Source organism: Lithobates pipiens, unplaced genomic scaffold, assembly GCF_037356315.1.
Source record: "Lithobates pipiens isolate NorthernLeopardFrog02 unplaced genomic scaffold, aLitPip1_a1.2 Scaffold_27, whole genome shotgun sequence".
Taxonomy (NCBI): domain Eukaryota; kingdom Metazoa; phylum Chordata; class Amphibia; order Anura; family Ranidae; genus Lithobates; species Lithobates pipiens.
Window position 1 is genome coordinate 17,859,446 of NW_027507788.1, and position 220,318 is coordinate 18,079,763.

General features: G+C 43.0%; 3 protein-coding genes and 1 long non-coding RNA gene across 4 annotated transcripts; all 4 read right to left on the reverse strand.

Moving 5' to 3' along the window:
* Positions 1–13,535: 13,535 nt before the first annotated feature.
* LOC143933603 (sialoadhesin-like) lies at positions 13,536–36,358 on the reverse strand. Its single transcript, XM_077456551.1, has 9 exons — positions 36,238–36,358; positions 32,027–32,108; positions 31,591–31,947; positions 25,910–26,200; positions 22,723–22,986; positions 22,391–22,636; positions 19,733–19,814; positions 16,424–16,457; positions 13,536–13,940 (listed from the first exon to the last, which is right to left on the reverse strand). Exons 2-9 carry the CDS (start codon positions 32,067–32,069, stop codon positions 13,860–13,862), a joined length of 1,398 nt encoding a protein of 465 aa, XP_077312677.1. The 5' UTR covers positions 32,070–32,108; positions 36,238–36,358; the 3' UTR covers positions 13,536–13,859.
* Positions 36,359–48,374: 12,016 nt separating this feature from the next.
* LOC143933605 (uncharacterized) lies at positions 48,375–55,327 on the reverse strand. Its single transcript, XR_013263128.1, has 4 exons — positions 55,292–55,327; positions 54,683–54,757; positions 50,421–50,495; positions 48,375–48,485 (listed from the first exon to the last, which is right to left on the reverse strand). It is a non-coding gene; the product is annotated as an uncharacterized LOC143933605 (long non-coding RNA).
* A 35,120-nt stretch (positions 55,328–90,447) lies between these two features.
* LOC143933601 (B-cell receptor CD22-like) lies at positions 90,448–110,433 on the reverse strand. The gene is made up of 11 exons (XM_077456549.1): positions 110,008–110,433; positions 107,305–107,398; positions 104,330–104,469; positions 103,820–104,245; positions 99,853–100,146; positions 96,683–96,946; positions 96,352–96,597; positions 94,080–94,194; positions 93,148–93,196; positions 92,232–92,306; positions 90,448–90,660 (listed from the first exon to the last, which is right to left on the reverse strand). Exons 3-11 carry the CDS (start codon positions 104,370–104,372, stop codon positions 90,580–90,582), a joined length of 1,593 nt encoding a protein of 530 aa, XP_077312675.1. The 5' UTR covers positions 104,373–104,469; positions 107,305–107,398; positions 110,008–110,433; the 3' UTR covers positions 90,448–90,579.
* Positions 110,434–125,307: 14,874 nt separating this feature from the next.
* On the reverse strand, positions 125,308–216,931 carry LOC143933372 (B-cell receptor CD22-like). Its single transcript, XM_077456240.1, has 20 exons — positions 216,816–216,931; positions 214,610–214,707; positions 211,363–211,722; positions 207,654–207,944; positions 206,306–206,548; positions 194,400–194,508; positions 192,376–192,409; positions 189,438–189,512; positions 184,842–184,916; positions 180,658–180,678; positions 158,043–158,133; positions 157,611–157,964; positions 152,914–153,204; positions 142,492–142,752; positions 142,161–142,403; positions 136,717–137,007; positions 134,002–134,083; positions 130,101–130,134; positions 129,529–129,573; positions 125,308–125,407 (listed from the first exon to the last, which is right to left on the reverse strand). The coding sequence occupies exons 1-20, from the start codon at positions 216,929–216,931 to the stop codon at positions 125,324–125,326; spliced, it is 3,198 nt and encodes a 1,065-aa protein (XP_077312366.1). The 3' UTR covers positions 125,308–125,323.
* Positions 216,932–220,318: the final 3,387 nt, after the last annotated feature.

Here is a 220,318-nt window from a genome sequence, read left to right on the forward strand (position 1 = left end):
ACAATTGCGGGCACCCGGCGGACATCGAGTCCGTGGGACCTGCGGGCACGCTCTAGGAGTGCGCAGCAGGCGCGCACGCCTGCCATTGTGCCGATGTATATTGTCGTGTGCTGGTTGGCAAAAGTTAATTGATTTGCGCAAAAAGGTTGGTAAAATGTTTAGTGCAACACTTTTGGTAGTAAAATTTTACATTTTGTATAGAGATACTGACCTGGACATTTATAGATAAGCAACTCCTATCCTCATATTGATTAGTGGTTCCAAATTAATAATAATACTGCAGTAGGGAACAGACACAAAAGATACGCTCCGCATCTTTCCAAATAACTGTTCTGCTTTATTATGACGCAATTGAGTGATTTTTATACACATGATTATTTAGGTATCTCATTAATATTACAATTGTACTTTTATGGTAACAAGGGGCGTAACATAGGCAGGCTAATTATAATCAGGACTCGAAAGAATGTAATGAAAACATTATTAGTGCCGTGTGCACAGTGAGGGCAGTGTACAATTCATATAAAATAGAATACAATTATATACAGAACTTACAAATTTCCTTTATAATATACACATCAGACCAAAAAGAGGGACAACTGAGGCTGCACAAGGGCTTGAGGGATTTGGTCTCAAAAGACAGACAATCCCTCCAAATGAGGGAAAGTTTGGAGCTATGTAGTAGGTCATATGCTGTCAGTGAGCATTAACGTGAATGCAAAATCCTGTCTTTGTGCACTGTGTATCAAATAATTCCTTTTTTTATTAAACTATTGTTTTCATTCTTTTTTCATCCTTTGTTGCTTCTCCGCCTGCTGATCTTCTGTGTTCTTTCTTGCAGGCATTTTCTGTCTATTTTCTCAGTGTGGGTTGCCTGATGGTGACAGCAGTGGACTATGCCTGCATCAGTGGCAGCTGGTGCTCCATTTTTTTTTGGGGGGGGGGGGGGACGAGAAGACCAGAGGAAGAAGCGGTGGAAGAACAAGATGGAGGAAGAAGAACACTGAAGGAAGACCAGAAGAAAGAAGATGGATGAAGAATCGAGGAAAGAAAGAAAGACATTAGTAAAGGGACCGTCTATTGTCTTTTTTAACATTTTTGATACTTTTTTTGTGAAATTGTAGGGGTACATTTGTACCCCATTACCAATTCACATGGGGGGGTATCTGGTGGTCCCCTTGTGAAAGGGGGCTTCCAGATTCCAATAAGCACCCCACCCGCAGACCCCCCAACCACCGGACAAGGGTTGTGGGGGTGAGGCCCTTCTCCCCATCAACAAGGGGACAAGGTGCTTTGGGGGGGCTACCCCAAAGCACCCTCCCAATGTTGAGGGCATGTGGCCTGGTATGGTTCAGGAGGGGGGACGCTCTCTCATCCCCACCTTTTTTCCTGTGGCCTGCCAGGTTGCGTGCTCGGATAAGGATCTGGTATGGATTTTTGGGGGGACCCCACGCTCTTTTTTTCAAAAAAATTGGCACGGGTTTCCCCTTAATATCCATACCAGACCTGAAGGGCCTGGTATGGAATTTGGGGGAACCCCCACACTTTTTTTTTTTTTTTTGGTTTGGTGTTCCCCTGTGGGGAAATCCCATGCCGTTTTTATCAATGAACTTTTATGTGTATTGTCAGTAGGGATGAGCCGAACACCCCCCGGTTCGGTTCGCACCAGAACTTGCGAACGACCCCCGCGTTCGGTACGAACGTTAGAACCCCATTGAAGTCTATGGGACTCGAACGTTCGAATTGGAAAGTGCTAATTTTAACGGCTAATATGCAAGATACTGTCCTAAAAAGGGTTTGGCGACCTGCCTCCTGCCTCAGGGGACATGGGTCACTGCAAAAAAAAGTTTTAAAAACTACCGTTTTGGCGGGAGCACTGATTTTAATGACGATTAAAGTGAAAAAAAAAAAGTGAAATATTCCTTTAAATATGGTGCCTGGGGGGTGTCTGTAGTATGCCTGTGAAGTGCCACGTGTTTCCCGTGTTTAGAACAGTCCCTGCACAAAATGACATTAAACGGAAATAACACCATTTAAAACTGCTTGCAGTTTTAATGTTATATCTGGTTCCTGCAATATGGTTGAAAATCATTCAGAAAAATGGCATGGGTAGCCCTCCCTGCCCATTACCAGCCCCGTTGGGTTTCGTACGCATATTAAGGGGAACCCCGTACCCATATTAAAAAAAAGGAAATGCGTGTGGCCCCCAGGCCCTATATACTCAGAACAGCAGTATACAGGCGGTGCAAACAAGACAGGGACTGTGAAGGTTTGTTGTGTTAAGTTGAATCTGTTTGTAATTTTCAACTGGTACATTTTTAAAGTGTAGCTCCAGTCAAAAAAACTATTTTTAAGCTTTTTGGAAAACATAGGGAAGGGTTATCACCCCTGTATAATTTGTTTTGTCGTCCATCTTTTTTCATCTCACTTGCTGTTGTCTCCTTCCGTTTGCAAGTAGGAGATGTTTGTAAATTGGATGTTTGAAAGTAGGGGCCTGCCCTATATGCTCTGCAGAAATGGCGGAACAAGGTGTTGGTTTTGCAACAACATTGTAAGCCCTCAAAGTGACTCTTGGTGGGCACTGGAGCGCCCTGCTGTGAACGATTATATCAAGAATTGTAATTACATGCCATTGTTGAACAGTGGTAGAAAAATTGACCTTTGGTGGTTGTGGTGCTGGTGCCACAACACTATAAGTCCTCACCGTTACTCTGGGTGGGCACAGGAAGGGGCCCTCCTGTGAAATATTATATCAAGAATTGTAATTACATGTCCCTGTTAAACAGGGGCAGAAAAATTGGGCCTTAGGCACTGGTGCCATCACACTGCAACCTCTGCCATATACTCTAGTTTTATTGCAGGAATTAGCCCTGCTGCAAAGCATTGCATCAAAAATTTTACTTAAACGCTCCTGTTAAACAGGGGCAGAAAAATTGGGCCTTAGGCACTGGTGCCATCACACTGCAACCTCTGCCATATACTGTAGTTTTATTGCAGGAATTAGCCCTGCTGCAAAGCATTGCATCTAAAATTGTACTTAAACGCCCCTGTTAAACAGGGGCAGAAAAATTGGGCCTTAGGCACTGGTGCCATCACACTGCAACCTCTGCCATATACTCTAGTTTTATTGCAGGAATTAGCCCTGCTGCAAAGCATTGCATCAAAAATTGTACTTAAACGCCCCTGTTAAACAGGGGCAGAAAAATTGGGCCTTAGGCACTGGTGCCATCACACTGCAACCTCTGCCATACACTCTAGTTTTATTGCAGGAATTAGCCCTGCTGCAAAGCATTGCATCAAAAATTGTACTTAAACGCCCCTGTTAAACAGGGGCAGAAAAATTGGGCTGCTGGCATCACCCAGAACCAAAAATGTTCTTCCAACATATCAGCGGAGGAGGAAAAGGATAGACAATCAACATAACAGGACAGTCACTCAGCATCAGCATAGGCAGTTTTGAAGGGATGTGGTATTTCAAAAAAAATTATTCGGTTACATCAGCTTCAGGTGCTTGGTAGCTGTGGGTGATTCAAGACTGATTCATCTTGATGAAGGTCAGTCGATCAACTGATTCGGTGGACAGGCGCACCCTGTGATCGGTAACGAAGCCACCAGCAGCACTGAAGGTGCGTTCCGAAAGAACGCTGGATGCAGGACAGGCCAGTAGCTCAATTGCATACTGTGCAAGCTCTGGCCAGTGATCCATCCTCAAGACCCAGTAAGCCAGAGGATTTTCAGTGGGAAAGGTGTCCAAGTCTGACCTTGCCCCTAGGTATTCCTGCACCATGTAAATTAGACGCTGGCGATGGGTGCTGGAACCAATCATACCTTGGGGCTGCGGACTAAAAAATTGTCTGAAAGCATCAGTCAGACGGCCACCTTCTCCACCGCTCCTTCTGACTGATGCCTCAGCAACACGTTGTCCAGGACCAGGAGTTTGTGACCTCCCAGTCTCTGGGAACGCGTTGCACAGAGCTTTCTGCAAGGCCTCCCGGAGATGTCTCATCCTCTGCTCCCTCTGCGATGGCAAGATAAGGTCGGCAACCTTACCCTTGTACCGTGGATCAAGGAGAGTGGCCAGCCAGTAATGGTCCCTCTCCTTGATCCGAAGAATACGAGGATCCTTCCGCAGGCTTTGCAGGATCAGGGAGGCCATGCAGCGTAGGTTAGCTGAGGCATTCGGTCCGGAGTCCTCTGGGTCACTAAGGACAACATGATCCGCAGCTACCTCCTCCCAGCCACGTACAAGTCCACGTGTTTCTTGGGACTGTAAATCATCCCTATAAGACTGCTGCTGCTGATGCTGATGCTGAGTGCCAGCCTCCACCTCCATGCTGACACAATCATCCTCCTCCTCTTCTTCCTCCTCCTCACCCTCTTCCTGTGTGATGGGTGGCACAGCAGGAACACTGTCTGGATAAAGGGGGCCTTGAGAGGCAAGGAAGTCCTCCTCTTCCTGCCTCTGTTCTGCCTCAAGTGCCCTGTCCATTATTCCACGCAGCGTATGCTCCAAGAGGTGGACAAGAGGTACAGTGTCACTGATGCATGCACTGTCACTGCTCACCATCCTTGTGGCCTCCTCAAACGGTGACAGGACAGTGCATGCATCCCTGATCATGCCCCACTGGCGTGGTGAGAAAAAACCAAGCTCCCCTGACCCTGTCCTGGTGCCGTAGTCGCACAGGTACTCATTGATGGCCCTCTGCTGCGTGTGCAGCCGCTGCAGCATGGCCAATGTTGAGTTCCATCTGGTGGGCATGTCACATATAAGGCGGTTCTTGGGCAGGTTCAACTCCTTTTGGAGCTCAGCCAGCCGAGCACAGGCATTAAATGATCGGCGGAAATGCACACAGACTCTCCTGGCCTGTTTCAGGACATCCTGTAAGCCGGGGTACCTGCCCAAGAACCGCTGCACCACCAGGTTAAGGACGTGAGCTACACAGGGCACATGGGTCAGTTGTCCCTGTCGGAGGGCGGAGAGGAGGTTGGTGCCATTGTCGCAAACCACCATTCCTGGCTTAAGCTGGCGTGGCGTCAACCACCTCTCGGCCTGCCCCTGCAGAGCTGACAAAACATCCGCCCCAGTGTGGCTCCTGTCCCCCAAACAAACCAGCGCAAGCACGGCATGGCATCGTTTTGCCTGCGTACTTGCGTAGCCCCTGCAACGCCTACGGAGCACCGCTGGTTCTGAGGACAGAGCACTGGAAGAGGCCATGGAGGAAGAAGAAGAGGAGGGGGTGGAGGAGAGAGGTGTGTCACAACCAATAGTAGCATTTTGGAGGCGTGGTGGCGGAACAACCTCCAACACTACTGCACCTTGTCCTGCATCCTTCCCAGCAGCCAGAAGGGTGACCCAATGGGCCGTGAAAGACAGGTAACGTCCCTGTCCATGCCTGCTGGACCATGAGTCAGCGGTAATATGCACCTTACCACTGACCGCCCTGTCCAGCGAGGCAAGGACATTGCCTTCCACATGCCGGTAGAGAGCCGGAATCGCCTTCCTTGAGAAAAAGTGGCGTTTGGGGACCTGCCACTGAGGAACCGCACATTGTACAAACTCACGGAAGGGGGCCGAGTCTACCAACTGAAAAGGCAGCAGTTGAAGTGCTAGCAATTTAGCCAAGCTAGCATTCAACCGCTGGGCATGTGGATGGCTGGGAGTAAACTTCTTCCGCCGGTCCAGCAGCTGGGGCAGGGACATTTGCCTGCTATAATCGGATGTGGATGTACCACTAGCAGAGTTCCCGGAAGCACTTGGCTGTGACACACCTAATTCTACACCTTCATTCCTCTCAGAGCAGGTTTCAGAGAGGACTGAAGGTCTAGTGGGGTTAGAGATGCCAGCTGATGAGGAGCAAGGAGAGGTCCGCTTTGTTCTTTGGTGTGGGTCTTTGAGGTACGCTTGCCAACGAGCTGCATGGCAGGTCAACATATGTCTGGTCAAGCATGTGGTGCCCAAGCGGCTGATGTTTTGGCCACGTGAGATACGCTTGAGACATATGTTGCAAATAGCAGCGGTGCGATCTGATGCACTCGTCTCAAAAAAGGCCCACACCAAAGAACTTTTAGAATAACGCGCAGAGGAAGCGCTCTGCGCAGGCGGAGCTCTGCGGTGTGATTCCGTCGGTGTGCTGCCCCTAAGCTGGCCCCCGGAGGGCATCCTGCCTCGTTGGACATGTGCCTCCTCCTCCTCCTCCTCCTCCTCCCTCCTTCCAGGCACCCACGTGGAGTCAGTGCCCTCATCATCCCCTCCCTCTTCATCGCTGTAGCAAACCTGGTAGTATGCTGCAGCTTGTGGAACATGACTGCCAGATTTATGTGCTTCTTGAGCATCCTCTCTCTCTGCGCTCACGCTACTGCCTTCCTCTAGCTGAGTGTCATCATCAGAGCCCACCAAACACTGGGCATCCTCCTGGAGCATGTACCCAACACTGTGCTCAAAGAGTTCAGGAGACTCCTCAGGAGGACGTGGTGGGTCTAGGGAAGGAGTCACTGATGATGACATTGAGAGGAGGGACGACGATGTGTTGGCAGCTGCTTTTCTACTACCCTGAGACTGGGTGAGAGAGGATGAGGAGGATGAAGAGGGCTTGGTCATCCACTCTACCAAGTCGTTGGCATGTTGCGGTTCAACATGTCCAGCTGCAGAAAAGAAGAACAAGTATGTCCCATGGCCACGTGCTGATGACAATGCACCGCGTCCACGACCAGCACTGTTGTCTCTAGACACAGAGCCTGCTTGCCCTCTTTTATCGGCTCGCGCCTGTCTGCCTCTCCTTGCTGGCCTTCCAGACATGGTAATGGCCTGAAGGGAGTTGGGTAAAACAGTGGTTGGGTAGTTTATATTGTGCTGGAGGCACACAACACCCACTAACTCCTGCAGATGCCTTTTTTATAGAACAGCAGAGTTAAAGGGGTATATACAGATGTATACTGTGCTGTGCTGGAGGCACATACAACTTCCAATAACTCCCGCAGATGACAATCGGGCCCAAATAGAGAACAGCTATGTAGGTGGATAATAGCGGTATGTACTGGGTACAGAGCACGCACACAGCACGCACTATCTCCTGAGTGACACTACTGACTGCAAGCTCTATTGTTAAAGATGGACCACTAGCTATATAGGTGAGGTGAATATCACGGTGTATACTGCGGTCAGGGCACGCAGACAATAACCAGAAAACAGCAGAGTTAAAGGGGTATATACAGATGTATACTGTGCTGTGCTGGAGGCACACACAACTTCCAATAACTCCCGCAGATGACAATCGGGCCCAAATAGAGAACAGCTATGTAGGTGGATAATAGCGGTATGTACTGGGTACAGAGCACGCACACAGCACGCACTATCTCCTGAGTGACACTACTGACTGCAAGCTCTATTGTTAAAGATGGACCACTAGCTATATAGGTGAGGTGAATATCACGGTGTATACTGCGGTCAGGGCACGCAGACAATAACCAGAAAACAGCAGAGTTAAAGGGGTATATACAGATGTATACTGTGCTGTGCTGGAAGCACAGCACAACTTCCAATAACTCCAGCAGATGACAATCGGGCTCAAATAGAGAACAGCTATGTAGGTGTATATAGTGGTATGTACTGGGTACAGAGCACGCAGACAGCACGCACTAACACTACTGACTGCAAGCTCTATTATTAAAGCTAGATCACTAGCTATATAGGTGAGGTGAATATAGTGGTGTATACTGCGGTCAGGGCACAGACAGTAACCACTACACAAGAGCAAAATAGTAAATCAGCCAAAAACGATTGGTGTGTAACTGTGTTGAAGGTACACAGAACACCCACTGCTTCAGATGCTAACAAACACTACATGAGGCCGCCTGAAAGGCGGCTTTATATAGTGTGGGGCGTGCACTACACAGCCTGAGCTATGATTGGCCACAGGCAGGATGCCTGTGTCCAACCATTGCTCTCCTCGCTGCTGGCACTGCGATTGGCCAAGCATGCGGGGGTCACAGTGCATGCTTGGCCAATCGTGAGACAGCAATGCATTGCGCCATCGCAGTGCATTGTGGGCCACACGAATTTTGCCGCGAACGGCCCAAACGTTCGGAATTCGGCGAACGCACGAACGACCGATGTTCAAGTCGAACATGCGTTCGACTCGAACACGAAGCCCATCCCTAATTGTCAGACCGACAATTCATTATAGCCTGTACTATAGCTAGCACTAGTACTTTCAAATTACTTTTTTTCCTTTAGAAATGTCATTTTGCTCTGACTGTTCTAAACACGGAAAACATGCACCACTTTACAGGCATACTATAGATTTTTTAACTTTAAGCATTATTAAAATCACTGCTCCCGAAAAAAAAACACAGTTTTTAAAACTTTTTTTTGCATTGATACATGTCCCCTGGGGTAGGACCCGGGTCCCCAAACACTTTGTAAGACAATACCATGCATATAAGCCTTTAGAATTAGCACTTTTGATTTTTCATGTTCGTATCCCAGACTTTAATTGTGTTTGCGTGTTCGGACACATTTTTTGTCTGTTCGCATTTTTCTGATGCGAACTGAACGGGCGGGTGTTCAGCCCATCCCTAATAAAGACGTTATATATCACAATGGCTAAAGTAGTGCATGTTCAAACCCTAATAACATAAATAATACAATTTTATTGGATTTTTACTCCAGGAGTATATAATGAATTTAGCAATTCTAAAGAGATGCTTAAATAATGCATTACATGATAATTAAACCCATTCGATTTTAGTCGACTAAAATACGACTAAAACAATTCAGAAAACGATAATGGCATTTTAGTCAAAAGACTATAACTAAAATTAAATTAAAATTTGATGTCAAAATGAACACTGATATATACTGTATATTAAGGTGGTTTGTTATATGATGTTTCAGTACAACTGTGGAAAAAGGGTGAGATTAGGACCTAAAATGTAGCTATCATTGGAAGATTATGTTTATATTATTGCCACAGATATGCTGTAAAATCAAATTTTCATACATTTATAGAATAAAAAGAGCTAAAATGATAACCCTATGTAGAGATCTTTGTATGACGGGACTAGAAAAAGGAAGTTCATTAACCAGCAGCCGATAGCTTCCGTCTCTTACTTTGCTTCAGAACATCCGTCGTTTTTGGTCGGTCGGAACAGCATACAGATGAACGGTTTTCCCGATAGGAATTTGTTCCATAGGAAATATTTAAAACATGTTCTATTTCTAGGTCCATCAGAATTTTCCAAAAAAAAAAGTCCAATGAGGCCCACACAAGATCGGAATATCCGATGAAAAGATTCCGTCGGACTTTCTCTGCCGGAAAGTCCGACCATGTGTACGCGGCATTAGGGAAGATTTCCCTTCACTTTTTGTCCCATAGCCAAACAGCAAGTGAGAGAAAATCCTTCCACAGTGAGGGAATCCTAATTTGCAAGATTTCCACTCTATTACTGTTCTGATGTCAACCCAAAATAAAGTGCAACAAATAATAATACATTCCTAAAAAAGTTCATGTGGTTTGGTGCTCCAATCAAGATAAATCAATATGAAAGTCCTAGTGACACTCCTAATAGAACAAATAAATGCTCCAATTAAATTTCCTTCCCCAGTGCATGAAAACCAAATGCTCCTGTGAAAAAACAGTTACCAAAGCACCATGACCCCCCCCCATTACAAAGCATTCATGGCAAGGCTAAGCCCGTGTACACACGGTCGGAGAATCCATCGGAATGTGTCCTATCGGACCGTGTCGTCGGATAATCCGACTGTGTGTGGTATGCATCGGACTGATTCCGTTGGAATATCCGTCGGACCCAATTTTCCAACATGTTGGAAATATTTTCCGACCAACTGGGCCGATCGGACATACTCCGATCATGTGTAGAGAATTTTGATCGGACCAAGTGCCACGCATGCTCAGATCAAATTCCTACATCAAAGCTATTGGCTACTATCCTGAATGTAGTCCCATCGTAACGAAATTACGTCATCACGTTCTGAATGATCGGATTTTTCGACAACTTAGTCCGACCGTGTGTATGCAACAGTTTCGGACAAGATCCGACGGGCAAAATCCGACTGACAAAATCCGACGGATTTGGTTGTCGAAATCTCAGACCGAGTGTACAGGGGCTAAAATGCAAAATATCGAGCACAACTTTCTCTCCACACTGCCAATGGTGTATGTCCAGCTCTCCACATCAGCCAATCATATATATGAAGAGGAAGAAACACTCACATAGTGTAAATCAACAGATTGTGTATTTATTTAAAATGAAATAAAACGCTCACATAGTATGAATACAATCAAAAGTATTTGATGAATAAAATCTTAAGCAATTGATCCGTACTTCTGACATGCATGGTGATGTCACCACGTCCCGACCTTGCTGTCCATGTTGTAGGTATTGTTGTCCATTACAACTGTGGTACAAAAGAAAGTTCAGGTTTCGGCCATCCCCAGAGCATATTCAGAAACTCTGAGAAATATGAAAGGAGGGAAGGGGGGAGGCGCACCTAATGCCGCGTACACACAATTGGACTTTTCGACAGACTTGGTCTGGCGGACAATCCGACGGATTTTGTAGCTGAGGTCCGCCGGACTTTCAAAAGAACAGACTTGGCGACACACGATCACTCCAAAAGTCAGACGGATTCGAACATGATGACGTAAAATGCCATAAAACTATCCCCTATTTTGTAAAAGCTATAACTTTTGTGCAAACCAATAAATAAATAAATAAATCCTTATTGCGATTTTTTTTACCAAAAATATGTAGAAGAATACGTATTGGCCTAAACTGAGGGGAAAAAATGTTTTTTTTATACATTTTTGGGGGATATGTAAAATGTAAAAAATGTTTTTTTTATTTTTTTCAAAATTGTCGCTCTATTTTTGTTTATAGCGCAAAAAATAAAAACCGCAGAGGCGATCAAATACCACCAAAAGAAATCTCTATTTGTGGGAAAAAAAGGATGTCAGTTTTGTTCGGGAGCCTCGTCGCACGACCACGCAATTGTCAGTTAAAGCGACACAGTGCCGAACCGCAAAAAGTGCTCTGATCTTTGGCCAGCCAAATGGTCCGGGGCTGAAGTGGTTAACCACTTAAGGACCGCCACATGTAAAAATACGTCGGCACAATGGCACCGACAGGCACAAGCACGTACCAGTACGTGCTTGCCTTCCAGCGGGTGGGGGGTCCGATCGGACCCCCTCCCGCTGGCTGCGGCGGTCCATTTCGCTTCAGGAGCGATCCGGGATGAGGGGATGGCCGTTGGTTTCTGGCCATCCCCTCTCGATCGCTCCTGGCGAATGAGAAGCTTCCCCTGCCTGTGTAGTGTAAACACAGGCAGGGAGGAAGTGATGTTACTCTCCTCGGGCACACAAATCACTCCCCGATCATCCCCCCCCAGTCACAGTGTCACTGATTGCAGTGATCATTTATTTACTGATCACTGCATTTAGTGTCAGTTGTGACAGTAAAAAGTGTCAGGGCAGTTAGTGTTAGGTTCAGGGTAGCCCCCTACCCCCCCAATAAAGGTTTAACCCCCTGATTGCCCCAAGAGTTAACCCTTTTACCCCCTTTTGCCAGTGTCACTAAGCGATCGTTTTTCTGATCGCTGATCGCTAGGTAGCTAGTTATTTTTTTTAGGTTCACCGCCAGGTTTTTATAGCATTAGGTACCCCCATATACTACCCAATAAAGGTTTTAACCCCCTGATTGCCCCCAGATAACCCTTTCACCCCCTTTTGCCAGTGTCACTAAGCGATCATTTTTCTGATCGCTGCATTAGTGTCACTGGTGCCGCTAGGTAGCTAGTTATTTTTTATGTTCACCGCCAGGTTTTCATAGTGTTAGGTACCCCATATACTACCCAATAAAGGTTTTAACCCCCTGATTGCCCCTAGAGTTAACCCTTTCACCAGAGATCACCGCATAAGTGTCACTGGTGACGCTGGTTAGCCAGTTACTTATTTAGGTTCCCCGTCAGGTTTTTATATAGCATCAGGGACCCCCATATACTACCTAATAAAGATGTTAACCTCCTGATTGCCCCTAGTTAACCCTTTCACCAATGATCCCCGTATAAGTGTTACGGGTAACTCTGTTTAGTTAGTTTGCTTTTTATAGCATCAGGGCACCCACCATTTTTTACCCAATAAAGGTGTAACCCCCTGATCACCCGGCAGGTGATATCAATTAGGTTTTAGGGTGAGGGTCTGCGTCGTCCCAGGCAGCGCTAGGTTAGTGCCAGTACCGCTAACACCCACGCGCAAAGCATAAACCTCCCGTAGTGGTATAGAATCTGAACAGATCAATATCTGATCTGATCAGATCTATACTAGCGTCCCCAGCAGTTTAGGGTTCCAATAAAATGCATTGTTAGCGGGATCAGCCCAGATACCTGCTACCACCTGCGTTTTGCCCCTCCGCCCAGCCCACCCAAGTGCAGTATCGATCGATCACTGTCACTTACAAAACACTAAACACATAACTGCAGCGTTCACAAAGTCAGGCCTGATCCCTGCGATCGCTAACAGTTTTTTTTGGTAGCGTTTTATATTTAAATCCGGAGGGCGGTGCTTGGTTTTTGGGGTCCTGTACGCGGCTAGGCTCCCAAAAAGTCCCCCACATGTGGTTTCCCCGTACTCGGGAGAAGCAGCAGAATGTATTTTGGGGTGTAATTTCACTTATGCCCTTAGCATGTGTGAGCAATATATCATTTAGTGACAACTTTGTGCAAAAAAAAAAAAGTTTGTAATATTCTTGTCATTTAGTGACAACTTGTGGCAAAATATAAAATATTTCAAGGACTCAACATGCCTCTCAGTAAATAGCTTGGGGTGTCTACTTTCCAAAATGGGGTCATTTGGGGGGGTTTTGTGCTATTTTGGCATTTTATGGCCTTCGAAACTGTGATAGGTAGTGAGGAGTGAAATCAAAAATTTGAACCCTTAGAAATCCTGAAGGCAGTGATTGGTTTTCGGGGTGCCGTACGCAGCTAGACTCCCAAAAAGTCGTACTCAGGAGAAGCAGCAGAATATATTTTGGGGTGCAATTCCACATATAACCATGGCATGTGTGAGCAATATATCATTTAGTGACAACTTTTTGTAAACTTTTTTTTTTTGTGTCATTATTCAATCACTTGGGACAAAAAAAAAAATACATTCAATGGGCTCAACATGCCCCTCAGCAATTTCCTTGGGGTGTCTACTTTCCAAAATGGGGTCATTTGGGGGGGGGGGGGGTTTGTACTGCCCTGCCATTTTAGCACCTCAAGAAATGAGATAGGCAGTCATAAATTAAAAGCTGTGTAAATTCCAGAAAATGTACTCTAGTTTGTAGACGCTATAACTTTTGCGCAAACCAAAAAATATACGCTTATTGACATTTTTTTACTAAAGACATGTGGCTGAATACATTTTGGCCTAAATGTATGACTAAAATTTCGTTTATTCGATTTTTCTTATAACAAAAAGTAAAAAATATCTTTTTTTTTTTCAAAATTTTCGGTCTTTTTCCTTTTATATCGTAAAAAATAAAAATCACAAAGGCAATCAAATACCATCAAAAGAAAGCTCTATTTGTGGGAAGAAAAGGACGCAAATTTAGTTTGGGTACAACATTGCATGACCGCGCAATTACCAGTTAAAGCAGTGCAGTGCGAAATTGTAAAAAGACCTCTGGTCCTTAGGCTGACAATTGGTCCGGGGCTGAAGTGGTTAATGAGCTTGATTTGTTCCATGAGCTCAGGAGTCCTTCTAAGTGCAACTGAAGCATTTGAGTCTATTTGACAAATAGTACAATCTGCGTTATTTGGTGCTCCCGTGTTTTGCTTTGCGTGATTTCAAATACGCTGTTTATTTCAGAGTATCATAAATATCACTTGAAACCTCTGTTTTCACAAGATCCGCATATGTGGCATCTGGTTGTTGCGAATTCTGGGGACAGGAAGATAGAAAGAAACAAAATTAAGCAAAACATGTCAAAGTAGGTTTGACAATACAGAATCAGAGTGGCAAGAGAATGGCGATTATCTATGTACACCCTTGCTTGAAAATCTTCCCATCCAGGCACTTGGCACACCCTGTACTTCCACTTAGTAAGTATGAAATATTAATTGGTAATATTTATTATTTACCTAAATTAAAAACAGTATTTTTAACGAAGGTGGATAAAAATCAATGATTTAAAAAAATATATATAAATATATATATATATTTTTTGCTTTAAATCAGATTTTTTTTTTGATTTTTATCAAATTTATTTTAATAAAATGCTTTTTGGAGTAAAAATCTATCTAAAGATAGTTTCCTACCCAAAGCGGAGTTCCATCCGTTATTGTGTTTATTAAAAGTCAGCAGCTACAAAAAAGTGTAGCTGCTGACTTTTAAAGAGGAAGTAAACCCTGATGAGTTTACTTCCTCTTTCAATCCCTGCAAAGGTAAAGCATAATGGACTACTGTGCATCACATCACATCGCATAGTAGCCCATTATGTGTCACTTACCTGACACAGGAGCCAGCGAAGTCACTGCTGTCCCCTGTAGTTCCGAGCATCCATCTTCTTGGTGGGTCTCCGTGGGTCTCGCTGCTCTGGCGCTGTGATTCGCCGGAGCAGCGATGACGTCACTCCCGCGCATTCCGCGCTCAGTGCGCCTGCGCGCCGCTGTCTATGGCGCATGCGCCGTAGACAGCGGTGCCCGTCTTCGGGCAAATATCTCCTAAACCGTATAGGTTTGGGAGATATTTCTTGGACCTACAGGTAAGTCTTAATCTAGGCTTACCTGTAGGTCAAAGTGGTTTGTAAGGGTTTACAACCACTTTAACCGCTTCAGCCCCAGAAGTTTCTACCCCCTTCCTGACCAGAGCACTTTTTGCGATTCGGCACTGCGTCGCTTCAACTGACAATTGCGCGGTCGTGCGACATGGCACCCAAACAAAATTGACGTCCTTTTTTCCCCACAAATAGAGCTTTCTTTTGGTGGTATTTGATCGGTTTTTATGCACTATAAATAAAAAAAGAGTGACAATTTTGAAAAAAAACATTCTTTTCTTTTTTGCTATAATAAATATCCACCAAAAATATATAAAAACATTTTTTTTTTCCTCAGTTCAGGCCGATATGTGTTCTTCTACATATATTTCTACATATTTTAGTTAAAAAGTTCGCAATAAGTGTATATTGATTGGTTTACGAAAAAGTTATAGTTTTATGGCATTTTTATTATTATTTTTTTTTACTAGTAATGGCTGCGATCTGCAATTTTTATCATGACTGCGACATTATGGCGGAAACATTGGACATGTTTGACACCATTTTGGGGCCATTCTCTTTTATACAGCGATCGGTGATTACTGTGTAAATTACACTGGCAGGGAAGGGGTTAGGGAGTGGTTATAACTGTGTGGGGGATGGGCCTTCAACACACATGACAGCAATCACTGCTTCCGATGACAGGTGAGCAGTAGATCCCTGTCATGTCACAAGGCAGAACGGGGAAATGTCTTGTTTACAAAGGCATCTAGCCATCCTTCCACTCCATGACACGATCGCCGGGACACCAGCGGACATCGAGTCCGTGGGTCCCGCGGGCACAGTCAAGGAGCACGTGGCAGGCGCGTGTCCACAATGCCGCATCTTAAAGGGGATGTACAGGTACGCCCATTTGCCCAGCCGCTGTGCCATTGTGTCGCCGTATATATCGTCATGCGCTGGTCAGCATGATAATAATAATCAGATTTTTGTGCTTTAAATCAGATTTTTTTTTATTTTTATCAAATTTACTTTAATAAAATGGTTTTGGAGTAAAAATCTATCTGAAGATAGTTTTCTATGCAAACCGGAGTTCCAGACGTTTTTTTTTTTTTTGGGGAGGGGGGGATTATTTATTAAAAGTCAGCAGCTACAAAAAGTGTAGCTGCTGACTTTTAATAAACACACACTCACCTGTCCCACGATCCAGCGATGTGGCCACCTAAAGCCTTGCTCCTCCCCCGCCCATCCGCAGCGCCGGCATTACTACTGTGGACACCCAACTGCTTTAAATACTTCTTACCCCCACCTTGCGCATGAGCAGTGCGCGCCGTGAGCGGCCGTGCAATCTTCTGGGACCTGTGACATGTCAGGGGGTAAGAAGTACTTCTCCTTTTGGGTGGAACTCCGCTTTAAGATACATTAATAATTGAGTTTATTTAGCATGAAATGGAGCTCAGTTATGTAGCAGGAGGCACGAGATAAAACAAACTTCAGGACTATTCCTTTATCCTATTGTTTTGCAAATCGATGTACACTACAAACTGTATGATTGAATCAGTTCTGATATCGCTGTTTTACTAACCTGACAGCTTATTATTCTAAATTTTGTTTGCAAATATGAAAGATTCAAATATACTTTCCATTTTGTTTAAATAACTTACAGTACCTCATGTTTTGATGACCTGCGACATGCTTTAGCTCTATAAAAAAATAAAAATAAAAATAAATAGATAAATATATATATATATATATATATATATATATATATAAAATCAACAATATATATAATCATACTGTTTAGCAATAATATTGATATCTCATCATTTGTACACTAAGGCCCGGTTCACACCTGAGCATTTTGGGATCTCAAAAACACATTATAATCATAAAACCCAGGTTCAAGTGCCATTATTTTCGATATCCCCAAAATCGGATTATGGTAAATCGCACTGCCCGAAAGCTTCTTGTCGGAAAAGGAGCAGGAGCTTCTCTTGGGCAACAAGCTTTTTGCGATGTGATTCGTGGCAAATTCACACCGCATTTTAGGTGCCATCGAAAATAACGGCACCTGAACCTGGGTTTTGTGATTGTTTTGTGTTTTGAAATCCCAAAAACACCCCAGGTGTGAACAGGACCTAAGAGGGTAAAAGGAGAAATAAGTTCATACTTCAACCACAAATTCATAAAAGATACATTTAAAATATGATACAGGATTGTGAGCCGCTCTTAAAACCTCAACGTTTGGAAACCTGTTGAAAACATTTTGATATTAATGTGTTTTATTCCTACAAATGGTTTTATATACCGTATTTATCGGCGTATAGCACACGCCGACGTATAACACGCACCCCAAGTTTAGGAGGGAATTTTAAAGAAAAAAACTTTTAGGAGGGAAATTTAAGGAAAAGACTTACATTTAAATGCCCATCAATGCAGCCTTATCAGTGTCCATCTGCAGCCTTACATGTCATTTGCAGCCTTGTCAGTGTCAATCTGCAGCCTTCCATTGCAGCCTTGTCAATCATTTGCAGCCTTGTCAGTTTCTTTTGTAGGCTTTCCGTTTAAAAATGGCGCCGCCGAGATACAGAGCGGATGTCCTGTGTATCTCGGCGGCGCTCAGTAGCTCTCGGCCGTTCTCTGCTATTTTCGGCCACACTCGGCCATTCTCGGCTGTTTTCGGCTATTTTCGGCTGTTCTCGCGGCTTTCGGCCATTTCCGGAAGCCGCCGAGAATGACCGAAAATAGCAGAGAGCGGCCGAAAATAGCCGAAAGCTGCCGAGACTGGCAGAAAAGGCAGAAGAGCTCGCAATCAGCGGGGGATTTGTTGGAGCTGCGGGAATCATAATTTTTTTTGCTTAGAATAAAAAGATCACGATTCTCTCAAGATTCTTGCGGCGTAAACTCTTTCACATTATACAAAAAAATTGGGTTAACTTTACTGGTTAGTTTTTTGTTTTTTTTTATTCATTAAAGTGTAATTTTTTTCCCCAAAAAAGTTGCATTTGAACGACTGCTGCGCAAATACAGTGTGACATAAAATATTGCGACAACCATCATTTTATTTTCTAGGGTCTCTTCTAAAAAAAATTATGAGAGTCCAGCGATGCGGGGGAACGAAGCCCCGCTCGTTCCCCCCTCCACTCGGTGGTGCCGGCATTCTGATTGTGGGCACACGGCTGTGGCTTCACAGCCGGACACCCACTGCGCATGCGTGAGCGCCGTGATTGTCCGCCAGTCACCTGGGACCTGTCATGTGTCCCAGATGACTGACAGGGGGGAGGGGCCGGAGCTGAGCCCTTCCTGCACCGAGGGGAAGTGATGTCACCAGCCCAGGCACTGAAAGAGGCAGACTACGAGGGACCCCCTAGCAACAGGCAGTTAAAACATTTTTTTTTCCAAATGTTTTATTTGTTTTAGAAATTTTAATGATTTTTTTTTTTGTGCAACACCACTTTAAGTTCCACTGCTAAAGAATGTTGTGATTCTTGGCAGACTGCCCGTTTTGTTTTGTTTTTCTCTGCATTGAAAGAATCGGGAAATCCTTTGTCAAGATCGCAACGGGGGAAAAAAAAAAATGCTAAAACGATTATTAACGATTAATCGTGCAGCTCTAATATGTGTACCAAATTAGTTGTTTTCTGTCTCCAATACTTTTCTAGCATATATCCGATTTGTTATGTTATATGATATGAGAAGTTTTGAATAAAAAAAAATTGCAATACACAGATGTCAACTTCCCAAGAAAAAGTAATGTGTATTTATTAGTCTAACTTCCAGCAGACTGGGCTTTGTGTTCTTATGCCGCATACACACGACCGGACTTTCCGGCAGACTAGGTCCAACGGAATCAGTCCGTTAGATCGTGGGTTAATCCGATCGTTTTTCGTTAAAAAAAAAAATCAGACGGACCTAGAAATAGAACATGTTTCAAATCTGTCCGACGGACTCAATTCCTATCGGGAAAACCGTTCATCTGTGTTCTGGTCCGACGGACCAAATACGACGCAAGGGCTGCTATTGGCTACTGGCTATTGAACTTCCTTTTTTAGTTCCAGTCTTATGTCATCACATTCAAAACGAACTGACTTTTGAACAGACTTAGCCCCTGTACACACGGTCGGAGATTTCGACAACCAAATCCGTCTGATTTTGTCCGTCGGATTTTGCCCGTCGAAACTGTTGCATACACACGGTCGGACTAAGTTGTCGAAAAATCCGATCTTTCAGAATGTGATGACGTAATTTCGTTACGATGGGACTACATTCAGGCTGGTAGCCAATAGCTTTGATGTAGGAAATTGATCTGAGCATGCGTGGCACTTGCTCCGATCAAAATTCTCTACACATGATCGGAGTATGTCCGATCGAACCAGTTGGTCGGAAAATATTTCCAACAAGTTGGAAAATTGGGTCCGACGGATATTCCGACGGAATCAGTCTGATGCAGACCACACACAGTCGGATTATCCGACAACGCGGTCCGATAGGACACATTCCGACGGATTCTCCGACCGTGTGTACAAGGGCTTAGTCCGTTCATGGGTGGGCAAGACCGTTGAATAGTTTGAATTGTCCGTTGGAACTCCGCCGAAAGTCCGTCGGACCTAGTCTGCCGGAAAGTCCGGTCGTGTGTACGCGGCATGACTGTAACTTCCCCAGCTACTAAACAACAAAGAACAGCCTTTGAGTCACACTCTATGGACCACCAGAACTGCTGTCTGGGCTGCAGGAGATTGCGAGAGACTACTGTTTCGGTCAGAACTCCTTATATTGCTATCGTTTGCCATTATTTCTTGCAAATATGATTAAGTAAGGTAGAAAAATGTTTGAATGAATACTAGGGACCAACAAAGGCTGCTGTGCTACAAAAATTTTTTCATACATGAAGTCCATTGGTCATGAAGGTGTCTTATGACTAAAACTAGCTTGGACCAAAAAATTCCTGCCGTTACCTTGGGTGACTCGTCTGTCTTACCTTGTGAAAAAGTAGACAATTACAGTCAGAAGGATGACTCCAGCCAAAATCCCCAGTATCAGAAACAAATTAGCTTTTTTATCTATTAGGAATGAAGTTATGAGACCCTTAGTAGGTACAATGAATTCTCATGCACAAATTCTGAGCAATGCTATACAGAAAATAAGACAACAAAGGCAGCCAAGAAGTCAGGGAGCTAGAATAGACATCTGGAGGGTTATTCATGCATTGACGTATCTTTTACATAGTGAAAGGCTCATGTACAAATATAGAGCAACATTACATAAAAAAATAAAAATAAATGTATCCTGGGGCCTATCCTAGCTGTTGGAAATGTGGTAATCTAGAGGCCGGTTTCTGTCATATGATGTGGTCCTGCCCCATAGTACACTCTTTCTGGGTAGAGGTGATGCAATTTATAGCCTTCGTTATTAACAATCCCAATCCCGCTGACTGTACCGGTCTGCTTGCTGGGCCTGGTGGGCTCTTTAACGCACTGAACAGCAACCAAGACCCTCATAGGACTTCTGCTTTTTTTACGCCAGTAAAGCAATATTACTAAAATGGAAACAATCAGAAGCGCCCTCTCTTGGAAAGCCATGGGCCACTCTACAATACCATTATATAAAGCCACATATCACTCCCGTGGGTGTACTGCTAAATTTGACAAAGTGTGGAAGCTATGGCTTGACTTTGCCACCACCAATGCCACCACCAACGCCCTTAGTACCCTAGGTCTAGTACCTGAGTTCCCTCTTGGGAAACTTCACCTCTATCGAAGACAAGTTGCACATTCTCCCTCCATAATTTCTCTAAATGGAGTGGCCGAGCAGCGATGTTCTATTGTTTATTTCTTGTTGGTTCTTTTCTTTTCTGTTTATCTGTCGCTAACAGCTCTATTTTTTAGGCAGTTAACCTGTCGTTAGGTACCATTTTACGTGGTACTTGTTGACCCGGGGAATGCCCCAAGGCTCTGTTTTTGTAAATCTTCTAAAAATAAAGACAGCAAAGGCTAAATAGTCTATTGAAGGTTCAAGGAAAAGGAATCCACAGACATAAGATGATTGCCATCCAGTTACTGCAGTTTTGACTGGATTGGGTGAAGAGTTGACATGTCTACAGACAGCAGGGAACACTTTGTGAGGGAAGAGTTGAAGATGTTTGATTGTGCTACACAACTGAGTAGTGCATGTGCATACATCAAATAATAATTGTCTGACACTTGACTTGTACCCATGCACATAGGTGTGCACAGCCCATTGCATTAGGGTGTGCACCATAAATCTCAAACACACACTACTGGTTTCTCCCTGTGTTTATTCAGAAAGGGAAGGGGTCAGTAAATTACATATTTACTGGTCCCTTCCCCCATTCACACTAAAACATCCCTGCAGAAAAAGCCACCAAGAGAGGAGGGAAGCCAGCAGTGGTGCGGGAAGAAGGGTGGGGGGAGGGCTAGGGCAGTAGGGGAATCTATGCTGCACAGAGTGATTAGGGTGTGCCTGGGCACACCTGGCACACCCTGTGCGCACGCCTATGCCTTCATTTTACACCTATGGCCAGCTAAAAGACCAACCTTAGGCTTCTGTTTTCTAATGGGGCCTCAGCTTGATTTAAAATAAAAATGCAGCTCTGGCTACAATACTCACCCCCTTTCCTGTGCTATTCCCCACAGTTCTTCTCCATCACAAGATTATTTCAGTCTTCCAGATTGAATGAAGTCCATGATCATTCCACCCAGAAGACCGAGGAGACACTGAGTGGAGAACATCATGGGTCTGCCTCCTGAGGAGACATTATCATTGCACCCTACAGTCACTGTTTAATGATGAAGAGATTGGCAGTGACATCGTTATTTCAGTACTGCTGTCTGTTTCATTGAAGACCAACAACTGCTGGAACATAGGCCAAGAGGAAGACCTTTTGACTCAAGCAACCAGCCTAAATACATATATAAATGTAAGTAGATATATAAAAAAAAAAAAACAGGAAAATCTTGTCATTGGTGTCAATTCTTGCTGTGCATAGCCAACTAAATACGCATGGTTGTAGTATTTACTCTGCTATGGATAGTGACCCTGTCTTTGGCTAGTGTTCTATGGTACTAAGCCTAGGCTAAACAGGTGACTTTTATTTCAGAATAGAATTGCTAGTATGAACCCTTATGCCCTGTACACACGATAGGATTTTCCGACAACAAAATCCATGTTTTTTTTGGATGTTGGCGCAAACTTGTCTTGCATACACACGGTCACACAAATCTTGCCGGAAATTCCGAACGTCAAGAACACGGTGATGTACAACACGTACTATGAGCCGAGGAAAATAACGTTCAATAGCCAGTGCAGTTCTTCTGCTTGATTCCGAGCATGCGTGGAACTTTGTGCGTCGGAATTGTGTACACACGATCGGAATTTACGAGAACGGATTTTGTTGTTGGAAAATTTGCGATCCAGCTCTCAAATTTTGTGTGTGTCGGAAATTCCGATGGAAAAAGTCTGATGGAGCCTACACCCATGGAACATTTTCCATCTGAAAAGCTTATCGTGTGTACGGGGCATTAGGGAAAACATATATTTTTATGCAGGTAGGGACAAAAATATCTTCTTGGAAAAACTAAATAGGAATATACAAGAAAAAATTGACTTTATGTCTGACCTCTAACATCCATTTCTGCGGAGGTGGAGCTTCCAGCTGTGTTGTGAGCAATGCAGGAGTATGAGCCAGATTTATCTTCATTGCTGTCTAATACCAGGATCTGTTTGGTTTTATTTAATAGGATATTTCCATCCTTCCTCCAGGTGTAATGAGTCACATTGGGGCTGCTACTCATAAAAGTGCACTTTAGCTCAGTGGCTCCCTCTGTTGGGTGAAGCACAACTACTTGAGCTTCATTAGCAGCATCTACAAAATATAGAAAATGTGCTGTAAAATAATATATTATGATCTAACGAGTTATCTCTATACCTGCTGAGTTATGATATACATACATTGCACATGGATCTCTGTTGGTGGGGATTCTCCACTCCCAACAGTATTTATTGCAGTACAAGAATAGGGTTCCGTGTCTTTGCCGACATTCCGTACTGTGATCTTCTGATCTTGAGAGCTTAATTTAATTTTGCTATTCCCACGGTACCATTCATATGTGTGTGGAGGAGGGTTAGATCTGCTGGAGCACGTCAAAACCACATCACTACCTTCCAAAATCTCTTCAACTTTGGGTAAACTGACCGTCACATCTTTTGGTGGATCTGGTGAAGAATAACATATTTTTTGCTTAAAGGGCAATTTCACTTGAACCTAGTATTTCTCTTTTCTTTCTTGTTGACATGTTAACTTCCTGTATCTCTCAGTACCTTAACTCCTTGACCTTCAGAAGATTTACCCCCCCCCCCCATTCATGACCAGGCCATTTGCAGGATCTCGTATACACACAGTATCTCACAAAAGTGAGTACACCCCTCACATTTTTGTAAATATTTTCTTCTATCTTTTCATGTGACAACACTGATGAAATGACACTTTGCTACAATGTAAAGTAGTGAGTGTACAGCTTGTATAATGGTGTAAATTTGCCGTCCCCTCAAAATAACTCAACACAGCCATTAATGTCTAAACCGCTGGCAACAAAAGTGTGTACACCCCTAAGTGAAAATGTCCAAAGTAAAAAACATACCAAGCTCCACTCTAAAAAAAATTGTTCTGAAGATTCTTTGGGGTGATTGATGTGTGTATCCACCGAATGGGCCACCCTATGTGTGATGAGTTTTTACTAGTAATAGCGGTGATCAGCAATTTTTAGCGGGGCTGTGACATTACGGTGGACAGATCAGACACTTTTTACACTTTTTTAGGACCAGTGACATTATTACAGTGCTAAAAATATGCACTGATCACTGTACAATTTACAGGCATGGAGGGGGTTAGCATCAGGGACAATCAAAGGGTTAATTGTGTTCCCTGGGTGTGTTTACTAACTGTATGGGGGACTGTCTGACAGGGACAACACAGAGATCTGTCTTTGTGCATAGCAGGAAGACAAGATTTCAGTTTGATCCCTTGTCAGAACGGAGACCTTGTTTATTTTGGCAGATCCCCCTGCTGGTCAATCGGCAGGTGCGCCCTCACACGCTAGTACACGAATCAACATACACCTATGGCGATTCATGCAGCCGAGCCACCTTGCTGCTGTATAACTGCGGCGGGTGGTCTACAAGTGGTTAACCACTTTAAGACCGGGCCTATTTTTTAAACTTGCAGCGGTCTTACAAGCACACTTTTTTGGGAAAAAATTCACTTTTTTGCATTAAAAAATAAGACAACAGTAAAGTTAGCCCAAATTTTTTTATATTGTGAAAAATTATGTTACACCGAGTAAATTGATACCCAACATGTCACGGTTCAAAGTTGCGCTCGCTCGTGTAATGGCAACAAAATGTTACCCTTAAAAATTTCCACATGCATTGTTTAAAAAATTCTACAGGTTGCATGTTTTGAGTTACAGAGGAGGTCTGGGGCTAGAATTATCGCTCTCCCTCTACCGATGGCGGCAATACCTTTTTAGGCACTTGGGAATGCCCTACAAATATACATTGTTTTAGAAATGTCATATGTCCTTTACACATAATGTAAATTTTTGCTCATACTGCTTTATAACTCAGCCAATATTGTATTCTTAGGTTACTACAATACTTTTGTTGTATTCATGCTATTCTAAGGCCCTGGCGAAGCAGGGTTTCCCGTGAAACGCTTAGGCCATATATTGGATCTATCGCACCAGGATCAGCACATCCTGAACCAAAATCACAGTAACTGTATTTTTACAACTGTAACATGCTCTTAATTAATAGATGAAAAATAAAGTTTAATTACATATTTTAAACCTGTGGTATATATTTTTATTCAAACCCTACCCATCTCACCTTTACCCTTGATTTTGTATCTTTTTGGGATGGTACCTATGTAGTAGGGTTATAATTGTTCCACACTCACCCCTACCTTTGTGCAACACTGATTGTATTTCATTTAAAAAACGTGCAGCTGCAAATAGGTGGGTAGGAAGGAGGGTGGGTGATGCAGAGTATGTGCTAATGAGGTCAGCTGCTCAACTCCTTCCTGTGTCATGACCTAAAGTCTGCCCAGGAAGTAATGCAGAACTAATGAATACATATTTGGAAACATCCATGAAGACAGTAAGGTAAGTGTGTGTACAATAAATGGAAAGCTTTGATATATTTTTTTTTTTTTGCTAATCATACTTACCTCGATGGATGGAGCATAGGTCCTTTGCTGCATCTGTCCCCCAGCGTCTCTGCACTGAGACCAAACATCGCTGAAGGCTCGGTTCTCACTCCTCCCCGAGCAGAGCTCCTGGTCTGCTTCCCTATGCTCATCGGAGCGACGAGCTGTGGAGGGGCGGGGAGAGGCCGTCTCAGCGGCTCGCTGAGAAGCTAAGTCTGCCATCAATCAAGGCAGCTGGCGGATCCAGATTTGGGAAGTCAGGATGATGCGGTGGCTTGACTGATGGCAGTGACGTCAGCGGCGATAGGGGACTTCAGACAGATCTCCACTGAAAACGGGTCACAGGAGTGGAAAAAGCCCAGCTTAAAAAGCTCAGGCTGGACTCCTTTAATGATATATTATAGTTAGTAGTTAGTTAGTAAGGTTGAATAAAGACATCAGTCCATCCAGTTCAACCTGAGTGAGGTGTCTACAATTGTCCCTATCCCTGTACATTCACATTGGTCCCTACTCTCAAGGTAGGTATTGGTTCATAGGGGAGCTGGAATTTAGAAAAAAAAAAAAAAAAAAGAACAAAAGGTGAACTTATCTTTTCATTTTTAATCTGATCCTAACATTAACATTTGTTCTTAACCTTTACTCCTCTTATTTTATTATTATCATTATTTTTTTTTATTATACCCTATCACTGAACCCATAGCACTAAGTGCCATATTTATAAAGGAGTGAATCCGACATTCACTAAACATTCCCTGCTGGCAAACCTTCTAGGTGTGTGTGTTGTGGATGACAGTAATTACTTGACCAGTGCCCCTAAATAACCCTTTAAAATCTGCTTTTATGAGTTTTTTTTGCTGAAAGTATGGGGCTCAAAGGTGTGGGGTTCAATAACTGGGAAATTTATGCAAAATTTGAATTGCCTGTAATACATACATCTGATGTTCAGTGTTCCTGCCTCGTGTGATGTTCTCCCATTATGATAAGTTGCTGTGCACTGAATTTCTGTTTTGTCATCTTCATATGAAGGAATATATCTGATTGTTAATATTTCTCTCCAGTTTCCTCCAGATAGATCTTCAGATCGTCCCCCGGTTTGTCCAGCTTTGTTCCACCTTAGAGAAGGTGGACTGGAGCCACATGTGTGCTCTACAGAGCATGCAACTATTTCAGGACGTCCTTCAACCATTTCTCCTTTTGCAATAATTACCGATATGTCTGGAATATCTGAAAAATGTTAATGGTTAAGTTCATGAAGTGAGGTTATAACTTTCAGTTCGGATTCTTCAAAGTAAAAGAAAGTAACCTGCAAAAAAGTTGGAGCTCCTGACTTTCCCACTTACTTACCGATTCCTGGTTATACTATTCCTCCACGTCTTCTTCGGCCTTCCTTAATATCATTTTAATTGTTTTTGAATACATTGGGCTCAATTCACAAAGCTAACACACCTAGATAAATAGACTTATTTTCAAAAAAGGGAAAGTTATTTTTATTTATTTATTTAGTTTATTTTATTTATTAGTTATTTTTAGTTGAAGAAAATGATAGTCACACATCTCAAAATAGGGAAACTCAGATTAGGGTTAGAGGTTTATGAACTAAATCTATTACATATTTTTATTACGTTTTCTTGCTTGACAGCACTCCCCATAACACAAAAAAGTGTGAAATGTCTCGGGATAGAACAACTGTGCAAGCGTTCTATATGGAGGATTCATTATTATTATTATTATTATTCAGGATTTATATAGCGCCAACAGTTTGATTCATTAAAGAACAGTACAACAACTACTTGGAGATCAGGCTTTTTCTGGCACATTTTGTTTCCATGTAACAGTCAGGTTTTTGTTTTTGCTAGGAAATTACTTAGAACCCCCAAACATTATAAATTTTTAAAGCACATACCCTAGAGCAGCCTTTCACAACCTTTTCAACACAGAGGAACCCTTGAAATAGTTCTCCGGTTTCAGGGAACCCCTTCTAAAAATTAGAAATCTACAACTCATGATACATTAGTGTGATGGTCAGTGGGAAGAACGGTCCTTACATTTGTGGTCATTGGGAAGAATTACCCCCTTACAGATATCAGGAAAGATCAATGGGAACTTATCTGAGAGGCAGAAATTGCCCAATGCTGAAAGAACCCCTAGCAACCTCTGGAGTAACCCTGGTTGAGAATCACTGCCCTAGAGAATAATGATGGGTTTTGCAATTTTTTATGTCACGTGGTATTTGCATAGCGGTTTTTCAAACGCAGTTGTTTGTGATAAAATACACTTTAATTTTAATGTAAAAAAACACAATAAACAACCCAATTTTTTTGTAAAATATAAAAGATGATGTTACGGTGAGTTAATAGATACCAAACGTGTAACACTTTAAAATTGTGCACGCCCATGCAGCAAGGAAAAACAAGTAAATATTACTATCTACAGGTAATGCTTTAAAAGCCTTTACAGGTTACCACTTTAGATTTACTGAGGAAGTCTGGGACTAGAATTACTGCTCATGATCTGAAGTTTATGGTGATACCTCACATGGGTGGGATAATCATTGTTTGGATGCATGCTTAACTGACGCATGTGTTCTCTTTTGCACATGAACACAGGGGGGGGGGGGCACTTTAATTTTATTTTCTTTATTTTAATTATGATTTTCTTTTATTTTTACACCGTTGCTTTAATTTTTAATTTTTATTTTTTGATTACTTTTATTGCTGTCACAAGGAATGTAAACATCCTTGTAACAGCAATAAGCATGTGACAGGTACTCTTTATGGAGGAATCTAGGGTCAATAAGACCCCAAATCCCCCCTCTGCACTTAAGATCATTAAAAACACCAAGATCCGTGTTTTTGAATGCTTTTGATTTTTTGAAAAATGGCGCCGATGACATCTGGGTAACCTGGGCGTGATGTCAGGTCATTGCTTCCAGGTTACCATGGCCGAGACCCTATCAAAGCTGATCCTGGCTTGGCTTTGTTTGAGTGTGTCTGACTAGCCGGGCGGATGCATCGGCTGGTAGGTTGGGTCTCCCGGTGGGACAGGAGAGCCCAAGCAAACTGCGGAAGGTGATGGGGGGGGGTCGTAATCAAGTGACTAGTTAGTAGCTCCGATTGCTATTACAAGAGAGACGTCCACGGGTGTTCTGGCATCATATAGTGCGGGGCAGAAGAATTTTCGGAAAATCTCCAAAGATGAATGGCGCCTGCGCCGTGAGTGGAGGTGGTAGCCCCACCATCCAAGCGGACATAGGGTTGTGAATATTAGAGGGCCGCTCGCCACGCTTCGGGCTCAGCCTCGCTGCGCTCAGCTCTTTTATATTCCTACTCTATGTCCACTTGGATGGTGGGGCTAGAACCTGGACTCACGGCACAGGCGCCGTTCATCCTCGGCTATTTTCGGAATCTGTGTGTGCTGTGTACTGTGCATGCGCAGTACACAGCGGACACTATCCGATGGGGGACTGTATGTGATAGGACAACGGCTCTAAAAAGCCTGCAGCTGCAATATCATCCCGGTACAACAAACTGTGGGTAAAGCATTGGGTATATGGGATTGTATGATATTTTTTATTTTATTTTTTTATGGTTGAACTAGATGGACTGTATTTTTTTTTTTCCCAATAAATGTTTATTGATTTTTACACAATACTATTTATGCATTCAAACAACGGAACTTGCGCATTACATTGTATGTATAGTGATATGGTAAAAGTTACCTAACAGAGTTTCTAAATACAGGGTTCAGAATTAAGTAAACAAACGACAGGGTAGCCATTAGTGATGCATATGAATATAGTAACATAGGTAATAAAACCTGGGGGGGAGGAGAGAGGGGTAAGATACGGGGGTGGAGGACCTCACTAACTATGTAACTATGTAACCTCTTGAAGACTGATGACGTACCAGGTACAGTTTTTACCAAAGGTGCAGTTGTCTTTTAAGTTCCCGCAGTATTTTGGAAGGGTGATGTTAGGCTTCCATTGTACACTATAGAACATTGAATATCCACTCTAACTAAGCCAACCCCTAAAACATTACCTACACCTACTTTGCGTAGAGTCACTGCAAAGCTGTTAAGTTGTGTAAGAATTTTGGACCACTTATGGTGATATTCTAAGATGTTGAATACCAACGAAACCGGTTAAGCTGGCCATGCAGGGCAACATCTGATTGTACAATTTCATTTAGATTTTCCATCAATATCATAATGCCAGGAAAGGATTGCATAGTCAGGTCAGCAGGGCAACGCCAGGGACCGATGCCATCCAAGGAGGCCATTTTTCCTGCCCTGATAACCCCTCCTTGGCAAAGATGGCTACTTTGTGGGCATTCGCATACACACAGGCAGTCATTTTAGTGACACAGAGCGTTTTAAAAGTGCAAGCTCAGTGTCGCTGAGTAAAGATATCTTCTCTTGGATGAAAGAACGGCAGTACTGGGCTTATTGATGCTGAGCTGCACTGCTCCCAGGCTTCATATCGCTGAAGAACCTCAGGCTCTGCTCCTGCCTATGGGACAGATGTAGTGCCTGGGCAAGGAGCTCAGTAATTCTGAGTCTGTGATTTTATCACGTTCAGTATTACTGAGGTGCTCTGAGTACGGAGTATATAGACATTGAGGCTCGTTGTCAACCTCACCGTGACACCATGATGTGCGGGTTAGCCATCTCAATTGGCCTCATTGGTGGCACAGCTCTGCTGGTAATCGTTCTGTTACAGCTCTCTTCCCATTTGTCTGGGGAGGGGGTGGGGGTCCAAAATTCCAATACACCTGCAATAATTACTGTTTGTGCCCCCAATATAGAGATGTGATCACGTTGTGTGCTTATGACCACTTCAGTGGCCACAGAAACTGCAATAAAGTTCCATCAAAGGTTCTAACAATATAGCTGAAAGAATGTCTGTGTTCAAAGCCAAATAGCTTACATACAGTATCTCACGAAAGTGAGTACACCCCTCACATTTTTGTAAATATTTTATTCTATCTTTTCATGTGACAACACTGAAGAAATGACACTTTGCTCCAATGTAAAGTAGTGAGTGTACAGCTTGTATAACAGTGTAAATTTTCTGTCCCCTCAAAATAACTCAACACACAGCCATTAATGTCTAAACCGCTGGCAACAAAAGTGAGTACACCCCTAAGTGAAAATGTCCAAATTGGGCCCAATTAGCCATTTTCATTCCCTGTGTGTCATGTGACTCATTCATTTCACAAAGTCTCAGGTGTGTTAAATTTGGTGTTATCACTCTCACTCTCTCATATTGGTCACTGGAAGATCAACATGGCACCTCATGGCAAAGATCTCTCTGAGGATCTGAAAAAAAGAATTGTTGCTCTACATAAAGATGGCCTAGGCTATGAGAAGTTTGCCAAGACCCCGAAACTGAGCTGCAGCATGGTGGCCAAGACCATACCGCGGTTTAACAGGACAAGTTCCACTCAGAACAGGCCTCGCCATGGTCGACCAAAGAAGTGCAGAGTGCACGTGCTCAGCATTATATCCAGAGGTTGTCCAGAAGTTGAAGGGGTGGGGGGGTCGGCCTGTCAGTGCTCAGACCATAAGCCGCACACTGCATCAAATTGGTCTACATGGCTGTCTTTCCAGAAGGAAGCCTCTTATAAAGATGATGCACAAGAAATCCTGCAAACAGTTTGCTTAAGACAAGCAGACTAAGGACATGGATTACTGGAACCATGTCCTGTGGTCTGATGAGACCAAGATAAAATTATTTGGTTCAGATGGTGACAAGCCTGTATGGCGGCAACCAGGTGAGGAGCACAAAGACAAGTGTGTCTTGTCTACACTGAAGCATGGTGGTGGGAGTGTGATGGTCTGGGGCTGAATGAGTGCTGCCGGCACTGGGGAGCTACAGTTCAATATGGGGAATGCCAACATGTACTGTGACATAATAAAGCAGAGCATGTCCCACTCCCCTCGGAGACTGGGCCGCAGGGCAGTATTCCAACATGATAACGACCCCAAACACACCTCCAAAACTACTACTGCCTTGCTAAAGAAGCTGAGGGTAAAGGTGAGGGACTGGCCAAGCATGTCTCCAGACCTAAACCCTATTGGGCATCTGTGGGGCATCCTCAAACGGAAGATGGAGGAGCACAAAGTCTCCAACATCCACCAGCTCTGTGATGTCATCATGGGGGAGGGGAAGAGGACTCCAGTGGCAACATGTGAAGTTCTGGTGACCTCCATGCTCAAGAGGGTGAAGGCAGTGCTGGAAAATAATGGTGGCCACACAAAATATTGACACTTTGGGCCCAATTTGGACATTTTGACTTCAGGGGTGTACTGACTTTTGTTACCAACGATTTAGACATTAATGGCTGTGTGTTGAGTTATTTTGAGGGGACAGCAAATTTACACTGTTATACAAGCTGTACACTCACTACTTTACATTGTACCCAAGTGTCATTGCTTCAGTGTTGTCATATGAAAAGATAGAAGAAAATATTTACAAACATTTGAGGTGTGTACTTACTTTTGTGAGATACTGTGTATAACAACTAGTATAACATATGACAACCTACAGTCCCACACCCTGATCTGTGCTGCTATAGGCAGCCTGCCCACTACCTCCATAAATAAATGTTTACCTGTGACATGAAGCTGTAGAGTGCTCCCATCTTTTTGTGCCCAGGCAATAGTGTCCTGATCTTCCGCTATTCCTGGATAAAAGGATTGATCACCATCATCTCTTCTCACAGGGTCTATCCTCAGTGAACAGCTATTCCTCCCAGGTACTAGTGAGGTTCTGTCATTGTAATTCCTTAATACTGAAGAGCTTCTTCGACTGTTAAAAATCTGAGGATATCCTCTTCTTTGATATAAATACCAAACAGTACTGGATGTCGTAGATCCCACATGAGGGAGGAACGTACAGGGGATCTCCACACAGGATCCAATCAAACCAACAATTTCTCTAGGGAACTCCCACCTCTGACACACAAGTCCTGGCCGAAGACATGAAGAAATATGTTATTGATTTTTGTTATAGTTATCAGGTTTCCTCAGAATAGGAATCTACTTTACCTTGAAAAAGGTTGAGAAGCAGAATCTTCTTTGTGACACTCATCCTGTTCTGGTCAGTGACAACGTTCAATCACGGGTCCAACTGTAAAATATGTATATATAGTACACTTTAATGTGGCTTTAAAAAAGACCAAGAGGGTTTGCAAAGATTAAATTAAAATGGAAAATAAAGGCAGCAAATACTTACCTTCCCCTCAACGTTCCCGTCCCTCGCCAGTGCCGGCCTCTTCTTTAGTGTGCCTGTTTTTGGCCATCTTCATTGGCTGATGCGGGATGACGTCACTCCTGTGCATGCACAGAGGACCGGCATCCCAGCACACAAGGAACGGGTCGGCCGCTGTAAGCTGAGGTGCCCATGTGGAGGATCACCAACAACAAGCAGCTACGCATATTTAACTGCAGAAGAGGCATTGCATGTGTCTTTTGCAATAAAAAACCTGCCTGATTCCAGTGAATAACAGCAGAACTTGACTTCCACTATAATTCCTTTATTTAGGTTCCTATCCAAGAGTTTGTTTTTAATGCCAGAGCTTTAAAACAAATAAGTAAGGTACTATAAAGTCATTTATACTCCACGGCACTGTGTTCACATGAAATTGATAGGGATTTTGTATATATACTTTTAGGTTAAAGGCTTAGAAATGAAATATTTTTTGGCAGGTAAGTGTTGGGGAGTAAGGATTGGTCTCAAGGCCTGAGCATTGTCACATAAGTAGGGGTCACATGCTTACCTATTACCTGTAGCACTGGATGTTTTGTATCGGCTGAGGTAGAGGAAGGTCTGGCATGGGATTGCTGCAGTTAAGTATCAGTAGAACAGGATGGGGGGTTAGGGGAGGGTTCACCAACTAAAATGTTAAAGTGTATGTAGGGGGCAAAAAAATAAAAAAATAATTTGCATATCTCCCCACATTCCCTATGTACTACTCAAAGAGGAGGAAGTCTAAGCCCTTATACACACGGTCGCACATTCTGACAACCAAATCCGTTGGATTTTGTCCGACGGATCTTGTCCGAAACTGTTGCATACACACGGTCGGGCAAAGTTGTCGGAAAATTCGATTGTACATAACGTGATGACGTTATTTCGTTACGATGGGACTACGTTCAGGCTCGTAGCCAATAGCTTTGGTCTAGGAATTTGATCTGAGCATGCGTGGCACTTTGTCCATCGGAGTAGGCTACACATGATCGGAGTATGTCCGATCGGAGCATTTTGTCGGAAAATTTTACGGACAAGTAGGAAAACTTGGTCCGTCGGGTACTCCGACGGTAGCAGTCCGATGCAGACCACACACAGTCGGATTATCTGACAAAACGGTCCGGTAGGACACATTCCGTCGGAATCTCCGACCGTGTGTACAAGGGCTAAGAGAGCGAGGAATAAAGTAAGTATATTACCTTACAAGAAAAAGAACTGCTGCTCCAGGTGTGTAGAGATGAGGCAGATTGGAGTATCTTGCAGAGTGCTAGCCCCGGCCCGCCTCCATGGGAAACTTGGAAAGAAGAAAGAAATGGCTGCACATCCACAACTTCCAATTGCCTTTTTTTTCACAAATATGACACCAAACTGTGGTCACGTAGACGCGTTTCACACATACATCTTGTGCTTAATCATTGTAATGATTAAGCACAAGATGTATGTGTGAAACACGTCTACATAACCACAGTTTGGTGTCTTTGGTGTTATCTTTGTGAAACAAAATAAAAGACAATCAGAAGTGGCGGATGTGCAGACATTTCTTTCTTCTTTCCAAGTATATTTCCTTGATCATCCTCTAGGCAAAACAAACAATTAACCTTTGTAGTGGGGGAGGGGAACTCACTGCAAAGGTAACTCTTTCATAGAAGCAAAATGGAAACTCACTGAAGCTCTACTGCTGCGTTGAAAATGAATGTGAGTACACTCCTAAGTGAAGATGTCCAAATTGGGCACAAAGTGTCAATATTTTGTGTGACCACCTTTAACTTAACCCTCTTGGGCATGGAGGTCACCAGAGCTTCACAGGTTGCTACTGGAGTCCTCTTCCCCTCCTCCATGATGACATCACAGAGCTGGTGGATGTTGGAGACCTTGCGCTCCTCCACCTTCAATTTGAGGATGTCCTACAGATGATCAATAGGGTTTAGGTCTGGAGACATGCTTGACCAGTCCATCACCTTTACCCTCAGCTTCTTTAGCAAGGCAGTTGTTGTCCTGGAGGGGACGTCATCATGTTGGAATACTGCCCTGCGGCCCAGTCTCTGAAGGGAGGGGATCATGCTCTGCTTCAGTATGTCACAGTACATGTTGGCATTCATGGTTCCCTCAATGAACTGTAGCTCCCCAGTGCTGGCAGCACTCATACAGCCCCAGACCACGACACTCCCACCACCATGCTTGACTCCCATCAGACACACTTGTCTTTGTACTCCTCACCTTGTTGCCACCACACATGCTTGATACCATCTGAACCAGTGTGCAGCGTATGGTCTGAGCACTGACAGGCTGACCCCCCACCCCTTCCACCTCTACAGCAATGCTGGCAGCACTCATATGTCTATTTCCCAAAGACAACCTCTGGATATGACTCTGAGCACTTGCACTCAACTTCTTTGCTCGACCATGGTGAGGCCTGTTCTGAGTGGAACCTGTCCTGTTAAACTGCAGTATGGTCTTGGCCACCGTGCTGCAGCTCTGTTTCAGGGTCTTGGCAATCTTCTTATAGCTTAGGCCATCTTTATGTAGAGCAACATTTCTTTTTTTTTCAGATCCTCAGAGAGATCTTTGCCATGAGGTGCCATGTTGAACTTCCAGTGACCAGTATGAGAGAGCGAGAGCGATAACACCAATTTTAACACACCTGCTCCCCATTCACACCTGAGACCTTGTAACACTAACGTGTCACATAACACCGGGGAGGGGAAATGGCTAATTGGGCCCAATTTGGAAATTTTCACTTAGAGGTGTACTCACTTTTGTTGCCAGCAGTTTAGACATTAATGGCTGTGTGTTGAGTTATTTTGAGGGGACAGCAAATTTACACTGTTACATTTACACTGTTATACAAGCTGTGCACTCACTACTTTACATTGTAGACAAAGTGTAATTTCTTCAGTGTTGTCACATGAAAAGATAGAATAAAATATTTACAAAAAATGTGAGGGGTGTACTCACTTTTTGTGAGATACTGTATTCCTGCACATGTACCCGCAGTCAAACTGCACTGCTCCTTAGCAGACGCACAGGGCTGCCATTCACTCTCTAAGGCACCCCCACGCGTCTGAAACCGCAGCTCGTTTTTGGTTGCGGGAAATTGGGGGCGCAAAAGTACCATGTGATTTCCCTTGTTAAGTAAGAAAGAATAAAATATTTACAAAAATGTGAGGGGTGTACTCACTTTTGTAAGATACTGTAGCTGTTTGCCTGGAGTTCAGCTTCAACACATCAATACCAAGTCATTAATGAAATAACACTATTTAGGAGGGTTGTGCTTTTATGAATTCCCCGTATACAATACAGGCATGCAGTACAATACAGTACTTACTTTTAAGTACACAATGGGGTTTATTTACTAAAGCTGGAAAGTGCAAAATCAGGATCACTTCTGCATAGAAACCAATCAGCTTCCAGGTTTTATAACCAAAGTTTAATTGAACAAGCTGGGGTTATAAGCACATTGGTTTCTATGCAGAATGGAGCCTGATTTTGCACTTTACAGCTTTAGTAAATAAACCCCATCGTGTACTTAAAAGTGGGGTATGCCTGTAATAATAAATAAAGAAAACTCTGCGGGAGATTTACTAAAACTGGAGCACACAGAATCTGCTGCAGCTCTGCATGGTAACCAATCAGCTTCCAAGTTAGAAGCTGATTGATTATTATGCAGCGGTGCAACCGATTCTGTGTGCTCCAGTTTTAGTAAATCTCCCTCTCTCTTCTGGAGGATATTAGAGATCTTGCGCTCCTCCACCTTTCATTTGAGGATGTCCCACAGATGCTCAATAGGGTTTAGGTCTGGAGACTCTTCTTTATTTCTGGTCTTTGTACAGCTGTGACTGATTAGAAAATGTTAAAAAACATCAGCTTTTACTATACAACAACATAAAGTAAGAGTATTGAACATATGACAAAGACAGAATGGAAAAAAAAAAGACAATATAGTAATAACATTCTCATTGTGTTGTCATTCTATATTTTTGCAGTTTACCATTTTCTATGAGTTACTTACTTGCTCGGCTCGTCTACTCCTGTGGATGTTAGGTTTCAGAAATGAGAAGTACGGACTGGAATTACAGACGAGACATAAGTGCAGATCGTGCAACTTGCAGAAGTTACGGCTTGCTGGTATTTCCTGAAGTGAGAAACTTCCTGTTGTAAATCAAGATTGGTCAGTATTCCTTTATTTATTTTAAATGTTTACGTTTTCGATCTGTTATTACCGTATTTATCGGGGTATAACACGCACCGGCGTATAACACGCACCCAAAGTTTAGAAGGGCATTTTAAGGAAAAAAGTTTTAGGAGGGAAGTTTAAGGGAAAAAAAAACTTACATTTAAATGCCCGTCAATGCAGCCTTATCAGTGTGCATCTGCAGCCTTGTCCATCATTGCAGAATGATCAGCATCATTTGCAGCTTGCCCAGCGCTGTTTGCAGCCCTGCAGAGTGTCATTTGCAGCTTACCCAGCGCTGTTTGCAGCCCTGCAGAGTGTCATTTGCAGCTTGCCCAGCGCTGTTTGCAGCCCTGCAGAGTGTCATTTGCAGCTTGCCAGTGTCATTTGCAGCTTGCCCAGTGCCGTTTGCAGCCTTGCCAGTGCCATTTGCAGCTTGCAGAGTGTCATTTGCAGCTTGCCAGTGTCATTTGCAGCTTGCCAGTGTCATTTGCAGCTTGCCCATTGCCGTTTGCAGCCTTGCCCATGTTTCAATTTCCCGCCGCCGAGACAGACCGAGCGAGCGCCGCCGAAAAAGACCGAGCGAGCGTCGCCGAAAAAGACAGAGCCGACTGCTCGGCTCCGCTCGAAGTCCCGCCTCCCTGCTGTTTCTGGAGCGAGAGCTGCCGAAAAAGACCAAACCGACTGTACTGTGTATTCGGCTTGGCTCCGCTCGCAGCCCGGGCCGAGTACACAGTACAGTCGGCTTGGTCTTTTTCGGCAGCGCTCGCTCCATAAACAGCAGGGAGTCGGGACTACGAGCGGAGCCGAGCAGTCGGCTCGGTCTTGTTCGGCGGCACTCGGCATTTTTCGGTGGCGCTCAGTATTTTAGACCCACAGACAGTGGGGATCGGCATATAACACGCACCCACGACTTTCCCCCGATTTTAAGGGGGAAAAAGTGCATGTTATACGCCGATAAATACGGTACGTATATTTTTATTTTTTACTTGATTAGCATTGCACATTTTTCATATGCATTGTGTATAATAAACAATTGCCTTTTCACCATTTTTATATCCTTAGTTGCAAATTGGTACAGCTAAACTCCTGCAGCCACGTTTTGTCTATGTGCACTGCAGTGATGGCTCCATGGCATTTCTCAGGGTTGGTTTCCAAATGTTGACAGTGGCTTATGCATGCATAATGTGCGCTCAAATGGCCTTATAGTTTGAAGCTCATGTTAAAGAGTGATAAGAGAGGAGAACTGGAAAAAAATGGGGACAAAGTGGATCTACACTACAATAAGAAGTGCCTGAACAAGGACTTCAAATTGCAGGATGATCAGGTATTACCTTAACCTCCCCGGCGGTATGATTATTTCGGATTTTAGGTGCTAAAAGCGGTACAATTATTTTGCATGAAAATTTGGCGTTTTATATGGTAGTCCTGTAATTCTGAGGAATAACTCACTTAAATCTGTCCAAACCAGAGTCTAGCAGACATCCCGGGTATGATAAAGTTTGAAAAATGAAATCATAAATTATAATATAATAAATAACTCTAAATAATTATACCAAATAATAATATAACAATAATAAAAATGATTCAATAATGAAATCAAATCAAAAACACTGAAATTTGATCAGTTGCAGAATTGTCACTGTCATTACTTTTCAGTATTTGATGACGGATCTCCCCACAAATCGATATCACTCAATTCTGCGAGTGATTCCAATTTATTATCGCTGTTTTCTAGCTGGTCTAAAACCATTTTTGATGTAAAGGGACGGTTTTGGTTGCTATGGACAATCTCCAGTTTCCAGGCAGAAAGAACAGTTTTTATAAGATAAAACTACATGCAGGACACTGGGCAGACCACTAGGGACAAAGGGGATGTGAAATAATTACATACAGCAATGTAATCTGTAAGATTACATTATACTGTATGTAATGTGTGTGTTTCACTTTTTGAATTTGGCGCCGATCTCCGTCTCCGTGCGTCCCAACACCCGCAGGGAACGGAGATCGGCTCCATGATGAATCGAGCAGAGGACGAGTCGCTCGTACAGCGGGGGGACATCGCTGGATCCAGGGGAGAAGGTAAGTAAACGTCCTCCTGCATACAGCGATGCGGTCCGGAGTCTGGCTTGGGGTTACCGCTTTTGGTGTAAAACTTCCACCCCGAGCCAGACTCGGGAATACTGCCAGGGGGGGTTAAAAATATATAAAAAGAAAAACTATAAATTTATATTAAAAAAAGCAGCAACTCAAAGTGATATACAACACTAAAGACAAGTAGAAAAAGTGAAGCTGCGCTGCAAAAGTGATACAAACTCAATAAAAAAAGTGATATTGCGGCCACTTATATTTATGAAATGTAAAAATTGTTACCAATAAACCAACATGAATAATTACACACAAGTAAAATGTATAAATAAAACACAGAAGTGTCACAAAGTGCACAAATTCAAGCACAGCTAAAGTTAAAAAATCCACACTGGGAATGAGCACAAAAGTCCAATCCGTGAAAGACGAAACCACCACAAGGAAGACACCCAGTGTTAGGTCCTCATATGCTTCACCATGTTGTGCATCCAACACCTATATGTATTAGGCTTACCGGATTCCCAATCACAAACGGCTTGTCTCCTCCCCACACCGAAAGAGGGGTGGCATATATCTCCCCCGATCTGAGATCCTCAGGTGTCCATCCACTCCAGGGATATGATTTACACTAGACAGATCTCTCTCTATGCGACTCAAGGTGGCGCTCAACAGCAGGAATGGTTAGATGTATAAAGCAGTCGGCACTCCGTGGCCATATAGAAAAATTCAAAAGGGGGGGCCAACATCGGTAAAATCCGAGAGATTTATTCAAAAACATTCAAAATATAAAACATACCAAGACTAAAAATGTTAAAAATGTAGCCAGCCAGCTCAAAAAGTCAGTTCACCCATGCAATATGGAGCGAGAACACACGCGGTGACGTCAGCACGTCGTACGACCTACGCGTTTTGTCATACAAAGGACGTCGTCTCGGGGCTGACGTCACCGCGTGTGGTCTTGCTCTGTATTGCACGGCAAACTGACTTTTTGAGCTTTTTTTATTGGAAGCCTATGGTAGCCTCCCTGGCGGTATGATTCAGTCCGGTTTTAGGTGCTGAAAGCGGTACAATTATATTGCATGGGAATTTGGCGTTTTATTTTGTAGTCCTGTAATTCTTAGGATTAACTCTCTTAAATCTGTTCAAACCAGAGTCTAGCAGACATCCCGGGTATGATAAAGTTTATAATATAATAAAGAATACAAAAAATTATTAAATAATGTAATCAAATCCAAAAACACTGAAAAAGGGACACTTTTTGGTTGCTATGGACAATCTCCAAATTCCAGGCAGAAAAAACAGTATTTATAATATAAAAGTGCATGCAGGGCACTGCACAGACCACTAGGGACAAAGGGGGTGTGTATTTTTTAATACAGCAATGTAATCTGTAAGATTACAGTGCTGTGTGTGTTTTGTGTATTTTTACTTTTTTGAATTTGCCGCCGTTCTCCGCTCCCGTGCGCCGCAACGTCGCAGGGAACGGAGCTCGGCGGCATTCGGCACTGTGAATCGAGCGGAGGACAGCTCGATCACACAGCGCGGGGGACATTGCTGGATCCAGGGGACAAGGTAAGTAAGTCTCTCTGTGTCCTCCCTGTATCCAGCGAAGCGATCCCGAGTCTGGCTCGGGGTTACCGCTTCTATCAGCAAATTCCTAACCCGAGTCAGACTCGAGATTACCGCTAGGGGGGTTAAAGGGTGAGAACTGGTGAGAGAAACAAAGTGTTGTCACCCTATAACAAGAAGTGCCTGACCAAGGATCTTCATTGCAATATCATCAGATAAAGCTACTATCCAGGGTACCTCAAAAAAAACTGCTACCATAAGAAAAAAAATACCCATTTTACTCACCTAAATCTATGGTAAATTGGCATCCCAGTTCCGAATCTTCTCAAGGCAGGGTCATTCTTCCGGCAACCTTTAAAGAGAAATGGCCAAATAATTTTTGTTCATACTTCTCTTGTGGGTCACAGAGGTACATATACTTTTGCTCTCCTATGACCTAGAGTCCAGCTGAGAGTAGGTTATTGCCTGATCTCAGTTGGCATAGCAGAGCGGCTCCAGGGTTCCAAAGAATCCCAACATTATTGTCATGATCCACTCAGATGCCAGATCCACAAATGGCTTCACCTCAGTGCCAAAGACAGCCACTCCCCTCCCCTCTCCTGCCCAGCCCTCCAGTGAGGAAGAGCATAGCAAAGAGCAATGACCGATAGTCACTGCATTCCATTCTGAGCAGACCAGGAACTGAGCAATAGGTGGTCACATGGTCACTCAAGAGTCGATGAGGGACAGTTGCAGCATCACGCTGAGGCTGGAGCATAGAGGTGAGTATGAATGTTTATTTTTTTTGAAAACCCAAAACTTCTCCTTTAAAGTCGCTCTCTGGGCTTTCCCCAAAACATTTTGCCTACCCTAACTATCTAAATACCCCAAATTATTGGATTAGTGGACTTCAGCATCTGGTCAAGGCAAGAGCCATGGATGATGGAGGTGCTGCAGAAGGTAATATGTCACTTACCTGTGATGCCCTGCAGAATAAACACCAGTGGCGGCTGGTGCTAACATTTTTTGGGGGGGCGTAAACAAACTGAAAAATCCTGAACCCCCCATCAATTGCAGCCTGACTGTGCCCATCAAATGCATCCACTGTCCCCATCAAATACAGCCATTGTGCCCATCAAATGCAGCCGCTGTGCCCATCATATGCAGCCACTTGTGCCCATCATACGCCATCATTTGTGCCCATCATATGCAGCCACTTGTGCCCATCATAGGCAGTCACTTGTGCCCCATCATATGTGCCCATTTGTGCCCATCATATGCAGTCACTTGTGCCCATCATATGCAGTCACTTGTGCCCCGTCAAATGCAGCCACTTGTGCCTGTTAAATGCGGCCACCTGTGCCCATCAAATGCAGCCAATTGTGCCCGTCAAATGCAGTCACTTGTGCCTGTTAAATGCGGCCACCTGTGCCCATCAAATGCAGCCACTTGTGCCTGTCAAATGCAGTCAGCCTCGGCTGTCACTTCACTAAACCCCCCCCCCCCACGCACGGCCGGTCCAGCGGCACTTACCGCTCCACTCCTTGAGTGATGGGGCTCTCCTCCTCGGTGGGAAGCCGCAGCTCTCCTCCTCGGTGGCTCTCCTGCTCTGTGACTCTTCTCCTCAGCGGCTCTCTTCCTCTGTATCTCCTTCTCTGCGGGAAGCTGCAGCTGCGGGTCCTGTGTCCACTCAGCTCATCTTCATTGTTCCTCCGCCATGTCTCCTCCTCCGCCAAAACATTAGGCATCCACTAATGCTTTGGCCAATCGGGAGATAGGTCTCACTGACCTGCCTGCTGATTGGCAGAGAGTAACGTTAGTGTGAAAAAAGCAAACATTTATTTGCTATGCCACACAACAGGGTGGGATTGGGATGCATTCATCTGGCCTCCGAGCCCACCCTATATCGAGCCTATTAGACCCTCTGGATCTAATCACGTGCTTCAAAATACACACCCCCACCTATCCCCATCATAGTATTTTTCATGTGTCCGGCATCCTGAAAGGGGCCAAGCACATGAATAAGGAGGGCGATGGAGGTGTCGGGGGGGGGCAGCGCCCATGTACCCCCAATGCACGGGCCGCCACTGATAAACACACTCATAAGCCCAGCAAATCCTGTTTTGCCCTTTCTTCACCCACTGCACCTCCCGCCCCACTCTGCCTTAATAATAATCAGGAGCCAGCTATTGCTTCCTCGATTGCACAGCCAGCACCATAATGACCCTTTATGCTACAAAGGAGCACAGCTTTTCACAACTTTGTATTCGGTAGGTAATAATTTGCATTCTTTCGGTTTGATTCACTAAAGACAAATAAGCTGTTCTCTTTACAATGGATGTTGCATACATACATTTAAGCCAAAATGTATTCTGCTACATGTTTTTGGTTAAAAAAATTCCGTTAAGTGTATAATAATTGGTTTGTGTGATCACGGACATATGTACGCAAATGATCATGTACATATGTGTGCAGGTGATCACGTACATATGTGTGCAGATAATCATTGGGACATGTGATTTTAGTGGGACATATGTGGGGGACGTGTTTTTATTATTAAGGATATGTGTTTTATTATTTGGGGACATGTATGTTTTTGGGGACATGTGTGTTTTGGGGACATATGTGGGGACTGTGTTTATACTGTGTGGTGTGTTGTGTGTTTACACTAGACTGATGATCAGTGAGTAAAAAGCTGTAAAAAACATCTCATACTCACTCATCATCAGCCGGCTGCAGCGATCTGCTCTCCTCTCCTCAGCGATGACTTCTGTGTGAGGAGAGGAGGAGCCGATTGCCTAGCAACCGGCTGTTTGTTTACATCACATGACGGCCGTGATTGGACACGGCCGTCATGTGATCAGGAGGGCCAATCACAGAGCCCTCCTGTCGATCTGAGATGCGCCGTGTCCGGGTGACACGAGCACATCGGGATCGCGCCGGTGCGCGGGCACGCGCGCGGGCACGCGCGCGGGCACGCGCGCGCGCGATCCCGCTCCTTCTGAAGGACGTTCCTGAACGTCCTATCAGAAGTAGATGGCTCCCACCCGGCATTGGCCAGGTGGGAAGTGGTTAATTAGTTTTGTTGTTGGTGAACATATTCAATGATAACAATCATTTCCTTTCCTTAGACTGTTTCAGTGTTACTTCATATTCACAGTTATTTACAGTTACAGTTCTTTACTAATTTTGATTGTAACATCCTGGACATGAGAGTTCCTCTTTTGGATGGGTTTGTTTCACGCTTTTCTTTTGTTGGTCATAGGTGTGCACAGCCTATCGTGTTAGGGTGTGCACCCCAAAGTTCAGACACAATGGACAATGTCAGTAAGGCAGAGATTGGTGTCAGTAGGGTAGTGGATGGAGTCAGTAGTTTTTATTTGAATTACGTTATTTTTTATTATTTTTTACAATTTTTTTTTCTATTATTTTAGAAGCCCCTTTAGGGGGCTTTGGTAAAATATATGGGGGAATCTGCACCACATGGGGTGATTACCCTGTGCGCACACCTATGCTGTTGGTAAATAGGGGAATTATTAAGCTGAAGGAAGCCTCCCCCCCTTTTTTTTGCACACAAACACAATAAAATATTCACTTTTTTATAAAATATAAACTATATGAGTAAATGGATACCAAGTGTGTCACATTTAACCACTGTACTACTTCCATATATTTTAAAATGACTGGTTGGTGGTCATGTATTTATGGAGCACTGTTTAAACATGTTGATCTGTTTGAAGTGTGCACAATGTCTGTGACCACGCTGTCATTAGACAGCACATATCACAGGCAAAATGCACAGAGTCAATCAGAGTGGCTCTATGCCTTGTGGTTGTTATGCTGGTCACTACCTGTATTTAGAGCATTTGTAACCCTAAAAAAAAAATGGATTCTGTTACTTTAAAGCATGTTATACAGCACAGTGCTTGTGTTGTGTCATTTGGCCCTTTGTATCACCTGAAATACCTGGCTGATCCTGCCTGGTTCTGCCCTCCCCCCTGTAAACTGACCACGGTTTATCATGGCTGCTGAGCCCTGACACTGTGGTCAGTTTTCGTACCTCTGTCATCCGCAGCTCTTGTCTGTCATCTTCCCCCCTCCCTGCCTGTCAGCTGCAGTGTCCCCCCTCCTGCTACTAAAATGACAGTGTAAATTACATGCAATCCCCTACAGTGTCTGTTCTTTGTTAAAAAAAAAAAATGCCCATTTCTACCTGAATTCAGAGCGCCGCTCGGCACTCATGTGACTCCTTGCAGCTCCTGTCTTCCCCGGCTGACATCTCGGCTCTCTCCTTCTCTCCTCCCCACCTTCCAATTGAGGTGGAATTCTCAGCTCCTCCCATTCTAGCTGTCAGATCAGGAGAAGGAGCAGCGAGCAGTCATGTGAGCACCGAGCGGCGCTCTGAATTCAGGCAGAAATATATTTTTTTTTACAAAGCGCATACACTGCAGCATAGGAACCTTTCTAACAGACGGGATTGCATGTGATTTGTAACGTGGCTTAGCAACCACTTTAAATTTGATAGCCCCTTCATCCCTCCCACAATGAAGGGAGAGCACTTAATGAATGGAGGCAGGCAACAGCAGATACACAGTAGAGGGGTTCATTACATTTTTATTGTGGGATACATTTTTAAACCTTTCACCCCCTACCCTCCTCTACTGCACATCACATCTCCATCCTGTCTCTGTGTGTATTTATATCTTCATCATTAATGTGCATTAAACTCCTAGATTGTAAGCTCTAACAAGCAGGGCCCTCTGATTCCCCCCTGTATTGAATTGTATTGTAATTGTACTGTCTGCCCTAATGTTGTAAAGCACTGCGTAAACTGTTGGCGCTATATAAATCCTGTATAATGTTGATAATTAAAGTGATTCTAAAGCCTAAACATGTTTTACCTTAAAGGGGTTGTAAAGGTTTGTGTTTTTTCACCTTAATGCATCCTATGAGCCTTGGGTAAAATAAAACCTTGATCCCCAGCGATGAATGAACCAGGCACAGTATACATATGCACTCAGCTCTCCACTCTCCGTTCTCAACGTTCTCAACCATGAAATATAAATGAATAAAACCTCATGAAGCAATAATACTCTAAAAGGTTTCTTATGAGAAAAGATGTGGACATAAACTCACATGATTCCAGTTAAAACATGTGTTTGTCTGCTGCTAGTTCCCACAACATGCACCACCAACAAGATGGCCAACCCATCCCGACACACACTCGCTCCACATCTGGTCACAAGCTCCTCCCTACATGTTGCATCAAGAATTGACGTCGTCAGGGGCGTGTCTTCAATAAGGAATCATTACCTTGAGGATACCTTCTTTAAGAGCTGCACCCTTTATATATATACTGACACACATACACCTACACAGGCTGAACTGGATGAACTATTGTCTTTATTCAACCTTACGCCTTTAGTGAATCAGCCCCTCTCTCCTAACTTAGAACTATTTCGGTAGCTTTGCTTTTGCTGAGCATATAAAATGATAACAATCATTTATTTTCCTTTAAGGTTTAAGTGTTACTTCTTCTTCACAATTAATCTTGATTGTAACATCCTGAGAATGACAGTTCCTCTTTTAGATGGGATTGTTTTACATGTCTACGGTAAGACAGATACAAACTCCCCTTACCACTAATACCCCCTTTAATTGTTACCCAACAGTAAATAACTTAAATCGGAGCTCCACCCTAAAGTGGACCTTCCGCTCATTGGAATCCTCCCCCCCTCCGGCGCCACAATTGCCACCTTTCAGGGGGGAGGGGGGTGCAGGTACCTGTACAGTACAGGTATCTGCACCCACTTCCGGCGTAGATTCTGCAGAAGGTACGCCCCTTTCCGCAGAATCTACGCCCCTTTCCGAAATTCCCCCGCTGCCTGCTGGGAAACACATGGATCCCAGAGACAGCGGGGACCATCCTTATTGAGCAGCGCGACTCGCGCATGTGCAGTAGGGAACCGGGAAATGAAGCCGAAAGGCTCCACTTCCTGATTCCCATACCCAAGATGGCGGCGGCAGCACCCGAGAGACGATCGAGAGATCGGCTTCGGGTGCCGACATCGCGGGCGCGCTGGGCGGGTAAGTGTCACTATTTTAAAAGTCAGCAGCTGCAGTATTTGTAGCTGCTGGCTTTTAAAAAGAAAAACGGCGGAACTCCCGGCGGACTCCCGCTTTAAATAGCAATGTGCAAAATATGCAAAGTTTCATAGGCTAGATAAATATAAAGTGCACAGTCTGTATGTAGCAAATCTCCAAACGGATAAAGAAAAAGGTGACTTTAGTGCTCATTCAAAAAGGTCCAGTGACTTCTGTGCTCGCCCCCTCGGGTCCCCACTCACCAGATCCCTGTACCCCCAAGGGGTTGCATGCGTGTGGTGTCTCAGTCTCCAGCCACTTTACAGCCAAATCCTTCACCTTATTTCACTCCTTTGTATCTCGGATAGTTCCCCTTTAAACAGGTTAAAGGCAGGCCAGTGGATCCTCCCACATGGTGACTACACAGCACCTCCAGGACTCTTCCTGCCTCTGTGAATCCTGCCTCTACCTGCCTCTGGGGACGATGGACAGTTGTTTGTTAAGCATCATCGCAGTCATGCGATCTCTCACCCCCTGGAATGGAACGGATGGTCTCTTCCACGCTTGGACAACTGTTGTTTTAGCTAACAGAAACAAATAGAAAGCTCCATTGGTGAGCACATAGACCCGGGATAGGACAATGTAATAGAGCAAACTTGGTAAATTCCATTTCCATACAATTATGGAAAAAGAATTAGCTAAATTGATCTTTGCTGGACAAAACAGGTAACCATGATTTTTTTTTTGTTTTTTTAGTTTTTGCTAGTTTTTGTAATTAGTTTTGTTCCAAATTAGTTTTTCGTCAAAATACGGCAAATTCATTTATTTGGAAATATCTGAATTAACGAAAGACTGTTTAACATTTTTTTTTAAAAAACAAACAAAACATTTTTTTAAAAGACCGCAAAAATCTAAAGAACGAAAATCCTAAACTCAAAAATCCGAAAATTCTAAAGAACGAAAATCTGAACTTTGGAAATCCGAAAATTTGAAAATCTGAAAATAAGAACGAAAGTCTGAAAATTTGAAAATCCGAAATAATAACTAATTAACTAACTAATTACAACTAATTAAAGAATTATAGGTATTGGAATTTCAAATTTGGCTGTTAGTGAACATAACTACTTTATCTGAAGTTACGAACTATCCAAAACAACGAATAATAATAAATATAATAATTAATAATCAGAAATAATAATAATAGCAAGTTTGTATTATTTATTATTATTATTACGTTCATTACATTCCATTCATTTAGATGTGGCATTTGTTATTTCGGATAATTCGTAACTTCAGATAAATTCGTATTCGTTACGTTCACTAACAGCCAAATTTGAAAGGAAATTCCAATACCTATAATTTAATAGTTAGCTATTATTAGTTAGTTAGCTATTATTTTGGATTTTTGAACTTTCAGACTTTCGGATTTTCGTTTTTATTTTCAGATATTTGAATTTCAGATTTTTGAATTTCGGATTTTTAAATTTCGGATTTTCAAATTTTGGATTATTACAAATGATCAAAATAACGAACATCTAAAACGAATGGAACAGAACAAATTCAAATTGATCCAAACTTACGAATTTATTCAAAATAACACATTTTGATAACGAATGATCCAAAAAATAAAGAAAGAAAATGAATTCTTCAGCAGTGCATGTCTAGTTTTTTTTTAGTTGCCTGGAAATATAAAGTCAAAAATTGTTGTTAATGTTTTAGATGGACACTGGGGGAATGGTTAAAAGCCCTCAGATTTTCAGTTATGTTCATTCCACCACTGGGAAGATTCGCCCACTCTGTCGACTTCTATTTTACCTTTTTTTCACTTGTCCCATGTCATAGTGAATGGAATAGATGTTATTAAAAAGTGTATGTAAAATATAAAGTCTTTTTTGGATAGCATGTCAAGGGTTAATGACCTCTGGCGGGTTTTTAGTGTTGTCTTTATGCCTGCTTGGAGATTCACCCTTTCTATGTCCTGGTGAACATTATCACTAGTACAAAAAAAAATAAAAATAGAACATCACAATTTTTTTTTACGTCAACACAAACATTTTTCCCTGTTCCCATTCCTTCGGCAATACAGACCAAACAATGTAGGGTTGGTGGCATTAAAAACATAATGTTCACTATTTGGTGTTTATAATTACATTATTCAAAAATAAAATGTATATAATAAAAGAAATAAAACTCCTAGTTTCTCATAGGAAAATTTTATTTTTCCTTTTTGCTATTCAAGGAATACATTTATTTTTTGCTAGTAACTCATAAATTAGTTTCTTTCATTCTTGTTTCTGAAGGTTTTCATAGTTTTTATCTGAATGTAAATCTCTTCCTCCATCTGCAGGATGAGCTAAGAATGATGGCTGTAAGAAAAAAAAATTATATAGATTATTTTTTTTTTATTATTATTAAAACTGAAATATTCTCTAGAAGGGCAACCGACCAAGCACATTGTCTCCTTATTACTTAGCAATGCCATGCATATTAGTTAAGTTTAGCTATAAGACATTAAAGTGTAACTAAACTCAGGAGCCTGCATTCACTATATCTGGTCTCCCACAGTACTAGACATGTGCGGTTAGTTTTGTACAAATCGAAAATTCGTCCAAATTTCCACAAAATCGTACATTCGGGAGGATCTGAAATACAAATTTCTATGCTTCCGAATTGTATACAAAATACGAAATTTAATTGGCGAATTTCGGATCCAAATTCTTTTACAACGGAAACGTGACTGGTGTTTCGTTGACCAATCAGAGGTTTTCTTCTGCTGCTGAGTAGGGATGGGCAAACTTTGGTTGTTTGGATGTTCTGCAGAACACTGAACAATTTGCAGTGTTCGGGGCAAATTCGAAAGCAGCCGCAACACCGTTAAAGTCTATGGGACATTAACATGAAAAATTAAAAGTGCTAATTTTAAAGGCTTATATGCAAGTTATTGTCATAAAAAGTGTTGGCGACCTGGGTCCTGCCCCAGGGGACATGTATCAATGCAAAAAAAACGTTTTTTTCGGGAGCAGTGATTTTAATAATGCTTAAAGTGAAACAATAAAAGTGAAATATTCCTTTAAATTTCGTGCCTGGGGGGTGTCTATAGTATACTTGTAAAGTAGCGCATGTTTCCCGCAAAATTACATTTCTAAAGGAAAAAAAAGTAATTTAAAACTACTCGCGGCTATTAATGAATTGTCGGGTCTCGGCAATACACATAAAAGTCATTAAAAAAACGGCCTGGGATTTCCCCACAGTGCATTACCAGGTCCTTTGGGTCTGGTATGAATATTAAGGGCAACCCAGAACCAAAATTCTTTTAAAAATGCGTGGGGGTCCCCCCAAATTCCATACAAGGTCCTTCAGGTCTGGTATGGATATTAAGGGGAACCCCGCCCAAAAACTTAAAAAAAAATGGTGTGGGATCCCCCTCAAAATCCATACCAGACCCTTATCTGAGCATGCAACCTGGCAGGCCACAGGAAAAGAGGGGGGGACAAAAGAGCACCCCCCCTCCTGAACCGTACCAGGCCACATGCCCTCAGCATGGGGACAAGGGCCTCATCCCCACAACCCTTGCCCAGTGGTTGTGGGGGTATGCGGGCAGAGGGCTTATCGGAATCTGGAAGCCCCCTTTAAAAAGTGGACCCCCAAATCCTGCCCCCCCCCCCCATAAACTGCATATACAGACTGATTTTACTGTAGTAACACTTTAATCCTAATACTAAGCTGGTTCTTTGGGATGGTGATTTCTTTGTTGTAGATGTCACAATGGTAACGGATTTCTAATAAAACATACTCGCCACTAAAACTATCAGACTTTCAATAGTCACTACCCTAGTCAAAGTCAATCTAGAAGATCCTAAAGCCAAACTTTCAAGCCCATAAACATATCCAGGAATACTCAAGACAGTAACAACAAACTAAACCAATGCGCACCTGGTAGCACAGATCATATTATTAACTGACAATATTAAAATTCTTATGTTGCTCTTATGAAGACTCCACATGCACAATCCAAGCACTTGAACCCTAACCAGGGGTTGTGAAGCTGAACATATCAACAGGTGAAAAATAAACCCTGCCTGGTAAAAGAAAATCAGTATCCAGACCAGGATAGGAGGAATAAAAACCTGTGTGAAGATGTTAACTTGGTTGGTGTTGAAGTGTTCTGTTTGTGCCAGTGTGCTCAGAAGTCCTAGTCAGTGCAATTGGAGCATTTTATTAAATAAATGGTGCAATCTGCGTGATTTGGTGAACCCGTGTTTTGCTTTGCGTGAATTAAAATACACGCGTAATTTAATTACCTTTAGAGTATCATAATCTCTTGACACGTCTGTTTTCACAAGATCCACATATCTGGCATCTGGTTGTTGTGGACTCTGGGGATGAGAAGAAAGAAAGAAAAACACCCCCTGAAGATTTGATTTTCTTAAACATAAATGAACAAAAATTGACAATTTTACTATGACAAAATATGAGCTATCCCACAAAAATCCGGTGATATTGAGTAGGTTTGACTGATGCTCATCTAAACACACCATTACATAGGAGTTTATTTACTAAAGCTGGAGAGTGCAAAACCAGGCTCACTTCTGCATAGAAACCAATCAGCTTCTAACCTCAGCTTGTTCAATTAAGCTTTGGCAATAAAACCTGGAAGCTGATTGACTTCAACGGAGAAGTGAGTCTGATTTTGCACGCTTTAGCTTTAGTAAATAAACCCCATAGTTACATAGTAGGTAAGGTTGAATAAAGACAATAGTCCTTCCAGTTCAACCTGTGTAGGTTCAACATCCTTAATGTCCTAACAGTGAAAAACCCTCTGCTCAGCTTTAGGTTAAACCACTTCTCCTCCAATCTCAGTGTGTGGCCACGTGTCCTCTTACACTCCCGGAGACTGAAGTTTTTCCTATTATGGGGTCACCATTAAGGTATTTGTAAATCACTATCATATCCCCTCTCAAGCGTCTCCAGCGAGAATACATTTAGTGCCTATAGTCATAATTGAGGTCTTCCAAACCCTGTATTAACTTCATTGGCCTTCTTTGGACTCTCTTCACTTCCAGCACATGCCTTCTTAGGACTGGTGACCAGAACTTGACAGAATACTCCAGATGTGGCCTAACCAGAGTTTTATAAAGTGGTAGGATTACTGTATTTATTGGCGTATAATACTCACTTTTTCACCATGAAAATCGGGTGCAAATAGCCTGTGCGTGTTATACGCCAATACAAATATTTAAGTTTTTACCTGAAACTTCCCTCTTAAAATGAATGTGCGTGTTATACACCTGTGCGTGTTATACGCCGATAAATACGGTATTTTTATCTCTGGAGTATATCCCCTTTTTTATGCATGCTAATATTCTGCCGGCTTTGGTAGCTGCAGCTTGGCATTGCATGCTATTGCTCAGATTGTGATCTACTAGGACCCCCAGATCTTTCTCCATTCTTGATTCCCCCAAAGGTTCTCCCCCCGGTGAGTAGTTTGTGTTTTTAGCCTTACATTTTTCCACATTAAACCTCATTTGCCATCTAGTTGCCCACTCCATTATTTTGTTCTGGTCTTTTTGTAAAATATCTATATCTTGCTGTGAAGTTATTGCCCTGCTTATTTTTGTGTTGTCCACAAAAACTGAGATTGAGCTATTTATCCTATCCTCTATATCATTTACGAATAAATAAACAGAATTGGCCCCAAGACGGAGCCTTGGGGTACCCCACTTACCACTCCAGACCAGTCTGAGTACACTTTATTTTTCACTACCCTTTGGGTACGCCCCTGTAACCAGCTTTCTATCCAAGAACAAACCTTATGGTCCATGCCTACAGACCTCAGCATGTGGATTAAGCGTCTATGGGGAACTGTATCGAATGTTGTTGCAAAATCCAGATGCACCACATCCACAGGTATCTCACTATCTAGATTGCAGCTCACTTGCTCGTAGAATATTAACAGATTGGTCTGACAAGAACAACCCTTTGTAAACCCATGCTGGTTACTACTAATTATACTGTTATTTTCAACAGATTCTTGGATATAGTCCCTTATCATCCCCTCCAATTATTGACCTACTATTAATGTTAGACAGACTGGCCTGTAGTTCCCGGGAATATGTCTCTGTCCTTTTTTGACTTTTTCTCTCCAATCAGCTGGTACCAATCCTGTCAGTATGCTGTCCACAAAGATTAGGAATAATGGTCTGGCTAAAACCCGACTGAGTTCTTTGAGGACTCTGGTGTAAGAAATCTGGTCCCGGTGATTTATTTGTTTAGCTTATCTAGTCTTTTCCTTGACTGCGGCCTGTTAGCCACAAGAGTACGTCTTGTGAACCCTCCTTTTCTGGTGTAAAAATGGAGGAGAGAAACAATTCTGGTGCAGTTGCCTTCTCTTTGTCATCTGTTACTATCCTAATATCATCATCTTTTATGTGGGCAATGTGCTCTGATCTCACTTTTTTATTGTTATCTAAAAAACTCCTTGGGATTTTTTTACACTCTGCGCTGCTATGTGTCTCTCGTCTCTTTTTGCCACACTGATTGTGTTCTTATGCTTCTTATTGCATTCCATGTAGTGTTGGAATGTTAACAATGACCCCTCCACTTTATATTTTTTAAAGGGCATTTTTTTCTCTTTAATAAGACTTTTTACATTATGATTTAGCCACCCAGGTTTAAACTTCACTCTTCTATATTTATTGCACATTGGAATGCACTGTTGCGATACCTTTGTCTAATATGTTCCAAAAGCGTCCCCATTTTTCTTCCGTGTTCAATGTTTCTAGGATTTGGTCCCAATTGATGACTTGTAGTATTTAAAGGGGTTGTAAAGGTAATTTTTTTATTTTCTACATAGCTTCCTTTAAGCTAGTGCATTGTTGGTTCACTTATCTTTTCCTTCGATTTCCCTTCTAAATGTTTTTTTTTCTTTGTTTTCTTTGTCTGAATTTCTCACTTCCTGTTCCTCCTCAGTAAGCTGTTCAGTAAGCTGTTCTGGCTGACTAACCACCAGCTCGAATGATGGTGAGAAGTTTACTGAGGAGAAACAGGAAGTGAGATATTCAGACAAAGCAAAAAAACATTTAGAAGGGAAATCAAAGGAAAAGGTAAGTGAACCAACAATGCACTAGCTCAAAGGAACCTATGTAGAAAATAAAAAAATTACCTTTACAACCCCTTTAATGCAGTTCAGAAAGGTTTGCCCGTTTGAAATTTAGAGTTCTTATGTTACCCTCATGCCTAATTTTCCTATTTATGCTAAATGTTATCATCCTGTAATCGCTAGATCCCAAGTTCATTCGTAATTAATAAATCTAGCAATGCATTCTTTCTAGTCGGGGAATCCACCAATTGGGACATGACGTTTCCCAGTAAGAGATTCATAAAATGACAGGCCTTTAATGAGAGAGCTGTCCCCTCTGCCCAGTTAATTTTCGGGATAATTGAAGTTATTGTCATTATTATATGTCATTATGATGACATTACCCTGCCTCGCCGATATTTCTAACTGTTATAGGAGGTCTAGCTCCTCCTCCTCCTTCAAGTTGGGGGGGCCTGTAACATACCCCCACTATTAATTTACCACAGGAGCTCTGTGACCCCAAAAGAGATAACACATAAGATATAGATAAAATAGAATGTTTTTATTGAGAAAATGATTAAAAATATCTTCCATGGATATAAAATGTCTGAGAGTGAATATAGGCACTAAAGATAATGTAAACACACAATTGATAAAAAATACACCATATAGCACTAATTCTGATTGGATACTTCCAAAAGGTGCCAACGCATTTTGACCTTGATGGTCTTCTTCAGAGATTTGCCTTTGGACAATAGATCAGGACAACTATAGCCAATGCAGTATTACAAATGAATCAGGTTCTATAATGTTGAGGATCTCCAAGAAAAAGAAGGACTTTAGAAGGAAAAGGGAGTTCCAGATAGCCCAAAAGATGTAAATGTCCCCAGTACAAGGGATGTCAGCCAGTCATACAAGTGTATAAAAAGCTTCCTTTTAGTAAGAAAATATCAGGGATATAGGTTAGATTTCTGGTAATATATCACAGAAGCAGCATGGCCAATGGCCTCTAGTTCACCAGAAAAGGCAGCCTGCCCAGACCCCTAATAACAATCAAAAGATAAGGTTGATGTTAAAAAACTAGAGATGTCCGGTCATAGCACTACTCCTCCCTCTCTCCCCCATTCCCTCTGTGGATTCTCTTCATAGGTACAAAACCAAATAAAAACAAGTTACATAGCAATGTACAATAATAGTTCAAGATACCCTGCTAATCTCAATGCTGGAGCAACAAGACCAGCCTTCTGGAATATATGGCCTGATTAGAGAGGGTGTTTACAGGATACAACTCAATGCGTTTCGAAAATGTGATTTTCCTTCTTCAGGGAAAGAGGAAGGTATATTACTCTATAATGTAATTACATACATTGTGTAATGCAAATGAAGCATTTGAACCTTGTCATTGAATAAATAGTATAATTAGTGTTATTTGGTGTGCCTGAATCATTCTTTGCATGAACTGAAATACATTGATCATTTCATTACCTTTAGAGTATCATAATCACGTGAAACCTCTGTTTTCACAAGATCCGTATATGTGGCATCTGGTTGTTGTGAATTCTGGGGACGGAGAGAAAGAGACACACTCCCTTTAAGATTTCAGTTTTACAAACCAAATTTAAGAAAAATATAGCATTTCCAAAAACAACATAAAAGGGGTAGTTTGCACTTGCTTCAAAACATGGCTTCAGACACGCTTTATTAAAGCTCTCTGAACGCCAGTCAAAGCTCCTGTCACTAAATAAAATGGTTAGCTTACAGTCCTGTTTACACCTTTTTTGCTTGGTGCTTCGTTGGGGTTTCGATGAGTCTTCAATGAGGCTTCGGGGAGGCTTTGGTGGAGCTTCAGTGGGGCTTCCGTGGGGTTTTGGTGGGGCTTCACGGAACTTTGATGAGGCTTCGGTGGGGCTTCAGTGGTGCTTCAAGCGAGCTTTGCCATAGACTTCTATGTAGGCTTTGAAGATGCTTTGAAGCATCACTGAAGCTACATGAGGTATTATTTTTGAAGCCACAGGAGCTTTGACTAGCGTTCAGAGAGCTTTAACAAAGCCTGTTGATGCCGAAGCAAGTGTAAATGAGCCCTAAATGACGTACCTCACGACTTGATGATGTCTGACATGCTTTAATTCTATATAAAAAAAAAAAAATAAATAATAATAATAATAATATTACTGTTTAGCAGTAAAAGATAGATTTAAGGTACAATGTGAATGATACAGAATTATAACCCAGTCTTAAAACTCAGTGACCTGTTTAAATCATTTTGACACTCAGGTGTTTTTTTTTTCACAATTGTTACTTTTATGTTGACTAAAATGCAAGAATATTTTATAATTTATGTATACCAAATGTTTTTTTTTTTATCCATTTCCAATACTTTTTAGAACATAATGGCAAAAGCGATCCATTGTGCTCAACCCAATCTTTAATGCAGGTAATGAGATGCACCGGTGCACAGACAACCACTCCTGATGGGAAGGTTCTAGCGGGTCTGATTTATTTGGATTTTAACCATATGGCTCGGTAAAGCCTTCATATTTTTTTATTAGATCAGAAACGTGTGGTTTGTTTTTCATTACGAATTTAAATTTGGACAAATTTTTTGTTGTTTGGAAATTAGGATGTATCAGAATTTCCAAATTACAATAGTAACAAATTTAAATGAATCTGAAATAACTAATCAAAATTTCGTACAAAATTCAAATAGTTTTCTAATGGAATATGAATACTTTTCTAATCAAATTTGAATAATTTTCAAATCGTATTCAAATTTCTGAAGAGAATAAAATAGAATATAAAATAAAGAAGTAAAATAGAAAAGAATATAAAAGGAAATTAAAAGAATAGGATATAATAGAGTAAAACAGAACAGAATACAAAAAAAATAGAATTAAAAAAGGGATAGAATAGAAAATAAAAGAATTGAGTAAAACAGACCAAAATAGAATAGAAAATAAAAGAAGAGAATAAAATAGAATAGAAAATAAAGGGATAGAATAGAAAATAAAAGAATTGAGTAAAACAGACCAAAATAGAATAGAAAATAAAAGAAGAGAATAAAATAGAATAGAAAATAAAGGGATAGAATAGAATAGAATATTATAAAATAGAAAGACTATAACCATCTTCTGAAATTCAAAGTAAAGCCTACATATTTTTAATTAGAGTAGACATGTATGCTTTTTTTTTTCCGTTCTGATTTGAAATTTGGACACATTTTTCGTTATTCAGAAATTCAGATGTATCAGAATAGAATAGAAAATAGAATATTAATAAATAGAAAGAACATAACCATTTTCTGAAATTTAAAGTAAAGCCTTCATATTTTTTATTAGATTAGACACGTGTGTTTTTTTTTTTTATTCATTACTAATTGAAATTTGGACACATTTTTCGTTACTCGGAAATTCAGATGTATCAGAATAGAATAGAAAATAGAATATTATAAAATAGAAAGAATATAACCATTTTCTGAAATTCAAATAGCATAAATTCAAATTTGAATAGAAAAGAATAGAATAGAAAATAAAATAATATAATAGAATATGATAGAATAAACAATAGAAAAGAATAGAATAGAAATACTATATAAATATAACCATTTTCTGAAATTCAAATTTCAAATAGAATAAATTCAAATTTCAAATAGAATAAATTCACATTTCAAATAGAATAAATTCAAATTTCAAATAATATAAATTTCAATTTGAATAGAATAGAAAATAATAGATTATAATAGAAAAGAACAGAATAGAAAATAAAATAATATAATAGAATATGATAGAATAAACAATAGAAAAGAATAGAATAGAAATACTATATAAATATAACCATTTTCCGAAATTCAAATTTCAAATAGAATAAATTCAAGTTTCAAATAGAATAAATTCACATTTCAAATAGAATAAATTCAAATTTCAAATAATATAAATTTCAATTTGAATAGAATAGAAAATAATAGATTATAATAGAAAAGAACAGAATAGAAAATAAAATAATATAATAGAATATGATAGAATAAACAATAGAAAAGAATAGAATAGAAATACTATATAAATATAACCATTTTCCGAAATTCAAATTTCAAATAGAATAAATTCAAGTTTCAAATAGAATAAATTCACATTTCAAATAGAATAAATTCAAATTTCAAATAATATAAATTTCAATTTGAATAGAATAGAAAATAATAGATTATAATAGAAAAGAACAGAATAGAAAATAAAATAATATAATAGAATATGATAGAATAAACAATAGAAAAGAATAGAATAGAAATACTATATAAATATAACCATTTTCCGAAATTCAAATTTCAAATAGAATAAATTCAAATTTCAAATAGAATAAATCCAAATTTCAAATAATATAAATTTCAATTTGAATAGAATAGAAAATAATAGATTATAAAAAAAAAGAACAGAATAGAAAATAAAAAAATAGAATAGAAAATATAATAGAATGGAATAAAAAGAATATGACCATCTTCCAAAATTCAAATAGAATAAATTTGATTTTGAATGGAATTTCGAGTCAAATTTAAATGGAATTAGAAACATTTGAATCAATTCAAATTCGAAAAAACAAACAAATTCCGAAAACAAATTAAACGGATTAAACAAATGTAACTACACTAATTTATGTAAATCACCGAAAGGAAACAAAACAATTTTTTTCGTTCTGCACATGTCTATATTAGATCCTGTCGTGTACCGACTTTTGCTGGACTCTCACTTTTTAGCACATATCTGATTACTTATCTTATATGATATGGGAGGAACGAAAACAATATTTTTCTCAATAAATATTTTCACGAATGTTGACGTTCCCACCATGTCTCCTACCCAGGGAAGAAATCACGTGTAGTCTTTGGTCTAGCTCTCCACAGACCAGGCTTTGTGATCTTACTGTAGATGTGCTACCTACTAAGTAACTGAGAACAGCCTTTGAGTTACACACGATGGACCACCGGAGTTGTTGCCTTGGCTGTAGGAGATTGTGGGGGACTACTGTTTAGGACAGAACTCCTTATAATGCTATCTTTTGCCATTATTTCCTAAAAATTGGAGAAAGCAAGGTAGAAAAGCTTTTGCTTGGCTTCTAGGGGCCAATACAGGCCATTGTGCTTCGTTTCATACAGGAGGTCTTCATAAAGTTGTCTTATCACGAAAACGAAAACTGGCTGTAATTCTCTTGAGTGACTTGGCTGTCTTACCTTGTATAAAAGTAGACCATCACAATCAGAAGGAGGACTCCAGCCAAAATCCCCAGAATCACAAATAAAATAGAACCGTATTCATTGCTGCCATCTATGTAGAAGAAAGCTATTAGGTACGATGAATGATCGTGTACAAATGTTGAGCAATGTTACATAGAAAACAAGACAGCAAAAGCCAAGGAGTCCATTACAGGTTCAAGGTAAAGGAACCCACAGACATAAGATGATTGCCACATAGTTGCCACAGTTGCCACAGTTTTAGCTGGATTGGGTGAAGATCTGACATCTCTACAGACAGCAGGCAACACCTGCAACAAGTTGAAGATGCTTGATTTTCCTAGGCAATGGAGTTATACAATATATTGTCAAAAGTATTGGGGCGCCTGCCTTTACACACACACACATGAACTTTAATGGCATCCCAGTTTTTGTCCGTAGAGTTCAATATTGAGTTGGCCCACCCTTTGCAGCTATAAAAGCTTCAACACTTCTGGGAAGGCTGTGCACAAGGTTTAGGATGTTGGACAAGAAGGTCTGGCTCGCAGTCTCCACTCTAATTCATCCCAAAGGTGTCCTATCAAGTTGAGGTCAGGACTCTGTGCAGAGCAGTCAATTTCCTCTACCCCTAATGCTCATCCATGTCTTTAGAGACCTTGCTTTGTGCACTGGTTCAGTTAATTTGGTGGAAGGGGGGGGGGGGGGATTATGGTGTTGGGTTGTTTTTCAGGGGTTGGGCTTGGCCCCTTATTCCAGTGAAGGGAACTTCAGCATACCAAGACAATGTCATCCTCCCAACTTTTTGGGATAGTCCCTTCCTGTTCCAACATGACTGCGCACCAGTGCACAAAGCAAGGCCCATAAAGACATGGGTGAGTGAGTTTGGGGTGGAGGAACTCGACTGACCTGCACAGAGTGCTGACGTTCAACCTGATAGAACACCTTGGGGATGAATAAAAGTGGAGACTGCAAGCTAGTGCCTGACCTCACAATTGCTCTTCTGGAAGAATGGTCAAAAATTCCCATAGAAACACTCCTAAACCTTGTGGACGGCTTTCCCAGAAGAGTTGAAGCTGTTATAGCTGCAAAGGGTGGGCCAACTCAATATTGAACCCTACAGACTGAGAATGGGATTAAATTCTAGAGGAGGTACTAGACTGTCCTGCGTAACATGTGAATCGGACCGGCTTTCAGTGGAGCCAGTTCACACATGTCCTTGGTGTCCGCCATCGGTTTATGAAAAGGGTCTGGTTTAGGTGCAAATTCAAGTGAATCACACCCTAAACCGGTGAACAAAACCGCACCAGACTGCAAACCGCAGCCAGACATGTGTGAATCCAGCCTTAAAAGTTACCTACGTTCACCCACAGCTCCCTCTTTGGCTAGATGATCAAGCCACTGCTAGCAAGTGGCATTCAGAAGTATTCCTCTCAGTGGTGAAGAAACAAAGCATGCAAAGAAGCAAATAACACCTGGATGTGGGTGAGCATTCACTCTGCTCTGCATAGTGACCCTCTCACTGGCTAGTGTGCAAGGTCACTAACCCAAGGGCTAGTCAGGTGATTTTTAGTTCAGAATTGACAGGATTGCTATTATGCTGCATACACGCGACCGGACTTTCCGGCAGACTAGGTCCGATGGTCTTCCGACTGACTTTCCGAACTAATGGACTTGGCCACACACAAACTAAGTCCATTCGAAAGTCTGTTCCATTTGAACGTGATGATGTAAACGGGACTAAACAAGGAAGTTCAATAGCCAGTAGCCAATAGCTTCCCTTGTGTCGTATTTGGTCCGTCAGGCCAATACACAGACGAACAGTTTTCCCGATTTTAGTCCGTCGGAATTGAGTCCGTCGGATAGATTTGAAATATGTTCTATTTCTAGGTCAGTTGGATTTTTATTTGGAAAAACGATATGACTAGCCCACACATGATCGGATTGTCCGACGGACTAATCCCTTCGGACTGAGTCTGCCGGAAAGTCCGGTCGAGTGTATGCGGCATTATGCTGCGTACACACGACCGTACTTTCCGGTCCAGTGAAGAGGGAGAGTCCTGTTTACGTCACCACGTTCAAAGACTTAGTCCGTTCGTGTGTGGCCAAGTTCGTTTGTTCGTAAAGTCCTTCGAGAACTCCGCCAAAAGTACGTCGGGAAGACCGTCGGATCTAGTTTGCCGGAAAGTCTGGTCATGTGTACGGCATAAGGCAAGTCACACATTTTTTTACGCAGGTAGGGCCAAAAATATCTATTTGGACAATTGAAATGGGCAAAACAATCTAATATCTTTTCTCTATTACCAATGAGTAGGAGATACATACATTGCATAGTTATCTCTGTTGGTGGTGATTCTCCTCTCCCAATAATATTTATTGCAGTACAAGAATAGGGTTCCGTGTCTTTGGTGACATTCCGTACTGTGATCTTCTGATCTTGAGATCCTAATTTAATTTTGCTATTCCCACGGTACCATTCATATGTGTGTGGAGGAGGGTTAGATCTGCTGGAGCACGTCAAAATCACATCACTACCCTCCAAAACCACTTCATTTTTGGGTAAGCTGACCGTCACATCTTTTGGTGCATCTGGTAAAGAAGAGAATTTTTTTTGATTAAAGGCTAATTCCATTTTTCCTTTCTTTTTCAGGAGTTGCACGATATGTTGACTTCATACATCTCTCAGGGACTTAAAGTTATATTAAAATCTTTTTTTTTTTTTTTTGTGAAAAAATAACAAACATGTTATATTTATCTGATCTGTGCAAAAATACAGATGCTCCTCTTCTCGGGCTCCTCCCTCTGGCCAAATGCCCCCACCGCAAGCAGCTTGCTATGGGGGCACCCGAGCCGCTGCTCTGTGTGTCCATTCAGACACGGAGCTGCAGTTTGCCCCCCTTCCTCATTGGCTCACTCACTTTGGTTGACAGCCAATGGCGCCCCACTGCTGTCTCAGCTAATGAGGAGGGAGAGTCCCGAACTCGGACAGCAACATCGCTGGATCGAGATGGGGCTCAGGTGAGTATTAGGGGGGATGAGATGGCCTGCTGCACACAGAAGGTTTTTTTTTTATGTTATTGTATAGAATGCACTAAGATTTTAAAAAAAACCTTATGGGTTAAAACCCCTTTAACTGCTTCAGCACCGTAAGATTTCACCCCCTTTCTGGCCAGAGCACTTTTTGCGATTTGGCACGGCGTCAATTTAGCTGACAATTACGCGGTTGTGCGACGTTGCACCCAAACAAAATTGACGTCCTTTTTTTCCAACAAATAGAGCTTTCTTTTGGTGGTTTGATCACCTTTGCTGTTTTTATTTTTTACGTTATAAACAAAAAAGAGAGCGACAATTTTGAAAACAAAAAATATTAAATATTAAAATATTTTGTACTTTTTGCTATAATAAATACTCCCCAAAAATATATAGAAAAAACAAATGTTTTCCTCAATTTAGGCCAATATGTATTCTTCTACATATTTTTGGTAAAAGAAAATTGCAATAAGTGTATATTGATTGGTTTACACAAAAGTTATAGCATCTACAAAATAGGGGATAGTTTTATGGCATTTTTATTCATATTTTTTTTTATTAGAAATGGCGGCGATATGCGCGATTTTTATCATGACTGTGACATTATGGACACTTTTGACACTATTTTGGGACCATTGACGTTTATACAGTGATCAGTGCTATAAAAATGCTATAAAGGTCAGAGGTTCGTCTCAGTTGAACAACCATTTATTTTGGCTGATTACCGAACTTCCCAAAAAGAAAAATTCAGTCTGAATATGGTTTCTGACCAGTGGCGGCCAGTGCTAACCTTTTTGGGGGGGCAAGCAAACCCCCTCCAGGTCAGGACTCACCCCTCCACGGCATGATCCCCCACTCTCACCCTCCACGGCACAGTCCCCCCATACTCAGCCCCTCCGTGGCTTCCTTGGCTTCTCCTCCCGGCCAACCCGATCCACCTCCTGTTATGATTGGCCGGGAGGAGAATTCAGAAGACAATAGCGAATACTGAATTGCTATTGTCTGAAGAATGACTACAAGCACTAAACGTATTCTCCCTGGAGAAGAAACGCTTGAGAAGCGATATGATACTGATATACAAATATCTCAATGGTGATTTCAGCGTAGGTAGAAAACTATTCAGTCTTAGAGAGTGCAAGAAGACATGGGGCCACTGTCAAGGTTGGGCTCAGCCCTTCCTTCGCTGAGCTGGCCGCTCAGCTGTCAGCTAATTGCCAGCTCCTCTCCACATTTACTCAGCTGTTGATGATATCCTGCTCGTCAGTCCTGCCTACTTAAGCCGTCCAGTCCAGTGGATCTCTGCCTTCGCCTTGGTCAAACATCACAGAAACTATCTCCTGCGATCCTGTTCAATACTTGCTTTGCTGACATCCCTTCTGGCTCCAGATCCTGCTTGCTGTTCCACTACATTGATCCCTGACTTCTGGCTTGTCTGACTATCCCTTCCTGAACTTTGGCTATGTTTTGACTACGTTTGTTCTTTTTACTTTTATTATTAAACAAGTTTGATTTTTACTGTACTTCTGTCTCAGCCTGATTTCATGGTTTCTGACAGTAGGGGAAGGCCATGAATTCAGAAGATGCAGTCAATCCACTTGTTGGTAATTTTTTTTTCCAGATTGGATGAACTGGGTCACCACATGGATCAGTTTGCCATGGCGTTACAAACGCTCCTGAGTCACACGGCTTACCTGGAATCTCCCACTGTGGCCGCCCCAGTACTGTCAGGGCTAGGCTCAGCCCTTCCCTCTCTGAGCTGGCCGGTCTGCTAATTGCCAGGTCCTATCTCTCCTTAGTTACTCAGCTTTTGACTACGTTTGTTCTTTTTACTTTTATTATTAAACAAGTGTGATTTAACTGTACTTCTGTCTCGGCCTGATTTCAAGGTTTCTGCCACACAATGAGATTGGAGGAGAAATAAGATTGGAGGAGAAATGAGACTGAAGGAGTAATGAGATTGGAGGAGAAGCGGTTTAACCTTAAAGGCATTGTAAAATAAGCAGTTTTCTTTTTTTTAGCTTAACCAGTTGCCGACCGCCGCACGCCGATGTACGTCGGTACAATGGCACGGGCAGGCATAAGGACATACATGTACGTCCCTTGCCTCCCACGGGTCGGGGGCCCGATCGGGCCCCCGCCCGGTGCCTGCGGCGGTCGGTATTCGTACGGGAGCGATCCCGGACGAGGGGACGGCCATTCATTCATGGCCACCCCCTCGCGATCGCTCCCGACGAATAGAAATCCCCGGTGACATCACTTCCTCTCCTGTAATGTAAACACAGGAGAGGAAGTGATGTATTCTCTCCTCCGTGTCGGTATTTTTCGTTCCGACACGGAGGAGAGCGGATCAGTAAGTTGCACCAACACTCACACACACAGTAGAACATGCCAGGCACACTCACACCCCCCCTTTACCCCCCGATCACCCCCCCAATTACCCCTGCCCCCCAGTCACAGTGACACCAATGTCATTTTTTTTTTTTTTTTTTGCATTGGTGTCATTTGTGACTGTAATAACTGTTAGGGCAGTTAGAGTTAGCCCCCTTTAGTTCTAATGTACCCCCCTAACCCCCCCAATAAAGGTTTAACCCCGTGATCACCCCCCGTCGCCAGTGTCACTAAGGCTGGGTTCACATTGCAGCGGTTTATGAGAACGAATGTGATTCGCACCGCACTGCAGTGCAAATCACATCCGATCTCTGTGCGATTCGAGTTCAGCCATTCGCCGCACCCGCCGCACCCGCCACACCCGCCGCACCCGCCGCAAATTCGCACGGGACCCTTTTTTTGGCCCGCAGCAGAATCGGATCGCATGGGTGTTCACACCATGCGATCCGAGTTTGCAGATCGCACTGCGATATGCGAACTGATCTGGGGGTGTCAGTAACATTTCACTGACACTCCCAGCAGTTCGCATAGGGCAGTGTGAACTGCCGCCGGGAGGCATGCGATGCGGGAACCCGCCGCGGATTCGCGGCGTTTCCGCATCGCTCCAGTGTGAACCCAGCCTAATAAGCGATCATTTTTCTGATCGCCGTATTAGTGTCACAGGTGACGCTAGTTAGGCAGGTAGGTATTTAGGTTCGCCGCAGCTTTTTATAGCGCCAGGGACCCCCATATACTACCGCATAAAGCCCCCTGATTGCCCCCTAGTTAACCCTTTCACCAGTGATCACCATATAACTGTTACAGGTGACGCTGGTTGGTTAGTTATTTTTTTATAGTTTCAGGGCACCCGCCATTTATTACCTAATAAAGGTTTAACCCCCTGATCACCCGGCGGGTGTCATTTGTGACTAATAACTGTTAGGGCAGTTAGGGTTAGCCCCCTTTAGTTCTAAGGTACCCCCCTAACCCCCCCAATAAAGGTTTAACCCCGTGATCACCCCCCGTCGCCAGTGTCACTAAGGCTGGGTTCACATTGCAGCGGTTTATGAGAACGGATGTGATTCGCACCGCACTGCAGTGCAAATCACATCCGATCTCTGTGCGATTCGAGTTCAGCCATTCGCCGCACCCGCCGCAAATTCGCACGGGACCCTTTTTTTGGCCCGCAGCAGAATCGGATCGCATGGGTGTTCACACCATGCGATCCGAGTTTGCAGATCGCACTGCGATATGCGAACTGATCTGGGGGTGTCAGTAACATTTCACTGACACTCCCAGCAGTTCGCATAGGGCAGTGTGAACTGCCGCCGGGAGGCATGCGATGCGGGAACCCGCCGCGCATTCGTGGCGTTCCCGCATCGCTCCAGTGTGAACCCAGCCTAATAAGCGATCGTTTTTCTGATCGCTGTATTAGTGTCACAGGTGACGCTAGTTAGGCAGGTAGGTATTTAGGTTCGCTGCAGCTTTTTATAGCGCCAGGGACCCCCATATACTACCGCATAAAGCCCCCTAATTGCCCCCTAGTTAACCCTTTCACCAGTGATCACCATATAACTGTTACAGGTGACGCTGGTTGGTTAGTTATTTTTTTATAGTTTCAGGGCACCCGCCATTTATTACCTAGTCTCACTAGTGTACCCCTAAATTTAGGGGTGTCTACTTTCCAAAATGGGGTCATTTGGGGGGGGTTTGTGCCATCTTGGCATTTTATGGCCTTCAAAACTGTAACGCCCTTAGAAAGCCTGAAGGCGGTGCTTGGTTTTCGGGGCCCCGTACGCGGCTAGGCTCCCAAAAAGTCCCACATATGTGGTATCCCCATACTCAGGAGAAGCAGCAGAATTTATTTTGGGGTGTCATTTCACATATGCCCATGGCATGCGTGAGCAATATATCATTTAGTGACAACTTTGTGAAAAAAAAAAAAAAAAAAAAAAGTTTGTAATTTTCCCGCAACTTGTGGCAAAATATAAAATATTCCATGGACTCAACATGCCTCTCAGCAAATAGCTTGGGGTGTCTACTTTCTAAAATGGGGTCATTTGTGGGGGTTTTGTGCCATCTTGGCATTTTATGGCCTTCAAAACTGTAATAGGTAGTGAGGAGTGAAATCAAAAAATTACGCCCTTAGAAAGCCTGAAGGCGGTGCTTGGTTTTCGGGGCCCCGTACGCGGCTAGGCTCCCAAAAAGTCCCACATATGTGGTATCCCCGTACTCAGGAGAAGCAGCAGAATTTATTTTGGGGTGTCATTTCACATATGCCCATGGCATGCATGAGCAATATATCATTTAGTGACAACTTTGTTAAAAAAAAAAAAAAAAAAAAAAAAAGTTTGTAATTTTCCCGCAACTTGTGGCAAAATATAAAATATTCCATGAACTCAACATGCCTCTCAGCAAATAGCTTGGGGTGTCTACTTTCTAAAATGGGGTCATTTGTGGGGGTTTTGTGCCATCTTGGCATTTTATGGCCTTCAAAACTGTAATAGGTAGTGAGAAGTGAACTCAAAAATTTACGCCCTTAGAAAGCCTGAAGGCGGTGCTTGGTTTTCGGGGCCCCGTACGCGGCTAGGCTCCCAAAAAGTCCCACATATGTGGTATCCCCATACTCAGGAGAAGCAGCAGAATTTATTTTGGGGTGTCATTTCACATACGCCCATAGCATGTGTGAGCAATATATCATTTAGTGACAACTTTGTGTAAAAAAAAAAAAAATTTTTTTTTTTTGTCATTATTCAATCGCTTGAGGCAAAAAAATAAAATATTCAATGGGCTCAACATGCCTCTTATCAATTTCCTTAGGGGGTCTACTTTCCAAAATGGGGTCATTTGGGGGGGTTTTGTACTGCCCTGCCATTTTAGCACCTCAAGAAATGAGATAGGCAGTCGTAAACTAAAAGCTGCGTAAATTCCAGAAAACGTACCTTAGTTTGTAGATGTGACAACTTTTGCGCAAACCAATAAATATACAATTATTGACTTTTTTTTTACCAAAGACATGTGGCTGAATACATTTTGGCCTAAATGTATGACTAAAATTGAGTTTATTGGATTTTTCTAATAACAAAAAGTAGAAAATATCATTTTTTTTCAAAATTTGCGGTCTTTTTACGTTTATATCGCAAAAAATAAAAATCGCAGAGGCAATCAAATACCATCAAAAGAAAGCTCTATTTGTGGGAAGAAAAGGACGCAAATTTTGTTTGGGTACAACATTGCATGACCGCGCAATTACCAGTTAAAGCAGCGCAGTGCCAAAGTGTAAAAAGACCTGTGGTCATTTACCAGCAAAATGGTCCGGTCTGAAAGTGGTTAATGCATTCTATGCATTAAGATAAAAAAAACCTTCTGTGTGCAGCAGCCCTCCTCAGCCTCCCTAATACTTACCTGAGCCCCATCTCTATCCAGGGATGTCTACAAGTGTCTCGGCTGTGTCTCATGTGATTGGCTGAGACACAGCAGCAGCCGTTGCTGTCATTCAAAGGCAGGCAGCCAATGAGGAGGGGGGCCGGGGCCGGGGAGCTGTGACTCTGCTTGGGTGCCCCCATAGCAAGCTGCTTGTTGTGGGGGCACTCAACAAGGGGGAGAGGCTAGTGTCACAGAGGAGGGACCCAAAAACAGGAGGATCTGGGCTGCTCTGTGCAAATCCACTACACAGAGCAGGTAAGTATAACATGTTTGTTATTTTTATTGAAAAATAGAGACTTTACAATCACTTTAAGCTGCATAGGGGTTTTTTCCCTATCGATAAGCGATAAGGGTGTGGAATTCTCTTCCACATTTTGTGGCATCAGCGGAAAGTATTGATAGTTTTAAAGGACTCTTGGACGTGCAGCTTAGTGAACACAACATACAGGGATAGGCGTACGCCTAGATGGACTATTGCCTTTGTTCAACCTTTCCAACTTTGAAACTATAATGTGTGAGATGGAGTTTGGCTTCAATTTGTTATTTGTATTCAAATCTGCTAATGCATTCAACATTCCCATCTCCCCCAGGCTGACAATGCTGCAGTCCTGTATTCATTCCTCCAGAGTTGTGTCTCACTGCAGGAGATGTGTTATTGGCCAGATCACCAGGTGAAAACAGAGGGGAAAAAAAGCCCCCCCCCCCAAAAAAAAAAAAAAACGAAGAAACGAATGCAGCCACCACATCTAATGATTGGTAAGCTGCAACATAATACATTTTTGGTTTTGGGTTTCAATACTGCTTTAACTGTATCTGAGCACCACAAACTGAAAACACTCCTTAATTCATTTTTAATATTTAATGTAAACTCCCCCATTCATCCATGTCTCTGTGCTTTATTTTTTTGAGAACTCACTTTGAAAAAAAAACTTCTAGCTGTTATGAAACTACAAGTCCCATCATGCCGCTGCCTGTGGGAGTCATGCTTGTAACTGTCAGCCTTGCAATGCCTCATGGGACTTGTAGTTTTGCAACAGCTGGAGGGCCGCTAGTTCCCTGCGTCTAGCATTTCAAGCAATTGCCATCTTGAATAAGGGCAGATGACATTTTGGCCTAGGCCACAAAACAAGGAAGCAACCGAAAAAAAATAAAAAAATGTAAAATAGAAAAAAGAAATGTAAAAAGACAAAAAAAAGTTTAAAACAATATAATATACCTTGCTATCAATTTTCAATTAAAGTGGAAGTAAACTCCCCTATCGTTTTCAGCCAAGGAAGCTGCCATCTTTGCCTCTTCAACTGCTATGGTGCTGCACATGTGATTCGTTATGACACCAGCCATTGGATGGTTTGATAGTTTGGCTGAGAGCACAGCCAATGTGCAGTTAGCATTCCCGGCATGCCTTTTTTTTTAACTCTTTAAATCAATGGGTTTACTTCCACTTTAAGGCAGGCCATACATGGGTTGAATTTCAAAATAATTTTTTTTTCAAAAATCTTATCTAAGAATTTGCGCTCGTATTTTGCACCATTAGTGGGTTGCAGCAACAGCCGATTTTCGTGTGGCCATCGAATTTGAGTAATCGGACATGTTGGAAATTTTTTGAAAAACAAACGATTTTCTAATCAACCGATGGGAGAATCATGCAAGAAATGTAATCGAAAAAGAAATGCGCATGTGCAAGAAAAGAAAATTCCCGGAAAGAAAAGAAGATTCCAAGCCACGAAAATTGAAGGCTTGGTTGGCCGAATTTTGAAATCAGTGGGATCACAAAACGCACAAATCTTCTGATTTTTAAAAGAAAATTCTTTCGAAATTTGACCCATGTATGGCCAGCCTAATGCCGTGTACACACGACCGGACTTTCCGGCAGACTAGGTCCAACGGTCTTCCCGACTGACTTTTCAGCGGAGTTCCGTCTGACTTTCCGAACGAACGGACTTGTCACAATCACACCAAAGTCCGACGGATTCAAAACGTGATGGCGTACGACTATAATAAGGAAGTACATAGCTAGTAGCCAATAGCTACCCTAGACTCCTTTTTCATCTGTCCGACTAGCATACAGACAAATGGATTTTTCGACTGGACTCGAGTCCGTCGGAAAGATTTGAAACATGTTCTAAATCCAAAGTCTGATTTTTCAAAAGCAAAGGTCCGATGAAGCCCACACACAATCAAATTGTCCGGCATATTCATTCTGTTGGACCTTTGCTGTCGAAAAGTCTGGCCGTGTGTACGTGGCATAAGACTAGTAGCATGAGTATTAAACGTAGTTCATGTTGATTGACAGGGTTTGGCTCTACTTTAACTTTTATCCCTATTCATTTATCCAAATTATAACCTAACCCAATCCATAACACAAAGGAAATTATTTATAGCTCTAAGCCCTTGTACACACGGTCGGACATTCCGACAGCCAAATCCGTCGGATTTTGTCCGAAACTGTTGCATACACACGACGTGATGACGTTATTTCGTTACGATGGGACTACGTTCAGGCTAGTAGCCAATAGCTTTGGTGTAGGAATTTGATCTGAGCATGCGTGGCACTTTGTCCGATCGGAATTCTCTACACATGATCGGAGTATGTCCGATCGGAGCATTTTGTCGGAAAATTTTACCAACAAGTTGGAAAACTTGGTCCGTCGGATACTCCAACGGAAACAGTCCGATTGAGACCACACACAGTCGGAATATCCGACAAAACGGTTCTATGGGACACATTCCGTCGGAATCTCCGACCGTGTGTACAAGGGCTAAAGCAAATGCAATTTGATAAAAAGTCATATTTACCTTTTTTTATATATATAACTATGCTTCTAGGTAACCCTGTAAAATCAGCTCCTATGTTTCTCTTGCTATCTATATGGCGCCCAAAGGTGTGAAGATCAATAACTGGGCAATTTCTACTTAAAGCTAAATTTTAATTGACTGTAATACATACAACTGATGGTCAGTGTTACTGCATTCTGTGATGTCCTCCGGTTATGATAAGTTGCTGTGCACTGAAATAGTGTTTTATCATCTTCATATAAAGGAATATATATGATTGTTAATATTTCTCTCCAGTTTCCTCCAGATAGATCTTCAGATCGTCTCTCAGTTTGGCCATCTTTGTTGCACCTTAGAGAAGGTGGATTGGAGCCACATGTGTGCACTACAGAGCATGAAACTTTTTCGGGACGTCCTTCAACCATATCTCCATTTCCGATAAGTTCTGGTATACTTGCAATATCTGAAAAGTGTTATAGATAAGTTATTAGATGTTGTTATTGTTTAAGGGTATTATATTCTTACTTTCAGATTCTCCAATGTAAATAAAAAAAAAAAAGGACCTTCAAAAATGCTAGAAACCCCCTTATTGGCCTCCTTACTGAGCTCTGGTTATACTGCTACTCAGAGTCTTCATTGGCCTTCCATAATAAACGCTATATTACTAAAAGTATCAGGACGCCTGCCTTTACACACACATGAACTTCAATGGCATCCCAGTCTTATGCCCCATGCACACGATCGGACTTTCCGACAACAAAACCGCGGATTTTTGTTTCGCAGGTTGTTGGCTCCAACTTGTCTTGCATACACACGGTCACACAAATGTTGGGCAACAATTACGAACGTAGTGATGTACAAGACGTACGTGATATCTCCATTATGAATGCTAGTTATATCTCTGCCTCGTACTGGATTCCGAGCATGCGTGGACTTTTGTTCCGATGGACTTGTGTACACACGATCGGAAAGTCCGACAAGAAATATTTGTTGGCGGAAAACTTGAGAACCTGCTAGCCAACATTGGTTGGCAGAAAGTCCGACAACAAATGTTCGATGGAAGCATACACACGGTCTGACTTTCCACCAACAAGCTCACATCCAATATTTCTTGTCAGAAAATCTGATTGTGTGTACGGGGCATTAGTCCGTAGGGTTCAGTACTGAGTTGGCCCACCCTTTACAGCTATAACAGCTCTTCTGGGAACGCTGTCGACAAGGTTTAGGAGTGTTTCTATGGAAATGTTTGACCATTCTTCCAGAAGCGTATTTGTGAGGTCAGGCACTGATGTGGACAAGAAGGCCTGGATCGTGGTCCCGACTCTAATTCATCCCAAAGGTGTTCTATCGGGTACAGGTGCATGCCAATCAAGTTCCTCCACCCCAAACTTGCTCATCCATGCTTAATGGACCTTGCTTTGTGAACTGGTCCAAATAATTCAGAGGAGGGAGGATTATAGTGTGGGGTTGTTTTTCAGGGGTTGGGGTTGGCCCCTTAGTTCCAGTGAAGGGAACTCTTAAGGCTTCAGCATACCAAGACATTTTGGACAATTTCATGCTCCCAACGTTGTGGTAACAGTTTGGGGATGGCCCCTTCCTGTTCCAACATGACTGCGCATCCGTGCACAAAGCAAGGTCCATAAAGACATGGATGAGCGAGTTTGGGGTGGAGGAAGTTGACTGGCCTGCCCTTAACCTGATAGAACACCTTTGGGATGAATTAGAGTGGAGACTGCGAACCAAACCTTCTCGTCCATGTCAGTGCCTGACCTCACAAATGTACTTCTGGAAGAACGGTCAAACATTCCCATAGACACCCTCCTAAACCTTGTGGATGGCTTTCCCAGAAGAGTTGAAACTGTTTTAGCTGCAAAGGGTGGGCCAACTCAATACTAAACCCTACGGACTAAGACTGGGATGCCATTAAAGTTCATGTGCAAGTAAAGGCCGGTGTCTCAATACTTTTGAGAGTATATATATATATATATATATGTGTATATATATATATATGTATATGTATATGTATATATATATATATGTATATATGTATATATATATGTGTATGTATGTATATATATATATATATATATATATATATATATATATACACACACACACACTCTCATGGACCCCTGCAGCCCCTTCCCTTGAACTGTGCGGCCATTGACAATGGTTTAAGAGGCCTTTCCATAACCCCAAGCCTGCCCACTGTCCCCATGAAGAAATGTTTACCTGTAACAGAAAGCCGTAGAGTCTTCCGACGTTGTTGTTTAAAGGCATTAGTGTCCTGATCTTCCGCTATTCCTGGGTAATAGGACTCCCCGCCATCATCTCTTCTCACAGGGTCTATCCTCAGTGAACAGCTATTCTTCCCAGGTACTAGCGAGGTTCTGCCTCTGTAATTTCCTAATACTGAAGAATTTCTTAGACTGTTAAAAATCTGAGGATATTTTCTTTGATGATATAAATACCAAACAGTACTGGATGTCCCAGAATTCTCACGAAGGTACAATGCACAGGGAATCTCCACACAGGAGCCAACCAAAGCATCAATTTTGTCAGGGAACTCCCACCTCTGACACACGAGTCCTAGATGAGGACGTGAAAATATACGATAATTGTTTTATATTTGAATTTTTTTTAGTTATCAATCTCTCTAAAAATATGAATCTACTTTACCTTGAAAAAGGGTAAGGAGCAGAATCTTCTCTGTGATATCCATTCTGTGCTGATTGGTGACAACCTTAAATCACGGGGTGCAACTGTAAAAATTGTATACACACTTTAACCACTTAAGGCCTGGAAGGATTTGCCCCCCTTAATGACCAGGCTATATTTTTAACAATACGGCACTGTGTCACTTTAACTGAAAATTGCGTGGTTTATGCGACATTGTACCCAAACAAAATTGACATCCTTTTTTCCCCCCACAAATAAAGCTTTCTTTTGGTGGTATTTGATCATCTCTGCGGTTTTTATTTTTTGAGCTCTAAAAAAAAAAAAAGAGCGACAATTTTGAGCAAAAGGCAATATTTTTTATTTTTTACTATAATAAATATCCCCCCAAAAAAATGTCTTCATCAGTTTAGACCAATACGTATTCTTCTACATATTTTTGGTTAAAAAAAAAAACGCAATAAGCGTATATTGATTGGTTTGAGCAAAAGTTATAGCGTCTACAAAATAGGGGATAGATTTGTGGCATTTTTACTATCATTTTTTTTTCACTAGTACTGGCGGTGATCAGCGATTTTTTTAGCAGGACTGCGACATTGCGTCTGACAGATCGGACACTTTTGACACTTTTTTGGGACCAGTGACATTTATTCAGCGATCAGAGCTAAAAATAGCCACTAATTATTGTATAAATGACACTGGCAGGGAAGGGGTTAAGACTAGGGGGCGATCAAGGGGTTAAGTGTGTCCTAGGGAGTTGTTTCCAACTGTGGGGAGAGGGGACTGACTGGGAGTACAGAGAGATCGTTGTTCCCGATCACTAGGAATAGCAGATCTCTCTCCACTTCCCTGACAGAACTGGGATCTGTTTGTTTACATTGACAGATACCCATTCTGTTTCTCTGAGGAGCGATCACCGGACACCGGTCATGTCAATCAGCTCTCGCATAGCACCGTTGGTGCACGCCCCCTATATCTGTACGGTGGCAGCTTCAAGACCTATAGGGGTTCCGTAGCTGTATGACGCCCACTATAGGTCTGGAAGCGGCCACCGTACAGCTACGGCCATTTGCGCAGGGGATTCAACCTGCCGCTGTGTAACAAAGGCGGCTGATCAGCAAGGTATTCATTTAGAACAAAAAAAGGACCACATGGGTCTACAAAGATTATGTTAATTCATTTACTTATGTTATTTAATGTGTTCAAAGCTCTAGAACCTGTGAATATTCAATGTACATTAAAGTCAATTATATATAAAAAAAAAAAAGACAACAAAATGTTAAAAAAAAAAAATTGAAAAAATTAAAAACGTAAAAAAAGTGTGCCCCTGATCACAGCCACATCAGTTAAATGATGACACTGTACTGCACTAGTGACAGTATGTAAAAAATAAAAAATAAAATGTGAATTTTTACTTTTTTTATTTCTTCATTTTCCAAAAAGTGATGGCAAAAGAATCCAACTTCAAAAAACACCCCGTTCCTCTTACCAAATACCTCAGACTGTCTACTTCTACTACTCTAAAAGGGGGCCATTTGGGGGTATGTGGTGTAATGGCCTTTTCTGGCCTTAGGAAATCAGTTAGTACATAAGGATTGATACATTTTCAAATACAATGCTGTGAATAGGTGATTGCGCCTAAACCTAATAACTGGTTTTGTCACCCTTGACGGGAACAACTGCAATCATGCGTTTGCGATAACTGCCAATGAGTCTTTCACATTGCTGTGGAGCAAGCTTGGCCCACTCTTCTTTGCAGAACTGTTTTAATTCAGTCACATTGGAGAGTTTTCCGGCATGAACGGCCTGTGTAAGGTCATGATACAGCATCTCAATTGGATTTAAGTCTGGGCTTTGACTAGGCCACTCCAAAACCTAAATTTTGCTTTGTGTGAACCATTTGGAGATGGACTTGCTGTTGTGTTTCGGATCATTGTTCTGATGCATAACCCAAGTGTACTTGAGCTAAAGGTCATGAACTGATGGCCGGACATTCTCCTTTAGGATTTTCTGGTAGAGCTCAGAATTCATGGTTCCATCAATTATGGGAATTCATGGTTCCATCAATTATGGGAAGTCGTCCAGGTCCTGAAGCTGCAAAGCAGCCCCAGACCATCACGCTACCACCACCATGTCTGAACTGTTGGCATGATGTTCTAGTTATGAAATGCTGTATTAGTTTTATGCCAGATGTAATGGGACGCACACCTTCCAAAAAGTAAAATTTTTGTCTCATCAGTCCACAGAATATTTGTGTAAAAGTCTTGGGGGGTAATCAAGATGTTTTTTGGTAAATGTGAGATGAGCCTTTGTGTTCTTTTTGGTCAGCAGTGGCTTTGGCCTTGAACTCTCCCATGGATGCCATTTTTGCCCAGTCTCTTTCTTATTGTTGAATCACGAACACCGATCTTACTTGAGGCAAGTGAGGCCTGCAGTTCTTTAGATGTTGCTCTGGGTTCTTTTATGACCTCCTGGATGAGTCGTCGTCATGCTCTTGGAGTCATTTTTGTAGGCCGGCCACTCCTGGGAAGGTTCACCACTGTTCCAAGTTATCTTCATTTGAGGATAATGGCTCTCCCCGTGATTCACTGGAGTTCCCAAAGCCTTATGCCGCGTACACACGACCGGACTTTTCGAGGGACTAGGTCCAGTGGTCTTTCCGACGGAGTTTCGGTGGAGTTCCGACAGACTTTCCGAATGAACGGACTTGGCCACACACAATCACACCAAAGTCTGACGGATTCGAACGTGATGACGTACGACTGGACTAGAATAAGGAAGTTCATAGCCAGTAGCCAATAGCTGCCCTAGCCTCAGTTTTTGTCCGTCGGACTAGCATACACGCAAACAGATTTTTGGCAAGCAAAGGTCGGATGGAGCCCATACACGATCGAATTGTCCGACGGACTTGTTCCGTCAGGCCTTTGCTGTCAAAAAGTCTGGTTGTGTGTACACGGCATTAGAAATGTCTTTGAACCCCTTCATAGACCGATACATCTCCATTACTTTGTTTCTAATCTGTTCTTGATTTTTTTTTAGATTGTGGCATGATGTGTGGCTTTTTTGTGATCTGTTAGCATGCTTAACTTTATCAGACAGCTTCTATTTATGTGATTTCTTGATTTAACAAGTCTGGCAGTAATCAGGCCTGGGTGTGGCAAGTGAAATTGAACTTTGAGCTTTCGAAAAAAAAATCGTGGTTAATCACTGTTCATTCATGATTCAGCATGGGAGGGGGCAATTCGTTTTTCACATAGGGCCAGGCAAGTTTGAACAGTTTTTTTTCCCTTAATAAATGAAATAATAATGTAAAAACTGCATCTTGGATTTACTCGGGTTATCTTTGTGTAATATAAAAATTTGTTTCATGATCTGAATCATTTAAAAGTGAGAAATATGCAAATAAAATAAATAAAAAATCAGGAAGGGGGCAAATACTTTTTCACAGCACTGTATATACCATAGTTTGCAGACTCTAATGCCGCGTACACACGACAGGACTTAAGTCTGGCAGACTTTTGACGGAGTTCTGACAGAGTTCTGACGGACTTTCCGAATGAACGGACTTGGCCACACACAATCACACCAAAGTCAGACGGATTCGAACGTGATGACGTACGACTGGACTAGAATAAGGAAGTTCATAGCCAGTAGCCAATAGCTGCCCTAGCGTCGGTTTTAGTCCTTTAGACTAGCACACACACGAGCGGATTTCTGGGTCCGGCGGAGTTCTGTCAGAAAAATTTGAAACATGTTCCATTTCTAAAGTCTGTCAGACTTTTGCAAATCAAAAGTCCACTGCAGCCCACACACGATCGAATAGCCTGCCGGAATCATTCCGTCAGACTTTTGATGTTGAAAAGTCTGGTCGTGTGTACGGGGCATTACATTCCTACAGAATAAACATATGCACTGATTTGGGTTATTTTCACAAAAGAAATGTAGCATAATACATTTTCGCCTAAATGCATGATGAACAATTATTTATTTGCAAAATTTTATAACAGAAAGAAAGAAAAACATGTTTTTTTTTTTTTTACTTTTGAGCTTATTTTTAACAAAAAAAAAAAAAACCCATTGGTGACAAAATACACTGAAAGAAAGCTCTAATCGTGTGGAAAAAAAAAAAATGAAAAAAATTGAATTTGGGTACAGTGTTGCATGACCAAGCAATTGTTATTCAAGATGTGACAGCACTGAAAGCTCAAAATTGACCAAGGCAGGAAGGGGATGGAAGTGTCTGGTATTTAAGTGGTTAAGTTTGTTCACTTATCCAATCATTTCCAAAGAAAGCTAATGCCAAATCCAAATTATATTTTTATTTTCACTGGAAATTATTTAATTATACTCTTTTTATTTTGCAGTCCATAAGGTACAATATCCAAAAAATGGGAATCCAGCTGGGAAAGAGTGGCAGCCAGGGCCGAACTTAACATTGGGCTTGACTGGGCTCAAGCCTATGGGCCCCACACAATAGGGGGCCCCCTGGGCCCCGCCGAGATACATAGCCGAGTGTACTCGACTGGGCTCCGCTCACAGTCACGCCCAGTCCCGTCCTATGATGGACATAACACAGGGACTGGGCGTGACTGTGAGATGAGCTGAGTAAACTCGGCTACTCTCGGCTCTGCTCGGGACTGCGAGAGGACCCGAGAGCCGCCGAGAGGACCTGAGAGTCACAGAGAGTCACCGAGAGCCTCCAAGAGGACCCGAGAGCCGCGAGAGCCACCAAGAGGACCCCAGAGCTGCCGAAAGGACCCGAGAGCCACCGAGAGGACCCGAGAGCCACCAAGATACACAGTACTCTGTATCTCGGCGGTGCTTTTTTTAAACTTCAATACTGCAATGACAAGGCTTCAAATGACACTGGGGTAAGGCTGCAAGTGACAAGGCTACACTGACAAGGCTGCAATGACACTGGACAAAGCTGCATATGGATGGGCAAGGTTGCAGATGGACACTGATAAGGCTGCATTGATGGGCATTTAAATGTAAGTTTTTTCCTTACACCCCCTTTCACACCAGGGCGTTTTGCAGGTGCTATAGCATTAGAAATAGCGTCTGCAATCCGCCCTAAAGAAGCTGCACCATTGTTTGTAGTGTGAAAGCCCCGAGGCGGTGCGCTTGCAGGACGTCAGGGAAAAGTCCTGCCAGCAGCTTCTTTGGAGCGGTGAAGGAGCGGTGTGTTTACCGCTCCTCCACCGCTACTCCCCATTGAAATCAATGGGGCAGCACTGTAATACCACCGGCAAAACGGCGTATTGCCGGCGGTTTTAACCCTAGTGGCCCGCTAGTGGCCAAAATGCACCGCAAATCCGGCGGTTAAACGCCGCTAAAATAGCGGCGTTTTACCGCCCACGCTATGGGCGGTGTGGTGTGAAAGGGGTCTTAAACTTCCCTCCTAAACTCGTGGTGCGAGTTATACGCCGGCGCATGTTATATGCCGATAGATACGGTAATGTATAGAAGGTAGGGCCCGAAAGTGACTCAAGCCCAGGGGCCCCCCACCACCCTGAGTCCTGCTCGGGTGGCAACTACAATTAAACTTTGGAGGAGAGAAAAACAAAAACTGCCATAGCAAAATGCAGTCACATATACTATTAAAAAAGAGGAAGTGAGTTATACAGTACTTTAGCTGAACTCTTGGCAGATATAAAAGACAAGGATTAACCGCAAGAATACCAGGCTTTTTTTGGCACTTCTTGTTTACGAGTTTAAATCAGCATTTTTTCTAGAAAATTACTCATAACCCATGAACATTATATAATATATATATGTATATATATATATATATATATATATATATATATATATATGTGTATATATATATATATATATGTATATATATATATATATATATATATATATATATATATATATATATGTGTATATATATATATATATGTGTGTATATATATATATATATATATATATATATATATATGTGTATATATATATATATATATATATATTTTAGCAGTGTCTTGAGGAAATAAAATTGTGATCATTTTTGGGGAAAAAATACATTTTAATGAATTAAATAACAAAACACAATATATTCCCCAATTTTTATGTATAATATGAAAGATGATGTTACGCCAAGGAAATACATACCTAACACACTTACTCACACTTTAAAATTTGATCTCTTTATGAAAAGACCTAGGATCAAAAACACCCAAAATCTCTTCTTTAAATTTTAAAAGCAAAAGATGAATGAAAAAATAAAAAATAAATTAAAGATCCAATTTTAATATTTTTTTTTTTATCTTTTGCTTTAAAAAACAAACAAAAAAAACTTGTTTACTTCCACCCTGGACTGGATCCTCAGGAGGGATATTAGGATGGTGGATGAAAAAGTCCTGTCAATGGTTTATTTGGCAGAGGTGACCCTTGGCAGTGCAGAGCATTGGTCATGAAAGGGTCAAAGTTATCAGTACTAAAGAGCAAACATTGGGGTCACCAATAATTGTTTGCTCAGTACTTCTGTTAGCTTCGACCTTTCCATGACCAATACTCCACATTGCCAAGTGAGCCTCTGCCGCATAAACCATTGACAGACTTTTTCTTTCCACCTACAAGTTCCATCGTTGAACGCATCACGACCCATATACAGTAATAAAATATACAGTAAAAGAAACTCTATTTTTTATTTCTGGTCTTTGATTGATCTGGAAATGCTAATAATCAGCAGTTTATATTAAACAATAACATAAAGAAGCAAGTGAATTGAAAATGCAAGAGAAAGACAACATGCAAAATCAGACAAATAAAGTAACACTATTCTTTTATGCTGGTTATTCTACAATTTTATATTAGTTACCTACTTGCTCGGCTCATCAACTCTTGTGAATGTTGGATTTCTGAAATAAAAATTAGAGTCGGAAATTACATGTTGGATTTCTGAAATAAAAATTAGAGTCGGAAATTACACAAAATTCATATACACAATGTACAATTTGCAGAAGTGAATTCTTTGTGGTATTTCCTGAGATTAGCATTCAAGATAGTTTGAGGTCAGTTTCATCTTATTTATAATAAATTTATAATTTTAAAGCTTGTGATTTAAAACGTTTTCTTTTTATTGATAATATATATATATATATATATATATATATATATATATATATATATATATATATATATATATATATATATATATATATTTATATTTATTTATTTATTTATGTATTTATTTTTTTAATAGTAGCATCCAAACAGAGCAGGGAGAGTCTGAACTGGAAAGGGGAAGGAAAGGGTTTGCTAAACCTCACAAGATAAAGTTAAAGCAATCAAGATAGTTTGAGGTGAGTTTCATCTTATTTATAATAAATTTATAATTTTAAAGCTTGTGATTTAACCACTTCAGCCCCGGACCATTTTGCTGGTCAAAGACCAGACCACTTTTTGCGATTCAGCACTGCATCACTTTAACTGACAATTGCGCAGTCGTGCGACGTGGCTCCCAAACAAAATTGACGTCCTTTTTTTCCCACAATAAGAGCTTTCTTTTGGTGGTATTTGATCACCCCTAAGTTTTTTCTTTTTTTTGCGCTATAAACAAAAATAGAGCGACAATTTTGAAAAAAACGCATTTTTTTTTACTTTTTGTTATAATAAATATCCCCCAAAAATATATAAAAAAACATTTTTTTCCCTCAGTTTAGGCCGATACGTATTCTTCTACATATTTTTGGTAAAGAAAAATTGCAATAAGCGATTATTGATTGGTTTGCGCAAAAGTTATAGCGTTTATAAAATAGGGGATAGTTTTATGGCATTTTTATTAATATTTTTTTTTACTAGTAATGGCGATTTTTTTATTGTGACATTATGGCGGACACATCGGACATTTTTGACACATTTTTGGGACCATTGTCATTTATACAGCAATCACTGCTATATAAATGCAGTGATTCCTGTGTAAATGACACTGGCAGTGAAGGGGTTAACCAGTGAGTGGCAGTGTAGGAGTTAAGTGTTCCTAGGGGTGTGTTACTAACTGTTGGGGGCTGGGCTTTAATTTAGTGAACACATCACATGGAGCAGAGATCAGTGTCACTAGTTGCTAGGCAGAATGGGGAAATGCTGTTTACAACGGCATTTCCTCCTTCAGCCGCCCCGTGAGACGATCGCGGGTATGCCTGCGGCGATTGAGTCTGCGGGACCCGCGACCGGACTCACGGGGGTCCCGACCAGCACACGTACCTGTACGCCAATATGCCTGCCCGTGCCGTTCTGCCGACGTACATTGGCGTGCGCTGGTCGGGAACCGGTTAAAACGCTTTCTTTTTATTGATAATATATATATGCATATATATATATATATATATATATATATATATATATATATATATATATATATATATATATTATATATATATATATATATATATATATATATATTTATTTATTTATGTATTTATATTTTTAATAGTAGCATCCGAACAGAGCAGGGAGAGTCTGAACTGGAAAGGGGAAGGAAAGGGTTTGCTAAACCTCACAAGATAAAGTTAAAGCAATCAAGATAGTTTGAGGTGAGTTTCATCTTATTTATAATAAATTTATAATTTTAAAGCTTGTGATTTAACCACTTCAGCCCCGGACCATTTTGCTGGTCAAAGACCAGACCACTTTTTGCGATTCAGCACTGCATCACTTTAACTGACAATTGCGCAGTCGTGCGACGTGGCTCCCAAACAAAATTGACGTCCTTTTTTTCCCACAATAAGAGCTTTCTTTTGGTGGTATTTGATCACCCCTAAGTTTTTTCTTTTTTTTGCGCTATAAACAAAAATAGAGCGACAATTTTGAAAAAAACGCATTTTTTTTTACTTTTTGTTATAATAAATATCCCCCAAAAATATATAAAAAAACATTTTTTTCCCTCAGTTTAGGCCGATACGTATTCTTCTACATATTTTTGGTAAAGAAAAATTGCAATAAGTGATTATTGATTGGTTTGCGCAAAAGTTATAGCGTTTATAAAATAGGGGATAGTTTTATGGCATTTTTATTAATATTTTTTTTTACTAGTAATGGCGATTTTTTTATTGTGACATTATGGCGGACACATCGGACATTTTTGACACATTTTTGGGACCATTGTCATTTATACAGCAATCACTGCTATATAAATGCAGTGATTCCTGTGTAAATGACACTGGCAGTGAAGGGGTTAACCAGTGAGTGGCAGTGTAGGAGTTAAGTGTTCCTAGGGGTGTGTTACTAACTGTTGGGGGCTGGGCTTTAATTTAGTGAACACATCACATGGAGCAGAGATCAGTGTCACTAGTTGCTAGGCAGAATGGGGAAATGCTGTTTACAACGGCATTTCCTCCTTCAGCCGCCCCGTGAGACGATCGCGGGTATGCCTGCGGCGATTGAGTCTGCGGGACCCGCGACCGGACTCACGGGGGTCCCGACCAGCACACGTACCTGTACGCCAATATGCCTGCCCGTGCCGTTCTGCCGACGTACATTGGCGTGCGCTGGTCGGGAACCGGTTAAAACGCTTTCTTTTTATTGATAATATATATATGCATATATATATATATATATATATATATATATATATATATATATATATATATATATTTATATATATATATATATATATATATATATATATATATATATATATATTTATTTATGTATTTATATTTTTAATAGTAGCATCCAAACAGAGCAGGGAGAGTCTGAACTGGAAAGGGGAAGGAAAGGGTTTGCTAAACCACACAAGCCTTTGACCTATTTTTTCTTTATATCAGCTTTTCAAAATAACAAGTATATTAATATAGAGGTTGGTTAAAAGGTTTAGTGCAGCACAACACCTTTGGTAGTAAAATAGCTAATTTTTTGTTATAATTTTACATTATTAAGTTTTTCAGATGTAAAAAAACAAGTACAGTAAGCAAAGTGATTCCATTGTAACAAGCAAATACATCCATTCAAAATACGATGTATATCTATTGAATACCAAGAGGGTACCTTCCCATGAAAAAAATGTTTTCTCAATGTTTAATAAGGTCAGGTAGTGCAATTAAAAATGGAATAATCATATATTCCACAATTGCATTGGGGGACACAACTATGTGCACATTATTCACATTACATTTACTTACAGAAACATCAAGGAAAAAAAAGTGGAAAAAAAAACAGAAAACGGGGGAGGGAAAATATGCAAGTCAAAAAAAGGTAACATGAGGAAAGGAATAAAGGTATAGGCACTCCCCAGTGAAAAATAATAGGGAATGCGAAAAATAGCAAGGACAGAGATACTCCATCATGGCTGAGAAGGAATGATAACAGGGTCCACTTTAGCTCAGGTCAAAAATTCAGATGGATTTTGGAATTTCAACCAGGGGTGAAAAAACTGTTCTTCTTTTTCCATTTCCTGTGCCAACAGTCATTTCAAATCTCTAATGGAGGGCAAATTTGTCGAAAGTTGCATCATAATCCTTTCAGATAGAGAGATAATGAGAATTTCTGTTCTATTATAATTAACCTTGAAGACTTCACCAAATCTCTGGAATTCCAGAAGTATGGAAGGGAGAGCGGTATGTGGCTGTGTTATAAATAAGAGCAGATCATATTCAAATAGAGCCATTTTTGCACGTAGAGGGTCCACTGAAATGCCCCATGATGTTTGGGTTCTGTCACAGAGCTATCACCAGGTGTTCCATTGTAAAAAAAAAACATACAAAAGGGGTGATCAGAGGCACGTGTTCCATTATGAATAGGGAACACAGGGGATAAAGACCTATTTACCTTGATTCTAACTGATGGGGATGAATAAAGGGACATAATCCATGAAATCATATAGAGGCCTAGACAAATCTTCTGAAAAGAGAGTCGTATAAATATTCCCACCTAAAGGCCCATACACACGGTCGGACTTTTTGACAACGAATATGCAAATTAGCTGTTTTGGAGCAACATCCGACTGTGTGTACGCTCCATCGGACAAACTTTTTCTGTTTTCATCGGACTTTTTTTGGCTGTGCGAATGGACAAACTTTCTGGCAACAAAAGTCAGATGGAGCAAAGTCCGACCGTGTGTACGCAAAAGCATCGGACTTTTGTACAAGGTACAAACACGCATGCTCAGAACCAATGCAAAAGATCAGACTACAATACAGAAGTTGACCAAAGGTGGCGCTGGAGTCATTGAACGTCCTCTTTTGAAGTGGCGTCAGTACGTTGTGACGTCACAACGTTCGTGTTTGTTGTCAAAAAGTCTGACCGTGTGTATGCAATACAAACTTGTGGACCACACCCTTTGTACAAAAGTCCACGGAAAAGTTTGAACAAAGTCCAACCGTGTGTATGAGGCTTAACACAGTAGACGGACAAAAAGGAATATCTCGAGTGCGCGCATAGTTGGTCAACAGAAGGGCTTTGAATGTGTTATCTCTAGGCTCTCGTTCGCTAACAAAGCCAACTTGATCAAGATGTATTAATTGAGATAGTAACGGTTGTAGTCGACTTGCTAAGGCCTTGAGGACACATTTTTAGATTAGCTCCTATTAAGAAGATGGGTCTATATTTTGTGCAAAGGGAGAGATCTTTTTCTGGTTCCAGGATAAGTGAAATATGTGCCTCTGAAGTTTGCCTTGGAAAGGTGGAACCATTTGAGTTAAATACCCTGGTCAGGAAAGGAATAAGAAAAGGGGCAAAATGTTTATAGAATTTAAGTGTAATGCTATCAGGACCAAGACTTTTACCAGCCTTGATATTAGTGATAGCCTTGATGACCTCTTCTTCAGTGAATGAGGTTTCTAAATCATCAATTGTGTCTACGTCCAAGGTAAGTAATGCGATATAAGATGCCAGATTGTTTTATTTAATAGCAGTCGCATTTTTAGATTACTGAGGAGGTATATTATATAGGGATTAATAAAAGTTGCTAAACACTTTCATGATTGAGGAAGGCAATGATATTATCTCTCCATTGGGTCTCTGAAGATGTGGGATAAAAGTAAAAGCCAGTTGCGGGTGTAGGGAGCGAGCTAGCAACTTTACCATTAATCACTAAATTTGTATTGATGTAGTTCAAGTTTGTCTGCAAGCGTACGAGCAGAGGAGTCATATAAGTCGCTAAGATGCGTCTGGGGAGAAACGACCTCCAAAAGTGTGTCAACCGTATGTGAACCCTTATGTTCAGTTTCGAGGGTCCTAAGATTTTTGATTGTGTGTGCAATAGATACTAATCACTCCTTTTCCAAACAAGCACCAAATTGGATAAAAGTCCCTTTTAGAACTGCACTCAGAGCTTCCCACTGGGTTGGTAGTAAAGTAGGATCTAAAGCATGGTCAGCCTGAAAATTAGAAATAGTTTCTGAAATAGGTTCAGTAACAACACGTCATTCAGAATGCCAAGTCTATTCTTTTAGTGAGGCCCAGAGGATTCTAAATGTCAAGTAAATAGGTGAGTGGTCTGACCAAACCATAGTTTCGATGTCACATACAGTCAATTCAATCCAGATAATGATGGTCAACAAAAAAATAATCAATACGACTATAAGAATGGTGAGCCGAAGAGAAAAGTATAATTTCGAGATTTAGGATGTAATATCCTCCAAACATCAATCGATAATCATATAATTGCATTTCAACATCTTTAATTTAGAGAAGGACACTGAGGATCTAGACATGAAGGTATCCAGTTGCGGATCCATGGGAAGATTAAAATCACCACCTATAATGAGTCTCCCCTCCGAGAAACTGGACAATATTTTCAAATATCCTACAGCAGTTTGAATCAAAACAAATGGCAACACTTCATGGACAGAAATATATAGTAGACATGTGCAATTAGTTTCGTTCCAAATTATTTTTTTAATAAATTTTGACAAATCCGTTAATTCGGAAATATCCAAATTAACGAAAACCCGTTTAACAAGCTTTTCCGAATATTCATAATTTCGCAAATGTGAAAATCCAAATTATCGAAGACCCGTTACAAACTTTTCAGAATATTTGAAAATTCATACATTCATAAAAATTTGTAAATTCGTGAAAGTTCATAAATTTGCGAATTAAACAAAATTTGTAAATTCCCAAAGTCGTAAATTCGGAAATGCCTAAATTCGGAAATTTCGAAAATCCGAAAGCCTGGAAAATTCAAAAAATCTTAAATAATAACTAACAATAACTTAACTGTTACTAACTAATACATTATAGGTATTGGAATTTCCTTTCAAATGTGCCTGTTAGTGGATGTAACGAATACAAATTTATCCAAAGTTACGAATTTTCCCAAAAAATTAATTTAAACAAATGGAACGGAACTTTCCAGGCTTTCAATATGGTCCGGTGTTCATTCTTTTGGCTTAGGCTTTCAATATGGTCTGGTGTTCATTCTTTTGGTTCAGGCTCTCAATATGGTCTGGTGTTCATTCTTTTGGCTCAGGCTCTCAATATGGTCTGGTGTTCATTCTTTTGGCTCAGGCTCTCAATATGGTCTGGTGTCCATTCTTTTGGTTCATGCTCTCAATATGGCTCGGTGTTCATTCTTTTGGTTCAGGCTCTTAATACACAGGACAGATCATAGGCAAAATGCAAAAAAGTCAGAGAGGCTTTGTGTATTTTGATTGCTACAATTGGTTACAGAGCCACTTCCCTATATTACATTTGAGAGCCCTCTCCCTCCTCTTACACCTTAAAGCCTTCTGCGAGCATCAGCCCCCTACCCTCAGCCCCCCCCCCCCCCATACTTACCAGAGCCCCATTTCTATCCAGCGATGTCCACGAGTACCTTGTCATCCAGAACTCTCCCTCCTGATTGGTTGAGACACAGTAGTGGTGCCTTTGTCAATCAAACTCGGTTAGCCAATCAGGAGAGAGAGAGGGGGTGGGGCCAAACTGCGGCTCTGTGTCTGAATGGATACACGCAGCTGCAGCTCAGCTCGGGTGCCCCCATAGCAAGATGCTTGCTCAATAGGAGGGAGGGGCAAGGAGCTCCACTTAGGGATCCGAGAAGAGGAGGATCTGGGCTGCCCTTTGCAAAACCAACTGCACAGAGCAGCTAAGTATAACATGTTTGTTATTTTGAACAAAAAAACAAGACTTTTCAATCACTTTAAGGGTGTCTACTTTCCAAAACAGGTCATTTTGGGTGAGTTCGTAGTGTCCTAGTATTTTATTGGCTACATTTTAAAATAGAAGATAAGGGAAAACATTTTTATTCGAACATTTTTGACTTGCTTCCTTTATAAAGTGACAAATAAAATAAAAAAAACCCAGTGGCTATTAAATACCACCAAAAGAAAGCATCTTCTGTCTCAATAAACAGATATAATAATCCTTTGGGTACAGTGTGCACAACTGAGTAATTGTCAAACTATCACAGCACTGAAAAATGGCCCAGTAATTAGAGGCTGGTACTCTGGTGGGTAAAAGTAGCCAAAACGTGGATATCTGATTGGATTAGAGATATTGGACTCTCAAAATGACTGCTCTTGAAGATAAGGTGGTGATGGTCATAGGGCAGCACTAGGGTTGTTGATTGGAATCCCAACCATGGCACTAGCTGCCTGGAGTTTGTAAATTATTTTTTATGAAAAAATTATAAAAACATGCAGCTCATTAATAAAAACTTATTTACACAAAAATAAACAACTAAACAAAAACAAGCATGCTTACATCAACAAGTGAAGAAAACTGTTTCCTGACAAGATAACATAGAAAGAAACATATTCTAATGACAACAAAAAAAAGACTACAAACCCCGAACCTCAACCTAAACACAATCCAGGCTAAAAAACATTTTGAGATTTAATCGCCATCAGGATGCAGTTCCAACCCCCCCCTCCCATTAACCCCTCCCCCACATCATTCACCCCAACTTCTACATCACTCACCTTGCATTCATTCCCTTCCTACCTCCCCCTCCACCATCATCCAATCCATCCCTCACTCCACCCCTCAGTGTTTGCCGACCTCCAGGCGCACTTCTGCCACGCCGAGGAGGAGGGGTTGGCACCACCATACACGCTGGTCCAGCACCCTCCACTGCCTTCACTACACTAGGAGAAACAATAGGTGTAGACAATATTGACAACCACACTTTCTGACACTGACTGGGAAACCACAGATGTGGGGGGGGGCACTGACACCATGGAGGGCCTCACAGACACATATTCTGAGGGGATAGAGACTCTAGGATCCCCTGGTACAACCTCCACCAACCCAGACTCTTCTCTATCCGGATGGAAGAATTCCTCCACTAGCTCTGGCTTATTGTGCAAAGCCTCAGGGTACCGGCTATAAGGGTGGCCAACCTTATCACATACAGTAGGTTACATGCCTGGAGTTTGTATGTTCTCCCTGTGCCTGCAGGAGTTTCTTCCCTCACTTCAAGGACATGCTGGTAGGTTAACTAAATTTGCCCTAGTATGTGTATGTATGAATGTATGTATGAATGTTAATTTAGAGACCTTGGATTTTGATGTGAATGTACAATATACTGTATATGTAAAGCACTGTGTAAATTGACGGTGCCATATAAGTACCCGGCGGCGGGACGTGGTTTAGAGTCAGGCTTGGCCCATAGTAGATTAGATTCAATCCCTTGGTTTCCGAGAAAATGGCGGACGAACGGAAGTGAGGCTTGGTTCGGCCGTAATGTCGACCTTGACCTTTTCCGAACGGAACTGAGGCTTGGTTAGGCCATAATGTTATTTAAGTGATGGATCAGCATTTCACCTGTGCCCCAGGAGGACGTAAGGTATTACGAAACATGTCGGGCTGTTTGTGCTGACACCACCACGCTTAGAATATTCCCCAGCACGGGTGTATATTTGTTCTTAATTTAACCGGTTTTTATTTTCTTTTCTTTTTTAATTGTTATAACCTGGCCATTTTGGGTCATACCTCTGGTCTGCTGTATATCTACATTTTTAATTTAATAAATTTATCGATTGTTTAACGGTACGTTCATGATCGGAGTCCACTTTTGTTTTTCCCCTTCCCTTCGCTCGGGGCCGAGTGTTTTATGTCTCACTACAGGTTTGTTTACTGAAAAACCTTCGTACACGACAGCTTATTGGAGAGCTTTGGATAACTCCGGAAACTCAGTGATCGGACGGCCACCTTGCCTCTTTGCTTCATGCCGACCGAGAGGAAAAGCAGGACAATTGGCTTGTTCCGGAACACTCCGGCCTGTGACAGTAATCTTCGGAGGATTCGCACGTACTCACGCCCTCAGTGGTGTGTGGGAACGGAGCATACATCTGTGATCCCTGCAGAGGGTTGTCTGCCAGCACTAACGACTCCGTTGGTTTGGAGTCCATCCATTGTGGTAAGAGTCCAACTTTTTTGGAAGTTTGGAAGTGATATAAAATCAGGAAGGTCTCATCAAACTTTTGAGAAGGATTGATTCCCCTGTTCATTATTCTTTGGCTGGAACCAGGATTTCATTGTTATAAGGCCTTTTTTTTTTTTTTATTGAATTTTTTATATGGTGTTTTTTTCGATTTATTTTTTATATATAATCTATATTGAGTTTTATTACTTTTTTTCACTATAGATTTCATGTACATCTAGCGCAACTTTATGTATAATTTTTTTTCTGATTTGATCCATAATTTGATATTTGATGGTGTTTAGTTGCAGCTTTTAGGTTTTTCCCCAAGCGCGATATTTTTGTTTTCTGTTTACCATATAAGTACCCGTAATAAAAGCAGGCATAGACTAGTTTGTGGTTCGATGGCTAAGGTAGTGATATACTAACACATTTTTTTAGTGCTGTTATATTTAGGTGGTAGTGCGTTGGAACCAGTTACTGTTGGTCCTTTTTACAGTATTTTGGGTGCAAGACACCTTCCTGGAAGTTCCTTATCAGGTCCGTCTTCTGGTAAGCAGTGTGTTCCAAGTTGTTGCTTGTGTTCACATCAAGTTACACGCAACATGTCATATTTGGTTGTTTTGATGGGCATTTAGTCAGTCATGGGCGGGTTCAGTTTTTTCTGGTCTGTATCTCCCAGATGGTAGACATGTCATTTGTAGGGGCATTGATAAACCCTAATAATATGGATATTTTCACTGGGTATTCTACTAAATGTCCCAAGTCTTTTTTTTTGCAATAGCTTCTCTTTAAAAAAATAGCAATATGGTACCCAAACCCCTCCACGCTAAGGCGAAGAAAAATTACTGACAAACAGTCATGTCATCCATTGGTGAGTAGCTACCATGAACAATATAAATACCATTATGTTTTCGAGCAATAGTCTGCCACTCCCGGGCAGCGCTTCAACGGTTTAATAAATAGATCAATAAAAACCAGTCCGCCACCACACAAGTTTGTAGTAGATAAAGAGTCCTTTATACAGTGAAATATGTGACAATAGATCGCAATTCCAGCATCAACTTTCCTATCTCCACCTCGGTGCAGTTGGGGACCACCATTCCCCACAAGACACCACACTCACCCGAACTAGCTGCCTCTCATTTTACTGATCGGCATAACTCACAACTCGCGTGGTCTGCATAGCCTTTTTCCATTATAAGAAATCCTTTCAGCTCCAGATGTTTACCTTTGGCTGGACAATAATTTTCCACTAAAGCTCAAACATAATCCACATAACGTATTCCACAGAAATCCCTGCAAGTGGATGTGGTGAAACGCTGGGGGTCACCAGCCACACTATCTGAGCGAGATACTAATCATTGCATTGGGATCAAAGAGCTTTTTATCCTTTTCTTTTGTGAGCGTTTTTAATTAAGAGTGTTTTATTCAATAAAGTATGTGAATGGAATCACGTTATATAATAAAATGTATTTATTAAAATAAATAAAAAAACAGAGTTTTCTCATAGCAAATAATAATTTTTCCCTTCTGCTATTTAAAGAATATGTTTCATTTTGCTAATAACTCATATAGGAGTTTATGTTGTTATTTTCTCTGAAGGTTTTCATAATGATTATCTGAAGGTAAGTCTCTTCTTCTAGCTGCAGGTTGAACAGGGAATGATGGCTGCAATAAAAAAAAAATGAGATACATTATTTTTTTTTTTTGATTAAAGCTGATGTCTTCTCTAAAAGGGCAACCAACAAATTAGATTAAATGACTCCCTAGTACTAAAACTGTAATGCCATATACACACGATCGCATTGTTTGCCAACAAAAACGTGGAATTTTGTCTGAAGGGCGTTGGCTCAAACCTGTCTTGCATACACACGGCCACACAAATGTTGGCCAACAATTACGAACGTAGTGGCGCACTACGTGTTTTTTCAGTTCTTTGGCGCCACCTTTTGGGCTCCTTCTGCTAATTTCGTGTTAATAGAAGTTTGGTGAGTGTTGATTCGCAATTTTCTTTTCGCGTTTTTCTTTTAGTGCTTTTCAGTTTGCGCCTTTCAGTTCATGCTTTTGAGTTAGTTTCTGAACGGCCGTTCGTCAACCAGACATGTTGCGGAATCGGAGGAGATAACGTGTTATTATTGGCCTTGGAGTCATTGCTTTGACATCTTTTTTTGGGTTGAATAATGATTTAATTTGGTAAATGTTCTACATTTTTGGATGCATAGAATGCACTTTTTGGTTATGTTCTATTGGCAGATAGCATGTCTAATTTTTTTTTTTTTAATGCACAATAAAAATAATTGTGTAGAATAATACTTGGCTATCTGTTTTACTTCAAATGACAGTTTGGGAGTAGGTACTTACATGTTAAAAAATACAATGTAAACTTAACGGGGAGATACCGATGTAAACAAGCATCTCCCAGTTCTGCCTAGTGACAGGACACTGATCATCTGCTCCCTGTCATCGGGAGCAGCGATAGCCCCTGATAGTCACTGATAACCCCTCCCCCAAACAGTTAGAAACACGCCCATAGGACATTTAGCCCCTCCCTAGCCTCCTAGTGGTTAACCCCTTCACTGCCAGTGACATCCCTTCACTGCCAGTGACATTTTTACAGTAATCAATGCAATTTTATAGCATTGATCGCTGTATTAATGCCAATGGTCCCAAAAATGTGTCAAAATTGTCCAATGCATCACCATAATGTCGCAGTCACGATAAAAACCGCAGATCATCGCAATTACTAATAAAAAAAAATTCATAAAAGTCCCCTATTTTGTAGACACTATAACTTTTGCGCAAACCAATCAATATACACTTCTTTTTTTTTTTTACTAAAAATATATAGAAGAATACATATCGGCCTAAAGGAAAATAAATTTTTTTTATATATTTTTGGGGGATATTTATTATAGCAAAAGGTAAAAAAAAATGTTTTTTTTTTTCGAAATTATTGCTCAATCTTTGTATATAGCTCAAAAAATAAAAACTGCAGGTGATCAAATACCACTAAAGAAAAGCTCTATTTGTGGGGAAAAAAAGACGTCAATTTTGTTTGGGTGCGACGTGACACGACCGCACAATTGTCAGTTAAAACGACGCAGTGCCGAATCGCAAGGTCAGGAAGGGGGTAAAACCTTCCGGGGGCTGAAACGATTAAACAAGGAGTCCGATTTGAGTTATTTGGTGCACCTGCGTTTTGTTTTGCATGAATTAACATGTATCGGTCATTTCATTACCTTTAGAGCATCATAACAATTTAAAACCTCTGTTTTCATAAGATCCGTATATGTGGCATCAGGCTGTTGAGAATTCTGGGGACAGAAAGAAAGAGAGAAAGAAAAAAAACATTCACTTAAGATTTAGGTGTCATAAACCAAAATTAGGAAAACAGGAAATTTTACTATGGCAACATCTATGGTGTTTCGCAAAAATCCAGTGATATTGAGGGGGTTTGTCTGTACAGAATCAGTATGGCAAGAGAATACCGATCATATAAGCACACCCTTGTTTGCAAACCTTCCCATTCAACCACTGGGCGACTAATGCCGCGTACACACGATCGAATTGTCTGGCGTACTTAGTCCGACATACAATCCGGCGGATAGTCTGGCGGACTTTCTACCGAACGGACTTGGCCACACACGGACACACAGAAAGTCCGTTGTTCGCTTGCGTGATGACGTACAGCACGTAGGATGGGACTAGAAAAAGGAAGTTCAATAGCCAGTAGCCAATAGCTTCCTTTTTCGTACTTGCTTCTGAGCATGCGTCATTCTTATTCCGCCGTACTAGCATACTGACAAACGTATTGTCCGCTGAAACCCAAGTCCGACGGGAAGATTGGAGTGCAAAAATACTTTCTTAGTCCGCCGGACTTCACGCTGGAAAAGTCCGCTGAAGCCCACACACGATCGAATTGTCCGCTGAAATGCGCTTCGGCGGACTAAGTACACCGGACAATCTGATCGTGTGTATGCGGCATTACACATGCAAACCCTTGAATCCACAGAGTATGAAATATTCATAAGCAACATTTCATATTTACTTAATAAAAAAACTGTATTTTTAAAAAATATATTTTTTAGCTCAGAGCATAGTAACTAAATAAATAAAATGTGCAAAAATAAGTTACAGTTTCCTTAAATAACTTACCTCTTGACTTGATGATGCCTGACGTTCTTTAGTTCTAATTTTTTTTTTCCTTAATAAAAAAAATAAAAAAAATATTCATAATAATTATAATCGTACGGTTTAGCAATAACATTAAATTTTTTATTACTTGTGTAAACTACAAAGTTATTTATAAAAAAGATATAGTATGATACTGGCCTTAAAACTTTCAATAGTCGGAAAACCTGTTTAAAACATTTTTATATTAATGTGTTTTATTCCTACAAGTGGTTTTATAAATCTCTATGTTGATTGAAATGCAAGAACACCCAAATTGGATTGTTTTTAACCATCTCCAAAACTCTTTAGCACAAAACTGATTTCTTATGTTCTATATCAGTGATGGCGAACCTTGGCACCCCAGATGTTTTGGAACGACATTTCCCATGATGCTCATGCACTCTACAGTGTAGGTGAGCATCATGGGAAATGTAGTTGGGGTGCCAAGGTTCGCCATTACTGCTCTATATGATATGAGGGGTTGGAATAGATATTTTTCCAGATACGCAGATTCTGGAATGTTGACCTTCTCCTGATGTGACCTACTAAGAAAAAAAAGTGATTGGGTAGTCATTGGTCTAGCTTCCGGCAGACTAGGCTTTTACTGTAGCTGTCCCTGCTACCAAGCAACTGAGAACAACCTTTGTTTCACGCTCTATGGACCACCAGAGTTGTAGCCTGGGCTGCAGGAGATTGTGGGAGACTACTTTTGTGGTCAGAACTCCGTATAACGCTTATTTTTGACATTATTTCCTGAAAATATGAGAATATGAGACTACTAGGGGCCAACACAGGCCATTTTGCTAGAGTTTTTCACACATGAGGTCCACTGGCCACAAAAGGTGTCTTATAACTAAAACTGGCTTGGACCAAAAAATGTCTGTGGCTTCCTTGGGTGACCTTGGTTGTCTTACCTTATAAAGAAGTAGACAATCACAATCAAAAAGACGACTCCAGCCAAAATCCCCAGAATCAGAAACAAATTAGAATAGTCTTTAATATCAGTTGAGTCTTTATCCGTGTTGCGATCTATGCAGAAGAAAGTTAGTAGGTACAATAAACACTCATGTACAAATATTATTTAAAAAGCAATATTACATACAAGAAAAGACAAGAAAGGCCAAAGAGCCCATTACAGGTTCAAGGTAAAGGCATCCATGGACATAAAATGATTGTCACACAGTTAATGCAGTTTTGGATTGGGTGAAGATTTGATATGTCTACAGACAGCAGGGAATACCCCCAACTAATCTTTTAGAAGGGAAGAATCTAAGATGTTTGATTTTCCTAGACAACGGAGTAATGCACGTTCATACATCAATGGCTTCAAATAATAATTGTCTGGCATTTAATTGTACCCATACATTTAGGCTCCATCTCACACCTTAGGCCAGCCTAAAACTGGTCCCCAGTCTCCCCCCCGCCAAGAAAAAAAAATTAAAATTCAGCAGCTACAAATACTGTAGCTGCTGACTTTTAATATAAGAACACTTACCTGTCCAAGAATTCAGTGCTGTCCTCACACGAGCCGGTATCCCACTGCGCATGTGCAAGCCACACTGCGGTTTAGGAATAGTCCCTCAGTCTTCTGAGATCTGTGATGTGTTCCAAAAAGCTGCGGAGGAAGGAGGAGGGCCAAACTTCCGCGATTCAGGAGGTGGGAGCCGTTAACTGTCAAAACCAGGTACCCGTCCTCTCCCCAAAGAGTGGCAAATGTTAAAGAGGAGGAGGGGGTGGGTGCAAATAGGTGGAACTTCCACATTTGGGGAAGACCAGCTCCAGGGCTTTTTGTTTTTAATAGTGGTGCCCCAACTTGATTTAAAATAAAAATGCATCTCTGACTGAAATACTCATCCACTGTGCTGTGCTATTCCCTACAATATGTCTACTCAATCACAAGGTGATTTCAGTCTGAAGTCCAGGATCATTCAACCCAGAAGACTGAGGGGCTACTGTGAGTGGAGGACATCATCGGCCTGCCCCCTGAAAATACATTATCATGGCATCCTGCACTCACCAAGTAACAATTCAGAGGGCAATGCGGGCATTGTCACGTCAGTGCCACTGTCTGTATCATCTAAAACCCCAAACTGTCGGAAAAGAGGCCAAAAGGAAGATCCTGTATATCAAGAGAGCAGCCTGAAGACATCTATAAATGTAATTATAATGAAAACAGAAAATCCTGTCACTGGTGCCAAGTCTTGCTGTGCAATGCCAACTAAACACGCAACATTTCCAGAATACGTCCCTTTTTAACTAATGACACCACCAAGCTTCTCATTCACTCCCTGGTTATCTCTCACCTTGACTGCAATTCCTTCCTCATTGGATTACCTTTACATAGACTACCCCCCTTCAGTCCATAATGAATGCTGCTGCAAGACTCATCCACCTTACCAACCATTCAGTGTCCTCCACCCCTCTCTGCCAATCCCTCCATTGGCTTCCACTCACCCAATGAATAAAATTCAAAGTACTAACAATAATTTACAAAGCCATCCATAACTCTGCCCCTACATCACTAACCTAGTGCCAAAATACCAACCAAGCCGCTCTCTTTGGTCCTCCCAAGACCTCCTGCTCTCTAGCTCCCTTGTCACCTCCTCCCATATCCGCCTCCAGGACTTCTTCAGAGCTTCTCCCATCCTTTGGAACTCCCCATCCCAATCTGTCTGACTGTCCCCTAATCTATCCATCTTTAGACGATCCCTGAAAACCCTTCTCTTTAAAGAAGCCTATCCTGCTTCTAACACTGTTTCACTTCATCCATCAGCTCATCTCCCCACAGCTATTACCTTTTGTATCAATTGACACTTCATTTTTAGATTGTAAGCTCTAAGAAGCGGGGCCCTCTGATACCAAATTGTAATGCAACTGTAATGTCTGCCTTTATTTTGTTAAGCGCTGCGCAAACTGTTGGCGCCATATAAAACCTGTATAATAATAATAATAATGGCTGTAGGTGAGTATTTATTCTACTTTGCTTAGTAACCCTGTCCGTGGCTAGTGGGCTAGGGCAATAAGCCTAGGGTAGACGGATGCTTTTTATTTCAGGACAGAATTACTAGTATGAGCCCTGAAAGAAAACATACATTTTTATGCACTTAGGGACAAAAATATCTTCCTGGAAAAACGAAATGAGTTTTCTTAGAAGTATATACAAGAAAATAGAATTGTATATCTGACCTGCAAAATCCATCTCTGCGGAGGTGGAGCTTCCAACTAAGTTGTGAGCAATACAAGAGTATGAGCCAGATCTGTCTTCATTGCTGTCTAATACCAGGGTCTGATTAGTTTTATTAATTAGGACATTTCCATCCTTCATCCAGGTGTAATGGGTCACAGTGGGCCTGCAACTCACAAAAGTGCACTTTAGCTCAGTGGCTCCCTCTCGTGGGTGAAGCGCAACGACTTGAACTCCAGTAGCAGCATCTATAACATACATAAAATCTGTTGTAAAATAATATATTACAAACTAAAGGTTTGTCTCTATAACTTCTGAGTAAGATATACATACATTGCATAGGAATCTCTGTTGGTGGTGATTCTCCTCTCCCAACAGTATTTATTGCAGTACAAGAATAGGGTTCCATGTCTTTGGTGACATTTCGTACTACGATTCTCTTATTTTCAAGTCTTAATTTAACGTTGCTATTAGTGTGGTACCATTCATATCTGTATGGAGGAGGGTTAGATCTGCAGAAGCATATTAAAACCACATCACTACCCTCTAAAAACTCCTTGTATTTGGGTAAGCTGATCATCACGTCTTTTGGTGCATCTGGTAAAGAAAAGAACATTTTTTGCTGAAAAGAACAATTCCACTTGAAACCATTATTTCTGTTTTCTTTCTTGTTGATGACATGCTGACCTCCCATATCTCTCAGGCCCCTAAAGTGACTCTGTCATGGGGGAAGTATGCAGGTAACCATTGTAGGTCTCCTTGTGAAAATGCTAGGCTTGCTGTGTCTCACTTAAGGCTGATCATTACCCATAACAACTTAAAAAAATAATGTTCTTTAGCAAGGAACAGGCATTCCACATTAATAAACATGCTACTGTAGCGGCGGCTCCTGAAAAGCACGCGCTATGCGTTTTTCAACGTTAAACTATGCCTAAACTGCAGTTTGGTTTGGGTTTATTTGTCTAAATTGGACCTCTGCATCAGTCTGACTGGATTGTGAGATGTTCAGCCTGGCCACAGGAGGCACTGTCTCTTGTGGCAGGCGTGGAACTATGGTCTGGTTAGGTGCTTAAGTTACTCTCTTCTTTCAGAGCCAGGTCAGTGGGAGTGGCCCTCTCACTGTGCCCTCTGGGAGAGGGTATTTAAGATGCAGACATCACGTGGTTTGGGGTTCCGGTTTAGCATGATGTGCTGACTTCATGGTCCTGGTCCTCCTGACCAGCCGCCAGGAAGGCTATGGCCGTGGGTGCGGATCCACCCGACTTTAATGCCTCGGGGCTGGCTAGCCCGAGGCAAGGAAACTAAAGGAGGATTCTGAGGTGGTTAGGTGCCGTCTCTGGTTCGGGAGAGACCCAGAGTACTTCAAGCATGCCAGGGTAGGACTCTGTAGAAGAACACCACATATGAGGTTGGTTTTCTTAACAGAAGCCTGGAAGGGCTGAAGTATCCAAGAGAATCCGGTCTTGTGGATATCACCATGCAGGCTGAAAGATCCATGAATCCTACAAGCGTTTCAAGTTTAGTTTCCCTACATGTTCTACAACAACGTCTGTGGCAGAGACATTATTTTGTACGTTCTACAACAACGTCTGTGGCAGAGACTTGTTTCTGAGTAAGCACCTTGTTGGCTGCTAGGCCTTGTGAGAGAGGCACTGTCCAACCTGAGCGACCATCCAGCTGCGAATGGCTATTCTCTGGATGAAGTCAAAGTAAGCAAGTTCTTCAAAGTTTTTTTGACTTTGACACTAAGGCCTCATACACACGGATGTTTTTACAGCAGCTTTTTTTTAGCTTTTTTTGCTGCTTAAGAAGGCAACTCCATGTTATTCAATGGGCTCATACACACCATGGCGTTTTTGAGCTGTAACAGGCATGGCCGTTTTTAAGCTCCAAAAAAAACCAAGGACCAGCACCTTCAGAGGCTCCAGCATTAGAGCAGTTTTGACGCTAACGCGCAAAAACGCGCATTAACGCTATACCGACTTTTTTTGCGTTTTTGAGCTGTAAAATTTTTTATAATGTGATGGGATATTTTTGGGAAAAAAAACACGCCTTAGCGTTAACACTTACAATCGCTGTTAAACGCGCATTGACACCAGAGCAAAACGCTAATAAAATTGCATTTTTAACGCAGATTTTTTTCCCGATGTTGTAACTAGCTTAACAGGCCAATTTTTATAACGTCCGTGTGTGTGAGGCCTAAGAGTACCTGAACTTCCTTCCCAACCCTCTGATCCCAAGTTGAAAGTTCAATTGACTGAGTTTTGCAAATACAGTAAAATCCATTCAAGTGGATCTGTTGTCAGTTTCAAGTTGCTGGGCTATTTACCACGGGACATCCCCTAGACGTGCCATGAGGAGAACAGAAGCCCGACGTACAATGACGGCGATTTGTGCAGGGGAGCCATCTTGCTGCAGTACAACTGCGGAGGGTGGTCCGTAACTAGTTAAGCAGTGCCTAAAAATGGAGAGCAACTGTACAGAGCAGGGTGAGACAGTGTATTACTGGATTTTAAACAGTATAGGCAGCACTTATTTCTAATGTAGCTATACCTGCAAAAGGGGCCAGCCTGATGTGTTCGAGCAGGTCTTACTTTTCTGGCTAAAGTTCCACAAGTATGTTTAAATCACAGACCCGGAACAAGCATGCTTTTAATATGTTTCAGAAAAGTGTCAGACCTCGTTATTTTTTACTTGTACCAAATTGCAGTATCTCACAAAAGTGAGTACACCCTTCACCTTTTTGTAAATATTTTATTCTATCTTTTCATGTGACAAAACTGAAGAAATGACACTTGTCTACAATGTAAAGTAGTGAGTGTACAGCTTGTATAACAGTGTAAATTTGCTGTCCCTTCAAAATAACTCAACACACAGCCATTAATGTCTAAACCGCTAACAACAAAAGTGAGTACACCCCTAAGTGAAAATGTCCAAATTGGGCCCAAAGTGTCAATAATTTGTGTGGCCACCATTATTTTCCAGCACTGCCTTAACCCTCTTGGGCATGGAGTCCACCAGAGCTTCACAGGTTGCCACTGGAGTCCTCTTCCCCTCCTCCATGATGACATCACAGAGCTGGTGGATGTTAGAGACCTTGCACTCCTCCACCTTCCATTTGAGGATGCCCCACAGATGCTCAATATCGAGTACGCGGGACCCGCAATCCCGGTCACAGAGCTCCCAGCGGGGGCACGCATGCCCACAAGCTCTTAAAGGGCAATATATATACAGGTACGTTAATCTGCCTGTACGTGCCCTTCTGCCCCAGTATATCTGCGTGAGGCATTCGGGAAGTGGTTAAACAATAGTGATTGATTCACCCTCAGTGAAGGTTTGGAGAAAGTCATTTTCACTTTTTATTAGTGAATATGCCTCTAGCTAAGCTTTGAAAATCAGCTGTTTCTGTTTTTCTTGCTAAACGTGTGGGGCTCAAGAGTGTGGGGTTCATTAACTGGAAAATGTCTTCTTAAAGCCAAGTTTTAATTGACTATAATACATACATTTGATGTTCAAGGTTGTTGCATTGTGTGATGTTTCTCCATTATGATAAGTTGCTGTGCACTGTATTTGTGTTCTGTCATCCTTGTGTGAAGGAATGTATATCTTCATTAATATTTCTTTCCATTTTCCTCCAGATAGGTCTTCAGATGTTCGTCTGATGGTTTGGCCAGGTTTGTTCCACTTTAGAGAAGGTGGATTGGAGCCACATGTGTGTTCTACAGAGCATGAAACAATTTCACGACGTCCTTCAACCATTTCTGCACTTCTAGTAAGTTCCAGTATGCTTGGAGTATCTGTAAAACAATACAGTTAAGTTCCTAAAGTGATGGCATTGCTAAAGAGTATGACAGACTTATGCCGTGTACACATGACCGGTTTTCCCGTCGGAATAAACTCTTAAGTTTTTTCTGTCGGAGTTCCGCTGAAACTGTCTTGCCTACACACGATCACACCAAAGTCCGATCGCCAAGAACGCGGTGACGTACAGCACGTATGGCAGGACTAGAAAAAGTAAGTTCAATAGCCAGTAGCCAATAGCTTCCGTCTCGTACTTGCATCAGAACATGCTTTGTTTTTGTTCTGTCGGAACAGCATACAGACGAGCGGTTCTCCGGATAGGAATTGGCTCCGTCGGAAATATTTAAAACATGTTCTATTTCTAGGTCCGTCAGAATTTTCGGAAAAAAAAAGTCAGATGAGGCCCACACACGATCGGAATATACGATGAAAAGATTCTGTCTGAGTTTTCTGGTTGGACATCCGGCTCGTGTGTACGCGGCCTAACTTTCCGTTCAAATTATCCAAAGTATAGAAAGTAACTTACAAAAATACCGGAACCTCCTTCCTGACTTAATTACTAGTCGGGAAGATGTCACTGCAGACCACCAATAATAAGTGGCCAAGGCATTCCCTACCCCAAAGCCATATATATATAAAAGGGGCATGTATACACATAGGGGCGGGGCCGCTTATGATTGCCGATCTGCAATAACAGTTTTCTGCCCGGATTGTATCGTGACGAGTATCCAAACACACCTGAACTCATTCTATCTGGCTTTACTGCTCCGCCAAGTCTTCATTGGTCTTCCATAATATATTTTTAAAACTTTTGCTCACATTAGGTTTAATTTACAAATATTCAGTAATAGTTTTTTATCATTTGAGCTGCGGTCCATCCCTTAGGGGCACCTGGGCACAGCCCCCTCTCTCCACACCACCCCCTATATGCAATGGATAGATTCATGCCTAGCATCTCATATCTCACGAAAATACACTGTTAAATGTTTTATGCAGTATTAAGTAATAATAAAAATATTTAACAACAACGTTAACAATATTAACATAAAGCATGTTTCATTGAATGAAGGAATGAATGAAATACTTGTATAGCACACAATGCGAACTGAATCGCCTCTAGGATCTGACTGTGATAAATTAAATAAGGATAACATATGATTGGCTACTATAAGCACTATATACATCATTACTGCCTTGTTAAGTAAATATTTTATCTTAAATATAGCATTAAAAAAATTATAACCAATGAATGACACTTTCACTGATTTAGGATTCAGAGAGACTTACAGTGGAGCACAGCACTGGTCAGGGGAGCGGGAGCTGTCCAAGTTAAAGTTTCCTATTAACAAGCTGGTGATTGGTTGCGGCTCCCGCCCAACCCCTTTCCAGTCCTTGCTCCCACCCCACCCCCACCTCATCTAATTCTTTGCTGACTTCCACTGTATGCCAAGCCCTGCTAAGAAAATGACAGGGGGCAAAGGCTGGAAGGAGAGTTGGCTCCCATTAAGTCAACCCCCCATGCGGCTCCACACTTGCCCTCACCTTATTTTGAGGGCTGATATACAGTGTATATACAGTATCTCACAAAAATGAGTGCACCCCTCATATTTTTGTAAAAATTTAATTATATTTTTTTATGCGACAACTCTGAAGAAATGACACTTGTCTACAATGTAAAGTAGTGAGTGTACAGCTTGTATAACAGTGTAAATGTTCTGTCCGCTCAAAATAACTCAACACACAGCCATTAATGTCTAAACTGCTGGCAACAAAAGTGAGTACACCCCTAAGTGAAAATGTCCAAATTTTCCTCCAAGTAAAAATGTCCAAATTTTGCAGAAATTGTCAATATTTTGTGTGGCCACCATTATTTTCCAGCACTGCCTTAACCCTCTTAGGCATGGAGTTCACCAGAGCTTCACAGGTTGCCACTGGAGTCCGCTTCCACTCCTCCATGATGACATCACAGAGCTGATGGATGTTGGAGACATTGCGCTCCTCCACCTTCTTGTTTGATGATGCCCCACAGAAGCTCAATAGGCTTTAGGTCTGGAGACATGCTTGGTCAGTTCATCACCTTTACCCTCAACTTCTTTCGCAAGGGAGTGGTCATCTTGGAGGTGTGTTTGGGGTCGTTATCATGTTGGAATACTGCCCTGTGGTCCAGTCTCCGAAGGGAGTGGATCATGCTCTGCTTCAGTATGTCACAGTACATAAAAAATAATGATTGAGGGTGCAAGTACAACATATGCTAAATCCAATATTAAAGTGCATAAGTGTCAACAATTCAAACTAAAAGCAAAAAATATATGTTTGGATTTAGTTTTAGTTTGGATTGTTGACACTTATGCACTTTAATATTGGATTTGGCATATGTTCTACTTGCACCCTCAATCATTATTTTTCATGTCTTATTACTAATTTTTGGTGTGGCATTAGAACATTTTAAAGTTATTTTATTTGCACCGGTTCTCATTTTCCTTTATGTCACATGTACATGTTGGCATTCATGGTTCCCTCAATGAACTGTAGCTCCCCAGCGCCGACAGCACTCTGGTAGCCCCAGACCATGACACTCCCACCACCATGCTTGACTGTAGGCAAGACACACTTGTCTTTGTACTCCTCACCTGGTTGCCCCCACACACGCTTGACACCATCTGAACCAAATAAGTTTATCTTGGTCTCATCAGACCACAGGACATGGTTCCAGTAATCCATGTTCTTAGTCTGCTTGTCTTTAGTAACCTTTTGCCGGCTTTCTTGTGCATTATCTTTAGAAGAGGCTTCCTTCTGGGACGACAGCCATGCAGACTAATTTGATGCAGTGTGCGGCGTATGGTCTGAGCGCTGACAAGTTGACCGTCCACCCCTTCAACCTCTGCAGCAATGCTGGCAGCACTTATATGTCTATTTCCCAAAGACAACCTCTGGATATGATGCTGAGCACGTGCACTCAACTTCTTTGGTCGACCATGGCGAGGCCTGTTCTGAGTGGAATCTCTCCAGCTAAACGGCTGTATGGTCTTGGCCACCATGCTGCAGCTCAGTTTCCGGGTCTTGGCAATCTTCTTATAGCCTAGGCCATCTTTATGTAGAGCAACAATAATTTTTTTCAGATCCTCAGAGAGTTCTTTACCATGAGGTGCCATGTTGAACTTGAAGTGACCAGTATGAGAGAGTGAGAGTGATAACACCAAATTGAATACACCTGCTCCCCATTTACACCTGAGACCTTGTAACACTAATGAGTTACATGACACTGGGAAGGAAAAATGGCTAATTGGGTCCAATTTGGACATTTTCACTTAGGAGTGTACTCACTTTTGTTGCCAGTGGTTTAGACATTAATGGCTGTGTGTTGAGTTACTTTGAGCGGACAGCAAATTTACACTGTTATACAAGCTGTACACTCACTACTTTACATTGTAGCAAAGTGTAATTTCTTCAGTGTTATCACATGAAAAGATATAATAAAATATTTTCAAAAATGTGAAGGGTGTACTCACTTTTGTGAGATACTGTACAGATAGATAGCTAGCCTTTGGCCACAAGTGAGATACCTATCTACAGCCCCTTCCCCTGATCACTGCAGGACCATAGACCGTGGTTTGTGTGGCCTTTCCATAAACCCGAGCCTGCTCATTACCACCATAAAGAAGTTTTTACCTGTGACATGAAGCTGTAGAGTCATTCTTCCTTGTTTTGACCAGGCACTTGTCTCCAGATCTTCTGCTATTCCTGGGTAGAATTTTCCACCATCATCTCTTCTCACGGGGTCTATCTTCAATGAACAGCTATTCCTCCCAGGTACTAGCGAGGTTCTGTCTGTGTAATCCATTAATGTTGAAGAATTTCCTTGACTGTTAAAAATTTGAGAATGTCTTCTTCGGTTTAAAAAAGTGGGTTTCAGAGAATTCTCACGATATAAAAACCAAACAGTACTGGATGTCCCAGAATTCTCACGATATAAAAACCAAACAGTACCGGATGTCCCAGAATTCTCACGAGGGTGGAATGTACAGGGAATCTCCACACAGGATCCAATCAATCCAACAACTTCTGTAGGAAACTCCCATCTCTGACACACAAGTCCTGCCCGACGTGAAAATATATATTACATTTTATTTTTATAGTGCATATTTTTTAAAGTATTCTAAAAACATGAATCTAGTTTACCTTTAAAAATTGTAAGTAGCAGAATCTTCTTTGTGATACCCATTCTGTGCTGGTCAGTGGCAACTTTCAATCATCGGTGCAACGGTAAAAATTGTATATACGGTACACTTTAATTTGAAACTGAAATAAACCAAAAGGATCTGCAAAGAAAGGCTATGTTATTTCATTTACTTAGAGTTTGTTTTTTAATGTGTTAATCAGAGTTTTAATACAGATGAATATCCAAGGTACAATAAAGTCAATGAGGCTTTATGGTACTGTGTTTGCATGGTGTTAAAAAATAGGACTGGCGATTGACCTTTAGATATGAATGTTGTCTCATAGGAATAGGTCACACATTCTTTCTCCCCAGAGAGCCCCTCCTTACATCAGAGTTCCCAGAGAGCCCCTATTTAAACCAGGGTCCCCAGAGAGCCCCCCTTGCATCAGGGTCCCCAGAGCCCCCCCTTGCATTAGGGTCCCCAGAGAGCCCCCCTTGCATCAGGGTCCCCAGAGAGCCCCCCCTTGCATCAGGGTCCCCAGAGAGCCCCCCCTTGCATCAGGGTCCCCAGAGAGCCCCCCCCTTGCATCAGGGTCCCCAGAGAGCCCCCCCTTGCATCAGGGTCCCCAGAGAGCCCCCCCTTGCATCAGGGTCCCCAGAGAGCCCCCCTTGCACCAGGGTCCCCAGAGAGCCCCCCTTGCACCAGGGTCCCCAGAGAGCCCCCCCTTGCACCAGGGTCCCCAGAGAGCCCCCCCTTACATCAGGGTCCCCAGAGAGCCTCCCCCTTACATCAAGGTCCCCAGAGAGCCCCTCCTTACATCACAGTCCCCAGAGAGCACTTTCCTTACATCAGGGTCCCCAGAGAGCCCCTTCCTTTCATCAGGGTCCCTAGAGAGCGCCTCTTACGTCCGGGTCCCCAGAGAGCCTCCCCACTTACATCAGGGTCCCCAGAGAGCTGCTCCTTACATCAGGGTCACCAGAGAGAGGGCGGGCAGTGAGAGATGATGTAATCTCTCTGCTGTCCATGGCTGCACATTGAAAGCGGTACAGCAGTGATGCAGGGCAGGAGGTGAGAGATGTCATCTCTCTGCTCTCTCGCCCGCCCAGCTCTCCCGTGCTGCCTGTCCACTCTTCAGTGCTGCCCTCTGCACTCACGGCCTGGCTGAAGAGGGGCCACGGCCATCTCTGAAAGACTCTGGGCTATGGGCCCCAGATTTGGGGCTATAGCCCCAAATGCCACTCCCTAGCGACGCCACTGGCACTGAATATTTTGTGTCACACATTTTCTCCTACACCTGATAGCACTGAATATTTTGAAACAGATGAGTTAGTGGAAGGACTGGTGGGGGATTGCGTATCAAGGGGCTGGGAGGCATAGATACATATACTTTGCTCTGAATGGAAACTAATATTTAAAAGTTGATGTCAAGGCAAAAAAATATAAAAAAAAAATATTCAGAACATTTCTCCTCATTTTTCGTGCTTTAGCCCTGTAGGTGTTACCAAAAGCTGAACTCCAGGGAAAAAAGTTTTAACTATGCAGTGGTTCCCCTCTCCCAACTGCAAGGGTAACTGCTCATTTTCACTTGGGGAAGATGGGGAAGGTGATATATTTACTTTATTGCATGCTCCCTCTGAAGACAATGGTCTTCTCCACTGCTCAGCACTATGGAACAGGTGCTGAGCCTCGGTGATCTCCTGTACAATGCAGGACTGCTGGTCCTGCATTGTTAGGGATGACGTCAGATAGCTGTGACCAGAAGCTTCCCGAGATCAGGCACACAAAATATGAAGAACCTAAGGGTGCAAGATATAAGGTGTCAAGTCACCTTGAGGCGAGGTGACAGATGCACACCGTAGGATCAGGAGTGCACCGCAAGGTTGTGGACCCTACGGCTGACTGCTGCAGACGGGGGACAGATCCCACTGGGGTTAGAGCGTAAGATTTCCTGGGGTGTGGAGTCTAAGAGCCAGCAGGTGTTCACCAGCGCCTCTGGTGGTGAGGATGGACTTGGCTGCAACTGGCTCCAGGTCGCGACCCTCAGGGTCCCCCAGCTCACACCCACAGTAGGCAACAGGACTATAAGGATGGTGAGGGACAAAGCCAAGGTCGGGGCCAAAAGCAGACAAGAATAGTCGGGGACATGCCAAAAGGTCAGGATCACAGGCAAACAGGCATAGTCAAAACACGCCAAAGTCGGCAACGGAAAACAGTAGAAGAGCACACGGCAGGAAACAGGACACCAACACACAAAGGAATACACAATGGTTGATCAGCACTGATGGCCTGCAGTGCACAGGTTAATATAGGGCTCCCTGATAGGGCCTGGGGTGGAGCCATGCTTAGAGGAGAGGTTATAAAAACCACCAGGTGGAAGTGGCTGGCCTCTTAGCCTGAAGACATGAGGGGAGGTAAGCAAACACAGGAAGATCACTGCATAACCATGACATAAGGTCAGTATATTACCCTAATAATCATCCCTGAGGCATAATGAGCAGTTGCTCTTGCAGTGGGGAGGGGAACCACTATATATCTTTTTTCCCTACTACAATCTTTTTTTTTTTCCTTGAGTTCTGCAGAGCAGAAAAATCAACCGAAGAACCAAGCGCTAGACCCCCTAATATTACCCATGTATATGGGAGAGGGAAGACACCTGATGGTCCCAACTACTGAAAGAACCACTTGGAGTAGTGGGCACAACAAGCCTCATAACGAGCATCTTGCTGTTCACTTATTGTGGAACCTTAATGAATGCAGCTACATGTAAAGGTCCTGTGCACTGTCAATTTGTTATGTTTGTCTAGAGGAGAAAAATCACAACTCCTGCCCTGTCAGTAAGGGCTGCATGACATAGCACGACTACATGGACATAAATACAAACCTATTGGCATATGAACTATGACTATATGACTATGCATGTATGCATGTAGTTGTTTCCTTGAAGTCCAATCTTATTAAATACATTTTGGAAAACACTCAATCTCCTGCACTTACTGGTGGTCCCAGATGCAATCCTAGACTCTCATCCTGGTTTTTCCGGATATAACACACCTTGCTGCCCTCCAAAGACTGGGGAAGTCTAATTTTACTGCAAACATAGAACAAAACAGAGGGGGCATTATCCTCAGTATACTTCTTTAATAAAATAAACAGAGGTAGGTAATATACTCACAAACGAATGCTTGTATCACAGCTTTTCATAAAAAACATCAGTTATATCGGACGTAAACCCATTAAATTAATAGTTTCAAAAAACAATTACATTCCCGGCATGCCAGAAATGTAACTGTCACATTGGTTGTGCTCTCAACCAAACTGTTAAACCATCCAATACCTGGTGTCCTAACTGATCACATGTGCAACAACATGGCAGTTGAAGATTAAACAGAGGTCAAGATGGCAGCTTCCTTGGCTGAAAATGATAGGAGGGCTTACTTCCACTTTAACCCCTCTAGCGGTAATCCCGAGTCTGGCTCGGGGTAGGAATATACTGATAGGAGCGGTAACCCCGAGCCAGACTCGGGATGGCTTCGCTCGATGCAGGGGAGGACACAGGGATCGTTACTCACCTTGTCCCCTGGATCCAGCGATGTCCGCCGCGCTGTGCGATCGAGCTGTCCTCCGCTCGATTCACAGTGCCGAATGCCGCCCAGCTCCGTTCCCTGCGACGTTACGGCGCACGGGAGCGGAGAACGGCGGCAAATTCAAAAAAGTTAAAACACACAAAACACACACAGCACTGTAATCTTACAGATTACAGTGCTGTATTAAAAAATACACACCCCCTTTGTCCCTAGTGGTTTGTGCAATGCCCTGCATACACTTTTATATTATAAATACTGTTTTTTACTGCCTGGAATTTGGAGATTGTCCATAGCAACCAAAAAGTGTCAATTTTTCAGTGTTTTAGGATTTTATTACATTATTGAATAAATTTTATTATTCTTTATTATATTATAAACTTTATCATACCCGGGATGTCTGCTAGACTCTGGTTTGAACAGATTTAAGAGCGTTATTCCTAAGAATTAAATTCGTTTTTGGATTTCGTTTAGTTTTCTACCGAATTCGAAAAATCGCCCACATTCGAAATGATTTCAACATGATTCGATATTATTTCAACCGCATTCGAAATGATTTCAACGTGATTCGATATTATTTCAACCGCATTCGAAATGATTTCAACGTGATTCGAAATTATTTCAACCGCATTCGAAATGATTTCAACGTGATTCGATATTATTTCAACCACATTCGAAATGATTTCAACATGATTCGAAATTATTTCAACCGCATTCGAAAATATTTTGTGACCCGAATTTAGGGCCATGTATCTCGGGGTCACGTGGTGCTACAAACTCCAAATTTGGATATGTTGTAGTGCTAGTACTATTGTGTTTGCATTCGGGGTTTCTAGCTATAAGTGACCCCGAGATATGTGGCCCCAAATTCGGGTCGCAAAATGTCATTCTCTGCTGCAGAAAAGTGCTTGACATTTTGTGACCCGAATTTGGGGCCACGTATCTCGGGATCACTTGGTGCTAGAAACTCTAAATTTGGTATGCAAACACAATAGTACTAGCACTACAACATATCCAAATTCGGGTCACAAAATATTTTCGAATGCGGTTGAAATAATGTCGAATCATGTTGAAATCATTTCGATTGCAGTTGAAATAATGTCGAATCATGTTGAAATAATTTCGAATGCGGTTGAAATAATTTCAAATCATGTTGAAATAATTTAGTACTTCGGCTCAAATACAATACAACACCCTTCTAACTCAGTTCTCAGGAATGTACTTTGCCAGTAATCCATCCTCAGGCAAAAAATGAATTAGCTGATTGGACTATAATATTTACTTTGAGCTGACCTTTTGTTTCATTAGATCTTTAAAGAATTACCGAATCATTTTATTCGTTATATTTCTTTCGTATTCGTTGTAATTCGTTATTTTTTTTATTCGGACATTCATCCGAATGTCCGAAAGATGAAAAATTCGGCCGAATATCGATTAGTTAAGAAACGAATTGCACAAGCCTAACATCAATGCCAAGTCATTATTAGAAGTATGCATTCCTCATATACTATAATAATAATAAATTAACCATACCGCCCAACTTTTTAAGATGGGAAGGAGGGACACCTATTACCAAAATTATGTAGGCATAGGACACACCATGCCAGCCTTAAAGGAGAATTATACAACAAAAAAATCTCTTAAAGTGTTTTTTTTTTTACCACTACTATTACTTTATACTGGTTTTTGACATTTACAAATGCAGAAATGTAGAAATTGGAAGAAAAGTTTATTACTGGGAATTTTTTTTTTTTAAATAGTGTATAAATAGTGAATTTTACAGTATATGCAACTATATAGATCAGATCAAAATGAGGGGCAAATGAGGAGGAAAGAGGGACTTGGTTCTAAATCAGGGACAGTCCCTCAAAATCAGGGACAGTTGGGAGCTATGGATAAACTACGGATAAACCATTTCTGGTCTTTGTATAGCTGTGATTCATCTTGAAAATGCTAATCATCACCAGCTTCTACAAAACAACAACATAAATAACAAGGAGCATTGAAAACAAGAGAAAAGGTAAAATGGAAAACCAGGCAATAAAGTAATACCATTATTATTGTATACCATTGTTATTCTACAATTGTTATCAGCTTATCATTATATATCACTTACTTGCTCAGCTTGTCAACTCTTCTGGATATTCGATCTCAGAAAAGAGATCTACCGACTACAAATGATTACAGTTCAAATGTACTGAGCACACAATTTGCAGAAGTTATAGCTTTCTGGGATTTACTGAAGTGAGCACATTTCCTGTTTAATAGAAAGAGAGAAGAGAAATAAACTGATTTACAGCAATTTGAAAACCTCAGGGCTGTTGACAACAATGTACGCATTTCACTTTAACCACTTCAGCTCCGGAAGGTTTTACAACCTTAACCTCCCTGGCGGTATGAATATTTCAGATTTTAGGTGCTGAAAGCGGTACAATTAATTTGAATTAAAATTATGGTGTTTTATATTGTAGTCCTGTAATTCTTAGGAATTACTCATTTAAATCTGTCCAAACCAGAGTCTAGCAGACATCCTGGGTATGATAAAGTTTGAAAAATGAAATCATAAATTATAATATAATAAATAACTATAAATAATTATGCCAAATAATAATATAACAATAATAAAAATTATTCAATAATGTAATCAAACCAAAAACACAGAAAGAAAAACTTTTCAGTATTTGATGACGGATCTCCCCACAAATCGATGTCGCTCAATTCTGAGAGTGATTCTAATTTATTATCGCTGTTTTCTAGCTGGTCTAAAATAATTTTTGATGTACAGGGACAGTTTTGGTTGCTATGGACAATCTCCAGTTTCCAGGCATAAAGAACAGTTTTTATAATATAAATCTGCATGCAGGACACTGGGCAGACCACTAGGGACAAAGGGGATGTGAAATTATTACATACAGCAATGTAATCTGTAAGATTACATTATACTGTATGTAATGTGTGTGTTTCACTTTTTGAATTTGGCGCTGTTCTCCGTCCCCGTGCGTCGCAACGCTCGCAGGGAATGGAGACCGGCTCCGTGATACATCAAGCGGAGGACGAGCCGCTCACAGTGCGGGGGGGACATCGCTAGATCCAGGGGAGAAGTTAAGTAAACCTCTCCCTGCATTCACCGCTTTTGGTACAAAACCTCCACCCTGAGCCAGACTTGAGAATACCACCAGGGGGGTTAATGACCACCCAAAAAAACATTGATGTTCTTTTTTTCCTACAAATAGAGCTTTCTTTTGGTGGTATTTGATCACCTCTGCAGTTATTATTTTTTGCGCTATAAACAAAAAAAGGCCAACAATTTTGAAAAAAAAAAAAAAAACAATGTTTTTTACTTTCTGCTATAAAACAAAAAAAATGTTTTATTCATCAGTTTAGGCCAACTTTTTTTTTTTTCCATTGTTGAGGTACAATTGTCGGTCAGTGGAATATGATGTGACATTGACACCATTATATGTATAACTATGGTAGATATTCAGCCTATTTGTTTTAATGTTAATATAATAATAATAGATTTTTAGTACATATATGTTTTTGTTTTGGTGCTTTAAAAGTCCCACTATATGAGGCATATCTAAAAAGTTTGGTGAATGGTATCAAAAAACAAACAAAACAGAAGATAAAAACAAATGACCTTTATTGGCCTTAAAGCGGGAGTCCGCCGGGACTCCGTGTTTTTTTTTTTTTTTTTTTTAAAGTCAGCAGCTACAAATACTGCAGCTGCTGACTTTTAAAATAGTGACACTTACCTGTCCAGCGCGCCCGCGATGTCGGCACCCGAAGCCGATCTCTAGATCGACACTCGAGTGCTGCCGCCGCCATCTTGGGTATGGGAATCAGGAAATGGAGCCTTTCGGCTTCATTTCCCGGTTCCCAACTGCGCATGCGCGAGCCGCGCTGCGCAATGAGGACGGTCCCCGCTGCCTCTGGGATCTGTGTGTTTCCCAGCAGGCAGCGGGGCACTTGCGGAAGGGGCGGGGCACTTGCGGAAAGGGGTGTAATGTACGCCCCTTTCCGCAGAGAGCTAGCCCGGAAGTGGGTGCAGTTACCTGGATTATCCAGGTAACTGCACCCCCCTCCCCCCTGAAAGGTGCCAATTGTGGCGCCGGAGGGGGGGAGGAATCCGATGAGCGGAAGGTCCATTTTAGGGTGGACCTCCGCTTTAAAAATAATCACCATCCATCACAATACACTTTTGGCAATGTTCATAAAGCTTCTGTAAACTGTCAGCAAAGGCCTCTTTAGGAATAAATCACAGAACCGCTGTCAACCATTTGGGAGCCACCAAGAAGGCTCAACATTGTCTTGACCTTGGACTTTGGCAGGCAACTCCTTTTAAGGTCATGGGGATAACGGTGAACGCCATTCCATTGATTACCACTTGGATTCCGTATAGAACTGGTAGCAACAGGTCTTGTTCACTGTGACGATGGTTCCCAGAAAGGATGAATCATGGTCACATATGGTAATGAAATCTCACGAGGTTGTCATCCGTTTTTCTTTCTGTTCATCTGTCATTTTGTGCAGCACAAACTGGGTACAGATCTTCCGCTTACCCAAATCTTTACGGATGATGATGCTCACCGTGTCCTTGCTAATGCCCAATTCCTCCACCATCAATTGTAGAGTCAGTCACCAATCTCGTGCCAGCATTTGTCACATCTGCTCGATCATGTCTGGGGTTCTGCTTTTCTTGGCCAACCCGACTGTCGCTCATCCTGATTAGTTTCTTTCCTGTTACTAAAGCGTTTGAACCAGTCGAAAAACACATTTTCTGCTTACTGCTTCCATCCCATACACTTACACATTTCATAGTCCTCCGTCACATTTTTCCACAATTTGTAGCAGAACTTGATGTTCACTCATTGCTCCTTTACACTGTGACCCTACCTCTCACATATTCGACTGCCCGCAGCATGTTTGCCCTGACAGTCACGTGTACTCCACGCTAGGTGGCATGCCTCTGGATAGTCATGTGTATGCGCACGCCCCTGGCCCATGTTGTCCTTGAGATATCGGGCCATTCACCAAACTTTTTTGGCACAGCTCATAGAATGTTTCTTTGGATATAAATGGAATAAATGTTACTCAAGTATTTTATTATAGTTCTGGATAAAGCAGTGAGGGGTTAGAACCCTTTTTTTTGGGGGGGGGTTGCTGTCTGTGACCCTCCAGGGAGATTCACCCTCTCTATTTGTCATGGTGGCCATTGCCTTTTGTGCAGAACATTATGGAATATTATTTTAAGCTGTCATAGGAAGAGACAGGGGGAAAATCTTCCACTGGGAATGCCTATTCTGGTGACAACTGTCTAAGGCAGTGATTCTCAACCAGGGTTCCGTAGAACCCTAGGGTTCCTCTAGAGGTCGCTAGGGGTTCCTTCAGCATTGGGCAATTTTTGCCTCTCAGATAAGTTCCCACTCACACCATTGATCTTTTTAGCTACCTGTAAGGGGGTAATTCTTCCCAATGACCACAATTGTAAGGACCATTCATCCCACTGACCATTACACTAATGTATCATGAGTTGTAGATTTCAAATTTTTAGCAGGGGGTTCCCTGAGACCAGAGAACTGTGTTGAAAAGGTTGAGAAAGGCTGGTCTAAGGGACCATTTCCCCTTGCTTTGGAGAGATCTAACTTCCTGCTATGTCTCTGTAACAGGAGCAAAAAGCCACATTTCCCCAATGAGACTGATTGCCCTATCCTATTCAAGATTAAGAAATATGTTGGCTTTACAGATTTATTCATATTATATATAAGCAATTTTTATTTTAACATCCATAACAATTTTATGCAATTTCCCATTCCTTTTCATAATGTCTAGCAAAAACCAGGGTTGCTAATACTAAAAACAGGATGTCCAGCAACTTGTGTTTAATACATGTATAAACAATTGAATAATCTATTGAACGATTAAGATACAATTTTCATCTATTAAAAATGTATACTGTCCTCCCATCAGGTTTTGTACACTTTTGCTAGTAAGTTTCTTTCATTTATTTTTATGAACATATTCATAATGATTATCTGAAGTTAAAGTGATACTGATGCCACGTACACACGATCGGAATTCCGGCCAGAAAAAGACAGATGAGAGCTTTTTCTTTTCTTTTAATTACCTTCATTACATGCATCTGTCTCTGTAATTTTCCATGTAAGTAATCTGAAACAGTAGTTTCCTGGTCTTCCCCTATAGTCCCCTATAGTTGTGTCTATTCTATTAACATTTTGTTATTTATGCCCTCCACCAGATAATGTCCCCTTTGTACTCTATACACCCCTGATGAAGGAGATCAAGATTGCTCCGAAACGCGTAGGGTCTTTGAGCATCGTGGCCTACTTCATGTCTTATGGGTGACCTTCTATCTATGATTGTCATTACTATTACGGATATCATTTGCATGTATTTTTAATTGTGGTTTGATTATTATACATGTTCTCTTGTTGTGTTCAACATACATTTATATTTTGTGTGCAATAAATTTTGTTATATTTTAAAACTTGAAATTGTGTACGTGCCGTAAAAGTCCTAAAAATAGGGGGTTGTTCTCCCTGATTTGATGTAGTACAAGTAACGTGCATATTGAACAATTGGCTGTTACATTTCATTGATACTTTAATAGACATAAAAAATTAAAAGAAGATGCCTCCTGTTTTGGAACCCATGGAGGCAGTATAGGAAATTGGTAAAAAGCTGTAGGTAGAAGGAGGAAAGAAATGGTAGGAAAGACTATGCTGGAGGAGAGAAAAGGGGAAGGGATGGAGGGGAGGGAGGGAGGGGAGGGAGGGGAGGGAAAGGGGGGTGGGGGCCCCCTTGTTTCACTTTGTTTGTGGGTTTTTTTCTTCTTTTTTCTTCTTCTTCTTTTTTCCCTTTTTTTTTTTTTTTTATCTTATCGGTGTTAAAGTAGTTAAGATATGTATTTATTATGTATGTAAGTTCGGAATTTGTTTAAATATGTGTAATGTTCTACACTAACTTGAAATAAAATCAGAATTAACGAAAAAATTTAATGAATTAAAAAATTATAATAAAAAAATAAATGAATAATGTGTAAATTAGACCCTAGGAGAATAAACTAATGTAAAGTCATAATTACAAGGGCAGGAGATAGGGGGTGCTAACTGTGTGGGGGATGCTCTGACTGGATGAAGACGGATCGGTGTTCACACATTTTCTATCTTCTTTCCTGTCGGAACGGCGTACTGCCTTGTTTACATAACCATTCTGTCTCTCTGGGGAATGATCGGCAGACACCAGTTGATTGGCTCCCCCTCTGTCCAATCGACGCATGAGTGCCCCCAGTGTCTATTGCACGAAATGACATACAGGTACATCATTTTGTGCAATAGAGCCTCAGTATATAGGTGGTCTTTAAGTGGTTAATGGACACAAACACAATAAAAATCACAATATTTTCTATGAAATATCGAAGATGAGACTTAGTTGAGTAAATACAGTAGATATTAAATATGTAAAGACTTAAAATTGCTTGTGTCTGTGAAATGGCGACAAGGTATGATACTGAAATTGTCCATAGGCAAAGACGTAAAAAAGGAAAGGGAAGGGAAACATAGGTTCCCTTTGATAAGTTAAAAATGCTTTAGAAACCTTTACAGCTAATCAGTTTAGAGTTAAAGTGATTCAAAAGTCAGAAGTTTGCATTCTATGCATTAGAATAAAAAACCTTTTGTGTAGCAGGTGCCAATGTTGCCCAGTTGCTCTCTCAGCCAATGAGGAGGGAGAGTCCCAGTGCAACATCACTGGATAGAGATGGGGCTCAGGTAAGTATTAGGGGAGGGCCCCTAATACTTACAGATACTTTCTGTGGGGGCAGGGGGAAGGGGCCAGGAGCTCCGACAAGGGACCCAAGGAGAGGAAGATCTGGGCTGCTCTGTGCAAAACCATTTCACAGAGCAGATAAATATAACATGTTTGTTATTTTTAAACTAAAAAAAAAATTATATTTGACTTTAGTATCACTTCAACCATAAATGCAGGGGGGGGGGGGGAGAAAGGAAAGGGAAAAGGAAAGGAAAGGGGATAAGGAAAACAAAGAGGAAAGGAGAGGAGAGAAAAGGAAAGGCCAGGAAAAGGAAACATTAGTATCACTTTACCCATAAATATAGTGGAAGGGGGCAGGGAAAGGAAAGGGAAAGGAAAAAGGATTAGGGAGAGGAAAGGAGAGAAAAGAGGAAAGGAACATCAAGGAAAAGGAAAGGAAGCTCAAAGTGAAAACGTGTTCCCTTTGATAAGGAAAGAAATATTTTAGAAACCTTTAAAGCTCATCTAGACAAAAGAAAAGAAAAAAAAAGTAAAAGGAAAGGAAAAGAAAAGAGAGGAAAGGGGAAAGGAATTGAAAAGGTTAACAGAAAAGAAAAGGAAAGGTTAACAGAAAAGAAAAGGAAAGGTTAAAAGGAAAAGAAAAGGAAAGGTTAAAAAAAGAAGAGGAAAGGTTAAAAGGAAAAGAAAAGGAAAAGTTAAAAGAAAAAAAAAGGACAGGAAAAGAAAAGATAAAAGAAAAGGAAAAGTTAAAGGAAAAGAAAAGGAAAAGTTAAAAGAAAAGGAAAGATTAAAAGAAAAGAAAAGGAAAGGTTAAAGGAAAAGAAAAGGAAAGGAAAAGATAAAAGAAAAGGAGAAGTTAAAAGAAAAGAAAAGGAAAAGTTAAAACGAAAAGAAAAGGTAAGGTTAAAAGAAAAGGAAAGGTTAAAGGAAAAGAAAAGGAAAGGAAAAGTTAAAAGAAAAAAATGAAAGGAAAAGATAAAAGAAAAGAAGAAGTTAAAAGAAAAGAAAAGGAAAAGTTAAAGGAAAAGAAAAGGAAAGGTTAAAAGAAAAGGAAAGGAAAAGATAAAAGAAAAGAAAAGGAAAGGAAAAGAAAAGAAAAAGAGAAGTTAAAGTAAAAGAAAAGGAAAAGTTAAAAGAAAAGAAAAGGAAAGGGTAAAAGAAAAGGAAAGGAAAAGATAAAAGAAAACAAAAGGAAAGGAAAAGAAAAGAAAAAGAGAAGTTAAAGTAAAAGGAAAGGAAAAGTTAAAAGAAAAGAAAAGGAAAGGGTAAAAGAAAAGGAAAGGTTAAAAGGAAAAGAAAAGGAAAGGAAAGATAAAAGAAAAGGAGAAGTTAAAAGAAAAGAAAAGAAAAAGTTAAAGGAATAGAAAATGAAAGGTTAAAAGAAAAGGAAAGGAAAAGATAAAAGAAAAGAAAAGGAAAAATTAAGGAAAAGAAAAGGAAAGGTTAAAAAAAAGAAAAGGAAAGGTTAAAGGAAAAGAAAAGGAAAGGAAAAGTTAAAAGAAAAGGAGAAGTTAAAAGAAAAGAAAAGGAAAAGTTAAAACGAAAAGAAAAGGAAAAGTTAAAGGAAAAGAAAGGGAAAGGTTAAAAGAAAAGGAAAGAAAAGGATAAGGAAAGGAAAAGATAAAAGAAAAGTAAAAGTTTAAATAAAAGGAAAAGTTAAAAAGAAAAGAAACGGGAAGCTGAAAGTGAACTTTCAACCAGTTCCCTTTGATAAATGAAAAAAATGAACTGTCTTGGTATATTTCTTCTTATTTACTATTGAAAGAATTTTGGTTAATGTGTTAGATACGTGCAAAAAAAATTCCCATTAATCCTGCCATAAATCCAGGGTGTTGACTTCAGAACAAAATAGTCAAAGGGGTGCTGGGGATGTTTAGACTTGCTTGTGTAGTCAAATGAAGGAAAACTTCAACAAGGCTCTATAGCTCTGACGAGGAGGCTCCCACTGCGCAAGGCTTCCCTCCATGGGCACCCAAAGGCATATCAAACCATAGAAATACAGGACAAGTGTTACTGGCAGAATCACCAGGTAAAAATTAGGGGGAAAAAATGCCCACATCTGAGGACTGGTAGCCTGCATATTATATTTGTTTTCTTGGATTTAGACACTTTAATGCCGAAGCCTTTCTGACAGCTGAACATTAAATAAAAAATACAGCCAGATGGAAAAATGTTATTTTTATTTCATTGCTTTCAATAACAAAAACACAATATAAACTGTCAGCAAGCATATAAGTATGTTGAACAAAAGTGCAGCTTCAAAATGAAAAATCATAGCATGAAGACTTTTAATGCTCTTGCCTGAGAATGAGTCCGACGGGGAACAGAAACGTTGCTATCCTTGAAAGAAAATGATTTTGTCTTTACAACACTAATGCTGTAAATTCCCCTTTTCATATATTTATGGAATAAAAAAGAACTAAAAATAAAACCCTCTGTGCAGATCTTTGCTCAACAAAAGAGCGAGCCATGATTTTCTTTTTCTTTTTTTGCTAATAAGTATGTCCTTTTACTAGTGGCTTGACAATAAAGTTATTATATTATTTTTAAAATATATTTATTATATTTTTTATATTTAATCCAAGATTTCACTGCTATCTGTGTCACCAACAGGGCTTTTTTTTCCCCTAGGGAATAGGTGCAGGAACTCTCCCCTAAAGAGTTGCCCCTGGTCTGTTACCCACCTTCAGGCACCATCCCTTGGTTCCAAACCCTACCCACCTCCCAGTAACACCCCTTTTAGAGAATAAATAAACAAGTAACATTTGTGGTACTAAGTAATGTGTATGGAATTTGTCAATGATAACAAGAAAAGCAGTAGAGTAGATCCTTGGCAGCCAGCAATACCCCCCATCAGCAACAATGGACTGCTTGCAACAATATACCCCCCTAGCAACAATAGACCCCCGGCAGCAACAACAAATCTCCCCGCAGCCAACATCAATAGACCCCCCAGCAGCCAGCAACAATAGACCCCATCCCTCAACAGTAGATCCCTCCTAGCAACAACTGACCCCCCAGCAACAATAGACCCCCCTGCAAAATAAATCCCCTCCAGTGACAATAGATCCCACAACAGTTAGTATCAATAGACCCTGCAGCACACCCCAGCACCCCTCGCCATTACATACATTCAGTGCTGGAGGTGCGTTCCCACTGAAAAAAGCCCTAGTCAGCACAGAGGAGATTTGCCATGAAATAACTTTGCATCAAAGTGAATGAAACAAATGTTATAAAAGTGTGCGTAAAGGCAAAATTTTTTCTTGCTCAATCTTTATATTAAGTTGCACAATAGAGATTGTAAAATTGGGGGTTGTATAGCTCAATGTATTTTTTTTTTTTACACATTATGTTTGTTTATAGCAGTGCATTCCATTGCTATAAGAAAACATTTGATGGAATGAAACTGATTCATTCAGTATGTTTTGTTGTGATTAGCTGTGATTGGCCAGAGCTAATCACATGGTACAGATGGGTTGTGATTGGTCCTGTCTGTACCATGTGATGACATTGCTAGCAACACGATTGTACACAATAGATGGAATAAAAGGATAAGTGATTGGTCACAGCGGTCACATGGTACCGGCAGCAAGCCGGTAGACTGATCAGTCATCGGCTGTGTCTGGTGAAGCGACACCTCCGAAAGAGAATGTCATATGATGTCCAGTCTGAAGGAGAAAAACACCCGCCCGGCCATCAATCTGCTATCAATCTACTATAAGCAGGGAAGGTGTTAAGCAAAGCCTCTGGAGCCTCTCAACCTGCCGGGTTGAGGATCCTAGGTTAATATCACCTCGGTGGGGCATCACTGTGAAGTAGAATTTGAAGTATAAAGCATATATCCATAATAATGAGTCATTCAGAAACATCAACAGGTTTATAGTAAATAGAAAAAAACAAGTATGGTAGATCAGCGGGTGTAGGGGAACCCAAGAATATAGTTGGGGAATGGGGTTGAACTGAATAAGAAGCCAGTAAAGGGTAAGAACTATACATGTGCAAACCTTTTGGTAACTAATTGAAATTCGGACGAATTTTGCATCTTATAACAGATAACAGATAACAGATTTCAACTACCGTATATACTCGAGTATAGGTCGATCCGAATATAAGCCGAGGCCCCTAATTTACCACAAAAAACTGGGAAAACTTATTGACTCGTGTATAAGCCGAGGGTGAGACATGCAGCAGCTACTGTTACCTCCCTGTGTCCCGTCCATCCCTGTGTCCCGTCCATGCCTGTGTCCCGTCCATGCCTGTGTCCCGTCCATGTGTCCATGCCTGTGTCCCGTCCATGCCTGTGTCCCGTCCATGCGTCCATGCCTGTGTCCCGTCCATGCCTGTGTCCCGTCCATGCCTGTGTCCATCGCAGCCTACCTGTCTCTTTGCCTTCTGCAGCCTCTGTGTGCCATGCCGTGCCGCACCTCTCCTCCTCATCTGACAGACGGCGGCCATTCCACTGTTCAAAAGCCGCGCCTCTCTGTCTGTGATAGGCGGAACACTCAATTTCCCAGCAGTCAGTGTTCCTCCTATCACGGACATCCTCTCATCCTCGTCCGTAGTATGAGAATGAGCGGATGTCCGTGATAGGCGGAACACTGACTGCTGGGAAATTGAGTGTTCCGCCTATCACAGACAGGGAGGCGCGGCTTTTGAATAGTGGAATGGTCGCCGATCTGCGTGACTCGAGTATAAGCCGAGGGGGGCACTTTCAGCCCAAGAAAAGGGGCTGAAAATCTCGGCTTATACTCGAGTATATACGGTAATATGAAAGAAATTATAGCGAAAATAACAAATGAATTTGACATGATTTGTTCATTCGTCAAAGATCTAATGAAACAAAAGGTCAACCCAGACTTAGCCGTCTGACAAGTTGCGCTCCATGCATTGCAATGGAACCTTTCTAATAGGAGCGACTCAAGACGCTCCGACTTAGAAAAAAGTTCCTGTAATACTTTGGGGCGACTTCGGAGCAGCTTGCATTGACTTCTATACAGAAGTCGTTTTGCAAGCCGCGCTGAAGTCGCGCTGTACGGGGCGCCTTCAGAGTCGGACAACTTTGAAGCTGGCCCTGTGTGAACCGGCACTTACAGTCCAATCAGCTCATTAATTTTGTGCTGGAGGTTGGATTACTGGCAAAGGGTATTCCTGAGAACTGAGTGAGAAGGGTGTTGTATTGTATTTGAGCAGAGAAGAGATATTGTCATTGTGTGTGTTAAAGAGGAAGTAAACCCTGATGGGTTTACTTCCTCTTTGATTCCCTGCAAAGGTAAAGCATAATGGACTACTATGCATCGCATAGTAGTCCATTATGTGTCACTTACCTGACACAGGAGCCAGCGAAGTCACCGCTGTCCCCTTGTGAACGGAGCCTCCATCTTCTTGGTGGGTCTCGCTGCTCCGGCGCTGTCATTCGTCGGAGCCGCGATGACGTCACTTCCGCGCATGCACACGGGAGCCGCCACTCTCGGCATATCGCCGTTAACAGCGGCGCGCTCAGTGCGCCTGCGCGCCACGGTCTACGGCACTTGACCCGTAGACAGCGGTGCCTGTCTTTTGGCAAATATCTCCTAAACCGTGTAGGTTTAGGAGATATTTCTTGGACCTACAGGTAAGCCTTAATCTAGGCTTACCTGTAGGTCAAAGTGGTTTGTAAGGGTTTACAACCACTTTAATGGATTCAATAAACAAACGACTTTCCAAACTATAAATATCGAATCTAATCGATATACATACAAAATGAACCGATTCGGTATAACAAATATCGACACTCTACAGAAATAACAAATTATCAAAACAAATGAACGTAACATCACATAACGAATATAACAGAACAAAATTATGTATTTTATGAATCAAAATGAAACTAAACTAAACTGAACAAAATTTTCCATTGCGCACAAATCTAGTAAGTAACATTGTCTAATTTTGAGATTCCATCCCTTTTATTGGTCCTGGTGACCAATAAAGTACCGTATATACTCGAGTATAGGCCGACCCGAATATAAGCCGAGGCCCCCAATTTACCCCCAAAAAAACTGGCAAACTTATTGACTCGTGTATAAGCCGAGGGTGAGACATGCCTGTCCATCCCTGTGTGTGTGTCCGTCCATCCCTGTGTGTCCGTCCATCCCTGTGTGTCCGTCCATCCCTGTGTGTCCGTCCATCCATCCCTGTGTGTGTGTGTGTCCATCCATCCATCCATCCCTGTGTGTGTGTGTCTCCATCCATCCATCCATCCATCCCTGTGTGTGTGTGTCTCCATCCATCCATCCATCCCTGTGTGTGTGTGTATCCATCCATCCGTGTGTGTGTGTGTGTGTGTGTGTGTGTGTGTGTGTGTGTGTGTGTGTGTCCAGCCTACCTGTGTCCCGAGCCTTTGTCCCGAGCCTCCGTCCCGTGCCTTGCCTCCTTGCCTCCGTGCCTTGCCGCCGTGCCTTGCCTCCGTCCCGTCCCGTCCCGTGCCGTGCCTTGCCTTGCCTCCGTCCCGTGCCCTCTTCGTCGGCGCCTCGGCGGCCATTGTAAAATTCAAAAGCTGCGCCGCCGCCTTCGCCTGTGATAGGCGGAACACTGAATTTCCCAGCAGCCTGTGTTCCGCCTATCACGTACATCGTATCATCCTCGTCCGTAGTACGAGGATGATACGATGTCCGTGATAGGCGGAACACAGGCTGCTGGGAAATTCAGTGTTCCGCCTATCACAGGCGAAGGCGGAGCCGGAGGCGCGGCTTTTGAATTATAGAATGGCCGCTGTCTGTCTGCTCGACACGCTGATCGAGCGGGCAGACAGCGATGACTCGAGTATAAGCCGAGGGGGGCACTTTCAGCCTCAAAAAAGAGGCTGAAAATCTCGGCTTATACTCGAGTATATACGGTAGTTATGTTTGTTCTTTTGTGGTCTCCTATATGAAGGCTTGGTTCCGCTGCTCGACGCTCAAACCGAGGCGTGGTTCTCCTTGTTTCCTATATAGTGCGATGAGTCAGTGCGTCGCCCGTGCCCCAGTAGGATGTCAGTTTGTGATGAAACACACGTCGGGAGGAGTGACGCACTGACGTCATCTCGCTGTTCAGCTGAGAGGATGGTTGATCGCAGGCCGGCTGGCTTTTTTTACAAACCGTGACATTTTAATTTCTACTTCTGTAAGTGCTAACTTTTAAGATTTAATAAATCATTGTATGAAATGATTTACACTATGGTGAGCTCCTTTCTATTTTGGGTAATCCCTGGTCACTAGCCTTGACCACTGAGTGATCGAGTTCCCTGCTCGTTTTTGTACTAATCCATTCTACCAATCAAGCTGTTCCAATTTGGAGGTACATACTTACTCCTTGGATTAGACAGCTTTCACACCGAGCTGCCCCGGGCGTCGACGGTAAATCGAATACTAGCGGGGCGGTTTTAACCCCCCGCTAGCAGTCGAAAAGGGGTTAAATCGCCCCTTAAATTGCGGCGTTTTGCCGGCGGTATCGCAGCGCTGGCCCATTGATTACAATGGGGAGCAGTGGTGGAGGAGCAGTGAGTTCACCACTCCTTCACCGCTCCATAGAATCTGCTGGCAAGACTTTTTCTGATGCCCTGCAAGAGCACCGCTCCAGTGTGAAAGACCTCGGGGCTTTCACACTGGAGTGAGTGGACCCGCTTTTTTCAGGCGCTATACAGGTGCTATTTTTAGCGCTGTAGCGCCTGAAAAATGCTGGCAGTGTGAAAGGGGTCTAAAGGCCCTGGCTGGGTATTAGTCACAGGCTTTTTCGACTTTCCAAACTACGAATATATATATATGCATATATTAATATTGAATCAAATCGATATACATACAAAATGAATCAATTCGGTATAACGAATATTGGCACTATAGTAATAACGAATTATCCAAAAACAAATTGACGTAACATAACGAATATAACAGAACAAAATGATGTATTTTACGAAATGAAAATGAAACGAAACTAAACAAAATTTTCCATTGTGCACAAGTCTAGTAAGGACTATTGTCTGATTTTGTATGCTGTCATCCCCACTGGGGAGATTCCATGCTTTCTATTGGTCCTGGTGACCATTGTCACCATTGGTACACAAAGGGATGGGATATCCCAACTTTTTTTAAGTTGTCACAAGAACATGAATAGAAGGGACATTTTCCAATGTAATGCCTTGTACACACAGTCAGACATTCCGACAACAAAATCCGTCAGATTTTTTCCGACTGATTTTATGGTAAACTTGTGTTGCATACACGCGATCGGACAAAGTTGTCGGAGAATCCGATCGTTCGGGAACATGATGACGTTCGTTGTGTACGACGGGACTACGTGTAGAGGCTAGTGGCCAATAGCTTTGGTCTCGTAATTTGATCTGAGCATGCGTGGCACTTCGTCCGTCAGAATTCTCTACAAACGATCGGAAAAAGTCTGATCGGATTTTGTTGTCGGAAAATTTTAGATCCAGCTCTCAAACTTTTTCCGTCAGGATTTCCGACGGAAAAAAGTCCACACACGATCGGATTTTCCCACAACATAATCCCATCGGACCTTTTCCATCGGAAAATCCGACCGTGTGTACGGGGCATAAGAGGGTATTTTCCCATTGCTTTTTGAAATTAAAGGAAGATTTCCCAAAAGAGACTAAAGTCTCCACTCTGTTCAAAACTATAAGACCCCTTTCACACTGGGGCATTTTTCAGGCGTTTTTCAAGCGTTTTAGCGTTAAAAATAGCGCCTGTAAAGCGCTTGAAAGAAGCCTCATCTGCAGTCCCAATGTGAAATGTCAGCGCCCAAAAAACGCTCATAAAGCGCTGCTTAAACTAGCAGCGCTTTACCAGCGTTTTTCGAGCGTTAATGGGGCGCTTTTAACCCCTGCTAGTGGCCAAATAAAGGGTTAAAAGCGCCCACAAAACGCTGCTGCCAATAGCGTTTTTCAGGCGTTTTTCGGGCGTTTTACAAGCGCTTCCCATTGATTTCAATGGGAAGGGGCGTTTTAGGAGCGTTGTATTCACCGCTCCAAAAGCGCTGCAAAGAAGCTGCTTGCATGACTTTTTTTGACGCTCTGCCAGCGCAGCGCCTCAGTGTGAAAAGACTCGGGCTTTTACATTGGGATTGCAGTTGCAGCTTCTTTCAGGCGCTTTTTTTTAATGCTAAAGCGCCTGAAAAACGCCCCAGTGTGAAAGGGATCTTGGTGTGAAAGCACTCGGACTTTTACATTGGGATTGCAGTTGCAGCTTCTTTCAGGCGCTTTTTTTAACGCTAAAGCGCATGAAAAACGCCTGAAAAACGCCCCAGTATGAAAGGGGTCTAAAAAAAAAAGTACATTGGCTTTACATTCACTGTTATTCCTATCACGCAAACACTTTTTTTTTGTTGTTTTTTTTTTTTTTAACATCGATACCATTGTTATGTCTTTTCCTCTTCCTTCAGCAATACTAAATGTAATAATGTATGTTCTATGTTCAAATAGAGTTGGGTGTACTGAAAACTTAATGTTCATTATTGGCATTTATAATACATTTATAAAACAAAAAAAACAAAAAAAACATATATCTATTGCAAAAAAAAAAAAGAAAAAGGAAAACATCTCTCATAGTAAAAATGTTTCCTTTCCAATGAATAAAGAACCGTTTACTTTTACTGGTAACTTATATAGGAGTTTATTTTTTTGTCTGAAGGGTTTCATAAAGATTTCCTGAAGTTGAATCTCTTCCTCCAGGTTCAGGCTGAGCAGGGAATGATGTCTGTAAGAATGAAATTAGATGCATTATTCTGCTGATTAAAGCGGACATCTTTTCTAGAAGATCTACCAAAAAATAACATTTAATGACTCCCTAGCTCTAGCAATACCATGCATATTGAGAGTCTAGATCAGGGATATCCAATTAGCGGACCTCCAGCTTTTGCAGAACTACAAGTCCCATGAGGCATAGTAAGACTCTGACAGCCACAAGCATGACACCCAGAGGCAGAGGCATGATGGGACTTGTAGTTTTGCAACAGCTGGATGCAGCTAATTGCATATTCCTGGTCTAGATTTATGACATTTAACTCAACACTAAGCACTTTGTTTGGGATGGTGTACTCCTTTTTTGTATATGCCCTTATGGTGACAATAATTAGCTCCGACGTTATTATTATTATTATTATACAGGATTTAGATAGCGCCAACAGTTTACGCAGAGCTTTACAATATAAAAGGGAGACAATACCCTGTTTCTCCGAAATAAGCCCTTCCCTAAAAATAAGAACTACAAGGACTTTAACTAGGGCTTGTTTGGGGGGTAGGGCTTATATTACAGCCATCACCGACAATCACGCTAGGTCTTATTTTCAGGAAAACAGGGTAATACAATAGAATTCAAGAGAATTAAGAGGACCCTGCTCAAAAGAGCTTACAATCTAATAGGGTGGGGCAGGTGGTACAAAAGGTTGTAACTGTGGGGAATGAGCTTATGGAAGTGGTAAAAGATTAGTTGAAGACATGATAGGCTTTCCTGAAGAGATGAGTTTTCAGGGATCGTCTGAAGGTAGCAAGAGTAGGGGATAGCTAGACAGGTTGAGATAGCGGGTTCCAGAGGATGGCAGAGGCTCTGGAGAAATCTGGGAGATGAGCATGGCAGGAGGAGACGAGAGAGCTTGAGAGTAGGAGGTGTTGAGAAGAGCGGAGAGGACGATTTGGGTGATATTTGGAGACAAGATTGGTGATGTAGCTCGGGCCCCCACCCCTCCACCCCAAAGCACCTTGTCCCCATGTTGATGAGGACAAGGGCCTCTTCCCGACAACCCTGGCAGTTGGTTGTTGGGGTCTGCGGGAGGGGGGCTTATCGGAATCTGGGAGCCCCCTTTAATAAGGGGGCCCCCGAATACTGGCCCCCCACCCTATGTGAATGAGTATGGGGTACAAGGTACCCCTACCCATTCACCTGTGAAAAAAATTTAAATAAAACACAACACACAAGGGTTAAAATAAATTTATTGCACAGCTACGGGGGTCTTCTTCAATCGTGGGGGGTCTTCTCGCCGGACTCTTCCGCTATCTTCTGCTAGCTATTTTACTAGCGGAGGAGCTCGGCTTTCTTCTTCGCCGCCGACCGGGGGTCTTCTTCCAACTTCGGGGGTCTTGTCTCCCTCTTCGGTTCTTCTTGCCTGGCCCCTGCTCCTTCTTCCAGCTCTTTTACTGGCAGTGGCCCGGTCTTCTGTCGCTGCTGTCTTCATCGCCTTCTGCTCTTTTGTTCTTCTGTTCTTCTCTTCTTGAGATGTTGCCTCGTCGCTGTCTCTGGCCGTAATGACAGGGACGCGACGTGCGGCGACTTATATAGGGACATTGCCGGGTAATGTCCCCGCCCATTATGATGTCACAGTCCCAGAGGATGCTGGGACTGTGACATCATAATGGGCGGGGTTATCACCCGGCCCTAAATGATATATTGCTCAAACATGCTGTAGGCATATGTGAAATTACACCCCAAAATACATTCTGTTGCTTCTCCTGAGTATGGGGATACCACATGTGTAGGACTTTTTGGGAGCCTAGCCGCTCACGGGACCCCAAAACCAAGCACAGCCGTCAGGCTTTCTAAGGGTGTAAATTTTAGATTTTTTAATTTTTGAAAATGGATCTCATACCCACATCTGATTGGCCGGATTGAGGATCAGTGTTTCATATATGATGTATCATAATATTCATCATATTGTTGTAACACACCTGGGTGAGCTTGGGTCCCATGCCGCTGGCTCTAATCAGGTTGCTTAAAAAAAATAAAAAATAAAACCTGGCCGTAGATAGATCCATGCTATGCATGCATGAATTTATCCATTGCATATAGGGGGGTGGCCTGGAGAGAGGGGGTGGTGCTCGAGCACCCCTAATGGACGGGCCGCCGCTGCTTTCTGCTATAAAACACATCCAATAAAAGAATGTAGAATATAAATAGAGCTTTCCTTTGGTGGTATTTGATCACCTCTGAAGTTTTTATTTTGTGCGCTATAAACAAAAAAAGAGCATCAATTTTGAAAACAAAACACAATATTTTTAACTTTTTGCTATAATAAATATCCCCCAAATATATATAAAAAAAAATTTCCTTCGTTTAGGCCGATATGTATTCTGCTACATGTTTTTGGTGAAAATAAATCCCAATACCGTATATACTCGAGTATAGGCCGACCCGAATATAAGCCGAGGCCCCCAATTTACCCCCCAAAAAACTGGCAAACTTATTGACTCGTGTATAAGCCGAGGGTGAGACATGCCTGTCCATCCCTGTGTGTGTGTCCGTCCATCCCTGTGTGTCCGTCCATCCCTGTGTGTCCGTCCATCCATCCCTGTGTGTGTGTGTGTCCATCCATCCATCCATCCATCCCTGTGTGTGTGTGTCTCCATCCATCCATCCATCCATCCCTGTGTGTGTGTGTCTCCATCCATCCATCCCTGTGTGTGTGTGTCTCCATCCATCCATCCATCCCTGTGTGTGTGTGTATCCATCCATCCCTGTGTGTGTGTGTGTGTCTCCATCCATCCATCCGTGTGTGTGTGTGTGTGTGTGTGTGTGTGTGTGTGTGTGTGTGTGTGTGTGTGTGTGTGTGTGTGTGTCCAGCCTACCTGTGTCCCGAGCCTTTGTCCCGAGCCTCCGTCCCGTGCCTTGCCTCCTTGCCTCCGTCCCGTGCCGTGCCTTGCCTCCGTCCCGTGTCGTGCCTTGCCTCCGTCCCGTGTCGTGCCTTGCCTCCGTCCCGTCCCGTGCCGTGCCTTGCCTCCGTCCCGTGCCCTCTTCGTCGGCGCCTCGGCGGCCATTGTAAAATTCAAAAGCCGCGCCTCCGCCTTCGCCTGTGATAGGCGGAACACTGAATTTCCCAGCAGCCTGTGTTCCGCCTATCACGGACATCGTATCATCCTCGTCCGTAGTACGAGGATGAGACGATGTCCGTGATAGGCGGAACACAGGCTGCTGGGAAATTCAGTGTTCCGCCTATCACAGGCGAAGGCGGAGCCGGAGGCGCGGCTTTTGAATTATAGAATGGCCGCTGTCTGTCTGCTCGACACGCTGATCGAGCGGGCAGACAGCGATGACTCGAGTATAAGCCGAGGGGGGCACTTTCAGCCTCAAAAAAGAGGCTGAAAATCTCGGCTTATACTCGAGTATATACGGTAAGCATTTATTGATTGGTTTGCGCAAAAGTTAAAGTATCTACAAACTATGGAATTTTTTTTATTGTATTTATTTACTAGTAATGGCGGCAATCAATGACTTATAGCTGGACTGCGATATTGCAGTGGACGTTTGGACACTGACACTTTTGACTCTGTTAGGGAACCAGTGACACTAATACAGTAATTAGTGCTAAGAAATATGCACTGTCACTGTATTAATGACACGTGTATATGTTTGATTCGGCGCGGGGCTGCAACCCTGTAGCAGTAAAACTGCTATTAAGTGGCTAAACAATAAAGCCAATTACAGGTGTGCCAAACAACGCAGATGATATTTTATTATATGGCACGAATAAAATTCTTCTATTTACAAACACTACTAAAGGCATAGACGCAAACAAGCACCCGAGGCCTGGTTCCTTAGCTGGGCCATGGCTCATAAGCTGGAGCAGGTCCAGGATGATCTGGGCTCAGGGGAAGTGGGTTTGAATGATGTGGGATATCAGACTTAGGACACCTAGTGGCAGAGGAAGAGTACTGCTGGGAAATCTGTAGACTAAAGATAAATATTGCAGCAAAAGCTAGCTTTGCCTCTTTTATAGGCTATTCATTTTTATCTATCTAATTACTTTAAATACCTGGCTTGTGCCTGTGTTTTGCTTTTTGTGAATTAAAATGCATCAGTTAATTTATTACCATTGGAGTGTTACAAACCTCTGTCTTCATAAGAATCATATATGTGTTATCTAGTTGTGAATTCTGGGGATGAGAAAAAAAAAGAAAGAAAAATACTCTTAAGATAGGGGTTTAAATAAACAGAAATGAGGAAAAATACAGAATTCTACTACTGCAACATAGAAGGTATACTGGAAAAATCCAGTGATATTGAGTAGGTTTGACTGTATAGAATCAGTGTGGCAAGAGAATGACAATCATACGCACTCTATTGTTTATTAACAATGTTTCATAAATAAAAACACATTTTTGCATAATTTGTGTATATTCTTTATTGCCCATAAAATCCAATTTTTTTAGGTTATTTTTATATTATCAAGGGATGGTGGCAAATTCACATGTGTGGCCTCATGAACCATTATAACAAGCACTCTATTGTTTGCAAATCTTCCCGTTTAGCAAATTGGCAACTTAGACATGCACAGCCCAGTCTCCACTTCGCATGAAATATTCATCGGCAATATTTTGTAATTACTAAATGTTTTTGGCCTCAAGCATAGAAACAAAATAAACTATGCAAAATAACTATACATTCAATTTAAACAACGTACCTCATGCCTTATTGATGTCTGGCACACTTTATTTCTAATAAAAAATAAAATGGAATTATTCATTTTGATGGTACTGTTTGGAGAAGGAGGTGGGAAGGGAAAGGAAAGGGAAGGGAAAGGGGAAAAGAAATAGGAAAGGAAAGGGAAGAAACCATTCTCATAATTAGTGGAATTTCAGATTAACTAATATCTATATTGTATGTGATTCATATTAATTTCCATATGTTTTATTGATAATATAATTATTATTCATATTATTATTAATTATTATTATTATTATTATTATTATTATAATTATTATAATATAGTAGTGGCCTTATCAATATATATTATTATTCATATTTTTATTAATTATTATTATTATTATATTGTAGTGGCCTTATCAATATATATTATTTATATTATTATTAATTATTATTATTATATTAATTAATTATTATTAATTATTATTATTATTATTATTATTATTATATAGAAGTGGTCTAATCAATATAAATTATTATTCATATTATTATGAATTATTATTATTATTATTATTATTATATAGTAGTGGTCTTATCAATATACATTATTATTCATATTATTATGAATTATTATTATTATTATTATTATTATTATTATATAGTAGTGGTCTTATCAATATTATTAATCTATAGTATAGCAATAGTTATTAATCTTTATTAATGTATACCATGTTATTCCGTAGCTATACAAAGTCTTCATTTTTAAATGTTGAACTTCAGATGACCTCTCTGCATCTTTCTGATATTTTTTATAAGATAGTTTACTGGGTGAAAGTTTATTAGGATACTTCATAGTTTTTAAATTCACTAATTATAAGAAGAGACTTTTGACAGCAGTTGAGTTACAGCTTGATAAGATAAGAACATCTTATACAGGTGGTTTAAAATAATTATGTGGAATATGGGAAAATTATGTACAGTACATTAATTAAGTTTGACGGTGTCAAAGAAAGGTCTGCTTGAGCCCTCATTAAAACCGTTAAAATACATACATATGGGATCATATAGTGAGACTTATAACACATTTGGTGGGGTTATTGAAAGTTCATTCTCCCAAAGTCGTAAATCTGTTATCCTTGAAGTTGGTGATGCCTTATCAGGGCGAGGAGGGTTCGAATTAACACAGCTGGGTGCCATATTGTCTCTACACAGGTGTTTTTAATTTGACAAAACCAGTTATAAATCATTTTAATAAACTTGTAGGAATTCTGGGAATGATTAAGTTTGTCTGGTTATATGACAGGTGTCAGATTTATGGTTAGTTACATTGACGTAGATCGTAGCAACCAATCATGTTGTACCTATAATGCTTGCATTGTAAGAAACTGTATAAATTAGACCTGCATCTTGTAATACTTTGAACATAATCCTGTATGTTCCCCAGCTGTTAATAAACCTGCATCACTTAAGTCCTGCCTGGTTCGAAAAGTTATCATTCTACTTCAACATACAGTAATCCCCCAGATTGTGAGTAACACAGTTTACGAGCATTTCGCAATATGAGCTATTTAAAAAAAAAAAATTAAATCCTGACTCAATTTGCGATTATTGTCTCGCAAGATGAGTAAGATTCAAACCTCTGGGGTCTGCAGTACCGCATGTGGTCAGAGGTTGCAGGGGCGCCGGTGATGATTTGGAGACATTCGGAAACATTCCGTTCACGCTGAACATCTCTGAGTGTCTCAGAGCATCTCCGGCGCCCCCGCACCTCTGGCCACACGCGGTATTGCATACACCAGCAGTGGCACTGGAACGCATTATCTGAGTTTCCATTATTTCCTATAGGGAAACTCGCATTGATATACGAGCGCTTTGGATTACAAGCATGCTTCTGGAACGAATTATGCTCGTAATCCAAGGTACTACTGTACTGTATTGTACTACGATTAGTGCTTCCACCACTAAGAGGCAGTGTTGTGTTTAATGCTTGCTCCTATATTTTTTTTAAAAAAAAAACAAGAAGGGCTCAGACATGTTTCCATCACCGTCTCGACTGGTAGGAGTCATATCTACAGCAGCTCTCCACCATGATGTACGTAGAGCTAACAGCATGTGCTTTGGGTTTCAGAGTTACGGTACCTGATTGCTGTGATAGCCTGTGATTACTTATCATAGTGAGCAATCACTGTATAGCCCGCCCCTGTGTTGTTTTCTCCTTTTGAACAGAGAAAAAGATACACTGTACCTACAGTATTTTTTCCTTGCTAGAGGAGAAAATTGTAAAAAAAAAAAAAAAGCTAAAATAACTAGATCAGGGTTTGTTTCTAGGTCAGTATGAGTGTTATAGTTAGGGATAAGGTTAGTATCAATTTGCTTTTGGTAGGATAAAAAAAGCCTAATGCGTACTCTGGGAACAAAACAACAAATAAACACATACAGTGGCACCTTGGATTACGAGCATAATCCGTTCCAGAAGAATGCTTGTAATCCAAAGCACTCACATATCAAAGCGAGTTTCCCCATAGGAGTCAATGGAAATGAAGATAATTCATTCTGCATTGACTTCTATTGCATGAATTACTACATGTGGCCAGAGGTGGAGGGTGCCGGAGGGCCAAAGAAATACTCGAGGGCAGCTCGGCTTTACTCGGAAAGGCTCGGAAACACTCGGGAACTGAGTATTTCCGAGTATTTCCGAGTATTTCTGAATAGCTCTGAACCATTCTGAATGTAACCGGCGCCCCCGCACCTCTGGCCAAATGCGGTACTGCACACCCCATTAACTTAAATTCTGCTCATTTTGCAAAACAACACTCGCAAACCGAGTCAGAATATTTTTTTTAACGTTGCTTGTCTTTTAAAATGCTTGTTAACCGCGTTACTCATTAACCAAGGTTCCACTGTACACATATGTGGTACCCCTGCAATCATTAGGGGCAGAATTTCACTTGGGTTGTTCTTTGGTGGTAGGTTATCGTAATAGCAAGCAATATGCAGCTACATTTAAAAAAAAAAATTGTTTCCCTATGTTAATAAAAATAATCAGGAAATATCCATTACCACCAAATGAAAGTCCAATTTGTCTAAAAAAAACAAAAAAAAAAACAGGTAGAATACACCTGGATACACTAAGTACTTGCATTGATATGTACAGTTTTACTAGCATATTCTAAAGTTGCAAAACTGTGTTCAGGTATTACCTGTAAAGCGATATGAAAGTCTTGTTTTTCTTTAAAAAAAAAAACATACTTACCTGCTCTGTGTAATGGTTTTGCACAGAGCAATCTGGATCCTCCTCATCTTGGGTTCCCACACCGGCACTCCTGACTCCTCCCTCCTCCTGGGTGCCCCCACAGCAAGCAGCTTGCTCTAGGGGCACCCAAGCAGGACCGACAGCTCTGTGTGTCCATTCACACGGAGCCGTGGCTTGGCCCCACCCCCTCAGTCACCCGATTGGCTCACTGGCTGTGATTGACAGCAATGGGGGCCAATGGCTCCCGCTGCTGCAAAAAGACAATCAGGAATGTGAGTCCCCAGAGAGGCAAGGCTCTCGTGGACATCATTGGATCAAGAGGCGGAGGCGGAGGGGGGGGGGGGGGGGGCTGCTGCACACAGAAGTTTTTTTTACCTTCATGCATAGAATACATGAAGGTAATAAAAAAAAACTTGTGCCTTTACAACCACTTTAAGGTTTGTTTAACCTTCATGGAAGTGATTAAAAAAATCATGTCTGACAATAGATATCTGTGTTGTATTATGATTTGTCGGGCTTCCACCAGAAAACTAAAGTCGGAATTTGATTGGCTACTAGGGCTAACACAGGCCGTTGTAATTCAAGACTTTTTAAATCATGAGGTACATTGGTCATTGATCCTAAGACTAAAACCAGTTTGGACCGAAACCTGTCAGCAGTTTACTTGGAGCCTTGTCTGCCTTACCTTGTAACAATGTAGACAATCAGAATCAAAAGGATGACTCCAGCCACAATCCCCAGAATCAGAATTAAATTAGCTTTGCTATCTATAAAGAAAGAAGTTATGAGAGCTTTAGTAGGTGCAATCAATTGTCATGTACAAATTCTGAGCAGTGTTACACAGAAGAGAGACAACAGACGCCAAAGAGCCAAAGAGCTAGAGTAGCCATCTTGAGGGTTGCTTGTAAATTGGTGATGATTGTCACCCAACTGCCGCCGTCTTGGCTGGATTAGTTGAAAAGTTGAAATGCCTACAGCAACCAAAGTTGTGAATGGACCTCCAAGCCCTACACCTTGTAAAATTAACCAAAAAGTAGTAACAAATCTAGAGTCCATAGTAGAAAATGTCAGGACAAATGATCTTTGCTATCTATGAAGAAAGAAGTTGTGAGACCTTTAGTAGGTGCAATAAATTCTCATGTACAAATTTTGAGCAATGTTACACAGAAAAGAAGACAACAAAAGCCGAGTAGCCATCTTGAGGGCTGCTCATAAACTGGTGATGATTGTCACCCAGTTGCTTCCCATGTAAAGAGCGAAGATAATCTCACCACATCTGCACTGCTCTGAATAATTGAAAGCCGCCAGGCACCAGAAAAGTGGCCGAGAAGACCCTGTGAGTCACATGACCAGCCTTAAAGTGGTTGTAAACCCTTACAAACCACTTTGACCTACAGGTAAGCCTAGATTAAGGCTTACCTGTAGGTCCAAGAAATATCAGTAGGTAGGTTTAGGAGATATTTGCCCGAAAACAGGCACTGCTGTCTACGGCGCATGCACTGTAGACAGCGGCGAGCAGGCACACTGAGCGCGGCATTCTCAACGATGGAGCTGCCGCGCGTGTCGGCTTCCGTGCGCATGCGTGGGAGTGACGTAATCGCGGCTTCGCCGAATTACAGAGGCGGAGCTGCGAGACCCCACCAAGAAGATGGGTGCGGCGGACTACAGGGGACAGCGGTGACTTCGCTAGCTCCTGTGTCAGGTAAGTGACACATAATGGGCTACTATGCGATGCATAGTAGTCCATTATGCTTTGCCTTTGCAGGGAATGAAAGAGGAAGAAAACTCATCAGGGTTTACTACCTCTTTAAGACATCTACAAATGTAATTTTAAAAAAGCATAATGTCTTGTTGCTGGTGTCAATCTCTATGTAGTGCAGAAAGACTCCACTTCCATGAATAGCTCCCTTTTTTGACCATATAAGCAAGCAGCAGAGTGAGGGCAAATAAAGAAGAAAAGCATGGTGACCCTGTTCCTGGATCTTGCTCCTGACTAGTGTGCCAGGGCCTTAACCCTAGTCTAGACAGGTACTTTTAAGCACAGAACCAACAGAATTTCTAGTAGCCCTTAGATAAAATGAAAAAAAATATTATGTAGCACCCTCTATTGTGTGCTACTAGTATTGGTAGAGTCACTAAATTGGGTCAGGGTTACTCATCTTGGCAACTCTCTGGTGCCTCCCCCTGGTGTCTGGAAGGTTGTTCCTTCTTTCTTTTTCTTCTTTTTGAAACCGGGAGTCCCATTAACAATTTCAAACATCAATTTATTTTACTTCCAGCTGACAATTGTCGTTGCCGCTACTGTTTTTTACCCCCCTCCCCTTGTCCGTCCCCAGGGGGGTGTCCCTGATCTTTGATTAGGGCACCTCATTAATTGCCCCCTCTGCCTTTGTTGGATTTGTCTTTTTATATGTAATGTTTTTTTGATATGTGTGTTGTCTTTTTGTGATGTCATTGTTAATTAATATTCTAAATAAATGTTTTTTTTTTAAATACCTTTTTCAAAACTACTTTACCTTTTTGGTACCGCAATAGTCCCCTTCTCTTCCCTTGTTGCTCATTGATACCCTCTTTGAAGGCACTATTTGTTGAGCATCACATTCTTTCTATTGGTAGACTAGGTTAAATATATTCTGACCAGAAAAAACCTGAGTCACTAAATTGGGTCAGGGTTACTCATCATGGCAACTCTCTGGTGCCTCCCCCTGGTGTCTGGAAGGTTGGAGAACCTTCTAGAACTAGAGGGTGGGGGCAAGGAGGGGCTACAAGTGGAGGCAGAAGGAAAGATCGCATGCTGTTTCACTCCATATAAGCTGCTGTTAAGGGACTGAGTTCCTGCCTGTAATGGGCCGCTACTGAACTGACTAGGAGTCTGTCAAGTTCCCTCGGGAGTGAACCAGCAGAAGCTGTAAAGTAGAGCAAGTGTGTGCAGGAGGAAGAAGTTGAAGAAGTTATACATACTGTAGGAAGTTTGTCCCTGAAGTTCTCAGTACAGTCATCTGGGTATCCCATAACCCCCCTATCCCCATCCAAGTTGTTAACCCTTAATAAAACAACAAAAACAAAGCTATGGGCTGTTTTCTGACTATTATGTGCCCCCGGAGAGCGGCAGGACGTCCATGTACGCCCTCCCGTCATTTAAGCCCTCACTGCAGCGGTCTTTGGCTATAGCATGGGTGCAAAGTGGTTAAAAACAGAAAACTCACCACAAGGGACATAACTTACAGTCCTCAGGTGCGGTGGGGGTAATACACCTAGGGGCTGTCAGAAGCTCTCATAAAGAGAGCTTGACTATGCTAACCCTTTTTCTGGCAGACCCTTTTGGAGCCCAAAAATGCGTTAGTTCATTTATTGTGAAATTTCTGCTTAAAGTTATTTTTTAATTGTCTGACATACATACATTTGATGTTTAGTGTTGTTGCCTTGTACGATTTTTCTCCATTATGATAAGTTGCTGTGCATTTCATTTGTGTTTTGTCATCCTCATGTGAAGGAATATATGTAATTGTTAGTATTTCTCTCCATTTTCCTCCAGATAGATCTTCAGATCGTCTCTCGGTTTGGCCAGGTTTGTTCCACTCTAGAGAAGGTGGATTGGAGACCGATGTGTGCACTACAGAGCATGCAAATATTTCAGGACGTCCTTCCAGCATTTTTCCATTTTCAGTAAGTTTTGATATGCGTGGAGTATCTGAAAAATGTCAAGGTTCAGTTCCTAAAGTTCAGTTCCTAAAGGGAGGTTATTGTTAAAAGGTGTTAAAATCGTACTTTTAATTCCTATTCTCTAAAGCAGTGATTCTCAACCAGGGTTCCTCCAGAGGTTGTAGGGGTTCCTTCAGCATTGGGCAATTTCTGCCTCTCAGATAAGTTCCCACCAACACCATTGATCTTTTTAGCTATCTGTAAGGAGGTAATTCTTCCCAATGACCACAAGTGTAAGGACCATTCTTCCCACTGACCATCACACTAATGTATCATGAGTTGTAGATTTCTAATTTTTAGCAGGGGTTCTCCGAGACCGGAGAACTATTTCAAGGGTTCCTCTGTGTTGAAAAGGTTGAGCAAGTCTGCTCTAAAGTATAAGAATCTAACCTGAAAAAAGGTTGGAACCCACTTTTTGATTTACTAACCAGGCCCTCGTTATACTGATCCTTCAAGTATTCATTGGTCTTCTATAATATGTTTTTTTTGTTTTTTTTAGGGATGCACAGATCTTTTTTTTTGTTATCGGTGAGTATGAGTACCGACACTTTGCGATTTGTGTCCATACAAAATAAATGGGCGCAAATCACACTGCAAAGAATCACATTGGGGTGGCACAGTGTGTAGTGGTTAGCACTCTCACCTAGCAGTGCGAAGGGTCGCTGGTTCAAATCCCAACCACGACACTACCTGCCTGGAGTTTGCATGTTCTCCCTGTGCCTGTGTGGGTTTCCTCTGGGTACTCTGGTTTCCTCCCACACTCCAAAGACATGTAGGTAGGTTAATTGGCTTCTGTCCAAAATTGGCCCTAGTATATGAATGGGGAAATTGGATTGTGGGCTCCTTGAGGGTAGGGACCAATGTGAGTGTGCAATGTACAGGGATAGGGACAATTGTAGACACTCACTCAGGTTGAACTGGATGGACTGATGTCTTTATTCAACCTTACTAACTATGTAACTATGTAACATGCAGGTAGGTTAATTGACTTCTGTCCAAAATTAGCCCTAGTATATGAATGGGGACCTTGGGTTGTGGGCTTCCTGAGGGTAGGGACCAATGTGAGTGTGCAATGTATAGGGATAAGTGTAGACACCTCACTCAGGTTGGACTGGTGTCTTTCTTTATTCAACCTTTCTAACTATGAAACATGAGATTTTAACAGGAACGTGGTGCAATTTCTTTCTGAATCGCTTGCAGTTTCCCCCACCGCTCATGTGTGAACTCAGACCTATGCCCCATACAAATTCCGATGGAAAAGGTCCAATTGGATTATATTGTCAGAAAATCCGATCGTGTGTGGGCTCTATCGGACTTTTTGATTTGGAAATTCCAACGAAAAAAAATTTGACAGCAGGATATCAAATTTTCCGACCAAAAAATTCCGATCTGACTTTTTACGATCATTTGTAGAGAACGTGCCACGCATGCTCAGATCAAATTACGAGATCAAAGCTATTGGCTACTAGCCTCAACGTAGTCCCGTCGCAACTAACGAATGTCATCACGTTCCGAAACGATCGGATTTCACAACAACTTTGTCCAACCGTGTGTATGCAACACCAGTTTAGGACAAAATCCATCTGAAAAAAATCCAAAGGATTTTGTGATCGGAATGTCCGACCGTGTGTACAAGGCATAATAGTGATTTCAGCCTGGGTTGACACAGGAGCAATGCGGGAAATCACAAGCGATTCGGACGGGTGGGACATGTAACATGGAGAAGAGAGATGCCGCTCTAGGAAGGGTGTCTGGAAACGTAACTCTCCTCAGAATAGGAACAGCAGATGCTGGCTAAGCATAGGTAACTGGATGAAGGGAAGATTCTGGACAGCCGCACTCAAAAGCAAATGCCTTTAATCGAAAAAAGGAGGTAATAATCCAAAAAGTACAAGCCACAGCAAACAACGGATCACAGGGGCTGACGCGTTTCACACTTTCAAAAGTGCTTATTCAAGTCAAGTCATATTTTATTTCAATGTTATTTAAAAAGACCTTTCCTTTTCAATCTGCAGCCGCTGAATTTCTCTGAAAATGCAATATGGCTACCAGGAGGCATTCTGTATACACGATGTGTACAGAACGCCCCCCCCCCCCCAGAAACATAATTTCCTGCTTGTGCAATTGGCTCACTGATGTTCCCAGAAGTCTGCACTAAGATACAAGTCAGATGTCAGGCATCCCCTGCAACAAAAATTTCATTTTTGGTGATATACTCCCACAAGCAACACGTCTAAAGGGTGCCTTGTGGTCTTTGAGATTTCTGCCTCAGCTCCGGATAAGATTTGTTTTCACAGCGTCCCTATTCGTTAACAGGTTTTTTCTCCCCAAGTAACAGTCTCATTGTAGGTAAGAGTGTTTGGGGGAGCTGAGTCCCTCCCCTCTCTCTGCTCCTTTGCCCTTCGTGCTGTTTCTGTTTATCCTCATGCGTTCATTTATCTCTTTGTAGCTACCCCTGGAACTGCTCCTGATGAGTGGATGAACTCCACGAAACGCGTAGAGCGCTTTTATGCTACCATTTGCAAGCATGTGTCTGAAATTCCCCCCACTTTATCTACAATGTCTTATGCTTCAATCAAAGATTATTTCTGTCTTTTTTTTCTTTTTTTCTAATCATGAATTTTTTAATGAGATGTCGATTACCATTGTAAATCATGTTGTAATATGTGCTTGTATGCATACATATATGAAATATAACCTATTGTTACTATTGTTTATCATGTTATTATTTCTTACCCTCTAAATTTTGTAATTCAGCTAATGAATTTCGGACATGTCCTTGCATAACTACTTTGCAGCTATGCTTCATTTAAAGTCCCACCTCATTCTCTTTATAATACGTCTAAAGGGATGCAGGCCCAGCACCCTTCCTCATTAGAGCCCTGCAGGTGCACAGCTGACTGATAATTATGAAACCACTCCAATTAGATTAATTTCCCTACATGGATACATACAAAACACACAGGGATTTCTTGAGAATAACAAAAGGTAGGAATCTTGTACATCGATAACCCAGAGGGAAATGTTTTTTTCCTTAACAAAAGTGGAATTATGCTTTAAATACAGAAATGACAGAATTCCTATTGGGCCTTATGTACAATAGGAAAAAAAAATTGCAGGTAGTGACAAAAAAAAAGAATAAAATAACTAAACTCCCTGAATAAACTAAATGGATTTTTCTAGGGATGTATAAAAAAAATTGTGTATAGATGACGACTCTGCAGACGAAACACGTCGGGTGGACTTCCTTGCAAATATCGCTTACACATGTTTATATGCTGATTTATACTCCTGAAATGTGAGTGTTTTATATATCTTTTACATTAAACTGCCTTTTCCTGTAACGGCATCACGCTATGTTAGCTCTTTATTTACATGGTTTTATATACAATACTACCATCCTGCCTTCCATTTGATGCATCTGGAAAATTAACTACTATCTGTCAGTGATGTTATGGCGGTCTGTTATTGGAGTCGAGACGGAGGATTGTCTATACCTACTGGGTCAGTTCTAATATACAAGCCTTGTGTGACTTAGGGGGAGGGCATAAGCCCAGCTAAGTCCAGTTTTTCCCGGTAAGCCTCCTCCATTTTCGCGGTGGTGGTGGTGGTGTCTTTCTCACTTTCGAAGAGTTCACGTAAAAGTGGGGCTTCTACATTTATTCACTGGATTTTTTTCCATTCTGGACTGTATTGACATTTGCACTTTGAAAAGTGGTTATGGATTAGTTATTATAATATTTTTTACCAAAATTTTTTTCTTTATCTTTGGTTCTTTACTTTTTGGTTTATATACCATACATGATTTAACCCTTTCATGACTAAGCCTATTTTTGGCATATGGTGTTTACAAGTTAAAATCCATATTTTTTGCTAGAAAATTACTTGGAACCCCCTAACATTATATATATTTTTTTAGTAGAGACTCTGGAAAATAAAACGGCGATTGTTGCAATATTTTATGTCACACGGTATTTGCGCAGAGGTGTTTTAAACGCAACTTTTTGGGAAAAGGGACATTTTCATGAATTAAAAAAAAACGAAATAGTAAAATTAGCCCAATTGTTTTGCATAATGTGTAAGATAATGTTACGCCGAGTAAATAGATACCAAACATGTCATACTTTATAATTGCACGTACTCGTGGATTGACGACAAAGTACGGTACCTAAAAACCTCAATAGGCGACGCTTTAATTTTTTTTAACGGTTACCAGGTTAGCGCTGCAGAGGAGGTCTAGTGCTAGAATTATTACTCTCGCTCTGATGATCGCGGCGATACCTCACATGTGTGATGTGAACACCGTTTACATACGCGGGCGTGACTTCCGTATGTGTTTTCTTTGCTTCGCGAGCTTGCGGGGACAGCAGACGCTTTAAAAAATTTTTTTTTTTTATTTTATTTATTTGAAAATGAATAAATTGTTTTTAAAAAAAAATAAAAAATGTGATCACTTTTATTGCTGTCACAAGGAATGTAAACATCCCTTGTGACAGTAATAGGTGGTGACAGGTACTCTTTATGGAGGGATCGGGGGTCTAAAAGACCCCCGATCCCTCCTTTACACTTCAGTGCATTCAGATCGCTGAAAAAACGGTGATTCTGAATACCGTATATTTTTTTAAAACCGGCGCCATTGGCAGCCGAGTGAACGGGAAGTGACGTCATGACATCGCTTCCGTGTTTACTATTAGGATACTGGAACGAAGCCGATTACAGCTTCGTTTCAGTTCCTCCCCGGCAGCCGGAGGCATCGGAGTGTGAATCGGTGCTCCCGATCGAGCGGGAGCACCGGTAACAGCGGCGGGAGGCGGCGGGAGGTGGGACGTCCCCTCCCGCTCCTCCGGCATAACAGCCGAGTGGCTTTTAGCCGCTTTGGTTGTTATGGCTGGAAAGCCAATCGCCCGCTGAAAAAAACATTACCGGGATGATGCCTGCAGGTGCGGACATCATCCCGGTATACCCCCCGGAAGCAGAGTATGCACATCTGCGTACGCTCGGCAGGAAGGGGTTAAACCTGGCACTGTATATATACTGATGTATGTATGTTTCACGCATATTTATATTTTATTACTACAGAATAGCGCTAGACAAATTTTTGTTTTAGGGATGTATAAAAGCAAAATTAATAGAATTGCTGACCTTTAAAATCCAGCTCTGCGGAGGTGGAGCTTCCTGCTGTGTTGTGAGCAATGCAGGAGTATGAGCCAGAATTTTCTTCATTGCTGTCTAATACCAGGATCTGGTTGGTTTTATTTAATAAGCTCTTTCCATCCTTGATCCAGGTGTAATGAGACACATTGGGGTTACTACTCACAAAGCTGCAGTTTAGCTCGGTGGCTCCCTCTGTTGGAAACACAATGACTTGAACTCCAGTAGCAGCATCTACAAAACACATCAAATGTTAATTAAACTTATATAAAATTGTGATCAATGATTTGTCTCTATTGCCGCTGAGTTATGATATACATACATCGCACAGGTATCTGTGTCGGTGGTGATTCTCCTCTCCCAACATCATTTATTGCAGCACAAGAATAGGGTTCCGTGTCTTTGAGGACATTCTGTACCGTGATTCTCTCTTCAAGTCGTAATTTCATTTTTCTATGTCCATAGTACCATTCATATCTTTGTGCAGGAGGGTTAGAATTGCTTGAGCATGTTAAAATCACATCACTACCCTCCATAAACTCTTCATTTTCTGGGTAGTGGGCCGTCACATCTTTTGGTGCATCTGGTGAAGAGAAAAATATTTTTTGCTTAACCACTTGAAGAACGGGCCTTTTCTGGTACTGTTTGTTTATATGTAACAATCAGTATAAAGCCTCATACACACGATAGGACTTTGTATAAACTTTCCCTTGAATTTTTGTACAAAGGGCGTCCGCCCTGAACTTGTATTGCATACACACAGCAGGACTTTTTCAGCCAACTTTCACCAAATCATGTGGTTGTTCTGCTCTTTACCGCCACCTTTGGTCAACTTCTGTATTGTTGTCTGATCTTTTGCATTGGTTCTGAGCATGCCTGTTTGTACTTTGTACAAAAGTCCTATGGTTTTCTGTACACACGATCAGACTTTGCTCCGTCGGACTTTTGTTGCCAGAAAGTTTGTCCGTTCGCACAGCCAACAAAAGTCCGATAAAAACCAAAAAAGTTTGTCCGATGGAGCGTACACACAGTCGGATGTTGCTCCAAAACAGCTAATTTGCATGTCTGTTGTCAAAAAGTCTGATCGCGTGTACAGGCCTTTAGAAGCCCTTTGTCACAACGAATTAATTAAACTGTATGTGTGCCACATCCCTGGTACGTAGAGTAAAGAATAGGTTTCTCAGGTTGGTTCCACCTGGCAGACACTAAAGCCTCATACACACGATAGGACTTTGTACAAACTTTCCCTTGGATTTTTGTACAAAGGGTGTCGGCCCTGAACTTGTATTGCATACACACAGCAGGACTTTTTCAGCCAACTTTCACCAAATCATGTGGGTTTTCTGCTCTTTACCGCCACCTTTGGTCAACTTCTGTATTGTTGTCTGATCTTTTGCATTGGTTCTGAGCATGCGTGTTTGTACTTTGTACAAAAGTCCTATGGTTTTCTGTACACACGATCAGACTTTGTTCCATCGGATTTTTGTTGCCAGAAAGTTTGTCCGTTCGCACAGCCAACAAAAGTCCAATGAAAACCAAAAAAGTTTGTCCGATGGAGCGTACACACGGTCGGATGTTGCTCCAAAACAGTGAATTTTCATGTTTGTTGTCAAAAAGTCTGATTGTGTGTATGGGCCTTAAGGCTCATCCAGATATCTGGTTGACTAGTGTAATCACTTTCAACCTATGATGATCTGGATGGTTGGATTCAAGACCCAGACTCCATTCCCTTACAACCGGATTTGTGTCTAGGGGCAAGAGTTACTTTATTTCTCCTCTCCTCACAGTCAATATAGAGATATACCACAAACTGTGACGTAGGACTACCTCGTCCTATGTGGATCATTGGCTGTTGTCATCTCCTTGGTCTGACGCCTGTGCGCTGCTCTGACGGACATAGCTCTCTTTTTTATTTTTGAGTTATGATTTATTTCTGTATGGGTGGAGCATCAAAATTTGGGATATAAATTTGCTGACTAGGCAGGCGCCAACTGGATGTGATGCTCACTTCCGGGTTCCGGTGGTAAATCTATGCCCCGCGTGGCGTCATCACGTTGTGACGTCACATGTCACGTTTTGGCGCCATGGAGAGGGCTATTTAATCCCGGCTTGCCATGCGACAATCCGGGAGTGCTTTGGAGCTCGGGATATGCATGCGGACACATTATAGGTAAAAATTAGCTCTGATTTGGGGGTTTTTCCCCGTTTTCAACTCTTTTATTTATCTTTTGGTTGGTTGTCCATTTAAATATGCTTACTTGCCTTTGCATGATTACTGTTCTGATTTAGATACACATATTGGACTGTTGGTTCGGGTTTGCTTGGTGTAGGTCTCGTGTGCTCGCTTCCCTTGGGGGTGTGCGTGACCATCTAGGCGGGACAGACCCCCCCCCCCTTTTAGGAAGCTTGGGGACATTATGCATCAGCAACTCAGCGTTCTCACAGGTGAGAGGCCATTTTTCTGGTGTTCTTTGGAATTTGTCATTAAAGGAATATTCAGAATGACGTGTTTGTTTCTGATGTTTCCTTGTTTCGCTTTTTGTGGCTCTTTTCATTATTTTTACAATTTTTTTCCGCTCTCTCTCCTTTTTTTTTCCCTCTAGATTCTGGGGACAATTATCAACTGTAGGCTTTAGTCCTCTACCCGAGCTAAGTGATTTAATTTTCTTGGCAAGTTTTTTGAGTGGGAGGTAGGTGCAGTCCCTGAATGTTAACCTGGTTTGGGTTTCCTTTCTGCCTCTTTTTCTCTATTTATATATTTCAGTATGGATCTTGGATTTTTTTTGTTATTCCAGGCATGAATTTATATTTTTCAGAGACACATGTCGCAACTTCACCCCTCGCTACGGGTTATCTGGCCTTTCATTGGACCACTTTTGGCACTACGGGGGATGAGAGAGATGGGGAATTGTGCTGATGGGATTTGACCCCTTGTTTGCTCATCTCCCCCCTTTTCTTGGAGGTAAGGGGATTATGTGGCATTTAGCTTTGTAGAAAAGCAGGGGGTGGGTTTCTGTCCATAAGGCCTTTTTTTTTTTGTTTATGGGGTTTTGAGCCACACGTTTGGAGATATGCCTTGTACATTTTCCAGATTTTTTCAATATTGTTTGTAATTTATTTTACTGACTGTTAAATCATACAATTTTGTTTTCTTTATATGTACATTTAGAATGCATTATGTCCTTTTCCTTTTGGATTGAACACTCTGAGTCCTTTGTTCTTGAAGAAGCCGCTTGGGCGAAACATGACAAATAAATTGGGACGGAGAACATGATGTTTTTATGGTGGAATGCTGTTTGTTTCCTTGTAGCAGGCTCTTTGTATAGACTGTAAGGAATTGAAACAATTGCAGGTTCCATGTGTTTGTGAACTTTTAGTACTGTATGTTTAAATAAATATAATTTTCTATTTTTATGAATTACTACGTGTTATATATTTGCAATTGGTACCGTAAAGTCCCCTACCTCCAAGTCCTTTATATTTGGGATATAAGCTACAGATTTGGAATCCGCAAGCCCTCTGTCCCTGAAGAAGATCTGCATTTTGTTTTTTCGAAACGTGTTGGATGTTCTGTCTGTCTGACAAGTTCTGGGCTTTCCTCGCAGCTATTTCCATTTCTGTTACCAATATTTGTGTTTTTTGCTTTTATTCCCATTTTCATGTTGCTGTTTGGTATTAATGCGCAATAAATCTAAATACTTTTATTACATGTAACAATCAGTTGTTTTCTTTTTTTTTTACTAGAAACTTGCTATGAACCCCCAAACATTATATAAATATATTTTTTTTACTACTTAAGGACTGGAAGGTTTTCCCCCCCTTTTTTTTTTTTTTTTTTAAATATTCTTTATTCCATTTTTCACTTCAAATACAAAATCAATAAATATAAACACCACATCATTATTCCGCCAATCTATATATAGATACATTTTCTTTTACTTTTTCTCTATTTTCCTTTTCTCTAAATCCAGTACTCTCCTTATTTTTTTCCTATTCTTTAGATGTCCAATCACACTATTATTTATTCTAGGGAATTCCCTTTTTCTTCGCATCTCATATAGGGTAACCCAGTTTCTCCATCCACGGTTTCCACATTTTCTCAAATTCCCTATAATTCCCTCTCTGTGTATATACTACCTTTTCCTTCCAAACTGTTTCCGTTAGGCCGCGTACACACGCGGGGACTGTTTGCCGAAACTAAGTTCGTCGAACAGTCCGCTCAAACTTTTGAATGAAGGAACTTGCCCACACACGGCACTTTTTTTGAGCGGACTTACTTCGTCGTACTAAGTCCGCGCAACTTTTGAAAGCCCACACACGAGGCAACAGTCTGCTCATTTCGAGCGCGTGTGAAGGTAGGCGGGGCCCGCGACGGAGACGTCGCGGGCTCCGCCGCCTGGAATGGACTTAAAGGGGAACCCCAACGCCGAAAAAAATCGGCGTGGGGGTCCCCCCAAAGTCCACAACAGACCCTTGTCTGAGCACGCTACCCGGCCGGCCAGGAAAGGGGGGCGAGCGAGCACGCCCCACCTCCTGAGCCGTACCAGGCCGCGTGCCCTCAACATGGGGGGTGCCTTGGGGAAGGGGGGGCCCCCCCACCCCAAAGCACCTTGTCCCCATGTTGATGAGGACAAGGGCCTCTTCCCGACAACCCTGGCCGTTGGTTGTCGGGGTCTGCGGGCGGGGGGCTTATCGGAATCCGGGAGCCCCCTTTAATAAGGGGGCCCCCGGATACCGGCCCCCCACCCTATGTGAATGAGTATGGCGGCGACAGAAGACCGGGCCACCGCCTGCAAAAGAGCTATAAGAAGGCGCGGTGGCCCGGCAGAAGAACCGAAGAGGGGGACAAGACCCCCCGAAGACGGAAGACCCCCGGAGCTGTGCAATAAAATATTTTATCTCGTGTGTTGTGTTTTTTTTTTGGGTACTTTTATTTTACAGGTGAATGGGTAGGGGTACATTGTACCCCATACTCATTCACATAGGGTGGGGGGCCGGTATCCGGGGGCCCCCTTATTAAAGGGGGCTCCCGGATTCCGATAAGCCCCCCGCCCGCAGACCCCGACAACCAACGGCCAGGGTTGTCGGGAAGAGGCCCTTGTCCTCATCAACATGGGGACAAGGTGCTTTGGGGTGGGGGGGGGCGCGCGGCCCCCCCTTCCCCAAGGCACCCCCCATGTTGAGGGCACGCGGCCTGGTACGGCTCAGGAGGGGGGGCGCGCTCGCTCGCCCCCCTTTCCTGGCCGGCCGGGTAGCGTGCTCGGACAAGGGTCTGTTGTGGACTTTGGGGGGACCCCCGCGCCGATTTTTTTCGGCGTTGGGGTTCCCCTTTAAGTCCATACCAGGCGGCGGGGCCCGCAAAGTCTCCTTCGCGGGCCCCGCCTACCTTCACACGCGCTCGAAATGAGCAGACTTTCCTCCGAGCGGGAACAGTTTGCTCATTTCGAAAGTAGCCTACACACGGGCGGACTGTTCGCTCAAACCAAGTTTCAGCGGACAGTTTTTCAGAATTTCCGAAAAACTTTGTTCGTCAAACTGTCCGCTGAAACTGTCCGCTGAAAGCCCACACACAGGCAGACTGTCCGCTGAAACACTGTTCAGCGGACAAAGTTGAGCGAACAGTCCGCCCGTGTGTACGCGGCCTTACTGTACTAATTTGCCCCCTTAACGACCAGATCATTTTTTGCGATACGGCACTGCAACACTTTAACTGACAATTGCGCAGTCGTGCGACACTGTACCCAAACAAAATTTATGTCCTTTTTTTTCCTACAAATAGAGCTTTCTTTTGGTGATGTTTGATCACCTCTGCGGGTTTTATTTTTTGCGCACAATATTTATTACTTTTTGCTATAATAAATACCCCCCCCCCAAAAAAAAATCTGCAATTTACCATGCGGTATAGTGTGATCCAAACCTTAAAACCCAACTGAAACTGACTTTTAAAGGATACCTTCACCTTTTCAGAAACAATAATAAATGCACATTTTTTTTTTGCAGGTAAAGAAATCCCAACTACCCTTGCCCTCTACCTCCGAACATTATATAATTGCCTTATATAGTCAAGCCAAAGATGCAAAAGTAATGGAATATGATATGACTTTTTATTGTAATTGATGACAGAATTTCATCGTTTTCCATGTTTTACGCCTTGTATATGAATACCTCTGGTTTATTTTTTCAATATTTGTTACATTTTCAATGTGCATTTATGATTTTTTGTTGCAGGGGCCTGTAAAGCATTGCACCAATGATCAGCAGATCGCTGATACCATGCAGGTCTCCTGTAGATCTATCAGTGTATCTGATTCCTCATATGGGGAAGCCGATACTTGCTGACAGGAAGAATAAGTGAACTACCACAGCACTCACAGTGCCATGGTAACTCACTCAAAACTACAAGCGGTCAGCCACAAAGTCTGCTGGAACTTGTTGTTTTCCATTCCCAGAGCCCTGTGAATGAGTGACGCGGTCGGGTGGGCAGAGCCCTGCACAGCCATGTTTTTTTTTTGCCAGCTAGTGGGTGGAGAAAACCCCCCCGCTAGCTGGCACAGCAGAGAACGGGGAAGTGTGGGGGCCCAGTTCATTCATAACATGTTACATGTTACACTCCAAATATGGGTGTAACACGTAACATGTTATGAAAGGTGAAGTTCTCCTTTAGGCTCGGTTCACACAGTACGCGGCACGACTTGCAACGCCGGGACCTCAGCGGCGACTTGCAAAACGACTTCTGTATAGAAGTCAATGCAAGTCGCCCGAAGTCGCCGCAAAAGTAGTACAGAAACCTTTTTTCTAAGTCGGAGCGACTTGAGTCGCTCCTATTAGAACGGTTCCGTAGTACAGAACGGGGCGCGACTTGTCAGGCGGCGAAGTTGCCTGGACAAGTCGCCCCTGTGTGAACCGAGCCTAAAGCATTTGTTGTCATTTTGAGGATCTTTGAGAATTATTTCCTTAAAGCGGAGTTTCACTGAAAAAACTTTGAGAATATATGGAATCCCTGGGCGACTCACCTTTTGCCTTCTAATTTTGATGCTTCCCTTCTAGGACCTTGGAAATCTCGATTTATACTTCCATTCTCTGCATTCATGGTGTCATGTGTTTATTACCATTTACTACCCCGGTGACCCCTACTACCTCTCATTTCTTTCTTCCCTATCTATTTTTTCTCCTACCTAAGATTACTTTTTCTTTTATCTTCTTTCTCTCTTCTACTCCCCCCCCCCCCTCCCCCCTCCCCCCATTCTCCTCTCCTCGTTCAATTTACTCTTTATATAGTTCTGGTAGCAAAATTTTTATTTCCTTGGTTATCATTATACCAATTGTACATAGTTCAAATATGTAGTATAAGATTTTAGATTTTATAATCATTTTTTTTTTAAATATAATCTTGATAATAATTAAGGCCTTTTTTAAAATCTGAAGTAATCTTATATTACCCTGATCTAAGTTGGTTTTATAATTTCTTATACAATGTATGACGTAATCTTTTGAGTAGTTAGATCCATGCTAAAATTGTTTTAGTTAAACTACTTTTAGTTTATGTTGGAACTACAACTCAATATTATTACCATAATGTGATCTTTTCTTTTGCTGCCACCATATGTACTTATGTAAGCTAATTGTTAAAATTCAATAAACACATGTCATAGTTATGCAATAGAGTTGGTCTGATTACCTGTTTCCATGTGTTCATCTCTAGAGACCAGCCAACCCTCACCTGACTGCTTTTGTAATCCATCCTCTGGCATGACTCCACCCTAGCTCCTATCAGAGAACTCTATATTAACCTGTGCACTGTAGACCAACACCGCTGATCAACCATTGTGTATTCCTTTGTGTGTTTAGCTTCCTGTTACCTGCCGTGTGCTCTTCTGTTGTTCCGTTACCGACTTTGGCGTGTCTTTGACTATCCCTGTTTGCCTGTGATCCTGACCTTTTGCCGTGTCCCTGACTATTCCTATCTGCTTGTGGCCTCGACCTTGGCTTTGTCCCTTACCATCCCTATCCTCCTGTTGCCTACTGTGGGTGTGAGCTGGGGGACCCTGGGAGTCGCGACCTGGAGCCAGTTGCAGCCAAGTCCATCCTCACCACTAGAGGCTCTGGTGAACACCTGCTGGCTCTAAGGCCGCGTACACACGCGGGGACTGTTCGCTCAACTTTGTTCGTCAAACAGTTTCAGCGGACAGTCCGCTCAAAATTAGCATGGACGGACTTGGCCACACAGGACGAAGGAACAGTCCACTGAAACTTGCGCGATGACGTGAACGGCACGTACGACGGGACGAAAAATACGACGTCCTATACACTGCAATACAACCTTCGGCGTGTAAATCCTTTCTGAGCATGCGCGGAACTTAGTTTGACGAACAAGCCTACACACGAGGGGACTGTTCGCTGAAACAAAGTTTCAGCGGACAGTTTTTCGGAAATTCTGAAAAACTTTGTTCAGCAGACTGTTCGCTGAAACTGTCCGCTGAAGCCCACACACGAGCGGACTGTCCGCTGAAACACTGTTCAGCGGACAAAGTTGAGCGAACAGTCCCCGCGTGTGTACGCGGCCTTAGACTCCGCGCCCCAGGGAATCTTACGCTCTAACCCCGGTGGGACCTGTCTCCCGCCCACAGCAGTCAGCCGTAGGGTCCACAACCTTGCGGTGCACTCCTGATCCCTACGGTGTGCATTTTTCACCTCGCCTCAAGGTGACCTGAAAACACATTTGACAAGAGAATTATTCCCTTTATTTTACAAATAGCTTAGGGAGGTCAGGGGTGGTTTGTTTTAAAGTTCATTTACTGCTTTTTTAAGAATATTTATAATGGAGATTGTGGAACCATTGAGAAAGTGCAGCTCATCTCACGTGGCTTTGAAACACCAGAAGGTCACAGCTGGCTTCCTACAAGCAAGATGGCTTCACAGAGGACCTGAAGACCAGTGAAGAACCAGATGGGTGAGGACAGTGCTTGATCCCTGGGCTGGTAAGTGTTAGTAAATGAAAATTCAGTAGCTACAATATTTGTAGTTGTTGACTTTTAATTTTTTTTTTTACAACTGACTTATATTATAAACAGATGAAAAACAAGCTCTGGACTGCCGAACTCTTCAGAAGACCACTTTGTTTTATTGGAAAATCACATCACAGCTCAACGAACACAACGAACAAGGAAAAATTGCTGGCGTTTCGCACTAGCTGTAGTGCCTATTCATCTTATGAATAAGCACTACAGCTAGTGCGAAACGTCAGGAATTTTTCCTTGTTCGCTGTGTTTGTTGAGCTGTGATGTGATTTTCCAATAAAAGAAAGTGGTCTTCTGAAGAGTGTGGCAGTCCAGAGCTTGTTTTTCGTCTATTTATAATATAAGTCAGTTGTAAAAAAAAAATTAAAGTCAACAACTACAAATATTGTAGCTACTGAATTTTCATTTACTAACACTTACCAGCCCAGGGATCCAGCACTGTCCTCACCCATCTGGTTCTTCACTGGTTTTTAGGTCCTCTGTGAAGCCATCTTGCTTGTAGGAAGCCAGCTGTGACCTTCTGGTGTTTCAAAGCCACGTGAGATGAGCTGCACTTTCTCAATGGTTCCAGTTTTTCGTTTGTTGCTAGTGGTAATAGCCAGCACCTGTGGCTTCCCAGCCGAAGAGACGGTTTACAGCCTGCATGTGTACTCCTGGAGCGGTGAGATCCCTTCACCTTCATATTAAAATTTCTTGACTTATATTATAACCTAACCCTGAAGGTAGTGTCTTGGACACTCACCAAACATTCACTGCAGGCAAATCTTCTATTCTTCTAGTGTTTTGCATGACAGTGATTTAAGTGATTAATTCACCCTTGGTGAATGTTTGGCAAAAGTCACATTCACTTTTTCTTTATAAATATGCCCCTTGGTAACCCCTTTGAAAGCTGCTCTTACATTTTTTCTTGCTGAATGTATGGGGTCCAAAGGTGTGGGATTCATTATCTGGGTAATTTCTGCTTAAAGCAAAATTTTATTTGACTGTAATACATACATCTGATGCTCAGTGTTGTTGCATTCTGTGATGTTCTCCCATTATGATAAGTTGCTGTGCCTTCTAGAACTAGAGGGTGGGGGCAAGGAGGTGCTACAAGTGGAGGCAGAAGGAAAGATTGCATGCTGTTTCACTCCATATAAGCTGCTGTTAAGGGACTGAGTTCCTGCCTGTAATGGGCCGCTACTGAACTGACTAGGAGTCTGTCAAGTTCCCTCGGCAGTGAACCAGCAGAAGCTGTAAAGTAGAGCAAGTGTGTGCAGGAGGAAGAAGTTGAAGAAGTTATACCTACTGTAGGAAGTTTGTCCCTTAAGTTCTCATTACAGTCATCTGGGCATCCCATAACCCCCCTATCCCCATCCAAGTTGTTAACCCTTAATAAAACAACAAAAACAAAGCTATGGGCTGTTTTCTGACTATTATGTGCCCCCGGAGAGCGGCAGGAAGTCCATGTACGCCCTACCGTCATTTAAGCCCTCACTGCAGCGGTCTTTCGGCTATAGCATGGGTGCAAAGTGGTTAAAAACAGAAAACTCACCACAAGGGACATAACTTACAGTCCTCAGGTGCGGTGGGGGTAATACACCTAGGGGCTGTCAGAAGCTCTCATCAAGAGAGCTTGACTATGCTAACCTTTTTTCTGGCAGACCCTTTTGGAGCCCAAGAGTGCGGAGTTCGTTTATTGTGAAATTTCTGCTTAAAGTTATTTTTTAATTGTCTGACATACATACATTTGATGTTTAGTGTTGTTGCCTTGTACAATTTTTCTCCATTATGATAAGTTGCTGTGCATTTCATTTGTGTTTTGTCATCCTCATGTGAAGGAATATATGTAATTGTTAATATTTCTCTCCATTTTCCTCCAGATAGATCTTCAGATCGTCTCTCGGTTTGGCCATCTTTGTTCCATTTTAGAGAAGGCGGATTGGAGCCACATGTGTGCTCTACAGAGCATTGAAAGGTTTCAGAATGTCCTTCAAGCATTTCTTTATTTCCAGTAAGTTCAGGTATGGTTGGATCATCTAAAAAATGTAATGGTTAAGTTACTAAAGTGAGGTTATTGTTAAAAGGATATTATATTCCTACTTTCAGTTTGGATTCTCCAAAGTATAGGAAACCTGCAGAAATGCCGGAACCACCCTTCCTGCTGGCCATACATGTTCAATACTCCTGTGCAACATTCCTTTAGATTTACCAAAAAAACATATAATATGAGGTCAAAACTTAAAGTGGTTGTATGGTCAATTTTTTAACTTTTACCTACAGGAAAGCCTATAATAAGGCTTACCTGTAGGTAAAAAAAAATATCTCCTAAACCTGTACGGTTTAAGAGATATTCCCCTCGGTATGCGCCGCTGACTGCAGCGCTCGTCCGGCCGGACTGAAATCTCCCGCGCGCATGCACGGGAGTGACGATATCGCGGCTCCGGCCACTCACAGCGCCGGAGCCGCGATACCCGGAAGAGACGCCGAGGGAGCATGTCAGCTCCCTCGGCGTGGATCGGGCCAGATGTCGGGGCCTCGTTCTAAGGTAAGTATTTCATAATGAGCTAGTATGCGGTGCATACTAGCTCATTATGCCTTTTGCTTTGCAGGTTTAAAAAAAAAAAAAAAAAATGTGCGGGTTTACTACCGCTTTAACAACTTTCAATTGTTTTCAATTAGGCATGCCCTTGCACTACATAGTTTAACCACTGCCCCGGCCTATAGCAGAAGGACGGCCGGGCGATGGTTTTGTTATCCTGACTGGACGTCATATGACATCTTTCAGGATAACAGCCTGCATGTCCCTGTGGGGGGCACGCAGGGCGGCGATCGGTGGTGCAGTTTGTCAACTCTGATCTCGGTAAAGAGTCTCTGATGGACTCTTTATCACGCGATCAGCCATGTCCATTCATGACTGATCACAGTGTAAGCAGGAAGAACCGTTTATCGGCTTTACCTCACTCGCGTCTCACAATTAATTGATTATCAGTGCAGCCCCCCCCCCCCCCCAGCAGATGCTCACACTGGACCACCAGGGATGCCCACAATGGATGTTCACCAGGTATGCCACCCTGGACCAACAGTGATGACGGTCAGAGCTCAGACAGATGCCAATCAGTGCCGAGATAGATAGTGCCCATAAACAATGCTTGCCAGTGCCATCAGTGATGCCCATCAGTGGCATCTATCAGTGTCCATCTGTGTCCATCAGTGTCACCTATCAGTACCCATCAGTGCCGCCTATCAGTGCCCATCATTGCTGCCTTTCAGCACCACCCATAAGTGCCCATCAGTGCAGCCTTTCAGTGCCCATCACTGTCGCTTATCAGTGCTCATCAGTGCCACCTATGAGTGCCCATCAGTGCTGCATAACAGTGCCGCCTACCAGCGCCCATCAGTGCCGCCTACCAATGCCCATCAGTACCGCTTATCAGTGCTGCCTATCAGTGCCCATCAGTGTCATCTCATCAGTGCTAATCAGTGCCACCTTATCAGTGCCCATCAGTGCCGCCTCATCAGTACCCATCAGTAAAGGAGAAAACTCACTTTTTTTTAAAATGTTATAACAGAAACAAAGAAAAAAAATTGGTATTTTATTATTTGTTTAGCAAAAAATAAATAAAAAACGTAGAGGTGATCAAATGCCGCCAAAAGAAAGCTCTATTTGTGGGAACAAAATGATAAAAATTGAACTAGCTTGGGCAGGAGGGGGGGGGGGGGGGGGCGTTGAAGTAGTTAAAGTGGAGTTCCACCCAAAAGTGGAACTTCTGCTTTAAACACTCCTCGTCCTCTTACATGCCACGTTTGGCATGTCATTTTTGGGAGGGGAAGTGGGGGCTTCGTTAAGAGTGGGACTTCCTGTCCCACTTCCTCCTTCCACCCAGGAACCGCCAAGATGTCACCTCCTTTCGACACGTGACAGGTCCCAAGAGATCGCCTGTCCACTCCGGGAGTGCAGTGTGACTCGCGAATGCGCCGTGCGAGTCCGACCGTGAAGCCAAAAGCTGGCAGGAACGGGTGCCCAAAGTGGCCAGGGAGGTGCCGGCGGAGAGGAGGGGGAGAGGAGAGACGCTCCGTTCGGCCGCATCGCTGGACCGTGGAACAGGTAAGTGTCTGTTTACTAAAAGTCAGCAGCTACACTTTTTGTAGCTGCTGACTTGTAATAAACATAAAAAGCCTGGAACCCCACTTTAAGGTAAATGTAAAGGAAAATAGTACAAGGAAATTGAACATGTATGGCCAGTTAATGACAAAGTGTTGGTTATTCTGTTGCTTCAATATTCATTGGCCCATCTAGTCAAACTATTTTTTTTATAACCTAACCCTGCTTTAAAATTCTCCACAACTTTATCCCTGACCTGTCTGGTGTGTTCCTTGGCCTTCATGATGCTGTTTGCTCACTAAGGTTCTCTAACAAACCTCTGAGGGCTTCACAGAAGAGCTGTATCTATACTATTATTTACTAATTCGATGACTTCTGAAGGCAATTGGTTCCACTAGATTTTAGTTGGGGGTATCAGAGTAAAGGGGGGCTGAATACAAATTGACGCCACACTTTTCACATATTTATTTGTAAAAAATTTGGAAAAACCATTAATCATCCATTTTATGCTTTATACATTTATACCTCCCACTTCACAATTATGTGTCACTTTTTGTTGGTCTATCACATAAAATCCCAATATAATACATTTACGTTTTTTGGTTGTAACATGACAAAATTTGGAAAATTTCGAGGGGTATGAATACTTTTTCAGAAAGGGAATGGCAATGCTATTAATGAGATCAAAGGTGCTGCACACCCCAAATATATATGAAATGGAAAAAATTCCCCATGGGGTTTTATTGCCAGCAAAACATTAATTAAATAAGTTTGTTCTCTCTTTTACAAAAAAGTATACATTTTTATTTGGAAAAAAATACAAAAAGGACATTAATGTATTAAAACACAAGCTCTGGACATATGCAGGGCTGTCTTTAATATTGATTGGACCCTGGGGAAAACTTTTCTTGGGGCCCCCCCATGCAGTTTTGAGCTGCACCTACTCTGAGACATACAATAAAGACTAGACTCAAATCAGTTTGATTGCCAGAGGTTACAGTGTATCATTACCGCTCACTGACTGGTTGCTAGAGGTTGCTAGAGGTTACAGCACACATTATGGCTCACCGATTAGTTGCTAGAGGTTAAAGCACATGATTTCTGCTTGTTGATTGGTTGCTAGAGATTACTGTGGATATGACCTCTGGGTTGCATGATATACATATCAATGCCGCTGGCCGCCGCTATTTATATATGAATGCCAGTAATTTACATGTAAACACAGGGCCGCAGGTGAGTCATCTGTACACAACAATAGGGCAAAGCTGGGCAACATTAATAGCAGCACTTCACACTGAGATATTGGGACACAGCACAGGACTAAAACCTCAAGGGACGAGGGAATTTAAACCAGGATAGTTGTCAAGTATGAGGCAGCTGCTTTGTGCCCCACAACAATGGCAGGGCCCAGGGCAGCTGCCCCTTTTGCCCTGCCTTAAAAAACGCCCTGGACATATACATAAAAATACAGCCGTGAGTACATACAAAAAGACATAGCACGATATGGCCAGTTATATGTAAATCATACTAAGCTCCCCAACTCCGACCTTAGAAGTAGGGTCTTCTTCTGGGGGAATACAGAGGGAAGAACTCTAAAAGAAAAGAACTCTGAATATTTTTTCAAGGCACTGTAGCAGAGGGATCTTCTCTCTCCCGCTAGCTGTTATAATTTAAGAAAACCGCGGCCAAGCAGGGCTCCGCCCAACCGCCCACCCACCCTAGGCCGCGTCACTTTTTCACAATGTTCTGTGAATGGAAAACTACAAGCTCCGGCAGCCTTTTTGCGGTGACCACTTCAGCAGCTAAAGAACGTGCAATAAAGTCCTTTCTCAAATTTGAATAACTCAAATGCTGTATATGTCAATAAATATAACTCATGGCAACCTGCAGCCCCTGAACTGTGCGGTCATAGATAGTGGTTTGTACGTCCAGGGGCGGACTGACAACTCATGGGGCCCCCGGGCAATAGTAGATTATGAGGCCCCTGGGCAATTGGAGATTATGGGGCCCCTGGGCAATAAGAGAAGGTTATGGGGCCCCCAGGCAATAGATTATGGGGCCACACAGTATACACACACACACACATACAGTATACACACACAGACACACAATATACACACACAGAATACACATCACGCACACTGAAAAGGTACTGGAGAGGCGGGGCAGCTATAATCTTCGGATTTTTTAATAAAAACTGATTTTTACATACTGTCCCTGGTTTTATTAAGGCTGGCAACCCTGATGGTGCCCCTTAGTGGCATAGGGCCCTCGGGCAGTGCCCGAGTGCCCGAATGGTCAGTCCGCCCCTGCCCACTACCACCATAAAGAAATGCTTACCTGTGACATGGAGCTGTAGATACATACTTCTTTGTGAATAGGCATTTGTGTACTCATCTCCGGCTATCCCTGGGTAATAGTATTTATTGCCATCCTCTCTTCTCACAGGGTCTATTATCAGTGAACAGCTATTATTCCCAGGTACTAGCGAGGTTCTATCTTTGTAATCCATTAATACTGAAGAATTTTCTTGACTGTTAAAAATCTGAGGATATCCTCTCCTTTGATATAAATACCAAACGGTACTGGATGTCCCGGGATTCTCACGAGGGCGAAACGTACAGGGAATCTCCACACAGGATCCAACCAAACCATCAATTTTGGAAGGAAACTCCCATTCCTGACACACAAGTCCTGGCCAAAGACGTGAAAAGATATATTAACTGTCTTTGTTTATCGATATGAAGAATATGAAATGTGAATCTAGTTTACCTTGAAGAAGGGTAAGGAGCAGAATCTTCTTTGTGATGCGCATTTTGTGCTGGTCAGCGACAACGTTCAATCGTGGATGCAACTGTAAAAACTGTATATTTCATAGACTTTTATAAAAATAAACAGGGTTTACATGATTATGTTAATTGATTTACTTCCGTTCCAGAGTTGTTGTTTTTTTTTAAACATTTTAATCAGAGCTTTAAAACAGATCAATATTCAAGGTACTATAAAGCCATTGTATTAACCGTATCGGTGTATATACCGTATTTATCAGCGTACAACACGCACATTCATTGTAAGAGGGAAGTTTCAGGAAAAAAAACTTACATTTTAAATAAGGAACTTTGAAGCAAAATAAGGGTCAGTGCCCATCTGCAGCCTCACCATTGCCATTAATGCAGCCTGATCAATGTCCATCTGCAGCCGCACAAGTGGCATCAATACAGCCTCACCATAAGCCATCAATGCAGAAGCCTCCCCAGTGCCATCAATGCAGAAGCCTCCCCAGTGCCATCAATGCAGCAACCGAACCAGTGCCATCAATGCAGAAGCCTCACCAGTGCCATCAATGCAGAAGCCTCACAAATGGCATCAATTCAGAAGCCTCACAAGTGCCAACAATGCAGCAGCCTCACAAGTGCCAACAATGCAGCAGCCTTACAATTACCAACACTGCAGCAGCCTCACGATTACCATCAATACAGCGGCCTTGCCATTGCCATCAACGCAGCAGCCTCGCCATCGCCATCAATGCAGCAGCCTCGCCATTGCCATCAATGCAGCAGCCTCACAAGTGCCATCAATGCAGCAGTCTCACCATAAGCGATCAATGCAGAAGCCTTACAAGTGCCATTAATGCAGCAGCCTCACCAGTGCCATCAATGCAGCAGCCTCACAAGTGCATCAATGCAGCAGCCTCACCAGTGCCATCAATGCAGCAGCCTTACTATTGCCATCAATGAAGCAGCCTCAGGATTACCATCAATGCAGCAGCCTTACCTTTGCCATTAATGCAGAAGCCTCAACATTGCCATCAATGCAGCAGCCTCACCATTGCCATTAATGCTGCCTGCCCATTGCCCATCTGCAGCCTCACAAGTCCCATCAATGCAGCCTCATCAGTCCACATCAATGAAGCCTCACCATTGCCATCAATGCAGCAGCCTCACCATTGCCATCAATGCAGCAGCCTCACAAGTGCCATCAATGCAGCAGCCTCACAAGTGCCATCAATGCAACAGCCTCACAAGTGCCATCAATGCAACAGCCTCACCATTGCCATCAATGCAACAGCCTCACCATTGCCATCAATGCAGCAGCCTCCCCATTGCCATCAGTGTAGCCTGATCAATGCCCATCTGCAGCCTGGGGGGGACAGGGAGGGGGACGGGATGAGTGCCGACAGATTACACACTGTGAGTATCTTTTATGATAGACAGAACAATGGTCCATTGGAGCCAAGTAAACAGTAGATTCTCACTGTATGTAATCTGACGGCGCTCATCCCACCCCCCTCCCTGTCCCCTCCGAGGCAGTTAAAATAGAAGTATCGGTGTATAACACCCACACGCTATTTGCACCCGATTTTCATGGTGAAAAAGTGCGTGTTATACGCCAATAAATACAGTATATATAAACTCACCAGCCACTTTATTAGCTACACCTGCTAAATTGCTTGGCAACACAAATTGCTATTAAGACAATCACATGGCAGCAACTCAGTGCATTTAGGCATCTAGATGTGGAAAAGACGACTTACTGAAATTCAAACCGAGCATCAGAATGGGGAAAAAAGGGAATCTAAGTAACTTTGATTGTTGCTTGGTTGTTGGTTGCCAGGTGGGCTGCTCTGAGGATTTCAAAAACTGCTGATCTACTGGGATTTTCACACACAACCATCTCTCGGGTTTACAGACATTTTTACAGTAATCAGTGTATTTGTATAGCACTGATCGCTGTATTAATACCTATGGTCCCAAAAATGTGTCAAAAGTGTCCGATGTGCCCGCCACAATGTCGCAGTCCCAATAAAAAAATTGCATATCGCTGCCATGACTAGTAAAAAAAATTAAAAAATGCTATAAATCTATCCCCTATTTTGTAGACACTTTGACTTTTGCGCAAACCAATCAATATACGCTTATTGCGATTTTTTTACAAAAATTATGTAGAATAATATATATTGTCCTAAACTGAGGAAAAATTTGCTCTTTAAAAAAAATTATAATAAATGGGGATATTTAAAAGTACAAAATGTGTTTTTTTCAAAATTGTCTCTTGCACGACCGCGCAATTGTCAGTTAAAGTGACGCAGTGCCGAATCGCAAACAAAATGGTCATTCAGCAGCCAAATTTTCTGGGGCTGAAGCGGTTAAAGCCTACCAGCACACTGTGTGTACTGAAAGAGCTTTTGGGAGATGTCGTTTTGGGTGCATTGCTACTTATAATAGAAACTGACCTTCTGGCAGCCACCAAGGATTGTACAAACTTGGTGATGATTTCATGGGGGGCTTAAAGCCTAATTCTGCCACTTTATATAGCGTGGGTCAAACTATTTTCTTCCAGAAGAGATGCCACTGCTAGCAGCAGCTACATACAGTATCCAGCGCTGTGTTCCAGTGGCATCTTGCGAGCCTTCCCTGTTTGCTGCCAGAAAAAAAATGGAGTTGATCCATTCACAGGAAGCTTTGTATTTTTTATCAATGACTTTAGGGCTTCTTCTCATTGGCTGAGGTGTCAGGCTGATAAATTCCTGAACTTCACCTGGCAGAGCTGTATAAATCACAGAACTGGATGGGCAGAAATACAAATCTTTTGAAAAGAAAAATAACCTCCATGCAGTGGCGTCGCTAGGGGGTGGCTTTTGGGGCTATAGCCCCAAATCTGGGGCCCATAGCCCCGAGTCTATGCGAGGGGTCCCCAAGGGGAGGATTGGCTCTCTGGGGACCCTGATGTAAGTGGGGGGCTCTATGGGGACCCTGATTTTAAGGGGGAGACTTTCTGGGGACCCTGATTTAAGGGTGAGGCTCTGTGGGGACCCTAATGTAAGGGGGGCTCTCTGGGAACCCTGATGTAAGTGGGGGGCTCTCTGGGGACTCTGATGCAAGTGGGGGGGCTCTCTGGGGACTCTGATGTAAGGGGGAGGCTTTCCGGGGGCCCTGAAGTAATAAGGAGACTTTCTGGAGACCCTGATGTAACAGTGGGTTCTCTGGGGACCCTGATGCAAGTGGGGGTCTCTCTGGGGACTCTGATGTAAGGAGGAGGCTTTCTGGGGACCCTGATGTAACAGGGGTTCTCTGGGGACCCTGATGCAAGTGGGGGGCTCTCTGGGGACCCTGATGCAAGGGGGAAGCTCTCTGGGGACCCTAATGCAAGGGAGAAGCTCTCTGAGGACCCTGATGTAAGGGGGAGGCTTTCTGGGGAACCTGATGTAACGGGGGGCTCTCTGGGGACCCTGATGCAAGTGGGGGGCTCTCTGGGGATTCTGATGTAAGGAGGAGGCTTTCTGGGGACCCTGATGTAACGGGAGGTTCTCTGGGGACCAGTGGCGGCTGGTGCTCAATTTTTTTGGGGGGGCGCAAACAGAGCCCCAACCAATGACTCCCCCCCACCCCCCGTCACTCGCCCTTGATAGGGCCTACAGACAGACCGATAGGTAGATAGGTACACAGACAGATAGATAGATAGATAGATAGATAGATAGATAGATAGACAGACAGTAGAAAGAAGACAGACAGAAAGATTAATAAACAGATAGATAGATAGACAGATAATAGATAGACAGATAGATAGATTAATAAACAGACAGACAGACAGACAGATAGATAGATATACAAACAGACAGACAGACAGGCAGACAGATAGATAATAGATAGATAAATAAACAGATAGATAGATAATAGATAGATTAATAAACAGATAGACAGACAGACAGACAGACAGACAGACAGACAGATAGACAGACAGATAGATAGACAGATTAATAAACAGATAAATAGATAGATAGATAGACAGATAGACAGATAGATAGATTAATAAACAGATAGATAGATAGATAGATAGATAGATAGATAGATAGATAGATAGATAGATTAATAAACAGATAGACAGATAGATAGATAGATTAATAAACAGATAGATAGATAGATTAATAAATAGATAGATAGATAGATTAATAAATAGATAGATAGATAGATAGATAGATAGATAGATTAATAAACAGATAGATAGACAATAAATAGATTAATAGATAGATAGACAATAAATAGATTAATAGATAGACAATAAATAGATTAATAGATAGATAGACAATAAATAGATTAATAGATCGATAGACAATAAATAGATTAATAGATAGATAGACAATAAATAGATTAATAGATAGATAGACAATAAATAGATTAATAGATAGATAGACAATAAATAGATTAATAGATAGATAGACAATAAATAGATTAATAGATAGATAGACAATAAATAGATTAATAGATAGATAGACAATAAATAGATTAATAGATAGATAGACAATAAATAGATTAATAGATAGATAGACAATAAATAGATTAATAGATAGATAGACAATAAATAGATTAATAGATAGATAGACAGACAGACAGACAGACAGATAGATAGATTAATAAATAGATAGATAGATAGATAGATTAATAAACAGATAGATAGACAGATAGATAGATAGATAGAAAGATAAATAAACAGATAGATAGATAGATAGATAGAGAGAGGGAGAGAGATAGAGACCTGGTGAAGGGGAGGACACGGTATACGATGGCTGTAGCGGGGACACCTGATGGTACACATAAATGTTCCTGCAGATTGCTGGGTGAATGGCACAGAAGAAGCAGAGCACCCCCTCCCCCCTCCCTCTACTCACAGATCACGGCGGGGTAATACAGTAGAAGGTATGTGGAGGAAAGACAAACAAGCAGGGCACCCCCTCCCCCCACCGTCTGATCAGAGCAGAATACAGTCAAGGTATGTAGAGGAACAACACTTTGACTAAAGGAGCAGGGCACCCCCTCCCCCTCCCTCCACCGTCCGATCACAGGTCACAACATAAGACTACAATACAAGGTATGTGGAGGACAGACACTGGCAGAGCAGAGTGTCAGATCACATTACCTTGTTCTTGCTTCATGGAGCCTTCTTCCCACTGGCACAGAAACCGAAAGTAACACGCTTCCGGGGGACAGCACTGCCCAAGTCCTATGGCAGCGCTAATGGTCAGTTAGGCAGAGAGACAGAAGGCTGACCCAATCATAGTGGAGAGCAGGGCTCGAGTCCTGCGGGAACGCATGGGAACGGCGTTCCCGTACTATTTCCACAACGGGAACGCCGTTCCCATTAGCAGCCGGAGTAGCCTGCTGCTCGTGCGTAGCCCGCCGCTCTTCTGCCGCCCGAGTCAGTGACTGGTTGCTAGGCTAGGGCCGCTCCGCGTCTAGCAACCGGTCACATGACATCGGCCGTACACGTGGGCACGCACTGGAGTCAGTGCGCATGCGCCCTCCAGCGCAGCCAGCGGCAGACACACGCCGCTGGCATACGGACTGTCTCCTCCCTCCCCTCTACCCAGTTCTCTCCCCGAAGACTAGTAAACCAGGTTAGTCACTCAATACTCTGCAATACTCTGCATTACCCTGCAAATACTCTGCATTACCCCGCCAATACTCTGCATTACCCCTCCGCCAATACTCTAAATTACTCCGCCAATACTCTAAATTACTCTGCCAATACTCTGCATTACTCTGCATTACTCCGCCCATACTCTGCATTACTCCGCCCAAACTCTGCATTACTCCGCCCATACTCTGCATTACTCCGCCAATACTCTGCATTACTCCACCCAAACTCTGCATTACTCCGCCAATACTCTGCATTACTCCGCCAATACTCTGCATTACTCCGCCAATACTCTGCATTACTCCGCCCAAACTCTGCATTACTCCGCCCATACTCTGCATTACTCCGCCCAAACTCTGCATTACTCCGCCCATACTCTGCATTACTCCGCCAATACTCTGCATTACTCCACCCAAACTCTGCATTACTCCGCCAATACTCTGCATTACTCCGCCCAAACTCTGCATTACTCCGCCCATACTCTGCATTACTCCGCCAATACTCTGCATTACTCCACCCAAACTCTGCATTACTCCGCCAATACTCTGCATTACTCCGCCCAAACTCTGCATTACTCCGCCAATACTCTGCATTACTCCGCCCAAACTCTGCATTACTCCGCCCATACTCTGCATTACTCCGCCAATACTCTGCATTACTCCGCCCAAACTCTGCATTACTCCGCCCATACTCTGCATTACTCCGCCAATACTCTGCATTACTCCGCCCAAACTCTGCATTACTCCGCCCATACTCTGCATTACTCCACCAATACTCTGCATTACTCCGCCCAAACTCTGCATTACCCCGCCAATACTCTGCATTACCCCTCCGCCAATACTCTAAATTACTCTGCCAATACTCTGCATTACTCTGCATTACTCCGCCCATACTCTGCATTACTCCGCCCAAACTCTGCATTACTCCGCCCATACTCTGCATTACTCCGCCAATACTCTGCATTACTCCACCCAAACTCTGCATTACTCCGCCAATACTCTGCATTACTCCGCCCAAACTCTGCATTACTCCGCCAATACTCTGCATTACTCCGCCCAAACTCTGCATTACTCCGCCCATACTCTGCATTACTCCGCCAATACTCTGCATTACTCCGCCCAAACTCTGCATTACCCCGCCAATACTCTGCATTACTCCACCAATACTCTGCATTACTCTACCAATACTCTGCATTACTCTACCAATACTCTGCATTACTCCGCCCATACTCTGCATTACTCCGCCCATACTCTGCATTACTCCGCCAATACTCTGCATTACTCTACCAATACTCTGCATTACTCTACCAATACTCTGCATTACTCTACCAATACTCTGCATTACTCCACCAATACTCTGCATTACTCTACCAATACTCTGCATTACTCCACCAATACTCCGCCAATACTCTGCATTACTCCACCAATACTCTGCATTACTCCACCAATACTCCGCCAATACTCTGCATTACCCCGCCAATACTCTGCATTACTCCACCAATACTCTGCATTACTCCGCCAATACTCTGCATTACTCCGCCAATACTCTGCATTACTCCGCCAATACTCTGCATTACTCCGCCAATACTCTGCATTACTCCGCCAATACTCTGCATTACTCCACCAATACTCTGCATTACTCTACCAATACTCTGCATTACTCCACCAATACTCTGCATTACTCCACCAATACTCCGCCAATACTCTGTATTACTCCACCAATACTCTGTATTACTCCACCAATACTCTGCATTACTCTACCAATACTCTGCATTACTCTACCAATACTCTGCATTACTCCACCAATACTCCGCCAATACTCTGCATTACTCCACCAATACTCTGCATTACTCCACCAATACTCCGCCAATACTCTGCATTACCCCGCCAATACTCTGCATTACCCAATACTCTGCAATACCCCGCCAATACTTTGCATTACTCTGCCAATACTCTGCATTACTCCAACAATACTCTGCATTACTCCACCAATACTCCGCCAATACTCTGCATTACTCCGCCAATACTCTGCATTACTCCACCAATACTCTGCATTACTCCACCAATACTCTGCATTACTCCACCAATACTCTGCATTACTCCACCAATACTCTGCTATACCCTGCCAATACTCTGCAATACATACCCTGCCGATACTTACTCTGCAATACTTACCCTGCCAAGACTCTGCAATACTTACCCTGCAATGCCCTGCCAATAATCTGCAATACCCAGCAATAATCTGCCATACCCTGCCAATACTCTGCAATACCTTGCCAATACTTATCCTGCCAATATTCTGCAATACCCTGCCAATACTTACCCTGCCAATACATATTCTGCTAATACCCAGCCATACCCATCCATGCTCAGCCAAAATATTATTGGGGGAGATGACGTGGATATTACAGTAGGGGAGATGTATATTGCAGTGGGGACTATATGGTGGTGACATTTTTCACAGGTTTTTGCAAATTTATTATTTGCTGATCCGAAAAAAGATCCGATCTGTGACTCAGATCCAAGGAATGATCCGATCCGTGAGTTTTTTGATCCGTTGCCAATAATCTTGCACGGCAAGGGCAACGTTATTCCAGTTTGTGTGATATTTTCTAATTTGCTGTATTTGAATTTGGAACAGGGTGTATTTGTGTTAGAAATTCCCTGCGAGGGAAAGATCATCACCCATTGTGTTGATTATTCTGTTTGACAAGTTAACTTATTTTGTATTTGTAAACTGGCACTTTACTATATATGTACTGTATTTTCTGTGAAATATATATGCATATGAGCGTACCTTTATTTATTTATTTATTTTTTTGGTGGGGGAGTGGATCTTGGGTGAGAGTTCCCACACTTTTTTCCCCAGCACTTGACCCCTGGTGGAGAGGCGCTTAGCTGTGCGCCACAAAGCAACACAAAACCCCGCAAATGTAGCATCTTGCCTGCAATCACGAGATTGCAGTGTCATGACGCTTCCATAGTGAACCATGGCCGGCGCCCATGCACAGTAAACTTGAAGAACTTTTTTTTTTTTTAAAGGGCCCTTTTTTTTTTTTTAAAACTTTTATTTTTTTTTTTACTTTTTTTTGTCACTAGCTGGGGGGGGGGGGGGGGGGGCGGCGCCCATGCGCCCCCTATGGACGGGCCGCCACTGCCCAGATCTTTTGTAGACCTAGCACCGCCCTGACTCCATAAATGTATTTCAGTTGTGCATTTAGCTGTTTGCTTGGAGCTCAGCTTTACCATACTGTTGTCAATCCATTAATAAAATAACACTTGAGTGGGGTTGTACTTCTATGCCTTCCCCGTATACAGTAATAATATAGAAGACAAACTCTATTTTTGCTGATCTTTGTAGATTTGTGATTGATAGGAAATATGCTAATTACCAGCAACTTCTGCTAAACATCATAAAAATCAAGAGCATTGAAAATATGATAAGACAATGCGGAATATCCGACAATATAGTGATATCAGCTTCTAAAATGTTTCTCAGTTTACCATTCTATATAAGTTACTTACTTGTTTTGTTCTTCAGCTCTTCTAGGTGTCAGATTCAGAAAGGAGAACTACCGACAGAAGTTGCAAATGCCAAGTGTGAGGACAGCACTACTTGCAGAAGTTCACACGAGTAAATGCTGATTTTGTACAAGAAAGTCCCCAAACAGAGGACCCATAGGATCACACGATGGTAGTTGCACTGCACCGGAGGCGTAGCTTGAAGCTTGTGGGCTCCGGTGAAAAAGTCCCCCCCCCCTCACCACATACCATCCGCTGCCCCCTCCCACAGTGCCCCCCCAGTCTGAATAAATTCCCCAAAACCTGCACAAGTCACCCACATATTTTTGGTAAAAAAAAATAAAAAAAATCGCAATATGCATCATTGATTGGTTTGCACAAAATGTATAGCGTCTACAAAATAGGAGATAGATTTATGGCATTTTTATTCATCTTTTTTTTTTACTAGTAATGGCGGCAATCTGCGATTTTTTATCATGACTGTGACATTATGGCGGACACTTCGGACACTTTTGACATGATTTTGGCACCATTCACATTTATACAGCAATCAGTGCAATTAAAAATGCATTGATTACTGTGTAAATGTGACTGTCAGTGAAGGGGTTAACCACTAGGTGGCTCTGTAGGGGTTAAGTGTGTCCTAGGGAGTGATTCTAACTGTGGGGGGGGAGGGGCTATGTGTGACACGACACTGATCACCGCTCCCGATTACAGGGAGCTGTGATCAGTGTCAGTAGGCAGAACGGGGATATGCTTGTGTAGCGCCCTGCTCCTGATGGGCAGATGCTATAAGTAGAAATTTAGTTTGTCTGAGCTGTAGTTTAGCCTAGACTGATTATGTTAAAATTCTGGTTCTGTTCCAGTTCAGCTGGGTTTGTGTGGCTTTCCACTTGGCCGAGGGGTGGCGCTCTCGTTGTTGGCCAAGGTTGGAAATTGCAACAAGCTGGGTGTATTGAGTGCCTCTTTGCCCGGAAACAGTCAGTGGCAGTGGTCTACTCGCTGTGCATTCTGGGAGAGGGTACTTAAGGGACATGGCCCCGTGATAGGGTGTGTTCTGACCTGATGGCCCTCCTGACCTAAGGTGTGCTACTGCCATTCAAATTGTCTCGGGGCTGGCTGGCCCGAGGCTTCGTTACTGAAAGGTAGGCCCAGAAGACTACCGATCCAGGGGTGGTCCTGTGCTGTCTTGCCTGCGGGGAGAAGCCGAGCAACTGGAGGATCCAGGGGAGGACTTTTCAGAGAGAAGACCGAGCAACAAGGCTGGTGCCTCTAGAAAAGCCTGGAGACTCAATTGGAGGATGCATCCCGGGTCATCTACCGCACAGTACCGGCGGTTCGGCTGAAAGAAACTGGTACTGTTTGACTGTTCTTTGATATTGCAAAAGTGGCTGGTTACACAATCATGTGGCAAAGGACTGTGCAACGGTTCTACTAATTCTTCAAGTCTGTGGCAGAGACTATGACCGAGCATCTCATCGGCTGATAGGTCATAGTAATAATATAGAAGACAAACTCTATTTTTATTGCTGATCTTTGTAGATTTGTGATTGATAGGAAACATGCCAATTACCAGCAACTTCTGCGAAACATCATAAAAATCAAGAGCATTGAAAATATGATAAGACAATGCGGAATATCCGACAATATAGAGATATCAGCTTCTAAAATGTTTCTCAGTTTACCATTCTATATAAGTTACTTACTTGCTTTGTTCTTCAGCTCTTCTAGGTGTCAGATTCAGAAAGGAGAACTACCGACAGAAGTTGCAAATGCCAAGTGTGAGGACGGCACTATTTGCAGAAGTTCACACGAGTAAATGCTGATTTTGTACATGAAAGTCCCCAAACAGAGGACCCATAGGATCACACGATGGTAGTTGCACTGCACCGGAGGCGTAGCTTGAAGCTTGTGGGCCCCGTTGCAAAAGTTCCCCTTCCCCTCCCCCCATACCATCCGCCGCTTCCACCACATGCTAACATACTTCCACAAACCCCCAGTCTGCTTAGGTCCCCCCAATCTGCACAAGCCCCCTCCCACCGTGCCCCCCCCCCAGTCTGAATAAATTCCCCAAAACCTGCACAAGTCACCCACATATTTTTGGTAAAAAAAAATAAAAAAATCGCAATATGCATCATTGATTGGTTTGCACAAAATGTATAGCGTCTACAAAATAGGAGATAGATTTATGGCATTTTTATTCATCTTTTTTTTTACTAGTAATGGCGGCAATCTGCGATTTTTATCATGACTGTGACATTATGGCGGACACTTCGGACACTTTTGGCATGATTTTGGCACCATTCACATTTATACAGCAATCAGTGCAATTAAAAATGCATTGATTACTGTGTAAATGTGACTGGCAGTGAAGGGGTTAACCACTAGGTGGCTCTGTAGGGGTTAAGTGTGTCCTAGGGAGTGATTCTAACTGTGGGGGGGGGAGGGGCTATGTGTGACACGACACTGATCACCGCTCCCGATTACAGGGAACTTTGATCAGTGTCAGTAGGCAGAACGGGGATATGCTTGTGTAGCGCCCTGCTCCTGATGGGCAGACGCTATAAGTAGAAATGTAGTTTGTCTGAGCTGTAGTTTAGCCTAGACTGATTATGTTAAAATTCTGGTTCTGTTCCAGTTCAGCTGGGTTTGTGTGGTTTTCCACTTGGCCGAGGGGTGGCGCTCTCGTTGTTGGCCAAGGTTGGAAATTGCAACAAGCTGGGTGTATTGAGTGCCTCTTTGCCCGGAAACAGTCAGTGGCAGTGGTCTACTCGCTGTGCATTCTGGGAGAGGGTACTTAAGGGACATGGCCCCGTGATAGGGTGTGTTCTGACCTGATGGCCCTCCTGACCTAAGGTGTGCTACTGCCATTCAAATTGTCTCGGGGCTGGCTGGCCCGAGGCTTCGTTACTGAAAGGTAGGCCCAGAAGACTACCGATCCAGGGGGTGGTCCTGTGCTGTCTTGCCTGCGGGGAGAAGCCGAGCAACTGGAGGATCCAGGGGAGGACTTTTCAGAGAGAAGACCGAGCAACAAGGCTGGTGCCTCTAGAAAAGCCTGGAGACTCAATTGGAGGATGCATCCCGGGTCATCTACCGCACAGTACCGGCGGTTCGGCTGAAAGAAACTGGTACTGTTTGACTGTTCTTTGATATTGCAAAAGTGGCTGGTTACACAATCATGTGGCAAAGGACTGTGCAACGGTTCTACTAATTCTTCAAGTCTGTGGCAGAGACTATGACCGAGCATCTCATCGGCTGCTAGGTCATAGTAATAATATAGAAGACAAACTCTATTTTTTATTGCTGATCTTTGTAGAGCTGTGATTGATAGCAAACATGCCAATTACCAGCAGCTTCTACTAAACATCATAAAAATCAAGAGCATTGACAATATGATAAGACAATGCGGAATATCCGACAATATAGTGATATCAGCTTCTAAAATGTTTCTCAGTTTACCATTCTATATAAGTTACTTACTTGTTTTGTTCTTCAGCTCTTCTAGGTGTCAGATTCAGAAAGGAGAACTACCGACAGAAGTTGCAAATGCCAAGTGTGAGGACGGCACTATTTGCAGAAGTTATTCTATCACGGAATTTTTTACTTATTTTTTCTTGTGCACATGAGTAAATGCTGATTTTGTACATGAAAATCCCAAAACAGAGGACCCATAGGATCACACGATGGTAGTTGCACTGCACCGGAGGCGTAGCTTAAAGCTTGCGGGCCCGGTGCAAAAGTTCACCTGCCCCCCCCCCACCCCCCCATACCACCCGCCGCTTTCACCACATTCTAAGATACTCCCACAAGCCCCCAGTCTGATTAGGTCCCCCCAATCTGCACAAGCCCCCTCCCACAGTGCCCCCCAGTCTGAATAAATACCCCAAAACCTGCACAAGTCACCTACAGCGTACAAGATCCCCCCCCCCAGTCTGCACAATCCCCCTCCCTTAGTGTCCCTCCAGTCTGCACAATCCCCCTCCCTTAGTGTCCCCCTCTGCACAATTCCAACCCCGCAGTCTACACAAGTCTCCCACAGTGTAGAAGACCCCCCTTAGTCTGCACAAGTCCCCTCCCCCTCGTCTGTACAAGTCCCCCCAATTTGCACCAAATCCCCTCACCAGTCTGCACAACCCAGCCCCCTATTATGCACAAATGCCCCCCCCCCCATATGTACAAGTCCCCAAGCCCCCCCACCCAGTCTTACAAGTCACCCCCAGTTTGCATAAGTCTCCCTAGTCTGTACAAGTCCACCCCCTCAGTGTTCACAAGCCCCCCCAGTCTGTAAAAGCTCCCCCACCCAGTCTGCACAACCCCCTCCCAGTCTGCACAAGTCGTTACCCCCACCCCCAGTCTGTAAAAGTCCCCCCCAGTCTGGACAAGTCCCCCCCTAGTCTGTAAAAGCCCACCCCCAGTCTGTACATGCCCCCCCCAGTTTATAAAAGCCCCCCCCAGTCTGCACAAGTCTGTCCCCCCTCCCAGTCTGCAGAAGGAAAGTGGAAAAGGAAAAGAAAAATGGAAGGAGGGAGAAGGGGAAAGGAAAGGAAAGAGAAGGGAAGTGGAAAAGGAGCGGGACAGTGAACGACACGGAAGGGGAAAGGGAAAAATGAAAGAAAAGAGAAGGGAAGTGGAAAAGGAGCGGGACAGTGAATGACACGGAAGGGGAAAGGGAAAAATGAAAGGAAAGAGATGAGAAGGAGAAAGAGGAAAAGGGAAGGGAAATGGAAGTAGAGGGAAAAAGAAAGGAAGAAAGGAAAGGGAAGATAGGTGGAAAAGGAAAGAGAAAATGGCAGGAGAGGGAAAGGAAAAAGAAAAGGAAACAGAAGGGAAGGGGAAAAGGAAAGAGAAATGGAAGGAGATGGAGGAAGAAAGAGAAGGGAAGGGGAAAAGGAAAGGTAATTGAAAGGAGAGGGAAAAGTAAAAGGAAATAGAAGGAAAGTGAAAGGAATAGGTTCAAAGTGAACACATGTTCCCTTTGATACATTAAAAAATGCAAATTCAAATGTTTTGGTGCATTGTTTCTATTTACTATTGAAAGCATTATGTTTAATCCCACCATGTAGTCTATTGACTCCAGAACAAAATAGTTAAAGAAGTGCTGGGAAAGGAGAGCAAGACCAAAACCAGATAGAAAAGTCTGAAATTATTTTTAATTGTTAAAAAAAAAAAAATAATAGAAAAAAAGTAAAACAACCAACGCATTCGTTAACATTAACAACATTTGTTAAATATATTTATATATCTAAAGCCAAACCATTTTTATTTTTGGATGTTACCAGCCCTATCAGTTTTTAACTAATCTTGTAGATTTTGGCTTCATTTGGGGTTGGATTTTATCTGGCACGTCATAACCCACCTCATTACTGGCCTCCTTTCCTTTCAGTTTTACCTCCAAGGTGCCCCTACGACCCTCTGGGAGCTTTGCGGGCGCATTATCTACATACAGTGCTGTGAAAAGTAATTGCCCCCTAAACCTAATAACTGGTTGTGCCACCCTTGGCGGCAACAACTGCAGTCAAGCGTTGGTGATAACTGGCCACGAGCCTCTTACATCTATGTGGAGGCATTTTGGCCCACTCTTCTTTGCAGACTTGTTTTAATTCAGCCACATTGAAAGGTTTTCCAGTATTAAGGCCTGTTTAAGGTCATGCCACAGCATTTCAATCGGATTTAAGTCTTGACTTTCACTAGGCCACTCCAAAACATTTTTTTTTTTAATTTTTTGTTTTTTTGAGCCAGTCAGAGGTGGACTTGCTGGTGTGTTTTGGATCATTGTCCTGCTGCATAACCCAAGTGTGCTTGCGCTTGCGGTCACAAACTGGACATTGGCCAGACATTGCAGAATTTATGGTTCCATCAATTATGACACGTGGTCCTGGTCCTGAAGCTGCAAAGCAGCCCCAGACCATCACACTACCACCATGTACGACTGTTGGTGAAATGCTGTGTTAGTTTTACGCCAGAGATAATCAATATTTTTTTGGGCAAATGTGAGCCAAGCCTTATGCCGCGTACACACAGTCGGAATTTCCGACAACAAATGTTCGATGTGAGCTTGTTGTTGGAAAATCCGACCGTGTGTAGGCTCTATCGGACATTGGCTGTCGGAATTTCCAACAACAAATGTTTGAGAGCTGGTTGTCAAATTTTCCGACAACAAAACTTGTTGTTGCCCAACTGATGCAGCCACCCCCAATGAAATTGGATGAGAAGCAGTTTAACTTTAGAGTGCGTATGGGGTCCTTTATGGTTATAGGAGTAAAAATGTGGAACTCCCTACTACAACCGGCGGTTTCAGCAGGAAGTGTTGATGATTTAAAAAAAAAACATTTAGATGGCCATCTTAGCCCCTGTACACGCGGTTGGAAATTCCGACGGAAAATGTCCGATCGGACCGCGTTGTTGGATAATCCGACCATGAGTGGGCTCCATCTGACTTTTTCCATCGGATTGTCAAAGTTTGAGAGCTGGAAATAAAATTTTCCGACAACAGGATCCGATCGGACAAAGTGCCATGCATGCTCAGATCAAATTACAAGATCAAAGCTATTGGCTACTAGCCTAAATGTAGTCCCGCCGTAACGAACAAACGTCATCACGTTCTGAACGATCGGATTTTCTAACAACTTTGTCCAACCGCGTGTATGCAACACCAGTTTCGGACAAAATCATTCGGAAAAAATCCAACGGATTTTGTGGTCGGAATGTCCATCCCTGTGTACAAGGGCTAAGTGAACACAATATATAGAGATATGGGATGTGGTAGATACATATTACATACACACACCCACACAGGTTGAACTGGGTGGCTTGGTATCTTGATAGTCAACTTTACTACCTATATATCTACTGTATATGCAAGCTGTGCTTGAGCAGGGGGCATGTTCAAGAGGCAGGCTGCCATTGGTCTGGGGGCATTGTGGCTGAACAAATTTCCCAATTCAGGCATGCTGTGTGTCTGCACAGTGTCCCATGCCTCTGAATGGCCAGGGATGGTGTGTGTCTGCACAGTGTCCCATGCCTCTGAATGGCCAGGGATGGTGTGTGTCTGCACAGTGTCCCGTGCCTCTGAATGGCCAGGGATGAAAACTGACCACACTAACAGAGATCAACTTCTGGCCTTTGTGTGGTCAGTATAGAACAAAGGAGAACGATGACTAGAAAGATCATCTAGGCACTTGAGATGCAAGAACTACATGAAACTGATGGGGACTTCTGACTTTTCATTTCAATATTATTTATTAAGTTTACAAAAAAAAAGAGTACAGAAACAGAGATAAGATTGTAGGTCAGGCCCACATGGCCTAAAATGACAACAGGCAGATTTAAAACGTTGGCATAGGTAACGATCTTTACAAAGGTACATACCACTTGCGGAAACCTATAAAGCAAACCGAAACAGTAATTGTAAATCTGAACATGTAACCTTGAGATAGATGGTGGGCAAGGAGTCGTGAAGAGTCAATCCTACAACCCCAATGGGATCAAGCTGCACGGCTCAGACATTCCTGATGTTCAGGAGTATACAATCAAAAAATAAACTGTATTCCCAACCAGGGGCAGACTGACAACTCATGGGGCCCCCAGGCAATAGGAGATTATGGGGCCCCCAGGCAATCAGAGATTATGGGGCCACACAGTATACACACACACAGTATACAATCACACAGTATACACATACATGTACACACAGTATACACACACAGTATACATTCACACAGTATACACATACATGTACACACAGTATACACAGACATGTTTCTATTGGCTGAGAAGGAACAGGAGAGGTGGGGCAGCTATAATCTAAGCATTTTTAGACCAAAAGGATGTCGGTAAGGGACATTTCAGAGACAGATGTAAACAAAAAAACACAGATTTTTACATACTGTCCCTGGTTTTACTGAGGCTGGCAACCCTGATGGGGCCCTCTAGTGGCCTGGGGCCCTTGGGCAGTGCCCGAGTGGCCAAATGGTCAGTCCGCCCCTATTCCCAACAGTAACATAATATTGGAGAAAGACTACCAACTTCAGATCAGCAACCTTTCACCTGCGATAATGGAAGCTGATAGAGTGGGCGTCTACAGGAGAAAAAGTAGAGAAGAAGAGAAAGAATGGATTAGGGTATAGAAGGAGCAAATAATAAGAGACCAACTAGGAGAGGGTGTAGCAGTTATGCAGTCAAGGGGCTAGTGGAACATGCATAAAAGTCACCCAAGGTTTCCAAATCCTTTCAAATTATGTAGTGGAATCTAAAAGCAAAGCTGCTATCTTCTCTTGAGCCATGATCCATAAGATTTTCTTTTTTGCCAACAGGACAAAACCACAGGCTTCTTCCAAGACTTGGCTATAGTTAGTTTGGCTTCCAGGAGGATGTAGATAAGGCGTTGCACTAGCTCCTGACTTTTAATAAATACACACTCTCATAGTTTCATACAGTGGTGTGAAAAAGTGTTTGCCCCCTTCCTCATTTCCTGTTCCTTTGCATGTTTGTCACACTTAAGTGTTTCGGAACATCAAACCAATTTAAACAATAGTCAAGGACAACACAAGTAAACACAAAATGCAATTTGTAAATGAAGGTGCTTATTATTAAAGGTGAAAAAAATCCAAACCATCATGGCCCTGTGTGAAAAAGTGATTGCCCCCCTTGTTAAAACATACTATAACTGTGGTTGTCCACACCTGAGTTCAATTTCTCTAGCCACACCCAGGCCTGATTATTGCCACACCTGTTCACAATCAAGGCATCACTTAAATAGGAGCTGCTTGACACAGTAAGGTCCACCAGAAGATCCTTAAAAGCTACACATCATGCCGAGACCCAAAGAAATTCAGGAACAATTGAGAAAGAAAGTAATTGAGATCTATCAGTCTGGAAAGGGTTATAAAGCCATTTCCAAAGCTTTGGGAATCCAGCGAACCACAGTGAGAGCCATTATCCACAAATGGCGAAGACATGGAACAGTGGTGAACCTTCCCAGGAGTGGCCGGCCGCCCAAAATTACCCCAAGAGCGCAGCGACGACTCATCCAAGAGGTCACAAAAGACCCCACAACAACGTCCAAGGAACTGCAGGCCTCACTTGCCTCAGTTAAGGTCAGCGTTCATGCCTCCAGCATCAGGAAAAGACTGGGCAAAAATGGCCTGCTTGGCAGAGTTCCAAGGAGAAAACCACTGCTGAGCAAAAAGAACATCAAAGCTGGTCTCAATTTCTCCACAACACATCTTGATGATCCCCAAGACTTTTGGGACAACATTCTGTGGACTGATGAGACAAAAGTGGAACTCTTTGGAAGGTGTGTGTCCAAGTATATCTGGCGTAGAAGGAACACTGCATTTCATAAAAAGAACATTATACCAACAGTAAAATATGGTGGTGGTAGTGTGATGGTCTGGGGCTGTTTTGCTGCTTCAGGACCTGGAAGACTTGCCGTGATCAAAGGAACTATGAATTCTGCTGTCTACCAAGAGATCCTGAAGGAGAATGTCCGACCATCTGTTCGTGTACTCAAGCTGAAACGAACTTGGGTTCTGCAGCAGGACAATGATCCTAAACACACCAGCAAGTCCACCACCGAATGGCTGAAGAAAAACAAAATGAAGACTTTGGAGTGGCCTAGCCAAAGTCCTGACCTGAATCCTATTGAGATGTTGTGTTATGACCTTAAAAAGGCCGTTCATGCTCGAAAACCCTCTAATGTAACTGAATTAGGACAATTCTGCAAAGATGAGTGGGCCAAAATTCCTCCAGGACGCTGTAAAAGCCTCATTGCACGTTATCGCAAACGCTTGGTTGCAGTTGTTGCTGCTAAGGGTGGCCCAACCAGTTATTAGGTTTAATCACTTTTTCACACAGGGCCATGATGGTTTGGATTTTTTTTTCACCTTTAATAATAAACACCTTCATTTACAAATTGCATTTTGTGTTTACTTGTGTTGTCCTTGACTATTGTTTAAATTGGTTTGATGTTCCGAAACACTTAAGTGTGACAAACATGCAAAGGAACAGGAAATGAAGAAGGGGGCAAACACTTTTTCACACCACTGTAGTTAGTAAGGTTGAATAAAGACACCAGTCCATCCAGTTCAACCTGAGTGAGTGTCTACAATTGTCCCTATCCCTGTACACTGCACACTCACATCAGTCCCTACCCTCAAGGAGCCCACAATCCCAGGTCCCCATTCATATACTAGGGCCAATTTTGGACAGAAGCCAATTAACCTACCTGCATGTCTTTGGATTGTGGGAGGAAACCGGAGTACCCGGAGGAAACCCATGCAGGCACAGGGAGAACATGCAAACTCCAGGCAGGTAGTGTCATGGTTGGGATTTGAACCAGCGACCTCTCTTACTGCTAGGTGAGAGTGCTACCCACTACACCACTGTGCCGCCCAGATCCCACTACACCACTGTGTCCCAGGATCCAGCAACGCGACTGCGTGAACCCTGGCTTCTCTACCTCGCCTCTCCCCGGCACCGGCCTTACAAGTGCTGGCACCCAGCTGAGACAACTTTCGGCTTCAAAGTCGGGTGCCTCCTCAATGTCCGGGCAATCTTCTGGGACCTGTGACATGTCCCAGAAGATTGCAGGGAGGGAGGGGGAGAGAAGAACTTCCGCTCGAGTTGCCTAGGCAGCCCAAGTGGAAGTGGGAGCGGGTACCTGTCAAAACTAGGTACTTGCTCCCCCACCTAAAAAAAAAATGGCATGCCAAATGTGGCATAAAAGGGAGAGAAATGCTTAAAGCGGGAACGTTCCCCTTTTGGGTGGAGCTTCACTTCAAAACATATTTATTGAGCACATCAGACACTTGGCAACTCACGTTTTGTAAGTGTAAAGCAGGCATATAAGAGGAGTGACCTAAGGGAAGCCTACAGTGATGTCTCGTGTCCACAACGCCGGCAGCAGCCGTGGTGGTGTGTCCCGGAAGACGGCCACATGATGAGAGGAATCCGGAATGAGGGCTGGGGCATGTGTGGAGCGTGGCGTAGAGTGTGATGACGTCACTGGGCTCAATATGATGCATTTCCTTTTAAAACCATATATTAATTTCCATATTTTATTTCAATTATTTCTAGCCTACTCCTATTAATCTGAATGATATTAAAGTGTTACTAAACCCACAACAGTAAAATCAGTGTGTATATGCAGTAAAGCATTCTTGTTCTACTCAGTGTGAAACTTAAGGGATTAATCCTCTGCATTGTGTAAAAAGGCTGTTTGATTCTGTATGCACAGATCCTCCCCTTCTTGCATTGTCTATCTGGGGAAGGCCGGCTAACAGAGTAGCTGACCTGCACATGCTCAGTTGTGTCTTTTATGCTGGAGAGAACATTTTCTTGTTCTCAGAGCTAGCCAGGTCCCATGATGTTGACATCACACATGTGGGCGTGTATACAGGCTGCAGTGAAAATCTCCTCCTACCTGAACTCTCAGCACTGGAGAAACTCTGCAGTTTATCATGTAATCCTGTTATACAGATCATCCAAAAAGGAATATAGTGGCAGTATTTTAATGGAAAAAGAAGATTGATAAGCTGTGAGCACTGTGGGTGGGGGGATGACCTATTTTCATATTACTGGGTTTAGTAACACATCAAAGTTTGTAAACTTTGTGAAGATCCCCACACATTTACTTCTGTGAATTCTGTGACACATAATCAATATGCCCTGTGGGCAGGGCAGGACTTAGGGTGGTGGGGGCCCCTGGGCTTGAGTCACTTTTGGGCCCTACCTTCTATACATTACCATATTTATGGGCGAATAACACGCACCCCAAGTTTAAGAGGGAAGTTTAACGTAAAAAACGTACATTTAAACGCCCATCAATGCAGCCTTGTCCATTGTAATTTGCAGCCTTGTCATTGCAGTCTTGAAGTTTAAAAATGGTGCTGCCAAGATACAGAGTCTGTCCTCTTGGCAGATCTTGGCAGCTCTTGGCGCCTCTCGGGTCCTCTTGGTGGCTCTCGGGTCCTCTCACAGTCCCGAGCGGAGCCGAGTGTACTAGGCTCAGCTCACAGTTACGCTCATGCCCTTTGTTATGTCCATCACAGAGTGGGACTGGGCGTGACTGTGAGCGGAGCCGAGTACACTCGGCTATGTATCTTGGCGGGGCCCCCTATTGGGCGGGGCCCATGGGCTTGAGCCCAGTCAAGCCCAATGGTAAGTCCTGCCCTGCCTGTGGGTATGCATTGCTGTGTCACACATTTCACAGAGCCTGCTTTCTGTGCTCCAGAACCGCAGAGGGGAGGAGTTTCAGGAGGCGGAGTCATAACAGGAATCTCTGCATGCAGGCAGCAAGGTACCATGGGATATGTATGTAGCGCCGGCTCCTGACAAGCACGTGCTATGTTTTTTTTTCTATTTAATATTCCTAAAACCACAGTTGGGTTTTAGGGCTGATTATGCCAAATTATGGTTTCAGTACCAGTCTTCTTGGATTGAACTGGGTTCTGCTTGGCCACAGGTGTCGCTGTCACTGCTGGCAAGTGTGAGAACACAGTCTGGCTGGGCGTATTGAGTGCCATTCTTTCTCTGAACCAGCCCAGTGGGTGTGTCATCCTGCTGTGCATTCTGGGAAAGGGTATTTAAGGTACTGAGATCACGTGCTTCTGAGTTCCGATCCAGAAGATTTTTATGTCTGCTTGGTCCTGGTCCTCCTGACCAGCCCCCATGACCCTCATGGCCTGGGGTGCGGATCCATCCAACTCCGAGTCTCTGGGCTGGATAGCCCGAGGTAAGTAACTGAGAGGAGGATTCAAAGGTGGTCCGGTGCCGTCTCATCTGAGGAGAGGCCCAGCAACTGGGGAAGCACCCAGGGGAGGACTCTTCGGGGAGAAGGCCACGCATAAGGCTGGCTTCTCAGAAGGAGCCTGGAGGCTCAGTTGAAGGACACTAAATGGATCTACACTCATACGGTATCGCCGGACCGGCTGCGAGATACCGGTACCGTATGATAGCTCTCTAAATTTATCTATATCAAGTCTGTGGCAGAGACTTTTCACAAGTGTTCTACATCCAAGTCTGTGGCAGAGACAAAAAAATGGGCCCAATCAAACCAGCCGCTAATTCCGGGTCAGTGCTACACGTAGTCCTTAGAAATGGAACGTAAACAGCAGAGGAGAAGCTGCAAAGCATGCTGGGAATACAGGAAGTTGTGGAAAATGACAGCAGAATTCACAACATGCAAGGAGATTTTTCAAGTAAGTTTATATTGGATTGTCAAATATATAACGATTGTTTGTATCGTTATTTCAATGCTGATGTTATAAAATGAAAGTGTATGCCGCGACCGTAGATTTTTATTGAAAGCTTCCATAAAAGCCAGTTCTGCCACACAGGAGAAAGCACTTGCGGTGCGTCCTTGCCGTATATCATCTGGAACACATGCGCAGGTATAGATTTCATTCTGGTTTGTTAAAATGGACATATTATTAAGTTGTAGATTTTTTAGTTGCAGGTTTTGAGAGCAATGCAGGCTGTAAAATAAAAGGAGATATCAAAATCAGTTAAAGTGATTGTAAGCCTTCGTTTTTTTATTTATTCATTTGTTTTTATTTAAAATAACAAGCATGTTATACTTACCTCCACTGTGCAGCTCGTTTTGCACAGAGTGGCCCCGATCGTCCTCTTCTGGGGTCCCTTGGCGGCTCTCGCGGGTCCTCCTCACATCATAAAACCCCCTAGGAGAAGCGCCCTCCTGAGGCTTTACCCTGCGGGTGCACTCCAGAGTCCAGCATTCGTTGTCCGTGGATGCGAATGCCGGACTCGGCCCCACCCCTGCCGCCCGCATTATTGGATCGGATTGACAGCAGCGGAAGCCAATGGCTGCACTGCTATCAATCTATCCAATCGAGAGCCAGGACCCCGTGCAGAGAGGGACAGCGGCGTGGGAATTACAGGGCTCAGGTAAGTAAAACGGGGAGGCTGGGGGGGGGGGGGGCGGAAGTAAAATGGGGAGGCTGGGGGGGGGGGGGGCGGTCACTGCCAGAAGTTTTTTCACCTTAATGCATAGGATGCATTAAAGTGAAAAAACACGAGGATTTACAACCCCTTTAATGAAAGTATAACTATGGCCAAACTCAAAAATGACATTATCTCACAAAAGTGAGTACACCCCTCGCATTTTTGTAAATATTTTATTCTATCTTTTCATGTGACAACACTGAAGAAATGAATCACTTTGCTACAATGTAAAGTAGTGAGTGTACAGCTTGTATAACAGTGTAAATTTGCTGTCCCCTCAAAATTACTCAACACACAGCCATTAATGTCTAAACCGCTGGCAACAAAAGTGAGTACACCCCTGAGTGAAAATGTTCAAATTGGACCAATTAGCCATTTTCCCTCCCCGATGGCATGTGACTCGTTAGTGTTATGAGGTCTCAGGTGTGCATGGGGAGCAGGTGTGTTAAATTTGGTGTTATCGCTCTCACTCTCTCATACTGGTCACTGGAAGTTCAGCATGGCACCTCATAGCAAAGAACTCTCTGAGGATCTGAAAAAAATAATTGTTGCTCTACATAAAGATGGGCTAGGCTATAAGAAGATTGGCAGGACCCTGACACTGAGTTGCAGCACGGTGGCCAAGACCATACTGCAGTTTAACAGGACAAGTTCCACTCAGAATAGGCCAGAAAGAAGCCTCTTCTAAAGATGATGCACAAGAAAGCCCACAAACAGTTTACTGTAGACAAGCAGACTAAGGGCATGGATTACTGGAACCATGTCCTGTGGTCTGATGAGACCAAGATAAACTTATTTGGTTCAGATGGTGTCAAGCGTGTGTGGGGGCAACCAGAGTATAAAGACAAGCGTGTTTTGTCTACAGTCAAGCATGGTGGTGGGAGTGTCATGGTCTGGGGAAGCATGAGTGCTACCGGCACTGGAAAGCTACAGTTCATTGAGGGAACCATGAATGCCAACATGTACTGTGACATACTGAAGCAGAGCATGACCCCCCCCCCCCCCTTTGGAGACTGGGCCGCAGGGCAGTATTCCAAGATAACGACCCAAAACACACCTCCAAGACGACCACTGCCTTGCTAAAGAAGTTGAGGGAAAAGGTGATGGACTAACCAAGCATGTCTCCAGACTTAAACCCTATTGAGCATCTGTGGGCCATCCTCAAACAGAAGGTGGAGAAGCGCAAGGTCTCTAACATCCACCAGCTCCGTGATGTCATCATGGAGGAGTGGAAGAGGACTCCAGTGGCTACTTGTGAAGCTCTGGTGACCTCCATGCCCAAGAGGGTTAAGGCAGTGCTGGAAAATAATGATGGACACACAAAATGTTGACACTTTGGCCCAATTTAGACATTTTCACTTAGGGGTGTACTCACTTTTGTTGCCAGCGGTTTAGACATTAATGGCTGTGTGTTGAGTTATTTTGAGGGGACAGCAAATGTACACTGTTATACAAGCTGTACACTCACTACTTTACATTGTAGCAAAGTGTCATTTCTTCATGTTGTCACATGAAAAGATAGAATAAAATATTTACAAAAATGTGAGGGGTGTACTTACTTTTTGTGAGATACTGTATTCCTGCACCCGTAACCATCCGCAGCCAAACTCCATAGCAGACGCGCAGGGCTGCCATTCACTCTCAATGGCACCCCCACACGTCTGAAACCGTAGCTCGTTTTTGGTTGCCGGAGATCGCGAGGTGCAAAAGTACCATGTGATTTCCCTTGTTAAGTTTTCAAAAAGGTGCAGTTACCTTTTTCCTACATGAAACGCAGGTACAGCAGTCCATTCAAATGAATAGTCCACCGTGCCCATGCAAAAATGAGTTTAGCCGTGGTCCAAGTCTAAACCTTGAAAGCAGATGAATCCAGAGAAATGGAGCAAACCAAAAATGGAGATTTGCTCAGTGCAACTAAATATTTGGCTTTTACCTTGACCTGCATGAAATTAGGAGTTGTAGAAGGTAGAAGGAACAGTAAAACCTTGGATTGCGAGCATAATTCGTTCCAGAAACAATCCGAAGCACTTGTATATCAAAGCGAATTTCCCTATAAGAAATAATGGAAGCTCAAATGATTGGTTCCACAACCATTTATTCTTAAGTCCTTTAGTTTATAGTCTTTATAAAAAGATGGTTGTGTAACCATAAAATGTCAATCCACAGATAGAAGCCTCCACAAGGGGATCAGAAGCAAAATCCAGCAGGAGCTCCAGAGTATAAAAGAGAAGAGAGGCGCCTTTAAGTGTAGCAATATGTTGCTAAATGTTGTACCTTCATTAAATGTAACCATATTGCTACACTTAAGCCCCGTACACACGAGAGGACTTATGTCCGACAGACTTCCGAAGGAGTTCTGCCGGAGTTCTGCCGGAGTTCCGACAGAGTTCTGACGGACTTTTCGACTGAGCGGACTTGGCCACACACAATCACACCAAACTCCGACTGATTCGAACGTGATGACGTACGACTGGACTCGAATAAGGAAGTTCATAGCCAGTAGCCAATAGCTGCCCTAGCGTCGGTTTTAGTCCGTCGGAATAGCATACACACGAGCAAATTTTTCGAAGGGACCGGGTCCGGCGGAGTTCCGTCGGAAAAATTTGAAGCATGTTCCATTTCTAAAGTCCGTCAGACTTTTGCGAATCAAAAGTCCGTTGCAGCCCACACACGATCGAATAGTCTGACGGAATCAGTCCGTCGGACTTTGGATGTTGAAAAGTCCGCTCGTGTGTACGCGGCATTAGAGGCGCCTCTCTTCTCTTTTATACTCAGTTGTGACATGACGCTACTTGTAGATCAAGACATCGCTTGAATATCAAGTCAAAATTTATTTCAAAATTTTGCTTGTCTTGCAAAACGCTCTCAAACCAAGGTTTTACTGTAATGTCTATAATATTATTAGAAAAATGTAATAAAAAGTCTGTGTAATGTGTATATATTTTTTTTCAAGTGCACAAAAAAAAAGTAGACCATGCTGCATTCTTTCTGCACAGAACTGTACTGTAGTACGGCATCAGAATGCATTAAAAATGCATTAAAGGGGTTGTGAAGGTTCCATCCTATGCATCCTATGCATTAAGGTGAAAAAACATCTGACAATACCCCCCCCCCCCACGTTTTACTTACCTGAGCCCGTTCACCTGCTTCAGCCTGGCCGTTGATTGGCTAGAGTGGATGGATTGAAAGCAGCGCAGGAATTGGCTCATGCTGCTGTCAATCACATCCAATGACGCAGTGCGTCGGGGGGGCGTGGCCGAGTGATACAGTGAGCGGCTATAGCCGCCGGCTGTATCACAGAAGCGCTCCCACAAGAACTAACCACCATGTGAGAGAGGTCACATGAAGGTGGTTAGTTAGTTAGGAGCTGAGACAGCCACTGTGGGACCCCAGAAGACCAGGTTCGGGGTCAAAACGAGCTGCACAGCGGAGGTAATTATAACATGTTTGTTATTTTAAAAAATATATAAAATTGTCTTTACAAACTCTTTAAAGCAAAACAACCCCCCAGGAAACTTTGGGAAACAAAACATTGAAAATGCATCAAAAACACACATACGGAAATGTGGTGTGAACCGGCCCTGAAGCTGTCTCTTTGGGGCCCAGCCATGTTATCTTTGCAAGAATAGCCACAATCTTTGCTTGAAATACCATACATGCATGATTAATATGTTACCATTATGGTGTCATAGTCATTTGAAGCCTCGGTTTTCATAAGATCGGCATATGTGGAATTTTGGAGCTGGGGATTCTGGGAAAAGAAGAGAGAAAGAAATTTAGGAATCTATCCCAACACTCTGAAGAGCCAGGTCTGGGTAAAACAGGTTTATAAAGTCTTTTTTTTATTATTCTATAAAAATAACAAACATGTTGTACTTACCTGCTCTGTGCAGGGGTTTTGCAGTCCAGATCCTGCTCTTCTCAGGTCCCTCTTCTGTGATCCTGGCCCCTCCTTCCTGCCGAGTGCCCCCACATCAAGCAGCTTGCTATGGGGGCACCCGAGCCGAAGCTCTGTGTGTCCATTCAAACACGCCCCCCTCTCTCTCCCCTCATTAGCTAACTGACTTTGATTGACAGCAGCAGGAGCCAATGGAGCCGCTGCAGTGTCTCAGCTAATCAGGAGGGAGAGTCCCGGACGGCCGAGGGACTCGTGTTCATCGCTGGATCGAGATGGGGCTCAGGTAAGTATTAGGGTGCATAGAATGCATTAAGATAAAAAAACCTTCTGACTTTATAACCACTTTAAAGTATATCTAAACCAAACAACAAAAATGTAATATATTGCGGCTTACTAGTTCTATGAGACTCGCTGGATCACAGATCGGTGTAAGGGGTCGATCCCCACCTTTTACCACGTGATCAGCTGTCAGCCAATGTTAGCGTGAGAAGAAAAAGAAATCCAATCACCGGCGGCTGTCAGAGGGACATCGGTCACCGATCAAGAAGAGCAGCCGCCAGCTCTTCTGGCTGCTCGAGGGAGTCAATCAGTGGCACTGCTAGGGGGTGGCTTTTGGGCCCATAGCCCCGAATCTCTGCAGGAGTCCTCGAGGGGAGGAGAGGCTCTCTGGGGACCCTGATGTAAGTGGGGGGCTCTCTGGGGACCCTAATGTTAAGGGGGAGGCTCCCTGGGGACCCTGATTTTAAGGGAGGGCTCTCTGGGGACCCTGATGTAAAGGGGGGCTCTCTGGGGATCCTGATGTAAAGGGAGGGCTCTCTGGGGATCCTGATGTAAGTGGGGGGCTCTCTGGGGACCCTGATGTAAGTAGGGGGCTCTCTGGGGATACACACACACACATACATTACTGTATATACATGTGTATGCCCACCCAAGCATATGACTTTCTTTACTACACTGCTATGGGCTCTAGCCCCAGATCTTTTGTAGACCTAGAAAAGCCCCTGGCGTCAATAGACATTCTCCCGGAAAAGTAGGTTCACGCTGTAGCCGCCATCTGGCTATAGCGCGGATCTGCCATTCACCTGCTGCGCTCGCCCCCGATGTCCTCTTCGCCGCTCAGCCTGCCGTTGATTGGCTAGAGTGGATGGATTGAAAGCAGCGCAGCCATTGGCTCGCGTTGCTGTCAATCACATCCAATGACGTGGTGCGTCGGGGGGGGCGTGGCCGAGTGATACAGTGAGTGGCTATAGCCGCTGGCCGTATCACGGAAGTGCGCCCGCAAGAACTAATCACCATGCGAGAGAGGTCGCATGAAGGTGGTTAGTTAGTTAGGAGCTGAGACTGCCACCATGGGACCCCAGAAGACCAGGTTCGGGGCCAAAACTAGCTGCACAGCGGAGGTAAGTATAACATGTTTGTTATTTTAAAAAATATATAAAATTGTCTTTACAACCCCTTTAAAGCAAAACAACCCCCCAGGAAACTTTGAGAAATAAAGAGGGGAAAAAAAAAACACTGAAAATGCATCAAAAACACACATACGGAAATGTGGTGTGAACCAGCCCTGAAGCTGTCTCTTTGGGGCCCAGCCATGGTATCTTTACAAGAATAGCCACAATCTTTGCTTGAATTACCATACATGCATGATTAATATGTTACCATTAGGGTGTCATATTCATTTGAAGCCTCGGTTTTCATAAGAACGTCATATGTGGAATTTTGGGGCTGGGGATTCTGGGAAAAGAAGAGAGAAAGAAATTTAGGAATCTATCCCAACACTCTGAAGAGCCAGATCTGGGTAAAACAGGTTTATAAAGTCTTTTTTTTATTATTCTATAAAAATAACAAACATGTTGTACTTACCTGCTCTGTGCGGGGGTTTTGCAGTCCAGATCCTCCTCTTCTCAGGTCCCTCTTCTGTGATCCTGGCCCCTCCTTCCTGCCGAGTGTCCCCACAGCAAGCAGCTTGCTATGGGGGAACCCGAGCCGAAGCTCTGTGTGTCCATTCAGACACGCCCCCCTCTCTCTCCCCTCATTGGCTAACTGACTTTGATTGACAACAGCAGGAGCCAATGGAGCCGCTGCAGTGTCTCAGCCAATCAGGAGGGAGAGTCCCGGATGGCCGAGGCACTCGTGTTCATTGCTGGATTGAGATAGGGCACAGGTAAGTATTAGGGTGCATAGAATGCATTAAGATAAAAAGAAAAAACCTTCTGACTTTATAACCACTTTAACCTCCCTGGCGGTATGATTCAGTCTGGAATAAGGTGCTGAAAGCGGTACAATTATTTTGCATGGAAATCTGGCTTTTATATTGTAGTCCTGTAATTCTTAGGAATAACGCTCTGAAATCTCTTCAAACCAGAGTCTAGCAGACATCCAGGGTATGATAAAGTTTATAATATAATAAAGAATAATAAAAATTATTCAATAATGTAATCAAATCCAAAAACACTGAAAAAGGGACACGTTTTGGTTGCTATGGACAATCTCCAAATTCCAGGCAGAAAAAACAGTATTTATAACATAAAAGTGCATGCAGGGCACTGCACAGACCACTAGGGACAAAGGGGGTGTGTATTTTTTAATACAGCACTGTAATCTGTAAGATTACAGTGCTGTGTGTGTTTTGTGTGTTTTTATTTTTTTGAATTTGCTGCTGTTCTCCGCTCCCGTGCTTCGTAACGTCGCAGGGAACGGAGCTCGGCGGCATTCGGCACTGTGAATCGAGCGGAGGACAGCTCGATCACACAGCGCGGGGGACATCGCTGGATCCAGGGGACAAGGTAAGTAACTCTCCCTGTGTCCTCCCCTGCATCGAGCGATGCGATCCCGAGTCTGGCTCGGGGTTACCGCTCCTGTAATTAAAATCCCAACCCAAGCCAGACTCGGGATTACCGCTAGGAAGGTTAAAATATATCTAAACCAAACAACAAAAATTTAATATATTGCGGCTTACTAGTTCTATAATACTCGCTGGATCACAGATCGGAGTAAGGGGTCGATCCCCACCTTTTACCACGTGATCAGCTGTCAGCCAATGTTAGCATGAGAAGAAAAAAAAAGCCAATCACCGGCGGCTGTCAGAGGGACATCGGTCACCGATCAAGAAGAACAGCCGCCAGCTCTCCTGGCTGCTCGAGGGAGTCAATCAGTGGCACTGCTAGTGGGTGGCTTTTGGGCCCATAGCCCCGAATCTCTGCAGGAGTCCTCGAGGGGAGGAGAGGCTCTCTGGGGACCCTAATGTTAAGGGGGAGGCTCTCTGGGGATCCTGATTTTAAGGGGGAGGCTCTCTGGGGACCCTAATTTTAAGGGAGGGCTCTCTGGGGACCCTGATGTAAAGGGGGGCTCTCTGGGGACCCTGATGTAAAGGGGGGGCTCTCTGGGGACCCTGATGTAAAGGGGGGCTCTCTGGGGACCCTGATGTAAAGGGGGGGCTCTCTGGGGACCCTGATGTAAAGGGGGGGCTCTCTGGGGATCCTGATGTAAAGGGAGGGCTCTCTGGGGACCCTGATGTAAGTGGGGGGCTCTCTGGGGACCCTGATGTAAGTGGGGGGCTCTCTGGGGACCCTGATGTAAGTGGGGGGCTCTCTGGGGATACACACACACACACATACATTACTGTATATACATGTGTATGCCCACCCAAGCATATGACTTTCTTTACTACACTGCTATGGGCTCTAGCCCCAGATCTTTTGTAGATCTAGAAAAGCCCCTGGCGTCAATAGACATCCTCCCGGAAAAGTAGGTCCATGCTGCAGCCGTCATCTGGCTATAGCGCGGATCTGCCATTCACCTGCTGCGCTCGCCCCCGATGTCCTCTTCGCCGCTCAGCCTGCCGTTGATTGGCTAAAGTGGATGGATTGAAAGCAGCGCAGCCATTGGCTCGTGCTGCTGTCAATCACATCCAATGACGTGGTGAGTCGGGGGGCGTGGCCGAGTGATACAGTGAGCGGCTATAGCCGCTGGCCGTATCACGGAAGTGCGCCCACAAGAACTAACCACCATGTGAGAGAGGTCACATGAAGGTGGTTAGTTAGTTAGGAGCTGAGACAGCCGCCGTGAGACCCCAGAAGAGCAGGTTCGGGGCCAAAACGAGCGACACAGCGGAGGTAAGTATAACATGTTTGTTATTTTGAAAAAAAAAAAAAAATTGTATTTACATCCCCTTTAAAGCAAAATAACCCCACAGGAAACTTTGGGAAATAAAGAGGGGGAAAAAAAACATTGAAAATGCATCAAAAACACACATACGGAAATGTGGTGTGAACCGGCCCTGAAGCTGTCTCTTTGGGGCCCAGCCATGGTATCTTTACAAGAATGGCCACAATCTTTGCTTGAATTACCATACATGCATGATTAATATGTTACCATTAGGGTGTCATATTCATTTGAAGCCTCGGTTTTCATAAGAACGTCATATGTGGAATTTTGGGGCTGGGGATTCTGGGAAAAGAAGAGAGAAATAAATTTAGGAATCTATCCCAACACTCTGAAGAGCCAGGTCTGGGTAAAACAGGTTTATAAAGTCTTTTTTTTTTATTATTCTATAAAAATAACAAACATGTTGTACTTACCTGCTCTGTGCAGGGGTTTTGCAGTCCAGATCCTCCTCTTCTCGGGTCCCTCTTCTGTAATCCTGGCCCCTCCTTCCTGCCGAGTGTCCCCACAGCAAGCAGCTTGATATGGGGGCACCCGAGCCGAAGCGATGTGTGTCCATTCAGACACACCCCCTCTCTCTCCCCTCATTGGCTAACTGACTTTGATTGACAGCAGCAGGAGCCAATGGAGCCGCTGCAGTGTCTCAGCAAATCAGGAGAGTCCCGGATGGCCGAGGCACTCGTGTTCATCGCTGGATCGAGATGGGGCTCAGGTAAATATTAGGGGGGCTGCTGCATGCAGAAGGCTTTTTATCTTAATGCATAGAATGCATTAGGATAAAAAAAATATGACTGACTTTATAACCACTTTAACCACTTACAGACCGGACCATTTTGCTGGTCAAAGACCAGACCACTTTTTGCGATTCGGCACTGCGTCGCTTTAACTGACAATTGCGCGGTCGTGCGACGTGGCTCCCAAACAAAATTGACGTCCTTTTTTTCCCACAAATAGAGCTTTCTTTTGTGGTATTTGATCACCCCTGCGGTTTTTATTTTTTGCGCTATAAACAAAAATAGAGCGACAATTTAGAAAAAACGCATTATATTTTACTTTTTGTTATAATAAATATCCCCCAAAAATATATAAAAAATATATTTTTCCCCCAGTTTAGGCCGATACGTATTCTTCTACATATTTTTTGTAAAAAAAATCGCAATAAGCGATTATTGATTGGTTTGCGCAAAAGTTATAGCATTTACAAAATAGGGATAGTTTTATAGCATTTTTATTAATCATTTTTTATTATTTATTTTTTTACTAGTAATGGCGGCGATCAGCGATTTTTATTGTGACTGCGACATTGTGAGGGACCCATCGGACATTTTTGACACATTTTTGGGACCATTGTCATTTATACAGTAATCACTGCTATATAAATGCAGTGATTCCTGTGTAAATGACACTGGCAGTGAAGGGGTTAACCAGTGGGTGGCAGTGTAGGGGTTAAGTGTTCCTAGGGGTGTGTTACTAACTGTGGGGGGGTTGGGCTTTCATTTAGTAAACACTGATCTCTGCTCCAATCACATGGAGCAGAGATCAGCGTCACTAGTTGCTAGGCAGAATGGAGAAATGCTGTTTACATGGCATTTCCTCCATTCAGCCGTCCCGTGAGACGATCGCGGGGATGCCCGCGGCGATCGAGTCCGCGGGTCCCGCGACCGGACTCATGGGGGTCCCGACCAGCGCGGGAGCGCGCCGCCGGTGGCGCGCTCCCGATGGCAGGGCGGCATTGAAGATTGGACGTACCTGTACGCCAATATGCCTGCCCGTGCCATTCTGTCGACGTACATCATCGTGCGCTGGTCGGGAACCGGTTAAAGTATATCTAAACCAAACAACAAAAATGTAATATATTGAGGCTTACTAGTTCTATGAGACTCGCTGGATTACAGATCGGAGTAAGGGGTCGATCCCCATCTTTTATCACGTGATCAGCTGTTGGTCAATGACAGCTGGTCATGTGATGTAAACAGTGGCGGTAATCGTTTTATTTTTCCTCCTCACACTGATAGCGTGAGAAGAAAAGAAAAAGCCGACCACCGGCGGTTGTCAGAGGGACATCGGTCACCGATCAAGAAGAACAGCCACCAGCTCATCTGGCTGCTCGAGGGCGTCAATAAGTGGCGTTGCTAGGGGGTGGCTTTTGGGGCTATAGCCCTGAATCTCTGCAGGAGTCCTCAAGGGGAAGACAGGCTCTCTGGGGACCCTGATGTAAGTGGGGGGCTCTCTGGGGACCCTGATGCTAAGGGGGAGGCTCTCTGGGGACCCTGATGAAAAGGGGGGCTCTATGGGTACCCCGATTAAAGGGGGGCTCTCTGGGGACTGTGATATAAAGGGGGGCTCTCTGGGGACCCTGATGTAAAGGGGGGCTCTCTGGGGACCCTGATGTAAAGGGGGGGCTTTCTTGGGACCCTGATATAAGTGGGGGGCTCTCTGGGGATCCTGATGTAAGTGGGGGGCTTTCTGGGGATACACACACACACACACACATATATTACTGTATATACATGTGTATGCCCACCCAAGCGTATGACTTTCTTTACTACACTGCTATGGGCTCTAACCCCAGATCTTTTGTAGACCTAGAAACGCCTCTGGCATCAATAGACATCCTCCCGGAAAAGTAGGTCCGCACTGTAGCCACCATTTAAATGACCATTTGAATTTGGATCTGAATCGGTTAAATTATATGTAAACCCTCTGCCTTGTAAAACAAGTAATTCAGTCTAAAATAGAAATGAAAGGCAAAACATTTGTGTATAGATATTAAAAAAACATTCAAAATACCTGTTTTCCCCCTACATTCCCTCTGTTTTCAGCTGCATAAGAGCTGGGGGGGGGGAGGAGAAACAACAGCACACAGATTTTGCCAGTGAATGGCTGTGAAGGGGGGAGGGGTTGTGCCAGGACAAGTCTGATCATTGGAGGAGAGCAGGCTGAGTTCCTAGCACAGCTAGAGAACTGACCAGGCTGTACTCGCTTGCCTAGTGTGGTCAGTTTTTAATAGGAAAGCAGAGGGACTGGCAGGAACACCAGGGATTTCAAACAAAGGAAGAAATACAACTTGTACATGGTACAGCAGGCACATATCCAGAATAGGAAATGTTGGGGTAACGTATTCTTTGATTGTAGAAAAATCATATACCTGTTGTTTTGGTGATGTCCGACGTAGTTTTAGTCTGCAAAAATGTAAAATAAAATAGAATGAGCATTAAATGGCACAGGAACCCTAACAATGATTTTATTTTATGTGCTCCCTTTTGGTCAGTTAAAGTGGAGCAGCAAACACCCCCCCCCCCCCCGGCGGCACATCAACCCCCGTCCCTGCCCGATTGCTGTCTGTCAGTCGGTCTGGCACTTACTCCATCTAGCTAGGTGGCAGGTGGCGGGGGTAGTTGTCATCGGAACTGGCTCCTGTGTCCTCTCCTCCTCCTCACTTCCCTCGTGCATCTCCTCCCCTAGGCATCCAATAGGATTGCCTGTCCTTTTAGCCAATGGAGTGATGGACCTCAAGACCCACTTCCTGATTGGCTGGGAGGAGGATCAGTGTTACAACAGTGAATATTCATTCACTATTAAACACCCCTGGGTGGGCTCTGTCCGCATTCTCTGCGACCCGAGCCCACCTTATTTTGAAGCCTACTAGAGCCTCAGGTCCCATCATCAGCCCCCTTATATCAGAGTGTCCCACTCACACGTGTACTTACAGTTCTGAAGGCAGCTTCTCTTCTTCCTCTCTCCAGTCATGTGATAACAAGTGATAAGGGGAGAGAGGAAAGAAAGTCTGCCGGCCGTCTATCTCCCCCTGCAGGCTGGAGGGAGCAGAAAGCCTAATGCTCTCTCCAGCATATGACAGGAAGCTGCTCCCCCTGACAGGAGTGAAATCGCAATCACTCACTGTCAGAGAGGAGGGGCTCCAGGACTGCACCTGACTGGCCCACTGAGCCATCGGCCCACCGGGAATCTCCCGATAGTCCCGATAGCCAGTACATGCCTGCCGCTGTTTGAGGGTGTCAATCCAATATTTTTGGCGGCCGCTACTCCCATATCTGGAAATGACGCCAGCCCCGCCCGCTTGGTGTACCCATGTCTACAGGAAGTGTTGGGAGCCACCAGCGCCACCGAATATACCGGACTGACACCCTCAGATAGCGGCACGGATCCCGGAATCCAGCAGATGATACTTCATATACAAAGTGCTGGTTTATTTCTATCTTTTGAGTTTCTCTTTTATTGTTTCATTAAATGACATAACCATACCTCCCTACTTTTTGAGATGGGAATGAGGGACACCTACAGTATTTTACAAAAGTAAGTACACCCCATTTTTGTAAATATTTCTTCTATCTTTTCATGTGATAACACTGAAGAAATGACACTTGTCTACAATGTAAAGTAGTGAGTGTACAGCTTGTATAACAATGTAAATTTGCCGTCCCCTCAAAATAACTCAACACACAGCCATTAATGTCTAAACCGCTGGCAATAAAAGTCAGTACACCTCTAAGTGAAAATGTCCAAATTGGGCTTAAAGTGTCAATATTTTGTGCGGCCGCCATTATTTTCCAGCACTGCCTTAACCCTCTTGGGCATGGAGGTCACCAGAGCTTCACAAGTAGCCACTGGAGTCCTCTTCCCCTCCTCCATGATGACATCACAGAGCTGGTGGATGTTATAGACCTTGCGCTCCTCCACCTTCTGTTTGAGGATGTCTCACAGATGCTCAATAGGGTTTAGGTCTGGAGACATGCTTGGTCAGTCCATCACCTTTACCCTCAGCTTCTTTAGCAAGGCAGTGGTCATATTGGAGGTGTGTTTGGGGTCGTTATCATGTTGGAATACTGCCCTGCAGTCTAGTCTCTGTTATACAAGCTGTACACTCACTACTTTACATTGTAGACAAGTGTCATTTCTTCAGTGTTGTCACATGAAAAGATAGAAGAAAATATTTACAAAAATGTGAGGGGTGTACTGACTTTTGGGAGATACTGTAGATGGCGCTGCTCCTCTCTCTATTTCTATCGGACTTGTTGCAACTTCTAATTGCACGTTGCGAGAAGCTCACAGTGTGCAGCGAAATCAGAGTACGCAAATCCAATAGCGAAGAGAATCCTGTACAACTGTGCAAGACTGAATGGAAGGCTGGAGTTGAGCTTTAAATACTCCTACCTTCTATAAAAATGTATAGTCATTGCAAGGAAAGCGAGGCAGAAAAATCCAAATACTGCCATAAAAATCACATAAATCTTTTTCACAGTGCCTTCTTGTAATTCATAACCTGTAGACAAATATAAAAGAGGACAGATTACATTCTGATCTATATGTATAGAGTCACAAATTAATTTTCAAAAATAATAAATCTTAGAAAAAACTATTGCCACAATATTTATAAGCAGAACTCTATCTCAGCCCTTGTACACACGGTCGGAGATTCCGACGGAATGTTTTCTCGATCGGAGCGTTTTGTCGGATATTATAACTGTGTGTGGTCTGCATCGGACTGTTTCCGTCGGAATATCCGACGGACCAACTTTTCCAACTTGCCGGTAAAATTTTCCGACAAAATGCTCCGATCGGACATACTCCGATCATGTGTAGAGAATTCCGATCGGACAAAGTGCCACGCATGCTCAGATCGAATTCCTAGATAGTGATGGCCGAACGGTTCGCCCGGCGGTCGTTTCGTGGCGAATTTCCGACATTCGCGGTCCGCACGTTCGAACGCCTTTTTCCGTCGTTCGCCGCGGCGGACTTACGTGTTTAATGTATACAAGAACTTTAACCTTTGGTGACACGTTTATCATGTGATACAGGACAGCCAATTGAGACATGACAGCACATGGACACTTGTACATTCCCCCTAACCTATAAATACACCCGATCCGGTGGCCATTTTACATTCTTTCTTCTGTTACGATAGGGACAGGTTCCTGTGTGGAGTAGGGAGAGATAAACCACTAGCTATTTGGTACACAAAAGTTCTTTTCAGGACTGGTATAGGTGTTAGGTGTTGATAGGTTTGCTGTGCTGCTGATTCTTGCAGCAGCCTGAGTGTCTTTTGTTAGTTTAGAGAAAGGGAAAGGACGGTGTATGCTACAGGGACAGCCAGATTAGTCTTTCATCATCATCATCATCATCATCATCATTAGCTGTTACTATCAAGGTCCACAAAAGAGCTGTTCCAGTAACCACTAATCGTTCTCTTTTTTTGCCAATTTGTATAGGGACAGGAAGGAAGCAGTGTTGTCAGGCAGTGAGGGTAATTTTAAAGACTTGCTGTTATTATTAGTTCCACAAAGGTTCTTTTCAGGACTGGTATCAGTGGTACAGTAATAGGCTTGTACATGTATAATATTCTTTCTTCCAAATATAGAAAGGATATTATACTTGACTGCTGCCCTTCTGCTGCAGTCTGCTAAACATTCACAACTCACTTGTTCCACAAAAGTTCTTATAAGGACTGGTAACTTGGTATAGGGTGCTACGGTACATAGGCTTGAGTGCGGTACAGTCTGCTGTTCTGTAAGGACCGCTATCGGTCCACAATAGATAGGGTTGACGTGCACCACTGCTGACCGCTGCCCTATACTGCAGCAGTCCTTCAGCGGTATAGGGACTGACGTACAGTCTGCTAAACACTAACACACAACCTGCTTGGTCCACAAAAGTTCTTATAAGGACTGGTAACTTGGTATAGGGTGCTACGGTACATAGGCTTGAGTGCGGTACAGTCTGCTGTTCTGTAAGGACCGCTATAGGTCCACAATAGATAGGGTTGACGTGCACCACTGCTGACCGCTCACCTATACTGCAGCAGTCCTTCAGCGGTATAGGGACTGACGTACAGTCTGCTAATCACTAACACACAACCTGCTTGTTCCACAAAAGTTCTTATAAGGACTGGTAACTTGGTATAGGGTGCTACGGTACATAGGCTTGAGTGCGGTACAGTCTGCTGTTCTGTAAGGACCGCTATCGGTCCACAATAGATAGGGTTGACGTGCACCACTGCTGACCGCTGCCCTATACTGCAGCAGTCCTTCAGCGGTATAGGGACTGACGTACAGTCTGCTAATCACTAACACACAACCTGCTTGTTCCACAAAAGTTCTTATAAGGACTGGTAACTTGGTATAGGGTGCTACGGTACATAGGCTTGAGTGCGGTACAGTCTGCTGTTCTGTAAGGACCGCTATCGGTCCACAATAGATAGGGTTGACGTGCACCACTGCTGACCGCTGCCCTATACTGCAGCAGTCCTTCAGCGGTATAGGGACTGACGTACAGTCTGCTAAACACTAATACACAACCTGCTTGGTCCACAAAAGTTCTTATAAGGACTGGTAACTTGGTATAGGGTGCTACGGTACATAGGCTTGAGTGCGGTACAGTCTGCTGTTCTGTAAGGACCGCTATCGGTCCACAATAGATAGGGTTGACGTGCACCACTGCTGACCGCTCACCTATACTGCAGCAGTCCTTCAGCGGTATAGGGACTGACGTACAGTCTGCTAATCACTAACACACAACCTGCTTGTTCCACAAAAGTTCTTATAAGGACTGGTAACTTGGTATAGGGTGCTACGGTACATAGGCTTGAGTGCGGTACAGTCTGCTGTTCTGTAAGGACCGCTATCGGTCCACAATAGATAGGGTTGACGTGCACCACTGCTGACCGCTGCCCTATACTGCAGCAGTCCTTCAGCGGTATAGGGACTGACGTACAGTCTGCTAAACACTAATACACAACCTGCTTGGTCCACAAAAGTTCTTATAAGGACTGGTAACTTGGTATAGGGTGCTACGGTACATAGGCTTGAGTGCGGTACAGTCTGCTGTTCTGTAAGGACCGCTATCGGTCCACAATAGATAGGGTTGACGTGCACCACTGCTGACCGCTGCCCTATACTGCAGCAGTCCTTCAGCGGTATAGGGACTGACGTACAGTCTGCTAATCACTAACACACAACCTGCTTGTTCCACAAAAGTTCTTATAAGGACTGGTAACTTGGTATAGGGTGCTACGGTACATAGGCTTGAGTGCGGTACAGTCTGCTGTTCTGTAAGGACCGCTATCGGTCCACAATAGATAGGGTTGACGTGCACCACTGCTGACCGCTGCCCTATACTGCAGCAGTCCTTCAGCGGTATAGGGACTGACGTACAGTCTGCTAAACACTAATACACAACCTGCTTGGTCCACAAAAGTTCTTATAAGGACTGGTAACTTGGTATAGGGTGCTACGGTACATAGGCTTGAGTGCGGTACAGTCTGCTGTTCTGTAAGGACCGCTATAGGTCCACAATAGATAGGGTTGACGTGCACCACTGCTGACCGCTCACCTATACTGCAGCAGTCCTTCAGCGGTATAGGGACTGACGTACAGTCTGCTAATCACTAACACACAACCTGCTTGTTCCACAAAAGTTCTTATAAGGACTGGTAACTTGGTATAGGGTGCTACGGTACATAGGCTTGAGTGCGGTACAGTCTGCTGTTCTGTAAGGACCGCTATCGGTCCACAATAGATAGGGTTGACGTGCACCACTGCTGACCGCTGCCCTATACTGCAGCAGTCCTTCAGCGGTATAGGGACTGACGTACAGTCTGCTAAACACTAATACACAACCTGCTTGTTCCACAAAAGTTCTTATAAGGACTGGTAACTTGGTATAGGGTGCTACGGTACATAGGCTTGAGTGCGGTACAGTCTGCTGTTCTGTAAGGACCGCTATCGGTCCACAATAGATAGGGTTGACGTGCACCACTGCTGACCGCTGCCCTATACTGCAGCAGTCCTTCAGCGGTATAGGGACTGACGTACAGTCTGCTAATCACTAACACACAACCTGCTTGTTCCACAAAAGTTCTTATAAGGACTGGTAACTTGGTATAGGGTGCTACGGTACATAGGCTTGAGTGCGGTACAGTCTGCTGTTCTGTAAGGACCGCTATCGGTCCACAATAGATAGGGTTGACGTGCACCACTGCTGACCGCTGCCCTATACTGCAGCAGTCCTTCAGCGGTATAGGGACTGACGTACAGTCTGCTAAACACTAATACACAACCTGCTTGGTCCACAAAAGTTCTTATAAGGACTGGTAACTTGGTATAGGGTGCTACGGTACATAGGCTTGAGTGCGGTACAGTCTGCTGTTCTGTAAGGACCGCTATAGGTCCACAATAGATAGGGTTGACGTGCACCACTGCTGACCGCTCACCTATACTGCAGCAGTCCTTCAGCGGTATAGGGACTGACGTACAGTCTGCTAATCACTAACACACAACCTGCTTGTTCCACAAAAGTTCTTATAAGGACTGGTAACTTGGTATAGGGTGCTACGGTACATAGGCTTGAGTGCGGTACAGTCTGCTGTTCTGTAAGGACCGCTATCGGTCCACAATAGATAGGGTTGACGTGCACCACTGCTGACCGCTGCCCTATACTGCAGCAGTCCTTCATCGGTATAGGGACTAAGAGTTTTGTCACAGGGTCATTTAAAAAATGACAGGCAGAGGAAGAGGCAGGCCCTTCCGCAGGGGTGGTAGGGGTAGGGCAGGAGCAACAGGCTTGAGCCAAAGTGGGAAGTTGCAGAAGGTGCGTTCAATTACTTTAAAGGATGCACCAGACTTGGTTGAGTGGCTCGCTCAGCCTTACTCTTCTGCACCCTCCTCATCCTCTCGATCTGCACCCTCTTCTTCACTCTCTGCTATGTGCACCCCCAAAGACACTACCACCAACAACACGACCACCACCACCACCACCACATACCTTCCGCTTGAGTCACTGGAATTATTTTCCGATCCATATCAAGAGGACATTTCTGATGCGCAGCCACTCTTGGTATTGGATCAGGAAGAGGAGGTAGCAACAAGCGCTACTCAGCAGTCTGACGCCAGTACCCAGATCAGCCCAAGGAGGAGGTTGGTCCCCGGTGTTGCTGCCTACTCCGAGATCTCTACTTATAGCGGTGGGGAAGGTGACGTTGATGATGACGTGTCTAGTGATGTCACGTGGGTGCCCACAAGAGAGGAAGAGGAGGGGAGTTCAGAGGGAGATATGGACCAGCAGATAGGGAGGAGAAGCAGCAATGACTTACATTGCACAGCAGGGACAAAGCAGACTGCAAATGTATCAGGAGCGAGTCATCGACCATGTACGGTCACATCTGGCGCTCCCAGGACACCGGCACATGGCTCCGCAGTGTGGGCTTTTTTTAACGTGTCCGCTGCTGACAATAGCGTTGCCATCTGCAATCTTTGCAGTCAACGCGTTAGTCGCGGTAAGCCCAATACTCACCTAGGGACGACCGCCTTAAGAAGGCACATGAGCAGCCATCACCGAGCCCAGTGGGAGCAACGGAACACACAAAGCCACACTGCAGGCTCTCACCGTCCAGCCTCGTCTTCTACTTCTCCTTCTCCTCTCTCCTCACAATTGTCCTCCACTCCACCTTCCATCACGCCAAGCTCACATTTTTCTGCAAAAAGGCAGGCTTCCGTGGGCCTAATGTTTGAGCGTAAAAAAATGATGACGCCGGATAACCCTCTTGCCCAACGGTTGGCGGCTGGCTTGTCAGAACTCATAGCCCGCCAACTACTGCCATATAAACTGGTGGACTCGGAGGCCTTTCGCAAATTTGTGGCCATTGGAACACCACAATGGAAGGTCCCAGGAAGGAAGTATTTCTCAGAGAAGGGCATCCCAGAGCTATATGGCCATGTTCAGCGGCAAGTGAATGTATCTCTGGCACACAGTGTCGGTGCCAAGATACATCTGACCACAGACACGTGGTCTAGCAAACACGGGCAGGGAAGGTATATCAGTTTTACTGCCCACTGGGTGAACCTTCTGACGGCCGTCAAGCATGTAACCCGTGGCACCCGTGTAGATTTGGTTTTACCGCCACGGATTGCATGCAGGCCTGACTCTTCTTCTCCTCCTCCTACTCCATCCTCCTCCCTCTCCTCCTCAGCTGCCTCCTCCTTTTCCGCTGCTAGCGTCTCTTCCACTGCACCGCCCAAGCTCCCCAGAACCTATTCCACATGCCAGGTGAGACGTTGCCATGCCGTGCTGCGTCTGTTGTGCCTGGAAGCAAAGAGCCACACTGGCCCGGCACTCCTTTCAGCTTTGCGTTCACAGGCAGATGAGTGGCTAACACCGCTCAATTTGACAGTTGGTAAAGTGGTGTGTGACAACGGTGCCAATCTGCTTAGCGCATTGAAACAGGGCAAAATCACGCACGTGCCGTGCATGGCACACGTCTTAAACTTGGTCGTGCAGCGATTCCTTGTCAAATACCCTGGGGTCCAGGACATCTTGCGGCAGGCAAGGAAAATCTCGGCCCATTTCAGAAGATCTTACACGGCCATGGCTCGCCTTGCTGACATTCAGCGGCGACACCATCTGCCGGTCAGACGTCTTATTTGCGATTGCCCGACGCGATGGAACTCAACCTTCTATATGCTTGATAGGCTGCTCCAGCAGAAACGTGCAGTTAACGTCTACCTGTATGAACTCTGCGAAAGAAACGGTTCTGGGGAGCTGGGTTTTTTTTCACCGCGCCAGTGGCTGCTCATGCGCGACACATGCAGACTTCTGCGGCCATTTGAGGAGATCACCAAACTGGTCAGTCGCAGCCATGGCGCCATCAGTGACATGGTACCTTATGCCTTCTTTCTGGAGCGTGCATTGCGTCGTGTCATTGATCAGGCTGTGGAGGAGCAGGAGCGGGAAGATGAGGAAGTCGCAATGCTGGATGAATTCCCAGGGGGGGCTACTCTATCTGAGACAAGTCAACAACAGGAGTCTGATGAGGAGTCAGAGGAGGATGGTGCCGGGGCGGATGAGCAGGAGCAAGAAGAGCATGCTTTAAACCTTTCTGGGATCCCTGTTGTGCGAGGATGGGGAGAGGAGAATGAAGAGGACGACATTATCCTGGATGATGAGCAGGAGCCAGGCCACCACACCGCTTCCACTTTAGTGCAAATGGGGGCCTTCATGCTCCAGTGTTTTAATAGGGACCCCCGTATAAAAAGCATGAGGGTCAAGGACCAGTACTGGGTGGCAACGTACTTAGACCCCCGGTACAAACACAAAATGGCGGAAATGTTACCGCCGTCGCAGAGGGCTGTCAGAATGCAGCACTTCCAGGCCTTGCTTCGAGAAATGCTGCATTCTGCTTTTGCGTGCGCTGGCAGAGGAGCAATTCCCACTCCCAGAGAAGGATTTGCGGGTACCAATCCAACAGCGCCTGCAAGAAGAGGCCGGTTTGAAGATGTGTTGGTGACTTCGGATATGAGGTCATTCTTTCAGCCGACCCATCGACAGGTGTCATCCGGATCCAGCATCAGGGAACGCCTAGACCGTCAGGTGTCCGACTACATTGGGTTAACGGCCGATGTGGACGCTCTGAGGAGTGATGAACCCCTAGACTACTGGGTGGGCAGGCTTGACCTCTGGCCAGAGCTTGCCCAATTTGCAATCGAACTGTTGGCTTGCCCCTCATCCAGTGTCCTGTCCGAAAGGACGTTCAGCGCAGCAGGGGGGATTGTGACCGATAAGCGTACTCGCCTAGCTCACCACAGTGTTAACTACCTCACATTTCTAAAAATGAATGAGGCATGGATCTCGGAGGAATTCAACACATGTGACCAGTAGACCATGTATATGTCTATAAACTATTTTTTTAATCAAGCACACAGACCTTCTTAATTCATTTGGCTCACTTCCTTGACCCAAAAAAGCACACCGTACTATATGCCCCTACCCTCCTCTTTGAAGAGGTTGAGCGGTGTCATATTTCTACTGGGGCTGCTTATGATATCCCTGTGCTGTGCTGACTTCCTCCTGGGGGTTCTTATTATGAAGGGATCACACTATCCCTGTGCTGTGCTGACTTCCTCCTGGGGGTTCTTATTATGAGGGGATCACACCATCCCTGTGCTGTGCTGACTTCCTCCTGGGGCTGCTTACGGTGCTGCTGTCAGTGCTGTATGTCACGGTGCTGCTGTCAGCGCTGTATGTCACGGTGCTGCTGTCAGCGCTGTATGTCACGGTGCTGCTGTCAGCGCTGTATGTCACGGTGCTGCTGTCAGCGCTGTATGTCACGGTGCTGCTGTCAGCGCTGTATGTCACGGTGCTGCTGTCAGCGCTGTATGTCACGGTGCTGCTGTCAGCGCTGTATGTCACGGTGCTGCTGTCAGCGCTGTATGTCACGGTGCTGCTGTCAGCGCTGTATGTCACGGTGCTGCTGTCAGCGCTGTATGTCACGGTGCTGCTGTCAGTGCTCTGTATTACGGTGCTGCTGTCAGATGCCTCTATCACGGTGCATGTGTCATTCCGGTATGTCACGCTGCTGGTGATCATCTCCTGCACCCTCTTCTTTGCCTACCCTGGTCCCTGACCTTCCCTCTCCTCCATTGCCTTCATTAGCTCCATAGTCCTGAATTGTTAGAACAATTTCCCAAATAAAATAAAAATGCTTGTAGTTATCGATCCCAAATTCACCTCATACATGTATTATGTCATTGTCCAGATGGTGGGACTACGTTTTACCCCCTAATAATTACCACGTGGCCGCAAATTCGACATGAAGGTTTGCAAAGTTCGCCTCCCATTGAAGTCAATGGGGCCCGCGGCGAACGTTCGGTTTCGCGAACGTTTGGGTCCGTTCGCATTTCGCGTTCGCGAAACGTCCCGTCGGAAGTTCGTCCATCACTATTCCTAGACCAAAGCTATTGGCTACTAGCCTGAACGTAGTCCCATCGTAACGAAATAACGCCATCACGTCGGATTTTCCGACAACTTTGTCCGACCGTGTGTATGCAACAGTTTCGGACCAAATCCGACGGATTTGGTTGTCGAAATGTCCGACCGTGTGTACAAGGGCTTAGGCTTCTTTCTATTGGTTTTGGATAAGGTTGGCTTATTGATATCCATGTTCTCACTGGGGGAGATTTCTCTTAAAGCGGAGGTCCACCCTAAAGTGGACCTTCCGCTCATTGGAATCCCCCCCCTCCGGCGCCACAATTGGCACCTTTCAGGGGGGAGGGGGGTGCAGGTACCTGTACAGTACAGGTATCTGCACCCACTTCCGGGATAGCTCTCTGCGGAGAGGGGCGTAGATTACGCCCCTTTCCGAAAGTCCCCCGCTGCCTGCTGGGAAACACACAGATCCCAGAGGCAGCGGGTCCATCCTTATTGCGCAGCGCGACTTGCGCATGCGCAGTAGGGAACCGGGAAATGAAGCCGAAAGGCTCCACTTCCTGATTCCCATACCCAAAATGGTGGCGGCAGCACCTGAGAGACGATCGAGAGATCGGCTTTGGGTGCCAACATCGCGGGCGCGCTGGGCGGGTAAGTGCCCTTATTTTAAAAGTCAGCAGCTGCAGTATTTGTAGCTGCTGGCTTTAAAAAAAAAAAAAATGGCGGAACTCCCGGCGGACTCCCGCTTTAACTTACCAACCAATCCAGATCTCCATGGGGCTACCATACATTATTGTACCCTAGAGGCCTGTGTTGTATGCGCTCATACATATGTTTGTGTCAATACATATGAAATGACATTAATTATAATGTTTATTTCTTTTACGTGGTTTCTTTGATTGATGTGTTTTACACAATTTTCAATGACAAATAAATATTTATTTTACTTAACACCACCTCCATAATTTCTATAGCCTCACTTAACCACTTTCAGCCCCGGACCATTCTGTTGGCTTAAGACCAGACCACTTTTTGTGTCGCTTTAACTGACAATTGCGCGGCCGTGCAACGTGGCTCCCAAACAAAATTGGTGTCCTTTTTTTCCCACAAATAGAGCTTTCCTTTTGGTGGTATTTGATCACCCCTGCGGTTTTTATTTTTTGCGCTATAAACAAAAATAGAGCGACAATTTTGAAAAAAACACATTATTTTTTACTTTTTGTTATAATAAATATCCCCCAAAAATATTTTAAAAAACTTTTTTTTCCCTCAGTTTAGGCCGATACGTATTCTTCTACATATTTTTGGTAAAAAAAAAACACAATACACGATTATTGATTGGTTTGCACAAAAGTTATACCGTTTACAAAATAGGGGATAGTTTTATGGCATTTTTATTAATATTTTTTTTTTTTTACTAGTAATGGCCGCGATCAGCGATTTTTATTGTAACTGCGACATTATGGCGGACCCATCGGACATTTTTGACACATTTTTGGGACCATTGTCATTTATACAGCAATCACTGCTATACAAATGCATTGATTCCTGTGTAAATGACACTGGCAGTGAAGGGGTTAACCAGGGGATGGCAGTGTAGGGGTTAAGTGTGTCCTAGGGGCATGTTACTAACTGTGGGGGGCTGGGCTTTGTTTTAGTGAACACTGATCTCTGCTCCAATCACATGGAGCAGAGATCAACATCACTTGTTGCTAGGCAGAACGGGGAGATGCTGTACAACGGCATCTCCTTGTTCAGCCGTCCCGTGAGACGATCACGGGTATCCCAGCGGCGATCGAGTCCGCGGGACCCGTGACCGGACTCATGGGGGTCCTGACCGGCACGCGAGCACGCCGCCGCCGCCGCACACGCGATGGCAGGGCGGCATATAGAAATGGACATACCTGTACGCCAATATGCCTGCCCGTGCCATTCTGATGACATACATCGTCGTGCGGCGGTCGGGAAGTGGTTAAAGTCCCTAACTCCTTATTGTAACTTTATTGTTTTTTTTCTTTAATTCACAAAAGTGTATTTTTTCCCAAAAAAATGCACTTCAGAGACCACTGCACAAATACAGTGTGACATAAAATTTCGCAACGATAGCCAATTTATCCTCTAGGGCAGTGGTCATCAACCCAATCCTCAGGGCCCACTAACAGGCCAGGTTTGCAAGATAACTGAAATACATCACAGGTGATTTGCTGCTCAGTGATTGTAATATTCTAGTCTGAATTTCTCCCCCAAGGTAATACATAAAACCTGGCCTGTTAGTGGGCCCTGATGACAGGGTTGATGGCCACTGCTCTGGGGTCTCTGCTAAAAAAAAATTATATATATAGAATGTTTGGGGGCACTAAGTAACTAGCAAAAAAAAAAAAGGATTTTAACCACTTGCTGACTGCTGCACGCCGATATACGTCGGCAAAATGGCAGCGGTGGGCAAATGGGCGTACCTATATGTCCCCTTTAAGAGCCAGGGATAGCAGGTGTGCGCGCCCACCACCGGAAGTGATTGCTGTCATGTGACTTGAAGCCCACCCCCCTCACAGTTAGAATCACTCCCTAGGGCAAACTTAACCCCTTCATCGCCCCCTAGTGGTCAACCCCTTCCCTGCCAGTGTCATTTACAATTTCTATAGCATTCTATATCAGATTTTCTGATCGCTGTATAAATGACAATGGTCCCAAAATAGTGTCAAAAGTGTCTGATGTGTCCGTCATAATGTTGCAGCCCCGATAAAAATCTCAGATCACCGCCATTACTAAAGAAAAAAAAAATGCCATAAAACTATCCCCTATTTTGTAGACGCTATAACTTTTGCGCAAACCAATCAATATACCCTTATTGCGATTTTTTTTTTTTTACCAAAAATATGTATAAGAATACGTATCGGCCTAAACTGAGGGAAAAAATAATTTTTTTTATATATTTTTAGGGGATATTTATTATAGCAAAAAGTTTAAAAATAATGCGTTTTTTTTTTTTTCAAAATTGTTGCTTTTTTTTGTTTATAGTGCAAAAAATAAAAACTGCAGAGGTGATCAAATACCACCAAAAGAAAGCTCTATTTTTGGGGAAAAAAAAGGACGTCAGTTTTGTTTGGGTGCCACGTCGCACGACCGCGCAATTGTCAGTTAAAGCGACACAGTGCCGAATCGCAAAAAGTGCTCTGGTCAGGAAGGGGGTAAAATCTTCCAGGGCTGAAGTGATTAACTTGTAAGCAACAAATGTCAGAAATAGGCTGAGGCATGAAAGGATTAAAGAAAAATGCTGCAAGTGAGCAAATAAAATACGTTTTTTTTTTTTTAGTTGATGGCAACGTCTCTTTAAAAAAAGCAGAAGGCTCAGAAAGCGCACTCACCGGTAATAACAACTTCCGCAGAGGTAGAACTCCCAACGGCGTTGTGTGCGATACAAGTATAAGCCACAGATTTGTAACTATTTTTGTCAATCTGAAGGATGCGCTTCTTTTCCTTTAATTCGAATCCATTCTTGATCCAAGTGTAATGAGTCACAGCAGGTCTACTGCTAAGGAAGGAGCATTTCAGCTCGATGGCGCCCTCTGTTGTGCGAGATTTAATAACTTCAACTTCAGCAGCGGCATCTACAGAACAGGGTGCGTGAATCATAAGGTAAGTAAATACATTCATAAATAAGAAGATAAATGCAAATGATGGTAAAGTGATTAAAATCAACAACCAAATTCAGGCTTTGCACACATAAGCCCATGCAGTGTATTTTTGGTAGCCAGATGATGTGTTGCCGCGTACGTACAGCCATCCGAAGACATGACTAGGTGAAGGCGGCTGTATGCAGCTTTAAGTGTAAAGTGACGTACGTGCACAGACGTAAAGGCGGGGATTGCAAAATCCCATAGTAACCAACCAGCTTCCAGGTTTTACTGTCAAAGCTTAACCACTTCCCGCCCGGCCTACAGCAGAATGACTGCCGGGCGGTGGTTCAGTTATCCTGACTGGGCGTCATAAGACGTCCAGCGGAATAACAGTTGCCGCGCGCCCCTGCATCCCCGCGATCGGTGGTGTGGTGTGTCAGCCTGACACACCACTACACCGATCTCGGGAAAGAGCCTCTGACGGAGGCTCTTTACCACGTGATCAGCCGTGATTGAACGGCTGATCACATGGTAAAGAGTCTCCGTCAGAGTAAGACAGACCCGGGTAGAGGAGAGCCGACCAACTGCTGTCCTGACTAGTGTTGAGCGCAGGCGTGTTCGCATGGAACACGTGCAGAGCCCGCCAGGAAATCGGCGCAGCGCTGCGCTAATCACAGGCAGTGCCCCGATGTGTGGCTGAAGAGATCTGCAATGTCTCACTTCCTGTGATTAGCGCAGAGCTGCGCCGACTTCCTGGCGGGCTCTGTACGTGTTTCATGTGACAGAACTTCTGTTTTTAACTGAAGTTCAGCTTTAATACAAATTCAGTTCCTCTAATCTTTCCTCATAGCTGAGCTCCTCCATGCCTCTTATCAGTTTGGTTGCCCTTCTCTGCACTTTCTCCAGTTCCCCGATATCCTTTTTGAGAACTGGTGCCCAAAACTGAACTGCATATTCCAGATGAGGTCTTACTAATGGTTTGATTAGTTCATATGTTGTGGAACTACAGTTCTACAGTAGGAGTGATTCCTGTGGCTCAAAAGCCACCTGATCACTTGTACTATGTGTAAATGGTGTGTCCCAGTTCAATACATACACTGGATGTCCAGTCTTGCTTCTCGTTGTAAAGTGTATCCATTATGATGTCTAATCTTGCATTGAATAACGGTTCCATCATCTTCAAGGGTTGGATTATAGGCCAGTTCTGAGTTTTCTCTCCAGTATCCTCCTAACAGATCCTCCGACCTCCTGCGGATCTGGCCAGGTTTATTCCATGTTATGATAGGCGGGCTGGAGCCACATGTGTGGTTTGCAGAGCATGTGATATTCACGGGTCTTCCTGCAGTCATGTATTCGGGAATTGTAATTGTTGGAGGTTGTGGAGAATCTGAGAAATTAGAGGTTTTAAAAAAAAGGAGTTTATTTTGTTAACAATTGCTTATATCTGACACCACTTAGTTGGTGTACATTTGGATGCAGAAGTGCAACTACATAGCAAACCACACTTCCTTGTCATTTCATGGCATGAACACGGTGATGGGATATGTACATGGCCAAGTCCCATGAACATTTTTTCCCACCCCGTTTATGTATCACTGCAGTTCCTTTAGAGTTAGGGGACTCTACAGATCTGTCAAAGTAGGTGTGTCCCCTACAACCCGTATGGGCAAGCAGATACAATCTGATAGGAAGAATCAATGAACTACCACATCGCTCCACAGTGCCATGGTAGTTCATTGAGAACTACAAGCCAACAGGCGCAAAGGATGCCGGGGCTTGTAGGCCACTCACACACAGAGCTGTGTGAATGAATGAGGCGGCCGTGTGGGTGGAGCACCACTGATTTTAAGACGTGACAGCTAATACAGGGAACTTCTCCCCGTACTGCTGTCGTAGGGAGTGTGGGGATTGGGCAGTGGCTGCAGCACTGGGAACATGTTACATGTTGCACCCTAAAAAACGGGTGGAACATGTAACATGTTCCCAAAGGTGAACTTTTACTTTAACCACTTGCGGACTGCCTGCCGTCATTTTAAGTTGGTACTTTGACGTAGGATACCGGGGTTATGGCAGAAGATAGCTGCCATAACCCAGGTATATTCTTAAATGGCAGGTGGGCCCTCTTTCTGATAAAAATGGTCTCCGCGGCGGTTTCGCCGCAAGATCAATTTTATCGGGGACGGGAGAGGGCCACCCTCCCTCACGCCACGCTCCGGTTGTCTCCGGTGCTGGAGCTGTTGGTAGCAGCGGAGCTGATTGGGTCCTCTTTCTCAGTGATGGCGAACCTTGGCACCCCAGATGTTTTAGAACTACATTTTCCATGATGCTCAACTATGCTGCAGAGTCCATGAGCATCATGGGAAATGTAGATCTAAAACATCTGTGGTGCCAAGGTTCACCATCACTGGCCTATCCTCTGAGACATGGAGCCGAGTGAGGGAAAGGTGGCCCTGGCTCGGCTCCATAACATTAGACGATGGAAGCGACGTCAAACTTCACTTCCGCCCAATGGTCTTAAAAGGTGATATATTTTTTTTTTTTTAAAGACACTCATTTTTTTATTTTTTTTATTGCATTTAAGTGTAAATGTGAGATCTGAGGTCTTTTTGACCTTAGATCTCACATTTAAGAGGCCCTGTCATCCTTTTTTCTATTACAAAGGATGTTTACATTCCTTGTGATAGAAATAAAAGTGACCACATTTTTTTTTTTAAAAGGACAGTGTAAAAATAAAAATATAAAAATAAAATAAATACGCAAGTCGCACCCGCATATGAAAATGGTGTTCAGCGAGAGCAATAATTCTAGCAAAAGTCCCCCTCTGTAACTCAAAACTGGTAACCTGTAGACATTTTTAATTGTCGCCTATGGAGATCGTTAAGGGGCAAAGTTTGTCGCCAATGCACGAGCGGGCGCAATTTTGAAGCGTGGCATGTTGAGTATCAATTTATTCTGAAGTAACATTATCTTTCACAATATAAAAACAATTGGGCTAACTTTACTGTTGTCTTTTTTATTCATTCAAAAAATATATATTTTCCCCAAAAATTGCGCTTGTAAGAACACTGCGCAAATACGGTGTGACATAAAGTATTGCAATGACCGCCATTTTATTCTCTAGGGTGTCTGAAAAAATATATATATGACGTTTGGGGATTTTAAGTAATTTTCTAGCAAAAAAAACCCCTGATTTTACCTTGTAAATAACAAGTTTGAAAAATAGGCCTGGTCCTTAAAGAGGAAGTAAACCCTGATGGGTTTACTTCCTCTTTGATTCCCTGCAAAGGTAAAGCATAATGGACTACTGTGCATCGCATCGCATAGTATGCATCGCTTTGCATAGTAGTCCATTATGTGTCACTTATCTGACACAGGAGCCAGCGAAGTCACCGCTGTCCCCTGTAGTTCTGAGCGTCCATCTTCTTGGTGGGTCTCCGTGGGCCTCGCTGCTCCGGCGCTGTGATTCGCCGGAGCAGTGATGACGTCACTCCCACGCATGGGAACTGACACTTGCGGCATATCGCCACGATCTGCGGCTTACCCAGTGCGCCTGTGCGCCGCTGTCTACGGCGCATGCGCCGTAGACAGCGGTGGCTGTCTTCAGGTAAATATCTCCTAAACTGTATAGGTTTAGGAGATATTTCTTGGACCTACAGGTAAGCCTTAATCTAGGCTTACCTGTAGGTCAAAGTGGTTTGTAAGGGTTTACAACCACTTTAAGTGGTTAAACAAAAGTAAAAAGTTAGCACCAAGGCGGAGTTCCAGACATTTTTTTTTTTTACTAATCCTCCTGAAAGTCACTATTCATAGATTTTAAATCAGCATGTGTTATCTATTGTATTGTCTTTGTGCACCTCTCAGTACTTACCTGCAACTCCTGATACAGCATGCAGCCATACTGAGTGTGGGCATCCACTGGAACTCTCTTCTGGATTAGCTGCAGCTGGCTACCCAGCATGCACCTGCCAATCTTGCACATGTGTGGTGGGAACAAATCACGGCCCACTGTGTGTTTAGCAGCGGGGGATGCCCATCGACTCCTGGGATTTATGACACTGCTATCCCAGGAGCCAATGGACAAGCAGAAAGACGGTGGCGAGGATGAAAAAAAAAAAAGTATCTGAAAATGAATGGGGGTAGGGTCATGAATAATTGTAGCCATTGTAAATTAGGCTGGAACTCCGCTTTAAGAATTACTTTTAAGAGGAGTTCTGCCTGGGGGAAAAAAAAAATGAAATATTGTAGCTGCTGACTTTTAATACATGGACATTTACCTGTCCAGGGAGCCCGAGATGTCAGCACCTTAGTGGAGTTTTGGATCGGCTGTCGGTGCTGCCGCCGCCATCTCCACTAAGGGAGACCGGCAGTGAAGCCTTTCAGCTTCACAGCCTGTTCCTTACTGCGAATGCACGAAGCGCATTGCTCTTTCTAATTCGCCTGCTGGCAAAGGAAGGAGGAGGGGGGCCGAGCTTCCAAGGGACAGTGCCGTGGAACCGTCTCCCAGAAGTGGGGACGGGGACCTGTCAAAAACAGGTCACCGCTCCCCCCTAAAAGGGGGGAAGCAAATAAGCGGAGGTTCCACTTTTTTGGGTGGAACTCCGTTTTAAGCCCCTGTAATAGAGACCAGGCCCTGATTTCCAATTTCGGTGACCACCTATTACTAGTATAGAAAATTTACGTAAATCTTTCTAGTGAGGACTGCAATAAAGACCTTACACTAACGCCAGCCCCTTCTGCATGCAATCCACTTTTTTATATTTTCATAAATACATTTTATAAAAAATAAATAAAAAAATAAAGTCTACCTTTAACACTCAACCAAACATAACGAAGGCCTTGTGAGAATGCATTATCCTGGGGCCTCTCTGCTATTCCTGGATAGTAACTTGTCCTATCTTCTTTTCTCACCGGGTCTATCCTTAGCGTACAGCTGTTTTTCCCAGGTACCAATGAGGTTCGGTTCCGATATTGACTTTCCACCAATGAGTTTGCTCTGCTGTCAAAAATATGCATGTAGTTCAAATGAAGGCGATACCAAGCAACACTGGCAGCTCCCATACTCTTAGGCGGGGGGTATGTGCAGGGGATCTCCACGCAGGAGCCTATCAAAGCATTAATTGTGCTAGGAAATTTCCAGTCCTTGCCATAAAATATCGATAGAGAGCCTGGAAAATAGAATCAATACATACATATCCATTAACAGCTATAGGAGTAAATGTGCATAACAAGATGATGTGGACAATGATGTCCAAGTTTGGTGGAAGATACAGTATAACGTAGATGTGACGAGCACTGGATTTGAAGGGCAAGAAAATCTGAGATTTTCCTATTAACTTAAACAGATGGCGGTAGATTCATCCAGTCTGCTGAACGACGTACACTATGTGACCAAAACTATGTCAACACCTCTGTAGATGAGTTCTAGGTATTTTCAGTGAAGGATACGGACCTGATCATTAATAGGCATTAGAACGTGGAGATGTTTGGAGCAATTTAGGACCAATTTTGTTTAACCGCTTCCCGTCCGCCCAACGTCATATGATGTCATCAACTTTGAGCGGTGATATCTGAATGATGTCTGCAGGTACAGGCATCATTCAGATATCTTCTTTTAGAGCCTGTGATTCCCTTTACCATAAGAATGATCTTAGCGGCTGTTCATCCGCTTAATCGTTCTTATAGGTAGCAGAAGGGGATGTCCACCCTCCTCCTGCTGCCCTCCGGTGCTTCTCCCGGCTCGCCCCTGAGATCGGTGAACCAGAGAAGGAATCAACCAGCGTCAGATGCTGACCATAGAGATTTCCGCCAGGCCAGATGGTCCCCAGACTCTCTATGATCGTTTGGAGGATGGATGTGATTTTATGACATCATGCCCGACCTCTGCATTTGCAAAAATGCCGACTGGGAAGCCAGGATCTTTTTTTGGGGGGGATTCCAGGCTTTCCAGCCTAAAGATAAAATCTGACCCCATATCTCGCTGTAAAGAGGACCTGTCATGCCATATTCCTATTACAAGGGATGATTACATTCCTTGTAATAGGAATAAAAGTGATCAAAAAATAAATAAATGTAAAAAGAAACAAACTAGAAAAATAAAAGTAAAATGAACAATAAAAACAAACAAAAAAAAAAACATTTGAAACACCCCTGTCTCCGCGTGCTCGCACGCAGAAGCGAGCGGATACGTAAGTCGCGCCCACTTATGTAAACGATGTTCAAACCACACATGTGAGGTATCTCTGCGAACGTTAGAGTGAGAGCAATAATTCTAGCACTCGATCTCCTCTGTAACTCAAAACATGTAACCTGTAAAAAAATTTAAAGTGTCGCCTATGGAGATTTTTAAGTACCGAAGTTTGGCGCCATTCCATGAGCGTGTACAATTTTGAAGCGTGACACGTTAGGCACATCCAACACTCAAAGAGTAGAGACAGCTTCCTGCAATAGGTGGGGTATATTACCGCTCTCTGCCCAGGCCTGTCTCAGCCCCGTAATCCATGGAGGGAGAGTCCCAGAAGGAAAAAATCCCCTTACCTTCATCCTTCCTGGAGCATGGCTGGAGGAGCATAGAGCGTGGACAGCAGCAGACAGACAAGGCATGAAAAGGTATGTGCTCTTGGCAGCCCCCGGTTGCGACTATAGGCATAGCATACATTTACTTAAAAGGAGAAAACCTACCAGAACTAGAAAAATTCTTGAGGAGTCTCCCTTACCTTATCCAGCTGCAGGGTCTGAATAACAGACCCAATCTTCACCTCTCACGGTGGGTTCCGTTAGGAAAAAACCTTCAGAGACTGGGGCCCCCTTGAATAGGGGGATCCGCAGTTCTGGGCCCGTAAAGCACCCTGCCAGGAATATGGCTGAAAAAAAACAAATACTGGATCCCAGGGTCCAGCTCTGTAAAAAGAGAAGCGTTACAGGTAAAACCTTGTTTCTTCAGACACGAGGCACGGGTACCATCCAATTCGGCCTGGAAAAGACACCTTGAATGGATTCGGTCGCATAGCTGGCCCCAGTAAGGATATTCCAGTGGAGCTCAGCACAGCACATCTTTACTTGTGACCAACACCTAAGACACTGGCAAAAAAACTGAGGTACCTCCAGTAGGGGGAGGGGTTATATGGGGGATTGAACTTCCTGTCTAGGGTGTGCCAGTGTCCAATCACCCAGTGATATCCTATAACCCACCAGTAATTACTGATTCTCTGTGCCCCGTGATGTATGAGAAAGAAAGGAGGAAGATAATGAAGCCAAGGAGAAGGGCATCTGTGTGAAGCTAAAACGTCAGCCAGCCCAGCCAAGTGAAGCTCACTTTGTCCGAACATTTGGAAAGGAACCTGAGCTCCTTAAGCCAATTCCATATATGTTCATGGCATAAAGTACTGCTTTTAAAACACCCCTTTCTCACACAAAAAAAATAATAATATTTAAAAAAAAATTTAGATTTTTTTCAGGAACTAAGTGCAATTCTGTTAGGGGCCAGAAAAATATGTAGGATATGTAGAGGGCACTTAATGCATTTTTAAGAAGTCACGAAGGCTGATTTTCTAAAGCATTTGAGAATTTTCACTTAATATATTGTAAGAATAGTCACCTCAATTATTCTGTCAAGCAAAAGCAAATTCCTATTTACTTATTTCATCTGGACATGATTGGGTCTTCAAAGTGTACAGGAATTTGCGATTCACATGATTGGATAATAAACATGAACATTCATAAAATCTATTGAGTAAAGATTCTCAACTCTTTTCGTGAATCGGCCTTATTGTCTCTTATCGCTTCTCCGTGATGCCTTCTGGATATTCTAGGAATGTCCATCCTGGCACATTAATTCTTTGATCGAGAAGGCTTGGCCAGTGGACACTGGGACCAATTGGGTAAAAGTAGTTCTGTCTTAAGATACTTCATCAATAATCATAAAAAGTAAAGACAACCAACAGTTACAACTCCTTATCTCTGAAAACCAAGATAGGGTGATCTGGGGAACATTAGGATTCATGAGCTGTATGCTTATAATATTTATTTGGTTTCCCTAGTCACGTAAACTCCTACCTTGAAAGAGGACAATGAAGACACTCCCTGTGAAAACCCTCATTCTCTGTGCTGCTTGTTGATAGCTGTATTTGCAATCATGAAAATAAGAAATAAATCTGTAAAAATACAGAAAAAAGCAACAACAAAAAATGAATACCCTCTATATTAAAGCTTTATTGATCTCTGCTTTAGAAACACAGAAGGATCCTGTCCGCAATGTAGTAACATAGAAGAGCAGAGGAAAAAAACAAGTGCTCCATCGAGTTTGCTCTTTTTTGATTATTTGGGATTTTCTTAATGTTTTTGAAGAAGGGGAGGTTCAGGGTCGCTCTGTGCAAGACCATTACACAGAGCAGGTGAATAGAATATGTTTATTATTTTAATGTAAAAAAAAAATTCTTTAGTAACATTTTAACTTAACTCACCATTGACATGCTACCTAAGCTAAAAGTATATTCCAAACATCAACATCTCTTTAGGCAAAAAATAAATACAATTCTTTGTAAGCTTTAAAACAAATGCAGCCACTGCATTTGTGGCCGGTAAACTGCAATACCTTACATTTTTGTTCTTGAGTGCCTGGCCACCCTCGTTGCTCATGTTGCAGTCATTTGAAATAAGCACCTCCTAAATGCATTTTTTCTATAGTTCTGGGCAAACCGTAACCCCCCCCCCCCAATATTGTACTGTCATAGGATTCTTTTCCCCTAAATGCTTAATTTTGCATTCAGAAACTTTGAACTGTGGCCTTCATTGCTTTGACTTTGACTTCCAGCAATGCCAGTGCGTGTTCTTTGTTATAAACACCTCCAAGAATATTAATCCTATTGGCACACCTTTGCGTCATCAGCAAAAAGACTTACCTTGTCAACTTTGTATCCACTGAACCACCCAAGGATTAAGTCCTAGCCCATAGCCAATTGTGTATCCACTGAACCACACAAGGAATAATTCCTAGCTCATAACCAACTGTGTATCCACTGAACCATCCAAGGATAAGGTTCTAGCTCATAGGTAACTGTGTATCCACTGAACCCCCCCCCCCCCCCCCCCCCCGGGATTAATTCCTAGCTCATAGCCAATTGTGTATCCACTGAACTATTCAAGGATTAAGTCCTAACTCATAGATAACTGTGTATCCACTGACCCCCCCCCCCCCCCCCCAGGATTAATTCCTAGCTCATAGCCAATTGTGTATCCACTAAACCATCCAAGGATAAGGCCCTAGCTCATAGCTAACTGTGTATCCATGGAAACAACCAAGGATTAAGTCCTACCTCATAGCTAACTGTGTATCCACTGAACCATCCAAGGATTAAGTCCTAGCTCATAGCCAACTGTGTATCCACTGAGTCACCCAAGGATTAAGTCTTAGCTTGTAGCCAAACTGTGTATCCACTGAACCACCCACAGATTAATTCCTAGCTCATAGTCAACTTTGTATCCACTGAACAACCCAATGATTTAGTCCTAGCTCATAGCCAACTGTGTATTCACTGAGTCACCCAAGGATTAAGTCTTAGCGTGTAGCCAACTGTGTATCCATTGAACCACCTAAGAGTTAAGCTCTAGCTTGGAGCAAACTGTGTATGCACTGAACTACCCAAGGTTTAAGTCCTAGCTTGTAGCCACCTGCATATCCACAGAGTCACCCAAGGGTTAAGTCCTAGCTTTTATCCAATGGTACATCCACTGTACCACCCAAGGATTAAGCCCCAGCGAGTAGCTAACTGAATATGCACTGAACCACCCACGGGTTACTGTAAAGCCCCATTCACACTATCAGATTTTCCAAAACCATATAATATGAGGTCAAACCTTAGGAGTTTCAATGTGTAAGCAATCTGTCAGGCCCTTGCACTACATGGTTCTGGTAAATCTGAAGGAAAAAATCAGCAGAAAATCTGATAGTGTATATGGGGCTTATGTCCTAGTTTGTAGCCAACTGTGCATCCACTGAACCATCCAAGAGTTAAGTGCTCGCTTGTACAACGTATGAGATCATTATGTGAAACTGAATCAAATGGTTTGCTGAAATCCAGATAGGCTTGTTCACAGCACCACCCTGACCCTAAACATTTGTAATACAGTTACAGAAGGCTCCTGGCTCATCTGGAGTGCCATATAGAAACACAGAGGTATCCGGCCCCACGTGAACATGGATTTTTGGATAAAAATGTACAACAGCTTAAGATTTAAAAATGCATTTTGAACAGTATCTTACCTTTGCCTGCGGCTTAAGAATGAAAGATGTCTGAAAGCAGAACACAAATGTTCATGACAAGTCCCTTCCAAAGAGGTCTGTTTATCACACTTCCTGTGGTGATGTAATCTCCCCATCACTCACAGTGGTCAGATAAGATAAACTAGAACATGACCATCACTGTGGGCATGGTTGTATGTTATTATCAACACTAGAGAATTAAATGGTTACATTAATCCATTTGAGTCCCTGTTTTGCTTTGCCACGTGGGGGGTTGAGTTACTAAAGGCAAATCTGTTCACTTTGCAAGGGGATTTGCCCCAGAGCTTAGTGAATGAGGCGAAGCTCTGCTGACGTCTATCATCCTGACTTCCGTATGTGCAAGCAAAAATGCATTTTATTTAAATGTTCCCTACAACATGAAATGAGTAATCTTTGCAAAGTAAAACTTCACCACATTCACTAAGCTCTGGGACAAGTTCCCTTCCAAAGTACAACTTCCTATGCACAGTGACCAGCCTATTTACCTTTAGTCAATCAACCAAAGTGTACATGGGATTGATCTACTCATTTCACTTTGCAGATGATTGACGTGAACAAAGCTTTTTCACAAAAAAGAATACAATGGCCCTTACCAGTTCTTAAATGTTACTAAAAAAGTGAACAGCGTTAAAATTCGTTGTTGCTAACCACTTCAGCCCCAGCCTATAGTCATATGATGCCCACAGATAGGACCTTCCATCCTGGGTGGGCATCATATGACCTCCTCTGATTCCCGGCTGCCGTGATGTGCGTCGCTCGGGACCCGGTGTGTTTGCCCGGCGGCCGTGATGTCCTCCAGGACTGTGACATCATAAGGGGGTGGGGTCACCATGTGACATCAACCGGTGACCCTGCCCCTTGTCCCTATATAAGTTGCCGCACACCGCGTCCCTGGCATTGTGGCCAGAGAGAGTGTCGGGTCACCATCTCAAGAAAGAAGAAGAACAGAAGAACGGAAGGCGGCGGCAGCAGAAGACTGGGCCACCGCTAGTAAAAGAGCTGGAAGAAGGAGCGGTGGCCCGGCAAGAAGAACCAAAGAGGGGGACAAGACCTTTGAAGTCAGGAGAAGGGGCGGCGGCGACAGAAGGCCGGGCCTCCGCTAGTAAAAGAGCTAAAAGGAAAAAGCGGAGGCCGGGAAAGAAGAACCGAAGAGGGGGACAAGACACCCGAAGTTGGAAGAAGGCCCCCGGGCGGTGGCGAGAAGACCCCCCAAGATAGAAGACCACCGGAGCTGTGCAATAAACTATTTTTAACCCTTGTGTGTTGTGTTTTATTTACTTTTTTTGGGGGTACATGGTACCCCAATACTCATTCACATAGGGTGGGGGGCCGGTATCTGGGACCCCCTTCTTAAAGGGGGCTCCTGGATTCCAATAAGCCCCCCGCCCGTAGACTCCGACAACCAACGGCCAGGGTAGTCGGGAAGAGGCCCTTGTCCTCATCAACATGGGGACAAGGTGCTTTGGGGTGGGGGGGACTCGGCCTGGTACGGCTCAATATCGGCGGCACCTACTGTACTTTGTATTTAATCCACATAGACAAATGGATACCTACATGCAAGTAAAAACATCAAGCAACACAGATCTGCTAGCAGCTGGAGCGCAATGCAGTTCGCCCTGGGATCAAATGGTGGGACAGTTGACACGTTTCGGGGGTTGTGCCCCCTTCCTCAGAGCTCCTAGGAAGGGGGCATGACCCCAAAACACATCAGCTGTCCAACTATTTGAGGACAAACTCCATTGCGTTCCAGCTGGAGCAGGTCTGTGTTGCTTAAATGATCTATGGTAATGCACGAGGTGGTTGCACCCTAATGTGTATTTTTTGCAGCATGCTGGTTGTACCCAAGTTGATCAACCAACTTGGTACATTCAACCTGCAAATACACAGTTTGAATCTTGGCCGATTTCTGCTGAACCAGCCTGTGAGCTTTCAATCCCTTCACCCTTTTGGGTCTGACATTGACACCCTTATATACTTATGCTATCAAGGATTTTAAGGAGAACTTGAAAACATTTGTACTAGTATGTTTTTAAAGACACCATTACTGGAATGTCATTTATACCGTCACAGCATTTAAATATAATTTCTTCTTGTTAAATACCCCTGAAGAAGAAAACTCAGTGCCATGAAATGCGTCAGTTGAAAGAAGTATAGACTGTACTGTATTATATTGTTTATGATTGTCTTTAGTTTTAGACATGTAAAAATATTTCACTGGTTATGCTTTTTATACTTTTATAATAAATAATTTTGAAAATATACAAATAGTATACTGAAATTTTTTAGAAACTCTATTGTGCCTTAAAAGTCCGCCACCCAGGAGATTTCCGTTTTCTGAATTAGCCAAGATTTGAACCTGCCTTTCACACACGTGGACCGTTCGTTGTCTCAGTTTAGGTAAAAAAAAATTCAAAGAAGAAAATGTATGAAGTTTTCAATAGTTTGTCATTTGTTTTTCACAAGTTTTTTACATTCACCGGCTAGAGTCCTTAACCACTTGAGTCCTGGAGTCATTTTCCTCATGAAAAACGGACTGTTTGTCACTTTACATCAGTTTTTCATCCAATCCATTTTGTTAACGAAAGAAAAAAAATGGCTTTGATCTGTTCCAAAAAAAGGATGTTGACGGAAGCAGATGTAAACAAATGTAAATGGATGATCATCTGTTTACACCCGTTTTTACAAAGAGATGCATTCATTGATGTTAATTTTACATCCATCAACGGATGGATGAAAAATGGACAAACAATTCACATGTGTGAAAGGGGCCTAATGCCGCGTACACACGACCGGACTTTTCGAGGGACTAGGTCCGACCGTCTTTCCGACTGACTTTCGGCGGAGTTCCAACGGACTTTCCAAATGAACGGACTTGGGCACACACAATCACACCAAAGTCCGATGGATTTGAACGTGATGGCGTACGACCGGACTAGAATAAGGAAGTTTATAGCCAATAGCTGCCCTAGTGTTGGTTTTTGTCTGTCAGACTAGCATACACACGAACGGATTTCTCGGTCCGGCGGAGTTCCGGTGGGAAAATATAAAATGTTCTATTTCTAAAGCCCGCCGAATTTTTGGCAAGCAAAGGTCCGATGGAGCCCACACACGATCGAATTGTCTGACAGACTCGTTCCGTCGGACCTTTGCTGTCAAAAAGTCCGGTTGTGTGTAAGTGGCATTAGTTTTATATATATATATATATATATATATATATACACACACATTTTTACACATTTTTACCTGGGGTGCCCAAACTTTCGATCCCCACTGTATATATATATATATATATATATATATATACACACACACACATACTGTATATATATATATATATATATATACACATACTGTATATATATATATATATATATATATATATATATATATATATATATATATATATATATATATACTGTATACCCATGCATATTGCATGTGCAAAGTGTGCAATGAAAATATGGGTTATTTAGGCTAGTTTT

Coding starts and splice junctions, on each gene's coding strand:
- LOC143933603 (XM_077456551.1), bottom strand. CDS start 32,069: ATGAGTGTCACAAAGAAGATTCTGCTTCTCAACCTTTTTCAAG. Junction 26,201..31,590: donor TCTACAGCTTCATGTCACAG/GTAAACATTTAT, acceptor AACATTTTTCAG/ATATTCCAGACATATCGGTA. Junction 16,458..19,732: donor ATTGTCTACTTTTTCACAAG/GTAAGACAGACG, acceptor ATTTTTTTATAG/AGCTAAAGCATGTCGCAGGT.
- LOC143933601 (XM_077456549.1), bottom strand. CDS start 104,372: ATGGGTATCACAAAGAAGATTCTGCTACTTACAATTTTTAAAG. Junction 100,147..103,819: donor TCTACAGCTTCATGTCACAG/GTAAAAACTTCT, acceptor ATTGTTTTACAG/ATACTCCAAGCATACTGGAA. Junction 93,197..94,079: donor ATTGTCTACTTCTTTATAAG/GTAAGACAACCA, acceptor TTTTTTATTAAG/GAAAAAAAAAATTAGAACTA.
- LOC143933372 (XM_077456240.1), bottom strand. CDS start 216,931: ATGGGGAGATTACATCACCACAGGAAGTGTGATAAACAGACCTCTTTG. Junction 206,549..207,653: donor AGCAAGACTGGACATCCAGT/GTATGTATTGAA, acceptor CCTGTTCTGTAG/ATGCCGCTGCTGAAGTTGAA. Junction 189,513..192,375: donor GGACATCACCAAAACAACAG/GTATATGATTTT, acceptor TTCTTTTCCCAG/AATCCCCAGCCCCAAAATTC.